General features: G+C 41.0%; 2 protein-coding genes and 1 long non-coding RNA gene across 13 annotated transcripts; 1 reads left to right on the top strand and 2 right to left on the bottom strand.

Annotated features, from left to right (window-relative positions):
* Positions 1-1,432: 1,432 nt before the first annotated feature.
* Positions 1,433-155,712, bottom strand: TNRC6B (trinucleotide repeat containing adaptor 6B). 11 transcript variants are annotated; one of them, XM_089523662.1, is made up of 27 exons: positions 155,485-155,712; positions 147,095-147,167; positions 145,948-146,007; positions 143,507-143,592; positions 114,446-114,513; positions 75,091-75,178; positions 65,491-65,512; positions 61,195-61,539; positions 52,539-54,857; positions 50,401-50,556; positions 47,990-48,168; positions 38,942-39,016; positions 36,732-36,777; positions 35,975-36,123; positions 23,733-23,903; positions 22,981-23,106; positions 21,837-21,968; positions 17,775-17,885; positions 17,367-17,538; positions 16,555-16,683; positions 15,291-15,467; positions 11,130-11,276; positions 10,570-10,665; positions 10,022-10,246; positions 8,696-8,766; positions 5,751-5,890; positions 1,433-2,286 (listed from the first exon to the last, which is right to left on the bottom strand). In XM_089523662.1, the coding sequence occupies exons 1-27, from the start codon at positions 155,701-155,703 to the stop codon at positions 1,902-1,904; spliced, it is 5,967 nt and encodes a 1,988-aa protein (XP_089379788.1). In that variant the 5' UTR covers positions 155,704-155,712; the 3' UTR covers positions 1,433-1,901. The 11 variants fall into 11 exon arrangements, with proteins under 11 accessions (XP_089379788.1, XP_089379789.1, XP_089379796.1 ...); XM_089523663.1 differs by lacking the exon at positions 23,733-23,903; XM_089523670.1 differs by lacking the exons at positions 145,948-146,007; positions 147,095-147,167; positions 155,485-155,712 and adding exons at positions 82,805-82,908; positions 89,116-89,171 and having other exon boundaries at positions 143,507-143,525.
* A 3,139-nt stretch (positions 155,713-158,851) lies between these two features.
* Positions 158,852-161,938, top strand: LOC149311959 (uncharacterized). Its single transcript, XR_016281215.1, has 3 exons — positions 158,852-159,269; positions 159,836-159,943; positions 160,982-161,938. It is a non-coding gene; the product is annotated as an uncharacterized LOC149311959 (long non-coding RNA).
* An 18,030-nt stretch (positions 161,939-179,968) lies between these two features.
* Positions 179,969-214,375, bottom strand: SACK1F (scaffolding CK1 anchoring protein F). Its single transcript, XM_089528238.1, has 5 exons — positions 213,890-214,375; positions 199,468-199,635; positions 190,062-190,183; positions 188,046-188,755; positions 179,969-180,998 (listed from the first exon to the last, which is right to left on the bottom strand). The coding sequence occupies exons 1-5, from the start codon at positions 214,373-214,375 to the stop codon at positions 180,934-180,936; spliced, it is 1,551 nt and encodes a 516-aa protein (XP_089384364.1). The 3' UTR covers positions 179,969-180,933.
* Positions 214,376-243,793: the final 29,418 nt, after the last annotated feature.

The raw sequence follows: 243,793 nt of genomic DNA, 5'->3' as shown, positions 1-243,793 counted from the left end.
TGTTGTTATGATCCCATACAATATGATCTGCTACTTCCATGTGCCAAAGTATGTAGGTACTTGCTGGTACAGAATATTGCAGCACTTTGTTATTCAATATAATGTAGAGCTAGTAAAAATCCAGAGCTAAGTTCTAAAAGTTCTAACACTTCAAGAAGAATGCCACAGTTTCTCCCCCTGTTCTTATCCACTCTGCTCATCCCCCAAACTGCTTTTTGTAAAGGCAATTTTTGCTACAGCTTTCTTCACAACAAAAATTCTGTTCCCAGTACACACACTGGCTATGGATAAATTCAAACCTATGATAGGTCTCCCCTATCCTGCCCAGAGTACTACTACACTGTTGTTTTTTTAAAAAACAAAACAACAACAACATACAACCTTTCTTTAAATACCGACAATAAAAAGCAACAGTACAGGGAAAAGTCAACATAATAAAGGTGCAATACTTTATAAACAAAAGAAGTCTTTGCTAGTTATATGCCTGCCTAAGCAAAACCTAAGCAAGACATACACAGGAAAACACAGAGGAAAAAGATGCTCAAAGTACACACTGGTTTAAGAACATTCGTAAGTAAACGTTTCTGTCAGTGATGGTCTGGTGCTGTAATACACCTAGGCCTGGCACAGGTAACGCTCACCATGGACAAAAGGAGAACAAAAGTTGCTGCATGTGCTTTCACAACACAAGACAGGCCAGCAAACTACTGACATTTTAGTTTTGTCACAAACAGCAGATTGCTTAAGAAAGTACAGTTAAGTTGGTGGGTCTTTCATGAGTAATACACACTTGAGAAACAGGTACAAGATTAAATTCTTAAGGACTGCAGAAGCTTCAACCATTATGTAGGTCATTGTCACAAAGAAATGTAATGCCTTTTGCCTTCTGTCATCCTCAAAAGGTAAAAGGCCTTGTCATTAAAAAAAAGCTTGGGTTCACTCAAGAAGTCTCCTTAGAGACAAAAACACCTAAGCGAAACAGAAACCCAATCCTTAAAGTCTGAAGTCCCATACTGGCACCCTCTTACCAAATCCTTAGGATATGGCAGTGTTTTGCTCTATGACAGGGTCAGAACAAGATCTGTACTGCACTGAATACCCTGGTAAAATAAAAATACCACCGACAGATTTTAACACAAGTCAATTTGATTTTGTATCAGTCACAGGCACCATCATTATTTATTTTAAGAGTCTAGTCAGATAGGTTGCTGACCAATAGCAATGCAGCCTTCCAAGACAGAAATGCGCACGCACACACATACAATCATGCACACATATGCACTCACACTGAAACACGCACACATGGGCAGTTACATGTGCCAGAACATACTGGTATATATCTACCAGCCAATCACAAAGTGTTTTTTTTCCTTTTTTGTTTTTTAAAGTGAGGCTCCGTCAAGTCTTCCCCTCCCCTCCCACCCCCCCGTTCTTTTGAACCCACCCCATCCCAACATAGTAGACCTAAGGACGGAAACACACCCAGTGCAAACAAAGTTAAAAAGCTATTTTTTCAGTATATATGTTTCTTAGCAACAACTTCCGTATAACATGAAAAAGTGAAAAACTAGAAACTAATTTTTTTAAATTTTTTGTGTTTAGATTTAAATGGTATGTGTACTTGCTTCACATTGTCTTTCTAAGTTGGCGTTCATGATTCAAGTATTTCAAGAGTGATATGTTCTCTTTTTGGATTCATATTCCAAACAAAAAACTGAAGTTATAAGGGAGGCAACTATGTGCTCAGACAGTCCTGTCAATGACCCACCTTTTTTTCTCTCTCCATTTTCTTTTTTCCTTTTAAAATGTATTTATTGCAAGTTGAAAAAAAAGAAAAGGTCAAGTTAGTGCTGCTGCTGTTCCAAAAAAAGGTCACGAGGTCAGAGTTGAAAGTTTTCAGTTCAGATTGAATCCGACCCTCCGCCTAGAAGGTCTCCAGGTAGTAAGGGAGCAGGGCTTCCCATCCTGTGGGGATCGTCAATGCTCTGAACCCCCCATAAACTTGAAGAATAACTTGGGGGCCCCCACAATGAAGCACCAGCAAGGTCACCCCCACTGCTGCCGCCACCACCGCTGCTCCATTGCCCAAGCCCTGTTGACCCACCAAAGAGATTCAAAGCAGGTCCAACTGGATCTGTCTGATTCTGTCCTGTCTCTAGAGACTGCCAGCCTGCTGCAGGTGTGCTGGGTGTTGCTGCAGGTGGAGGTTGAGCTTGTGCCAGAAAGCGACTAACCTCCTCATCTGTGGCAAACTCAGCCAGGATGGTAGTGTTTCCCAAAACACACCTAAAACAACACAAAACAACAAAAAGGTCTTATAGTAGTGAAGAGAAACAGGAGTCTACAGCAACAACAAAATATCTAAAGTAACAGCACAATTCACAATTGTGAACATTTCATTTAAAAAAAATAGCAAAAAGGGAAAGCAGCGTATATGGTAGGAAAGCATGCCCACCTATGCTTTTAAATCTTCTCTACATTTATTTTCATCACCTTCTGGAAACTCTTTTTTCTTTAAAAAAATCTTAATTGCTTGGTTTGATTTAAGTTTTTCTTGTATGGACGCTGTAATGTGAAATACCTGAAAATTCAGAAGGCTTGTCCCGCTTAGGAGGAGAATCTATGTCGTCGGAATGCTTCGGTTTGGCGTTCTTTTTAGAGTGCAAATCCTCAGAAGTGTGGTCTTTATCAGACCTGGGGGCTTTTTTACCTTTAGAGGATTTCTTCTTATGTTTTTCTTTAGTTTCTTCCTTGTCAGGGCTCAACAGCCGGGGGTGGAAGTACTCTCCATGGCTGGAGTAGAAGAGGGCCTAAAGGCTTGCTGATATAAAGCTGTCTAAAGTCCTGGTTTTTGTGGGCTTGCGGAGTCATGGCCTTCCACCAACAGGCACAAGACTGAACATTGTGGTCATCACCCAAGCACAAAAGGCAGGAGCTGTGTGGGTCTTGGACAAGAATCTTCCCTCTGCATTTATCGCGGTGCTTAAAAGAAGTGGTCTGCATGGCCATTTTCAACCAGAGTAGAAATACCAAATCAGAAGTAAAATTGGAAATCAAAAGGCAGTCCAAGATCAATCGATTAGCAAACAGAGTCCGTAGTCGCAAACCAATAAAACAGTCAAACAAATCTGAAGTCAAATCCTTTTAGTAACAAGCAATTCCAAGAGCAAAGTTTCCTCTAAGCTGCTAACATGGTGGACGAAAGCAACTGGAGAAAGAGTGGGAACACTAGGGGCTATATAAGGATGGGCGGAGCTACCGCCAAAAAGCTGCAAACAGAGTTTTGCCCAGTGATTCCAGAAGTTTCTGAGCTTTACTGTGCAGGCACAGAATAACCCATTCGTGTGATTTGCAGAGACCACGAACAAGAAGTACCCTGAATCAAAGCTCTTGCTCAAAACATCTTCTTTTGCTTCTAATCTTTCTAAAGCTCTCTTTCTCTCTCTCTGTATGTGTTTGTGCTTTTAAGTTGCCTGTTGAGACTTGTGGCGACCCCATGAACTTCATAGGATTTTCTTGGGCAAGGAGTACTCGGAGATGGTTTTGCCAATTTCTTCCCCTGAAATATAGCCTACAGCACATGCTATTTATTGGTGGTCTCTAAGCCAAGTACTAACCAGGGCTGAAGCTTCTTAGCATTTAAGATCAAATGGGATCTGGAACTTTCACGGTATTTAGACTCTTTCTAAAGCTTTGCTTGATCCTTAATAAAGAGCTAGTGATAGGGAAGTGGTTACCTTAACCAGAATATGGCTGAAAGCACTAACTGTATACCTTTTTTCAATCTGGTTACTAGTTTAGTAGATGGTGGGGATACTGTGCATGTCATTTATCTGGATTTCAGTAAAGCATTTGATAAAGTCCCACTCATGATATTTTGATTGGCAAATTGACTAAACATAGAATCATAATCAGATAGATGCACAAATGGTTGGAGGAAAACTGTGCTCAAAGAGCACATCAGTGGCTGTGCTTCAAATTGGATGGAGTTCTCAGGTGGAGTGCTGCAGGGTTCTGTTCTGGGGCTGACATTCTTCAATATTTTTACTAATGATTCAGATGATGGGGCAGAAAGAATCCTTATCAAATCTGCAAATGATATATGGCAGGGAGGGGTACCTAGCACACTGGAAGATAGGAAAAGAATTCAAAAGGACCTTCATATATTAGAAAACTGGCCAGAATTAATAAAATGAAATTCAACAGGACCATGGAGTTATTGTTCCATCATAAACTGAACATGAGCCAGCAGGGCAATGCTGAAGCAAAGACGACAAATATTATGTCAGCCTGCATCAATAGAACCATTGTTTCCAAGTCAAGGGAAGTAACAGTCCCACTATATTCTGTGTTGGTCAGGTGTCATTGGGAGTACTTGTCTTCAGTTCTGGGCACCTTGTTTTAATAATAATAATAATAATTATTATTATTATTATTTATATATCCCACCTCTCCTACGGATCGAGGCGGGAGAACAGCACATATATAAAGTTACACATAGTTAAAATATATTCTCATTATACAAAGCAAAATTTAAAAACACATTAAAATACCTGTACATGTGCAATATCAAAATCTGATTCCTCATCAAGTTCCAAGTGAAGTGTCATCTTAAGCTGTTAAAGCAGGTCTGGGGGGTAGGCTTGCCAGAAGAGATGCATCTTGATTGCCTTCTTAAAGGCATCTAAGGTGGTAATGAGACGGATCTCCTTTGGCAAGCCATTCCACAATTTGGGAGGCATCACAGTGAATGCCCTATGGGAAGTAGATCTTAATCTAGTATTTGGGCAGTCCAATAGGTTCTTCTCTGTAGTTCTGAGAGTGTGGGGCAGATTGTGTAGGGAGAGGTGTTCCTTCAAGTAACTTGGGCCCAAGCCATATAGGCTATAGACAAGCTAGAGTGAGTTCAGAGAAAGGTAATGAGGATGATAAGAGACATGGAAAACAAAACATAGGAGAGGCTGAAGGAGCTGAACACTGCACAGCTTTGTGAAATCAAGACTGAGGGGTGATATGGTTGCACTTTTTGAGTAACTCAAGGACTGCCACAAAGAGGAGCGTGCAGCCTTGTTCTCTGATGTCTCTGAGGAAAGTAGGTCAAATGGTTTTAAGTTACAGGAGGTTAAATTTTGATTCCACATTAGAAGGAACTACATGACCGTGAAATCTGTTTGGCACTGGAACCAATTGTCTAGAGAGGTGGTGAGGTCTCTTCTGGATGTCTTACCTACTGAGGATACTCTAGTTGGAGATCCTAAACTGAGCAGGGGAGATTTGGACTTGATAGCCCATAGAGCCCTTTCCAACTCTTTGATTCTATGATACAGAAACAAGGGGCCTTTGAAGAATAAACAACACTGAAGCTAATCTGATAAAAACCTTCAAATCAGTGAAGTTTCAGAATTTCCTTATCTGCTTTAGTTTCAAAATGAAGCTCATAACTTTCACAAATTTATTTAGTGTAACCAATTTTGGGAAAATGAAAGCTAATACTAACAAGCCTGAGCAGTTCCAACCATCTCCCTGTCCATACCTCCAGTTTTAGAAATGTAGATCTTATCCTGTTAGAATCTATGCTCGGTTTAATCTTTCCTTCATACAGGGACTTCAAAAGAAAGGAACCACTCAGTGTAAACAATCATATCTGAGAGCAGAAAGCACCTGAACCATCATCCCTTGCACAGAAAGCTTTTTCTCTACTGACATAATGAGTCTATGAATAACTGGAGAAGACTGTTGGCTTAACTCACATGTGCAGTGCAGTCTGGGCCTTGGCTGCCTCCTGCTTGGTGCTGTATCGAATAAGGGCGGTGCCTTGGGTCAGGTTCAGATGGAATGTCAGCAGTGGACCATGCTGCATGCAGATAGTCCTCAAAGTTGACCCATCAATCTTGGAATGACGAGGAAAAACAAATATTCAGTAAAAGACAGAATTATGAAATAGCACAGTTAATATATTCAGCCACAATACAAGCAACCTAATAATCCACTATAAAATTCACAAGAGGAACAACTTAAACTCCTAAAATGTGTAAAACCATGCTTTGTATAAGCTTACCATCAAAGATTAATAATGGGAGAATCTCCTCCCTCTATTAAACCCCACTATCAATTACTTTTAATTAACCACATCCTTTTCTCATATAGCAAGTTCAATTTGTGGCATAAGCCCTTGGTGATATGTAGTGAGAAGCAGCTGCTCCAGTGTAAATCCTCCTTTCTTAGACAAGACTACTATCAAAAATGTGGCATAAGGACTTGAAGCATGACATTATTACTATGATTGTGAAATAAGTGCAGATTGAATCTCTCTTATCCAAAGTGCTTGGGATCAGAGGTATTTTGGATACTGGAATATTTTGGAATCCTCGCATATACATTAGCAGCTGTGGCGCTTGCCAGAGCCTCTCTTGCTCACTCTGGCAGTGACTGGGGGGGAGGGGGGAATTATGTGTAGCAAGTTCCTCCTCCTCAGTGAATGAGTGAGGGAGTGACTATGTGGGGAGGGGGAAATAGGCTGAACTTAAGCCCTCCTGGCTTGAGCTCTCAGCCAAGTTTCAGAGGGAAAGTGCCACCTTGGAGAAGTCACTTCACGCCTATTACTTCCCGGCACCTCCCAAAGAGGAGGTGGTGGCAGCAGTGGCTGCGGACTCAGTAGCAGAACTGCTGTCGTTATCCCTTCTACTTTACAACAACCTTCAGATATACTGTAATATTATGATGCCCAAAAGATCTGAAACAGTATCTGAAAGCTGTAATTTAAGGACAGAATTCAGGGATCCCAATGTGTGTACTCATATTCTCACACAGAGTCAAGCCCTGGAAAACTCTGTGAATACCCTGGATTAAAGAAACCCAAACACCAAATAGCCAGCATCTAAAGCAGTGGTTCCCAACCTGTGGGGTCTGGACCCCTTTGGGGGTCAAACGACCCTTTCATAGGGGTCACCAAAGACCATCGGAAAACACATATTTGCATATAGCAATGAAAATAATTTTATGGCTGGGGGTCACAACATGAGGAACTATAATAAAGGGTTGCGTCATTAGGAAGGTTGAGAACCACTGATGGAAGTTCCTAGTTGCCCGTTTCATCAAGTACATCCTTGCTTTCCTGTATTTCTGCTAGTTGAGAGCTGACATTTAATCTTTCACCATTTTTGATGAATGCTGCAGGAAAGGAAAACTATCAGCATTTCCCTAGGTAAACTGCAGAACTTGCCTTTCTCTCACTATGGGACCCAAGATGGCTTACAAAAAGCTAAAACATGATATGCTAAAACCTGGTAACAACAGTTAACACACAAACAAATCACCATATTGAAACACTATTAAAATTTTAAAAGTATTATTTTAAAATGTTTTATACTCCTATAACAGGAGATTCATTTTAACTCTGACTTGTCTCTAATAAAATCGCAACAAACTAGTATTCAACAAATATTATGAATGTAGAAAGTGAGACACAAATAAATGCTGGAACAGCTTTATTAGAATGAATTTTTGGCAGCAGTACTGGAAACATTCTGTGGTTTCACTATGGAAACATGGCAGAAATTGGCAATACTACCCAGGTCTTACAATGTCCTAAAGAAGCTGGACTCATGCAAACCACTTAAAAACTATGTTTAGTATTTAAAGGAACTGTTTACTTATTTACATAAAACAAGCATTAAAATTAATTCACAAAACAAGATCCAATTATGTTGCAAAGTAAAAGTTGAAGCTGAACACTAGTTTACAGCAAATTATCTTTTATTAATAGATCATGTTATTACTGAGATGGTACAATATGGTACCCTACCATTGTCGGTTTTGTCCCTGTGGCCTTGAGGAGATTGAGTCAATTAGTCACGTTCTTCTTAGTTGCCCCCTCTATATAGAGACCCGTGCATTTTATATAACTCCTATTGTCAAGCAATTACCGGAAGGGAGAATAAATTTTATATTAAATATTTTTTAGCAGGCCATAATGAAGATGTAACTAGCAGTGTCGCTAAATTCCTTGCAGCTGCTATCACCCTTCGGAGAGGCTATTTAAAACAGATTCAGTGAACTCTGGAAGTCTAATTATGGCTGATATTGTCATTGCAGACACCATGTAATTTGCTGTATGTAATTTTTTATATACTGCTCTATTATTTTTATCAATTTCTGTTATTGATATGCAGACTATGCTATGTTTCTTTGAAACATTTTTATAACCTTTTAAAACACCCTGCAAGTTGACACATGTTAGAGTTTTTATGACTGTATTGTGTGTTATTGTATTGTATTTTATCGCTGTGCTGGCTGTGTGCCGTAATAAATGAAAAAAATGTTATTACTGAGGCAAATAGAGCTGTAATAATATAATTAACAATTAGGTATTCCTCTTTGACAAGGTTGTCAAGTTGTATTTGACTGTAAGGGGCGGTGCTCATCTCCGTTACTAAGCCAAAAGAGCCAGAGTTGTCTGATTGCACAGAACAATGTTTACCTTCCCACCAAAGTAGTACCCATTTATCTACTTGCATTTGCATGCTTTTGAACTGCTAGGTTGGCTGAAGCTGGGACTAGTGATGGAAGCTCATCCCATCATGCTGCAATTAATTACTTCTGTGCTGGCCAAATGGCCGTAATAAAGTTGTAATAATAATAATAATAATAATAATAATAATAAATAATTAATTACTTCAAGTGAAATATGAAATACCTGTGGAGTGAGATTATGAAGAACCAGCCAATAGCTGGCACGAATGGAACCACCATCACTCCAAGTAGAGGCTGCAAATGATAAAACAACATACATTTGGGTCAGACCAATGGAAAAAAAATGCTAAATTTAGTAATTTGTTGTAACCTGGAGGTTGAAATGTGTGTTTTTAAAATGCCTTCATTTACAGCTGCAGGATACTGTTTCTTTCTACTGATACAATTGTATTTTAGCCACTTTTAATGTTTGTATTGTATTTACATTTACTGCAGTTAGCAGCCTTTAATTCCAATCTTTGGCAGAAAAATAGGGCAGTAAAAAAGCAATCAAACAAATTCAGCTCACATTTGCTGAAGAAAGTTTATGTTTCTGCTGGTGCTACCACTGGTAAAAAACAAGGAGGAGCTGAGCTGGAAAGTGGAAACCCTGGTCCAAAACACACTGCAGAAATAATTCAGCTTGAGACTGCTTTTTAAATGCCCTGGCTCAATGTTAGAGAATTCTGGGAATTGTAGTTTACTGTGGCACCAGAGCTCCCTGACAGAGAAGGCTAAAAAGTCTCACAAAATTACAGTTCCCAGAATTCGCTAGCGTTCACCAGGGCAGTTAAAGCAGTCTCAAACTGGATTATTTCTGCAGTGTGCTTTGGTCTTTTTGTCCATGTGTACTGAGGTTTATGGCTAGAAAACTCATCAAAACACTATTACATAGCTCTATGGAATACTAACAGTTTTTGCACAGCTGTAGAACCCATGTGTGCAACTACACAGGTATCATGAAGCATAATACAATCTTTTCCAGACTTTACTGCCTTTATATCCAAATTACCCAATACATGTTTTTACTTTACTTTCAAGGATATTTTATGATAACATAACTATTTTTAGAACATTAATAGTTTCTTCTCATTCTTCTTCCCCAGTGGTTTCTAGCTAAATGTCTAAGGGCCCAAACAGACAGGCCAAATAATGCAGCTTCAGGCCACTTTGGAAGTGTGCTGTTAAAATGACACACACATTTTAAAAGGCTGGAAGCTGCGCCAAAGCCACTCTCTAGTCATAAGAACTGGAGCACAGCTTCAGCATAGCTTCTGGCCTATTAAAATGTGTGCGTCATTTAAACAGCACACCCCCAAAGTGGCCTGAAACTGCTTTATTTGGCCTGTCTTATCAGACACAAAGCCTTTTAAAGATAGGATTCTTTTCATCTTCCATTCAGCAGATACCGACCTCTTTTATCTGAAGGACTGTCATATCTAGACTATTAATGCTGCAGAGTCTACAAACAACTGAATATAAAGTAAAAAGAATACCAGATACTACATACCAGAGGCAAGCCTTGATTCCTGTGGCCCCCACCCCCTGAGTGAGCGGGGTGCTGTGCTGCTCCAGGGAGAGGATTGTTTTGGATTACTTAAACCAGGAGGTGGGCGGGGCAGCCCTGTAGTGTTTCTTGAGGAAATATGGTTCTTCCACATCTTGTTGGAGAGATGAGCAGGATTGGGTCCTATGGGATCTGGGGACCATGTTGATTTGTAATCACTGAACTTTGCTAAACCAAAGAGACAAAAAAGGCAATGGTCAACACAGAATAATTTTGGGTTCCATCAATAGGCTGTTAACACCACAGATTTAATTTATGGATCTGAAAACTGTACACCAAGGTGATTACCCAGTGGGTTTCAATTGCCAAGCAGGGATTCAAATTCTAGTCTTCAGACACTACGCTGGCTCTCTCAGGTCTCAAGTTTTAAAAACTGACTCGCCCCTTCTACAATCACTCATTTCTGGCTTAAGTCCACTAACATGAATATTCTGATGTCCTATACCTGCACTATAAAAGCATTAGAAGAGGTTAGCAATGAAAACACATACCTGAAGTGCTATGAACATTTGTGAAGGAATTGTCAGAGGCACTATAGGGCCAGGCACCAGGTGAAGGCAGCGAGGTGTTGAGGGAAGAATTAGACCCTGTAGCAAAATAATTTCACATATTAACAGGGAAGTGCCATGACAGCCTTAAAATAGGGATATAAACTGTCTTGAGGAAGTGCACCAAATAGAATAAAATTCACGTTTACTCCCTGGTACTAATAAGGGATGGGGTGTACTTTCGCAGGTAAAATTTGGCAAGTGGCAATGGAGTACTTAATCAAGCACTTGTTTGCCACCAGCTTTTCTGCAAATAAACATCACAAAGTAGAAGATGTTGTGTGCAGAAAAATTAAGCATTATCAATTCTACAGAATCCCCTCTGCAAATGCCTCCTATCTCCATTACTATTCATAAGCAAAAATAAAATGGTTGATTTAACATGCAGTTCTACTCCTTATAAATGTAGAGCATTCCATTTTAATGGATGAGAATGGAGGAGTAGAAAGATAAGGACGGTAACAATAGTGGTAGTGGTGGCAGTAAATGAAGCTGCAGCAAACCTGTGGTGTTGTCCCGCAGAAGTTGGTGATCAGTATCTACTATGGGGGATGTGGCTGTACCCCCCAGTACACTTCCTGGGGTCACATAGGGATCTGATTCAGGGTCAATGTTTGGAATACCTTTCCATGGCACTCCTGGCTGAAACTCTGAAAATAGAATAGATGGTACTTCAAACAAAACTTTGCATAGCTTATTTCACACTTTCAAAATCAAGTATTGCGTTTAAAAAATTATAAATTCTGAATACATACATGAACACAGACATGGGGGACAGGGGACATGGAAGAGACAAAGACAAAAAAGATCTGGTGAGAGGACTAATAAAATTTTTGTTTAAAAAATCTGCTAAGATGGCTAAATGTCTAATTTTGTTCAAAAGAATATGCTCTTATCAACATAATCAGATCTCCACTTTTGGCAACTCTTCACTGATTGTCTATTGAATTCCCTTTAGGATTCAGTACAAGTAGCTTCTATTAACATTTAAAGCCCTACATGACTTAGCCCCTCCCTATCTTTCAGCCCTTTTTTTTTTTTTACCAGCCTGCTCAAAACCTGCATTCTAGAAACTCTAGGCTTTTCATCAAGAGGTTTCCTCTTCCTTGGCTTGGCTTTGTCCTTTTCATTTGCTGTTCCTTGCTCCTGGAATTGCCTCACTGAGCACCTAGAGACTGTTTCTTCCAACACTGTTTTTAAATCTCAATTTAAAAACTTCCTTGTTTCATAAAGCCTTTGGAATTTTAGTTTAATATTGTTTTATAATCTTGTATATTTTGGTTATAGGCTTTATATTATATTGCATTGTTTATGTCATCAAAGAATAGAATACTGACAGCTTTCTCAGTATCTCACATTTCATAAAGAAAATCAAAGAACAACAAAAGAGTTTTGAAAGTTTTATGGTCACCAAGGTGTCTGTATGTGTAGTAGGGTGGGTGAATGTGGGATGAAACTACCAATGTAGAGGAATCACTAAGTAATTTTTTCAGGGGGTTAGCAATGGGTCTTCCTTGTCCTTGTAACCCAGAACTCTTCTTAAAATGAATAAAATAAAAAACATACTTGAATCACATAATTTATATAGACAATACACAACCCTGTTTGTCCCATTTTAACAGTTTTAACACAACTTTACACAAATGAATAGCACTTCTATCTCTGCACACAAAAACCATCAGCTAAACATTTACCAGTTATCACTAAATGGCAATATATGCAATTAGAGGCACACCTATGTGAACAAAGCCTCTGACAAACAAACTACTTTTTACAAGTGTTTTATACCTATCCAGCCCCCTTTTCCTCCTCATCCTCTGTCTAGCTAAAAGTTTTTTCCCCCAAGCACCAACATTGGGAGGATGATGGGCAGTGTCAGGATCTGAACCTGCTATGCTGGTTTGTCATTTAGGCTTGCCTGTTCTGTTTCATGTTAATGGATGATAGGATATCTCAAAATGATGATCCTGGGTGGAAGGGAAAACTTATCTACCCTGAGAATGGCTAACAAGCAGATATGAAGTGAAGGTAACAGACACCAAGAACTGCCAAAGTCAGCCCTGTGGGAATGCCCAGTACAACGAGGCAGTATGAGAAAAATAAATGTTTTGCTTTTATGACGAATGGGGTTTTACACTAAAAGGTTTGAATTGTGCTTTATTATACTGCATAATCAAATTGTCTCAATTCTAACAACGTCACCATACTGTGAACTGCTTTGGCTTTTGAATAAAGTTTGTTGTTTTACTATGTCAATCTGAATTTTCTGAGTCAAAAATTGCCAATACATGACAGATGGAAAAACACAGATTTTCAATGTTGGTTTGCAGTAGCATGTCTGAAATAAACAACGCAATAAATGAGAAAATATAGATATTTGTTCTAGACCTGCAGTTCTCAACCTGTGGGTCGTGATCCCTTTTGGGGTCAAACAACCCTTTCACAGGGGTCATCTAATACAATCGAAAAACACATATTTATGAAGTAGCAACGAAAATAATTTTATGGTTGGGGGTCACCACACCATGAAAAACTGTATTAAAGGGTCGCAACATTAGGAAGGTTGAGAACCACTGTTCTACACAATCCTATTGTATCTGTGCGCCTGCATACAACAGGCAACATAAACTACAGTTGCCTCTAGAATCCCTTACTGAGCATACATGAAAAGCATACAAGAGAGGGGAAATGGAAAGCAGTTAAGCCTGCCTCAACAGCTATCCACAACATATAAAAGAAACATAAGCCTGTTACAGACTGCCAAAATAAAGCCGCTTCAGGTCTCTTTGGAGGTATGCTGTTTAAATGATGCATGCATCCTAAGAATCCAGAAGCTGCACCAAAGCTGCACTCCAGTGCTTAGGAATGGAGTGTGGCTTTGGCATGACCTCTGGACTCTTAGGATCCATGTATCATTTAAATAGCATACCTCCAAAGAGACCTGAAGCGGCTTTATTTTGGCAGTCTGTAACAGGCCATAGATCTGTTAGTATTAACACTAAAAAAAATATCAAAGTGGAAGGCGATGAGAAAAAAAGTCAGGATATATTTTGGAAGATGCCTTTTAGTGTTCTCTAGGTTTAAAATGTTTTACTAATGCAAGCCTTAATTGGCCTGACTGTTTCATTTCATACGTGCATATTGTCAGTTTTGAATAAAATGTCTGAAGAAATATAAACAGCTTTTTTGTTTTTGCTATGCAGAAACTTATCCCTACTCTTTCCATGTTATTTCTGCCTCTAGTACCAAGTGGTCTGTTAAAACAGTAATGTCCAGGAACACATCTACTTTGTTGATTGAGGTATAACTACAGTCAGCTCTCCATATCCACAAATTTTTTATCCATGGATTCAAGCATCCACAGCTTGAAACTGTTTTAAAAACATAAATTCCAAATAGCAAACCTTGATTTTGCCATTTTATCTAAGGGATACTATTTTACAATGCCATTGTATTTAATTGGACTTGAACATCCAAGGATTTTGCTATCCACAGGGTATCTTGGAACCAAATCCCAGCAGATACCAAGGGCCCACTATATATAGCACTTCTTGTTATCTACCGACATTCCATCAGCATCTCATATGTTGACAGCGTAATTAACTGGCCAAATATAGAACCCTAAGTCTTTATAACTGTTTAATAGGACATGATAAACCTGACATTCAAAAGCTTCAGCTTGAGTAGAGTAGGAAACTAGAATGTCATATATAACATAATCAGAAAGCTGCTTTACACTTTTATAGGTCACATTTCTCTGAAACTAAAATAGTGCTTGGATCAGCAAAAATGGGTATTTTCAGTCTCCTGGTGTATTTTAAAGAAGTCATCTAATAAAGCTAGATGCTGGCAATACAACAAAGAACAGGGGTAGGCAACCTTTTTGGGCCGGGGTGCCAGCAACGGCATTGGGCCTCCAGGAGGCCCGATGCGGCCGCTGGGGCCCTCGAATAGGGCTCCGACGGCTTTAGCGGGCCTTCCAGAGGCCCGATGCGGCCGTCGGAGCCCTATTTGAGGGCTCCGCCGGCCGCATCAGGCCTCCTGGAGGCTGAGGTCGCGCGAGACTTCACCTCTGGGCGCTGCCATTTTGGGTGAAAAAATGGTGGCAAAGTGTCGCGCGACACTTCGGCGCCATTTTGGGCGAAAAATGTTGGCGCCCAGCGCGGCTTTTTGCTGCTTTGGGCACCGTCATTTTTTCGCCCAAAATGGCGGCGAAGTCTCACGCGACCTCAAAGAAGGTTGCGTGAGACTTCGTCGCCATTTTGGGCGAAAAATGGCGGCACCCAGCGCGGCTTTTTGCCGGTCTGGGCGCCATCATTTTTTCGCCCGGCGGTGGCAACCGCCCCTGGGGGCCGCAAGGAAGGCCTCCAGGGCCGGATCCGGCCCGCGGATTGGAGGTTGCCGATCCCTGACATAGAACATAAAGGAAAAAACAACACCCCAGAATATATACATTTCTATCACTCTTCAACCTTACATATACCCATGGTGAAGGAACTAAAAAAAAACATTTACAAAATACTGTTTGCTCAGAAGATGGCTATGCAAAAAAGTTGTTGGTATGAGATTTCCCAGCAGGCAGGGTCGTAACATCCTGTAATTCATGCTCTCCACTGGCATGAACAATCTATGAATTGCACAAATAGTACAGACATTGAAATTACCTGGAGGCCAGCTGGCATTGCTGGATTTGCTTCCAATTTTACTTGTTGGTGGAGATTTGGCAGGTAACCAACTATCACCAGCAGGACCTGTGTGGCTGCCCAGTGGGTCACCAGGAATTATATCAAACTGGTTATAGGGTGACCCTCCTCGGGCTTTTCCAGGGGGCACAATCGTCCCTAGAAAAAACAAATTCATAATTTGATATAAAACAATCAAAGTTGCAGCTGAGGCAGGGTTCAAACTCACTAACATATCTGAATGAATTATAGGGGGAATACTATACAGTGCGTCCGCATCGTACGCAGGCTGAAAGCAGCGCCGGAAGAAGGGCTGGATCACCCAGAAGGGTTAATGGCGCGCACGCCACAGGCATAAGCCCCATTCTTTTGAATGACGCTCGAGCATACATGGAATTCCCCTTACGCAGGGGGATCTGGAACGGATCTCCCGCATAAGGTAAAGGGCCCACTGTATACACATTTTTGCTTCAGAAATTAAGCCAATTTGTACGATTATCTCAGATAACAAAGAATGCCTCACCAAAATGCTAGAAAGGCTGTGACATTGTTGGCTCCTTTGAGCACATGTGGCTGGACTTGCTTAAAATAAAAAACTTTTTGGAATGTTATACTAGCTCAAATTTCTTCTATTGTAAAACAAAATGAAACTTTTTTCCCAGGTCTTCTGTTGTTGTCCATCTACTGTAAAGAAAACAGTCAGTTAAAACATCACAAGTTCATCACATTTCTTATTGCAGTGGCTAGGAATGAAATCATGAGCAACTGGAAAACAGGGATTGTACAAATAGCTGACTGGTGGTGGACGCTTGGTTAATGTTTCCGACACCTTCAGACTCTGTAATGGACAAAAGAAACCACACACCTTTTTTGAAGACTGGTCAATTCTTATTGACCACATTAACAACAACTCCCCTGACATCAGACCTCCTGCTTACCAGATTACCCTTTGGAAGGACACTCTAACTCTGAACCCACCAAGCAGCAAAGCTTGAATGACAATTTTACAATCTTGGTTACTGATACTCAGTACTCAGATTGTTATTCTGCACAGCTTTTATATGACTCTTCGAGACCTTTTGTTATTTTTGTATTCTCTGTTTATATTACTGTTATAAAAATATTCAACTGAAAAAGAAAATAAGCCAATTAAAAATTAGAGGTAATTTTTTAAAAAATTACCCACTTACTGAAGTTACTATAGCAAAGGAGAATGAGGTAATTCATAACAAGTGGATTCTCTCACCATTTTTGTGCATATTGGCATCTTGGGAAGCTACAGGCGGCATCATAGAAGTCCACTGTTTAAAGCGAGATTCTGATCCAGTTTCCTTCCCTCCTACCATGCCATAATCCATGCCACTTGAACCAAAATCTGTGAAAATACCATCAAACATAATTTGGGTTTATTTTAAATACTGGGATGGGTAATTATAGTGATGAATCAAATTAAATGAGAAAATGAAAAATAGCTCTGGACATTTTGGATAGCTCTCTGTAAGCATGTTTTCCGCAATATGCCCCCAAGCGTCCAAAAATTTTTACTTAACAGTTAACAAACATTTCACTTGTATTTGAAGTACATTTCACAGGCATTGTTGCCATCAGAGCTAATACAGATTAGAAGTATGTTTCATACTGATGTTGTGAATACACTGCAGATATAGAATATATGAAAAGTCAAATAAGTTTCAAAATAAAATACTGTAGCTAAAATATTTATGTAGTTCTAAATATTAAAGATGCTAACACCACCAATAAACAAAACTAAATTTCCTGGGACATGACTTGTGGATACCACAAGGTCACTTACTGTTAAAACAATTTTAATGATTAAGAACAGCAAACCAGATTCCATCTATTAAATGAAATTAACTGAAATGTTTTCTGATTAGGCTTTCTAGGTAAAAGCTTCTGTATGGGTTAACTGTGTGGGAAGAACCCAATGCTACAATTCTATTCAACAGTACACAGACACTATTTAGTGTTCGAGTTTGGTGCAAGGATGCACAAGAAACCAAATTAGGTAACAGAATCATACTGACTTCTAGTACTTACCTGAAACATATCCAGGAATTTGCCCTTTGGTTGAGATATCTGAAAGACCCATATTTAGACCCCCAGACACTATATTGTCTATATGTGGCTTAGGCCCAACCGGATGGGATGGGGAATGTTTCATGCCAGGTTGCCTCTGCTGTTGCTGAAAGGCACTCACCATACGGGCAAGCTGCAGTTGAGGAGGGGGGAAAAAAAGAGATTGATTGCTTTGGAACAAAAATGTGATTCACTTCTAAAAATTGCGCTATTTTAGATTAAGTAAAATTCGTCTAAATGCCCCGCCTCCAATCAGGATTGAATCCAGAGTATTTTGACTGTATTCCCCCTAGTTTTGTAGCATCTTCCAATTACAGTGAGAAGCTTTACTGCACATACTGCATACTCCTTCCTGACTAAATATTGTACCTGTTGTTCTTGCTGTTGTCGTACAGCTTGGGAAATCTTTCTCTGATTCTGTAACAGTTGCTGCTGCTGCTGCTGCTGCTGTTGCTGTTGCTGGAGGAGGAGCTGACAAGCCTGCAAGGAAAATGGAGAAGACCAAGAAACTAACTTTTTTGAGCAATTACTCTTACTAGATATAACTGCTAGCAAAGAAATATAATTCAGTAGGTAGGAACATCTTCCTTCAAACAAACAACTTACTATGCAAAACAACTTGCTTAGCTGTAACTGTGGCTCTTTGAGTGGAGATCTATGAACTCAAATATTTGGGTCACTTACATCAGCAGAGTGCAGTCTCAGAACTTTTTAGAACTGAGTGATAACTTTTTGGTAGTAAGCCTACCCACTCTCTATTGCTATATATATTCCAAGTGTTGTCATATCAATTCTATGTCTGTTAGGGGATGTGTGAATTCACAGATGTCCACTCAAAGAGCCACAGTTACATATACCATATATACTTGTTAAGTCGACCTCATGTATAAGTTGAGGGCAGTTTTTGGGGCCAAAATGATGGATTTACATATGACCCGTGGATAAGTCAAAGGTCAAACATTGGAGCATGTTACAAAAGATCTAAACGGGGAAACAAAGCACCACTTCCTTCCCTACATCTCCCTCTCTGGACCTCTCCCAAGGGTTGCAGTCTTGGCATGGAAAATGGGGAAACAAACCTTGGTGCACTCTCCCTCTCTCTCTTCCCTTTACCAAAAGCATCTCCAAGGCTCATGGCTTGCAGTAGGGGGGACAGGTCTCTCTTTTTCATCCTGGAGAGAAGTGACCAGTGGGGTCCCACAGGGCTCTGTCCTGGGCCCAGTGCTATTCAACAGCTTTATCAACGACTTGGATGACAGAATTGGGAGCATACTTATCAAATTTGCAGATGACACCAAATTAGGAGGAGTAGCTAACACCCCAGAGGACAGGATCAAAATTCAAAATGACCAGATTATACTAGAAAGTTGGGCTACAGCTAACAAAATGAACTTCAACAGGGAGAAATGTAAGGTACTGCACTTAGGGCGGAAAAATAAAATGCACAGATACAGGATGGAGGACACATGGCTGAATGAGACTATGTGTGAAAAGGATCTGGGAGTCCAAGTAGACCACAAGTTGAACATGAGTCAACAGTGCGATGTGGCAGCTAACAAGGCCAATGCGATTTTAGGCTGCATCAGTAAAAGTATAGTATCTAGATCAAGGGAAGTAACAGTGCCACTCTATTGTGCTTTGGTCAGGCCCCACCTGGAATACTGTGTCCAGTTCTGGGCACCACAATTTAAAAAGGATGTTGAAAAACTGGAACGTGTCCAAAGAAGGGAGACTAAAATGGTGAAAGGCCTGGAAAACATGTCCTATGAGGAATGACTTAAGGAGCTGTGGATGTTTAGCATGGAGAAGAGCAGGTTAAGAAGTGATATGATAGCCCTGTTTAAATACTTGAAGGAATGTCATACTGAGGAGGGAGCTGACTTTTTTACAGCTGCTCCAGACTAGGACCCGGAGCAATGGATGCAAGCTACAGGAAAAGAGATTCCACCTCAACATTAGGAAGAACTTCCTGACAGTAAAGGCTGTTCGACAGTGGAACACACTCCCTTCGAGTGTAGTGGAGTCTCCTTCCTTGGAGATCTTTAAGCAGAGACTGGATGGCCATCTGCTGGGGATGCTTTGATTGAGAGTTCCTGTATGGCAGGGGGTTGGACTGGATGGCCCTTGCGGTCTCTTCCAACTATATGATTCTATGATCTCTCCACCCCCAGGATTTCCAAAGCTCATGGCTTGCAAAACGGGTACAAGCCTGGGCACAATCTCTGTCTGTGTCCTTCCCTCAGCAGCTGTTTGTTAGCTCTGGCTGCGAGGAAAGGTTAGGGATAACAGAGAGAGAGAGAGAGAGAGAGAGAGAGAGAGAGAGAACGAACATGTTGGGACTCAAATGGGAAGCTGTTTAAAGACCCCTGGCTACAGAAGAAGGTGGGCACTTCTTTTAGGAACTTTATAAGCAGTATTAACTTATTGCCCCCATATATGTCTACCCATGATTTTGGAGTACATTTTGGGGCATGAATTTCTTGGCTTCTATTTCTCTTCTTTGTGTCTCTTTACATACATAAGAAATTAACAAAATACTAATACAGGAAAAGTTATGCCCAGATCAAAGGGAAAATTGGCTTTCTGCATCATCTGTAACCCATACATCTAGTCTATACATTATATCTATAATGTAACTTTAACTGAATTGTCACCTTATAAATGCTGGACAGTGAAAGGCAGTAGAGATCAGCGTAATTTTTGTAAAGTAACTGTTCACACCATGTGGAAGGTAAGTCTTTTAGCCAACTAGAAATCTAATAATACTGTCTGGTCACCCATTATGACAATCTTTGAAATGAAGCAGGTAGACCGTTTTTTGAACCTCTGTACAGAGTAAAATGACACTGATATATAAAATATGTATAAAACACTAACGTGTGACATTGTTAACTGCCCTTGAGCTGACCCTGACTCATGGTGACCCATGGTGGATGACACATTTCCAAGATCCCCTATCCTCCACTGCTCTGCTTAGTTCCTGAAACCCATGCCCATGATCTCCCTGATTGAGTGGTTTGCCTTTTTTTACTACCCTCTACCTTTCCTAGAACTATTTTCTTTTCAAGTGATCCATGCCTTCTCATTATGTGGCCAAAGTACGACAACCTCAATATGATCATCTTGGCTTGCAAGGGGATTTCAGGCTTCACCTGTTCTAGGACCCATTTGTTTGTCCTTTTGGCTGTCCACGGTATCCTATACTCTTCTCCAGCACAGAACCGTCTAACTAAAAAGATTGTATGTACAGTGCTGTGTAAATTTACAGCGCTTCATAAATAAAGGTTAATAATAATAATGTCAAATGAGTTGATTTTCTTTCTCTCTGCTTTCTTAACTGTCCAGCTATTGCATCCATACATGGTGATGGGGAATACAATGGCTTGTACGACTTTCATTTGGTGTTCAGTTGTATATCTTCACTCTTTAGGATCTTGTCTAGTTCTTTCATAAGCTGCCCTTCCCATTCCTAGTCTTTTTATTTCTTGACTGCAGTCACCATTCTAATCAATGTTTGATCTTAGATACAGGAACTCTTGGAACTCTTTAACGATTTCGATTTCTTCATTGTCTAGGTTGAATTTTATGTATTTCTTCTGTGGCCATTATTTTTGTTTTCTTTATGTTCAACATTAAGCCTTAATTAATGTGTTAATTAATAACTTGCCATTGGGTGAGCAAGAAGGATCCTACTTTAGATGATTTGGAACTGGTAGAAACTGTTCCTCAGTAAACGAGTGGAGAAAACAAAAAAAGGACATTGGTTCCCCTAGAGAATAAAGAAACTGAAGAATGTAGACAACTAAGATCGATTTTTTACAACCTGATTTCAATGACAGTATCAAAGTGGATGTCTATGGATGTATACAGTGCCTTAGTATATCTACAAGAATCAGAAAATATACAAATTATTAATAAAAGTTGGGTAGTGTTCTGAACCAACACCATCAAGGTCATTATAGTATAAACATGACACAGTCAACAGTCTTAATAAATCTTGGCTAAAATCTTGATGATCAGGGGAAAGGGTGAAGAAGCTTCTGCTGACATATCCATTCAAATGAGGAAAAAATGTGCTGCTGAAAGGCAGGCTTCTTCTTGGTCTCTTGGTGTGGATTCTGCAATAATTATTGTTGTGTTTTGATGTAAATAGATCCATCTTGGACAGAGCCAATCTCAAGACTATCCTGGAGACGATTTTGAGATGGAACATCCAGTCCTGTTAAGAGGTTGACTAGCTTAGAGTCTGTGAGGACACTCTTTTCCTGCTAAGTGCACTCGTTGTTGTGTGCCTTCAAGTCATTTCTGACTTATGGCACTCCTAAGGTGATGGAGTTTGCTTGACAATATATGTTTAGAGGAGGTTTGCCACTGCCTAAAAATAGGCACAGGAGATAAGAAAATTTAGTCTGCAATTGTATAGTTACTTACAAGCTGGAACTGGGGAATCTGTGGAAGTTGACTCAACATAGCAATCTGTTGAGGAGAAAGCTGAGGCCCCATGTTGAAAAGACCTGGATTTAGGCTACTATTAGGAAATTGCTTGAGCATGGATGCAGACACCTGTAAAAAACAAACAAGCAAACAGTGTTTCAAAGCAAAGAACAGACAAACTACAATTTGAAGACCATTTGAAGACATAAATCTGTCCAAAACCCATTAAATTCCCTACCCCTATAAATACATATTAAAGGCACACCAGGCTCTTAATTATAGTACAGGAGCAATGGGCCTTTCCCCCAGTCAATGGCTACAGCCTAAAACTATACTTTTACTGATGCAGCCTAAAATCGCATTGGCCTTGTTAGCTGCCGCATCGCACTGTTGACTCATGTTCAACTTGTGGTCTACTTGGACTCCCAGATCCTTTTCACACGTACTCTCGTTCAGCCATGTGTCCCCCATCCTATATCTGTGCATTTTATTTTTCCGCCCTAAGTGCAGTACCTTACATCTCTCCCTGTTGAAGTTCATTTTGTTAGCTGTGGCCTAACTTTCTAGTTTATTCAGGTCATTTTGAATTTAAGCACCACCCCGTCAGTGGTGGGTGAGGCCAGAGCCATCACAGACTATTACACTTTAGAGGTGCCAATATAGCCAATTCTACAGCTGTTTGGCCATGCTAGCTGATCTCACACAAAGAATATAATATTGCTTCAGCTACCATCACCTCCAACAGCCTAAGGCCTGGTGGAAAGGTGATTTATCTCCTAGTCTGAAATTCTCATGGTTTCTAAAGTATGGAGATATCATCAGATTCAACTAGGAGTGCAATTCTCTGGTCTTGCTCTAAATGGAGGAGACATGCCATTGACCCAGAGACTTGTTACTGGTCCATGGAGACCTACGGCATCTGTGCCAGCAAGGAACTTTGGCTTTCATCAGTTGAGAAGTATGTGAGCTTTTTCTAGTTTTTATTATTTTGCATCCATATATCCAATTCACCACATGCCATCAATCAACTATAAGCTATCATGAAGGTGATCTGCCCAGATACAACACTGCATGTGGATCTACAGAAGCACACACACACACAAAAAAACCCCATTTACAATGCACCTTTCACACTGCTTACCTGGGGAGAAAGAAACTGGGGAGGCACTTGTGCCCGGATATTGGGAGAAGGATTCAGTGGTTGCACTGGTGGATGCATTCCTCTCGATTGTGCTGTGCTGTTTCCAAACAGACCTTGACTGCCACCCTACAAAAAAGAAAAAAAGGAACAAGAAAAAAGAAATGGTAAGGACAATTGTTTACCTTGGTTGAAGCATGGAGTTAATTTTATTACAGGCATATTATGATTAAGACAATTAGTGTTACAATATTTAAAATGTCCCAATGTTATTTCACCTTGACTTCTTCGATTAGCATTTAGAAATTTATTTAAAAAAGAGATTTGATTTTATAATATATACATTTCTTTAAAAGTGAATACAAACCAGAACATAAAACCCAGAGAAAAAAAATTCTGCGGAAACTTAAATGTACAGTATTTAGTGCCAAATTTGGTTTAGAGGAGAATGTACTCATTTTTGCAACAGTCTTCAACAAGTCCATTCACTAACTTTTATGAGCTTCCTTAAAAAGGGAATCCAGAAAGACTGCGGTGAGGTATTATTAAAATACCAAAGTAACAGACATAAGCAACATACTGAATGACTAGAAGGAAGAGAGACTGACTGATGGTCTCCTGAATTTCACTTATTTTAGCATACTTCCATGAACAAAGCATGTTTAAATTTAAAGGAGATGGGAGAAAAAAGCTGACCAGGATTAAGCATAGGGTGCAGCCAAGCAGTTAACATAACTAAGAATGGGATCTCTTACTTGTCTAGCAGCGAAGTTTGGGGGGTTGAGCCCTGAGCCGATTGCCCCAAGGCAGACGTTGGGTAGTGTGGAACCAGAGGGAGATAGCTTGTAGTTGGGAGAAGGGGAGAAGGGAGAGCAGGGAGCCTCATCCCCAAGGCACCCATCTTGATTGGAGAAAGGCAAAGTCAGCTGAAGCAGTAGTTAGCCAATCAGCAGAAGTTGGTTAGTGAAGCAAAAGAATGCAAGAAGAGAGAGTGTCTATGAGTGACCAAGAATATGTAAAACTGGTATGATTTAACCATTAAAAGAACAAATTCCAAGGAACTACTCTAGCTACTTCAGAAAAGTGGTTTAAAAGGGGACAGAAAAAAGCAATAATTTAAAAGCCTCCCACAGTTCATGCTATCCTGTCTGTGGAAGTGATTTTCTTCACTGACAAATATGAAACTATTAATTCTGGACATTTTTGTTTCTCTCCAGGACTTACAACTGAATAATACACAAAGTAGCTGAGATAAGCAGATCAATGCAACGAAAGTGAGGATGAAAATGTTTCTTCAAAGCACTTCCCAGAATGCCAATACCTGTTTCTTGACAAAATTCTCATCTTCCATGTTGTACTTTACACAAGCAGTAATTGGTGACATTAATGCACACATTTTCTTCAAAAAAGGAAAAGAGAATCCTTGTATGAGATTAATATTTGATCATTAAAAGCTCTTTGGGAATAAAGCAAAGTGGACTGGATTCAGATTCTTTTCCTTAGGATTCTTCAGATTCTTTTCCTTAGGTTAACATTCACACCAGTCTTTTGTGAACAGCATCAGGCTGTAAATTCAGTATGATATGTTGAAAATCCCTGCTCAGTAATAAGCAGAGTGGGGAACAAAGAAAGATAGAGAGGGGCAATGAAGCAATGTTCAATGCCGATCCATTGTTTCTGTCATGCCTGCTCACAATGTTTAGATTAGAACCAAATCAAAGTGAAGACAGATCAGGACCATCTTGCACTTAGCTTCTTTTTCATGGAACTGAATGTGTCACAAAAGTTAAATACTGGCAAAAAAAAAAAAAAAAAAAAAAAAAAAAAAAAAAAAAAAAGACCAATGTAATTCTGTCCTTTAAAGAGCACAGCTAGATGCTAAAATGCAGCACTACTTCAAGAGCCACAATATAGGTCAAATAATAATCAAAAGTAAAAGAAAGTCACTACATTGACTACAAAGGTGCTTCCCCAGCTTTCAACAGTATGCCTGATACAATACTTAGGATCTACACAAATCAGACTGATGTGCTTCTCTTTTCATATTAGAGGGGTTTGGGCAAGCATCTTTGTGAGCATTAGAAGACCAATGGGACAGAAACTTTACTTTGAAAGATCCTAGAGCCTTAACCAGCCATCTTCTTTGTGGATAAAGTACTTGGGTAATATGAAAGGGAATATGCATCTCTTTGAATGACATGTTAGGTCCATTTTACCTTATCTACCAGAAGCTACTATACAGCAAGAATAGGACCCATCTAAATTGAAGAACTGATACTGACAACGAAGTGCCTTACATTGTTGGATTGATGATTTATTGTATTATGACAGTTTAAGGTATCATTTTCACAGTAATGAAGAGTTATGGCAAGTGGTTTACATATCCTGGCACAAAAGAACAGATATTGTATTTTAGGTGGGATACTTCTCCATTACTTTTCACAATGCTTTCTTGCATGTATGATCAAGCCCTGAGAGAATCTGATTACTGAAACTCCCAACGAATTTGCAGAAAAAGGGATAAAACCATTGACTGCAATCCCAAACTGAATTTTTATAAGTGAAATATTGTCCAGCAGCCCAAAGCTCTAAAAATCTACAGAGTATTTCATCTGTTCCAAGTTCAACAATAAAAGGATGAATATGCTACAAAAGAAATATTGATGTCTGAACCAGACTCCATCAAGAACACTGAAACTTGAGTCTCCTCCAATGCAAGGAGTAAATGGTCTCAGAGATAATTAGTATCTTGCATTGGTGATCCTGAGGCTGACAAAACCAATGTAAGAATGACAACTGTTGTAACTTCTGCCCAAATCTGACAGACAGGAGACCTTGAAGCTAAGAACCAAACATCAAGAAACAGCTGCTCTTAAACTAGTATTCTCAGCCGTCCCTACTACGGAGCTATCCTCCCCAGGTCTTGCACATCTACGCAGTCAGAATACCTGAAACAGATGTAGAAGCAGTAAAGTGCTTGGCTTCAGCCTAGTTGCCCCTCCTTAATTCTTTGACCAAAGCCATGAAAGCTGCAATATGCAGAAGGTATACAAGGGCTCAGAGATAAAACTCCACTAAAAGAAGTGGTCAGCAATCAATGATCACCTTATGATCCTGAAAGCTCTGTATTTGTGAATATGTACTCTGTGAATATGTACACTTGTGAATATGTACTCCCGTTTCTGGACCCATCTCATGATGTCATATGACTTCCAATATGGACTGGCCAGTGCCTACATTTTTCGTCAGTTTAGACTGATGATCATATTTTCTGCCTCCAGCACTTCCTGGAAATAACAGTTATACTAATTTCATGTGAAGATAAAAGTGAGCAATGTTTAAAGTGGTAGGCACATTCTTGTTTTTACATTCTATACATGAACATACAGAGAGTGGATAGTGGTGTATCCCAGGAATCTCTGGCATTCTACAAGAGGACTGAAAACATGGGGAGGGCACAGGAATTGCCACATAAGAAGAAATACTAAATTAACTGCTGTTAATGATGCCTGAGTAAACTTAAGATTGATTGTGCTAGTAGTTATGTGTAGAATGAAGTCAAATACTTTCTGCTAAAGATATGAGTTTACATAACAATGATAACACCTCCTGGGATCATGGGATGATTCAAAACGGTCTTTTGAAACTGAATCTAAACCTTCCTTGTGAATGAAAGACTGAAATACCTTTCAAAATGATGACTGAGTAAGCAGCAGTAACAGTAGTAATTCAACTAGTTAAATCTATGTTAGCGTAACTGTAGAAAGTAAAACATGAAGGATGATGACACCCAGATATATAAGATATTTGTGAGATAATAGTTTGACAAAATTTGATGTCAAAGTAACAGCTGCAGAGTAATTATAACAGTACAGTTTTCTCTTTAGGAGATCAAAATAGTGAACTCACTCAGGAATAAACATGCCAGCTTTTATAGTAATTATTGCTACTATAATTGATAGAGGCAAAATAAAACTTGTGCCTTTCTGACACTCCTTTTGCTAATAGGGGACATCCGAAAACAAACTGAGACAAGACTCCTGACTTGCTGTTCCCTGTTAGAAACCAGGAATATAAATTGCTGTTTCTTCTGAAAATAAAAGTCAGTAGTCCTGGCTTGGACAGGTTAGGCTTTTGATTCCTTGTTAGAGTTCTGTACCATCCATTGGTGGGAGGAGCTAAATGGTAATGAAAGCACTGCATATAGCAGCATGCAACATGTGAACAATAAGCCAAGATTCTCTAGAATCTAACCTCACTCCTCCTTGTGAATGCAGCCTCAGAGTGCTAATGTGTCAAAAGAAGTGAAGGAGCCTAGACATACCTCCCCTTACACCAGCCCTTTTCAATCTCATCTCCTAAAGATCCCTCTACCATTCATATTGTGAACCAGTTCAACAAAGAAGAGAACACAAGGTTGGGCAAGTCTATGGTAAACAGATTTAAGGAACTTGTGTGGCCATGTAAAATGGGCTTTTTATACCTAAGCATGGGATATTTAAAATGTGTTCCTTTGTACCACAGGCACACAGGCTTCAAAAGATAATGATTTCCTGCACATATAAAAACAGGAGAATGTCTAGACTGAAATACCAATTAGCCAATCAAAACAAAACCGGTTTGGGAGGGGGGAATTCTAAAGGAAAAAAAAGTTTAAATCATCATTGTTGCACAAAGTTCTTGAAAGAAATCTCACAGAAAGTTTTTGACAGCAGCTGCAGCAGCCAGAAGGACAGGTTGCTTACCTGTAACAGTATTTCTTCGAGTGGTCATCTGCGAATACATACAAATGGGTTTTACTGTGCCTGCGCAGTGCTGCTCGGAACTTCTAGAATCTCTGGGCAAAGTACACTTTGCAACTTAAAGGCAACTTTTTGGCGGTAACTCCGCCCACCCTTTATAAGGCCCCTGCCTTCCCGCTCTTTCCCCAGTTCCAACTTTTTCCGCTGTGTAAGCGAAGAATGAGCCGATCAAGAGCAGGACACTGAGGGGAGGATGGGCGGGATTTGTATGTATTCGCAGATGACCACTCGAAGAAATACTGTTACAGGTAAGCAACCTGTCCTTCTTCTTCGTGGTCTCTGCGAATCATACGAATGGGTTTAGACTGACAAGCTTAGGTAAGCGGCGGAGGGAGTGTCCGGACAGCAAGTGAAGTGAACCAATGTTGTTTATTATTAACAATAAACTCGTCAAAAACCACCCCCACTGTCAGTCATTTGTACTTTAACCATAGGTATGACAGAAGGAGATGCAACTCCTGTAAGCAATAACCCAATCATGTATGCAGTGGTTTAGCATAAAGAAATGGCATGAACACAGTTTGAACATGCAGTGGTTTAGCATAAAGAAATGGCATGAACACAGTTTGAGCACGTTCTGGGCACCACATCCACACAACATGGATAAATACTAATCAATGCAACCCAGAAATTAACACAGCTCTACCAAAAGCTGCATCCCGTCTGGCCCTTGTATCCAGTCTGTAATGTTTAATAAATGTCATAGGCTGGGACCAGACAGCAGCCTTGCAAACATCCTCCAAAGGGACCCCAGACAGAAAAGCGGAGGATGCTGCAACCGCCCTTGTTGCATGCGACCGTACCCTGGTAGGGAGAGGTCTACCCAAAAGTTCATAACAGAAGTGGATGGTCGCGGCCACCCATTTGGAAAACCTCTGCGGTGACACCGGTAGACCCTTTTTCGGTTCCGAGTAACATTGGAACAGTCTCTCGGACCGACTCGAAACTGACGTTCTGTCCAAGTAGAAGGCCAGAGCCCTCCTAACGTCTAAGGTATGCAAAGTCCGTTCGACCTCAGTGGTCGGGTTCGAGGCCAGGGTAGGTAGAACAATATCCTGACACATATGGAAGGTCGATACCACCTTAGGCAAGAAGGTGATATCGGTACGGAGAACCACCTTGTCCTTATGAAACCTCAAATAGGGCTGGTCTCTCCGCAAGGCACAAAGTTCGCCCGCACGGCAGGCAGAGGTAATGGCCACTAGGAAAGCAGTTTTCCAAGTCAATAGTCTCAAGTCCGTAGTGGCCATGGGTTCAAAGGGCTTGGATTGTAAATGATAAGACAGCGTCCAGATTCCAAGCCGGGGTTGGTACCGACACCGACGGGTATAGGTTAGCACAACCCTTAAGGAAAGCCTTGACCAAAGGGTCCCTGAAAAAAGAAGGTTTGTTTGCAAACTGAAAATGGGAGCAAATGGCCGAAAGAGAGCACTTAACGGAGGTGAGGGTAAGGCCCTCCTGCAATAGTGCCATCAGGAACTGCAACACCACCGGGGTGGAGATCTGGTCCGGACCGATGTCCCTGTCGGACAGGAACCTGGAAAATCTCCTCCATTTGGAAGCATAGGACCTTTGGGTGGAGGGTTTATGGGCAGCCTGGATCACCGTCCGTACCGAGTCAGGTAGCGATGCTAGGGACGGAGCCTCCACGCTACCAGGGGCAAACTGTCGATGTCGGGATGGCGAACCTGGCCGTTCTGGATCGTCAGCAGGTCCGGACGAGGATCGATCCGAAGAAACGTCTCTCCTGAAAGGTGCAGGAGGGATGGGAACCACATCTGTCTGGGCCACCATGGGGTGATGAGGATCGCATTCGATCGGTCCGATGTCATCTTGAACACCACTCGGACAATTAACGGGAACGGAGGGAAGGCATACAGCAGGCATCCGGTCCAATCGAAACCGAACGCGTCTCCGAGGGATCCTTCGCAACGCGTTCTGGAACAGAACTGGGGACAGTGAGTGTTGGACCCGGTTGCAAAAAGGGCGATTTGGGGAGTCTCCCATCGCCGAAATATCTGTGCTATAGAGTCCGGGTGTAATCTCCATTCGTGGGATACAGACGTCTCCCTGCTGAGTCTGTCTGCCAGGTCGTTGTCCTCCCCTGGGAGGTGAATGGCATGGAGGTGGATTCCCCTCGGAATGCACCAGTCCCATATTCGCATTGTGATGTCGAGTAGGGTTAGGGACTTGGTACCTCCTTGTTTGTTTATGTAGAACAGCACCGTCGTGTTGTCTGTCCTGAGAAGTACCACCTTGTCTCTCAACACCGACTTGAATGCCCTCAATGATTTCTCCACCGCGAGCATCTCGAGGGCATTGATGTGGAGTTGTTGTTCGGCCGGCGACCACTTTCCTTTGACCACCAACTCGAGGAGGTGGGCGCCCCAGCCGTCCAGGGATGCATCTGTAGTGAGTGTCAACTGTGGCTGGGGCGGGACGAAAGGTAATCCGACGCAGACGTTTTCGGGTTTGCGCCACCACTGTAGGGAGGAAGCAACCGGCCTCGGGACGGTGAGCCACTTGAGCGGAGCATCCACCACCGGGTCGAAAACAGACAGGAACCATCTTTGAAGTGGACGTAGCCGAAGCCTTGACCACGGTGTCACAAAGATCGTAGAGGCCATGTGGCCCAGTGCCACCTGGACCTCCCTGGCCCTCACCCTTCTGAATCTGAGGAACGGCTGGAGGGCGACGGATAGGGCCTGGAAGCGGTCCCGAGGGAGTGATGCTATGCAAGAGTCTGAGTCCAGGAGAGCTCCGATGAACCTGACCTGTTTTGTCGGGGTCAGGTGCGATTTGTCGAGGTTGATCACCAACCCAAGAGACTGGAGGAGTGTGAGTGTGAAATTGATGGACCGGAGGAGTTCCTCTTGTGACGGAGCCGCCAGGAGCCAATCGTCCAAGTAGGGGAACACCCTGAATCCCTTCTGGTGAAGGTAAGACACCACTGGAGCCAGGCACTTGGTAAAAATTCTTGGGGCCGTCGCCAGACCGAAGGGCAGGACGTTGTAGTGATAAGCGTCGGAGCCGACGGCGAAGGCGAGGAATCTCCTGTGGGACTCCCGAATCCCTATGTAGAAATATGCGTCCTTGAGATCGATCGTCGCGAACCAGAGGCCCTGGTGGAGAAGAGGTAAGATGGAAGGTAAGGTCACCATACGGAAACGTTTGTATTGGAGGAAGAGCTTGAGCCTCCTTAAGTCTAGTATGGGCCGAACTCCCCCATCCGGTTTCGGCACTATAAAGTATCTGGAGAAAAAGGCTTTTGGCCATCGAATCCGGTCTAGGGGGGAAATTGCACCCTTTTGGAGTAAGGTGCGCACTTCGTCGAGAAGGGTGTCCGAGGGTGGGGTAGGGAGGAAGGTCCCCGTGGGGGGAAGGTCCTGAAACTCTAGGGCATAACCCCTATGGACGATGGTAAGCACCCAAGAAAGAGTCAGTTGTTATCGAGGCCCAGGTGTTAGCAAAGGGCCTCAGTCTGTCCAAAAAGCAGGGAGCGACGAAGTGTGCGGTTTCACTTCAGGAGGCTTTTTTGGCCTGGTCGGTTCCCTGTCGGTGCTGTTTTCGATACCGGCCCGGGGGGCCCCGCCTGCCAGATGAGGATGAAGATTGAGACGGGTATCTAGGGCGTTGGGAGCCCTGATGTTGACCTTGTCGGTCCTGCTGAAAGGGTCTGAATTGTTGGCCCTGAGGTTGCCATTGGCGTCTCTTGCGATACTGAGGGGTGGACGACGAGGACATACCGTGCTTTTTGGCGGCCGCCTTAAGCTTGAATTTCCTGTTGAGACGATCGTCTGTCTCGGTATGGAACAAGCCAGACCCATCTAAAGGCATGTCCTCAATTGCCGTCTTTACTCCAGGCGTCAGATCGGTCCCGCGGAGCCAGGCGTGGCGTCGGAGGGCCAAGGAAGCTGACATCGCCCTGCCTGCACACTCGGCCACGTTTCGTGAGGCCGTGATTAACCAGCCCCCTATGGAGTGGGCCTCGTCCCTAATCTCCACGAGTCTCCTTTGGGTGTCATCCGGGACCTCAGGGATTAGGGGGGGAGACGTCTTCCATGAGGGCCTGGACGTAGGCTCCCATGCATGCGGTGTAGTTTATAGCTTTCACCGCCAAAGCAGCAGCAGAGTATGCCTTTTTAGCCAGGCCATCTACCTTGCGTGCTTCTCGGTCTATGGGAGATGTGGCCTGTTTGTGGGCGACGTTGAGTTGAGCTCCCTCCACAATAGCCGAATTTTGGCGAGGATGGTTGGAGAGCCAAGGACAGCTTGCTGGGGAAACCCTATACAGGGTCTCAATCTTTCTGGAGGAGCTCGCCAATGAGGTTGGAGCATCCCAGGACCTCTTTATAAGAGTCTCCAAAGACGGGAGGAGTGGAATTGAAGGAGGAGTTGGGAGTCGACCATGGACCCGACGCTCCACAGGGTCTCTTGCGGTGTCCTCCAGATACTGCAACTCGATGTCCAGGGCCCTGGACATCTTAATGATGTGTTCATTGAAAGTCCTCAGATTGTCGGTTGGGGAAGCCGGCTCGGGACGGTGCATGTCCTGGGGTGAGTCTTGTGGGGACAAGTCATCATCCGAGAATTCCTCAGAGGAAGGAACTATGTCCGGCTCCGACTCCGAAACTGAATGGTCACGGGATGGAGGTCTTTCTGGGTGATCCCTGGGCCTAGGCTGGCGAGGTGTAGCAGTCACCGTCACTGTAGGCATAGTATCGGAGGGCCCCAGCTCCGGATCCGACCGTCTCGGTCTGGGAGGTCTTGGTACCGGTGTTTCGGCGACCTGGGGCCAAGTTGCTTGAGCATGACGCTTGGCTTTGAATCTTTTGAAGGCAACCTCCTTGGAAACTGCCACGTAGTAGTTACCAGACTCGGAGTCGTAGAAAAAATCTTCTTCGACCCTCTCCTCCTCTGAGGGAATCTCCAACGGTTGGACTGGCATTGGAGTAGGAGAACGATGTCGAGCTGGGGAGCGATGTCGGTCCGGTGAACGATCGCGACCTTGGGCCCCCACAGGGACGGCAGAAAGGTCTTCCAAACTCGGGTCCGGTAAAGGAACGTCATCCCGGTCCGGTGATCGCCTCTTTTTGGCCGGTTTCGACGCCTGATGGTCGGGCGATCGGTGCCTCTTCGAAGTTGAGGACTTATCACGGTGCTTGGAACCTTTCTTCAGAGAAGAGGAGTCCTGCACCTTGGATGACTTGGGCTTGGGTACCTCAGGAGTCTTGGGCTTCTTCCTCGGCGGCAATGGTGAGTCCAGAGGAAAGAAGGGGTTGACCTGAAGGTCAGTGATGGAGGTCACTCCGGAAGTGGTGCCGGTGAATGAGCCATCGCCCCTTGCGGGAGTGGAGGGAACAGATCTTGAGGTCGAAGCCCTCAGCTCAGCCGGCGCCATGTTGGAATCAGTCCTCGGCCTCATGTCCTTGGACTTCGATGCCTTGTCGGCCCTCTTAGATGTCTTGGGCGGCTTCGAGCCCGAAGTCACCGGAGGGTCTGACGATTTAGACTTCGAAGATGAAGTCGGATCGACTGGCGGCATCTTGGTTTGCTCCATCAAACCAGAGTCCTCGGTCCCTGACGGTTTGTGAGGGTGCTTGGAGGACTTGTCGGTGGCTCTGGACCGGTCTGGGTCACGGGCCACATGGGAAGCTGAACCTTGAACAGCCGGAGGAGCTGAGGAAGCACTCGCTGGGCTGTCCCGAGTCACAGGAGCCGCCCCAGAAGCGGAGGCCGACGGAGCTGAGGCCGGTCGTGAATCGTCCCCCCGAACCTTGCCCTGGGCGATAGCTGAGGTAAGTCTGGACTCACGATTTTTCCTCGCTTGTGAAGTCATGGAACGGCAGAGAGGGCATGACTTCACATCATGATCCTTTCCAAGACACAGCAGGCAGGATGAGTGTGGGTCTTGTACTGGGACCTTGCCCCCGCAAATGTCGCACTTCTTGAACGGAGGCGACATCAGGAACCGAAGCGAACAGATCCGAAGGGAAGAGCAAAGCGTAATCCAAAAACAGTCCGTAGGTCAAGCGAAGGAGAAGTCAGCAAAGTCGAAAAACAGTCCAAATTGAAGCCAGAGATCCAAAACGAGAGAGATAGAGAGCGAAGTTCCAATAGCACCAACGCGACGGAAAAAAGGAACTGGGGAAAGAGCGGGAAGGCAGGGGCCTTATAAAGGGTGGGCGGAGTTACTGCCAAAAAGTTGCCTTTAAGTTGCAAAGTGTACTTTGCCCAGAGATTCTAGAAGTTCCGAGCAGCACTGCGCAGGCGCAGTAAAACCCATTTGTATGATTCGCAGAGACCACGAAGAAGAAAATACACATTTTGAAGGTGGGGAGGACACATACAAAAATTTAAATATGTTAAGCTTTCTCACCTAATTTAAATTTACATATTATCAGTAAAATTAGAACATCTCAATAAATCTGAATACTCTTACGTTATGAGTGATCTTGTCACTGTGCTGCTAGAGCAATATGATTGGCAGACGCTCAGGCTATACTCCTGAACTAAATATTTTAATACATTCTGCATTTCTGTTATCAAGTGCTAAGCATGCTGCCTGTAAAGTAATTTAAAATACAACAGCAACATTATTGTAAGAAATACTTTTACATTTCAATTGGATGTAAGACATTTATCGTGCCATGACTGGCTGTAAAATATGATTTTTAAAATGTTGCTTTAAAGAAGTATTTTACAAGTTATTTTTCAACATTTCACAAAACTGATTTTTTCACTTCAGGCCTTTATAACAGCATATAAAAAGCAAAGGTTCACCACCTTGGCTGATTTCCCTCTGTGGTTTCCCATTCTAAAGAGAATCGAACTATTATTATTATCTGGCCTGCAAGGGAATGACCAGGCAGGCCCAGCTCCATCAGGGCTAGCTTGAAGAAAGAGGCTCCTTCCTCTATAACTGTCATCCTCTGGCCTGCGAGGGAGTTGACCAGGCAGACCCAGCTCCATCAGGGCTAGCCTGAAGAAGAAGAGCCCTCCCTCCAGTACATCTGCCTTGGTCCAGGCCTCTGAGGGAGAGAAGAACCACTGGATCTCATCCCCTTTCCCACCACCATTCCCTTCTCCTTTTGTGTCGTGTCTTTTAGATTGTAAGCCTGAGGGCAGGAACCATGTAATTAGAATTAATAATTCTAAGCCGCTCTGATAGCCTTTAGGGCTGAAGGGCAGGGTATAAATAAATAAATAAATATTTGTGCATGCGAACACAGGTGAAGCTCTTCTTTCTTAGTGAAAAAATTTCACAAGTGTCAAGACCAATTCAAATTCTAAATAGCCTTTCAGATGCTCTTTACACTCTCAGAACCCATGCATGTGAATGCACAAAGACCATGAAGTCAATACATTAAACTAAAGACAGTGATCTAAATTCCGATGTAATTGTGATATAAGAAACAAGTAGCAATAGCAAGTACATTAAGTGCTTATCAATGCACTAAAGCACTCCATAAATAGTTTACGAAGTGTAAGATAATTGCCCCCAACAATCTGGGTACTCATTTTAGCTACCTCGGAAGGATGCAAACCTGAGTCGAGCTTGAGCCCTTTCGGTGGTATTGAACTTGCAACCTTACGGTTTGTGAGTGGTAAAGAATACCCATTTAGGGAACTATTACCTTAGGAGAAATGCTCTTTCAGAATAATGATCATTACCACAAACTCTATCCATAGGTTCATTTCACTACATTTCTCCTATTTACTAAAGATAAAGGTTTTCCCTTTGACTAGTTGTCTAGTCATGTCTGATTGCAAAGGGCGGTGTTCATCTGCGTTACTAAGCTGAGGGAGCCAATGTTGTCAAAGGTGACTCCATGGTCATGTAGCCAGAATGAGTAAAGGCCAAGGTGCACGGAATGCTGTTGCCTTCCCAGCAAAGGGGTACCTATTTATCTACTTGCATTTTTACATCTTTCGAAGTGCTAGGTTGACAGAAGCTGGGATTAGTGATGGGAACTCACTCTGTCACGTGGTGCTTGGATCTCAAACTGCCAACATTGCGATTATCAAGAGTCGGCGTCTTAACCACTAAATCAGCATGTCCTTACCGATATACTGCTGACAAATATTTTCTGTAATTCTTTAAATTAAATTACAGTTTCATATTCAGAAATGGAATGTAGCTAGAAAAAGCAGTAACCTCTCCAAGAAATTCTTACCAGGGAACTCTGTCTTACCTTTTCAAAGTAAGGCCCACTATCTGGGGTTCCCATGTCTTTGGAATTAGGAGGACGAAAACCAGACCGACCCTTTCTCATTATGTCATTGAAATCCCCAAGATTCATGCCTCGTTTGTCCACATCAAACTTCTTATCCTGGAGGCCACCTGAAGGAAAAAGTGGGAACAGAGATATCCATGCAAATTGCTCTTATTTTTGAAACAGCAGAAGATTGCTAGATGTTTCAAGCATACCCATGAAAAAAAATCTTGACAATCTGAGAATTTGTACAACATTTGTTCATCAGTCAATGTCTATTACCTCCAACCTCTTATAATTTCATAGATATTTATCAATACTTTCCATGACGTTTTTTGTTATATTGGGGGGGGGGGGGGAGGGTATTATAATCCTATGCATTCATACACAGCCAGCACCTTAAAAGCATTTTCTCCAAATACTGCAACTAACCAAAACTTCCTTTACTCAGGTAGTCCATATTTTATCTTGCCCCTTTCCCCAGCAAGATCTGAATCTTTTGTCCAAGCAAGATGAAACCTAGTCATCACCAAATAAGTTTGTACAAAAACAGCTGTTGCAACGTGAACTTTCTACGTAGAAACCTGGTTAAAAGTTCAAAGGGTCTCCTTTAGTTGGAACTAATAACTGGGTTTAGGACACGGTACATAGCTATTTAACAAAAAGGCTGACATAAGTCTGCTATGAGTATCATAAACCATTTAAGATTTTGACCTTGCTGTATTAGAATACCCACCTATTGGTAAGTCCATTTTATTGCCTGGGGTGTCCTCCGTTTGATTCTGTAAAAGAAAAACTCATAGTAATTCCTGGAAAACTCCATGTTGGGACACTTTTGCAACAACAACAAAATGTTCAAGATAAATTCCAGAACTGGAAATACATTTATTTGTGAAAATAAATACACAACTAATAGATCTAAAAATGGAGTGCTGAACTTGAAGCATAGCTTACTCAAATGCGGTTGATAATTTGTTAAAAATATAGACAGCAATACATGAACTACATTGAAGAAGAGAATGATATGTGGACAGCTGCAGTGGACAGTAACTTCTGTGCTTATGTTTCTGTGGTCAAGGAATTATACTCTGCAAAGAGCAGTCAGAATGTCACATCATCCTTAAAAAGCATCAGTCTTAAAATGTACTGCCAAGTAATTCTTCTGTTGGCAATTTGGGACAGGATGTTCGTGTTACTTTGGAAAGGTGAATATACTGGAGTTTGTACTGAAACTTACATGCTCATTACTACCAACTCTGGGTGAGTATTACATATTACAGTGCTACCTTGGGTTACGAAATTAATTCGTTCCGCGGCGCCGTTCGTAACCCGATAAATTTCGCAACCCGAAAAGGCGCTGGAAAGCCGCTGGAAAGCCGCTAGCCGCGCTTCGGATTTAAATTTCGCGCCGAAATTAATTTCGTAACCCGAAAAATCTTTCGTTACCCGGAACAGTTTTTTTAAATCTAACTTTTTCGTACCCCGGAAATTTCGTAACGCGGTCAATTCGTATCCCGGGGTACCACTGTACTTATAAGCATTAATGCAACACTACAATATCTGATTTCCCCATCTGACTCGTTCTTCCATATACCAACCTATACCTTTTCCAAATAATAGTCAATCATAAAGACATTTTCCCATTCCTGATACCAATACAGAATTTCACTGCAGCTCAGGCATTGGTTACGTCAGAAAAAGTCATTTATATTAGAAGTAAAGCTTAACAGATGCTCAAAGTATGTTTACATTCTAATTCCAGTTCTCACTTCACACATACTCTCCAGCTGTAAGGTGCTGATTAGACTGTAGATATACTAAATCAGTATATTTTTCAAAAAGCATTTTAGCAACAATCTGAAATCACGAACAGCTCAAAGTGCTCAAAATTATCTTCAAATATTTCCAAAGCTGTGGGATAGGAAGGATGAAGCTGTACCATTTGGCATAATTCTGACAGATCTTCTAATAAATGAGAGAAGAAACTATTGAAATCTGAATGCAAAGTAAAAAAAGGTCTTATTTGGTTGTGTTTCCTTTTTCTTCTTCTTTATCTGCTCCTAAACCAGCACAAAGTCTTCCTATGCATGCCTACTCAGAACTCAGTTAAGTTGAATGAGCCCTACTCTCAAGTATATATGCAGAGAAATGGAGCCAAAGATCTCATGTCTCCTACCAATGGGTAGTCAGAAGGGTATCTACAACTGGGCAATGCTGTTGTTTTAAAATTGCCTTTCACTGTTTTAATCTATAACGTTAACGGACAAAGCCATATTAAATTTGTTGTTTATAAAGTTAAATGGATAGATGATGTAAACAAACAACAATAAAAGTGAAACAGGCAAATGTATTAAATTATGACAAACACTTGTCCCAATTACACTTTTCAATTAGTTTGTGCTGTGAGTTGCACCACATCAGTAGTCTGAAAAGGAAGGGAACATCATCTCATCCATGCCCAGAAAAGAAGCTGTTCTCTCATTCATTCATTCATTCATATATATATATATATATATATATATGAATGAATGAATGAGAGAACAGCTTCTTATATATATTTTATTACATTCTTAATTGTAATTTAATGTGATCCAGTAAAATACAGAATTTAGAATACACAATACTACAATGTTACTTACCCAATACATTGACCTTGATGCGGTCATTTTCTGCTTTGTCTCATTATTGATTATCTTCCCTGTACATATATTTCATACAGATTTCAAATCTAACAAAAAAAGAAAGACTCTTCTCCTTTTGTCTACTTCTCAATCTAATATGATGACTAAAATTATGCAATGGATATATAGGATCTATAAGTTAAAATAAATTCTTAGTAACATGCTTCTTTTGTGTCTGTTTCATAAGAAGCTGTTTATAAGACTGCTAAATATTGGTCAGTAAAGGAGTTTTCTAAACGCAATGTTGACATTTAAAAATCCTTACCAGCAATCCCATATTTGAAATTTGATCAGATAAAGTATTCATCCATGAATCACTACTTCCTCCTTTTAATGAACACTGAAAGCAAAGAGAAAATTAATAAATTTATGTTGTAGCATTTCCCCCTACATCCTTTTCTGCAGAAAGAACAGGTTTTGTGGCACATTAAAAACTAACAAGCTTCCTTCATGAGATACAAAATGAACAGAATAAAACAGCAGTCTTCTGGAACTTGGCTGAAGAGGATTTAATATAAATTAATGTGTGTATCATAATGATTAAGATAGGAGTTCCCTGATTCTAATCTTAGCTTTCATAAACAAAATTGAACAAACCTTAAACAAGTTACTATATCAAGGTTTTTTCCATCTTAAATACAGGATTTTAGTTAACAAAGTTATTGAAATAGTAAGGGAAAACTGGAAACCATTGCTATCAAAACATTTAAACTTGATGCATTCATCAAGCTTTAGGAAAAGAGGTCAGATGAACAGGTTGATTACCTGTAACTGGTTATTCAAGTGGCGATCATCTGTGCCCTGACACATTAAGGTTTTGCTTATGCGCAGAGACTCCATTCGGAAAATACAAAACTGAGCAGATTGGCGGGTAGACTTGGCCATTCCTGTGCACTGAGCATGCCCAATCTAGCTCCACCTTCACTTTGAGTTGGGCATAAGAAAAAACAAGGACTGGAAGAGGGGAGGTAGGGCATGTGTGAGCGCACAGATGACCACTTGCAGAACCACAGTTACAGGTAACCAACCTGTTCTTTTTCCTCGTGGTCTCTGTTCACATTAGGGTGACTGCAAAGCTTATCTATGGAAGGTGGGCAGGTCACTGTAGAATAGCAGATAGAATAGCATGGCCAAAACTGGCATCCTGACATGATCTGTAGTCAAGGTTGTAGTGCCAAATAAATGTTGAAGGCTGTGACCATGTAGCAGCCTTGAAAAGGTCAGGCAGTGGAACACCTCAAGCGAAAATAGCCTATGAGGCAACAACCCTGACTGAGTGGGAGCGAACAGAACAGGCCGCTTAATAAGTTCATAAGCCAAAAAATGGTTTGAACAATCAATTTCACAAAATGCTTCAAAGAAACACCTTTCCTAGGCTCACCAGAACAATCAAACAACTTGCTAGACAAACAGAACTCAGAGGTGTGTTGAATATAGAGGGCTACAGCACAGCAACAACCAGAGTGTGAGTGGTCTTCTCAAGAGAAGTTGACAGTTGAGGATAGAATGTAGGTAAAACATTTTGCGAAAAGTAGAAATAAGGTATCACCTTAGGCAGGGAGGAAATATCAGGTTTCAGAGTCACCTTGTCCTGATGAAAGGTAAGATAGGCCTTGCCTGAACAATTAGCAACGAGAAACATCATCTCCCGGGACAGTTTCTTGCTAGACAATCCCTGGTTTAGGAGGATGTTACTAGATATACTCTCCGACATCTTGACCACAACTATGGTATTAGTGAGAAGCTGTAGAAAAGATGAGCTGTCTAGTCACATGGGAAGGTTTCTCCCAAGGAATTTCTGCCCTTTCCTGCACTGGAGCAGAACAGGTGACACTTTGCATTCTCCAGAGGAGTGATGAGATCTACATGGGGGTTGCCCCAAGGAGATGTAATGATAGAGAATTCTTCCTGGGGTAGAGCCCACTCCTGTTGAAGGACTCAGGCATGACTCAGAGAGTCTGCTAAGACGTTTTGTTCCACTAGGTCAGTGTTGGTGAACCCACTGCATGCGTGCCAGAAGTGGCATGGGAAGCTATTTTGGCGAGCATGCTGCCATGGCAGTGTGAGCCAGGGAGCTAGAGGGGCAAGGAGGGCCGTGTGCCAGCCCAGCTCCTCCCTGCAGCCAGGAGCAGCAGTGCACAGCCCGTCCCAGGCTTTTGCAGCAGGTTGCCCTGCCCCCTGTGTGTGCTGGGCTCTGGAGGAGGCCGGGAGAGACAGAGAGAGCAGGAGTAGCCTGGAGAAAGGATAACAGAAAAGGAGAAGAGGGAGTGAAGCAGAGTATCATAAGGCAGGAAAGGTATTTTATTCCCCTCATAATCTTTTCTCTCTCTCTCCTCTCGCCCCCCCCCCCTTTTCTCTCGGAGGTTGCAATTGGTGTTGTTTGTTGCTTGGTTTTGGTGTTACACAAAAAATTGCTTGGTGGGGCAGTGCCTTCAAAACTGACAGAGTGTGACTTTCCCAAGGTCTCTGTTTGTTGTGTGGTTTTTGGTGTTTGGTGTTTTTTTTTTTTGGCACTTTGGAGGACAGTGTCACACCAAAAATTGCTTGGTGGGGCAGTGCCTTCCTTCAAGGCTGAGAGAGTGCGACTTTCCCAAGGTCTCTGTGTTTGTTGTGTGGTTTTTGGTGTTTGGGTTTTTTTTTCTTTTTTTTTTTTGCACTTTGGAGGACAGTGTTGCATAAAAGACTTGTTTGGCGGGGTAGTGCCTTCCTTCAAGGCTGAAAGAGTGTGACTTTCCCAAGATCTCTGTGTTTATTGTGTGGTTTTTGGTATTTGGGTTTTCTTTTTTTTTGCACTTTGGAGGACAGTGTTGCATAAAAGATTTGCTTGGTGCGGTAGTGCCTTCCTTCAAGGCTGAGAGTGTGTGATTTCCCCAAGGACAGTGTCGCACAAAAGACTTGCTTGGTGGGGGCAATGCCTTCCTTCAAGGCTGAGACTTGGGTTTTACCCTGGATGTAACATTCCCAGAAAGCAGACATCCTGCCACAGAAGCTCTGCCCCCCAGAGAGCAGAAGTCCCTCCCCAAAAGGTGGAAGTCCTTCCCTATAAGCCCTGCCCCCAAGAGGAAGTCCCACCCCCAGAGGGAGGAAGTCCTGCACCCAGCACTTGGTGAAGGAATGCCTCTGAGTTTGGGTACTCAGTCTTGAAAAGGTTCGCCATCGTTGCACTAGGTGGATAGCCACTGGGTGTGATGATCTCTTCATGCACCACTGCCAGAGGTCTAGGAAAAGATGGAGGAGAGTCTGTAAGTGCGTAACCCCTTGTTTATGTAATGGACTGTCGTAATGTTGTCTGTTACAACTTGGACAACTCCATCCGTGAGATTGTGTTGAAGGCCCAGAATGCCTTGATCACTGCCACTAGCTCCAAAATGTTGAAGTGGAAAATTGACTCAGTGGTGACCATTGGCTTTGGAGTAGACGGTTGTCGGTGTGGATACCCTACCTTAACAGAGATGTGACCATGGTCACCATGCGTAAAGGCTGCAGGAATTGCAAGGGCATGCCACCCACAATGTTGTGAGGATCCCTCCATCAAAGTAGAGATGTCCATACATAGGGATGGAGCACCAGCATCAGGGAGTGGTGACTGTTGAGGGAATCAAATGCCAGAAGGAACCAGCTTTGGAGGGGCCTGAACCTGAGGCATGTCAAGTAAGTTACAACCGTAGTTGAGGCCATGAGCCCCAAAGCCTTAGGGTATCTTTTGTAGGAGAGCATCTGCTTCACATAAGCAGGTCTATCTGAGACCAAAGGGATTGAGTTTGTCATTGTGGGAGGTAGGCGCAGCCAGTGCGACGTTCCAAGGTTGCCCCTATATAGACTACTTTTGAACTAGTTTCCAGGATGGACCCTGAATGGCCCATATTCAGACCAAGGTCAGTGAGCAAGGATAGAGCGAGGTGAATATCACGGAACAATTGGGTGCAAAAGGATGACACCAGAGACCAGTCATCTAGCCACGGGCACATCTGTACTCCTCACGTGCATAGGTGGGTAACCACTATGGCTAGGTACCTGGTAGAAACTCACGGGGCAGTGGAAAGGCCGAAGGAGCAGGTGGTGTGCTGGCAGAGGGTCCCTCCAATGGTGAATCTGAAGCATTTTCAGCACTGAGGATGAATTTTGCACTGTGAAAATAAGCATCATTCAGGTGTATAGGCACAAAGCAGTCTACCTGACAAAGAAATGAGAGAATGGAGTGCACAGTCACCAGCCTAACTTTGCGTGCAGTGATGGAATGATTGATTCCTCTGAGCTTGCAGCATAAGGCGGAGGCCACCGTCCTTCCTTGGCACTGCAAAGTATCCTGTGAAATAGCTGTCCAGGTTGGTCTCATCTGGAATGGTTCTACAGCTTCCTTCAAGAGAAGTGATCCCATCTTGTAGTGTGGAACGAAAAACGGCAGTAGGGGGAGCACTTGGAAACTCCATGGGGTAGCCAAAGCGCACTATGGTGAGGATCCAGGTGTCTGAGGTGATGTTCCACCAGGTGTTTGTAATGGTAGTAGAGTCTGGGAGTAAAAAAGGGACCCGGAATGTAGAAAACTGGCATCATAGATAATGTCATCCCCTGCAAGGGGTTAAAAGCGAGACTTTCCAGAGGACGGCCTCCTAGAAAAAGACTGTTGTTGTCCAAATGGATGTCAGGAAAAGAACTAGAGGGACTGAGAGGGAAGGTCCAGATCCTGAGAATAATGAAGCAGATACCACTGAGGGAAAAGGGCCCCTTGAGGCTGTCTATGCCCAGAGAGGCCAACCTTTCAAGCTGTCAAACAAGCCTTGCACAAGTGGATTAGGGACACATTGGTCTTGGAACTGAAGAGACCTCCACAGGGAAGATCCTCAATCTTCCTATGGGCGATGCCAGACAGGTCTGTTAAACGAAGCCACGCACACCTATGCATGCAACAGTACCAGAGATGACACTAGAAGCACAGTGCACTCTGTCTCCAGAAAGTGAATCTGTCATTAAAGAAGGCTAGGGCAGCGGTTCTCTGGCCATCAGGCAGACTGGGGATAAACCCTACCACCTTGTCCCACAGAAACCTCTGATAACCTCTGTTGACGTTTAAAGCCCTCCATGGGCTGGCCCCTCCTTACTTATCAGACCTTCTTTCTCCTCACCTTCCCACCAGGGCCCTCCGTTCTGGTAGTCAAGGTCTGTTGTCTCAGCCCAGGATTTCCTCTGCCCCATCTCGGATTTGCCCCTTTTCACTTGCTGCCCCTCACTCCTGGAACCTTCTTCCCCCGCGAGCAAGAGCCATCACTTCTTTAACCAGCTTCAAAACGGAGTTAAAGACCATCCTGATCAGGGCAGCATTCCCAGGCATTGCATAATTGTCACTTGCTATTTGATGTTCTTTTGTTGTCTGTTTTATTGAATCATTTCCTGTATTGCTATGTATTTTATATGTATTATTCTACTAGAGAGGCTCCTTCCCCACCACCACTCCCTTTGTGTCATGTCTTTTTAGATTGTAAGCCCGAGGGCAGGGAACCGTCCAATTAAAAAGACTGTATATACAGCGTTGTGTACATTTACAGCGCTTTATAAATAAAGGTTAATAAATAATAATAATAATAATAATAATAATAATAATAATAAGCACACATGCAGGCCTGCATGTTTCCAACCTTGACAGCTAGAGATGCAGGCGAGTAGAATCTTCCTCCAACAATATCAAGTCTCCCACCTGCCCCATCAACCAGAGCAGAATGGGCTGTCCCAGAGGCCCTGGACTGTGATAATCCAACCAACAGAGAATTTGGAGTTGGATGAGTGACAAGACAAGGAGCAGTGAGGTAGAGAAGCTGGCTTTGCCCATAAGTATTCCATCACTTTGTTGAGGGCAGGCAGTAGAGGCAGCAGGGCAAGTGTGGTACGTGCTAAGGGCCATAACCTGGAAGACGTGAGTCTGCAACAGGTGCAGAAGGAGACTGAATGTTCAAAGCTAGAGCCCTGGCCATGCGTACTACAACCTCAGAGAAAAGAACACCCTGTAGCGAAAACAGAGGGCCTACATCTTCTAGAGCTGGGATGTATTGCCAGGGTAGAAACAAAATAGGCATCAGCAATGTTGGTAATGACATCAGTATTTAGGTCGGTATCAGCGTCGGCATCGCTGTTGTTGACATTGGTGAAGATGTCTGTATTGCTGTTCGTATTACTGTAGGTATTGGTGTCGGTACTCAGGTTGGGATCAAAGCTTGTGTGGTACCAAGAGGCACTGGTAACAAGAGGTTTCAATAATGAGAAGTGGAGAAGCTTTGGAGATGGTACCAATGATAAAGCCCCATATTGGGGAGTTGCATGCAGGAAATCCCTATCTCTTTAAGGAGTGAGAAAGAGAATGCAAAACTCTTCCAACAGTAATTAGCTGACTGACCAAACCCAAAGGATGCTCACCAATGGCTTCTCTACATCCTGGAGAGAGGTGACTAGTGGAGTGCCACTATCAATTACGTGGATGAAGGAACAGAGACCATGCTGATTAAATTTGCAGATGATACCAAACTGGGAGGTGTTGCTAATTCCCCAGAGGACAGGATTAAAATTCAAAATAGTAATAGCAATAGCATGTACATTTCTATACTGCTTATCAGTGCACTTAAGCACTCCCTAAGTGAGTTACAATTTGTAAGCTAATTGCCCCCAACAATCTGGATATTCATTTTAGCGAACTCAGAAGGATGCAAGCCTGAATTGAGCTTGAGCTCCCTTGGCTGGGATTGAACTCGCAACCTCATGGTTTGTGAGTGAGTGGCTGTAGTACAGGCATTTAACCACTGCGCCACCAGGGCTCCTTCACAGACTGACCTTCACAGATAAGAGGGCTGGGCTAAAGCTAACAAGATGAATTTAAACCAGGAGAAATGTACGGCAGTACACTTGGGCAGAAAAAACAAACTGCACAGATATAGAATGGGAGACACCTGGCTAAGGATCTGGGAGTCTTAGTAGACTCTTGCAAATAAGCTAGTAAAATGCGGGCTGGACAATGCAACTATTAGGTGGATTTGTAATTGGTTGACTGTCCAAACCCAAAGGGTGCTCAAACCCAAAGTGACCAGTGGGGGGCCACAGGGTTCTGACCTGGGCCCAGTGTTATTCAACATCTTTATCAATTACTTGGATGAAAGAATGAGAGGCATGTTTATCAAATCTAAGTATGACACCAAATTATGAGGAGTAGCTAATGCCCCAGAGGGGCCTCTTTCAACCATGATTCTTCAGGGAGTAGCAATCATATTAGCAGAAGAGAATGGATAGTTCCACAGGTGAAGGTGGGACAGAAACTCAGGAAGGAAAGCTACTGGACAGCAGCGGTACCATTTGGAGCCATGGAGAAAAAGATCTGGCTGTGTTCCTGAACCATCTGAACAACATCCACCCCAACATCCAATTCACTACGGAAAAAGAAAAAGAAGGAACACTGCCATTCTTGGATGTCCTAGTCATCCGCAAACCGAACCAACGTTTGGGTCACACAGTATACAGAAAACCCACACATACAGACAGATACCTGCACAAGCACTCCAACCATCACACAGGACCATAAAAAAAAAAAAAAAGCACAATCGAAACACTGATAGACCGAGCAAAATGCATCAGCAAACCCCACTGCTTGGAAGATGAACTGAAGCACTTGAACTGGGCTTTAAAGGCTAATGGTTATTCCAGCTCAGACATCAGAAGGGCTGTCAGGCCCAGGAAAACCCAGAGGAGTGAAAACAAGCAGCCACCCAAAGGGAAGGTATTTTTTACCATACATCAAAGGAGTCACAGACAGAATAGGCAAAGTGGTGAGGAAGCATAACCTGCAAATGGTTTACAACCTGCAAATGGTTTACAAACAGACAAAGAAAATCCAGCAAATGCTTTGCTCAGCCAAGGACCAGAGAGGCCCTCTCACAGCTGCAGGAGTTTCCCGCACACCATGCAGCTGTGGACAAGTCTACATAGGGACCACCAAACGCAGTGTGCAAACAAGAATCAAGGAACACGAGAAACACTGCAGACTGGGCCAGCCAGAAAAATCAGCAGTAGCAGAACATGCCACAAACCATCCTGGGCATAAAATACTGTTTGAACACACTGAAATTCTGGACCATGCCAACCACTACCATGTCAGGATGCACAGGGAAGCCATTGAAATCCACAAACATCTGGATAATTTCAACCGGAAGAAGAAACCCTTAAAGTGAATAAAATTTGGCTACCAGTCCTGAGGAATAGAAAATAAGGACTCAGCAAATGCAAATGGGAAACCATTCAGAGTCAGGGGATTCCCAGCAGATAATGATCACCAATTAGCAGACATTAATCCTCTTTTGCATTAGCCTCCCAGCCTGAGGCCTGCCATCAGCACAGAACAATACACATGCAAATCACTCGTGCATTCCCAGGCTTACACAGTATATATAGACCCACTTTTTCCAGGTAAGCATTCTCTGAAGATGCCAGCCACAGATGCTGGTGAAATGTCAGGAAGAAAATCTTCTAGAACAAGGCCACATAGCCCAAAAACCCCACAAAAAACCAGTGGTACTTTAGTTAATTGTTCTTAGCACTGCACAGAAGGCACCGTTAAGCCAGTCTTTTACCTTGAAAACCATATAATGATGCAATCTAAAATGAAGCAACAGACAGTGGCTGGAAAATGAGACCCCAAGTCAGAAGGCACTCAGTCAACTAATACGGAAAATGACAAATATGAAAATCATTGTGTCTAATGACACAACCAGACTCAAGGAGAAAGTCATTCATCTGCTGCTTTGCTTGGATGTGCAAGTAAGATCCAAAGCTGCACAAACAGAATCAGTAAGATTCCAAAGAAGCCCTACCAATGTAACCACATAATACAAGTTTATGCTCCAACCACAAAGCCAGAAGAAGAGGAACTGAAATATCCTATGGAAGCATCCAGGAAGAAAAGTATCACACACCAGAACTAGACATGCTGGTGACTACAGGTGAATGGGAAAAAATCAGAACTGATCACTGTTGGAGAATTTGGTCTATGATCAAGAAATGATGCACAAAAGACTTATGAAATTTTGTAAGCCAACATTCTGTTTGTTGCAAATTCATTCTTCAGATACCTAAACAGACAATTACTGTATATGTGATTGTCACTAGATGGCAAAAACTGAATTCAAATAAACTATATATTTGCAGCCAGAAGATGGAGAAGCTGGACAAGAAAAGAAACAATGAACCTGACATGTGGTGCTAGAAGAGAATTCTACAGATACCATGGGCCACCAAAATACATGAGTCTAAGAACAAAATAAACCTGAACTCTTTTTCTCACCTTGATTTGTGGTTTCTTGCCTCCTTGTCCCCAGTTTGTTGAATTATGGGAGGAACTGCTTCCCTGAGAGCCTGTTGTGTTCCAGACTCCTCCTTCTTCTTCCTCTTCCCAGCTGGAATGCCGTGTTCCTGATACTGGCCCATCATTATCCCCCCAGCCATCTTGTGATGGTTTGGAAGCTTTGAAAGAAATTTTCAAAATTGCAGAAATGTAAGTATAATTATCAACAAATATAATTTTATTACTCTATATGGGAAGTTCCATGAGTTATACATTATACCAAAGCTGGTCAACACATGCCTTCCACTTTCTTTGATCCCCCCTCAACACTGGCGAAGTTAGACTGGTGGAAGTTGGACTTTAAATAATCTAGGGGGAACCAGGTTGCTCATCCTGAGTTATGCACAATCACAATCTATTTATGCTCACTTGGAATTATACAGTGATGTATTCAAGATGAGCTGCCCCTCTCCCAAATGTACACAGAATTCTATGGTGAACAAAACTTATTTTTAGTTTCTATAATTTAAGCTTCATATTCTGTTAACTCTCATCTGTTATAATTTACCCTTTCAACACCCCGGCGTCCCAGTTAACCATGTTCTAGAAAATATTTTTCCTACTGAAATGTACTACTATTCATTTATGAGGGGAATGGTCAAAAAGACAAAGTGGAAATCCATGACACAAATACTACAAGTAACATTTGTTATTGTTATTACATACATATGTAACAGTCAAATTATTTGCAACAGCAACCAAAGCACAGAATGGTATAATGTAACTTCTTAATTTCATCCACTAAAGCAGTGATTCCCAAAGGATGCAGCAAGGAGAAAAAGGGGCAGCAGAGTGCAGCAAGGGGGAAAGGGGATGGCAGAGATAGGCCTTCATTTAAAGCAGTGGCCTACTGCCCTCTTTCCCCTCCACTCCTGAGCATGTGGTCTCTGTAAACCAACTATACACAAACTGGCTGTACCCCTCTCTGTCCCAATGAAGGAAGACTGAGTTCATCTTCACCAGGGAGAAGCCTCTCCCTTTGCACCTGGTCATCTTGGAAACTATTTGCCTTCGCTAGCCTTTGCCACAAGGTCAGAATGGGTGAGAGGTTTCCCAGTCACTGCTCAGCCAGCTGTTCGGATGCTGCTCCCAAGGTGACTGGGTGCAAAGGGAGCAGATACCAAGATTGGTAATTTTCAATGTGCAGTAGAATAACAGACCTAATATCAACAAATGGGCACTGGGGTATGTGTGTTAAAATTATCTCCCAAGAAAGGGGGTGGAGGTTCAAAACGTTTTGGGAACCACTGAACTAAAGCCAGCCAAGGAATTCAAACACTCCTTATAAGTCACCAATCTTGTTCAGTGCTCGCTTCTTGCCAGTTCAGCTCAGCTTCTAGTCTCTCAGATCTCTGGCTAATTACAGTTTCTATTCATTTACCACTAATCATCCTGCTCTTTCCACAAGCCCTGTGCTGTTTTTATTATTACAAAAAGCAAGGTAGAAATAAAAATTTTATTTATTTATTTATATCTCCTTAAATTGGTTTTTGCCAATTTCCTTCACACAATCCCATAATTGTTTCAGGATGTCCGAGTGCATTTGGTTCACAGAACTTGAATTGAAGCTTCAAATACCACTATGAAAAGTATAACACACCAATGAATTATCATACAGATTCCAGAATATGTGATTAGTAGTCTTAAAAGTTTGTGCTCCGTTTAGCAAGGCCTTGCATAACTCAATAAAATATTGGCAATATTCAACTAAAATATAACATTACTGTGATTAAGTAGATTGAGTCTACAAAAGCTTATGTTACAAGCTTTTTTCTTGCAGCTTCAAAGGTGTTACAAGATGTCTTTGAATACAAATAATTTTTGAAGTTATGTCTAAAATAAAATTTGCAATTTTTTTTCCTAATGAGAAGACACTACTCTTCAGAAAGTATTCAGCATGAAAAGCTTAAGAAGCAGCTACCCAAAATTCCAGTGTTTTAGACTGACAATACCTCCTTTAACTATCAATACTCTGTATCAGAATAAACTTGTAAATTTAATTCTATTGGCATAACTTCCTATTTATCTAATCTGAAGACCAAGGGTAGATGTCCATGGTGGTAATTTGAGAATTGCAAAGATGAAGATATTAAAAGTAAAACAAACAAACAAACAAACAAACAAACAAACAAACAAACGCTTTATCCTAAGGAGCTGTTTTACTTAAGGCTATAAATGTTTCCATATTTTGCTTTTTAAAGTTCTTTAAAGGTTCCTACATTTTATAAGCACTTAATTTCAAGTTTACTACATTTTACAATAGCCTGTCCACATTCCATTGTAAGAAAATTATGAATTATATAGCTATTTTTGTATAATTGTAATAGAAATGGAAACTGATGGGTACTCACTAGGTTTTATGGCATTTGATGCACTGGAGGGTCCATTTCCCCAACTGGTAGAAGCCCCTGAATCATCAACTTCAACCCATCCAGGGCTAGTTTCATTTGGTTCACCCCAAGCAGCTGTACCATTATCTGGAGCAGGAGGTGTGCTTTTGTTCCAGACTTCATACAAAAAGAGTATTGATTATAAACCTTTTATGTAATGGACTTGCCTTCTGACATTTAGCACATCATTATTTGGATTTCTTTTTTTCACACTTTTCTGTGCAACCAACCTCTTTCCTATTTCATGCTTTGCTATTTGGTTCCACGTGCGCTTGAGCCCTGTTGAAATTAATGGGGCTTGTGCACGCGGTGTGCACGCCATTGACTCTTCGTTGTGCAGCTTTCAGCATAAGCTGAAAGCAGCATATAGCACCTCCGCACATGACATGGGCGTGCTATATTACGTTGGAGTGGTGTTTAACAAGTACCCACACTTTGATAGGAAAATGTGTATCTGGAACACTGACAAAGGCAAAAGGCAAGAACAGTGTAAGAAAGGAAAGACTGATGAGAAACTTAAGTAGCCCTTTCCTCTGCCCCCATTCCTGATGTGAACGACCCTTCCCAATAGCCCTTTGCAAGAGAGAAATATCCTATTGTGCTTTGGTACACCTGGATACGATGTAACATAGCAATCTGCAACAAATAGATCTCTACTTAATGTTACTGAACTAAATTGCAGCCTCTAATGCCTGGGAAAAGCCAAACTGTTTTATACAAAATCAGATAACCAATCATTTTAATCTGCTGTCAGTAGATAATATAACATAAAAATCAGAACATTTAGACCATAAGCAATCAATCTGAATTACCTGCTGGCCAAATACCATGTATAGATAGAGCCATGCATAATTACCGAAGACAAATAGAATGTAGGTACTAGTAAAGGGAGTCTGCCTAGCAAAACTTTTACAAAAGCATTATGACTTACAGTGCTGCATCTTTACAGACCCTAATCTAAAGAGAATGCGCCATGTATAAGTAGGCTGCAAATAATTATCTGAAAGCAGTAACTACCTGTTAAACAAGGAAACTAAGTAGAATTCCCACATGGCCATGCGAATCATTTACAGCAGACTATATATGGTAATTGAAAGAGTACATACAATCCTGGTGGCTAGACAAAGGGATCCAGTTATGGAAACGATAAACGTATGTCCAGTTATGGAAACGATAAACCTCTATTTGTGAGGTTTCCCACAGAACTCATTTTCTTCTCACAGAATTCTCTCAATGGAAATGACTGGGTATCTCCTGCTGTGGAGAGCACAGGGGCATTTTCACCATGTTTCTGCCCCCTTCCTAGTCGCATCCTGGTGTACAAAAGGCTTAAATGCTCCACACAGTCTAGAAGGTACTCTGGGCCAAAATAACTTTAGATTTTTTTTGCAGGGGGAAGGGGGCTAATATGCCCACCTAGCCTCTGATAGCTCTTCACTCCTAATTTAGTGGGTAGCTTCACCTGCGGATCTGAACTGTTGACGTTTCACAAAAGCATATGTTTACATATACATAGTCAGAGTAGTAGAAATCCAACTGTACATGTACAATTCCTGTGCTGGCATCTAGATCAGCCATAAGGCAATAAAACCACATCATTCTATGCCATGCTATTTCTGCTTTAAAAAGTGAGACATCTCATTGGATGTGAGGACTCAACATTCTATCTCAAGTCACAACTACAGTGGACCATTGGTATCTGCTGGCATTTGGTTCCAGGACACTAAAATACTAAAATCTGTGGATACTGAAGTTGCGTTTAATACAATGGATAGTGAAATGGTGTTAGTTAAAATGGCAAAAACAAGGTTTTTATTTTGGAATTTATATTTTTAAAAATATTTTCAAGCCATGGATGATTTAATCCATGGATATGGAGGACCACTTGTATTGGTACCTGTTGACAACTATGGAATATGACAGGGACTCAATTGTAGTTTTTAAACTGGTGCATTTTAAGAACAATGATTTGCATGTATATGCATGTGTGTCTTAACAGCAGGTTTAAAGGTTACAGACATGGCAGTTACCTTTCTATTTTATTTAGATCTGTAATAAATAGTTGGTGTCATAATAAAGAAGAAAATTAAGGACAATACCTGAGGTTGCTACTTTGCTTGGCCTTGGAGTAGGGAGGTTCTGTTCCCGTTGAGCTTGTCCAGCTTGTGAGTTCTTGTCCCACAGATTCACATTCTTGTAGTTGTAACTGCTGGGGTCTCCCCATGCTGAAGTGCCATCATCGATATCCATTTTACGACTAATTGATTGGGGGGATGGTTCTTCCCAGCCACTTGGCTCATCATCTTTTGAGGCATTTGGCTGCGGCCCACTGTTCCAGTTAGGATTGGGTGGCCTCCCATTTCCCGGAGGCTGTGGTGGTGGGCCCCAGGAGCCAGGTGTCTCTGACTGCTGATGGTGTGGCTGCTGCTGATTATTCCAGGAATTTGGTTGTCTACCAGTATCATTCCATGTTGGATTTCTTTTATTATTATCCCACCCTCCTTTTGAAGAACAGTTTGCATTTGCACTATTACCCCAAGTCCCAATTTCATTTTGACCAGCTTCTCCCCAAGTTGACATTGACTTGCTTGCTGAACTTTCCCAGTTGTTATTTTTTGTTTGATCAACATCTTCTCCCCAGCCATTCTTCCCAGAAGACCAACCCTGATTAGGTGGCCGCCCATTCCAACTTGGGTCTTTGTTGGAATTTTCATTCCAAGATGTCGTCACCTTCTCATCAGGTCTTCCTCCTCCCCAGTTAGAACAATTGTTCTTATAATCATTCCATCCTCCAGTGTTTTTGGGCTCCTTCCATTCTGTTGGAGTAGAGAGCTCACCCCATCCAGACTTGATTTGATTGCTTTGGCTGGGTGCATCTCCCCAGCCCCCTGAGCTCTTTGTCTGTATGGCAGAACTCTCCCACCCCTCAGTTCCTTTATCAGCTTTTCCCTCTGTCCTTGGCATCTCTTCTATGTCCCAAACAGTATCTTGCTTGATTTGAGTTTGACCCCAGCCAGTATTTGAAAGTACTCTGGGGTCTAAATCAGTCCTGCTCAACAAAGTCTGCAAGACAGCTTGGCAATCAGGATGTGTAGGCCTGTATGATCGACGTCCAGAATTGTGACTATCACTACTTCCTGCTTTATGGTTGCTTCCAGTGCTTTGACCTCCAACCTCACTTCCTGTAGAGCTGGAAGATCTTCCCCAACAGGGAGCCTGGGAATTGCCTTGATTTTCAGGAAGGGGATGGCCCTTTTGATTGTCCCATGCTCCAGTGCTAGAATTTGGTTGGTTTGGACCACTCCATTCTCCAATCTTCAGTTCATCTGACCCAGACGGCTGTTTCCATTCTCCCTGAGACACCCCTGATGTCATTTTGTTCCCTTCACTCCATTTGCTTTCACTAGAGTGTTGAGGGCCAATGGTCCAAGACCCATCACCCGTAGACCTGTTACTATTATCCCAAGAATCATTTCTTGACCCATTTGATTTTTGAACAGAAGCTCCCTTCCATGAGTCCTCCCTATCCTTTCCATTGTTCCCATGATTTCCAGAATTGCTTTGACCAGAAGCACTGTCCATTCCAGAAGCCCCCCTAACTGTACCCCAAGACCCAACGCTCCCAGTTTTTCTCTCTCCAGTGATTTGTGAAGGGGCATCAGTGCTCCTGGAGGGGTTCACAAAGCCCATTTCAAAGGACATTCCCTTATTTTCCATTGGGTTTGGTGAACTTAAGTTCAAGGAGTTAGTGTTTCCATTTTTTGGTCCATCAGTGTTGTGAATTTGAGCCTGTTCTCTGCCAGAGACAAAATTAACACCCGCATTTTCCATCTTTGACTGCTGTTCCCTAGAAGTCTGACCTGCTGTATTGATCTGTGCATTGGAGCCACCATTATCAGATTCTAAATTCCCCTTCCTTGAATTACCCTCTTGGATTAGTGCTGGCCAAGCAGATGGGTTGCTATTTGGGTTAAAGTTGCTGAAGCCAGGGCTAGGTCCAACTCTGTCCTGCCCACTCAAGTTCCTCCAGTTTGCTAGACCACTAGTACTCTCTGCTGCAGGATTGGAAGATTGAACAGATTTAGCCTTAGGATCAGATTTCCAAGCCCCAAGATTACATTCGTTACCAGAGCTTCCCGACTGACACTGGTTTCCTTTTCCTTTGTTGCTAGTGGTGCTTCCTGGCAGAGTGTTCTTCTCTAAACCAGGGTTTGAGGCACTGTTGTTGTCTGTGGTGTTTTCGGAAGAAGATTCAGTATCTTTGCTGGCAATACAAGGCCACTCTTCCATGTCAGACCCGTCTACAATCACCTTGTCCCAGACGTGAGTTGGGTTGGCATTGGTGCTATTGGAGGAGGCTCCAGGACCCCAAGTGGAATTTGCATAATTTGAAGCAGCAGCACCTCCAGTTGTTGAATCTAAAAGTGAAAAATACTCAGAATGATTAAAAAAGCACACAAAATATTCCAAACAACAGATGTGAGTTATTTGTATGCAGCACCTGAATTTTAAGTTATTTACAAACCATTCTTTGTACTACAAGTTATGCAGCTTCTACGTGTATGATGTTAACTAGCATAGACAGCATTTTTAAAAAAGACTGAACAAAGTGAGGATACCACTCATGAATAGTTATCAAAATAACATAGAATTTAAGTCTCCTAGTTCACATGAAATATGCTTCTAAATGTTGGGTGTATGCATGCACACACATGGCAAATATGGGAGAAATACTTTTTTCTTCAGGCCTGATTTTGGGATTGCAGTGGCATGCAATCTGGCTACTGATGGAAATGAAATGCTGAACCACATGACCCTATATTTTGATCCTGCAGGTGCTATTGTGTTGTCATTGTTTTATATCTGTTATGTAGCTATGAATTTAGCTACTAAGAATTTAGAATAAGGTCAAACAAATGATCTTTCTAGATCAACAGATTATGGTGACTAATTAAGGAATGTAACTTCCAATTACAACTTATGGGAGATATGCCAACTGGATGGAGGGGATGGGTCAAGAAAGAGGTTGGACTACAATCAATGGGTAGAAAAATCCTGGTAGAAAAAAGAGTATTTTACTAAAGGAAAAAAAACCCATACTGAAGAAAAGAACTGTAAAAACATTTGAATATAGAATTTTCAGTTGGACATATATATATAACCAGAAGTATCACCAATAAAAATTTTGTTCACTTGCTTCATTCTGGGGAGAGATCTCAATCAATCATAAACCTTGAGTGTGCAAGCCATTCCCACGACAAAGGACTAAATAAAGAACCAGGCTTTGAAACCCTGCTGGATTTGACTGGCATCTCATTGAGCCATTAAAATCTGGGGAGCTCACAAGCAGAGGACTCCAGTAGTAGTAGTAGTAGTAATGATAAATTATTTGTATTTTCCCACCTCTCCCAGGTGGATCGAGGTGGGATTACAACCTAACATTGACAAAAAAGTTACAGCAATAAAAGAAATAGTGTACAACAATTAAAACAATTAAAAACAGTACAGTCAAACAACAATAAGATAAAATATTCTAGTCCTGGATAAAAGAGTGGAGCAATGTCTTCCACAGAAGATTGGATGGATAGGCTTGCTGGAAGAGATCCGTCTTAACTGCCCTCTTGAAAGCCTCCAAGGAGGTAATAAGACGGATTTCTTCCGGGAGGCTGTTCCATAATTTAGGAGCTGCTGATGTAAAAGTTCTTTGAGAGGTTGAAACTAGTCTAGTTGGATGTACTTCCGACAAATTTTCCCTGGATGTCCTCAGAGTGTGGGGCGGAGTATATAGGGAGAGGCGTTCCCTTAAGTAACTCGGGCCTGAGCCATGTAGGGCTTTAAAGGTGATAACCAACACCTTGTATTGCGCCCGGAAGCTGATAGGTAGCCAATGAAGATCTTTCAAAATTGATGTTATGTGGTCAAATCTGGAAGAGCCAGTGACCAATCTAGCTGCCATATTTTGAACTAGTTGAAGCTTCCGAACTTGGTACAAGGGCAACCCCATGGAAAGCGCATTACAGAAATCAAGACGAGAGATTACGAGTGTTTCAAGGTCCTTTGGTCCAGGTAGAGACGCAGTTGGCATAACTATAATTTGTTCCTAACAAGTGATATTAAAGACATACTCCATTTGAACATCTTTCATTTACCAAGAGTAACAGTTCTGATCTGAGTTCAGATCTCCACAAATCTATTTTTCAAAGTGAGCCAAGATTGTCACAGCACCTTGTGGATGTGAATGCCATACAATAATTACATGTTGCATTTAGAAGTAATTCCTTTTGGCAATTCTGAATTCCATATACTAATTATATGTTACATTTAGAAATAATCCCATCTGTCAGTTCTAGATCTACCTCCAAATCATTTTCACTTGGAGAAGCCAAGATTTATAGTTATGAAAGAAAAAAATATTTTTGAACTATTCATCGTTTTATAAAACTCCCTGCTCCACTGTCTATTTTATAAAATAAAAAGCTTTAAGGCTTCCAACAGTTCACAGATTTTACTCTGATTACTTTCATACTCTGATCACTTTTCCATTTTTAAGATATCCCTTCTTGAGATGGGATACTACACATCTATCAAAGGAAAACTCGTCTCATTTCCAGGGTCAGCCTAGCTCTGAGTTACTCCTGCTCATTCGTGGCTATTTCCCTGCCACGGTCCATCTACTCCAGGATTCAGTTTCCAACAATAGTCATCAGATCATCCTAGGAAGCTCACAAACAAAACATTCTTGGTTCTTTTACAACCAGTTTCTAGTATTCATGGTATTCTGGGTTTCCTCTCTCTGATGAAACCTGGCACTGCAGTAGTGCCAGTCTTTTGGGGACAGGTAAGTCAGAGTGCTAAGAGATTCTTTTTCCACGTTTGGCAGCTGGCAGGAACTCTCAGGGTTCAGTTGGTCTCCCCGTGCTATTTAGCACATACACAAAACCACTAAGTCATGTTTCAGGTTCAATGTTTCTAGTACACTGATGACACTTAAATCTCTCTCTCCTTTCCATCTAATTTCAAGGAAGCCATTTTGGTTTTAAACCAGTGTCTATCAGTAAAAGACTGGATGACAGGGAAACAATCTGAAACTTAACCCAGACAAGATGGAGGTGCTCCTGCACAAGGAAAAGGCAGATCAAGAAATAAAGATTGAGACTATGCTAGACCTTCCCTGAAAACAAATTAGCATCTTGTGTATACTCTTGGACTTAGCCCTGATCCTGAATGCACAGATTTCACCGGCTAGGAATTATTATTATTATTATTAAACTTTATTTCTAAAGCTCTGTAATTATATATATATATAGGAATGCATCTGAATAGATAAAAAGGGTGACAGTGGCACCATTTACTGGAGTTGCCTGATCTGACCATTGGGACATGCCTTGGTTATATCTCATTTTAAGTATTATAATACACTTTACATGGAGCTACCTTCAAAAACATCAGTAGGTCCAAGCAGTCTGGTTGCTTAGCAGAGCAGGTTACAGGGCGACAGAAACAGGTTACAACTTCATAGGCTACTGGTCTGTTCCAAGGACAATTCAAGGGGCTGGTCATAACTAAGAAATACTATATAGTTTGAGTCCACACCATCTGAAAGACCAATGTCTCCAAATGAGTCTGCCTAAGGTTAGAGATCTATAGGGGAAGCATTCACTCTTCAAATACTTACTTGGTTAAGCCACAAAAAGGGGCCTCCATTTCCTTCTAGACTGGACTTTTCTTGTTATGTTGATCCTCTCTGATTTACTTCCACCCACAGGCAAATAATTCATTCAGACAAATTTCTGATCACTAACTGCCTTGGGTTCTTTTAATGATGCACTGTTTTCTCCTTTCTTATTTTTAAATAGAATTAAACTGTTTTTATCTATTGTTTGCTATGACATGATAAGGTTTTTTATTTCTTTATTTTAAACATTATAACTGATTTGTCTTAGCACTATTAACCAATTCTAAAAGAATATTGTCTCTGAATACAGAGCAGGTAATCAGAAATACCTAAGAATATGAGCACTCCTGTATACAGTCTATTAATAGTAGGTCTGAAGCATGAACAAATTCCCATGCTAGAATTACTTGTACAGTCGGCCCTTCTTATACACGGATTTTTTATACACAGATTCAAGCATACACGGTTTGAAAATGTTCCAAAAAAGTATAAATTTACCTTGATGTTCCATTTTTTATTAGGGACACCATTTTGCTATGTCATTATATTTAATGGGACTTGAGCATACACAGATTTTGTTATACACGGGGGATCTTGGAACCAAACCCCAGCGTATAACAAGGGTCCACTGTAACAACTTACCACCTTCTGAAGCAGATAACTTCAAAAATCAATTAATGGGAAGGGGTGGTGGGCTGAATTCATAACAAAAGACTGGGCAGAGTCAAAGACCTGCTGGATCATTCCAGCATAAATGGAAGGTGTGTGATGCAACTTCTTTTGACTTTTGTCAACTGTGGTCTTTCCAGCTTTCCCTCCCACCAATTCTAGTAGGAACCAACCAAACAAGAAAAATCAATGCATTGTTGAGGGCTTGTTGGGGAAACAAGAGGACTACCTATCCAGCAGATCAAAGGCCTCTGCTAATCTATCCAGCAACACTTTTTAGATCTACTGCCAGAACCCAAAAAGCAAAGCTTTCAATAGTAGATTTCCCTCACTGTCCTAAATATCCTGTAGCATCAGGGATGACTTCCTAATCATGGAATCATGGCCTTACTTTGCAATCCTACTGTATGTTCAATCCAAAAGTAGTCAAGATGTTCCATAAAGGATCAATAGTGGTGGTGGTGATGATGATAATAATAATATTTATTGGGTTTTCATTTTTCTCCTCAAGTTGACAGTGTTTTTGGATGGAGTGGGCTAGGTAATAACTAATATTTCCATAGACAGCAAGTTCATTTTACTTTCCAAAGGAAAAAAATACATTTATACTCCTCTCCTACTCCTCTGTGCTACTCAAACAACATTCTGCAGAGTTTCCCCATCTTCCAGAGCAGAGAGCACAGATGAGCCATGCAGGAAATGAAAAGAAAGACAATCTCATTTCAGTTTCACTCTTTTGCCAATCATACAACTTCTTAATTTATTTCACATAGTCAGCAATGATACATGAAAAAAAAAAAAGAAATTTAAAAACAAAATCCACCCCTGTACACTCTAAATAATCGCAATGAAGGTCATGTTCAGCATCCAGGTTTTAGTCAAAAAATACAGATGTGATTCCTGTTCACATTGGGAAATTTTAGGCTAGTTCCATAAGGGGCCATCATTGTTCATTCAAAAAAGTTTACAGTGGGTCCAGACATTAGTAATCCCTTGGTAGCCTGCCTAATTTCCTAGCTAATTTATTTATCTTTTTTCCTAATCATAAATACAGTCGGCTCTCCTTACAGGCAGCTTTCAGCTTACGCGGAAGGCAAGCCCCGGCAGAAATAATGGGGCGTGTACTCCCCCATGAGCATGCACCCCATTATTTTCTATGGGGCTTGAGCATATGCCCTTTTCCCCATACGCAGGGAGGCCGGGGGGGGGGGGGGAAGCAACAATCGGCAGCAGTAGTATTCCCTGTGGAGCAGCCATGAAATAAAAAACTGGAACCAATTTCCAGTGAACTAACATACATCAAGGTTCTAACTGTCTAGAATCATAGAGTTGGAAGAGACCACAAGGGCCATCCAATCCAACTCCCTGCCATGCAGGAAATCCAAATCAAAGCATCCCCGACAGATGGCCGTTCAGCCTCTGTTTAAAGACCTCCAAGGAAGGAGACCCCACTACACTCCGAGGGAGTTTGTTCCACTCTCGAACAGCCCTTACTGTCAGGAGGTTCTTCCTAATGTTGAGGTAGAATCTCTTTTCCTGTAGTTGCATCCATTGCTCCAGATCCTAGTCTCTGGAGTAGGAGAAAACAAGCTAGCTCCCTCCTCGATATGACATCCCTTGAAGAATTTAAACAGGGCAGGGGTCCACACACTGAAGTAGCATATGGAGCTGCCTAGTAGTCCTCTGGATAAATGAATACCCAAAGCCTGACTGCAACGTCGTGTCAACTGGATGGGGAAGTCTGGTATTTACAAAGGGTGCTGAAGGCCATAGGAAGATAAAATAAATCAAGTTAAAAAATAATAGTAATAAGGCAAACACACCCGAGGGCCCGCTTACTACATGTCAAGATTCAGGTGTCATGGCCTGTAATTGATCACACACCTTCTCCTATTATTAGTTCTCTCTAAAATCGTCACCTTTCTGGATTTCAATTCTCAGAGCATAGAAATGGCCAGCAACTTGGGTATCTTTGTAAGCTTAATACGATGATTCAAAACAAGGGTTTAATATTCCTTCTTCCTAGAATTAAAATGGTGAAATGAACTAAAACATCAAAAAGAATACACGGCTTGAGCATATGTGGCGTGTCCCACTCAAATTAATGGGGCGTGTGCCTGTGGCGCGCGTGTGCACTGCCACGCACATGAGCCCCATTCACTTGAATGGGGATTGAGCATAAATGGAATTCGCCTTACGTGGGGGGTGTGTGTCTGGAATGGATCCCTTGTGTAAGGCGAGGTTCCACTGTATACATTTTTTGTACATTTTCTTGACAGGCCTCTCAGGTAAGCTTATAGAATACAAATAAATTAGTTAAAAGCAATTGCAATAAAAGGTGGAATTGTATAATTATGATGCAGCAGCATGATGCAGAGCCAATTGAAGAGCAGAAAACAAAAGCTTTCTACCTGTTGCAGTCCCACTGTCACACGGCAGCAACACTCCTGGTACTGGTTGTGCGTTGTTTGGATTTGCTGCAGGTGCTGGAGAAGGAGACAGCCCTACTCCACTCCCAAGGAGCATACAGGATGGCGGAGGGGGCTGCCCACGTTTCAGTAACACTTTGTGGTCCTGCTGGCAACGGAATCGCGGTGGCACCTCCCGAGGCATGTAGCGGGCGGCGCTTGGCGGTTGACCGTTCGGCACTGCCACCCTTTTGGCATTGTTGCCACCATTGACAGGTGGCGATGGAGAGCTGCCAATTGGGCTGGCGGTCACTGGTTGGCTTAAACTTGGTTTCGTCGCTTCGGGCACTACAATAAAAAACAAAGGTTGAAGTGTGCCTCTATTACAAGATTATGTTGGGGTGATCTTTTGAAAAGCATTTTAAAATACCAATAAATTAGAAATATGAAATGGAAAGGGAACTGTTCTTCTCAAAGGGATTCAAAAGGTAATCAAAATTATCAAAAGGAAATTTCCATGTTAAGAAAAGAACTTATTTCTAAGAACACCAACTAAAATGAAACTGCTATTGGTTAGCTGCTGCCACCACTTAAAGTCCAAGTACCAACTTCAGTTGCTAACTCCAACTGGCTTACTCTAGCTAGGTCAAAAAATTGGATTTAGGCCTAAAGGTGTCTAACCCAGAGAGATCTTGCCTATCAAGAAAGAAAAAAAGAAGCTTTTTAAGATCAGAAAGCTACTGTAACTCTGGAATGCTCATAACATATTGAACCGCTTCTGTTCCTTGACAGTCTTCTCAAGGCACAATGAAGACAGAGATGGAAGCAGAAAGATCAATATGCATGCAGGTATATATGTGTGTGTGTGTATCAGAGAAGAGCTCACATATCCATTAATAACTGCCAACAATGACCAAAAATCTCAATATGCTCAGGTCATAAGGGAAGCCAGGTAGAAATTCAACAAATTTCTACTCGAGAAACAAATCTGAGGAACAACTTTCTGCAGTACAGAAAGAACAGAAATGTCCTTCAGTATAACAGAAACAAAATATTCAACCAAACACTTCTTAGAACTGTTAGGAAAAAAGTAATATAGATATCGTAGAAGAGACAATTTGAGAAAAAAATGAAAAAGTTATTCATTAGTTTTTGAAAGAAATTTCACTAATTTTAAAGGAACTGCACTGTCTGCAAGAACTTGTGATCACAGTCCTTGAAGGAGCACCTCTCCCCCTCTACACCTCCCTAGGAAAGAGAATAGTCTTATAAATGGGAACAAGATATTATTTGAGCATCTGGGAGACTCCTACAGTAGCATCCTGGTTGTGGAATGCACACTCTGGGTTCCAATCTTCTTCCAACACAATGTATTGTGTGATTTCCTCTAAAGACCTGAATTTGAAATTTTGGTTTTTAAATTTAAAGCCTTAAATGCCTTGGAGTATGGCCCGAGTTATCAACTTGTCCAGACTCTAAGATCTGCAAGAGCAGGGGTTGGCAACCCCCGGCCTGCGGGCCGGATGTGGCCCATGGAGGTGGAAGGACCGGCCCTAGCCCGGTCCTGCCGCCTCCTCCTCCTCCTGGGCCACGCGACCGTGCTGCCCTCCTCCTCCTCCACCGCGTGGAGGAGGAAGAGGAGGGCTGCACGGCCTGGGGCAGAGGAGGCAAAGGGGGAAGCCCCGCGCCGCCCTCCCCACCCACCTCCTTCTCCTCTGTCTCCTCCGCCCTGCCCCCAGGCCGCGCGGCGCATGGAGGAGGGGGAGGAGAAGAAGGAAGAGGAGGAAGAGGAAAAGGAAGAGGAGGAGGGGGAGAAGAAGGAAGAGGAGGAAGAGGAGAAGGAAGAGGAGGAGGGGGGAGGAGGAGGATCAGACGGAGGAGGTGGTGAGTGGCCAGAGGCCTCAAAGTTTTTTTAAAGTTTATTTTGTGTGCTTTAAGTGCTAACAAGTCTCCCTTGCTTTGACAATGCTAGTGTGGTGGTGATGATGATGATATGAGTCAGCTTGAGAGGCATGCAGGCACTGTTTCTGAAGCCAAGAGAGTGTGACTTTCCAAAGTGCCTTTTCTGTGTGTTTTTGGTTCTTTAATGGTGATATTGATATCAGAAAGCCTCTGAGGCAAGGCCAATGTAAATTGCTGTGATTTTTACAAACTCATGCGCAGTGAAGAAAAGCCAAAGTCCCTTGACCAAGTACACACTTCTGAGAAGTACACTTGGTGCAAGAACTATGAAACCACCTTGACATGTTCAATATGCATAGCCATGTGAACCCATGTTCAGTGTGAAACCCAAAGAGTTTGGTTATACAATAAGCCTCTGAAATATGCAAGAGGCCATCTTAAGTAAAGCCATGTTCAATGCCCAAATGTGCTGTTTGGAATGGGGGGAGAGGGGGTTGGCCATAAAGGGAAGTACATTTCTGCCATCTGTCTAGGAATAATGCCTAAATGTCCTCCATTTTGATCATGCCTAAGAAACATGCATTTAGATTAACATTTTTAAAAATAATCAATTTTTTCGCATGTCCTCCATTTTTTAAAAATGTGTCCTACATTTGAAAATGTTGTCCTATATTATTTAATTAGTTATTTTTGCCCCCCCCCCCCGTTGTCTGGGGGACACCAACCCGGCCCCCGGCTCAAAAAGGTTGCCTACCCCTGTGCAAGAGTGATCCACATTTGACGGACATGTGGGAGAAGGCTTTCCTTCACATTGTTCATATGTTGTGGAATCCACTCCATTCCCTGAGATGAACAGGTTGCCCACTTGCAATATGGTTCTTCAAGAGGTCATCTGTGAATTCGGATAAATGGGTTTTGGTACAAACAACAAATATCCTCTTTAGAGTATTATAGAGCCAGGCAATCTTTGGTGAGAAGCCTGCCCCCTTCCTTCACTGCACATATCAGACACCTCAACTAAATCTCCTTGGTTTTAAGTCTCCGTAAAGCAAGCAGATGTAGACGAGAAGGAAGGGTTGTATAAATTCACATATGAACAATTGAAGAACCACAGTTAAAGGTAAGCAACTTGTTTATCTTTTTCCTGGTCTCTGTTAAATCACACAAATTGGTGACTGGCTAGCTCACTCATCAGGAGGCAGACCCATATGAGGCCTAAATCAGTATCAAAATAGCATGACCTAAGGATGCATCAGCCCTCAACTCTTATATCCAATCTAAAAAGTGAGATAAAGCCAGTGTGGTACAGAGGTTTGAGCACTGGACTATGACTCTGGAGACGAAGATCTGACTCCTCATTCAGTTATCAAAGCCCATGGGGTCACCTTGGCAAAGTCACACTTTCAGCCTCGAAGGAAGACGAAAGCAAACCTCTTCTAAATAAATCTTAGCAAGAAAACACTGCGATAGGGTTGCCATATGCTGAAGGCACTTAGCAACAATAAGGGTAGGAAGTGTGGTTCCTTTTCATGCTCCCCCAAGCCCTGATTATTTTCCCTTAAAAAAAAGAAGCCGCCTGTGGAAATTAAAAGATTTTCTTTTCTGGCTAACAGGAAAAAAATGACACAATGGAAAATTAGAGCACACAGTTTAGTCCAGGGGCAGTGCATGTGTGATTGCAGATATTGTTGGCCTACAATCCATATCAGCCTTATCTAATGGTAGTACTGGTGGAAATTGCAGACTAATATTGGAGGCCCACACATTCTCTGTTTGGGATTTAAATCATACATTTGCACTTGGTAGCTATATGGTTATAAAACTCTTGAATACCTTACTTCCAGAGGAGTAAAAATCAAACACATACGTTGGCATAGTGATTCTATTATTCAATTAAAAGTAGGCCATTTGCCAGTATAGTGACAGTGAATCAGGTGAGACCCCAAACAAGAACATTCAGAGTTCTTTCCCTTCCCAAATGTTGAGGACTTGGATTAGGACAAGGCAATACAGTTGGCCCTCTGCATTTGCAGCTTTGACCAATTAGGTTTGATTAATATTTCGCTCTAGAAATCTCTAGGTATTCCAGCGTTATTCTGCAAGAAGTTGACCACAGAACCAAACTGCAGCACCTAGAGATTCCTAGATAAAACACTTCTCTAGGTATTTGTAGGTCTGCAATGCAATTATATGCTCAGTGCCCCTAACCCCAGTGAATGTGGAGGGCTCACTATGTATCGGTCACATTGTCTCTAAAAATAAAAACATTAACTCCATGTTCAACTCCTATACTATGCAATACTAGAATGAGTTCTATCTTTCCACCTAGTAAAGATATAAGAATTCTGGCCTGGTCAAAGAGCAATGTACAATTCAGAAAAATGAAAAGCTTCTTACCTTTGGTTTTTTGATCTGTGACCTGAAAATTAAATGATAAGTATAAATAAAAATAAATACAGAATTTGCAAACCTGTGTAAATTAAATATGTTTTAAAGATTAGATAATCCATACCTTGAAAGCTGCTCTGTTAGACACGCATTTAAAATATTGGCTAAGTAACTCATTCAGTGTTTCTGCTACTAAACAGCCGACCCTCCACTCTCAGGGTTTAACATTCGCAGATTTGATTATTTGCGAGTTTGTATGAGACATGCCTTGGCATGAGTGCATGTTCCTCCTCTTCCTATTTAGCAACCTTTCTGCAGCATATTGCACCAGTTGAAGCTTCTGGACATTCCTCATAGGTTGAGAAAATTACAGTAGTTAAACCTATTACTGCTGTCTGTATTTTCTTTCCAGTTCCTTTGCAGTATTACTTCATAAAACTGATTTTTTAAAATATGCCCAAAAACGTCTTTCCTTAAAGTATTCTAATAAGAGAGTCCTGAAAAAATTAGTGAAAACTCCCTGGTGATTGATTCTAGCAAACAAAGAGAAGTAAAAAATCTACAAGGAAAACAGAGATCACAATCAAGCTACAGCAACACCTTGAGAAGCCAATCCAAGCACTCCAACTGAGGTGATGTACCTGTTCTAGTCTCTTTCCACAGCCTGAGTAATGGTTTATAGCAGTCCTGCTCAATTAACTCTATTATATTGTATCAGAAGAAAAAAGAGTAGGCATGTGAAAAGGGGAGAAGAGGGTGTCTCGAAAATGCTCTACTTTTCCAGATGTCCCAATGGAGGGAAACTAAACACAGTATTTAAATTAAACATTAGCACAGTTACACTGATCCTAGGTAGGAAGAAAGACAGTTCTCTGTTTACATGCCAACATTACCCAAGAATGAGGAAGAAAATATTCTGGTACATCTATGCCAGACAGTACCCCACTCACACAGTCCCAGAGTGCCCAAAAAACTAACAGATAAGAACTTACTGTGTACAGATTTTATGAGAAAATCCAGTAAAAGAATTGGAAAGAAATACAGAAAACATCAATAAATTTAGACTACTGCAATACAATGTGCATGTGTCAAATAATGGTGTGCGTGCCCATGGTGCACATGTGCCGGCGCCACTGCGAACACGAGCCCCATTACTTGTAATGGGGCGCAAGCATATGCGCTTTTTGTTTTACGCAGCAGCACTGTATTTTCTACATTGGGCAACCTATGAAGAGTGTCTAGAAGATTCAACTGGTGCAAGATGCTGCAGGAAAGTTAACCAGTACACAGTATCTGATCAAATCACTCAAATGACAAAGCTCTGCATCCCCCACCTATTACTGGGTTCAAGATGTCTGTTTTAACCTGTGAAGCTCTGAAATGGCTAGGGCTGGAATGGGCCTAACATAGCCCTAGAGTTGCACACAGTTCCTCTAGGTTGTTTTTTTTCACCCAGTCTTCAATAGCCCTCCAGTCAATCCAAGGTGTTAAATTGGGAAGTATCCATCACAAAATAATTCTGTCTGCTATTATTATGCAATCCACCGAAAGGTATAAGGCAGGCAATAAACATAATAAAGGGATTACATAAATATACAGGCCTTAGAATAAATGATGAGAAATCAAAGATGATGAATATAATAAATACACTAAAAGAAGAGCAGGTGGAGTTTAAGATGATATTCAATTTTTCAATAAGCTTTTCTGGATTTAAATATCTAGGTATTCTCTTGACAAGATTTATCACATAAGGTCTATAGAAATTATGAAATCATGTATCAGAAAAAAAACCCCCAAGGAATGGCGCAAACAGCAGCTATCATTATTGGGCAGAATAGCAGCTATCAAAGTACAAATCCTATAAAAATCCCTGTTCTTATTTAGAACAATAGCAATAGCACGTACATTTCTATACTGCTTATCAGTGAACTAGCACTCCTTAAGCAGTTTACAATGTGTAACTCCAATACAGGGAGAGGCGGGATACAAATAAATATTATTATTATCGTTGTTGTTGTGGCTGTGAGTGATTGCAGTACTGGCATTTAACCACTGCACCACCAGGGCTCCCTCTAGCACAGGCCTGCACAACATAAGGCGGGGGGGGGGGGGGGCGGCGCATGAGGCTCATAAAAGGATTTCAGGTGGCCAGCAAGAATGTGGAATGAGTTCAAGGCTCCCCCACTGCTCAGTCTCCTTTTGATTCTATTCTATGATTTTATGTTATGTGCAGCAAGACTAAAAACTGTCACAACATGGAAGAAATTAGAGAATTCGTCAATTAAGAATTGGCTAAACAGGACATGGACTATAGCTCTAACAGAGAAGTTATCCTATAAATTAAGATTAGCAAAAGGAGGCATAAAAGATGATTTTTGGGTACTATGTGGAAAGCATTTGTTACTTTTATGTGTCAAAAGAATGCTAAATTTAACCCACTGAATGACAAAGTTAAATTTTGCATAAATAATTAGATGAGTGAGATGTAAAGAGATAGAATGGAAACTGCAATGCACAAGCTTGGACACAGATGTATTTTATTATGAAGTATGAATTAGGGGAGGAATGGGAAGGGGTGGGTTGTTTGTAACAAGGGGTGAATTACTGGAATACTGAGATTATACTATTGTTAAACATCAATTAAAAAAAAAATAGCCCTCCAGCCACACCATTCATTTTCTGGTTAAAAACCCACAATTAATTTCCTCTTCTTCAAGCCTCCCGAAATACCAACCTACCTTTTAAATATACTGATGCTCTATCTAACCTCAACAATACCTGTTTTTCAAAAGCAGCAGTGGGCCTCCAGCCACGTTTGTGTGTTATTGTTGGCATTTTGGGCTGAATTTGTAGGGTCCCAAGGGCAGAAGACTGTCTGTGGAATTACCAAATTGCACAATTCTGGCCTGGAAAGACTAGCTATTTGAGGAACCATTTGTCTCAGTGTGAACCTTGCCAATGATTAAAATCAGCAGAAGCAATCCTTTAGAAGACGCCCACGAGATGCAGAGACCTGCTGGTTGGACACACAGGAAAGAATTTTTTCCCCTTTCTCTAGCATGCATCCCTCTGGAGTTATGCTTGGTCTCCAATCACTTGAGTTACTTAAAGGGTTCATGTTAGTATGGTTTTAGTGATGTTTTAAAATTTTGTTTTCATGTCACTGTTTATTTTCAAGAATTTTGTAGAATATCTAGAAGTGTTTATAACAAATGAAAAAAATAGTACACCACTTCTACTTCAATGCTAAAATTTACCAGACGTTTGTAAAATAAATGCTAGCCATTTATAAAAAATAATTGCTAGCCATTTATAAGTTATGTATGTTTACATATTTCTGAAAGATGTGGAGAAAAGTGCTTAGCTTTATAACACTGATAATCCAATGAAACTGACTGATAGTAGATCAGGACAAAAGAAAACTCATTGCACAACACACAACATGGAATTCACAGTTATAACCTATAGTGGTGGCTATTTACTTAGAGATATCTTTAGATAAATCCATATAAGATAACTCCATTAGCATTTCAATGGAGTAAGTTTTGCTTCTAAAAATTATAGAGATGAGGATTAAACGAGGAGGGAAGGCTCATGCCTTCATATACTACAACAAGGGGAACATGATATCTGGATGTAGATGTAAAGGGAGTCACAAAGGTAAAAAGCTTCAGAACCACTGCCTTAGGTATAATGTTATGTAATATATTAAAGCTGAAGTACCCAGACAATGCTATGTCTAAGCTTCTCCCTGAATGGAACGTATATCTATGCGTATATCAAAGAATACTTATGATATTTAAGTAGAATGCTGATGTTAATCTGACCTGCCTTGTTTAACCATTACCATAAGATAGGTGACCAGTAATTGATGAAGATGACCCTAAACACGGAGGTTTAGGAGCAGGAAGATCCGTGGGCGGAGGTTATTAGTACCTCCGCATTGTCATGGACGGATCATTCCTGGTCAAGATGGAACTTAGAGCCTGTATCCACCCCTCTGGGGGTGGTAGACCCATTAGAATGGTCCGCCCTCGAAGGCTAATGGAACCAATCCGATTCCAGAAAGCCTTAGAGGGTTTAATGGTTGGTAATGCCGGTGATCCTGTTGATGCTTTGGTTAATACTTGGAACACCGATCTTCCCAGGGCTATTGACATGATCGCTCCCAAGCGTCCTTGCCATTCCGCTTCAAACCGTAAGCCATGGTATACACTAGAGCTTGAGGAAGTTCCTTATGGATATCATCAATGCATCCTTCAGGGAAGGACATATTCCATCTTGTTTGAAGGAAGCAGCTGTTAGGCCACTTCTGAAAAAACCTTCCCTTGACCCCCTGGATATGAATAATTACAGGCCAGTCTCTTTACTACCATTTTTGAGCAAGGTGATTGAGAGGGCGGTTGCTCTTCAACTCCAAGCTGTCTTGGATGAAACCAATTATCTAGACACATTTCAAACTGGCTTCAGGACAGGCTTTGGGGTTGAGACTGCCATGGTTGCCTTGACCGACGATCTGCGTCTGAGCATCGACAGGGGTAGTGTGACCTTGTTGGTGCTCCTAGACCTCTCAGCGGCTTTCGACACAGTAGATCATGGCATCCTCTTGGACTGCCTGAGGGGGTTAGGTATCGGAGGCACTGCATTGCAGTGGTTCCGGTCCTTCCTCTCGGGCAGGTCCCAGAGGGTGCTGCTCGGGGACAGCTGCTCCAGTAAAAGGGAGCTCACCTGTGGGGTTCCACAGGGTGTCCCTGATGTTATTTAACATCTATATGAAGCCGCTGGGTGAGATTATTTGGAGTTATGGAGCTGGGTGTTATCAGTACGCTGATGACACCCAGAACTATTTCTCCATGTCTCGTTCGTCGGCCTCGAATTCTGATGGTGTCTCTTCTCTCAATGAATGTCTTTGGGCAGTAATGGGCTGGGTGAGGAAAAACAGATTGAAACTGAATGCGGACAAGACGGAGGTGCTCATGGTAGCAGCCCCGAAACCAAGAATTGGGTTGCAATCCCCAGTCTTGGATGGGGTCACACTCTCCTCCAGTGACTGTGTTCGCAGTCTGGGGGTGCTCCTTGACTCGTCGCTCCTGATGACAAATCAGGTAAATGCGACAGTCAAGAGCGCCTGTTATCAGTTTTGGCTGATACGGCAACTGCGCCCTTTTCTGGAAGTAAGGGATCTCGAGACTATTGTACACGCGCTGGTAACCTCACGTCTAGATTTCTGTAATGCGCTCTACATGGGGCTACCCTTGTGCTTGATTCGGAAACTGCAATTAGTGCAGAATATGGCGGCCAGAGTAGTGTCAGGAACATCGAGGAGGGACCATATTACTCCGGTATTAAAGTCCCTCCACTGGCTGCCTATTAGTTCCCGGGCCCAGTACAAGGTGTTGGTTACCACCTTTAAAGCCCTAAATGGCTTGGGTCCAAACTATCTCAGGGACCGCCTCCTCCCATATAATCCTCCCCGCACACTCCGGTCCTCTGGGAGGAATTTGCTGCAGTCTCAAAGATCTAGGCTTTCGGCTACCTCCCAGAGGGCGTTTTCTGTTGTCGCCCCCAGATTGTGGAATGACCTGCCGGACGAGATCTGTCAACTGACATCTTTAGACAGCTTTAAAAAGGCTGTCAAGACGGATCTCTTCTGGCAGGCCTTTCCTGGATAGATAATCCCACCCTCAAGAACCCTCTTCTCATGAGAGTCCCTAAGGTCCTCTCTGGAAATTTGAGTGGATTGCTGCCACAGTTTGCTGTTTTGTTTTTGTCGGTTTTGTAATGGTGTGTATGTGTTATGTTGTTTCATTTGTTGGTTTTAATTATAAGTGATTTAATAACTTTTTAAGGGGGGGGGGAGAGGGAAGTTTTTGTATATATTGTATTGTATTGTATTATTGTTAGCCGCCCCGATTGACCTCAAAGGGGCGGGATATAAATAAAATTTTTATTATTATTTATTATTATTATAAACAGAACCCAGAATTATTTGACAAGTGGCAAGGACCTTCAATCCTTCAGTCTAACAGATAAGCATGGGGAATCATGCCTTCTTCAGAAGGTCCAATTTAACTCTTGGCCTTCTCTGAAAATTTAGTCATGGAGCAAAGATTTAATCATAAGCTGGAGCTTCTGTAGCAGCTCTTCAACACTATATGCGAGCATAATATACTCATGAACAAGGAAGCTAGCATGTATAAAAAAACAGCCATAGATGGATCACTCACTAAGAAGCTGTGTCAAGAGCAAGGGAAGAAGTCTGCTGGTGTGCTAAAGGGAAAGATGGGTAATACTCCATCACTGCAAAGATGTGTTCTGTAAATTATGTCACTGCTTCATATTGAACTATCATGGAAACATCCTGCCCATCTCCAGATAAATGAGCTTAGGAACCAAACACACTCACTGTGCAGACAGAATGAACTGGGTTTAAACTGCTGTTCTGTTACTCTCGGTTCCCCAAGTAGATTGAAAAGAATTATGTGTAGCTTTGGTTTAATAGTTAACTATTAAAAAAACACAAGATGTCAAAAACTCATTTTTTCTTAAACTTTTCTTAAACTTCACTTTTTCTGAGTGTACCCTCATTTTCCAACCCTCTCTTTCTGTAGCCTTGGGTGTGAGTTTAGGATTCTGTTACTATTATTGTGTGTTTCCTTTTTCTCTGATGTATCTCCAAATAAAAACTCTTAGTTTTATGAAACTGGAGTCTCGTTGTAGTTGCTCTTGGTATAAATAGGCATAAAGATCTTAGCAAAAGATACCCATCTCTTGTATGCCTCCATTTGAGTTAATATTCCCCACCATTTTAAAGGGAGATATTATTGTTGGTGGGGTTTTTCAAGCCACCTTTTTGGGTAACAATCGACAGAAAATTCTACATATCTTCCGATCTCCATCTTTACTGACAAAGGTTATGCTTTATTTTTAATACATTTAACTTGCAAGCACAATATAAAAGGTTAACACTCCACTTGCATCTATGCCAATATTCCCCATATTCGCTAAAGCCATTTTCTCAACATTAAATTCCACATTTAAAGTACATCTATGCTAATATATTCTCTAACAGTCAACAAATAAGAATGTTTCACTGACTGGCTGTTTTAAAATGTTATCTAATTGATCAATTTTTCTGGAAAATTGCTTGGATGCTTCAACTGTTATCTTCTCTTGTACATGCAGCAATTACAACAACAGTAGTAGCAATAAAACAGCTGTGTAACCAACCGGAAAGTAGTAATAGTATCATATAATTCTGTACGCCGGTGATACCCAGCTGTACCTTTCCACCCCAAATCTTTCACCAGAACTAGAACAGCAAATGTCATCCTGTTTAACTGCTGTCTCCAACTGGATGCACCATCGGCGTCTGAAGCTCAATATGTCCAAGACTGAGCTTCTTGTTTTCCCTCCTAAGCCCACTCTTCACTATTCCTTTTCTATTTCCGTCAATAACATCTCTATCCAGCCGGTCCAGGAAGCCCGTAGTCTTGGTTTCATCTTTGACTCCTCTTTGTCATTTATCCCCCAGATCCAGACTACAGCCAAAGTCGGTAGATTTTTTCTCTATAACATCGCCAAAATCCGTCCATATCTCTCAGCTTCTACTGCAAAAACACTGGTCCATGCCCTAGTGATCTCACGACTAGACTACTGTAACCTCCTCCTCGCTGGGCTTCCTCTCTCTCACCTCCACCCATTAATTTCTGTTCAGCATTCAGCTGCACGCATTATTTCACTTGCTCGCCGTTATGATCATGTCTCCCCTCTGTTGTCTTCCCTTCACTGGCTCCCTCTTCCTTTCAGCATCAGGTACAAACTTTTGCTACTCACTTTTAAAGCCCTGCATGGGCTGGCCCCTCTTTATTTAGCTGATCTTCTCTCTCCCTACATCCCTACTCGCACTCTCTGCTCTGGTAGCCAAAGTCTCCTCTCTCAACCCAGGATTTTCTCTGCCCCGTCCCGGATCTGTCCCTTCTCTCTTGCTGCCCCTCATTCCTGGAACCTTCTTCCTCTGCATGCACGGCTCATCACTTCCCTAACCAGCTTTAAGGCTGAGCTGAAAACCATATTGTTTAGGGAAGCGTTCTCAGGGAATTTGTGATTGTCATCTGGCTGTCTGATAATGTTTGATGTGATGTGATCTGCTTTTATATTTGATGTTTTTAATTTGTCTTTTCTCTTCTACATGGTAATTTTATCGATTCCTCTATTTAATTGTTATTATCTTAGAGTGTACGCCTTGGGCAGGCTTTTATTTACTCCTTAATTTTACCGACTTTGTACAGCGCTGTGTATATTTACAGCGCTCTAGAAATAAAGTTTAATAATAATAATAATAATAATAATAATAAGGAAATGTCCTATTTTCTGCATTTCTTGAAAAAAAATACTAGAAAGTTGGGGAAGTAAATATATTAAACATGGGTAATAGAATAAATTCAAAATTACAGTAATACATAGGAGGTTTGGAATAACAAACAAGCAGATCAGGGAGTGGGGCATTCAACCTGTGCTGGATGAGATTTTAAATCCCATGTTTGCTGCCTGGGTGTACTCTTGAACCTTGGAAGCCCAGGTTTCGGAAATGGTCAGGAATAGATTTCCACAATTAAAACTAGAACCCGTTCCTTGAGAAGTTCGATCTGGCCACAGTAATAGCTACCTTGATTATATCTCATTTGGATGACTGTAACATAGTCTTCACAAGGATGCTTCTGGCAAATGTTTAGAAACTTTAATAATCCAAAGTGTTGCAGCTAAACAACAGACCAGGGCTGTTTATAGAGAACATATAACTTCCTAGCTGAAACAGCCTTACTGGCTACTCAGATGTGTCTGGGCACAATTCAAAGTGCTAGATATTATCTATAAAGCCCAACACAACTTAGGTCCAGACTATCTAAAAGTCTATATCTGCCTTGATTTTGGGGAGAGGGCTTTCTCTCTGTCCCACCCCACATGCTTATCTGGCAAGGACACAGGAAATACTGCTCTAAGGCCTGTTACAGACAGGCCAAAATAAAGCTGCTTCAAGTCACTTTGGAGGAATGGTATTTCAATGATGCATGCGTCCTAAGATTCCAAAAGCCGCACCAAAGCCACACTCCAGTCCTAAGGACTGGAGTGCAGCTTTGGTGCGGTTTTTGGACTCTTAGGACGCATGCATCATTGAAATACCATACCTCCAAAGTGACTCGAAGCAGCTTTATTTTGGCCTGTCTGTAACAGGCCTAAGTTATGGAATACCATCTCAAGGAAGGCTTGCTTGGCTCCCTCTCTGCTCTGTTTCTGTTGATAGACAAAGGTCTTCCTATTTAAATAGGCCTTCACAGCCATTAACTAGTTGAGATAGGATATGATATGAGTGTGTTGTTTATGTTTATTATTTCAATTGTAGTAAATTTTTAAAAGTAATGTCTTAATTGGAATGATGGTTTAATGATTTTTAGTTTTTTGTATAACATATTGTTTCAGCTGTTTTCTTTTAATTTATGTTGTAAACTGCATTGAGTACCTTTAGCTCACAGAATCTCAACCATGATGGGAACCAACCTGAACAGATTAATCTCTTCTGTTCATGTAAGAAGTACACAGCTGGCTTACCTTCTGAGCAGATTCCTTCTTTTTCTTATCCTCTTTCTTTCTTTTCTTGTCTTCCATTAACTGTTCTTCCTTTTCTTGCTCCTTCTCTCTGTTAAGAGTTTTAAAATAAAATTTATTCATCTATATATTTTTTATTCCAAAAACCAGAACATCAGATAGGTCCTTTGCCCCCTCTGAAATGAGTTTTCTAAGATAAAAAAATTAAGCAACATATTTTGGCAAAAATGCAATGATATGCTCTTCGGAAACTCCTTTTTTAAAAAGAAGTCTGGGCATTATTACCATTTTCCAACTACAGTATCTTGGTAGAACAACAATGACTGCTTGAATTTAATCATTTTAAATTTAAGGGTTTATTGGATGTTGTTCAGTCTTACACCAGTATCCAGTGTCAGCTGCTTCTTTGTAACTGCTATATTTTATAGTGCAAGAAATGCCATTTAGCAACAAATCCTTCAATTAACATAAATATGAAAGTTCATGCTACCAACTTCTATCTTTCAATTATGTCTCAAAGGTGCTGCAAGATCCCTTTGCACACTTCTTTTCGGTATGTTTCTCAGAAAATGATTTACATTTTTGTATTTGTTCAGATTTAATTACAGTGTAAGTAATAAGTAGAGCTAATGCATAACATTAACTTATTCTTATTTCCATCTATCTCTGAGAGTATTCTGTATGCTTTATTATGTACAGTCTATATATATTCAGATTTAACAGGGATAATAAATAGCATGAATCAATTTTTTTCATGAGAACATTAACATTAAAAAACTTGGTTTAAACTACAACAACAACAAAATCAACTTAAATCCCCAAACCTGTCCCTTCTTTTATTTTGTTTTAAAACAGTTTCCCCCTAACCCTGCTATTAGATGGTACACTCACAGAAGTGAACTGACAAATGATGTTACAAGTATCTGTTGAAAAATATAATTGTGAAGACCAAATTCTGGAATGGAAGAATTTATCTTTATTCCGTCTCCTGCAGCTATGTATTAACTCTATTATTTCCTACAGAAAAAACTAATCAATCATGTAATACACTTAATCAATGGTAGACAGAAAAGCAAATCTAATTTACAACTCAGTATTAGACAGAAGTGTAGAGCCAAGAAATAATGTAAACAATGTACTGTGTGAAAAAATGTTACTGTCGCTATTGAAAAATGTAAATGCTTGCTTCCAGCTGGCCCAGTCCTAAGGAATGGAGTAGACAGTAGAGGGCTGCATGTTTGAATTAGATGTAAATTTTTATTCAGCACATTCATGGTTTAATTCATGTAACACTACATTCTATGTTTTACATCCTGCTATAATATTTTAGTTTTTTAAAAAATAAATAGGAAGAAGTCCAGAGACTTGTATAGAAGGTGTTTTATATGGCACTAAAACCATCAAATAAGCCTTTTAAAATGACTAATCATTGTTAACAACCAAAAGGGAAAACCCTGCACTGTCCAATTTTTTTTTAAAAAAATCAAAATTCACATTAGGGCAATGCCTTTTATTGGGCCAAGAAAAAAGTCACAAAAACACAAGTTTTCTAATTCTCCGGAGTTGTAATCAAATAAGATATGAGACAAAGATCAGACATAGGCAGTAATGTTTCAGCCACAAAGGATTCATCCAATTACAATCCTGAAATGGGAAGATGGGCATTTACATTTTGTTCTTCCAAGAATTGAGATAATTTCAGGTATATGGGACCCAACCAAGTATTATATCCAAGAATGCCTGAGAAGGAAAAAAAGTTTCCTAATATTGGCAACATCTACACCCATTCAGTGACCACCAGAATTTGTCCAAAGCCAACACTGAGACGCAGCTTCTAATTCTGTACCAGTTTCTCTTCTATACAGATCTCAGCCAGCTGACCTACAGTTGGAATAATAAACTAATAAACCAGTTGACTGTCATGACTGATAAGGGACTAAGAAAATGCATACATGTCGAAAGGCAACACAGTAGTTAAATGCCTGTTCAGCAGCCACTCACTCACAAACCACAAGGTTGTGAGTTCAATACTAGCCAGGGGTTCAGAGTTGACTCAATCTGGCATCCTTCCGAGGTTGCTAAAATGAGTACCCAGCTTGTTGGGGGCAATTAGCTTATACACTGTAAACAGCTTAGGGAGTGTTTAAGTGCACTGATAAGTGGTAAAGAAAGGTACTTGCTATTACTTGCTATTGCTAAGTAGCCAACTATGCAAGATTACTCGATATATACAAGAAAACGCATATTTGTTTGGAATTGCTCAGTATTTAAATAGCTTATTAATCTTCCCTTGAGCTTGAAACATAAGAGTAAGTAAAGAACAGGTTTAAAATACATCTACATACTATCTTGAAGGTTTGTTTACTAGGCCCAGTTGAGAACCTGAAAAAATAATAATCAAAGAGTAAACATAAATGCTGTCTGTGGAACACAGTAGTTAGAATATGAAAAGAAAAATGATTCTTCCTTTACTCTTTCTCATGTTACAGTAAATATGAGACACGGAAATCTGATGTTCAAGGTAGGAACACTCTTGAATATGAAAAGAACTTCTATGAACAGCTACACTTCCCTAAGGTTCCCTCTGAGACTGGAGAACCTCTCTGGGATTAGGGTAAATGAACCAGGGACAAAGAGAAAGTTCAGTTGTTTTAGTGCTGCATTTAAATCAGGACAGCAACTAAATGAATCACTCCTAAAGGAAGAAAATTGTTCACCAAGTATCAGGACAAGGATTGTTTTCTTTGAACAGTACACCAAGAAGAACAGATAACTGATGTATTGATTACTAGATTTTTGAAGGGAAAATATTCTCACCCAATTAGAAATACTTGAGGACAGGTTTTAGGGGCACAAATATGGTGTTTGATACAATCTATGGATAAATGAAGGGTAAAATTTAAGAGGCAAGTAACAAAGCAAGTAAAGAACAAAGCAAAAGAAAATGACTTTAAAAAATTATGGCAGGCATACAGAAACTATTTCTGTTCACCCTAAAGGCTGGATGGATGAGGAGGAAACAATAGCAAATGCTGGCTATGTGATGTGTGGAACAGGCCACCAGGCACAGGCGGGACTAAGAAAATGCATACACGTTGAAAGGCCGAAAAGGCAAAGCAAAGAAAATGATGACTACATTAGCAGTGATGATAGCCTTTAACTTTACTGCCCGATTTTAACTCAGAAAAGCTGGTGAACATACACACCTCTTATTCAGTTCCTTCAACGCCCAATTCCTCTTGGTGCTCCTTTGAGGGTAAGCGGTAAAGAGCTGCAACCATCACTATTTTCCAACCCAGACATTCAAAAAGTTCAGAAGCAGTGTTGAGAACAAGGAAGCAGAGGTGGTCAGTGCTACTTTTATGTTCTCCTAGGAGAGACTAAGCTCTCCTCTTTTTGCTACTTTACTCAAGAGAACAGGATGGTTCCTTTAAATTTTTTAAAAATAAGAGTTAAAGTACAGTACTTTACATTGACCCATGGATAAGTCGACCTAGGTTCTTTGAGTTAATTTTTTTGACTAAAATTTATATACTTATATATAAGTATATGCAGTACATGTGGGGGGAAATGCATTTCTATATGAAGGCCAGTACAACATGTACAATTTAATTTATATCCTGACTTTCTCCCAGCATAGGATTTCAAGACGGCACACGTTTTAAAAGCACATCACAACTGAAATGGATCTAGAAGGGAACATACAAAGCCAATGCATGTTAAAACAATCAATATGTACTTTAAAATTAATCATAATTTTAAAATAATCTGGATAGGCCTTCATAAAATAATTGTCTTTACTTCTATTTTAAACACAGTCACGGTATCTCCAGTTGATGAATCTCTTCTCTAAATGTGCCAGTAACCAACCTGGCAGCCATGTTTTTTAAACTAACTTAAGTTTCTAAACTTGGGACAGAGGTAGCCGAATGCAGAGCATTACAGAAGTCCAAGGCTTGAGGTTGCCAGTATGTGTACTAGCATCATCAAGTCCTCCAGTTCTAGGAAGGATAACAGCTGGCATAATAGTGAAAGCTGATAGTAAGTGTATAAAAGGTTTTAAAGTCCAGCACTTTGGATCAGGCCCACACACAGATAATCCAGTGCTACGAGGTAGCACTAGCATGGCCATTTACATTGTTTCCAGTGTGTACATCTGTGCATTTCTTCTGAAGGATTCTAAATGCACAAGCAGAAGAGTGGCGTACCCACAAGCTTGAAGGAACTGTTATGATATTCAAGAAACGGTACTGCAAATATTTGGGGTGGGGGGACCTTAATATGATGGGGAACCTTTCTTCCTTGAACAAGTTGTCTTTTTTTTGAAATCATTTTTTCCTCAAGAGAAGCAAAGTGAGTCCCCCTTTTCAAGAATCTCAGTTCTCAAAACAAAAGCTTCCTCCTTCCTTGTTTCTCTTCCTACTCAATGGGCTTCTGTAAACAGTAACAAGACACTAGTGGTATTTTTTTTTTTTAAAAAAAAACCCAACTTGTAGGGTAGAAAATACTTCAGGTACTAGCATACTAATGCAATGGAAGAGAGTAAAAGCAGTTTGGTCATAGAACAATTTGCCTAGAGAGATGGTGGGGTCTCTTTCTCTGAGTATCTGCAAATGCGTCCTCGTGGCCCACTATAGGCAATGTTCTCAAATCCCCCAAAATCACATTCAAGCCTGCTTTTCCAGAAAGGATTGGAATCACTGTAATATGATATCTCCTAGAACAAAGCCTTCCAGAAGCAATCTAACCTCACCAGTCCACTGGTAATGCAATTCTGTTGAAAAACAAGGCTAGGGTTCCCTGAGCTCCATCTTTCCCACTTGGGACTTTGCTGTTATTTATAGCAGCAGCATCTGCAAAAAGGTTGGTGGTGGCCCACATACAGGCTTGCAATCCACTTGGTCTAAATAATCAGCATCATTCAAGTTTACTTGGAGTTGAGAAGCTTCCCCCAAATAACCTTCTTAAGAGAAAAGTCATCTTCTCTGAAAATGCCAGCCACAGATGCTGGTGAAACATCAGCAATAAACTCTTTTAGAACATGGCTACATAGCCTGAACAACCCACAAAAAACTATTTCTTAAGAGTCATCAATTTAATACTGGACATTAATTATTCAAAGCCACACGATCTAAATTTGGTTTATTCACTGAAAGTTTTACTACAACTTCCTTTAATGCAGTGGAAACCACAACATTTCTCAACAACACAATGACAGCCTTTGGGTTCCATATAACAGCGCTGGTCAAATTTGCAGCCCAAGATTAGTGAGAATCTTGAGAATAACTAGTTAATATGAAATGTCCAAGCTGCTTACCCATATATTGACACTGCAAAAGCTAAAAAGTATTCATAGCATGCTAAGACATTACCCATTTCTATCAACGGTACTCTTCATATCAGCACACATCTAAACAATATGACATTTACATGCAAAATTTCTTGCAAACAGAACAAAACAGATCTTTGCTCTCCAACTGTTTTATTCAACAGGGCTGGGGACAAGGAGTAGGCCTATATGGCATAAGAGGTTTTTTTATAGGAGTAGGAATAATGAGTATCAAATTATATTTGTTACTACTTATTCCTGTTATTGGCGCGTTACAGACGGGCCTAAGAGGCGCCGTACTTGCGCCGCGATTACGCGTGAGGGGCGGCGCTTCCGGACGCGCCTTGCCCCTCGCGCGTAACCGATACGTCAAGATAGCGGCACCCTATACAGATGGGCACCGCCATCTTGACGTAGCGGACGCTCTGCGTCCGCACGTCCCAACCCAGAAGAGACGTCGCGAGTGCGCGCTTTGGCACTTGCAACATCTGTTCCGGGTTGCCGGAAGGAGCACAATTTTTGCGCTCTTTTTTGCAGCGCGGAGGAGTCGCGTGGTTTGGCTGCTGCGGCTCCTCCACGCTGCAACCGGCAGCGGCTTGAGACCGCCCCTTTTGGGCGGTCTGTAACGGGCCTATATTGTACATGCAAACACCAAAAAAACATTTTATTATATTGCACTGGGGAAGGGACTGGGAGGCAAAGAGAGACACTTAGAGGCTTTCTACACGGACATTTGGGACGTCCTCCGGACGTCCCATTTTAAAAAAGGGGCGTCTCTTTTAGACGCCCCATGGTCTAGTACGGACTCCGTCCGTACAAGATGGCGGCGCCCCTTCTACATGGGCGCCGCCATCTTTACGCATCGGACGCACAGCGTCCAGACGCGTCGCGCCGCTGCTGACGTAGCGAGCGCGCCCCTGGCGCCTCGCTACGTCGCAAACGCGACGCAAAAAGAAGCTCCATTTTGGAGCTTCTTTTTTCGGTCCGCGCGGGAGTCGGGCCGTTTGAAGGCTCCGGCTCCCCCGCGGACCTTCTGGCGGCGGTGCCAGACCGCTGCAAAGCGGCGGTCTGTACCCCGCCTTAGGGCCTTTACAGACTGGGGCTGCAGCACGTGGCGTCATGGTGCACTGCCAACACTGCATCCAGATAATGCAGCGCTGAAGGGATGCCATATAGCTGCGCCACCACAGCTATGGCGCCCTTTCGATGGCGCAAAAAGGAGCCACTTTTTGCAGCTCCTTTTTGTGTCCTCGAAAGGCAGGATTGAGATTGCGGCATGAGGCTGCCGCAGCTCAGATCCGGTGCAAAAAGGGGCGGCCTGTAGAGTCACACACATACACCAGCCTCGCAAAGCAACCAGGGCTTTTCCCCAGGGCTGGGGAATAGGAGTAAGGAGTAAAGGAGTAAGAGGTTTTTACAGGAGTAGGAGTAACATTAAGAAAAAATATCTTACTCTGGAGTAGGACAAGGAGTAACCCTAAAATCACCACTATTCCCCAGGCCTGTTATTCAAGAGCCTATATAAAGAAGCTAGTAAGACTATAAAAGTGTTTGAATGTTCATACTGCTAGTTTAAGTCATTTCCCATACTCCTTATAGAGACAATGGTCTGAGCAAGACTGCTGGTTAACCCTGCAATAACAAAAGAAAACACTGAGTTCTCAGATGCCATCTGGATTTATTAGTATCTAGATTTATGAGCATTCATACTTTGCCACCCATGCAGTTTGCCACCCATGCAGAAGGTACAAGCAACCTGAAGCCTGAACAGGTAATGCTCTGTTCAAGTGAATAGAGTTAATACTGCTTGTCACATGCAGATCATCATTTTCTCAACTAAAAGAGAAAACCAGGTCCTTCCATACATACTGAACCACATATTATTTGAGATAAGCTCATGATTGACATGGATGCTAAGAAATTTTAAAGTGCCCCTGCCAAGGTAGTCTTAGAGAGAACAATGAAGATCCCTAAAATGCGAAGTACAGTGGACCCTTGCCTACGCAAGGGATCCATTCTGCCCCCCCGTAAGGCGAATCCCGCCTATGCTCCATCCCCATTAATTTGAATGGGGCTTGTGCGCGCAACAGTGCACACGCCATGGTTACGCATCCCTTTCCTTTGAATGGGACGTGCCGTCCCTTGTGCCCCTTGCACTCCCCAGAGCACGTACGCTCAAGTCCGCATATAACGCGGGCACACTGTACTGGGGCCCTCAGTACCATGTTCTAGACAAATCTCTATTGTAAGCTTGTCTCCTGCATTCAACACCAGCTATAAACCCTTGAAGTGAGTCAACAATGGACAAGGTAGTTGACCAATGACAAAACCTCCTCCCTTCTTGCTGCTATTGCACCAGAACTCACAGACACCTTTTAGGTAAATTACCTTTTTCCATTCATTGAACTAGAACTTGATGACACCGTGATACAGTATATCCTTTCCTATTAGCCAACTAGGCACAGACAGAACTGCAGACATGCTCCCACAATCTGGAAGGTGAAAAACATATAGATGTTTTAACTCCCTTTTCTTAACAAACACTTACACTTCCCAATGCCACATGTTCTGCTTTATACTCCAGTTACCATACTCATAAATTCAATCCCCCAAACACAAAACAGACATGATTCTAAAAGCTCCACAAAAGAAATATAAATTTATCCTAACAACACAGTTGGTAAACTAGCGGCAGCTCTAGCTCTAACCAGTACGTACAACTGTAATCAGTTTCTATGTCTTGCATCTCACTGGAGTCTTCAAAATCCCACGTGTTAGCCTTTGGGCTCTCCAACAAGACTACTTGGTGTCTAGATGTGCTGGACTATAGCGATCAAGTCAGAATTATTGGGGTTGTGTTCCCACTCATCTAGAGGGAACCATGTTGCCTTATTGGTTTGATTCAATCACAACCTATTCTGTTGTCATGAAACTATAAATCTCCAGTTAGCTGAAAATGGAAGTATGTGTTTCTAATCTCTCTGCACCTGCATGGGGGTGGAACATGTGATTCCAAGACACACGCATGCAGAACTAAACTATGATTTCCTGTTGCATCCAAATTCAGCTAAAAGGTGCCTGTTTCACTGTGGATTCATTGTAAGTTATTTTAAATGCCAGTATGCACGTATTTTTCCTATTACTCTTGTTTATATGTCATTGTGGGAGATTCTTTACTAATTCACAAGATGAAAATCACCACTACATGTCTGTACAGCTATAATGTTTGCATCTTAGCTGATAACAGTTATGGCCCTGTTTCCTAAAGCACAATAATCTTTTATTCATCACAAGAGTTAGTCTGTAATTTAAAAATACACACGTCTGAACTGTTTAAGACACCAAAAGAACTGTGCTGAAATGACTATCTCATCAGTTAAGATAAAGATAGACAAAGGATTTAAGCAGTAAGTCAGAGTAAAATACCGATCAACTTTTCCATACTATAATAAGCTGAAGCTTGTATGCCTTAATGATGTAAAAGGCAAAAAAACCCGGTGCAACCTTGCTGTCTACACAGAATTTTTTACATTCATCAGGGAAAACAATTAGCCAAAGTCCTGATAATATCTAGCAGGATTTAAGACACAAGTCAAGGAGAATCCATCAAACATCTCTTTGAAAAACTTTCTCTGCCCTCCCCATAGACTCTTAATAATAATAATAATAATAATAATAATAATAATAATAATAATAATAATAATTTTTATTTATATTTCTCACCTCTCCCTGAGGATCGAGCTGGGATTACATCAATAAAATAGTACGATACAGTGTAAAAATATAGTTAATAAAATAATAACATTAGTGCAATAAAATAGCTAGACCATCGTCTAATCATCCAATAATCATGCAGTCATAGTCCGAAGTGGAACATTTCATTTTAATGATCTCTTATATAAGGTTGGGTGGATAAGCCCGCCGGGTGAGATCCATCTTAAGTTCCTTCTTAAAAGGCATCTAAGGTGGTAATAAGACAGATCTCTTCCGGCAGGGTATTCCACAGTTCAAGGGCCATAGTAGTGAATGCTCTGTGGGAAGTTGTAGTTAACCTGGTCTTATGGTGTTCTAGTAAATACTTCCTGGATATCCTCAGAGTGTGGGGCGGATTGTGTAGGGAGAAACATTCCCACAAGTAACTCGGGCCCAAGCCATGTAGGGCTTTAAAGGTAATAACCAACACCTCTCTGAACTTTTCAGTTCTTCCACAATATAGCTACATACACCGTCCCACAATCTCAGCAACACTGGGGGGGGGGGGGGGGGAATGCCAGCACATAACATTTAATAGCATAATAAGCACTGCCATAGAATACAGCAGTTTACAGTTTCTCTTTAATACAGCACATTTCCCTAATTTTGCTTTCATGAAATTAAAACTTTTGTATTTTTTAAATATTGCAGGTTTGCACAAGAGTGCAATTTTATATGCTAAATTATGAATGAAGCCTTTAATTACATTAAAGCAGTAAACTAAGTCTAAGCAGTAAAATAAGATATGAGAACAAGTATGGCATATATTTGTTTTTCACAAAACAGAGAAACCACTTCTCAATCCATAATGTCAAAATTTCAAGACTTTGTTCAATCCAGATACAGCTGTTAAATGTGATTTGTATTCTGGGTGTAATAAAATTTTATACCTGGCTACAAACTGGAAATTAACACAGGTAAAGAGATGCTCAACCATCTGGACATGTGTACAGCAGAAATATATTTAGGAAAATGTATGAAGATCCCGGTGTGGTTAGTGGTTTGAGGGTTTAGACTATGACTCTGGAGACCAAGGTTTGAATTCTGGCTTGGACATGGAAATGCACTGGGTGATCCTAGGTAAATCACATGGTCTCAGCCTCAGAGGATGGCAATGACAAACCTATGAAGAAAACTGCCATGACAAGCACATTATATGTTTGCCTTAGGGTTGCCATAAGTTGGAAACAACCTGAAGGCAAACAATACACACAACATAGACGAAAATCCTGGCATGCCAAAAATTCCTAATTTACAGCCCCAGTTTATACTTTTAAGAAAAACCCAGGCTCTAAACTGCACTGGCTTACCCACCTTTGTCATGAACATGTAAATAATATGAGCCATGTGAACTGTCAGAAAGACCACTTATCTAAAGTGAAGAGTTTTTACGACTTTACTGAAAAGAGGTACTGATTTAATATTAAGTGGTCCAATAAATTTTATCATCTCACTTGCTCTGCATGACCTGGATTCAAAGAAATGTGCATAGAAAAGGGAGCCCTGTACACACAAGTCAAACAGAAACTTCAGAAAATGACAAATTACAATACAACTTTGAAATACAAGACATCTAACTTCAAACTATCCATTCTATGTAAGCATGAGAAAAAATATTACTTCCATTAAAGAGGGAGAATGTATGCATTAATATCTGTATTTTAATAATGTTTATCTTTACAACAGCTGTAGAAAAAGTAATATTTCTTGCACTATGTCATTATATGGCAACCATGCCTATTTAAATTATACTGAACTTTGTGTGTATATGTCTTCAAGTTGCAAGCTGATTTATGGTGACCCTATGAATTTTTCATGGGGTTTTCTTAAGCAGAGCTAGTTCCTTCCTGGAAATATAGCCTAGAGCATCTGATATTCATTGGGTGTTCTCCCATCCAAGTACTAACCAGGACCAACTCTGCTTAGCTTCTAAGATCAGACAGGATCCAGTACCTTTTAGGGTATTTACTGCTGCATTTTTCCCTGGTCACCCCACTTTAAAGACCAAGACATTTGACTGATTTCTAGTGCTTTTCCCACTATTTCTGCCTTGTTGCTGCTAGCTTTCAATCCATTTCTGACTTATGGTGAATCTAACATGGCTTTTGGTCATGATTTCTATCTAATTCAACAATTAACAATTACATTTATAAGTTTACACTTATTGAGGAGAGACACATTTAGTGATAAAGCATATGCTTCCATAAGCAAGACCAGTTTTGACCCAGCCAACTAAAATGACTTCAAGCAGCTGATGGTAAGAAAACTTGAGAACCTGGCAAGCTGCTGGCATATAGCCTATAATAATTGGGTTATCCTTTGAGTAAGTATAAAGCAGGTAGATTTGTTAGCAAAGGACAAATTACTCTAAACAAACTGCTACAGATTTTGCCTGGGCAACTTCAACGATGAAACACTATCTTTTACACAAGGATTGTAAGGCAGTGGTTCTCAAGCTTTTTACCCTTGTAATGCCCTTTACATCTATGTATGGACAGCGTGTCCCCCCTCGACATATATTTTGTGTGGTGTGTGTATTTTGTTTGAATGTTATATATATATTCACATTTTATAAGAAAGTAACATTGACCTAATCAGAACAGTTTTATTTAAATAAATTCAATACTTAACACATGTAAATTTCATATATGCTCTCTCACATACAGCCACACTCACATAAGCCAGTGCTGATATGTACACATTCATGCTCATTCATTCTTTCACTCACACACACATTTATTCTCTCATGCAGAAACATTCATTCTCTTGTGTATATGCAAGTATACACAAACTCATATGCGAGTAAGTAAAAGAGAGATGACGCACGTGTCAGTGTGTGTGTGTATGAGAGAGAATTTGTGTGGGAGACTGTGTGTGAATGAAAGTATCTGAGGTGGAGAGTCAGAAAAAGAGCATTACTGTGTGTGTTACAGAATTAGTGTGTGGCAGACAGTCACTCACACACATCAAGGTATGTAAGGTATTGTGTTGAGTCTGCAGCAATATCTCATCTGGAGAACTGAGGCAGTGACAGGATGGGTGGGGAAAGAAGAAACTGTCGTTCAGAATACACACACCCCTTTCCACAAAGGCCACAATCGAGGAAGCTTCCCTGCTCTTCTTCTCTTCTCTCAGGCAGAAGCAACTGCTCCAAACATCCTCTTCACCTGTCTCTTCCCTTCCAGGACAAAAGAAGGTCTGGGACGGGGAGGAGGGGAGAATCAGGGCCTCCAGGTCTCCTGCCCCACCATTTGAAAACCACTGTTCTAAGGCAAGCAATGAGCTTCCATTCAGAACAGTTTACAGGGAGAAGTAATTAGTACATTAAATCCAGCATCTTTGCTATCAAAAATCCATATGATGCTTTTTGTCGATTTGTGGACAGCAAACCTTCATGCACCAACAAATAGGAAGTATATGAAACTGTTAAAAGTACTGTATATCAATAGTTTTGTTTTCACCTTTTAAGGGGATATATACATTCCTCAACTCAGCTGTGAAAAGAACATTTAATATATTCCCAATAGCTTCAAAATACTCTTTAATTTTTACCTTTCTCAAAACTGTAAACTGGAGATAACTCAGCTGCTTCAACATTAATCTTCTAATCAGTTTTAATGTCTCAGATTCTTAAAGATATATTCTACCAAGACAGAGTCTGCATTGCTATACAAATACCAAAATGCTTCTGATGGGGATAATTTTATGAATTACAGCAGCACAAGCACAGTATAACACTGTGAGTATAACACTGTTAGCAGTGCCAGAATCATCTGCATCCAATTATTTAGGGACCTAATGCTTCTCAGAACTTGCCCTCAATATTAAAATATGAAATGTATGTGTTAGTATTTATTTCTTCAAAAGTTTTCCTCATCTACATCTCATTTTCCACATCTACACTGGCAACAGCCATGATATACTCTTAGTCTCAGGGGAATATTGCTCTGCTATTGCCTCCATAGCAACTACCCATATTTCTTATGAACTGAAAGCAACTGGACTACAAAAGAATGAAGGAGCAGAAGTTCAATGATGCCACTGGTTGCTATAAGCAGAACTGAAGCCACACCTTCTGTCTCTCTGTGGTACCAGAAAAATAAGGGATAATTCAAAATGAGAGCAAGTATACTGATTGTTAGCTATACCTCTTGAACAATAGAACAATGATATTGAAGAGTTTGGATATTATTAACATCTTGATCTGGTGTAACCTATAGAAAATGAGTTCATTCTCAAGAAATCCTAGCTGGTCCATTTAAAAGTAAAGAACTGAGATACTCCCTGAATCAGTGACGGAAAATTTTAACTGGAAACATTTTCAGTGCCATAGATTACATTATAAAAAGTATAATGTGAAATTATATAAAAACAGTTAATTTCAATTATACTGTAATCTGGTGCAGCATGCTTATTTTTCTTATGTTTAATAAAGAAGTAGTATGTTATTTTTTCATGGAATAAAAACATTCTAGAAAGTATTTTCAACTGTCAAAGGTAGTTGTATTTAATACCCAATTATGAAAAGCACCATATGGTTTATGCTTCAGTTTACACCCAATTCTATACCAATTGGGCCCATTAAGATCACTGACTTCAGTCAGATATTTTTCTGAGGAACTGGCTATGGAACTGCAAGTAAAATATCACATTTGAACAAACTTATTTCCCACATCTCATAGAATCATAGAATCCTACAGTTGGAAGAGACCACAAGGGCCATCCAGCCCAAACCTTTGCCATGCAGGAACACAGAATCAAAACATCCCTGACAGATGATAGTCAACTGTCTTAGTTTTAATTTGATTCTTTTATTCTAATTTTGTATAGCTTTCACTGTTTCAATTCTGTTGTTAGCTTCTCTTAGAACCAAGGAAATATATTAAGGACAACCAAATTTAAAGACCTTCTTTGGAAATTACTCTTAGTGGATTGCTTATAAATACCTGAAAATCTCAAAATCCAATAGCACTGACATCTGCTTAGATCCATCTATGGGCTTCTGTAAATAAATAAATAAAAGGGGGTGTTCAGCTGTTCTTATCTGTAGTCCTCATATTGGTACCACCTTCTATGCTGATCTGTAAGGTTTCCCAACCTACCAGACCAGATTTTCAAGAGATACAGGAAGATAAGAAAAATGGGGGGGGGGGGGGGGGGAATCCAAGGAACTAAATTAATTTTTAAAATGCCAAAATTGTGCTAAACAAAAGTACACACTTTCTACACGTAGGTATCTGACAGTTAATAACTGTGGGCAGTTAGCATACCTTCCTTTTACTTTTTTGAAACTATGTATCGTTAAAAACAAAATCTATTTCACATTAATGGGCAGAAATGTGTACAGTATATTTTCAGATGCAGCATCACCCAAACTTAATTACCTGATTGTCCTTTTTCTTCAGAGGAGCATTAAATAACAAAATTTAGTTACAGAAACACAATTCAATCAAAATATTCCCGAAGACTTCAGTTTTTCCTGAATTAATAACATAATAATAAAACTTTTATTTGTATCCCGCATTTCTGTGACGAGACAATCAAAGCAGCTCACAACACATTAAAATCCACATTTACAAAATTATGTCCCAAATTCCACCCCTTAAAACAGGATTAAACATGTACAATTAAAATATCTATTAAAAACACAATAAAAAATACAACTAGGACAGAGCGGTGGGCTAATACATGATGTGGGGGGCAGTCATTCTGTGGCCGGGCACTTTTATTCAGGAACATGTATTTAAACTAATATGTACAGATATGAGAGCTGGAATGTGAAGAAAGCAGATATGAAGAAGCAATTCGTTTGAGATGTGGTGCTGGAGAAGAGTGCTAAGAGCATCATGGATGGCCAAAAAGACAAGTGGGTCCTAGAACAAGTCAAGCCTAAACTCTTCCTGGAAGCCAACCAAGATGACTAAATTGAAGCTGTCACACTTTGGTCACATCATGAGAAGGCATGACTCATTAGAAAAGACAATGATGCTGGGGAAGTTAGAGGGCATTAGAAAGAGGGGGAAATCTCATGCCAGATGGATAGACTTAAGTCAGGAAAACCTGAGCCTACAGAAACTGAGCGGTAGATGATAGGGGGGCTTGGAGACCTCACAGGGTCACCATGAGTAGAGGGCAACCCAAAGGCAGCTAACAACAATTTAAAATAAGCAACTATTTAAAGTCAGCATACTCTCGTTCATAACAGCACTGACAGTTTTTGTTCCCCGAGTTCTTTAACACAACATGCATTTTTAGATTCTTAATACAGATTTGAATAGATCTTGATACTGTATAATTGATATTCTATGGCTGCCAAGTACCTGGCGCAGTGAATACATCTGCACGGACTTAGGATGCCTCTGAAAAGGACAAATGAAAGAGTTGTGGGCCATCTTTCCACTAAGCATGCTCAGTGTTTTAGAAATTGATTCCTTTTGCTAGCCAGGCTGTATAAATAGTCCAGGATAGCACACACAAAAAAGTTGATGTTTTCTCCATAGGAGCTAATTGCTAGGTTGTAAATTTGGAATCTACATTTGATTATGGAATCTACATTTGAAAGAGATTGCATTATTCTATTTAAATGTAGTATCTAGCAGAACTTTGTGTGATCATCACTTGGTGTGCATCTAAGTATGCATAAATAAACAGCAGGAGAGCCAGTGGTAGCATGGCGCTCAGACTCCAAACCACTCAACCATGGAAATCCGCTGGGTGAATTTGGTTAAATCGTACCCTCAGAGCAGGACAGTGGTGAAACTTCTCTGAACAAATCTTGCCAAGAAAACCACATAGATTTAGGCGTATGCAACCAGGCTGGCAGAAAAAGATTTCTCTGTCCTTTGATTCACTTCATACCCTACCTAGTTCTCATACCAGACCTACAGCAGGCCTTCTAGTCTGTTAAGAATACTAGACAAAGGGTGGAGGAAGTCTTCTTAATTGGTGATTTGTGCAATGGGAAAAATAGCCTTTGCAAACTGGTCAGAGGTACCTTTTAGATTTCCTTTTAGATTCCATGTACTACTTCACTATGCCATAATTTGTTTCTATTGTGGACACTATTACACAATCTTTGACATTATTTTGCAATTACTACTTTAACGAACTACTACTACTTTAACCTTTACCTCTGTGTTGTAGAGAATCATAGAATTATAGAGTTGGAAGGGACAACAAGGGCCATCCAGTCCCACCCCCTCCGATGCAGGAACTCTCAATCAAAGCACTCTCCACAGATGGCCATCCAGCCTCTGCTTAAAGACCTCAAAGGAAGGAGACTCTACACACAGGGAGTGTGTTCCACTGTCGGACAGCCCTTCCTGTCAGGAAGTTTCTCCTAATGTTGAGGTGGAATCTCTTTTCCTGGAGCTTGCATCCATTGTTCCGGGTCCTGTTCTCTGGAGCAGCAGATAACAAGCTTGCTCCCTCCTCAATATGACATCCCTTCAAATTTTTAAACAGGGCTATCATATCACCTCTTAATCTTCTCTTCTCCAGGCTAAACATACAAACCCTTCACCATTTTAGTCGCCCTCCTTTGGATGCGCTCGTTTCTCAATGTCCTTTTTTAATTGTGGTGTCCAGATTTAAAATATTCTATAATCAAGTTTCAAATCCAAGGTGTTATTCTGTACAAATGTGATGATTAGTTTGGTATAAAAGATTTACTTGTTGGCAAAACAAACAAACAAAAACAAAAACTAAACAAAAAACCACACCATCTTGGGAGAAAAACAAACTTTTTGTAGAAAAAAACTTGGAAGAAAAAGTAATGAGGATGCCATCAGGACAAGCAACCATGAATGAACTTGATCATTAAGTCAAAGGTCTTCCTCTATAAGCTACTACTTTAGTGTAAAAACTGGTCATGCATCTGACTGTGGCTCATCTACAGATATCTGGAGAATTGTGTGCTAATATATCACGCCATAAGAAAATTAATGTTGCAGGAGAATTTGCATAGAAATTAGAAGTTCAATTTATCAACACTGACAACTGAAGCAACTTCTTTCTGATATTCTGACATAAAGACTGTAATTTATATTTTTACCAAGAGATTTTACTACTACTAGTTACAAGGTAACCTGTTTCAGGTCAACACATTGAACAAATTATTTCGTTATCTGTTCAACTATGTTATGTCTTCTGTTGAGTGAAACAGAGAAAATGTGGTATTCATTGATGCTACACTTACTTTCAAATAGTTGGTTGTTCTTTGGTACCAATTAAAAACCTTTCCTGATGATTCGTTCATGTTGATTAACTGTCTGTGGTGCATTATTGGACCCTGTAAAATAAAGAGTAGCAGTGTCATTGCTGAATATTAGTAAATTGTTGTACTAATATTCAGCAACAACACTGATACTCTTGATTATACAGAGTCCAATAATGCACCACAGACAGTTAATCAACATGAATGATTCATCAGGAAAGGTTTTTAATTGGTACCAAAGAACAACCAACCATTTGCAAGTAGGTGAAGCATCAATTAACAAAAACCTAAACAGTCAGGACAAAATAAGCAAAAGCATTCTGTCTCGCTGCTCCTAAGTTTAGTACTCTGTGAATATCAATTAGCTGTTCCAAACACAATCAACCAACATACAAAAAGAAATTCATTTGGTTTCATACCAAACACTGAAGCGCAATATATCATAATGTGGCATATGCTGCATAGTACAGCATCATCCTTAAGAACAAAATACATCTCCTAATGTAAAGTAATTCATAACGTCTGGGTAACCAATTACAGAATTATGAGAATAATGTAATCATATATTTGAAATCAGAATAATTAAATGTTTAATCCACTGGTTGTGCACCATAATAATGCGGCGTGGGGAAATGGAGGCAAGACATGCTTTTGATTAAGCCTATCGTTTTTGAATTGCATGAACAATGTTGATTTAAAAAGTAGAAATTAGAATTTCTAATTCAGAATTTCTTAAAACAAGTACACTGAGACTTAGCATCCATGATACAGGCCACCATACTGACAGCTAAATTGGTTTAACAGCAACAGTAAACCATACATGCTTATAGGCAAAATGGAATGACAACTTCAATTATACCACCATAGACTACTGGTTTAAATAAAAGAAAGTGTCCCTGAATATATAGAACATTTTAAAAATGTACATATTGCTGGACATCATGCAAGATTAACCATCTTCCCAAAATCTCGTAATGAATATTTTAACAGTTATTAACTCTTTGTGTATGAACCAGATGTTTGTCCCAAGAACAGCTAGTACAATCCACACCTCATCACAGCAGTATCTTTATAATTATGAGAGGGACCAGGCTGCTACTTACACACAGCCTGGAGAACTGATCATAAACAGATTAAGGCTGAAAGGTCATTCTGATAGTAGTATTTTACAAAAATGCCATCAGCAGTCCCCCCCCCCCCCGGCCAATCTCTTTCTCTCTTCTGTTATGCTCCTACTGTGGGGTTTTCATGATTTTATGGACTTTGGCAATCAGGATTTGGCTTTGGCTGCTGTGCTAACAATTGAGTATGGGAGTGAAACTGATATTTGCTGACTTTAATTTATTTGGCAAATAAATTGGCTAATGAAATTAAAAAACCAGTGTAATTGAAAATGTGTTGGCTAATCATAAAAAAAGCAAGAGTAATTTCAGGAGATGACATATCAAAATGAAGTGTACATTAATGGAGAAGAAAATTGCCATGGACACAGGAAAGTAGCATTAGCTATAAAATAGCGAATAAAATAAATGAATAAATAAAATAATATGACATTCTCACAAAAAGGTAAGAAAAGTGAAATCCAGTCGAGAACCTCAACCACATTTTCTCCCACAGAAAGCTTCATTTAAGCAGCAATGCTCTACTACTCAATGGGACTCACTGAGTACACATGCATAAGATTCCACTTTTTTCCTTTAACTGCATTTTAAAAATTCAAACTGGATCATGAAATCAATAAAATATTTTTCATATGATCGAGCATATTATACTTTACACTTGAGACTACAAACCAGATTTTTAAACCAGATCCTAATTTGCAGCCCAGGAATAATTTTTAGTTTTCTATTTAATGGCGTTAACAGGGCAAGAGGTCATTACAGAGGAAGGCATGATAGATGTGTGATACCTATTCCACCTTCCACTCGCCCTGCTACCCCCCAAAAGATCTGGAGAGCTTGCCTAACCAGCCACCGAACCTCTCTCTGCTGTTATGTAATGCCAGGTCAGTGAAGAATAAGTCCCAAATCATCTACGACTTATCGACAGATCACAATGCTGACCTGGCTTGTATCATGGAGACCTGGCTTGGAGCAGACAGCTCTGTAACCTGGGCTCAGGCGCTTCCGGCCGGGTACTCCGTCAATGAGCAGGTGAGGGGAAGCGGGCTGGGAGGGGTGTGTGGCCATGGTCCACAGAAACAACCTTACCTTAATCAGGATACCTATCCGTGCATTAGACCACATCGAGTGCATTTACCTTAGCTTGAAGACCAGGGAGTCTGGGGATTCTGTTGGTTTATTGTCCACCCCATAACCTAACAGACTCCCTAGCCGAGCTGACGCAACTAGTCTCGGAGCTGGTGTTGGAGTCACCTAGGCTGCTGGTCCTGGGCAACCTCAACATCCCCCTTGAGACTGGGCTGACTAACCTTACTGGTGCAGCTCGGGGGTTCATATTTCCATGACAAACATGGGCCTCTCTCAGATAGTCTCCGAGCCTACACATTGCGCAGGTCATGCCCTCAATGTGGTCTTCTGCATGGAACAGGCATATCCATGGGCGGAGATAATTACTATCTCTGCTTTGTCATGGACGGATCATTTCCTGGTTAAGGTTGGACTGAAGGCCACTATCCCTCTCTCCGGGGGTGGAGGACTGATTAGAATGGTCTGCCCTCGAAGGCTGATGGAACCCATCAGGTTCCAAGAAGCCCTAGAGGGTATTACGGTTGGCAGTGCTGGCGATTCTGTCAAAACTCTGGTTAATACGTGGAATAACAACTTTACCAAAGCGATTGACATGATCGCTCCCAAGCGTCCTTTCCAACCCGCTCAAAATCGTAACCCTTGGTATACAGAAGATCTTAGACAAATGAAGCGGGCTAGACAACGACTAGAGCGCCAGTGGCAGAGATCTCAACTCATATCCGGTAAGACACTTCATTCGACCTTTCTTAGGTCTTATCAAGTGGCGATAGATGCAGCTAAGAAATCCTTCAATTCTGCATCTATCGCGTCTGCAAAATCTCATCCAGCTGAGCTGTTCAGGGTAGTGAGGAACTTAACCCAACTACCTCCTACCCAGAACCCTTTATTAGATTCTTCTGAAGCCTGCTGTGACACTTTTAATTATTATTTTGCAGATAAAATCTCTCAGATAAGAGCTGATTTGGATGCCAATTTGAGGACAGAGACAACTAGAGAGGCATTCAGTGCCTCCGCCATTACTGTTAGACTGGATCAATTTGAGTCGGTAAGTACTGAGGATGTGGACAAGCTTCTAAGTAGTTTGAAAAAGATGCCTTGCCCTCTCGACCCTTGCCCAACATGGCTGGCTATCCAGGGGGAGAAAAAATCATGGTGATGCTAAAAAACATAATTGATGCATCCCTCAGGGAAGGCTCCCTGCCTTCCTGTCTCAAGGAGGCAGTAGTAAGACCACTCTTAAAAAAGGCTTCCCTGGACCCCCTGGATAGAAATAACTATAGACCAGTCTCGCTACTACCATTTCTGAGCAAGGTGATTGAGAGAGAAGTTGCCAATCAACTACAAGCAGTCTTGGAGGAAACAGATTTTCTGGATCCATTTCAAACCGGATTCAGGATGGGACATGGAGTTGAGACTGCCATGGTCGCCTTAGTTGATGATCTCCTTCTGGGCATCGATAGGGGAAGTGTGACCCTGCTGGTGCTCTTGGACCTCTCAGCGGCCTTCGATACCATTGACCATGGTATCCTTCTGGAACGGCTGACAGAGTTGGGTATTGGAGGCACTGCATTGCAGTGGTTCTGGTCCTACCTCTCGAGCAGGTTCCAGATGGTGTCGCTTGGGGACAGTTGTTCGGCCAAGAGGGAGCTCAAATCGGGCATCCTTCAAGGCGCAATTCTGTCCCCAATGCTGTTTAACATTTACATGAAGCCGCTGGGTGAGATCATCTGGAGACATGGGGCGGGGTGTTATCAGTACGCTGATGACACCCAAATATACTTCTCTATGTCTCGGGCTGAAGCAGTGACTAAGGATGGCATCTCTCCTCTGAATGCCTATCTTGGGGCGGTAATGGACTGGATGAGGGAAAACCAACTCAAGCTGAATCCAGGTAAGACGGAGGTACTTGCTATAGGAACCCCGAATCCAAGAATGGAGTTGTGTCAGCCAGTTCTGGATGGGGTCACACTTCCCCTGAAGGATTCTGTTCGCAGTCTGGGGGTGTTCCTTGACTCGTCGCTCTAACTGACAGCTCAGGTGGATGCGACAGTCAGGAGCGCCTGCTATCAGCTTCGTCTGATACGCCAACTGCACCCCTTCTTGGAGCTGAGGGACCTGGAAACAGTAGTACCTGCACTGGTAACCTCTTGATTGGACTTCTGTAATGTGCTCTACTTGGGGCTACCTTTGTTCCAAGTTCGAAAACTTCAGTTGGTACAAAATATGGCAGCCAGATTGATCACGGGAACTTCTAGGAATGACCATATAACACCGTTCTTGAAGTCCCTGCACTGGCTGCCTATTAGTTTCCAGGCAAAGTACAAGGTGTTGGTGATTACCTTTAAAGCCCTACATGGCTTGGGCCCAGAGTACTTGAGGAAACACCTTCTTCCCTATTGTCCGTCCTGCACACTAAGGTCCTCTGGAAGAAATCTACTACACCCAAAAAGGTCTAGGCTAACATCAGTCTCCCAGAGGGCCTTTTGTATTACTGCTCCAAAACTATAGAACGACCTATTTCCACTCTGACAGCTTTTAAGAAAGCACTCAAGATGGATCTCTTCCGGCAGGCCTTTCCAACTTAGTTACCGTCCCCAGATATAGAGATATTTGTCCCCTCATCTGTCTATTATTCTCTGCCTAGGTTTCTGCCTACTGTATATACTCGACTATAAGTCGACCTCATGTATAAGTCGAGGGCAAATTTTGGGGCCAAAATTATGGATTTTGCTATGACCCATGGATAAGTCGAGGGTAAAATTTAGGGGCACATAGCAAAGGATCTAAAGGATGAGGCAAAGCAAAACAATGTCAAAGAACTTACAAAATTCCAGCAGACATAACTCTTTGTACTTACTTTTAAAGCTGGATGGATGAGGGAGTAGAGGGGGTCAGTGCTTTTAGGACAGATTATACTCTTGCTTTTCACCAGGGGATGGTTCCTTCTTTTAAATAAGAGTTAAGATACAGTACCTACACTGACCCATGGATAAGTCGACTCAGGTTTTTTGGATAAATATTTTGACCTAAATTTCTAGACTTATACATGAGTATATACAGTATTTTTTTAATGTTTTTAATGGTTAAATACTATTACTGTTTAATTCTGTTTTAGTACTGGGAATTGGGGGGGGGGGTAGGTCTCGGGTTTGATTTTTTTTAAACTCTATTGTCACTTGATGTATTTTATTGTTGTAACCCGCCTGGATTCTTCGTGATTGGGTGGGCTAGAAATAAATAAATAAATAATAATAATAATAATAATTATATTAATCTGTGAAAGAAGTTAAAGCCTTCTTTTAAAATTAAAAATTATCTGAGAAAGGATTGCGTAAGTGCTACTCCACAACAGTTAAAATTAAACCATGGTTTTATTACACTGATGTCATTAGAGTTTGTGGGCTATACAATGTACCTGTTCCTTGGATCTGTAGTTGGTTGAACAACAGGACCCAAAGGGTGCTCAGCAATGGCTCCTCTTCATCCTGGAGAGAAGTGACTAGCGGGGTGCCAAAGGGTTCTGTCCTGGGCTAAGTGCTATTCAACATCTTTAACAATGACTTGGATGAAGGAACAGAGGCCATGCTTATCAAATTTGCAGATGACACCAAATTACGAGCTGCAGCTAATATCTGTGAGCACAGGGACAGAATTCAAAATGACCTTAATAGATGAGAAAGCTGGGCCAAAAGTAACAAAATGTATTTCAACAAGGTGAAATATTAGGTATTACACTATGAGAGAAAAAAGAATGGCAGAGATATAGCATGGGTGACACCTGACTTGACAACAATACATGCTTAGTAGATCACAAGCTGAACATGACAGTGTGGTACAGCAGCTAAAAAGCCAATATGATTCTAGGCTGCATCAATAGGAGTGTAGTGTTTAGATCAAGGAAAATAATAGTACCTGTACCACTCCAATCTGCTTTGGTCAGGCCTCACCTGGAATATTGTGTTCAGTTCTGGACACCACAATTCAAGAGGGTTATTAACAAGCTGGAGCGTGTCCAGAGGACGGTGACCAAAATGGCGAAAGATTTGAAAATCATGTACTAATGAGGAACAGTTTAGGCAGCTGTGTATATTTAGCACAGGGAAGAGAAAATTAAGGCATTTCCTAAACTTTAGCAAGACCTTGCTGACAACACAAGTTTTTCTACAGTGGAATATGCTGCGATGGAGTATAGTAGAGTCTCCTTGTTTAAAGTTTTTTAAACACAGGTCGGATAGTGTGAGTGCTTCAACTGTGTGTTCCTGCATGGCAAGGGGTTGGATTGGTCGGCCCTTGTGGTCTCTTTCAACTCTATGACAAGTTGAGACTTCGTTATCTGAAATGCTTGGGACCTAGTGGTTTGGATTTCCCAGTGGTTTGGATTTTGGAGTATCTGCATATACATAATGAGATATCTTGGAGATGGGACCCAAGTCTAACCATGACATTCATTTATGTGGTGTATATACTGTACCTTATATACACATAGCCTGAATTATACACAATATTTTTAAATAGTTTTGTACATGAAATAAAATTTGTGTATAATGAAGCATCAGAAAGCAAAGTGTCACTATCTCAGCCACCCATGTGGACAACTTTGGAATATTTTGGATTTTGGAATTCCAGGTAGGGGAGACTTCAGCCAGTACATATGATCCAGTGGATAATACATGTGAAAATTGAATCATAACCATCTTATCACACAGGACTAAAATTAGGCTGCTTTATCTTGGGGGAAAATGCAATAAAAATATCTATCTGAAATGTCATTTTATAATGGTTCACAAAATCTTGATGTTGCTATAATGGTTTTCCTACCTTAATTAGAAAATTATTACAGGTGACAAACTCCATATACCATTTCTTTATTGCACCAGGATGATCTAATGAGTCCCTAAGTGTAATTGGGAAAAGGTAACACAAAAGGATTATTTGCAAGAGATATATTGACTACCAAGATGACCAAAGAGCTCTAGCACCTCCTCTAAAAGCTAAAGCTAGAGCATTTAAGAGTTTTTAATATAGCAAGGGGAGGAGGAGATGATATGGATTTGCTGAAATATGGAGTTGGGAACAAAACCTTTTAAACTATCCAACAATAGTAGATCCTAATACAATGAAAATACCTCACAGAGGATTCAAAATTATCCAGAAACTACTTCACGTTCAAGTTTGCAGAACTCACTGGTTCTAAGGGGCTGCTGCTACCCATGGAATCTCCAAGTTCAGAAGCAGTTTTTCAGTTACTAGGGGACAAAAGCAAATAAGGGCTGCATTCTGGCTTCGAAAGATACGTGATACTGAGCTAGCAGAGTTACAATTTTATTTTTGTACTCATTTTATGCTTCTGTGTTATGAATATTCAACACTACTAATAATTATTGTGTACATTTATTTTCCATTTCATGAGGAAAGAAACTTCCTAGTAACAATCTGGCATGTGGAATTATCTAGCCATCTAGAGATATTCCTCTGCATATTTACGCAGTAGAACTCTATTAAATTCCACTTAATAGCTAGATATTAATAGGATTGGAGCCTTAAAGTAAGAGATCTTCATTATCCTTAAATGGATACTGGGATCCACTGTGAGGTGGCTCTTTTCTCTTAAGATATGATTTTCTAATGCACCTGAACTTCATAAACAAAATTGTTGGGTTATACTTATGGGTTGTATGAAAGTTCTGTTTACTTGTATACCAACTTGTTCAATTACAAAGGAATCAAGTTATTATGCAGTCTTGTTAATCAAATCCCTGGTGATAATAATAATAATAATAATAATAATAATATGATTTATTTATATTCCGCCTTTTCCCATTGGGAAGCAAGGCGTATTACAGCAATTGTAAAAACATCATGAAATAAAATTACAATTCAAAATAAATAGTCCCTTATCCCGACCCTCCCCCCAAATTTCTCTATCCCTTATCTCAGAAAACAGCACATACCAGTCAAGTCCCTTGATGGCCTGCATGACCCAAGGTAGTATTCACTGTCTTTGCTGAATTACCAAAAGTATTTTTAAATGGTTAATTACATGTCAGCTGCAAGATTTAGAGTCAGAATTAATGATATATGCAGAAATACAAAAGCTGCAATACATACTTAAGCTGTTAACTCTTAAAACTAAGCCAAGGTTACTTTGGCTTAAACAGGTCACCCATGTCCATACAGGTATGTTTGCAAACATGTAAGCATTACAAACTCAACCAATAAAAGCTACTATTAATAAACACAGGTTCAATGTATATGATAGATAGATAGATAGATAGATAGATATTTGAAAATCTTTTTTTTTTTTAAAATCAAGTAAGCAAGCTAAGTTAAGAAATATATAAATACTTGGTGAGCAGGATCAGGCTTTGCTTGACTTCTGCAGTAAGAAACATACAGACTACACCAGTGATAGTGAGCTACTATAATGTGCATAATGTCAACTAAATGTTTTGGTAATTTATCAATTACAGCATGAAAATTCAGGTTAGCTCCATCTGTTTTCCATGGAAAGAATCACAATACAAGCTGAACACAAGGCCTTTCAGAAAAAGGGAGAAAATACATGACAATCAGAATGTAATTGTCCTATTCAATTCCACCCCCCCCCCCACTTCCACTCCCCAGTGGTGCATTACATCACATTCTCACAATGCAGGGGGAAGGGCTTGCCCACAGAAAGCAAGATTTACAATTGCTCTCTGGCTGCTGTTCTGCTTCCGTTGGAGCCCTGCAACACACAGCTACATTTTAAAAGCACATGAAAGGTGATAAAAAATACCACTTTTCCAGCTCCCATTAATTTTCATTTGCTGACTAGTGTGTTCCAATATGTAAAAATGTTCCACAGCACTCCTTTCTCTCTCTCTCTCTCTCTATACATACACACACATATATAAAATGTATTTATACCCGCTTCTCCAACGACTGAAGTGCATTACACTAAAAGCAACCATGCAATACAATAATATTTCATTATATCCAAAACCCTCCCATCCACAATAAAATACAAATTAAATTATTGGACAGTTATTAAAAAAAACACAGAGCAAAGGTAGTTAGGGGCAATTGCCAAATGAACAGACACAAGGTTACTGGGAGTTCACCTTTATCTGTAAAGGCCTGCCAGAAGAGATATAGATCTCGATTGCCTTGATTTTAAAGGCTTTTTTGAATGCATATTGTGCCAATAGAGTCAGATTTCCAACTTGAAAACTCAGGTGGAGGGAAAGCTGCTGGAGAAATGGACTGCAGCAGCTTATTATCACTGCTTCACCCACCAGCTCTGAAAGCTCTCTCCTGTGGACTGCAAATGCCATGTTTACAGAGCACAGCCACTCGGGTTCCAATTGCAATTCTCAAACGCATTCGGTTACAAGGAGAATGGGAACTTGTTAATCATAATCGGAGGGGAGGGAAGGCAAGCACCTTGCAGGATATTCATCCATATGCATTTTATACGGTGATTTTTAAACAAGAAACATATTCTAAAATGCTAAACCTCTTCCGCACTGGCTCCAAACCTCTATTTTGAACGGTGCCAATATTTTTATTTATTTATTTTAGCAGTGTGAAGCTGTAAAAAATATAGGTTGATGTATGTGTATGTAGATAGATAGATAGATAGATAGATATGCACCTCCCCCTTCCCTGGCCAATCCTAGCAGCAGGAAAGGACGCGAGCCCATTTAATTTATGCTAATTTTTGCAGCAGATTTTAAAAAAACCCTCAAGCTTCTCTGTGTGTATTTCCCCCCCCCCAAAAAAAAAGGAAAGCCCTTGAAGAAAATCTTCAATAAAATGTTTATGGCAACCGAGCATTTTAAAACTTCCTTGCACACAATCCTGTTTTTTAAAAAACTGATTTAAATTCCCTCCCAAACGCGCCACGTAATAAGGGTCGGTTTGGGTTTGCCCCGCTCCAAAATAATAATAATAATAATAATAATAATAATAATATCATCCTTGCAAATGCATCTGATCAAAGCGATTCGCAATACGCAGCCACGTCGTGTGGTGCAGGATCAGTCGAAAGGGTCCAGAATCAGACACAGAACCCTCCTCCTCTCCAAGAAGGGCACCAAATAAATAAATAAGATCTATAAGGCTACTAACCTCATAAAGTGCAACAGTGCTTATACCCAGCGAGTTGAGGCATACAAGGTAAAAAGAAATGGAAGCGAAGAGATCTCCAAAAAAAAAAAAGCCCAACAGTAATATTTGCTGTATTTCTGCTTTTCTCGCTTTGCAACGTTCAAAAGCCAGCAGAGACTCCGTCGGCCATTTTGGCTTGAACTCCTTCTGTCTCTCTGCCTCTCTCTTTCTCGCGCACGCGCATTCCTCCCCCTCCTTTGGCTCGCTCTCTGCCTCCAGAAAGGAAGTCGCTTTTTGTGACCTTCAAACAGAGGCTAAAGCCACGTGACTTGGGTACGCTGTCAATCAAGAGAAGAGAGCGAGACGGGGGGGGGGGGGGGTTGGCTGCTCTTGGCCTTAAAGGGACAGCAGCGCTTTTTTTGGGGAGGGGAGATGAAGAAGCCTTTTCTTGCATGCTTTATTCCTTTCGTTTGTGCAACGTCTTACAAAAGATCCAGAACACCCTGCAGAAATAATCCCAGTTTGAGGCCGCTTTAACTCTTTGTCTGGCTCTTTGCTATGGAATTCTGGGTTCCATATTCCAGCTGGGCCCCACAACATACTCCAAATCCCAGAATTCCATAGCAAAGAGCCAGACAAAGAGTTAAAGCGGCCTCAAACATGCATCGGTTTCTTCAAGGAATATACCACCACAACAACGGTCCAGTAAAAGGTTTAAGTGTTATCTCCTGCAATTAAAAGAAACTCACAGTTGAAAAGAAACACAGGATGCAGAAAGCTGGGCAAAAACGGAAGGATTGGGCAGGGCAGGGCTTAGCTGCGGAAAGAACTAGAAAAGACCCTAAAATGTAAAGATATACAACTCAGCACAAAAGTTAGGATCAAGAAGCCATCATATTACCTATTACCATGGATGGATTGTGAGAGCTGGACAGTTAAGGAAGCAGATAGGAAGGAAATCAACTCATTGGAGATGTGCTGGAGAAGAGTGCTGAGGACACCATGGACAGCCAAAAGGACAAACAAGTGGGTCCTAGAGCAGATCAAGCTGGAAATCTCCCTAGAAGCCAAGTGTCGTACACTGGCCACATCATGAGAAGACACGACTCAGTGGAAAAGACAATAATGCTGGGAAAGGTGGAGGGAAGCAGAAAGAGAGGAAGGGGGCATGCTAGATGGATGGACTGTATTATGGAAGTCATGGGTATGAATTTGCAGGACCTGAGAAGAGCAGTGGAGCATAGGGAGTCTTGGAGATGTCTCATCTACGGGGTCACCATGGATCAAGATCGACTCAAGGCAGTCAACAACAAACATTCTTCAGAGGGATCCAGCATGACGTAGTGTTTTGAACGTTGAATTATGGCTCATCAGACCAAGGTTCAAATGCCAGCTCAGCTATGGAAACACACTGGGTGACCAGATATACAACTGAGCACGAAAGTTACAATCGTACAAGACACTGTATTCCCCATCACCATGTATGGATGTGAGAGCTGGACAGTGAAGAAACAAGATAGGAAGAAAATCAATTCATTTGAGATGTGGTGCTGGAGAAGAGGGCTGAGCATCCCATGGATAGCCAAAAAGACAAACAAATGTCTTCTTGAATAGATCAAACCAGAAATCTTTCTGGAGGCCAAGATTATGAAATTTAGGCTATCATACTTTGGACATATCATGAGATGGGTGGACTCATTAGGAAAAACAATGCTGGGAATGGTGGAAGGAAGTAGAAAGAGAGGAGGGCCACATGATGGATGCACTCTAGTAAGGAGGCCAGGGGTATGACTTTGCAGGAACTAAACAGAACAAGAGGTCTTGGACATGTCTCATCCACAGGGTCACCAAAATAATAATAATAATAATAATAATAATAATAATAATAATAATAATACATATTTATTTATATCCCGTCTCTTCCACTTTGAGGATCAAGGTGGGTAACAACAAAGTTCATACAATACACAATAATAAAAACAACAAGCCCCACAAGACCCCGGCCCAACCCTCCCTCCCAACTATAAAATTAAACAGTAAAACATGGTTAAAAAGCACATAACAATATATCAAAAATTAAAAAACAAAACAAAAACAAACTGCAAATAAGAAAAATAATAAAAGAAAAATAATAAAAGGAGGGGGGTTCAAATGGTTCTGGACATTATCAATCGGGGAAGGACTGCCGGAAGAGAAAGGTTTTTGCCAAGTGAGGATAATTGGCGAATCTCTTCCGGCAGGTCATTCCAAGTTTTTGGAGCAGTGACAGAAAAGGACCTCCGGGAGGTCACCGCCAGTCTGGTCTTTCTAGATTGTAAAAGGTTTTTCCCAGAGGATCGGAGTGTACAGTAAGGATTGTATGGGAGGAGGCATTCCTTCAAGTAGGCTGGACCCAGTCCATGTAGGCTAAACTTCTTCTAGGCCCATTGGAGGGAGGTTAACAACAAGAAAAAATTAAAATGAGGGCACACTGTCAAACTCACAACTGCAAGGGAGAGTTACCGTAACTGCCAGGGTAATATTGTACAGTAATTTACAAACCCTTACTTCTGACAACTGCTGTATTAAAAGTGACATGAGCAAACTGTGTATAGTTAATGAGCAGGACTATAAATGTTAGTTAAAAAAGACAATTCCAATTTACCGTTACAAATCCAGTTATCCAATCTTCAGCATCCAGACTACTCTGAGTGTCCTAACCACTTCCTTGTGAGGTAAGTTAGACTGAAAACGGGCTGAACAAGAGGTAGTGCAAGACAGAGTTTACCACACTCTGAAGTCAGGAGCTTGCCCCAAGCATCTCTTAATTGTTTTTGTTGTGGGCCTTCCAGTATGACTTACGGCAACTTTAAGGAGACCCTATCATGGGGCTTTCTTGGTAAGTTCCTTCTGAGAGGGTTTGCCACTGCCATCCACTAAGGCCGAGAGGATTTAACTTGTCCAAGGTCACCTGGTGGGTTTCCATGGCCGAGCTAGGATTCAAATCCAGTCTCCTGAGTCCTAGTCCAACACTCAAACCACTATGTCACGCTGGCTTTGCTTAACAGAACTCCTTAATGTATTGGATAAAATGGTAACTTGGGGAAATCCCAGTTTAAATTGTCTGCTCTGCCGTATTTGAGGAGCATATTAGTCAATCAACACATCAAGCCAACCCATTCTCACTTGTCTCAGTTCTCACACTACAATTCTTCTTCTTAGTTCTAACAAAATCTAATCACAGCATACAATAATCTCTACCAGCTAAGAGAAATCATAGACAAGAATGATGGCAGTATCTTCATACTACAATAGGACACACTCATGCCTCTGTCTTCAGTATCTCTTCGAGCCACTACTGTACTGTAGCTCTCACCCTTGAAAGATAACCACTCTACAATAGTGATCCTGCACACAAACCTTGAAATGCTTCTAAATTCTTCCCATTTCCACAATTTTAACAACTGATTCAGAAGATTCCTTATTTCATAACACTGCTGTTCTGTTAAAAAGAAACACTCCTTAGCTCCTAAGATATACTAGATTTGTTTATCAAACCCACCATCATGGAACATTTGTCACACTGAATGATATAACCTGTGCATTAATTGTGGAACTTATTCTAGTATGTTGAATTCAGAATGCATACAACTCTTTACCTCAGTACGGCTGCATCCACATTGCAGAAATAATCCAGTTTGACACCACTTTAACTGCCATGTTTCAAAGCAATGGGATTTTGGGATTTGTAGTTTGGTGTGCCAACAGTGCTCTCTGACAGAGAAGGCCAAATATCTCTGAATACTACAAATCACAGAATTTCATTGTCTTGAGACATGGCAGTTAAAGTGGTGTCAAACTGGTTTATGTCTGCAGTGCAGACACAGTTGTAGAGACTTACTGTTATCCAATAGAATCATAGCTATTCATTAATTTTATTTATGGTATTAATTTTCAGTCTGTTTTGTTTTTAATATTCACCCATAGCAGTTTACCATATGAAAAACAACAAAGCAGTTTACATTTTACAATACATGTGAGAACATCCTTAAAATGTTCAATGTTAGAGAAGCCAATGAAAGTTTTTTTAAAAAATTCCTCCCGACAAAACAAAAATATGGCCATTCTCTATAAATATGAGAGCTCCAAATATAGGTAGTGTTAAAAGAAAGAGCTTAAATCAGTTTTTTCCAGCCTGGCACCTTCCAAATGTGACTGAAACTCCCAATCTTCTATGTTGGCTGGAACATAAGTCTCTAACACATCTAGGGAAGGCTGACTTGAGTTAAAATATAGGTAGCTATTAGCTTATTAAATTTTAAACTGCTTAAACTAATTTCAGTGTAAGCCACTCAGAGATTTTATGCTATGGGTAGGAAATAAAGAAGCAAATTATCTCAAATGTAAGAACGACCTATTACCAAAACACAAGACAAGCCACAACCAAAACCCAACTTTACTTTTCTAACAAAGAGAGATGAAAGGATACATGTTTTTATAACAGCTGGAAGCAAGCAAACGATTAGTTATTAGTTGGTGTGGGCAGCACATAAAAACAGTATGCTTGTCTATAGCCAGTTTCCATGGATTTTGGCTAGAGTTTTAATTCTGCAGGCCAATCTTGGTACTTATGAGTAAACAATAAAGTATGCAGACCTTTAAAATTAAAATGTGTTTCATGATTTATATGAAACATTTATATTGTTGATTGCTCACACAATACTGTATTTATTTCAAAAGGAAAAATGGAATTTGACTAGTTATCAGAACTGCAACAATATTACTAAAAATTATTAGAGCTGTACCTAAACCAATTCTTAATCTTAAAAAAACAGCATAAAATAGTTCCTAATCCATCCAACAATAATATTCCAATTCAAAAGAAAGAGCAGAAGATAGCTGGGAAAACATTTTTACCAAAAGGATACAGAAATCAAAAAGCGTAATTCCAAGTAAAATGTATTATGCCTGCAAGAAGTTCCATAAATACAAGGTCACCACTAAAATGACCTGGTCATTTTACTAACAACAACAACAACAACAAGCTGAACTGACTTTAATGGCAGGCCTACAATGAGCATGGACTGTTTTTATTTATTTTTTTTCTTTTATAAATTTTTATTACACCGTGTATAATACATATTGTACAATCGTGTTTCCTATTATAATTTTCTCCCCTCCCAAATAAGAAAACAGCATAGAGAAATTTACAATCCAATCAAATTAACTATTGGTTTCGGAGATATGGAAAATATTATTGATTATATTATTAACTTCTTCATACCCCATTTTACCTTTAACATTCTTAATTACTATTTCCCATTTGTCTTCCCATGGTTCTTTATTGCTTTCCCCAATATATTTGCATGGACTGTTTCATACAAATGGATACTGCCTTTGAAGTAATCTGGTCCTAACCTGCTTGGGATTTTGAAAGGTCAACTCATTATTTTAGGTAGGGTTGGCTTAGTGGTTAAGATGCCAACAAGTATCTGATGATCGTAAGGATAGCAGTTTGAGGCCCAAGTGGGTGAGCTCCCATCACTAGTAACAGTTTCTGCCAACTTAGCTGTTTGAAAGCATGTAAAAGTGCAAGTAGACTTGGTGGGAAGGTAACAGCGTTCCGTGCAGTCATTCTGGCCACATGAGTATCAGAGTCTTCTTCAGACAATTAGTGGGCATAATTAACAATAAATGGACTGTGCCACCAGTAGTAACTATACCAATCAAGGAGAAAAGCCTTACTGTCAACAAAGCCTCCTCTGAACCTAACCATTTACATTGCACAGTTCTAGTCAGAACTAGAGAGCCAGCATGTTGTAATGGTTTCAGCATTAGACTATGATTCTGGAGACAGGATTTGAATCCTCACTGGGCCATGGAAACCCACTGGATGATCTTAGACAAGTCACATTGTCTCAGCCTCAGGGGAAAGCAAAGGCAAAACCACTCTGACAATAACAAACCAGAATTGGTCCATAATTTGGGTATTTTCACCAATTATTTAAAAAACCCACAACATTGCATAACACAAGTTCAAATTCTATTGAATTTTACTCTTGCTGGACAATCTAGCATGCAGACACGATGCATACTATTTTCTTATAACAGTTCCAAAAAGATATGAAAGGAAAATCTCCTTTCAAATCATAGAATCATAGAGTTGGAAGAGACCACAAGGGCCAATCCAGTCCAACCCCCTGCCATGCAGGAATTCCCAATCAAAGCATCTCTGACAGATGGCCATCCAGCCTCTGCTTAAAGACCTCCAAAGAAGGAAACTCCACTACACTCTGAGGGAGTGCGTTCCACTGTCAAACAGCCCTTACTGTCAGGAAGTTCCTCCTAACATTGAGGTGGAATCTCTTTTCCTGCAGTTTGTCTCTCTTTCACACTGTACAATTGAGGCAGTTTAATGGCAGTTTAATCAATGGCACCTGTAGTCCGATGAGGCACAAGAGCACTCTGTCAGAGAATTCTATATACCTTTTGAAACTATCAATCCCAGGATCAATAGCAAAGTTAAAGTGCAATAATTGTGAGGCGTGAAAGAGACCTTAGTTCCTGTTCTGAGCAATGGGTTTGCAACTTCATCTATACGAGAAGTGCTGTTATAACTTAATGTTAGTCACTACATCTCTGTATGCATTAGAACTGACCCAGTAAAAGTAAAACCAATAATGCCAGCCATTTGTACTCAAGTATCTGCACTGCCTTCATTAGTGTTCTGATATACCTAGGGTTGCCATAACCCGCCTGGGGGCGTGACAAACCCGATTTTTGGCCAGCTGGCACGGTCCTGCCCCGGTTTTGCTCTTTACCCCGGGTTGAGCTGGTTGCCGCTGCTGCCGCCACAACAACCGCGGCCATTCTGCAGCTGCCACCGCCATTGCTGCTGCGGCTGCTGCTGCAGCCTTTCCGCTGCCTGCTGCGCTCTTCCCTGGCCCTGTGTGCTCTTGCGCAGCCGCGCGCAGGGCTGAGCAGGAGCTCCTGCCCTTCAGGCTGGCTGGCCAATGGCTGGACAGCCCGCCCCTGCTGCAGAAGCCTGTGACTGCTAGCAGGAGGTGGGGCTGTTCCAGCTCCACTCTCCCCATTGGCCAGCCAGCTTCAAGAGGAGGAGTGTCTCCTCTTTGGTCCCTTGTGCGGGCCGAGGGCAGGAAAGAGCTTTGCCGGCAAGCTATTTCTCTTCCTTTCCTTTTTCTTCCCCTATTTTTTCTTCTCTTCTTCTTTTTCTTCCTTTTTCCCCTCCTCCTCCTCTTTGTTTTCTTCCCCTCCTTCTCTTCTTTCTCCTCCTCCTCCTCTTCTTTTTTTTCTTCCCCTTTTTTCTTTTCTTCCTCTCTTCCTCCTCCTCTTCTTTTTATATTTTTCCCTATTCTTCTTTCTCCTCCTTTTCTTCTTTCTCCTTCCCTTTCCTTTTTCTCCTCCTCCTCCCTTCCTCCTCGGCTGCTGCTGCTGCTGCTATTGTTGTTGTTGTTGTGTGCCCAACTCCTTTCTGACTAATGGCAACCCTGCCTGTAGCCCCCCTTCTCTAGCCCCTCTTTCTCCAACCCCCTTATTTAACCCCCTTCTATCTAATCCTCTATCTATTTACCCCCCTCTAAGCCCCCCTCCTCTTCTTCTTAGAGATCCAGGGCTTCTCAGGGCTTTGCCCCATGCAAAAAGAAAAAGAAAAAGAAAAAGACTGACCCACAAATCAGTACTCAACTGGCTGTAAGGGGGATTTGTACTACTGTACCTGGGGGAAAAGAGGGGATGAGGGTTGGGGGGGTTGCAGGGGGCAAGGAGAAGGAGGAAGGGGGGGGGAATTGCTAAGAAGGCTTGGAACATGTAGTTTGCCGGCTCAAGGGGCTGCCTGTCTATCTCGGCTCAAATGCTAAGGATGCCTGGACTTGTGCTGTTGTGTGTGATTTGGAATTTGAGGGGGAGGGGGGGTTGGCCAGAAAGGGAAGTACATTTCTGCCATCTGTCTAGAAATAATGCCCAAGTGTCCTCCATTTTGAGCATGCCTAAGAAACATGCGTTTATATTAATACTTTTTTAAATCATTAAATTTTTTCGCGTGTTCTCCATTTTAAAAATATGTACAACATTTAGGGCTAAATGTTGCCCTACTTTGTCCTACATTTTCCCCCATTTGTCCCGGTTTGGAGGTTGACAGTTATGGCAACCCTAGATATACCCTATCTTAAAGCACTCAATTTGAAACCAGGAGATAGAAAAATTATGGCAAAATGTTTCACAATACATCTAGCATCTATTCCCACTAATTCTGAAACCTTAAAAGACCAAACACTTTGAGTATCATTTAGATCAGGGGTTCCCAACCTGGGGTTGCGACCCCTTCGAGGGTCGATCAACCCTTCCTCGGGGGTCACCAGGTTGGGACTCGCCCCTCCCCCTCCTCCTCCAAGCAGCCACCGCCTCCATTAAACTGCCTCAATTGTACAGTGTGAAAGAGAGACAAACTGCAGGAAAAGAGATTCCACCTCAACATTAGAATTGAGTTCCCCCCCGCCAGGTTTTGGAGTGTCCAGTCCCTCTTTTTGCATGCTGTTGTCCTTAATTTTTAAACTAAAACCTTGATCTGTTTTACTGTGGTTTAAATTTAAAATTCTTTCTATGACTGAAAACCCCTTCCTCCTCAAAAGGGCTAACTCTCATTTCTAAAATACCTTTTGCCTAACTTTCTGTTTTAGATTGTTGGTAATACTTGACTATTTCATTGTGCATCTTTATTCCCCTCCTTATTAAGCTTTGATCTGCATCCAGACCTAAAGTCAACAGTACATTTCAAAGTGGGCTTTTAAAATGCTCTGCATCAAATAACCTGTTTTTTCCACCTTTTTTATAGTTTGAGTATGAGAATCAGCACTGTCCCTGTCTGAGACTAACAAGCTCTATTCATATTCAGAACTTGAATTTGACTAATCATCTCTGACATCTAAGTTCACTTTAGTTCTCATATTTACTGAACTGTATGTTTAGATTTTTGTGTATATTTCCTAAATGTACCTTTTAAGGTTTATATGAAAACATCATGTCCCTGTTTTGCATCTGAGAATTAATTACTTGACTCTGACCTATTCCCTGTATGCTCACTGAATTCACTGGCTCTGTATTACTGTATATAACTGGGGAAAATTCATTTTAAGTCTTTTCCTAGTTAAATCTGAATTCAATGCTAAACCATGCTGTGCAAAAGAATTACTGGATAACAATAGCAATAGCAAGTACATTTCTATACCGCTTATCAGTGCATGTAAGCTAATTGCCCCCAAGAAGCTGGGTACTTATTTTAGTGACCTCAGAAGGATGCCAGGCTGAGTCAACCCTGAGCCCTTGGCTGGTATTGAACTCACAACCTGCATCACTAGGGCTGCTGAGTAACCAAATTACTCAAAGTCATTGTATTATAGTTGCTTTGATAGATGATGATGATGATGATGATGATGATGTTTACTGCCCTCATCTATGTTGTTCTCCTTGGGTCTTTCCATGCTCCACAGCTGAGCTGCATCATGGCCCTCTAACTTACTACTACTGTAGGATAGTGGGACACCTCTCTCTCACTATCAATTTCCTGCATTTTTTGCTTTTTCTTTAATAAATTTATGCTCATAGTGAACATTTTTCTTCCAAAAGAAGCTTTAGAAAATTTTGGAAAGATTTTAGTGAAAATGAAGAGAGCAGGAAACTGACTGGTGGCAAGGTAGGAAGTTAAAAATTGAAGGAGAGGCAAAAGTAAATGGACTAAATGGTTTTGGAAGGTTAGGAGGTCTGCCTCAATATGCTGGCATGAGAGAATAACCTGCTAGTTGTGGATTGCTCCTTCAGCTAGCCTGAGAATGGACCTCTTGCCATTCTCCTTCCCAGATGCAAAAAAAGAGTCTTTTTCGCTCATAATTTTGATCACTGACTTATTGCTGAAGAAGTTTTTAACAAGGCTACTTTTTCTGTTGATGTTCTTTTAAAATGTTTTTAACCTGGTTGTTGTTTTAGTATGATGTTTAATTGTATTAACTGCATTTTAATATGATATTATTGCACTTTTAGTTGTATTCCATTTCCAATCATGCTGTACATCACGTTCAGACTTAATCTTAGCAGAAACGGAGGATATAAATTAAATGAAAACAATAAGTTTTATGTGCAACCTGCACTTTTCCAAGAATTTGCAATGCAATGGAATATTAACATACCATGGCGGGAAGTATCAGCAACAGAATACCAAAAAGCAAAACAAAACAAAACAAAACCATATAGCTACTACAACAAAAGTTGAAACATATAGTATAACAAATAACTGTATGCAGCTGGTAAGAGTAAATTGCAAAGTGAAGGATACAGGAGAAAAGAAGAATCTGAAGATGTATGTCTAAGTGAACTAAGATTATGTGTGAAGTAAATGAACTAAAGGAGAAAAACTCAAATATAATAGAAGCAAGTACCTGGAAGAACAGAGAGGAGAGAACAAGATGAGAGCTAGGAAGGGTTACTACAGAGAGTAAAAGAAATATAAACCAAGGATTAAAAAGAAGACATAGGGCCTGAACAGACAGGCCAAAATAAAGCTGCTTCAGGCCAATTTGGAGGTATGCTATTTAAATGACACATGCATCTTAAGAGGCCAGAAGCTGCGCCAAAGCTGTGCTCCATTCCTTAGGCGTGGCTTCTGGACTCTTAGGATGCATGTAACATCCTTCCATGATGTTACTTCCAGGATGTACCAGTGTGGCCACATGGGCAGAAAATGGCCCATGCCCTATGTAGCTGTCTAACTCAATCTAAATCTTGCTATATATTTCAAAAATCAGCTCTAAGGCACCACTTTATGCCATTACTTCCAAGTTTTCTGCAAACATTTTCTTTTATCACAGAACCTTTTAACAGAAATGCTTTCGGAAGAGTCAAGTCTGACTACACTGATAAGTCATTTACTATAACCATACTGGATTGCCTATCTTAAAAGTCTCTGTGCAATAAATATAAACTCAGGCTCATACAAAGTAAGGTTATCAGCAAAATATGTACATCTACTAATTAGAGTTAAACTGCAGCTATTACTGAAATCAATAATACTCATTCAAGTACATTCCCCTTCACCACTGCTATTCCCTTCTCCTTTTTAGACTGTAAGCCTGAGGGCAGGGAACTATCAAACTAACAAATAGAAAACTGCTCTGAGAGCCTGAAAAGCAGGATTTAAATATTCTAAATAACTAAAATAAATTAAAAAACTATACATTTGTGCAAGTTTGAAACATAAGCTGCGTACAGTAGCAGGCAAGCCCTATTTTGCATATCCTCTAACGTGATGGAAAGTTCTGTTATCACTGGTAACATAGCACATTTCCAGATTATATCCTGCAAAATTATTATTTATCCTCTCATTTTCAATAGTCTAATCCAGGTGTTGTCCTAACTAGAAAAGATTCATTGAATCAATGCAATTTAAATATATGTCTTGACTTATTTTTCAGCAATGAGCCAGTAGGTCCACTCTAGCAATTAGATTTAGGCCAATGTAAGAAGCCTGTTGTATAGATAGCACACGTACACTCCTGTTCTATTCACACTCATTCAGAACTAAAGTCTTTTGTGTTCAATGGGGCATATTTCCTAGTAAGTGCATTTAGGATTATACCATATTTTGCCAATTTAAGATTTACTATTACAATGGTAAATGCTGTTAAAAGAAAGCAGTGGTTCAGTCCCCTTAACGTATGTGTACTTTATATCATTTTATTCTATTAAGGCCCTTTTTAAATAAACATGACTCACTGTTTGTTTTCTTCACCAGGAGGTGGAGTCTTGCCATGCCCTTCCATTACAAAATCCTCATGTTCCATCTGCGAAGGCAAGCATTGGAGGTCAGCATTGATGGAGCACAATACATGCTGTCCTATATGGCCCTTTCCCTAACACAATTTCTCACCCCTTTTTACTGCTAGTTTTAACCAAGAGATTGCCATTTGTAGTTCAACAAATGCACACATCCAAGGTCATATCACCACTACATGGTACATTTTCAAGAGTGTAAGCTCATAACTAAAAGCAAATAGGAAGGATGTTGAAGATGTTGAAGCATGAAATTAATAGATGAGGGCACTAGATTCTTTTTGTTTTCATACTGCGACTTTGTTTTAGTTTAGTTTAGAATAAATCTTAGAACATGGATCCATAGTTTTGTTGTTCAAGTGTGCTTTCAAGTCATTTCTGACTTATGGCAACCCTAAGGTGAACCTTGCCTAAATAACCTAAAGGCACCAAATCCTGTCTAATTTGGGAAGCTAAGTAGGAGCAGCCCTGGGTAGTACTTGGATGGAAGACTGCCAATGAATACCAGATGCTATAGGCTACATTTCAGAGGAAGAAACTGGCAAAACCACCTCTGAGTATTCTTTGCCTAAGAAACCCTATGAAAATTCACAGGGTTGCCATGAGTTGACAAGCAACTTGAAGGCACGTACGTATGGAGCCCTGGTGGCGCAGTGGTTAAATGCCTGTACTGCAGCCATTCACTCAAAACCACAAGGTTGTGAGTTCAAGACCAGCAAAAGGGCCCAAGCTCAACTCAGGCTTGCATCCTTCCGAGGTCGCTAAAATGAGTACCCAGACTGTTGGGGGCAAATTAGCTTACTTGGTAATTAGCTTACTTGCTGTTCACCGCTATGATCTTTGAAATAGCAGTATATAAATAAAACAAATTATTAATTATTATTAATTACACATATACAAGGCAAACCATCATGGAGGATTGTTAGAAAGATCTGTTCAGAGGGGAGTTACCTTTGCTTTCCCCTCTGAAGCTGAGAGAATGTGATTTGCCCAAGGTGATACAATAAGTTTCCACAGCCAAACGGGGATTCAGAATATGATCTCCAGAGTCATAGCCCAATGTTCATATTGCTACACCACACTGGCTCTGGATCCATAGTTATGGCATGTCAAATGCTTCTATCGTCAAAATGACAACCAATTGCTGTGAAATCTGGAATAGATCTTCTATAGAAGCTTCATTTTCACTGAATCATCCAAACAGAAAAAATGGATTAAAGAGCTGTTTTACAGCCATTTAAATACTGAATTTAAAAATACATCTGTCTAGGAATTGTCCACTGTTTCGTATGATATTGAAATACGATTTACGCTTCCAAAAAAATAAAAAAGAGCCATCCTAGATTGAACCAAAAAGTCTATCTAATCCATCAATTGGTTCACTAATTAGCTATGAAAATCCCACAACAGGACAAGAACACAACACCAACTTTTGTCTCACACTGCTGACCAAACAATATACAGTGGCCCCTCCACATTCACTGAAATTAGGGGAGAAGGGCCCCTGTGATTGTGAAAAAAACCGCAAGTAAAAACACTATTATTTTTATCCAAGAGAAACCTCTAGGAATCTCTAGGTCCTCCAGTGCAACTCTATGGTCAACATCTGCCAGAAGCTTATCAGAGAATCATGCTGGAGGAATACAAATGCCTAGAGAAGTAATTTCTCTAGGAACTTCTAGGATCTCCAGCACAACTCTGATCAACTTCTGGTAGAGTTGTGTTGGAAGATCTAGAGATTCCTAGAGTGAATATGTTAATCAAAACCACAAATAATCAAATCGGCAAAAGTCAAAGCTGCAAATGTGGAGGAACAATTGTATTGAGCTATACTGTCAGATACTCGAAGTAATACACAACTAGTAGCCACCGATGGCTGTATCATCTGCGAACATATCTAATTCTCATTTAAGGCCAACCAATTTGGCAGCTATTATTACATCTTGGAGTGAATTTCAGTTGAATTTTGCACTGTGAAAAGAAATTTGTTATGGTGGTGTGCCATCAAGTTGTTTATGACTTATCACAACCCTAAGTTGATCCTATCATAGGGTTTTCTGGAGCTGAGAATGTATGAGTCGCCAAAGGTCACCTAGTAGGTTTCCATGGCTGAGTGACAAATCAAATACTGGTCTACAGAGTCCTAGTCCAACACTCAAAAACCACTATACCATGGTGGCTGTTAAGTAAAAAATTACTTCCTTTCAAATGTCCTAAATTGCCCACTATTCAGCTTCAGTGAATGGCTGCAGGTTCTATTATTTCGAAAAAGAGACAAAAACTCTTCCATACCCACTTTCTCCACTTGATGGGTAACTGTATACATCTGTATCATATCTCTTCTTATCTTTTTTTAAGTGACATATCCCCAACTGTTTTAATCGTTCTTCATAAGGAAATTGCTCCAGTTGCTTGATAAAAGCTTGTCTTCTGCACATTTTCTAAAATTCTAATGAACCAATGAGACATGCCTTCCTATTAGTTTTTCTTAAAAGCTATATTAGATTTTTAATACTAAATATCATCCAGTCTCAAGGGCACAGTTTGGAGAGCACTGCTCTAGATGGTAGACAATGAAACTTTGTCTTCCTCCAAGGCAGGGTTTCTTAGCCAGGCCTCCCTGGAACCCCTAGCACCTAGGGATTTTGCAAGAGATTGTGATTGATCCCCTCCCCCGCCACCGAGCTCTAGATAATTTTTATGCACAGGTTCCTTGAGTCTTGAAAATTATTTTTAGGGTCCCTCCAAGTTAAAAAAAATGTTGAGAAAGGCTCTAATGTTAAAGAGAGTATGACTTATCCAAAGTCACTTACTGAGTTTCTAAGGCATCTGATAAAAAAGACTCAGGCCCCAATCAGATCGGCAGAAAACTCCACCCTGTGGGCAAAGTCAGGGCGCAGAGTCCTGATGACACTTGCTTTAACTCTGCCCCATGGTGCCATTTTGGTGTGCGCCAGTCCAGATGCATCATGCCATTGTGAAGCACCTCCAGCACTGTATCCAAATGAAAGCCGAAGGGGTGCCATAGAGCTGGCCACCGCAGCTATGGCACCCTTTGGAGGGCGCAAAAAGGAGCTGCTTTTTGCGGCTCCTTTTTGCATGCTCCAGAGGTTGGATCGGGGCCATAGCATGACGTTGCCATGGCCCCAATCCGGCCAGAAAGGGGGCGGCTACATGCCACCCCAAGGGGCAATCTGTATAGCACCATAGTCTTTGAAAGCTTATGATATCAACGTCTTTCCCTCAATCACTCTCAAAATGTGCTAGACGATCCTTTTGGATACTGATCCAGACTAACATGGGTTTTCATGGCAAAACAATCACTCAAATCTTGGTCTCATTAAATCCTAGTCTACCACTTATTATATCATGTCAGCTCATACTCAAACAAATATTAATATATTTGCTCTGATCTAATGTAACCAATCGGTAGACCCAGTATGGTGTAGAAGGTTGCGTGCTGGACTAGGACAGTGGGAGACCAGGGTTCAAATCTCCACTGGGCCATGGAAACCCTCTGGGTGATCTTGGGCAGATTACACATACTCAGCCCCAGAAAAAGGCAAAGGCAACCCTTGTCTGAATAAATCTTGCCAAGAAAACTCTATGACAGGTTCACTTTAGGGTCATCATAACTTCAAAATGACTCCAAGGCACACAACAACAACATGATCTCAAACCTATATTCTGCTACCTGTTATGAGTAAAAGCAGACGTGCTGAGAGTGTGTAAATGATTGCAAGGAAGAAGGGAAAAAAACTAGTCTATTAAAAACTCACAGCTAGAGAGTGTGGTCTATACCTATGTAAATCAATGTAGAATGTCTTGCAAATTATCAAACTAAAATAAAGAGATTAAAATTTTGATTCTCAGCCATCATTGGAGTATTTTATCTTTTAGAACACCTCAATTTGTCTCCCCCACTGATGTGCCACCTTTTCTGCACTGCCTTTCCATGGAGGTGGAACCGTGTGCTCCTGTGAGGTAACAAGCTGTGTTGATGGCAACAGTGCTGCTGGTAAGGTCACCGACTTTTGCTGAAGAAGCAGACTACATGTGCCAACAGATATTGGGTGGCAGCAGTAGAGGAGAATGACACTGGTGGACAATCTCTCAGAGACAACAGCAGTGTAGCTAATGCTTGTTAGTACGTACTGTGCAAAAGGAAACATAATAAACCTCCTTTTGAACATCTTTTACCACGAAAACCCTTTGATGAGACAATCCAAAATGAAAGAAGAGACGATGTCAGAAAATAGGATGGCACTCAGCAATCTACTGAAGTAGAATAGAGGACAACTACAAGTAGTGTTGCCAATTTCTGGGGAATTGCCCGGAATCCAGGGAATTTAATTAATTTCTTTCCGGGGATTTTGACTGAATAATATTAACAAATACTGGGGAATTCTGGGATTTTTGGTAAAACATTCCAGGGAATATCTTTGAGGCTTGTTGGCAACACTGCCAAGTAGCACTGTAGCTAGCAACACAACTAGACTGAAGCTGAAAGGCTGTTCAGCTGTTGACATGTTCAGAGGTAAAAAAGAAATCCAAAGCTAAACAACACATATTGTAGGGACATGGAATGTGAGAAGCATGAAGCAGCAAAGGCTAGACATAGTAAAAGAAAAAAAATTAACATATAAATATTGCAATATTTGTGGTGAATGAGCTAAAACGAACAAGAATGGACAGAAATAAAAATGAAACAACAAATCTCTTGGCATGTATAGTGAGGAGAGATGTAGCAAAAGCATATCAAAAGGATTGCAGACTGAGTATCCCTTATCCAGAATTTCAAAATCCCAAATGCTCCAAAAGCTAAAATTATCCACATGAGTGGCTGGGATAGTGACACCTTTGTTTTCTGATGATTCAGTGCACACAAATTTTATTTTATGCATAAAATTATAAAATGACCTTCAGGCTATGTGTATATGGTTTATACGAAACAAATGAATGTCATGTTTAGATTTGGGCCCCATCTCCAAGATCCATTATGTATATCAGGGGTAGGCAACCTGCGGCCCGCGGGCTGGATCCGGCCTGCCAAGGCCTTCCAAACGGCCCCTGAGCACTCCTGCCGCCGATTGCCGCCGATTTCCCCCGTTTTTTTGCCGCTCCGGGCGCCATTTTGTTTTTCAAAATGGCGGCCAAAATCTCGCGAGACCTCAGGATGGCAAAGGTCACACGAGATTTCGTCGCCATTTTGAAAAACAAAATGGCGGCGCCCATGTAGCAGGCCCCTTGCAGCCCCTAGAGCACTCCAACAGGGCTCCAGGGGCTGCAGTGGGCCTGCAGCAGGCTCCACCTCGCCCTCCGCCCTCCTCCTCCCAAGAGCAGGGAAAGGAGGAGGAGGAGGCAGCAGAAGGAGGGCAAAGCCAGGGAGAAACGGAGCCAGAGCAGCAGCTGCAGCCACAGGTTGGTTCATTGGGGAGAGGGTTAGGTGGGTGTTCTTTGCAAAATGCCCTCCCAATAGTACTTTAGTCCTAAGGACTGGAGCGCAGCTTCAGAGAAGCTTCTGGACTCTTCGAACACATGCATCATTTAAACAGCATACCTCCAAAGTGACCCGAAGCAGCTTTATTTTGGCCTATCTCTATGGGGCCTATGTTAGCAGCGGTTATATATCCTTTAACTTTAATGTGCTAACTTTGCCCAATTTTAACTCAGAAAAGCTGAGCAACATACACAAATGTCTTATTCAAATCCTTTAGAGCCTGAATTTTCTCAGCACTCTTTTGAGGGGAAGGGTCAAAGAGTTGCCACCCAGATATTTTTTTGCCCAGGCATTCACAGCAAGGTCAGAAACAGAGAAAGTAGAGCGGGGGGTGGGTGGGTTGGTATTTCTTTTAGGTGCAAGCGGGACTGACTAAACTCTTGCCTTTTGCCACTTTACTCACAGAAGGGGATGGGCCCTTTTCCAATAAGAATTGAAGTACAGTACTTACATTGGCTCAGGGATAAGTCAACACAGTTTTTGGGTGAATGTTTGATTAAAATTTCTAGACTTATGCATAAGAATATACAGTAAGTCAAAAAGTGCTACAGTACCTGTTGAGTGTGCCTAAGATATTTTGGCAGGTCTGAGAACTCATTTTTTAACCTTGGGGCTTTCTAGGAAAGGTATGGATTGCTAAAAAGTTACTCTTCAAAAGCCTGAAAACCCCCTGCAATCTCTGGGGCTGCATTCACACTGCAAAAATAATCCAGATTGATTATTAAAGAATAATCCACTTTAACTGTCATCGCTCAATGCTATGGAATTCCAGGATTTGTGTTTGTTGTGCCACCAGAGTGCTCTGGTACAAATACTTTATCTCACAAAATTACAAAATCCTACTATTTCACAGCATTGAGTCATGGCATTTAAAGTGGTGTCAACCTGAATTATTTCTGTTGTGAGGATGCAGCCTAAGAAAGCTGTTCACCCTTTTTCATTGAGATTGGGAAAAGATTAGATCTTCAAAAACAGCTTTGGGGACCACATAGCTGGGCTGCACAACCACCCAGCTTTAATTAAGGTCAAACAATTAAAGGGTAAATTTGAAAAATACTAGAGAGTAGGAGGTAAATCATTTACATGAGAAGTTTTTTGTCCTCAGGCCACAGATGATTCACAACAGGAACTTCCCTTTCTGGCATAAATTGTTTAGTCAATTCTACAAACCCCTTACCCTCAACATTTAACACATTTTAGTAAGTCTCCATAATCCTCTAACCTCTCTGGTCATTGCCAAAAACTCTCATAACTCCCACTGACATATGCTTTGAAGTTAAAGACTAACCACCTTATGGAGCTAAGATGATAAGCTCTTATCATCTCCAACAGGCATTTACTACTTGGTGCAACATAAGATGGGTAATTTTAAGCTTCGTTCTTCCATAAATGATGGAGAAGCTTGCAAAAAACAAAAAGCCCCAAGAATCTCCAAGTGATAGAATCTAATTTGCCTGAATTCATTTTAAACATGTATTCCAAAGATGGAAGCATCCTGCTACTGTGAAAACTGTAAGCAAATAAATAAATGCAGATAAAAACGTATCTGAATTATTACCACAAAAAAGAATGCAAAACACAAACTATTAAGACTTAGCCTTTTCTTTTTAAAATGTCTAACAGTATTACACAATTAAACAGAGAGCTAGTCATATACAATACAATTACAAGAAATTTTACAGAGGAAGAGAAAGGAAAATACAGTTGAAGAGCATGAGTTAGGGTAAGCTAGAGTTTAAATATAAACTCTAAATTCTAAGGGCATTCCAGTGACAGGGAGCCACCTGAGAAAATGAAGGCGACAGGAGACACCGTAACTAAAAAACAAAACAAAACTGGTACTGTACTTGGAAAAGTTTCCTAAATACCCTAAAGACTCCAGATCCTGTCTGATCATGGAAGCTATAATAAATAAAATAATAATAAATAAATAAAACTTTAATTTATATCCCGCTTTTTGTTACTACAACCAAAGCGGCGTACAACCTTTTAAAATACAATATATACAATTCCACCCCCCCCTTAAAAAAGGATTAAACAATTCTATCCATTAAAATTACAGATGATAAAATCTAAAAACAATAGTACAATAATAAAATAACGGTGGGTAGAGAGCTAAGCAAGGTCAGCCCTAGTTAGTAATACTCCAGAGGACAGGATCAAAATTCAAAATGACCTGAATAGACTTGAAAGCTGGGCCAAAGCTAAGAAAATGAAATTCAACACAGAGAAATGTAAGGTACTGCACTTAGGGCAGAAAAATAAAATGCACTGATATAGGATGGGGGACACCTGGCTGAACGAGACTACATGTGAAAGGGATCTTGGAGTCCAAGTAGACCACAAGTTGAACATGAGTGAACAGTGTGATGCGGCAGCTAAAAAGACCAATGCAATTTTAGGCTGCATCAATAAAAGTATAGTGTCTAGATCAAGAGAAGTAATAGTGCCACTGTATTCTGCTTTGGTCAGGCCCCACCTGGAATATTGTGTCCAGTTGTGGGCATCACAATTCAAAAAGGACATTGAGAAACCGGAGCGTGTCCAAAGGAGGGCGACTAAAATGGTGAAGGATCTGGAAACCATGCCCTATGAGGAACGACTTAGGGAGCTGGGGATGTTTAGCCCTGTTTAAATATTTGAAGGGATGTCACATTGAGGAGGGAACAAGCTTGCTTTTTGCTGCTCCAGAGAACAGGACCATGAACAATGGATCCAAGCTGCAGGAAAAGAGATTCCACCTCAACATTAGGAGGAACTTCTTGACAGTAAGGGCTGTTCAACAGTGGAACACACTCCCTCAGAGTGTAGTGGAGTCTCCTTCTTTGGAGGTCTTTAAGCAGAGGCTGGATGGCCATCTATCGGGGATGCTTTGATTTGGATTTCCTGCATGGCAGGGGGTTGTACTGGATGGCCCTTGTGGTCTCTTCCAACTCTACAATTCTATGATTCTAGTACTTGAATGGGAAACCACCAATGTACAGGCTATACTTCAGAGATGGATCTTTCAAAACCACCTGCGAATATTCCTTGACTAAGAAAACCCTATGAAATTAATGGGGTTGCCATAAATTAACAGGCTGCTTGAAGCACACACACGCCATAAGAGACAATACAAAGACAACAGAACAAAAGCAAGGTCAGTGAGGTAGGGTGGTCATGAATGCTTTATCATTAACAAAATGGATACAATAACATTCAAATTTAAATCCATCTTATACAGGTGGCCCTCGATACTCATGGGGAATCCGTTCCAGACCCGCCCACAGATACCAATATCCGTGGATGCTCAAGTCTGCATTGTCCTCAGTGGAGGTGGACACACAGCTACACCACCATTGGCAACATTGGGACTCATCCGTCCGCTTGTCCTTCCTTCATCCCTCCCTCCCGGCTCTCATCAGGTCGGCAGGGGAGGTGGGTGGGTGGCAGTGGCCGTCACTGCCGCTTCCATTTCTTGCTGCCTCCTCCTTCTCCTTCTCCTCTTCTTCCCGGGTCTTCTTCATCCTCCTCCCACCTATTCTTCTTCTTCCTCCTTCTGGTTCTTCTTCCCACTTCTTCTTCTTCCTCCTCCTCCTGGTTCATCCTCCTCTTCCTCCCACCGCTTCTTCCTCTTGCCTGTTCCTCCTCCTCCTCCACTTCCTCCTCCTCCTACCTCTTCCATCTCCACTTCCTCCTCCTCATTCTGCCTCTTTCTCCTCCTCCTCCACTGCCTCACCATGGGCTTGCCATCCACGGATGCTTGAATCCATAGATGGCAAGTATGCAGATATGAGGGCGGACTATGTTTAACTTCTAGTGACCAGCCTCCCAAAAATATATATAGGGACAAAAAACTCTTTAGACATTAGTATATGACAGAATTCACTATTTTCCTTTCTTAAAACAAAATATTACAGAAATGATATTGAGATTTCATTTAAATATTTTAAGAAAGTACAGTCGGTCTTTCTTATACACGGATTTTTTATACACGGATGTAAGCATTCACAATTTGAAAATCTTCCAAAAAAGTATAAATTTCGAATATGAAACCTTGATTTTCCATTTTTTATAAGGGACACCATTTTGCTATGTCATTATATTTCATGGGACTTGAGCATCCCCAGATTTTGTTATCCAAGGAGGATCTTGGAGTCAAACCCCAGCGTATAACAAGGGTCCACTGTATTCTAATAAATATAATCCCCAGGTCAGTCCTTGAATGTGAATATTAATTGTTTTTTCCTCTAATTCACTATTACAGTTCAGTTACTCTTGACTACTAGAATAATTTTAGGTATGCATAAAGTACATAAAATTAACATTATACTTATTTAGTTCTTTTTAATGAAAAGCAAGTAAAACATGAATCAAACCTCTATTTATTGCAATTGAAATATTTCCAATACAATCTTCTTCAGACCATATACTTCACTGAACAAAACCCAGACATGTGAACACTGGCAAAGCTTTACTTGAATATTGAAAAGGTGGGGAGGCAATGAAGGTGAATGGCTCAAGGAGAACTATGATTACAATAAGCAGATACCCTTTTCATTATGTAGAAAGGATTAAGCATAAAAGCATTAATACTCGTTGTTCATTCCTATTATGGAGTTAATGTTGTTAATATAGCAATAATCCCTGAAGAGAATACACGAATGATCTAAAACTTTTGCAATATTGATCTTAAAGGGTAATCCAGATTTGAAAACTGGAGAGAATACTTTTATGTGAAAGTTTGGGGCTTTTATACTGAATCAGTTGATTGGTACTGATAACACGTTTCTCTGATTTGGTGGATTAAAGGAGAGATGTTTGTTTCATGTATATGCTGCTTTCCTTCCAGACTGGGACCCAAGGTGGTTCCAAAGAGAATCAGTAAAAAATCTTAACACTGAATCTTTTGAAAACAATTAAAAAACCCAAATTAACCAATATAAAATCATTTAAAAGCCATACAAAAGTTTAAAATAAATGAAAAACCCATCTAAATTAGAATCTTCCCTGCTTACCCATTAAAAGCCTGCTTAAACAAAACCATCTTTGCCTGTCAGGGGCAAGCCTAGCCCCCTCCCCAGAAGGGAGTTCTAGAGAGTTGAAGCAGCCACTGAGGAGGCTCTCTCTTGAGCCTATGATGATGGTGTGACCGAGAGAAAGTGTTCCCGGTAAATCTTAAAAGGTTCTGGCAGGTTTGTAAGGAGAGATATGGTCTTTCAGATAGTCTGAACCTAAGCTGTAAAGGGCTTTATAGGTAATAACCAGAACTTTGGAAACGAACCAGGTGAGCCAGTTAAGCTGTTTTAACAAGAGAATTATATATTCACTATAGCTGTCCTGGTCAGCACTCTGGCTGCAGCATTTTGGACTCACTGAAGCTTCCAAATAGTTTCCAAAGGCAGCCCTATACAGACTCCAGGAGAACAGCCAAGCTGTGAGCCCAATATTTCAGGCATGTAACTCCATCTAGCACAGGCAAAGTTCCTATTCCTTGATCTGCCTTTCAACTGGCCAAGAACACAGCTGTCTTGTTTGGATTAGGTTTCTATTTGTTTGCCCTCATTTAGTACTGACAACACATTTTGGTTCTGTACCGAGAGCTTCCTTGGAATCAGATGGGAAGGACAGCATGGTCAATGGTACTAAAAGCCACAGAGTGGCTGAACTAATAGAGACAAACTCCCACAGCCCAGTTTCTGGTGTAGGTCATCTACCAAGGCAACCAAATCTCTCTCTGTCCCATAAACAGGCCTGATGCCATATTGAAAGCGATCTTCTGTCCTGATGGTAGACTCTTATCCTAACTACTTATTACACATCAGGACAACCAGATGTTGTGGCACACTCATTTCTTTAAGAGTGATCCATAGCTTTTCATGATCTATGGAATCAAAGGCTTTGCTATAATCTATAAAGCTCAGGCTAATGGTTTCTTTTTAATTTGTTGGAGCGCTCCATTAGCCAATGTACGTTTGTAATGTGACCTTTAATGCCTCTTCTTTTCCTGAATCCAGCTTGGAGATCTAGCATTGCTTACTTCATGTATGGTAAAAAAAAAATGTTTGTTGTAGAATTTTGAGCATCATATTGCTTGCATGGTAATTTAATGCAATGGTCCTATGGTTACTGAAAACCTTGGTGTCCCTTTTTTTGGTAGTGTGCCGCAGATAGGATCTCCTATGTCAGATAGGCTTTTGCTAAGCAGCCAGACTAAATGTACCAAACAGTTAATGGGCAGCAGTAGTAGTGGAGGGTGACACCGATGGGGGATTTCACATACTCAACAATAATAGCACCATAGCTAATGCTTGTTAGTACTGCACAGAAGGAGGTACTGGTAAACCTTTTAAAGATGTTTTACTACAAAAACCATCCAAAATTAAACACATGATATTGTCAGAAGAGAAAATTCCCAGGTCACATGACATTCAACAAAGTACTGGGATACAGAATTATAACAGTAAAGAAATAGTTCTCAAATTTCCCCCAAGAAGATAATCAGAAATACTGTATGAGTGAAGGAGAGTTATAATGAGTAAGAAACGTGATAATCAAAATAGAAAGGTGCAGGGAGTGAAGTAGTAGAAAAGAAAAGACCAGAGAATACCAAAAAGAAATATTAAAAGGCAACAGCCAACGTCCAAAGTATCAGAATATTCAAAAATAGGATTAATAAGAATGCAGAAGATAATGAATTAAAAAAGGAGGAGGGAAGAATGGTAAGCATGGAATAAAGGTTGGAAGGAGTGATGTGGCAACAGATTTCAAAAAGTAGTTGTCGTCCTAACAGGAGCTCTGCTGGGTCAGAACAAAGACTTAGCGTGTGCAGCTCCCAATTTCCCACAGTGATTAATCAGATGTTTATGGGAAGTGTAAAAGGAGGAAATAATCCTCTCCTGTTGTTGTCTTGCAGCCGCTGGTATGCAGAAGCATAGTGCTTTGATACCGGAAGCCACATAAAGCCAACATGACAATCTGCCTTTGACACTGGAAGCCACATATAGCCAAAATGACTGCCTGCCATAGAAAGATGTATTCTCCATGTATGTATCTAATTTCCTTTAAAGTCATCAGTGTGTGAAGGCCCTTACCACATCTTGTGGTAGTGAATTTGCCAATTCAGTGTCACATTGTGCACTTCTAGAACATGGCCACATAGCCTGAAAAACCCACAAAAAAACTATAAAAATATTATGGCCTAACTATTCATCAGATACATACTTTTGGCCCTTGTTGTTAATTGTTGTTGTTGTTGTCACTGTCCTACAGATTTTATGTGTTTTACTGTAAAAACTCAATAAAAATTTAATTATGTTTTTTCATGCAGAGTGGCCCCACTGAGGCAAAACATCAAAGCCTGATTAAGAAAGCTTAACCATGTTCTGGCACAATGATGTCTGAAGTGACAAATTCAACTGCAGGCACAGCATTTCCTCCAAAAACAAAGACAGCGAGTGAACCAATGGAAAAATAAAAGCAGGCATGCTACTGAAACATAAGACATGGTTCAATTGAAAAGATTCTATCTCTGGCCAGAAGAACATCACGGATACAATACTTTGGGTCTATAGATAAAAAGATTCACAAGGAAGTGGCCAAACCTTTTTTCTGTGAAAGCAAAGACTAAGCAAATTGCATCTGGGGACCCTTCCTTTGACACTTGAGACCTAGTACATTCTGCTCTGCTGCTGAGTGGTGCAGTCTTACACATAATTGAAAGCAGAGGATTTTCCTTATTTATGCATTAGTTGAAAGTGATCCAAGCAAACACTCTCTGTTCTTACATGAAAGTCAGACCATTCAAAATGAAGGCACTTGTGGGCACCTCTCATTTCCTATCTATGGCCTGAATGACCAGAAAGTAGGCAGCAACTTCCATACTGAGTGGCTCAATCCAGGTCCTGGCAATACATTTATACCAGGCAATCTCCAAGATGGGAGCCAGACTAATGAAAAGAATTGTTATGTAAGGAATTCTCCACTCTCTCTATTCAGAGTCATCCAGTGTCTAAGCACTTGGCCATAATAGTGCAGAGACCCAATAATCTAGTGGGGAAATATTTTTCAGAATCACAGATGAAGCATACATACATAAATCACTCTGAAAAAAATAAATAAATCACTCTGAAAAAAATCTCAAAGGAAGGAAAACCACCATTTAGCCTGAGGTAGAGGAACCACCTCTGGCTGTGTAGCTATGGACAAACTGCAGCTTCAGAAGATGGAAATATCTGAAACCATTCTCAGTAAGACACTGAGAATGTCTCATGCAACAGGGAGTCACTAGATTGACACCAGCTCAATCTTCTCAGATCTTGGTGAGGACTCTGCAAAGTTATGGAGAGGTCAGAAGGAATAAAGAGCTAGCTCAACCAAGGCTGAGTGAGAGCACTGATATTTAGTGGCTTCTAATCCTGGAAAAAACAACAATTTGGATTTTTTGTGGGGCGTGCTCAGAGAGAAGTCTCTGAAGTAGATGGTCAAAGTTTAAGACAGTTAATGTAACATCCATTCAATGTAAAGGTATAGGACATGCAACTAATTGGCCTGCAGATTGTCATATGGATGGACTTTCACTCTCTTGAAGAACCATGTTGCCTCCTTGAGATTTAGCATGTCTCTAATGATAGGGCAGAGGTGTTCTTAACATAAATAACAAAATAATTCTCCTGGAGTTTGAAAATGGATGTATAAGAGCCAAAGGTACAGCTACAGAGCATTAATTTTAAGGGTGATCTTGAGAAATAATCAAAGACTCTGGGCCACATCAAACGCCACATCCTGGGATTACCGATACTGACGTCTCTCTGATGTTATCACCAGAGGTGCTCCATGATTGAAGCACTCAATTTGAAGCCACCATACCAGTGATGTTCTGTGTTTTGGCAAGTTCACTCAATACTAAATATCTCTAAGCAGAGATACAAAGTAGCAAAAGCAAAAAACAACCTGGAATTATGTTTGCCACAGCCAAGCAAGTGATAAGAATACTCAAAAGAGGAAGAATAAAGTGAATGTGCCCTTATCTGGTTAGAGAACAACTTTAATAACTATAATAAACTCTATAAAACCATTGATTAATTCAGCAGCAGCTCTTCAGCCAGCAAAGTTGTTCTTCCATTTCAGAGCTCTAACCACATTTCAAAGACAGCTGAAAAGTCTCAGCTGAGCATTCATTTCAGTATTAAAATCAAAGCAATCTTCTTGTCCTACCAGAGTATCAGAGAGCAATAACAAGTCCATTGGACAGCTTTCAGTTATCCCAGCGAATTCCCCAAAAGCATAAATGCCAACTGAGGGGTGAAACAGACCATCCCTTTGTGCCAGGTTCAGGACGGCATCAGAGCATGGCGTTTAACATTTCTGCAAGTTCCACTGATTCAATGGACCCACCCCAAGTGTAATAGGGAAGTCGGCACCATGCAGCTTTCAGGTTGCATATGACCTCAAGGGCCTTAATCTACCACTGTTCAGATGCAGTTGTTTGATATAGGTCTGCCAGTTCTTTTTTTTAAAATGTCAGTAAATTCTTTAAGATCAAGATTATCATAGTGAATTAAATCCAATTGCTAGTCCCAGTTGGGGTGGATCCATTGAATCAGTGGAACTTGCAGAAATGTTGGCTTAGCCAAGTTCACATTCATTAATTTGTTCTTTTCTACTTAGAACTGGCAGTTGGATTTAGTCTAGCAGCTAGCCCATTTCCCCTAAATATCTCTTGCATGATTTTGACAACCTTCCTTATGGCTCCCTATGTTACTGTCTGGGGCAACTAATGAGAAGCAATGTGGTGTAGTCATGAGATTTTGATATACCAGATATAATAATAATAAATAAATAATAAAATTTTTATTTTTATACCACCCTTCCCATGATCAGGGCGGTGCACAGCATAGTACCGATACAATACAATAAAAAACAGTAAGAATAACAACAATAGACATTAAAATTACAGTAAAACCAATTTCTGGCCATCCGACCACTGCTGCCAGAGGAGGAAGCTAACCAGCACCAGCGTCCGGGAATGCTGATAAAAATAAGAAGGTTTTGAGCTCCTTCTTAAACTGGGCCAGGGAGGTGGCCGAGCGGAGCTCTATGGGCAGCATGTTCCAGAGGGTTGGGGCTGAGATGGAAAAGGTCCTCCTTGAGGTGGAGGCTAACCTTGCCCCCGGGACCCTCAATAGCTGCTGCCCAGATGTTCTGAGTGTGCGGGGCGGATTGTATGGAGAGGCGGTCCTTGAGGTATCCTGGGCCCAAGCCATTTAGGGCTTTATAGGTAATGACCAACACCTTGTATTGCGCCCAGAAGCGTATAGGCAACCAGTGCAGACTTTTAAGCACAGGTGTTATATGGCTGGCTCTGGGTATGCCAGTAACCAGCCTGGCTGCCATATTCTGCACCAATTGTAGCTTCCGGGTTTGGTACAAGGGTTGCCCCATGTAGAGCGCATTGCAGAAATCCAATCTAGAGGTTACCAGGGCATGTACTACCGTTTCAAGGTCTCCCTGGTCCAGGTAGGGATGCAGCTGACGAATCAGCCGAAGCTGATAACAGGTGCTCCTGACTGTCGCATCCACCTGAGATGTAAGGTGGAGCGACGAGTCAAGGAGCACTCCCAGACTGCGTACAGTGTCCTTCACAGGAAGCGTGATCCCGTTCAGGACAGGTGGAACCACCGCCTTCCCTGGGCCAGGGGAACCTATCACGAGCACCTCCGTTTTCTCTGGATTCAGACTGAGTCGGTTTTTCCTCATCCAGACCATTACCGACTCCAGACAGGTCACGAGAGGAGAGACGCCATCCTCGGTCACTGCATCAGTCGGAGACATAGAAAAGACTATTTGGGTGTCATCAGCGTACTGATAACCCCGCGCCCCATGTCTCCGGATGATCTCTCCCAGCGGTTTCATGTAAATGTTAAAAAGCATGGGAGACAGAATGGCTCCTTGAAGGACCCCAGATGTGAGGGCCCTCTTGTCGGAGCACACGTCTCCCAGCTGCACCATCTGGAACCTCCCGGAGAGGTAGGATCGGAACCACTGGAGCGCAGTGCCCCCGATCCCCACCTCTTCCAGGCGCTCCAGAAGGATACCATGGTCTATGGTATCGAAAGCCGCTGAGATGTCCAAGAGCACCAACAGGGACACTATACTCCACTATAAATTGATTTCATGTATAAATCAAGGGCAGATTACAGGGCCGAAATTCAACCCGTGGATAAGTCGAGGGTAAAATTTTGGGGTTCAGCACAGGGCTTCTACCTTCCACTCCAGTTCTCTACTGCTTCCTCCTCTATTAAGTACATGCTACTTAATAGAGAGAATTTGGCTCAAACCTACTTGGACATTATTGGCTATCTGTGATGTCCAGCCAGGACTGTTTGAATCTCCCCCTATATTTTCTTTCATATTAGTTCAGGCCATAGTATGTTTCAGTATAGGAAATGTTCATTGTATTAGTTGTGGGAGGAGCTGTAGGATCCCCTGCATTTTTCCAGGTTTGGTTTGCTCCTTCCCAGCATGCTCTGTTTTAGCTAGAGGTTTTTAGTTTTGGGTAGTTTTGCTGTGAGCTTGCAGAGAGCTGTCTTTGTGTGACAAACAGGCCCAGACAGCTGGAAAGGGCATTTCTTACACGTTAGCCATTTTAGTTACCAGGAACAAGTTAGCCAAATTAGTTACCAACATCAAATAAGTCAAAGAAATCAGGAGCTGAAAGACCCTGCACCAGCTCCATTGAGTGAGGAGAGCAAACTAAGATCAAACCCAAAGAGATGACACCCTGAAGATTACTAAAAGTCAAACTTTAAAGTATCTTTTATTTCAAGTTATTTAGAGCTGGGGAGGAAAAAACTCTTTACTTTTGTTCTTTAAATTAAACTTCCCCCTTTTTGAACTTTACATTCAGCTTCAGAGCCTTTTTGGGTAAAAGAGTTTGATTTCACCAGGGTACCGGGGTTGCACACCCAAATCTGCCACCATCTTTAGTTGGGTGTGTTTTCACACTATCTAATCCCTGCAAAAGTCATTTGTGTTTTCTTTTTCTCCCCCTCCACATGGCAATAACAGCTGATTTTTTTTTTATAAAAAGAAGTTGCTTTCCATTCCCTTTATATACACGAAGATAAAAGAAATAGAGTATCAGTAAGAAACACACATCAAAAGGTCCAGGAAATTAAGCCCCAGTAATAAATGGGGGAATATGACCACAGACTTTAATGGTTTAAATAGTGTGAAGATCTCAAAAATAAGTACAAAAAAAAGGCAGATCATGTCAAAGAAGTATTATAAAACTTTTAGTCTGCAATTTATTAATAATAAATTATAAATTTTGCCTCTTACTGGGGTAGAGTATGACTATTAAAAGGAACATTGGGTACTTACCGTGACACGTTCATTTTCTGCAGAGAAGGGTCCTGGCATCCTGTAATCTGGGTTTAGCTCCTCCTATTTGCTCCTGTAGGCAGGGACAATAAACAAAAGACCGGCCCCTATATAGGGAGGAGCTAGCCCCCCTGAGCCTCAGTCAATAACAAGCCAAGCGACTAGTAAGGTAATCAAGGAACTGGACTTTAGTAACATCAGCTAAGGGTTAACTAGAACACCTTAGAAAAAACTAGTCCAAGAACAAACAAGAACTCAGAAAAACCAATCCAGCAACAAGAAGAACAAGGCAGGTCCACCAACAGGCAGGCAGGGTCAGAGGCCGCAGGCAGCACCCGGGTGGGCAGGATGCCAGGACCCTTCTCTGCAGGAAATGAACGTGTCACGGTAAGTACCCAACGTTCCTTTTCCCAGCAGAGAGGGTCCTGTCCTCCTGTAATCTGGGATTTACAAAAGCCCTCTCGAACTGGGAGGGAGGTGCTGCTAGGAGACTGTGGCCCCCGACACAATCTGTTGGAGGAACCTCTTTTCAAATGACACCTCTGCGGACTGAGACACGTCCAGTTTGTAATGTCTTATGAAGGTCGAAGGCGACTTCCATGTGGCCACCCTGCAAATATCTGACAGGGAGGCGCTAGTGGTCAAGGCCGCAGAGGTAGATACACTCTTGGTTGAGTGCACCATCAACCTCTCGGGTGGAGTGAGATCAAGAGTTCAGTAGCTCTTTTGAATACAAGACCTGATTCACCTACTCAGAGTCGAGACTGGTACCTTGCACCCCAAAGAGCCCAGGCGAAAGGAAAAGAACATCTCAGATGACCTTAAGGTTGAAGTCCTCTTGATGTAGATTTTGAGGGCTCTGCACACATCCAATGTGTGCCAGGTCTTTTCCAAGTCCTTCTTAGGATCGGGGCAGAATGAAGGCAGGAGAATGTCCTGTGACACCTGAAAGGCTGAGTTGACCCTAGGCACGAAGGTAGGGTCTGGACGAAGGCACACTGAGACAGGTCTAAAAATACACAAGTCTTTATGTACTGACAGGGCCCCAGCTCTGACACCCATCTGGCAGAGGGAATGGCTGTGAGAAAGATGACCTTGAGGGAGAGGTGTTTGAGGAAGGCCTCCCGAAGGGACTTGATCGGCCCAACCGTCAGAGCCTTTAAGACCGTGTTCACATCCCAAGATGGAAAACGATGTCTGGTGGGCAGGCCCTGTTGGAAAACTCCCCTCAACAGCCTCTTAATGTGAGGATGGCTGCCATTCTAGCTGCTCTCGTATGGAGCAGAAGCGACGTGATGGCAGACACCTGCCTTATAACCATGTTGGGTCAAGTCCCTTCTTAATGTCATCTTGGATGGACTGTAGCAGGTCAGCCACTGAAAACCTGAAGCAGTTGATGAGAACTTGCCTAAGCAGTGGATTATGTGATCAATCAGAATAGAACCTGATCTAATCTGGACCTATGGCAGCTTCCAGCCTATCACTGATCACCTTGTCAACTGGTTATAGCAATGAAGGTGATATTAAGGTGATTTCATTTGTAGTAATTAAGACTTACCACTCTGAAAGAGGAATGTTAATGTCTGACCTCCAATTAAAATTTCAAAATGTGCAGTTCTTTACTGGAACATCTGTGAACCTGTGTAAGATAAGACTAATATGAGATGTTTTTACCAAAGATCCTCAATGTATGTAAGCATTAGAGGTCTGCTGAGTGACCAGAGGCCTTCTCCTTGCTTGTTACCCTGTTTATTAGCATTTAAATGAATCTGTATTGTTAAAGCTTATGCTCTTAATGAGAAGTGCTATGGCTGAATAACAGTTTGCATAAAGGAGGTAGAACCATGTACTCATCTTATGTCTTAGGCTGTTCCAGCTAAGGCAAAAAGGCTGTGGCCCTAATGGAGACAGAGATGGATGCCCATGAGGAAGGAAGAAAAATCATCATGTTGGCTTATGGCTAGCCCCTTCCCTTGTTGAATTGGTTTCCAGGCATCTTCTCTGGCCTGGAAAAAGGAGAGTGGGTGAGCAGAAACAGCACAACTCAAACTTCCTGGGCTAACAGTAGTAAAATGACCAGTATCTCTTGTAAATCGGAGCCCCTAGACCTGTTGCTATGGGGGGGCTCTCCCCTCCTTTATTTGCCCCATCAAGGGAGGCTGCCTGGGCAGTAGCTTCTTCCAGGCACTGAGGAAACTGCTCCTGGGTTAGCAGTGACTGAAGACCATTGCTAATCATGGGTAGATAGCTGTATATGGCCTGTAGTGTAGCCCTGATATTCACAGGGCATTTTGTTTTATTTATGTTTGAGACAGCCCCAACTTCAAGCTGGGGTTTAGAAGCTTAGCCCTTTTAATCTCAGGCAGGCTTTATAGTAACCTGGCTGCATTATAGAAAATGGCTTGGTCCTCAGCTCCCTTCCAACTTGCATAAGTAGCTGGGAAGGGCAGAGGGGCTGCTGTGGGACATGGCTCTACATTTACCTGAGGCACGTCTGTGTGCTGACAAGGATAATCTCTGATGGAAAGGAGAGGGCCGCTGCCATAGTTTGGGGCAGCCAAACACAATTGGGAGTGAAGGGAACTCTCCACCCATGATATCCACAAGTGGCTTCCCCCTTTTTATTGTTGTCATTTTTGGGAAGGGAACACAGGAGGATTTGTATCCATGTGCTCTCTCATAGAATTCTTGGGTTGGAAGAGACCCCAAGGGCCATCCAGTCCAACCCCATTCTGCCCTGCAGGAACTCTCAATCAAAGCATACCTGATAGATGGCCCTCCAACCCCTGTTTAGAAGTGGGTGGCAGAGGCCATGCTCTCTCTGGGGAGGACATGAAGCCATTTTGTGCTTTTTTGTGGGATGCTCTGTGGCAGCCAAAAAGGACCATTTTAGAGTTGGAAGCTTCAGTTCCTGCTGGGCCAAGTCCAGCTTCCTTTACAGCCATGCGGCTGTACCACATGGAGGAGGAGTCCTCTGCCTTACACACCATCTCATTATAAGAATTCAAAAGGAAAGTGCAGGAGCCCTGGCAACACCCCCATGCGTTTCCCAGTCTGCAAAAGGATCCCCCACACCTATGGGGTCCTGGGTGCCATAGATGGGAAGGAAGGGGGAGACCAAGGGTTTATGCCCCCATCTGCCCTCCTGGCAGAGTCCCAAACCTTATGCTAGGCATAGTGCCTGCAATGGCCCTGGCAGAGGCCTCATGGCAATGCCTGCCCTGAGAGAGGACATTAGATCTGGCAAAGGCTATTTGATGGCTGGAGAGAGAGGGCCCCTGGTTCTCACCCTTCTCCTGTGTCTTCTGGCTGGCTTGCCTCTCTGACCTTGGCCCTGTTTCAGGCTGTGCAGAGGTGATGCAGAGAAATCTCTTGCCATGGCTTTTGGCTGGCCTGTCCTCTGAACTCTGGCCGCAAATGGGCTGAGCAGACGCTGAGAAGTGAAGTTTCCATAACTTCTGGCCAGTTTCCTCACTGATCCCTGGCCTTAAACAGGCTGGGCACAGGTGATGCAGAGAAATCCTTTGCCATGGCTTTTGGCTGGCCTGTCCTCTGAACTCAGGCCACAATGGGCTGAGCAGAGATGCTGAGAAGGGAAGTTTCCATGACTTCTGGCCAGTTTCCTCACTGATCCCTGGCCTTAAGCAGGCTGGGCAGAGGTGATGTGGAGAAACAGAGATATGGAGGGGATACCCCTCATCATCTGTTCCCACGGCTCCCATGTGCTGCAATGCTGTTGCAGAAATCTCCTGTGCTCCCACCATGATAGGAGGCAGCTCTGGAGGAGGGGGAGAGTCATTGGCAAAGCCAAGACCTTTCTCCAATCCTGGGAGCCCTTGCCATATTAAGTCCTTCTTCATGCTCCCAAGGCAGCAAGAGAAACGAAGAGAAAAAAAGGACTGAAGTGGCAGTAGTGAAGAAGGTGCAGAGGAACAGCAAACACATCCCAATGGGTCTCTCTCTGAAGCCAGCTCCTTCTGTTGAGCTGGCAGACCCTGAGCTAGGGAAGCCTGAGCTAAAGATGACCCTTAGCCAGTGCTCTTGGGGTCCTCTGCCATAGCCACCACCAAGGAAGGGGGGAAAGGCAGGAGAGAGGAGAAGAAGGGAAGGCCAAGAGAACTCTCAAACCGCTTTCGAGAAAGGAAAAACCTTGCTGGCTCGAAGAGACACATCCTGCTAGGAGCATCGGCAGGAACAAGACTGAGGCTCAGGGGGGCTAGCTCCTCCCTATATAGGGGCTGGTCTTTTGTTTATTGTCCCTGCCTACAGGAGCAAATAGGAGGAGCTAAACCCAGATTACAGGAGGACAGGACCCTCTCTGCTGGGAAATAAACTGTTAAGAAGATAAAGTCATGATATCACAATTGTTCAGTGTGATTAAGAAACAATTTCTATAACAAATAGCAACAATTACCCCCAAAAAGCTCACAGGCACTCTTCTGTAAGGCACAAATCCATTTTCAAATGTTAGAATCACAGAATCATAGAGTTGGAAGAGAGACCACAAGGGTCATCGAGTCCAACCCCCTGCCATGCAGGAATTCACAATCAAAGCATCCCCGACAGATGGCCATCCAGCCTCTATTTAAAGACATCTAAGGAAGGAGACTCCACTACACTTCGAGGAAGTTTGTTCCACTGTCGAACAGCCCTTACGGTCAGGAAGTTCCTCCTAACATTGAGGTGGAATCTCTTTTCCTGCAGTTTGTATCCATTGTTCTGAGCCACTATAAAGTATTTGCATATGGTCAATGCCAATAAAGTATCCGATATTAACTTCAGCCATACAGTTTGCTTCTCATCTGTGGCAAACAGCAACTAATTTTGAACAAAAAATTGGACAAATATTTATAATGCTATATATTGTCTCATGTTTTAGATTGTATGCCACTTGGCCGGTTTTTATTCTCCCCCCCCCCTTATTTCATTTGTACTTTAGTATGTAAAGCACTGTGCAAATTTTATAGCACTCTATAAATAAATGTAAATAATTTACTTTTGGGGGGAAATCAATTATAAATTATAAATACCATAAACAAGTTGGTAGCCCTCTTGGAGGAGAAAGTACAGCAGCTGGAGTCCAGAGTAGCTGCACTTCGGCATATTAGGGAGCAAGAGGATTTCCTGGACACAACGGAACTAACCATCTTGGATGAGTACCATGCAGAGGAAGTTGCTGGGGCGGAGAAGGTCAATTCACATACACAGGAGGCAGACGGCTGGAGGAATGTCACACAGAGAAGTAGGCCAACAAGGGATTGTTCTGGGAGCTTGCAGCTAGAGAATCGATTCGAAGCTCTTTCCCTTATCAAGGAGGACAAGGTAGAACAGCATGGACAGACTTCAGGGACAGAGCAGGGAAGCCTGAGAGTTCCACCAGAGGGAACAGTCGCTGCTAAGCCTCGGTGCAGGCATGTGGTCGTAGTGGGGGACTCCTTGCTGAGGGATACAGAAGCAGTGATTTGTAGGCCTGACTGTGGTGGAAATTCCTTGTTGAAATAAAAAGCCATAGAAACATGGAGTCGCTTTGGTTAAAGGAAAATAGGTTTTTAAAATAGAGGCTTGGAGTTTAGAAAAAAAATTAGAGCAAAGGAGTAAAAAGAGCATCATGACCCGTAAGAAGCTGGCACCAACAGAATTAGACATAATATACACAATTTAAGATAAGGATACATTGTTGATGTTCAGAAGCAAGGTTAGGAGGAAAGCTACTAAATTCCTAAAGGAGGGGGTAAGGAGTGATGATGCGGTTTTAATGTATGCATGTATTTCTGTTCTGATTGTAAGAATTCTGTATGTTTAAATTGTAATTAGCCAATCAGGTGTATTGAAGAAGTTTCTTTGTCTTCAATAATATAAAAAGAGCCATTTTGTCTTGTTCGGGATCTCAGCTTTTTGGAACTTGAATTCCACTGAGTTTAATGTTTTCCTTTGTCGACAATTGGAAATAAACTTACGGATTTTAAATTTACTAGGTCCTCTTGCCAATTCTTTGCTCTGTCAGTCCTAGATCTTTAAGTTTCCTGAAATTTCTGTTACATGACAAGATGTCTCGAGAGATGTGTTGTCTCCCCGGGGCAAAGATCTGTGATGTGACAGAGAGGCTGACAAGACTGGTCAAGCCTACTGACCATTACCCCTTCCTTTTGGTCCATGTGGGAACCAATGATACTGCAAGACACAGACTTCAGAATATCAGAAGGGATTACGAGGCTCTTGGTAAGAAGCTGAAAGAAATGGATGCACAAGTTGTCATCTCGTCTGTTCTGCCAGTCGAAAGGCACAGTCCAGGAAGGGAGAGGAAAATAGTGGATGTGAACAACTGGCTCTGCAGATGGTGCCGCCGAAAAAGATTTGGATTCTTCGATCATCGGCTGCGGTTCCATAAGGAGGGACTTCTTGCAACGGTTGGGTTGCATCTCACACCAGTTGGAAGAAATGTTTTTGCCAACAGTCTCAAGAATTTGATCAGGAGGGCTTTAAACTGAGTTTCGTGGGGGAGGGAGACAATATTAAGGAAGGCAAAAGGGCTGGAGAAAATAGTCAAACTGACAGAGGAAACAAGACAAATAGTGCAAGGACCCAACAGTGGGCGGCAAAAAAAATTGCACAGGCAGCAAATAAAGAGGACCCTTGGTCTGCGATGTCTCTACACTAATGCACAGAGAATGGGAAATAAGCAAGATGAACTCGAACTCCTAGTACAACAAAGCAAATACAGTTGGCCCTTCTTATACACGGATTTTTTATACATGGATTCAAGCATACACAGTTTGAAAAGGTTCCAAAAAATATAAATTTCAAATATCAAACCTTGATTTTCCATTTTTTATAAGGAACACCATTTTGCTATGTCATTATATTTCATGGGACTTGAGCATACACGGATTTTGTTATACACTGGGGATTTTGGAACCAAACCCCAGCATATAACAAGGGTCCACTGCATGATATAATAGGCATCACTGAAATCTGGTGGGATGAGTCTCATGATTGGAATGTAGAAATAGAGGGGTATAACCTTTTTAATAGAAATAGGCCAAACAGGAAAGGAGGAGGAATAGCCTTATATGTCAGAGATATTTACACCAGTGAAGAGATCTAGGACATCAATCATGGAAGGCAGGTGGAGAGCATGTGGATAAAAATTAAAGGGGAGGGAAACAACAAGGATGTGATTGTGGGAGTCTACTACAGACCCCCCAGTCAGATGGAGGAATTGGATGATGCCTTTCTAGAACAGATGACTACACACTCAGAAAAGAGAGATGTAGTTGTGATGGGTGACTTCAACTATCCTGATATATGCTAGAATTCAAACTCGGCCAAATCCTCAAAGTTTAGCAAATTCCTCACTTGCCTCGAAGACAATTTCACTGTCCAAAAGGTGGAAGAGGCAACAAGGGGGCAAGCTATTTTAGATCTGATCCTAACCAACAAGGATGACTTGGTTAATGGGGTGCAAGTGGTGGGATCATTAGGTGGAAGTGACTATGTTCTCCTGGAGTTTGTTATACAGTGGAAAGGAGAAGCCAGACATAGTCAGACACGCATTCTTGACTTCAGGAGAGCGGATTTCAGTAAACTTAGAGAAGTATTGAGGGTGATCTCATGGTCAGAAATACTAAAAGAGAAGGGAATTCAAGACGGATGGGAGTTTCTCAAAAGAGAGATACTGAAGGCACAATTTCAAACAGTTCCAGTGAGAAAGAAAAATGGGAGGTGTCTCAAGAAACCAGGATGGATGACTAAGGAATTTTCAACTGAGCTAAGTTTTAAATGGAACATGTATAAGAAATGGAAAAACAGAGACATCACCAAGGAGGAGTTCAAACAAATAGCTAACCTGTGTAGGGGTAAAGTCAGAAAAGCTAAAGCGTAGAATGAACTCAGGCTTGCTAGAGAGGTTAAAGACAATAAAAAGGGCTTTTTGGATATGTCCGCAGCAAAAGGAAGAAGGAAATGATAGGGCCACTTTGTGCAGAAGATGGCAAAATGCTAACAGGGGACAGAGAAAAGGCAGAATTACTCAACACCTTCTTTGCCTCAGTCTTGTCAGAAAAGGAAATGGGTGCTCAACCTGAGGATAATGGAGCTGAGGACAGAATAGGGGAATTTCAGCACAGAATAAGTAAAGAGATGGTACAGGAATATCTTGTTAATTTAAATGAATTTAAGTCTCCAGGACCAGATGAACTCCATCCAAGGGTATTAAAAGAATTGGCAAATGTAATATCGGAGCCATTGGCAATAATCTTTGAAAACTCCTGGAGAACAGGAGAAATCCCAGCAGACTGGAGGAGGGCAAACGTCGTTCCCATCTTCAAAAAGGGGGAAAAAAGAGGATCCCAACAATTATCGTTCAGTTACTCTGACATCAATACCAGGAACGATTCTAGAGCAGATCATTAAACAGAGGGTCTGAGAACATCTAGAAAGCAATGCCATAATCACAAAAAGTCAACATGGGTTTCAGAGAAACAAGTCGTGCCAGACAAATCTGATCTCTTTCCTTGATAAAATTACCAGCTTGGTAGATGAAAGGAATGCTGTGGATATAGTATATCTTGATTTCAATAAGGCCTTTGACAAGGTTTCCCATGACATTCTTGCAAACAAACTTGTAAAATGTGGGTTAGACAAGGTAATTGTTACATGGATTTGTAACTCCCACAGTTTTGAACAATGGTTCCTTTTCATCCTGGAGAGAAGTGACCAGTGGGGTCCCAGTGTTATTCAACATCTTTATCAATGACTTGGATGACAGAATTAGGGGCATACTCATCAAATCTGCAGATGACACCAAATTAGGAGGAATAGCTAATACCCCAGAGGACAGGATCGAAATTCAAAATGACCTGAATAGACTAGAAAGCTGGGCCAAAGCTAACAAAATGAAATTCAACACAGAGAAATGTAAGGTACTGCACTTAGGGTGGAGAAACGAAATGCACAGATATAGAATGGGGGAGACCTGGCTGAACAAGACTACATGTGAAAGGGATCTAGGAGTCCAAGTAGACCACAAGTTGAACATAAGTCAACAGTGTGATGTAAGCTACAGGAAAAGAGATTCCACCTCAACATTAGGAGGAACTTCCTGACAGTAAGTGCTGTTTGACAGTGGAACAAATTCCCTCGGAGTGTAGTGGAGTCTCTTTCCTTGGAGGTCTTTAAACAGAGGCTGGATGGCCATTTGTCAGGGATGCTTTGATTTCGATTTCCTGCATGGCAAGGAGTTGGACTGGATGGCCCTTGTGGTCTCTTCCAACTCTATGATTCTATGATTCTAGACTACAAGTTGAACATGAGTCCAACAGTGTGATGCGGCAGCTAAGAAGGCCAATGCAATTTTAGGCTGCATCAATAGAAGTATAGTCTCTAGATCAAGAGAAGTAATAGTGCCACTATATTCTGCTTTGGTCAGGCCCCACCTGGAATATTGTGTCCAGTTCTGGGCACCACAATTCAAAAAGGACATTGAGAAACTGGAGCGTGTCCAAAGGAGGGAAACTAAAATGGTGAAGGGTCTGGAAATCATGTCCTATGAGGAACGACTTAGGGAGCTGGGGATGTTTAGCCTGGAGAAAAGAAGGTTAAGAGGTGATATGATAGCCCTGTTTAAATATTTGAAAGGATGTCATATTGAGGAGGGAGCAAGCTTGTTTTCTGCTGCTCCAGGGATGCTTTGAGAGTTCCTGCATGGCAGGGGGTTGGACTGGATGGCCTTTGTGGTCTCTTCCAACTCTATGATTCTATGATTCTAAGTTGTATATATGTGAACTATTAGCACAACAGTATGCTTGCCAAGATGGATAAACAATATTACAACAAGTGCAATAACATTATTCAGTAATCTAGACATTAATCCTTTGAAAAATAAATGCAGATCTCACTCCTTCTGGCTTGAACATTGCCACTGTCACACACTCCTGGATTTTCAGGGCAGGGAAATAAGTCACTTCTACAATGACAGTTGGCCAAAGAGTGGAAAAGCAGGAGTAAGCAGAAAAAGGACTGATGTTTCATGTAAAAATAATTTGCAAGCAAGAGTGCAGGTTAAGCATCAGTATACAGTGCCATGTGAATGTAGAGTAGATTTAAGATCAGTTCACCACCGCAATACAATGTCATTCTAAAATGGATGGTTTAAGCAGAACACAAATGTATGCATCTATTATGAAGAAACAAGATAAGGTTACAAATTAAAGAGTACTAGCAGTATAAGTGAACCAGACCAAAACTTTCCAATGAGTCCCTGTTCCATAGAAACCCATGCTGAAATGCAAATCTATTAATGATTTCTTAAAAACTACCCTACGTGAAATATGCAGTATTTTGAAAATAACTTTTATTTTTCTTATGCAAACTTAAAGGATTTCAGATTTTTAAAGCTAGTCTTGCAAGTTGATCCACTGAAATCCCTGACTGAAACAATGCCTAGTTACATGCCCTTGCATCAATTGGGCAAAATCAACAAGGAGCCCAGTAGCACCTTAAATACTAATAAGTGGACTACACTCCGCACCACCAGACACATCTGATTAAGATGGTAATAACCCATGAAAGGAGATGATGTAATAAATTTGATCATCTTCAAGGTGCCAACAAACTGTTAATTTTGTTGCAACAGACTGATATGACTGTCCCTTTAGGAAATAATCCGCAGCACAAACCTATGTCAACTCAGAAGTAAGTCTCACTGAGTTCAATGAGATGTAATCTCATGGAATGGTATATAATTGCAGCCTACATAATAAATGAAGGAGAAAAAACTAAACTTCAGCTTCCAAAAGCCTTTTCTTAAATTTCTAGATGGCAATTTTCTTGTTGGAAACAAGAAGATGACAAATTAGAGCCGTACTGTAAATGTGAATATTTATCATCAAAAGACAGGTGAGAAAGCTTCTCCAAGACATATGCTAATATCCAGGCAAAGGCAGCATTCTCATAATAACTGCCACATCATTTAATTTTGTTAATATTAGCACAGAGTGGAAAACTGGCCTTCTTGTAAAAATTTCATCTTTATCAATGTCAGAACTATCTTGAAAAACCTCTTATGTTTCAAATCAATACATGAACAGTAATCAACATGCATGTTAACATTTATCCTAGCCTTATTCTTTCATTTCACTGACCTTGGAACCGCTTTCCTCCAAAACTTCTCCCTCATCAGTTTGCATGGGAACAAGATCTGTGCAAAACTCTGCTGAAATATGAAGTTCTGCAAAAACAGGGGGGGGGGGAGGGGGGAGATAAGGGCAGGAAAACATATGGAAAAATTAGTTTGGAATCAGAGTTTATGAGTCATATCACACCATGTAAATAAATATGGCATGGGAGGTTTACAGCAAGAATAGAATAGAGAATTAGAATACAGTTGGCCCTTCTTATACACGGATTTTTTATATGCGGATTCAAGCATACACGGTTTGAAAATGTTAAAAAAAGTATAAATTTATAATATCAAAGCTTGATTTTCCATTTTTATAAAGGACACCATTTTGCCATGTAATTATATTTAATGGCACTTGAGCATACACGGATTTTGTTATACACGGGGGATCTTGGAACCAAACCCCAGCGTATAACAAGGGTCCACTGTATCCAAGTTTGACTAATCAATGGCCATTGGTTTTAACATCAATAGCTAGTACAGCTACAGACCTTCAACTTCATCTTATATAGCAGAAACTGCTCTTTTGGGTACATTGGTTACCACAACATCTATTCAAGAAAGTGCTTGCTAAATCAGCAGAGTGATGGAGACATAATACAGCTAATACCTCCTTAACATAACTGTTTTAGAACTCTCCCACAGTAGTTACGTTTTGGGAGGAAGTAAGCACAAGTAAATTTGGTTTTAGAATGTTCCTTGATATTTAGAGATGTGCATGGTTTTTAAAAATTATTTATCTGTTTCTTGGAAATTAACAAATGGCCAACAGAAGTGGATTTTTCATGTAGTGCTGACAGCTAAAAGATTAATACTTCATTACTGGAAAAATCATTTTTCTCCATCTGTGATCTAATGGATAGAAGATCAAACAACACCTGCAAGACTCATGTATAGATTCATGTATAGACAAAATTTACAAATGGACTTATATGTGGACATTTGATCAGCTTTTATAAACTTACAACTAACATAGTCATTTTTCCTCCTTTTGTTATTTCTCCTCCTATTCCCCCTGCTTTGTTATACTGTTGTCTGCAACTGAGATTTCTTTTGAATATAAATAACTTTTAAATTTAAAAAACAAAACAAAACAGTTATAAATACTAACATACTTATTTAACTACTGAAAGTATACGCACTATAAAAGATTGGTTCAAAGAAGTACTTCACCCTACATTTAAAAATTCAGTTCATGATGAGAGACAATCAGAAAGTATTACAAGAATCCCAATCACAAAAAATATGGTAGGAGGAAAAGAGAGAATGGGATAGAAAGAATGATATGCAGATGTATACATGCTAAGAATTTTAAGGCAGAAGCGAGCCTTGTAGAAAGGTTAACTCACTCTGCTGTACATTTTAAAATCTTCCAGTTAAATTTCAGAACTGTTGTGTCAGGATAGGAATGATGTATGTATGTATGTATGTGTGTGTGTGTAATAATTCATCAAATCTATTATTACAAAACATTAATGTTTGTTCTCATAAGGACTCTGAACTCTATTTCTATAGAAGAGTGTGCATGCTTTCAAGTTGCACGCTGACTTATGGCAACCCCATGAATTTCATAGGGTTTTCTTTAGGCAAGGAATACAGATAATAAGGTATTAATCCCAAAAACCTATGACTTGAAATAAGTGTCTTAAAAGGTACAAAATAATTCTTGAACAAGTTCAAGAATTGAGCAACTCCATAATTTCAAACAAAACAGTTACAAAATAGTTACTTGAATGTTTCTTATTGCAGAAACAGTAAGTTCCTAACAAAATACTTCTGTGCACCTACTGTACAGACACAAGAACATCCAGATCTTGTAGAATGGATAACTGAACAGAATAAAAAACGTCTCAATGCATTTTGGTAGCATGCACAGAAATATTTATTTGCTTATTGATTATGATTCCAATAGAAGTCCTTTCAGCTTTTGAGGTGGTCAAACTGTAGTTTAGCTAGCAATAGTAGAGGTGCCCCTCAGGTACAGAATCAGCAAAGAAGGCCAAAGAATGCACATCTAATGGTGGAAGAGGAAAGTAGAAAGAGCCTGGCTTCTATAGTGTGTGGAAACTGCATTGGACCCATGTTTAGTCTCCAGTGATATACTGAGATGCAGGCAAAAATGCCTGTGCATCATAGATTTTAAAGGTTATTCACCACAAATAACTAACAAGCTCATTCATGTAAATCAAATATATGAAAGGATGCACAGCACATTATTTTGGGGGAGCAACAAAGTGAAGCAGAGAGACTCTGTTCTTCCTTCTTTTTGCAGTTAAAGCAAGCAACATTGTAAGCAAAATACTCAAATAGCTAACTTCAACCTTCAAAAAGACCATGAAACATGAGGTAATTTGATATCCCATAAAACTACACATTGATGTTATAAGGAGGCAACTAACTTACTGTTTATGGTAACTGTCTGTTCTTTAGGGATAGTGCATACTGGGAAGACAATTACAAAATCTGAAATGACATTGCCAACCTTAGAATTACTGCACAAGATTTTCATCTGTGGAAATAAACTTATATACCCAAACTAGGAGTCATGAGATGTTTTAGACTGTAACATCATTTACAACCACTTGCCATGGTATCTGGAATTGATGGGAGTTGCACAGCACCACATATTTGTAGACATTACTCTAGAGAATAGGGAACTCCAGTGACACCAGTATTGATCCCCAGCTTGTATGCATCCAGTTACCGGACCATGCTATATATAGAGATTTCTTGGTAATCAGCAAGATAATTAGGAGTTTGGATTATTGCATCATTGAATAAATGTCAAGATAATAGAATTAAGTGAATATATAAGCAACACGTATATAGTATATCAATGATTCCCAAACTTTAGTTTGTCAGATGTTTTGGACTTCAGCTCCAAGAATCCAAGACCACTGGCCTAGATACTTGAGGTTCTGGGAGCTGAAGTCCAAAACATCTTGAGGACCAGAGTTGGGGAATCGCTGAAATATACTATATGTCAGATGGGATAATACCTTTCAGCATAACTCTTTTAGACCATCTATGTGCACCAATTTTCCTAGTAACAAAATGCTAAGCATAGACATCAATCCTCCCTACATTTTCCTCATTACATCAATCAATGTATGTTTAATCTCTCTAGGCATCTCATCCCTTTACTGAATACAGTCTTCCCTCCACATTTGCAGTTTTGACTTTTGCAGATTTTATTATTCATGGATTTGGTTAATTTGATCTCTCTAAGAATCTCTATGTCCTCCAGCACAACTCTATGGTCAAAGTCTGCCAGATGTCATGTTGGAGGACTTAGAAATTCCTAGAAATAGTAATTCTCTAGACATTTGTAGGTACTCTGATGCAATTCTATGTCAATTTACTGCAGATTTTGACCACAGAGTTACACTGGAGGACCTAGAGATTCCCAGAGGTGCTCTCTCAGGTTATCTGTGGTTTTTCCATTTTCAGGGAGTTCCTTTGCCTCTAACCCCAGCAAATGTGGAGGGTTTACTGTATACTTTTCTCTTTCCCTATTCAGGTAGTGTGTCTGTATTTTAACAGAAATTACCTTGACAGCTTCTCAGGGCTGCTGAAGCCCGAAAAGGTCCGTCCTGGCTACATTCAGTGCAAAAGTCAAACCACTGTAAAAGAAAAAAAAATACAATTCAGAATTCATCATGACACAGCATATATTAAAAAAAACATAACAAGTGAAAATTTGAAGCTAGAAAAGCCTAAGAAATAAGGTAACAGAAGTAATCAGGCATGTCTATGTTTACAATTCATACTCTCATGCTTGTCAAAAGCCCAAAATACCACAGAAACAATCCAGTTTGAAACTACTTTAACTGCCCCGAATCAATGCTAGGAAATTCTGGGAACTGTTGTTTTGTGAGATATTTAGCCTTCTCTGTCAGAGAGCTCTGGTGCCACAGACAACAAATAACAAACTACAATTTCCAGAATTCCATAGCATTGAGCCAGGGCAGTTAAAGCAGTCTCAAACTGGATTGTTTCTGTGGTGTGTTTTGGACTTTTGACAGGCATGAGAGTATGGGTTGTGTGTGTTTTGGACCAAAGGCTACAGCAATTTTTTACATGAATAAAAGTATGATTGTACTGACAATCCACAGAAACACTGCATTCAAAAACTCTCAATATTATTTGTTGTATTTCCACATTAGAATAAGTGCCTAAAATACTGTAGCTGTTCAAATCAGATAGCTCCTCATACTGGAGTACTAAATTATATCACACAGCACCTAAAGTATTGAAAGCAAAAATCCATGGTGGCATCAACTAACACACAATTCAGCAGCATTACATGAATGAAAAACATTAAATTTAAGTTTTTGTTGCTCTTCCAAATGTTGACATACATTAAGCTTCCTAAGGAAACCTGAAACTGAAACTAGACTGTCCAAATAAAGCAAAATATGCAATCCACAAATTAATGGACCATTCAGAGCAGTGTTCCAGACTTGTGAACACACATTTGTACAGAGGAACATGTCAATTAAGAGGACTGGAAGAATCAGTGTACTTCAGTAACTACAACATAAAACATCCATGCCAATGAGTTACTTCCACCGCCTCCCACACCAATGAGTCTGCTGGTCATTCCTGATAAGCATCTCAGATTATTTCTCTACCTGCTAAGTCTTTTGTGGATTTAATATTGTATTTCAAAGAACACAGGTGTTTGTTTAATAGACAAAAAGTATCCCTATTAACAGAGACTTACTGTGTCATCTTTATGATCTTTTTGGCACCAAGTAACTTCTTCCGAGGCCTTTTAAATAAGGGCTGGCATTCTGTTCAGTAACTATAATGGTGTATGTCTGCCTTATACAGTGTGCCTTTAGCATACATGCCCTTGCCATACACAGTTTTAAGCTTACATGAACGGCGAGGGACAAAATAGCACATGTGCCACCGCCACATACACACTGCGCACGTGTGCACCGGCATTCAACTCAATAGGACTCCAGCATATGTGAAAGTTGCCTTACCTGGGGGGCCAGAACAGATCCCCAATGTATGGCAAGGGTAGACTGTACCATCAAAACTCATTTTTATGGTTGTTTTGCATGCAACAACCAAAAGTACCCCCAAAAAACCTACCTTTTAGCAATCCAATCATCTCCCCCCATCCATTTCCATCTTGACAGGGAGCACATAAATAAGTGGAGATGTGTCCAACTGTGTTCTTCTGTGACAGGTTTCAGCAACACCTGTCGAAGTGCATTCATTTATGGGAAGGGAGGTGGACAAGTCTCCACTCATCCCCCTCCCCCACAACACGGAAATGGTCATGCTGGGCAAAGGGAGTGTGCTTCTGAAAATATAGGTTTGGAGTGGTAGCACTGGAAGACATAACCATATCTCTGTAGCTATGTCTCCCAATGCAGAATCTTGGCCAAAATTGTCAACCACCTTTAAAATTCTGTGTTTTAAGTCGGGGGGGGGGGGTTTGTAGCCATGTCACTCCATTGCAAAAAACAACAACCAAAGTCTTTGTTAAAAATAATACATTTCATCTGGCCATAACCTTTCATGGTTATAAAGTTTAGCAATCTTTAACGTGCCACAAGACTTATGTCTGAATAATATATATTGTTTCACACAGTACTGTAAAAAGTAGCTTTGTGATTTGGTGGCTTTACAAATACAACAATTGTTTAGAAAGAGACTTTAAATAGTTTTGAACTAAGAACTCCACAGAAAGTAATTTGACACCAAGAGATAATACACAAAGTTTACTGTAAAGCCCAATCAAAAGTGTATTGTAAAGCCCACCAATTATTCACTAGTTTACATTTTTTGTAAGACCACAATATGGAAGTTATCCAACCAATGTTAAATTAAGTATGTCAGAAAATAGCTTTCAAAATTCTCTTTTCAATATAAGCCATTAAGTGAGATATTTCTGGATGAAATTTTTATAGAATCAGGCGGAGATCACACTGCAGAAAAGTTTTCTTAAAACTGATAGTATATATGTATATAAGTAGATAGATTAGGATAATAACTGTATATCTGAGATTATAGTAGAATTGGATGGTATTTTTATTGATGATAAAACAAGAGCTGGAGAAGTTAATTATTAAGTAGAGAGATGGAAATGAAAATACTTATGGAAGGCTGTTAAATGTAATAGAAGATAAGTTTAGAAACAAAAGTTGTGTGTGTGTGTGCATGAGTACATGTATAATAGATTTAGAAAATTAAGTATTTTCTTTTTCTTTTATGTTTCGCTACTAAGGTATGTCATTAAATATCGTTTGCTTGTCTAATTATCTTTTTATTTATATGCATTATGTCTTAGTACTGTTATGTTAAAAGGATGTACCGGTACTATGGTCAACACTAGTCAATGTTTGAGAGACAGCGTAGTGTAGCGGTTTGAGTACTGGACTACAACTCTGGAGACCAGGGTTTGAATACCTGATCAGCCATGGAAGCCATGGGTGACCATGGGCAAGTCACACTCTCTCAGAATCAGAGAAAGGCAAAAGCAACCCCCTCTGAATAAATCTTGTCAAGAAAACACCATGACAGGATCACCGTAAGTTGGAAACAATGTGAAGGCAAACAACAATAACAGCCACCAATGTTTAACTTATATCTTGGTTAAAAGAAAATCTGGATAGCATTAACTGCTATGAATTATCCCTCATGCAAAATACCACCCCTATGTAAGGCTTAGTCCTATTCTTTTCCACTACGAACAGACAGACATCACATTTCTATCAGTCAATACTTTTCTCATGGTAGTTCATGAATGAGATACACTCATAAAAAGAATACTGTTCTTAGAAGCACAGAATAAGAACACTGTTAAATCAAAAATACTTGTTAGTTATCACACTGTGTTGTATTTGTAAAGCCAACAAATCACAGAACTACTGTTTATATAAGAGTGCTGTATGAAATACACACACTTCAACAGCCATGGCAACATCCTGTGGAGTTTTGTGGTTGAGGGAGACTCAAGAACTCTCTGGCTGAAAACTCTGGCGGGATACAGACCGCCGCTTTGCGGCGGTCTCCCACCGGCGCCATTTGCTCCGCGAGGGAGCCGCAGCAGCCAAACCGCGCAGCTCCCGCGCGGAGCAAAAAAGAAGCTCCATTTCGGAGCTTCTTTTTGCGGCGCCTTTATGACGTCGTGAGGCGCCTGGCGCGGACTCGCGACGTCATAGGCGCGCGACACGTCTGGACGCTATGCGTCCAGTACGTAAACATGGCGGCCCCCATGTGGAAGGGGCGCCGCCATGTTGTACGTATTCTATACGTACTAGGGTTAGGGGGGTGCGGAAGCACCGCCCCTTCCTAACCCTAGTACGTATAGAAGACGTACTATATGGCGGTTTGTATCCCGCCCCTAAGTGCTTCTGCCTAAACTTCAAATCCCATTTGATGTAGCCATAGCAGTTAAAGTGGAATAATACTACTATAACCATGTGATGTGGTAAGGCCCCAAGTTTACGCTGCTTGGCCATACAATTCTGCTCTAACTTTTATGGACCTGTGGAGAAAGTTTTTAATATATGATGGGAGCAAAAAGGGCATACTAAGAACATCTCCATATGTGCTAAGAACTAGGTAGTCAACTTGTAGAGGATACAAGAAAAACTACCATATGACTAAACACAACTTTTTCCAATGGTAGCTAAGTGAAGAACAGACTTGGAGATCTGGAAGACTTAACCAAGCCTTTTATTTAGTTATGGAATATGAAACTAAACAAGTGTGAACACTCCGTTCTGAAGTAATAAAATGCAGGAGATAATCTGTCATGCCATGAACAAATTGTAGCCTCCGGTTTGATTTAAAATATATTGCTATAATAAAGCCTTGAGCGACAAACACATGAATACTGCAACAATTTTAGCAGTTGTCCTAGTGCTTGTTTATGAAAAGTGCTCTTAGAAGCAGCAGTTAACAATGAGTCTCCATCAAACATACCATGAGTCCATTTTTAAAAAATGTTCCTCATGGTGAGAAATGTCAGAGTTAGCTGGGAAGAAGAGCAGAAACAGATACTGATCTCAGCTAGCTTATAGTTTACTGATATTGTTTACTGGCAAAAAACGAATGAAACCTGAATAAGCCCATGATGGCTTTATTTTGCTATATTAAGGAACTTACAATCACTATGACATTCAGCATTCAAAAACGTTCACAGTAATAAGAATTTAATGTCACAGTTTAGAAGTGGAAAAAACAGCCTATACCAGTGATGGTGAACCTATGGCACCCGTGCCAGAGGTGGCACTCAGAGCCCTCTCTGTGGGCACATGTCCTGTCACCCCAGCACAGAGTTTGCCAGAGTTTGTTACTAGAAAGCCAGAGGGACAGGGCACTTTGCAATATATAAGTGGGTTTTGGATTGCAGTTTGGGCACTCAGCCTCTAAAAGGTTTGCCATCACTGGCCTATACATTATGCGTTTATAGAACACTGATGATACTTTTAATGAAGAGTAACATCCGGAAACCACTTACAAAGTGAAAAGTTGGATGGCAGGCACAAATCCTATGGTAAAGAAAGTCACACCAATACTTTCACTATGTTCAAGCAAAATCATATTCAGTGTCACTGACGAACATTCACACTCACAACAGAAAAATGAGAAGTGACTATCTTAGAAAAGTACAGTGGACCCTTGTTATACGCTGGGGTTTGGTTCCAAGATCCCCCATGTATAACAAAATCCGTGTATGCTCAAGTCCCATTAAGTATAATGACATAGCAAAATGGTGTCCCTAATAAAAAATGGAACATCAAGGTAAATGTATACTTTTTTGGAACATTTTCAAACCGTGTATGCTTGAATTCGTGTATAAAAAATCCGTGTATAATAAGGGCCGACTGTATTCATAGCTATCGTATCAATAATAAATTTTATCTTAGGATCCCTCCAAGGGCATGGACCATCACATTCTCTTGGTGAAATTCCTAAAGCTAAACAAGTAAAGCTAAACAAGGCACTTTCTTCTTTTAACACTACTTCAAAGTATTACTATAGCTGACAATTTTATTTATTAAAATTAAAAACATATCTAAATCACACAGCTCATAAAAAGCCACCTGAACATCATGAACACCCAAACAAAGCTTAATACAAATAATTACCAACACATAAATCTACCCTACATTTCTCAGATTCCGTTCTACGCTTCCAAAAATGAGAAAATTACAGTGTTGTTTTTGAAAGACACATGCTTTTTTTAAATCCTCTACAAAAGCAACTGACCCTTGCCTAAAAAGCCCTATGAAATTCGTGGGATCACCATAAGTCAACAGGCAACCTGAAGGCACATAAACACACACACTCTTAACCTTCCAGTATATATCAAGCAACTGCATCTGGATTATGATCTACAGTATTCAGGAGGCAACATGAACAGAAACAGGAGGAGGAACTCATAAGTTGCAGTCTCTTTTATACCAGCTAGTACAGATGGTCTGCTGCCAGAAACATTTTGTTCTCCTCATGATACTTAAGTAACCCACATCACACTAAACTGTTTCCTAGACTTAATGGCTCCTTTTCTTGTCATACAAATATACAACTACTAGTGCAAGTTTAGCATACTACATTTAAATAAATCCATGGATTATTTCCCTCAGACAAAAGGTACTGTCTTCAACATTTTGAGTGAGGGGATGCCAACTCTAATCTGTGGCAAGAGCTTCCAATCTTATTATGTAACATTCAGAGAGAGAGAAAGAAAGAAAGAGAGTTGCTCTTAGGCAGTCCCCACTCTCCAGGGATTAATCTGGACTGTAGAAATAATGACGTTTGACACCACTTTAACCTCCAGGGTGCCATCCTACAGAATCCTGGGATTTGTAGTTTGATGAGCCACTACCACTCTTTGGCAGAGAAGTCTACAGGCTTTGTAGAACTACACGTCCCATGACTCCACAGGACAGAGCTATGGAACTTAAAGGGGTGCCAAACTGCATTATTTCTACAGTGTAGATGCACCCCTTGTGGGCTAGACAGTCCTGCAGATTGGGACACAAGGAGGGGGGAGGAGAAGAGAAAGATGCAAGCAGATGTTTCCATTTATTTATACCCTTCAGGATCATTTTTCATGTTGCATTTCAAAGGGGACTGCTAGAACCTGCGCTGCTATAAATAAGACTTTACACCAGAGGCTTCTTAGCTGTCCTCAGCATCGGTTCCCGCTCTTGACTGACTGCACCACAGAACCAGAGTCTAAAAGTTGTTTTTTTCCTGGGGGGGGGGGGGAAGGGTAAGAGAGTCAAAACAGAGAGGAGGCTCCAAGCAGCAGTGGTCTGACCTCTTCTGCAGAGCAAAGGCCCCCCACGCTTCCAGGACTCTCACCCTCCACCTCTTCTGACCTGACTCTTTGGTGGGTGACTGAAGCCTATAATTAGCTCCATGGGGAGGAAACCCTTAGGCAACAGTGTGTGTTTAAACACTTTCAGTCTTTTTAAAACTGTATTTTATTCTTTTAAAGAGTGATCTGTTTTAATATCATAATAATGTAATTCTATTTTAATGCATCACTTTTGTATGCTCTTAATTGTGTGTGTTGTGTGCCTTGAAGTCGTTTTGGACTTACAGTGATCCCAAGGTGAATCTATTGCAGGGTTTCCTTGCCAAGTTTCTTCATTGGGGGCAGGGCTGCCATTGCTATCCTCTGAGGCTGTGTGACTTGCTTAAGGTCATCTAGGTCCAAAACACACTGCAGAAATAAATACTCCAGTTTGAGAGCACTTTAACTGACCTGGCTCAATGCTAGGAAATTCTGGAAACTGCCGTTCTGTGAGACATTTAGCCTTCTCTGTCAGAGAGCTCTAGTGCCACAATGAACTACAATTCCCAGATTCCCTAGGACTGAGCCAGGGAAGGTAAAGTGGTCTCAAACTGGATTATTTCTGCAGTGTGTTTTGGACCCCAGTGGGTTTATATGGCTGAGCTAGGATTCAAACCCTGCTCTCCAGAGTCATAGTCCAACGCTCAAACCACAACATTACATTGGCTGTGCTTTGCTGTAGATTCCCAATCTCTAGTCCTCCAAGTGTTTCTGACTTCAGCTCCCAAAAGCCTCTGCCGTCTTGGCCAGGGGCCTGGGATTCTGGGAGCCCAAGTCCAAAACATCCGGAAGGCCAGAGCCTGGGAACTCCTGCCGTAGATTCTGGCATTTGGCTGCTACTTCTTTGGGACCTGATGAAAATCCATAAGCGCTGGTTCTTTCTATGTCTGCTCTCCATCTGCCTTGTACCTGGAAGGCTCCTTTTCTGCCTCCCCTCCTTCTGCTTCTCCTTTTAAACCATACTGTTCTCTTTTCTACCTTTTTTACATTGTAATGCCGTTCTCTTAAGTCGTACTTTAAACTGTTCTTTGAAACACGTTTATATTTGTAACTGAATTTTGCCCTTTTAATAAGTAATCTGCTTTAATGCATCGCTTTTGTATCTTTGACCCGGAGACCAGGGTTCGATTACCTACTGGGCGACTCTGGGCGAGTCACACTCTCTCAGCCTCAGGGGAAGGCAATGGAAAGCCTCTTCGAAAGAAACCCTGCCAAGGTTCAGCTGAGGGTCGCCCTGAGTGGCTTGAAGGCAGAGAACAAGCAAACAACAAAAATGACATCTTCCCCTGCTCCAAAAAAAAGGGACTCGGAGCAGCCTACAATTTAAAAGGACATTATTATTATTATTATTATTATTATTATTGCTACTATTATTAATTTCATTTATTTTGCCCCCTGCTTCCCCCCAAATAAAACTGGGCCGGGAGCCTTCGCTTGGCTGCCAGTACTGAAGCGCTGAGGGGGTCGTGGAGGCCTCTCTCCTTTTACTCTGAGGAGATGTTTTACCCCTTACGACCCTGCGCTCCTCTTGGCCCAGCGGCGTGGAGGTCCCAATGGCCCCGGGAAAGAGCCCCCGAGGCCTGCCCCGGCCGCCTCTTACCTACAAAAAGCAGCCCCGCCTGCCGCCTCTCCGCCGGCCCTCGTCGTCCTGCCTGGCGCTTTCTTCTCCCGCCGCCGGGGAACCTGAGGCACCGAGACCAAAACAAATGGCGGGAGCGGACGCGGCGGCAGCGGCAACGACCACCAGAAAAATAAACTTTCGTCGTCGTTTTCGTCGCCGTCGTCGCCTCACTCCCTCTGGAGGGGCACGAACCCAAACACATCGAAGCCCCGCCCCTGCTGCCGCCCCATTGGACAGCGCCTCAGTAACGTCGCTGTTCACTGGCTATCCTGCCTAGCCGTCATACGACGGCCCGCCCCTTTTTTCTCCCCATCTCTACTGGCCAGCTCTTCGAAAGCTTCACGAGCCATTGGTGGAGAGCGCTGTTCGTCAAACGAAACTCCTCCTCTTGGGTTTCATGGCGATATTTGCAGGGCATGTAGAAACCATCCTGGCTCCCTATTGGTTCTCTGAGGCACGTTTTTAACTCGACACTCGTTCGCACGCCCCAGGCCTCAGCCTTGTCTCTCATTGGCTATGAATGCTGTCCGTCAGCATAAAAAACAAATTTTCCCCACCTACTCTGTCTCATACTCTGACGCGATTGGCTGGTTATTTCGTCACTATGAAGTATTAATCCCGCCCACGGAATAGGACCCGCAATAAATGTTGAGGGGTTCTTTTTTTAATTCCTCAGGCGCATGCGCAATTGAGCTGTGTTTGCTTTGTTATTGACTGCCCCTTTAGAAGGCCTGAGTTGAAGCTCGCGCTAGTCCACAGGTCTTTACGTCATGCGTGCCCCGTTCTTTATTATTCCTATGTATAATCCCAACTCACATTCGACATTTTGGCCAGGATTAGGGCTAGGAAACATTACTATCTTCCTCCAGCCTCCATTTCCCTCAGTTAGCGTTCTCAGTGGCCATAGTACCTGGGGTATTCTGGGAGTTGTAGTCCCAAAAATTCACTTTTGGCAAATTCTGAGGTGAATTGAATTTTAGGATGAGTCCACACTGGAGAAATAACCCGGTTTGGCACCGCTTTAACTCTTCTGGCTCAAAGGCTATGGAATTCTGGGAGCTGGAGTTTGTTGTGGCCACAACAAATTCCAACTCCCAGAATTCCATAGCCTTTGAGCCAGAAAAGAGTTAAAGCGGTGCCAAACCGGGTTATTTCTCCACTATGGATGTAGCCTAAGATATATCGCCAAGCTTGGCTTGGACTATAGTGATTTCTATATAGTACAACGTGATTAAATAACACGCGTTAACCCCCCTTTCTCTCTTTATACTTGGAACAGTCTCCTTTTTTCCCCCTTCTCTCCCCCCCATTTTTTTGCTCGCGGTGGTACGGTCTGCGCAGCCGCAGTACTAAATTCTCTGCGCAGTTGGGAGGGGGCGTGCGCGGGGTGCCCGTTGGCGAGGCCCCGCCCCCGCACGTGGCCGATAGAGGGCTCCACGTGACGGTTGTGAGCCGTTGGGGTGCTGCGCGCGCAGCTTTCCCTGGCCACCCCCCACACTCTCAAGAGCTGCTGCTTACTAGTAATAACTAGGCTCCAGTCAGGGTTTTTAACACTGAGCTTTGGAGTTATGTATTCTGGAGCCTTCCATAAAAATGTAGGAGGGCGTGGCCAAAACAAAACCTTGAAAACACTCACAGAAATATAACCAAAATAAATGTATAAATAAAATAAATATAAATAAAATATGTATTTTTGTCATTGTTAAAAAAAGGTTCTTCTAACAGTTCTTTAATAATAAGATAAAAACAATTTCTTGTTTCTTGGTCGTGCTTTTATTAAAATGGAGAACCTTGTGAAAGTTGGGAATGGAGTCTGTGTCCTAGAAAAAGAGGACCTGTTCCAAAATACACGTTAAAAACACAGAAATAAATAAATTCATACTTCTTAAAAGTGGAGGACATTTTGGAATTTCCTCCTGGACAGAAGGCTGATATGTAGGACATGCCCTAGAAAAGGAGGACGTCTGGTCACCCTGTTCCAAAATAAAAGCTAATTCACCCACAGGGATATAAATTCATACTTCTTAGTCATGCTAAAAATGGCAGACATTTTGGAATTTCTCCTGGACAGAAGGTTGAAATTGCCCTGGAAAAGGAGGACATCAGGCCACCCTGTATCACAGCCAACAAGATTACCTGCCCCTTATAAACTAGCATGCCTCTGTGTGTTTTATGCACAGAATACTCAGAGGTTACGTAACCTACATTGGCTGGTATCAGCGTGCACACAGTGTTTTTAATTTATTTTTGTTTTGGCAGCAGTGTAATAGCGCCTGACAGTATGTTGTCCTGAGCTTCCTAGACAGTTACTGCTGCGAATAGTGTAATGTGAGGTGGTTGTCGTCGTCGACAAGTTGTTTATGATTTATGGTGACCCTGTCATGAGGTTTTCTTGGCAAGATTTGTTCAAAGGAGGTTTGCCATTGCCTTCCCCTGAGGCTGAGAGAGTGTGACTTGCCCAAGGTCACCCAGTTGGTTTCGTGGCTGAGCTGAGAATCAAACCCTGGTCTCCAGAGCCATAGTCCGGCACCCAAAGCATCACAGGATGTGTAGCTGCACAATTCTACACTGCAGAATTAATGCCGTTTTGACACCGCTTTAACTGACATGGCCTCGTGCTATGGTATTCTGTGATTTGTAGTTCTGTGAGATATTTAGCCTGTTCTGTCTCTGGTGCTATAACAAACTACAAATCCCAGGATTCCACATGATGGAGCCATGACAGTTAAAGCAGTGTCAAGCTGCATTAATTCTGCAATGTGGCAGCAGCCTATAGATTGGTGTTGTCACTACAAATGACATTCGCCACCCCCCACCCCCCTTTTTCTGCTTTGCTGCATGTGCCACAATGTCCATTGAGGTTGAGCGGGTGGGCAGAGCCCACACTAAGATGTCTCTGGCTGCCCTCTGCCAACATACACCGTTCACCTTTCAGGGGGAGGACATACTTTGTCATTTACTTTTTAAGCAACTACAAAAATTTAGAATTCGAAGATATAGCTGTGTTAGTCTGTGGAATCAGTATGTAGAGAGATCTTGTAATACCTTTGAGATTCACTGAAAGAAAGAAGTTGGCAGCATGAGTTTCCCTAGACTTCAGTCTACTTCCTCAGGTGCATTTGGTGGAGTGGAATGCCATAGGTATGTGAGAATGTCAATTTAATTCAAAATTCTTTGGGTATGGAAATGAACTAGAAAGGTAGATTGGAAAGAGAAACAGCAAAATTGGAATTCATGCATGCTGAGGGACGGTAGTTTATGGATGAATTCCAATTTTGCTGTTTTTCTTTCCAATCTATTGTAATTCATTTCTATACCAAAAAGATTTTGAATTTGAATGAACACCTGTGGCATATATATGTCTGTTCCTGGCTTCCACTCCACCAAAAGCATCTGAAGAAGTAAACTTTAGCCACATCATGAGAAGGAACGAACGACTCACTGGGAAAAAACAGTAATGGTAGGAAAGGTGGAGGGAAGCAGAAAGAGAGGAAGGGTGCATGCTAAATGGATGGACTCTATTAAGGAGAGCAAGAGTATGAGTTTACAGGACCTGAGAAGAACAGTGGAGCATAGGGGGTCTTGGAGATGTCTCCTCTACAGGGTCGCCATGGGTCGAGTTCGACTCGAGGGTGGATAACAACAACGATTATATAATAGCAAAATCAAGGCTGGTTTTTTTTTGGTGTGCGTGTGTGTGTTAAAAAACTTTAAGCTGCAGATGGTTGAAACTTTGGATAAAGAATCTGTGGAGATGGAGAGCCAAAGGTACTATTGAGAAAAATAATTAAGACTGATCATAAATTGGTGTGTGCTGAGAGGTAAAGTTTTGATTTGGATTATATTGAAGCTATATTAATATTTTACCAGATAAGATCCTACAGGAAAGAAAGAGTTAATAGAAAAACAGAGAAAGGAATGCTATTTCCTAAGTAGCAGACTAAACATTGTGGAGACAGCATGAGAACAGAAGAGGAAAATGAAAAATGTTTTTGGTTGAAAGAGCAAAACTGTAAAGCAAAAAGTGTTGAGGGCAGAAGTAGAAAAGAGTACTCTTATAATGGTGCTTAAAGATCAGGAGGACATATTGCAAAGAGAATTTTTATTTTATAAAATGATAAATCATTGGTATTTAATGCCTGATATGATTTCTAAAACGTATGAAGGTTCTCCAAATCTCTTGGAAATGTAAATGGAAAGAAGGGACCTTTTTTATATGTGGTGGAATGATGATGTAGCAAAGAAATTTTGGACTAAGATACATGATGCAGCATATAAGATTTTAAAATTTAAAATTCAATCCAGCCCTGAACTTTTTCTGCTTTGACTGATAGAAGAAAACAGAGAAAAAGAACAAGGAAGAACCATTCAGTATATGATAAAAGCAGCTAGATTAATCTATGCACAAAAATGGAAAGAAGAAATTGCCCTGACAGAAGAAGGTTGGTTATTAAAATTATATGACCTTGTAGAAATCGACAAATTGACTAATCCTATAAATGGGAAAAGTTTAGATGGTTTTTAAAAATATTTGGGTATTACTGACTGACTTTATAAATCAGGAATGAGACAATTTACTAACTATGGGATCTGATATTTAATATTATGTTAATAGATAGGAGTATGATTTGGGAAATTTTAGGAATTAGATGGTGATATTTTTTGTTTAATAATTGAGGGAGAGGCTTTGGTGATAAATCTTAACCATATTCTGGCAAGTTAGAAATGGTTGCTTCACTTGTTTATTTTGTGTGTGTGTGTGTGTTTTGCAGTTATTTTGGGGTAGTTTGGTAGGGAGGCAGGAAATTAGTTATGTGAGTTACCCTTATATGTTGTTTTAAGAGGAGAGAGAGATTTCTTATTTTTTTATTTTTGTTACATGTTAATAAAATACTTAAAAACTGATTTAATTTAAAAATGAGATTTATAGATGTCATGAAACTTGTTGCCTTCAAGCCTGTTGAAACTTGGGGACACACTTTTTGTGTTGTTGCCTTTGAAGAATGTTCAAAAACTTTGGCTGTTGCAAAGAACTGCAGTCGGAATGTTAATCAAGGCTGGTTACAAGGAGCATACACTTTTCCTTCCTTGCAATAGCTCCACTTGTTGCCATTTAGTTTCTGGGCACATTTCTCCCTTCATCAGCTTGACTGTGTGTTCAGATCTTCCGTGGAGGCCTTTCTCTCTTCCCACAGCTTCACACGTACAACTAGTGGGAACACATGAGAGGTCCTTCTCAGAGGCTGCTCCCAGACTCTGGGACTCCCTTCTTTGAGAAATTAGACTGGCACCCTCTTTCCTATCCTTTCGTAGGCAGGTGAAGACTGTTCTGCTTTGGCAGGACTTTGTGGGCTGAATGCTCAGGGAGAAGGGGCCTTTAATGTGCTGTGCAGTTCTTTTTAATGATTATGCTTGTAACTGCTTTAATTTTATTGGTAGTTTATATTTTAACTTTAGTATGATGTAATTTTTAATTATAGATCAAAGGCCCTCCCTCCATTCCAACCACCACTGCACTGGCCTTGGAGGGAAAGAAGAACCAGCAGCATCTGTACTGGATCCCTTTTCCCACTGCCATTCCCTTCTACTTTTGTGTCCTGTCCTTTTCAGATTGTAAGCCTGAGGGTAGGCAACTGTATAGTTAACAGTTTGTAAGCTGTTCTGAGAGCCTTTGTGGCAGAAGAGCGGGGTATAAATACTCTAAATGACTATGAAGTCGAAGGCTTTCATGGCCACATAGCCCAAAAAACCCACAAAAATCTAAATGAATAATTTGTTTTAACTTTTGTAAGCTACTATGATGATGGTGATGATTGGTAATAATAATTATAATAATATTAAACAGAAAGTCTCCAAGGCACAATTGGTTATCAGGACCTTCAAAAGTATTTTTTGCTGTCTTAAAGTTGCCTTTCCCCAACCTGAAGTTATTTCCCCAGATGTACGGAGCCTGTGGTTGCTAAGAATCCAACACATCTGGAAACTACAATTTCACTTACTCTGCAAATACCTTGTTTGTTTAAGTTTACTAAAAAGTGCTAAAGGCTTGTAAATAATTGTCCATTTTGTGTTAGTCGCTGCCTATAAAGAACAGTCACAGAATCAAAGGTGGAGAATGCCTAATCAGAAAAGTTTTGAGTGCTTCTGAGCATGTACAAAACATTTTTTTCTGCCAATCTAATCACCACATTCTCTTTGTCTCCCTGTTAAGTGTTTGTCCTCTTTCTCTCCCTCAAGAAGTGTTATCAACATTTTTGCATGCAGCCCCAAAAATCCCAAATGCAGTTTGTGGCATCTCCAGTTTAAAAGATTTCTAACAAACACATTATTCCCTGCACTCATCTTACTTTAATACTTTTTATCTAAATCTATTACCTTTGTACTGTAAGGATAATAAAACAAACTCATGTTTGAACCGTTTGTTATCTGTCACTCACATGACACGTGTTAAATGTTTATAGCAAAGGTATGGGAAAGAATCCAAGTAGCCCAGCCAGGAACTGATTGGTAAAGCAACCCAAAATATCTACTTTGTCAAGTAATGCATCACATTAATGTCCCTAATCAGAATTTGTGGATTCAATACTTTGAGTCGCTGCTATGTCACAAATATGCAGGTTGTATTTCACTTGGTCTTGACTGAAAATATAACAAAATAATGTTCACAGTGAACTTTAGTCCTGATATATATCTAGTTAAAGAGTGTATCTTATTATTGTATGTCCTCCAGTCAGATTTGCAATTTGCCATTGCCTTCCAGTGGGTTTCCATGCCTAAGCAAAGATTCAAACACTGGCCTCTCAGCCCAACACTCACACCACAATACCACACTGGTTCTCAAAGACCATACCTACTGACCCAGATTTACATAAATAATAAAGACAAGTTATAATGACAGACTGTAATTTTCCTCTTTATTGGTAAATAACTTACCTGCAGACCCAGATAAGCAATAATACTTTAATGAGAGGTTGGAAAATACCAGAACCCAGGATAAAATAATGAAGCTTAATGGTGGGAATTCATATACATAAAGTACTTCACATTCATAGCTTGGAAAATCATAGCTTTTGGACTATGGCTTCCAGAATCCTTTTGTTAGACTCTTCCACTCACTGAGAGATTATAGGAATTGTAGAGAGCTGGTGTTGTGGTTTGAGCATTGGGCTATAACTCTGAAGACCAGGGTTTGAATCTGCACTCAGCCATGAAAACCCATTGGGTGAACTTGCATAAGTCATACTGTCTCAGTCTCAGAGGAGGGCAAAGGCAAACCCCCTTTGAACAATTTTTGCCAAGAAAACCCCATTATAGGTTTGCCTTAGAGTCACAACCCTCAATGCAACTGTTCAAAGTCTTGTGTAAGGAGAACTACTATAATAATCAATGCTACTATACCAAAGGGGAATTACTATAATCAAATAATCAAACAACAAAAAAGAAAGAAATCTCTTCTATAAGATCCAAGAAATCAAAGGGAAATTTAAACCAAAAGTGGGGATGCTCTACAGTCAGCAAGGGAACACATTACATGACTAAATAAAAATATAAAGATGATGGAAAGAATACATGGAATAATTATATGAAAGGGTGACACATTAAGTTGAGGAAGAACATATGAAGATGAACCCACAGTTTTTTAAAAATACTTTTTATTAAACAGTTTAAAAACAGTTTTAGAAAGTGAAGTAGAAGCTGAACTCAAAGTACTTGGGAGAAATAAATAACCAGGAAGAGATGTTCACAGAGCCAGAATTTACTCTAGTTCTAACTAAAATCTGTCAACAAATATGGAAAACAAAAGTTTGACTCACGGTTTAGAAACACTCAATATGCTTTCCAATCCCAAAGAAAAGAGATTGCAGTAACCACAGGACAATTACATTGAATTCACATGCAAGCAAAATGATGCTCAAAACCCTACAACAATGTGTCCCGTTCATAGGATTGCAATAAGTGAAAATTGGCTTAACAGTGATTAACAACAACAACAACAAAGGTACAATAGGAAAAAGTATAATGCTGCATTAAAGGTGGATAGACTCAAATCAAGGAAACCATATTTGAGTTTGCAAGATGTAGGAAGGCTGTTAGTATCTCTTGGAGGTCTCTCAATCATAGAATCACTGTATGTTAATACTGAGGGACAGAACAGACAGGCCAAAATAAAGCTGCTTCGAGCCACTTTAGAGATATGTTGTTTAAATGACACATGCATGTTAAGAGGCTAGAAGCTGCACCAAAGCTGCGCTCTAGTCCTTAGAACTGGAGTGTGGCTTTGGCATGGCTTCCGGCCTCTTAGGACACATGCAGCATTTAAACAGCATACCTCTAAAGTGACCTGAAGCAGCTTTATTTGGGCCAGTCTATTTAGGCCCTGAAGTTAAAATCCTGAATAATTATCGGCCAGTCTCTAACATTCAATTTTTGGGCAAAGTTCTGGAGTCTGTGGTGATCTCCCAGCTCCAAGATGTTAGCAGCCTGTTTATGATAGGGTAACTTGGAAATCTCTCATTCATAGGGTCACCATAAGTTGAAATGGCCTTGATGGCAGTTAACAACAATCTGTTTTGCAGAATCCTTATCAGCGCTTAACAAATAAATACGGCTAAAACACAGAGGCACAACAGAAAATGTATCACTGAATCCCACAGTTCACCCAAATCAATAAAAACAACAGGGAAACCAGACTAGTGATTCCAAATGGGTCTAGCAATCATTTACTTTTGATCAATGAAAATACTCCAGTAACCCATTTAATGTATCTAGTGCTTGTTCAAGTATATTGCTGGACTCAGTGGAATCCATTTCAGTTGTTAATGTTTACCCTAGAAGAAGAGTTAAGGAGACAACCTTCTCTCAGGGCTCATCCTGCCATTGGGCAGATTGATACAGCTGTTTCAGGAAGCTGATATGGGGTGTCATGAAAAGGCAGCAAAGGTTGAACTTAATGCCATTACACTTCACCTGAAAGAATATTCACCTTAAGTATTCTTAATGGAAATCCAATAGAAAACATCTCTTATGCATTATGGCCAGAATCCTGTTGGGGCACTATGGTAGTGTAAAACAATACTTTCTCAGTGTTTGATCAATGTTGTCTTCCAGAAGCACACACGGCCCCCTCACTTTTGATTTAGTAGGTAGAAAACTAATTGTTGAACAACGAATGGTCATTCCCCCTTTGTATAATTGTACAACTCTGTCACTCAGTGTATGTGTTGTTATGCATCTTCAAGTTGACTCTAACTTATGGAGACCCTATCATTGGGTGTTTGCCATTGCCTTCTTGTAAGGCTAAAGGAATGACTTGCCCAAGGTTACACAGTGGGTTTTATGTTTGAGCAAGGATTACAGTCTTGGTCTCCTATAGTCCTTGTCCAACACTAAGACTACTACACCATTCCAGTTAGACTACAGTAAAAGCATATACGGTAGGTCTTTGGCCTATATACTCTATTGAAGAGTCTACTATAAGTCTGGATGGTGATAAGTCGGAGACAGAAAGATGCCTTGCAGTCAGATTTCAATTTCTTCTCTGAACTGTTTTCTCACACATAACTGAGAAGAATTGCATACCTTCCAACTGTTCTGAATTGGCAGAGACAGTCCAATTAATCTTCTGTCACTTCTTCAGCTGTTTTGAAAATGCTCACTCACTCCTCCTCCTGTTTGTCTGCACATAACTTCAGTTGCTGTAAACGAATTCAGAGTGAAAAAGTAGTTTGCATTCAACTAACTGCAGGAGAGTGTGAGAGGAGAGGGGGAATCTTGCCCTTCCCAGCTGTCTCATGCAAAAGCAGATTGTTGCAGTGAATACTGTCTTTTGCCATTTTGACAACACACTGATCTTACTTGGCCACATGTGTTTTGGTTTCCATCTGTGAAATGAAGCGTACGAAATCATGCTACCTTTCCCCTCTCATAAATGGAACCTACCTGCTTTCTTCTTCTTTGGGCTAAGAAAGTGTTTTGTTAAGGTCCATTTGAGCATGCACTATCCTTGTTGATTAATTTGCAATTCTGTACCTGAATATTTCTGCTCATACTGCCAGTAGTTTGGACATGAGTCCTAATAAAATAAATCATTACTGTACTTCTGTGTTTTGTTTTTGTTTAAACATGGAGAGAAATAAATGCTTCCTTTAGCCACTGTGTGTCACTATCACACTGGTGAATAGTTGCTGTGCTGGCCAAATTATTGGTGTTAACCCAATTTAAACTTCATGTGAAACCAGCAGACCTTACATTAAGTTACCACTGAATCACCACAAAATAGGGGGACAGGAGGTTTATAGCACAGTGTTCAAGAAAGAGTAGAATGAACCACTTTCCTAACCAAACCACATTTTGTTTAAAAAGAAATAACTGAATTGTCCTGTTAATTTGATTCTGTGCCATGATATATGCTATTATCTGTCCCACCAGAAGAATTCCTTTATGTTAAGAATTATAGCTGTAATTGGATAGACTCCATGTGTCTACTCCAGTGAACATATACCAGTAAATCATTAATTTTGGTCCATCCACTATTATCAGTTATCAGTGAAGTTTGAACTAACCACAGCACAGGATGTATTGTAATGTAATATGGTGTAATATAATGTAAAATATACATATAATTTAAATTAGATGTCCTTTAAGGATATGGATCTTAATAACTTGTGAACTCCTGGTGTTTAAAGCTTCTGTATGCATGGAAAGCCCGTACAAAATGTGTTAAACCCAAATATTTTTTTGCTAATTATATAAAATTATTTATATGCTTTATAGCAAATTGTATATAAAATATGCTAGACTGAAAACTGGAAAGGGCTTCTGTGCCTTAATGGTTGTGTAGAAGAGGAAATTTCAGTGTTGATTGTTACCTGGTCGTATGACCAGCAACTTTTGCTAGAATTCCCTCTTCTGCACAACCATTCAAGGTACGGGATCCCTCTACAGTTTTAACTCTTGCAATTCTAATTAAGAAATATTTTATTAAGATAAAACTGTATACATATGTATCCATTTTCTAGGAATGATAAGAATTAAAATAGATTATATATTGAGGATGGATATGGACGGCTCCTTATAGCTTAAATATAGACCTGGAGACAGCTTTAGGGCCCAGGTTTTTATATATTCCTTAAGTTTCCTCACTGCTACTAAATTGTTATCATTAGGATGACTTCAACATACAAAGAAAAAAAATGGAGAAAGTATAATTTTTTGCTTCCTACTTGAAGGCGATTAGTTGCCAGGCACAAGCTTTTGAAACAGTCTTTCTGAAATCCTGCAGGTCATTTTTTTGAATTGTTTTTCAAATACTGTTTTATTTGTACACAGTTTTATCAAGTTTAATGTAATGTTTCTTAACAGGGAATGTGTGTGCATTTTAGAAATAAGACAGGCACAATGGTTAGTGTGAGAAGCTTCAGTGAGGCAATATCCCCATGCCTCTGGCTCATAGTATAAATGGGGATGGAGGAGTGATATCCACCACCCCCTACTGAGGTCCTTGTGAAGGTTTACTACTTGAACCACAAGTTTTCCACCAGGTGTGGGGATCTGCCAACCCTCTGCTACCATCAGATGTGAAAGACTTCCACACTTCTCACAGTTACCACCAGGCGTGAAGGCTTTTCCTTGTCCTCACCTCCACCACCAATGTAAGGACCTCCTCCTTTCCTACTGTTATAGCCACCAACTGTGGAGACCTCCTAGATGTCCTCAAGGTACATTTGTGAAGTGTTATGCAACTTATATCCCCATAAGACATCACCACTATTCACTCTTGCCACCATAGACACCTTGACTGAATCCAAGCTTTCTGATATACAGCATTCCCAGAAGCCAAAAGTATATGTATACAAAAACATTACTTTATTAACAGAAGTTGAACATAACAAAGCAGATTAGTTATTTAATATATTTAGAACACACCTCCCTCTCTCTCACACACTCCATCCAGGCTAATTCAGACTCTGTGTGATAAGACATTCAGTGTGATAGGACAGGTGAAGACTTGGAAACTAGCAAACTGCTACAGAGATTTGCAGAAAGCCTTTCCTCTTGCCTTGAACTGGGCCCACCAAAACCAGTGAATTTGGTCCCTCAGTGCCTTCCTGGAGATTACTTCTGAAAACTGGAGATTAAGAGCCAAGCCCTAATATTTTTCAGCCCTGTATAGTCACCATAAGTAAAAGCCAACTTGATGTCAACATCAAGTCTAGATATCAGTGAGAGTAGAATGGTGAGTTGCATATATGCTTCGCTGCCATATTTTCAAGGCAGTCTGGAATCTTAACAAATCCAGAGCTCCAGCTACAAAAATACATGTGAAGAAGACACAGCAATGCTTACACATAAGTAACTCTATACACCTGCATGCAAACATTCCCCTAGGCAGTTCAGAATTGCACTCCAGGAGATATTTTGGCCCAATGCCTGGGTCTAATAAGACAAATCCAGAAAAAAAACATTCAGCTTTATCTTCCAAAAGATTTATTTAAATGCCCCCTCCTTAGATCCCTTTCCTTCCTCTGCATTTATTACTAAACTCCTGGCTCAAAGGTATAATAGCAGACACTTTGGTAAACCAAAGGAAGTAAAGGTCATTTTGTTTCACAGTTGCAGCTTCAAAGCTTCTACAAGACTGAGCATTTCAGCAGAGGTAATTTATAACTGTCTGTCTCAGAGACACAAGTGTGGAATAGATTTCTGTGAAATAGAAATAACTGAATCATTTACAAATTGCTAGAAAATGTACTGCAGAGAATAATAGCATTGGGAAAAAGCAATGGACAAGATGACCCCATGTTTTTCCCCCTCTCCACCTCTAATTTGGATGATTGCTGCAGTTATTCCTAAGCACATTGAATTGGAACCATTTTCTGTTCTTTCAAGGAGCAGCACAATGCCACTAATGATCATGATAAATTAGAGCAACCAATCTTTCTATACACATAGGCCATACTCAGTACAGCAGCTAAGGGTGATCACATTTTGTTTTGACTTGTCTTTCCTCCATCTTTCTACTGCAAGCGTTCAGTACAAGTACCACTGGCAGATGGAGAGAATATGTAGTAGAAGGTTAGAGATGACAGAGCACTCATTTCCCCTGATCATGGTAGAATGTCAAATATCTCAACTGCAAAGCCAATCTTTTTTTTTTTTTTTGGAAGACTGAGTAATGTTCTTGTCAAACGTATAGGCAATATATATCATCTCCCACAGCAATCAAAATCTTTCTGTACTCTTAAGACTTCGCTAATGTCTCAGGAAGAAGAATCGTATGCTTTATGATGGTAGGCCTGGTTCAGTTTCATCCTTACTTTTTATCCTTACTTTTTATAAACTATCATTTGTTTATATTCTCCAATCTGCCTGTATATGAACCTATGGTATAAAACTAAGTTATGTTTTCAATTGGAATTTTGTAATTGTGCTGGCCAAATGGCTGTAATAAAGTTTATTATTATTATTATTATTATTATTATTATACAGAACTTGTACTCATTCCATGCTTTGAAACATATAATTACACAGACCACCAGCATGTGTATGCAGAATAGTTATTTTTTTTTGGGGGGGGGGGATGCTTAGGACTTCTGAAAAGGTAATTGAAAGTACTGTTTGTGGGCAATTTGGGGTCTGTTCAGCTGAAAAGGTGCATAAAAACTAGGATAAGATTTTTAAAAAATTGTTTGAGGGAAATGGGGGCTTGGAAAAATGGGGTGGGGCTTCAGGGTAGTAAAAATGGGGCTCATCTACTGCATATGGCCTACAGGACTCATTTTCTTTATTCCTGATGTATGTCCCCATTCCCAGATCCTTAGATAGACTGCCACAATAGCTATATAGCTTGCCAAGACCCTAGGAGGAGTCAGAATGAAAGCATTGTGAACTTGTCGACAGTACCACCCAGCATGAACCAGAGGAAACAGTGGTAGGACACTTTCATTGCTATATAAAAATAGCAAAACAGAGATCTACTGTTGCAACACAAGTTTTTACCACAGAAAAGGAAGGATTGTGGCAATGGATACAAGCTTTAATTTTTCACTGAAATCCTTTGAAGAGAGAATAGGAAGCATCTTTTCATCCCACTTTGGCACTACAGAATAACAGAGACAAGTCTGATCACACCCTCTCCCAAAAACAAGTGTATTGATTTCTTCTAGGAGAGTGGTCAGCATTGGAGTACATCCAATATGAGGTACTAGACTCTTGTATCTAGAGGTGCATGTGCTGATTTATCCTTTCAAAACATTGGTCAGAACCACAAGTGCATTGTGATGGAGTTCCATGTCTAGTTAAATAGAAGGATAAAATCTGTCCCTCAAAGAAGGGTGTTGGAAACATGGAAAATTGTAAACAGAGGGAATTAATTTAAGGGCTATATAGTCAGAGCTGCCATTAAGATGAGTCTAATGTATTTCATTTTATATGAATCAGTTGTAGTTTTTTTTTTCTCTGTAAAATTACAGAGGCTGAAGAAGACTGCAAGGACTGCTGATTACTGGTGAAAAGTTATGTGATTCATACCATGACAAACCAGGACTACTTTCTTTAAGGTGCCGAGGAAGATGAATCATAGAATCATAGAGCTGGAAGCAACCAGTTGAAATGGTTTGTTTTGCAGTACAAATATGTTCTGTATTATAAGGACATCTTTTCCCAATCTGTAGTTCCAATTTTGAGCCAATGTGGTATAGTGATTTGAGTGTTGGGTCACTGGAGACCAGGGTTCAAATCCTTGCTTATGTATGTATGTGTGTGTGTGTGTGTGTGTGTGTGTGTATGGTTTTTTGTTTTTTTTTGTACTTCTGCCTTATTTCTTTTCTGCCCATGTCCTATTTTTGTCTTGTCTCTGTGACTGATGTGTGATTGTAATAAGGTTGACTGGCTGATAATCATTAGGGCCTTTTAGCCAACAAAAGGGCATGCAAGGACATATGCAAGAGATATATAAAGTCATGGGTGGTGTGGAGAAGGCAGACAGGGAGAAGCTTTTCTTCCTCTCCCATAAAGCTTGAATCTGGAGTTTGAATCATTTAGGACAGATAAAAATACTTCACAAAGTGCTGAGTTAAACTGAGGAATTCACAAGTGTTGTGATTTCTTACTGTTTGGCTGTAAGATTGGATGAGTTCACAGAGGTTATCAATACTAATACTCAGGATGGTTACATGCCACCTCTTGTATCAGAAGCAATTGCTGGTGAGCATGATATGCAGGGTGTGGTGGCATTATCTTCCTGGTGGGCTTCCTATGAGCCACTGATTCCCCATTATGTGAACAGAATATTGACTGGATAGGCCTTTGGTCTGGTCCAATATGGTTCTTCTTATAGTTCTTTCATTCTACAAGTCTGTGTATCTTATTAGAATTATGCAAACCAGACCAACAATTGTCTGCAACCTGCCATGTAACTAGATCAAATAGACCAAAAGAAAGCATAGATAAATAACCATTAGCTTAAAATGAGGAATCTGCCAGCATGTAGGCCTTTATATGTTGAGGAGGTTTAGGCAGGAGCCTTAATTTATATACTTATTTAAGATATTTCTATATCATCTCCCAGTCTACAAGGACTTCTGAGGCAATAAACAAATAGTTGCTATCCCAGCCCTGAAATTTGCAGGAAGCCAGGCTAGGGAGAAAAGTGCCTCAAATGGCAGAGCACATGGAGGTAAGCCAAGGTATGGGGTTGGTATGAAAAAATTCAGCTATCCTTACCTGCATTTTATCTTTTGTTTACAGAACATTTGAAACTCCTTCCTCTGTGAAAGGTTGGACACATAAACAAAGAAATCAAATTGTCCCAGTTAAATCTATTTTTTAAAAATAACATGGAAACTGATGGAATTAACAAGACAGTTGTACCCACACAGACTAATTATCTGCCCAAACAACTGAAAGCATATCTGGCCCACCATCCATTGTAAATATCCCAATTTCTTTATAAGAAGTAATGTCAGGATCCAAAGGCAATCAATAAAAAAGGACTAGATAGCCACGTTTTATTTATAAATTACAAAGGATGTTTAATACATTTTGAAAGATGATATCATATCAATGAACATGGTCTCTTTAAACACAGAACATTACTTATCTGTAATATAAAATGTATTGGTTGTGACTCTAAGGCACATGTATACACTGAGTAACAAGTATGTTTATGCAAAACAAAAGCAGCACAGTGTTAATGGAGTGACTCCACCACAGGGTTTTTGTTGCCAGCAACATACATTCAAGTATCTTTAAGGCACAACCAGCTCAGGAACTATTACGCAATAAAGGAAAGCAATAAAGGGCAAAAAGGAAGAGATAGATCCCTGGTTCAACAAAATCAACAGCATTACTTCACTGCAACTTCCTCTACTTAGAAGGGCAAAATCATTTTTCAGCTAAGTGCTAAATAGTTTTCCAGTGCAAAAGCCACAAGTCATTAAATGATTGTGTCATGGCAGGTTTTTAAAAAGAAAGCTATACATTAAACACATTGGCAATACACATATGTTAAATGTTCAGCCATGGAGCAATTTCCATGCACCCCACCTGTCTGATCTTAAGACAAGAATACAAGCACCACCAGGAGATGCGTAGCTGTCACAATGTGATACATGATGCAAGCTAAAGGGTTTCTTGTGTCATGTTACCTTTTGATTTCCATGCTTCCAGCTTCATATTTCAGCACTAGAGCAAAAGCATAGCAGACTCTTGTGCAGACCAGATTCTTCCTGAGAGACAAACTGAAAGCCTTATGAACTATTTCATTAACAAGAGGAATGGCATGTAAATCTATTTCTTGGGCTGCTGCTACAAATTTCTCAAAAGTCATGAATATAAAATACACAGAGCAGGCTGTAATCAATCATAATAATTCCCTGCCTTCCCTCTTTACACATTCCTAAAATTATAAGAACATAAGAATAATGCTGATCAGATCAAAGGTCGATCTTGTCCAGCATTTTATTTACATAAGCTGCATCTGCACTGCAGAAATAATCTAGTTTGACACTGACTATAAAGGCTCAACACTATGGAATTCTGGGAATTGTAGTTTGTTGTGGCACCAGAGCTTTCTAAAAAAGGTTCAAAACACACTGCAGAAACATTTCCTATAGTCATTGGTTCAAAACACAATGCAGGAACAATCCAGCTTGAGACTGCTTTAACTGCCTTAGCCCAATGCTAGGGAATTCTGGAAATTGTAGTTTGTTGTGGTACCAGAGCTCTCTGACAGAGAAGGCTAAATGTTTCACAAAACTACACTTCCCAGAATTCCATAGCATTGAGCCAGAGCTATTAAAGCAATCTCAAACTGGATTATTTATGCAGTGTATTTTGGACCATAGAAGGTTAAATGTTTTACAAAATTACAATTCTGGGAATTCAATAGCATTAAGTCATGGAAATTAGTGTAAAATGTTAGTGTGGATTATTTCTGTAGTGTGGACACAGTAACAGTGATCCACTAGATCACAATGTGAAACTCAGAAGGACATGAATGCAACAGCACATCCTACTTGTGTTTCACAGCAGTTGATATTCAGATGCCTGCTTCCTCTTACATTGGAGGCTCATTAATAACTACTGGGAGTCTTGTCCACCATTCATTTATCTAATTCTCTGTCAGTGGTAATTGCCAGTTTTATCTTCAGTGTATGCAAGTCAGTCCAAAACAGGGAACACTTTCATTTTGCCAGAAATAGTCTGAGCAAAATCTAAGCTGACAATAGTGGGGGAAAAAAGTTTTAGTTGTTAAAGAAGAGAATTGATATTAAAAACTACCAGAGTGGAAGAAAGCAAATACACTAGACATTACATGAAATCCAGAAAGTGTGGAAAGAAATGTTAAAAAGCAAAACCCTGTGTAATGAGACTGAGATTAGACAGAACAGATCAGGCATAGAGAAACCATCATAATGACCCACTAAAATATGTTATTGAAAAAAAAAGCAATAATAATACATTCAGTTTGGGATGGAGTGGGGAGACAATGCAACATAAATTCTTATTAACACTGTATTGTGTTTGGCTCAGTTATACACAACAGGACAATTTTCTTTTCTGACAATAATCCCATTGTAGGGAAAAGAGTATAGGATGTAGTGCAAGTATCTATTTTGCTGAGCATACATGAGTCAATAACAAATGTGTGCAGCAAGTTCTCAACTCATGGTCTGTGTATACATAATGGAACATTCTGTTCTTCAGGAATGAAGAAACAAAGCATCTGAGAAAGTAGAGTGAAGTCTACGAAAGCTCATGCTGCCAACTTTTTTCTTTCAGTTAGTCTCAAAGGTGCTACAAGATCTCTCTACATACTTATTCCCCTGAGTTAGTTATTTTAAAGGTAACTGTCTTATGTTAAATCACACATTTTGTCCATTTAGTTCATTATTGTTTATTAATTTGGCTCTCTAGTGCTCTCTAGCATCATCATCATAATCACCTACCAGCTGAATTTCTTTCAACAAAAGATGCATGGAAGTGAACTAGGATGTTCTTCATGCAAAGGAGGTGCTCCAATGTCAAGCTTCTGTCTCTCCTGAAAGTGCATGAAACAAATTCTCCTTATTATTAAGCATGACAATGCAGATAGGATGAAAGGCTTGATACTACGGTAGTCTGTTTACTGTAGGCTATTTTGGTTGAGTGAACTATCCAGATGTTAGTAAGAACTTCACCATGCATCTATGCAGTTGAAGTAATGCTTGTTTGTATAAGGACACAGATGTCCAAAGGACAATTTGTGTGACGCATTTGTGTCAGCTTTGGATGCACTTCAGATTTAATAATAATAATAATAATTTGTTTTATTTATATACCGCTATTCCAAAGATCATAGCGGTGAACAGCAGGTAAGCTAATTAGCAAGTAAGCTAATTTGCCCCCAACAGTCTGGGTACTCATTTTAGCGACCTCGGAAGGATGCAAGCCTGAGTCGAGCTTGGGCCCTTTTGCTGGTCTTGAACTCACAACCTTGTGGTTTTGAGTAAATGGCTGCAGTACAGGCATTTAACCACTGCGCCACCAGGGCTCCATTTGACATTTTTCTTACATGTATTCGCTTTCTAACATGATAGCATAAACATATCATATATCTGGTTACTGGCATGTTTATGCTTGAAGCTGCTCATGGAGAAGGTAGGTTATAGGTGCGTACAGATGAATATAATGTCCAGTGTGGAAAGCTTGTTTGTTTTACTAAAATACAAACCTTCTCTTCTGGAATAAATTCAAGTGAAACCAGTATAGTGCACTTACAGAAAAAACAGCTGTACTCTACATAGCAGCACTTTTTATTATTTATTTATTTATTTAGTGTATTTATACTCCACTCTTCAGCCAAAAGGCTCTCAGAGCAGCTTATAAATTGTTAATTAGACATTTGGCTGGGAATATTTTTATATATAGGAATATAAAAGTGCCTTATATAGAGTTATGATCACATAATGAATTTATTACTGTAAAAGGCAAAGAGAATGTGGCAGATTGTAATAGGTGGACTGGAGTGTGTTGTCAGCTGCTGATTGGAGGAAAGGAAACTGTATTGAGACCAAAGTTGTATATAAATTTGTGCCAGCCTTAGATCTGGGACCTTGGCAACAGCACCCTTGAGTGCTCAAGTTTTTGTTTGGTTTCTTGCTTTGTTAAAATAAAACCAATATCTTGGACCAGAACTGTGTGGTTATTCCCTGTGAGTCCAGCTGAGGATGCACCTTATGGAGGCAAAGGTGACACCACTAATTGAACTGCCCCTCCCTTACCCATTTTTCAATATTCTAAAAATTGATTTGTTTTTTAAGAAATGAGGCCAGTGTTGGTGTAATATGCCTTTAAATCACAGAAAAATATTTTGATTTACTGAATGGTGACTCACAGCCAACATTCTCATAGCAGTGGACCTTTCCAATGGTTGGAATAGAAAAGACTTCACCTACAATATGTACAGGTACACATCAGATATAGTTAGTTTATTTAAAAAAATAGCCTTTTAAATATACATGTATTAAAATGTTTTAATATGCACATTTCCCCCCATAAAGCCAGGCTTGGGTAAAACTACTGGCACATTCAAACAGGCTACAATTTTAAGGAGGCTAGGGCAATTTCCAAGTAAGTGCCATGAATTCCAGCAGAGTGAAGGCAGAGGTTGTTGCTCTTACTACCATAGTCATATTGATAGCTTTTCAAAGTGATACAGTGTCACTTGGCAGTTCAACATACTGCATAAAATATGCAGCTGTTACTGAATGCTGCTTCTCAGAATATGGATAGAAGAACAATACAATTTTATTTCCATTTTTATAGATTGCTGATCTCCATGCCATCAAGTATAACTTGCCATTCTGACACTAGAAGAGAATAAGGTGCAATGAACAGCTTCCTGGCAAAGTACAGCAAGTACTCATCATAGTGTTAAGGCTAAATAAACATTAAATAGTAGTAATTAACTGATAATTACTTAACACACCCCTAGCCTTTCAAAACTGTAATCAATTGTTGTGTCCCCTTGTTATACAGACCAGAACTGCAAACAATGTAAGTGACATTTGGTTCTGGATGTACTGCTGAACACTTGTAATCTGTGCTGAAGCCTGCAATTCCCTTTCTCTCTCTCTCTCTCTCTTTGCTGATTAGTATTCTATAATAGCAGACATGACACAAAAATGCAGATAGACTCTGGTAGGACTATAAACAGAAAGATACAGTTTAAGGCACTATAAAGCTTTAATCTGATCTATAAGATAGCTGATTGGAAGACAAATTTCTTTATACTGAATATACTGCCATGGTTGCCTTAGTTGATGACCTCCGTCTGGCCACCGACAGGGGAGATATAACTCTGTTGGTGCTCTTGGACATCTAAGCGGCCTTCGATACCATGGTATCCTTCTGGAACGCCTGGGAGAATTGGGTATCGGGGGCACTGTGCTCCAGTGGTTCTGGTCCTATCTCTCGGGAAGGTTCCAGATGGTGAAGCTGGGGGACAGCTGCTCTCGTAAAAGAGAGCTTACATCGGGCGTCCCTCAGGGCGCCATTCTGTCCCCCATGCTATTTAACATTTACATGAAGCCGCTGGGAGAGATCATCCGGAGCCATGGAGCGCGGTGTTATCAGTACGCTCATGACACCCAGATCTCTCCATGTCTCCGACTGATACAGTGACTAAGGATGGCATCTTTCCTCTGGACGCCTGCCTGGGGGCAGTAATGGGCTGGATGAGGAAAAACAAACTCAGACTGAATCCAGAGAAAACAGAGGTTCCCCAAGTCCGGGCAGGGAAATTTGTCATCCTGTCCTGGACGGGGTCAAACTTCCCCTAAAGGACACAGTTCGTAGTTTGGGAGTACTCCTGGATCCACCTCTGCAGTTATCATCTCAAGTAGATGCGATGGCCAGGAGTGCTTAGTACCAGCTTCGGCTGATACGCCAACTACGTCCCTGTCTGGACCGAAAGGACCTCGAAAATGTAGTACATGCACTGGTAACCTCTTGTTTGGATTTCTGCAACGCGCTCTACATGGGGCTACCTTTGTATCAGGTTCAGAAACTTCAATTGATTCAAAATGCTGCAGCCAGTTTGATTACGGGGACAGCTAGATCTGACCACATAACACCCGTTTTAAAATCTCTTCACTGGCTGCCAATCCGTTTCCGGTCCCAGTACAAAGTGTTGGTTATCACCTTTAAAGTCCTAAATGGCTTGGGCCCGGGTTACTTGAGGGAACACCTCTCCCTGCATAATCCACCCCGCACTGTCAGAACAACAGGTACATTATTACTCAATCATCCTAAGGTGAGATTGGCGACTACCCATCAAAGGGCTTTTACAGCAGTAGCTCCTTCTTTGGAATGCCCTACCAGAAGCGATCCGCCTCAGTGGAACGGTTGAGGCCTTTAAAAAGGCATTAAAAACCTACCTCTTCTTACAAGCTTATCCTCCCAATTCCTTGTAATAAAAGTCTTCCCCTACTGACTATGATGTATATATACCTGGGATTTTCATATTTTTGAATTGTATGTTTTTAGATAATTGACATTGGATCGTAACTCGTATTAATGTGTGTTAAATAGTCTTAATGTGCCATTTTATTTTTATTGTACCTATTTTATATGCTGTACACCGCTTTGATCTTAGGAAAAGCGGCCTATAAATAAACAATTTTATTATTTTATTTATTTTTTATTATTTAAACCCGTGGGGCTTGTATAAAGCAGTACGAATCTCTCCTGGATTTTTGCTCTGACAACTTTAATAATTTCACCTCTGTCATTAGGCACTTCAATCATTAAATCATATAGGCCTGTTACAGACAGCCAAAATAAAGCTGCTTCGAGTCACTTTGGAGGTATGGTATTTCAATGATACATGCGTCCTAAGAGTCCAAAGGCCGCACCAAAGCCACGCTCCAGTCCAAAGGACTGGAGTGCAGCTTTAGTGAAGCTTCCAGACTCTTAGGACTCATGCATCATTGAAATATCATACCTCCAAAGTGACTCGAAGCAGCTTTATTTTGGCTGTCTGTAACAGGCCATAGAAACATGCATATACCTGAAGAAGGATAAATATAATAAAAATTAAGTGACATAGACAAGACCAACCACTTTATTGTAACATAACTTCCACAGATTATTCTATGGACAGTCCATCAGATATATGCAGTTTTAGCCAAAATTTCAAGGTTTATACTACATGGATGGGAATAGGATTATAGACAGTAAGATCAGAAGGAAAGTAAATATAATTATGCTCACAGTGAGAATTGTATTGATACTGTCCATTCATCAAACTGTTTCTGACTTTAGTGAATGCCCAGTGTTGATAATGTCACTGCCATATTGTTATTTTCTGCATTTAAGTTTCCTTTGATTTCACTGTCTACAATCCCACTCAAAGCCATGTGTACTCAGCTAACCCCGAAATTCTGGGTAATACTTCATCAGGCTAATCAAATGCTAATAATAAAGTGGTCTAATCAATTCCATGAAAATGCATGCTATAATAAATTTGTTATTTTTAAGGTGCCAGAAGACTCTGTTGTTTTTTGCTTCAACAGACAAACGTGGCTATCTCTTTGGTAATTACACATGTTTTTGTAAAAGCCAATCCTAAATTTTTGTACCTACTATTTTGTTATTCAATCTGTATTTGCATTTATGAAGACAGGAACATAAGAAGAGCTCTATTGAATCACTTAATATGCTGGTCCCATAGTAGTCAAACAGAGGCTCATGTAAAGCCCACATGCAGAATGTGAGTTTAATAACACCCACCCATCACGCCCAGTGGCTAGCCATATAGAGGTGATATATACCTATGATATTTAAGGTAATACAGAACCATCATGACTAGTAGCCATTGATAGTTCTGTCTTCATGCATTTCTCTTAAAACGGTCCAGGGTGGTGACCATCACATTCTGTAAGGACAAATTCCATATTTTAACTATGTCTTGTGTTAAGAAATCCTTCCTTTTATCTCTCCTGAATCTCTGGCCCTGGGTTCTAGAATTATGAGAGTGGAAAAAGCTCATATGATGCATAATTATATAAATCTCTGTTTCCCCTCACTCATCTTCTTTTCTAAGCTAAACAACGGCAAATGACATAATGTTTCCTTATTTGGGGATTGTTTCTGCCTCTTGATCATTTTGGCTCTTTTCTGTAGGTGAAACTTTGCCTCCATATTTTAGTAGCATTAAATGATATTATCATTCTTTTCTTCATACAAACAGCCATTCTGGTGCAAAACATTTCCTCGAAAGGCTCTAAATGGAATGAGAAGTACTAGTATGTTAATTTAATCACACACTTCATTGTACAGGGTCATCCTAATATACCCCATAAAGTGAACAAACAGGCACAGAAAATTTTACCCCATTTCCCCCCTCAAATGGAAGTCATAAGAAAGAAGGGAGTACAGTGAGTCCTCCATATCTGTCAGCCATATTGGCAGTAAAAATTAACATCATGTGTGTGCGGTGTGCATGACAAGGCAAAGACCTGTATGTAAATAAATGTCCTTGAGGCCAGACACCAAGATGCGGATTCAGTACTGCACCTGTGTATGTGTATGTCTCAGCACAATGAGGTAATGGCTTATGCCATATGCTGGTAGAGTTACATCAGCCAAGGATATATAAAGCTGTGTCTTAATGTAAACAATTGTAGGTTACAGTGACTGGGTTACAGAGTAGCTGGTGTAAATGTGTGGAGTTGGTGAGTGGAACTCTGTTTGTACAGTTCCTATCTCTGTATATAGCATCTCCCTAGCACTTATAAATAAATCCTTTCACCTGGAGCTGTCTGGTCCAGCTTTCTCATTTCATACTGGTATCTAAATGACTAGGTGGAAGTACTGAAATCTCATTTAAACCTAATTACCAATGTGACAGTATCTACCATGAACTCTACATTCATGGATCCAGCCATCCATAGTTTGAAAATATTCTACCCCCCTAAAAAATTTCCAAAAACCAAAGCTTGATTTTGCAATTTTATATAAGGGACACCATTTTACTATGCCATTGTATATAATGGGACTTGAGCATCCATGGATTTTGGTGTCTGCAGAAGGTTGTGGAACCAAACCCCAGTGGGGCATGAAGGGCCCACTGTATTTTACTGGCCTAGGAAACCCCCAAAGGCAAATGGTAACCACTTGCTTTGCCAGATCGGTTGAAACAAGTGACATGAAAAATAGAAATGTGTGTGTGTATGAATGCATCCATCTATATTTTAGTATAATTTTCAGGCAATTGAACATCCAGTAGTGCAGTTAAGGAAGAAAAGGTAGGAGCATGGAGTTGATCTCCTGCTACAGCTAGGATGATGGGCCCATTTGCTCTTGCCCAGGTATGTCACAACTCCTTGTTGTTTATGCCACAATCACTTTTGCCACATGTTGGCTACTAATATCATAAAGGTACTAAGTAAGTTGAGGGAAGGGGAAGAAGTTGTAGGGATGACTGAGTGCGGGCATTATATATTTGAGAAACATTACCGTAGGCACACAATTTCCAAGTTTAACCATCTTTCTGGGAAAGCCTTTTTAAAACCTCTGATAGAAAGTTTCTAATCCATAGAGTTAATAATATTTTAATACAACAATCAATGATACTATGATGTTGTTCTAAGTCTGTAGCCAGCAATGTGAAATAGCACCACCAAGAAATGGAATGTCCCCCTGTAAGATTTAAACTCTAAAATCCATTTATCACAGTCACTGAAGTAATGTAGATGCTATTTCATACAAGTATCTTCCAGGTCACATGTTTTACCCTGAGTGTAAAGATACCAGCTCTGTCTTGGACGCTGCAGTTGTTATACAGACCGCTATGAGGAAATCAGACTCAAGGTTTGAAAGGAGCCTACAGCAGCCTTGCCCAGCATATTATCCCTTAGGATTCTGTTTTCCAGCTGTTTTTCTTCCATCAAGAGACCACACAGGCTGACTGTTTGACTTTTTCTCCTGAAACGGAGCCTGGACTCATTTTACCTGTAGCAGAAAATAAATAAAGAAATAATTATCTGAAGAAAGATTTCCATCAAACTTTTTTTTTAATGCTGAGCCATGCCCTATAGAATTTTCACTTTTTTACTTCTTCAAGTTATGAAATGCACCTACACTGACACAAGAAGCAAATTCGAAAACACTATCACAAATGAACAGCTCTATTCAAACTGTTAACTCTTGATAGATTTACAAATTACATGAAACACAAAATAAAACCCTTCAACACATTTACAGAATTGTATATACCCTTAGGATACCACTTAAGTAATAATACTTTAACAGAATTGTGTGCACCCTAAAGGCTCATATAACAAAAGCTTAACTTCAGTATTTAAGCATCAGACAAACTAAATGAATTTAGTTCAAAGTAAAATTATATGGATAATGGCACATGGGCTGGGCTTGCCATTAGGCAGCCACATCAGAAGATGGATTCTGGGGACAATCCCAATATATTCTTCAAGCCTCCCTGCCCACAGTTCCTCTTGAACTGCTTCCCTAGGCAGCAGTGATGCTTTCAGTGCCCAGAAACTCTCAACCAGCATGCAAGCTTTGCTTATGGCTGGCTAGCTGACTCACCTAGGCCCGAAACAGATAAGCAAAATAAAGCACCTTCTGGATGTTTTGGGGAATGGCGTTCAAACGATGCAAACCCCCAAACCCCCTGGAAGCCAGGCCAAGGCCACCTAGGGTGACCCGAACCCGGCTGCAAAAGTACCAATCCATTTGGGACTGCAGTAGTGGCCAGCCTTGGGACTTCTGTGTCCAGTCACCATGGTCTTGCAGAGATTGCAACAAGAGCAACCTCTGGCAGCTGCTTTTGTCTCATCTGCATGACCCCTTTGTCATTTTCTTCCAACATGCCACAGAAACGCCATTGGGAAAAGTCCCAACTGACCAACCAGGAAAAGAAGCAGTCAAGCCCAACTCACACACTTCAGTATGCCTCACACATACACACTTGTTTCTCAGTTCATGTGGAAGACTCTGGCACCACATTACACTACTTTGAGCAAATAGTGAACAGATGCCAAGTGAAGTGAGAGGTGAGTACAGTAGTTGTGAGTATTGAAGGACAGATCAGTACATGTCATACCATCTGACACATGGCCTTTAAATACCCTGCATGAACTCATGTATGGTGGAGAATGCTGTTCTCTTGTCGGTATGGTAGTAAAATTCTTTACTAGTCTAGTCACTTCTTGCAGGTGGTATCGTGGGAGTGGAAGGAAGGGACCATAGCTCAGTAGGATAGCACTAACTTTGCATGTAAAAGGTTCTGGTTTCACCTCTAGGCATCTCCTCTTAAAATGATCATGTAACAGATATGCTGGCATCACTAGGTTTGGCATCACCCAGTGCGGTAACTCCTGGTATTGCCCCCCCCCCCCCAGTGACCTCCTTCCATACCGAACCATGCAGAATCCTTTTTTTTGTAATAATGTTATTCATTAATCGTAATTCCTGTATATTACAGAATGCCATGGTAATAGCTGTGACATAAAACAACTAGCAAAATTAACATTATATCTTTAAATTACAATATCATACCGAGAGCCTAAATGAATTTACATATACAGTATGCCCGTGCCAACCGCAGACTTGCCATCTGCAGATGGCAAGCCCCAGCTTTTTAAATGGGTGTGTGAGGAGCAGCTGTTTGCCCATAGGTGACCATCATTGAAAACAATGGCTTTGAGCATCTGCATTTTTTGCTATTCACGGTGAGGGGGTCTGGACAGATCCCTTGCAGATAGCAAGGGACTATTGTACATAGTTTCATGTGGCTGAGGTGAAAATTTGATAAAATGTGATATTTTTCTTTCTCTCATTTCTCCTCCCACTAAGCCTTACTCCATTCAGCATTTTAAAGGGAGGCACCAAAACCCATTTCGGCCCAAAGCCAGATGTTTGAGAAGCAGTGGAGTCACCCCACTGTAAGGTGCACTCCGCACTCTCTAGTGATGCCACTGAGCAGAGATTGGGAAAGATTTCTGTCAGAGTAGGCAACGATAGGCTATATGGACAGGATCTTATATGGCAGTTGCCTATGTCCCTATTTTGAAACTCCTAGAGAAATCGAGTGTTGCTTAAACTAGCAATCTTGTGGCCCCTTTCCTACTTTTCACATTTTAAGTAGATAATACTTTGTTCCTCAATAATCCCCTTTAGGATTAGTAAATGATGGCTCATACAAAGAGGTACCTGTGGTAGTATGTCACTACAAAACCACCAAACCTTGCATCCAATAGAGTAAAGTACTTATTATAGCATGAGACTTCATGGACTATTGCCTCAGATGAAGTCCACAAAAGCTCCCACTATAATTAATTTGTTATAATTTAACATTTCACAGGATCTCTGTTGTAAATGAGATCTTTACAACATTACCAAGACATTAGCTAACATTCAGATGTTACCCGCCTTCAACTAGTCTGCGCAGTTGAATCCAGTTCAGTGGTTCCAATCCTTCTTGGAGGGTCAATCTCAAAAGATGGTGCTGGGGGACATCTGTTCAACCCCATGGCCATTGGCATGTGGGGTCCTTCAGGGGCCAGTTTTGTTCCCCATGTTATTTAATGTCTACATGAAAACATGGGAGAGGATATCTGGACTTTAGGTGTCTCCAATATGCTGATGACATCCAACTGTATCTTTCCTTTCCATCTAATTCTAAGACCGGTGTCAGCAGTCAGTAATGAACTGGATGACAGCAAACAAGTTGAAACTTAATCCAGACAAGACACATGCGTTCCTGTTCAATTCTAAGGCAAATTAGAGAATAGGGATTCAGCCTGTGTTGGGTGTGGTACCACTCTCCCTGAAATCTCAGGTTTGCAGCTTGGAAGTGCTCCTGGACTCAGATCTGAGCCTGGATGTCCAGATTTTGACAGTGTCCAGGAGTGCATTTGCAAAGCACTAGTACTTGGGGCATCAGATCTGCCTTTGGTGACACATGCCTTATTACATCCCATTACAACAACACACTCTGTGAGGAGCTGCCTTTGGAAACTGTGTGGAAACTTCACTGGATCCAAAATGCTGCAGCCAGGTTGCTGACTAGGACAACCTATAGGGAACATATAACCCTTTACTAAAACAGCTCCACTGGCTGCTCATCTGTGTCCTGGCAGAATTTAAAGTACAGTGCGTCCGCATCATACGCGGCTTTTAGCTTACGCTGAGGCCATGCACCAGAAGAGGGAATGGCGCACACGCCTGTGACGTATGCATCACACCGCATCTACAAGCCCCATTGTTTTAAATGGGGCTCAAGCATATGCAGTATTTTCCTTACACTGGGGTGTGTGTGTCTGGAATGGATGCCCAGCGTAAGGAAAGGGCCCACTGTATTGATTATCTTTAAAGCCCTACATGACTTGGGTGCAGACTATTTGAAAAATTGTATCTCTCTATGATAGGCTGGCCAAGCTCTATGGTGTGGGGGGAAGGCCTTCTCTCTGTTCCACCACCATCACAGGTTCGCAGCTTGATGAGGACACAGGAAAGAGCCTTCTCAGTGGCTGCTCCCAAGTTGTGGAACCCCTGTTTCTGGGAGGTCCAGTTGGTCCGCTGCCTGCTGTCTTTCTGCCAGCAGGTAAAGGCCTTTCTGTCTAAGGAGAAATTTGGTTGTTAATATGTTGTGCCATAATTTTTAATGGGGATGTTGTTTCTATTTTATCAAGTTTTGTATGTATTTTTAAAACTGCTTTTAATTTGCATTTTTAACCTGTCTTTTTAAAACAGAGGTCTTGTTTAATTGTGTTTTAACATTTGTATCAAGAATTTGTAGTTGTATTTTTTTAAAAGGTTGTACACCACTTTGGAACTGATGTTGGGAGAGAAGCGAGATATACAATAAATAAATATATTCAATATCAATATGCTTATTAGGCACTTTCTGTGAATTGCATATTGTAAGCTATAATTGTTAGAAAAATAAATATTTCTCCCTCTAAATAAAATGGTAATTTTTCACATGCAAAAAATTCTGCTGACCATCCTCACTGTGGATTAGATGTCTATAAAAGACAAAGTGGAGATGTTTTAGAGCAGAAAATGGCAAATGAACTCACATAAATCAATTGATGCTTTCATAATTTACATCTTTAGAAAAGGTAAGCAACTAGAACATACCCTCTGTTATTTTCTGATTGTGTCACTAGGGGTTGCTGTGTGTCCTCTGATCAATTTAATAAACTGATGCAAAACATAACTTGATTTCTGGCTACTCGGAAACAAAACAGTCAAAGTGTATTAGCCCATATAAGCCTTGTGTGTTGTGTTCTAAATATTTCTGCTTCAAAGAGACTCCGTATCTTCAAGAAGGGCCTGAAATACATTAAGTAAATAAACTTTCTGTTCACATTTCATACTCAAGTAAGTAATTCTGGTACTTTTGATCACCTTTTCCACACTAAAATTAGCTTCTTCCCAAAAGGTCCAGCTAGAATTTCCTATTATTCCCATTTGTTTTCCTCAACAGTAGAAGATAGTAGAGGATTTCCTCTTGTATATATCAGTAAGAAAAATCTTCTTCCAGCCTTCTTCTACTTGACTTCCTCGTTCCTCCACATGAACTGGATCTCAGCATCAACCAGGCATAGCCAGCATGATATAGTTTTAATACATCTGCTAGGAATGAGATTGGCAAAGGCTGCTCTGGCCACATGAAAAAAATTTCTACTCCTTCCACTTTATGTCTCTTCTACATTGCAACAAAATTAGAACATCAGCCTGCATTTGTCAAATATATTTATGAAATCTAGCCGCACAACTAAACAGCATCCCCATTATGAAGTGTCTAGTCTAGTACGTACAAACAAATATTGCAGTTTGTACCCTTTATAGTTTGGTTTTTCTTACATAATTTAGCACAGGGGTAGGCAACCTGCGGCCCGTGGGCCGGATGCGGCCCGGCAAGGCCTTGGGACCGGCTCCAGCCCAGTCCTGCCGCCGATTGCTGCCGGGGCCTTTGGCCTCTCGCGCGCAGGGGCAAGGGGGGCAATGGTCTATAGATGCCTCAGAAACATGCATTTATATTAACATTTTAAAAAAAATCAGCAAATTTTTTTGCGTGTCCTCCACTTTTTTTTTAAAAAGTGTCCACCATTTGAAAATGTTGTCCTACATTTGTCCCGGTTTATTTATTTATTTATTTAATTATTTAAAATGTATTTATTTATTTATTTATTTATTGGCTTTGGCCCCCCAGTTGTCTGAGGGTCAGCAACCCGGCCCCCGGCTCAAAAAGATTGCCTACCCCTGATTTAGCACATTATATTTCTGAATTTATGCACTTCGTGAATATTTTAGTACTGATGACCAGTAAATATTCTGAATTTAAGAGACAATGTTTTTAAGTGATTTTGGCTGAAATTTATTTTGTTTTAAAGCTTTATGACTCAAGCACAATTGTCACCTACTGACATTCAATCTGACCTAGTACTTAAGAATGTATTTTGGGGTCTTCTCAGCACCCAGAATGACTTCAGATTTTGAAAGAAAAAGACACTTATCTCCTGCTCCAGTTTATTCCTCTCCCATATGATATGTTAGTTTTGTGGCTCCTTCTCTTGTACTGGTCATTATCAGATTTTAGGCTGGGTAGTGCAAGGATCGGTTTTAGAGGGAGTAACTGGCATCTATACGACTGTCTCAAGTCACTAAAAGCTATTAACGCAGATTATAAGGCTGCACTTCTAAAACAGTTGGAAGAATTATTATTAAAAGTTCCCACATTTCCCCAAAAAAGACATCGCCAGAAAGGTGGAAATAGCTGAAGGAATGGCTTTTCATTCCCTTTCCTTTCTGCAGAAGCCCCTTCCAAACTTTATGGGGAAACCACTTCCCCAATTCAATCAATGACAGGAAAAGAGAATAAACATGCTCTGAGGTGCATTTAATTTCTGTGGGAGCATGCTAAGGATCCAGTAGATCTAGGCTTTTCCCTCCCTGTCCATCACCATTCACCAACACACCTGGTTCTGCTTCCATCTAGAGGTCAAAAGTCTGACCTGCAGGGAGAGGTGCAGCAATTTTTAGAAGCTATGGGGTGGGATTAGGCATTGGATCCCTTTCCACATGGTTAATGTTGTAATGACCAGGAAATCCGTTCCTTCCTATGTCCCTTGGGGTCTGTTCCTAGGGTTAAAAGAATTACAATCTAAATTGTAGAGTTTTGTGAAAGGCTTAATGAAGCTTCTGTTTAGGATTCAGCCCAGTGTATTTGGGGATGCTTCTGAAATACAGATATTTCCCATGCTTGTCACAACAAATGTGGGATGGGCAGAGGAATTTCACAGTTTTTAATACACCTGAATCACATTCACATTATTCAAGATGACAACCTATCCTCTTCTAGGAATCAAGGAACCTGATGACCAAATCCAGTTTACAAAAGGGAAAGAACTGCAAATTTCTCCCACTAACCCCATAAGTCATACTCACCTACAACAAAGCTGTGGAATGAAGTCGGACCAAAAAGTCAGGTTTCAAGATGATACTAATTTTTGAAAAACTGCCCTCCTCCCACTTCACCATTTGAATGCAGTATCATTATTGTGCATTTGTCTTACACCCTGAATGAAAGGTTTGGGGAAATGAAAAAGGATGTTGGAAAGAGAAGAAAGGTGTGCTTTTCCAAAACAGAATCCTGAAAAAATAACCACGATTCACTGATAAAAGAAAAAGTATCAAGCCTACCAAGGCTTCAACACATGAACTTGTTTATGAAAATCTGGTCACCATATTTAGAAACATTTGGATAAGCCTTAAAACCACTGACTTTTGCTGATCTTATAAGCAGATCTATTAGTATTAGTATGTATAACCATTGTCATGACAGTTACGATTGCTTCCTAGAAGCTTTTCTTCCTCCCACCCCATTTATTTTGGTTACTGACATACATTACCAAGTGCTGTGAAAATTGTTTTTAAAATGTATTTTTTATATATATATATATATATATATATATATATATATATATATAAGTTTAAAAAGAGAAATGATTCTCTAGGAACATTTACCTGAATTGCTCACACTGCTGCGTACACTAACAGGACGAAGGCTGGTCTGGCTTTCTTTTGGTACCTTCACAACCACAAAATCTTCAGCAGTCTCACTGGTAACAGAATTGGCATCAACATTCAAAGGTGATGGTCTCTTGGACCTTCGGAAAAATCCGCTTCCAAATCTTTTGCCCTGTTTGGAACCAGCTTCCCCATTTGCAATATCATCCTTCTGGTCACGTATGGACTCTCTGGATTTAGATTTCAAGTCCAAATTAAACCGGGAAAGTAACTTCTGAGGACTCCGGTTTGCTTTGTTCAGGCCTTCAAGTGGAGGCTCAATCTCTGGCAGAATCTGCTCCACTGTTATAAGGTCATTCAGAAAACAATGCAGTCGTTTATTTGATTCATTTTCTTCTTCCTTTCCTTCTAGTTTCCCTTGTGATTCTTGCCTCTGGCGGGAGGCCCAGTGCATCATTTCCCCTGGAGGAGCTCCCACTACCAGTCCATATTTTGGGTTGATGGCCTTCCGGGCCACAGTAGAAGATGAAAATCCCAGTTTCCCAATTCCTGATCGGAAAGGGCAAGGGATGTTCAGCTCTTTGTAGAGACTGACTTCTTCTGAAATGGCATAGAGTTCACGAAATTCAATATCGAACATCTCTACATGCTGCCCAGTCAAGTACAAGAGAATATTTCTGTCTATATGAGATGATGTCCATGTGAAACTATGAAACACAGAAGATACTATTAAAGAACTGCAATTATAAAGAGAAATGTTCTTATGTCCAACCACTTGCCATAAAGGGACACATACAGTAGCTAAAGAATGAACTATTTCACCCTGTCCCAACCTGCTGAGTAATGAGGTTAGGTGAGATTAATCTTTGTTCTCCAGAATAGAATATTCTCAGAATATTTTCCAAAAGATTATTCATTGAATCATAGAATTGGAAGAGACCACAAGGGCTATCCAGTCCAACCCCTTGCCATGCAGGAACTCTCAATCAAAGCATCCCTGACAGATGGCCATCAAGCCTCTGTTTAAAGACTTCCAAGGAGGGAGATTCCACCACACTCCAAGGGAGTGTGTTTTGTTGAACAGCCCTTACTGTCAGGAAGTTCCTCCTAATGTTGAGATGGAATCTCTTTTCCTGTAGCTTGCATCCATTGTTATGGGTCCTAGTCTCTGGAGCAGCAAAAAATAAGCTTGTTCAATTCTCAATTTGACATCCCTTTAAGTATTTAAACAAGGCTATCATATCACCTCTTAACCTTCTCTTCTCCAGGCTAAACATCCCCAGTTCCCTAAGTCATTCCTCATAGGGCATGGTTTTCAGACCCTTCACCATTTTAGTCACCCTCCTTTGGACACGCTCCAGTTTCTCAACATCCCTTTTGAATTGTTGTGCTCAGAACTGGACACAGTAATCCAGACAGGGCCTGACCAAAGCAGAATACAGTGGCACTATTACTTCCCTTGATCTAGATATTTTACTTCTAATGATGCAGCCTAAAATCTCATTAGCCTTTTTAGCTGCCGCATCGCACTGTTGACTCATGTTCAACTTGTGGTCTACTTGGACTCCTAGATCCCTGTCACATGTACTTTCCTTCAGCCAGGTGTCACCCATCCTATATCATTTCATTTTCCTGCCCCAAGTGCAGTACCTTTCATTTCTCCTTGTTGAAATTCATTTTGTTAGCTTTGGCTCAGCTTTCTAGTCTATCTAGGTCATTTTGAATTTTGATCCTGTCCTCTGGGGTATTAGCTACTCCTCCTGATTTGGTGTCATCTATAAATTTGATAAGTATGACCCCAATTCTGTCATCCAAGTCAATGATGAAGATTTTGAATAGCACTGGACCCAGGACAGCGTGTGGCACCCCACTGGTCACTTCTCTCCAGGATGAAAAGGAGTCATTGTTGAGCATATTGCTGAGGGTAAATCAGATGTATATCTTCTAGACATACATAGATGCACACACACACACACGTATCATGTACAAACATAAATTAATAGACCATCTGACCTGTAGGATCCAGTGAGGACTTTTTCACCATCCACCATCAGGAAACGGGAGCCCAAATTGCCTTTGATCTTCCCTGTTGGCATATAGAATCCAACTCCAGTCACAGAACGCACACGGATATTCTGACAGGAAGATAAAATAGAATAAGCAGTGCACAAAAACTTAGGATCTTCTCAACAAAGGCAACATTTTAATCACCTCACTTTTCTATGTCCCCTCCTCACATACACTCAGGGTCAGATACAGCTTTGAAATGCCTTACGCAAAGGGTCCACTAGGGATCCATCCTCACCTTCATTGATTACTTCTGGCACACTTACCTCACTGTGGCATCAGCACTCCAAGGAGTGCTGAGATGCTAGCACTACCTCCACTATTCCCCAGAGCAATGCTAGGTCAGAGGTTTTATTTATTTATGTGTTTATTTAGGAATTGTGAGAAATTTAAAGGACTGTCAGATTAAGCCATATAGTATTGCTCATACCAGTGTTGCTCAAAGTTGTGGTCCATGGACCAGTGGCAGTCTTTTGGATGGCACTTTAAGACTAAAGCAGATACGACACTAGAAAATATGTAGGTAGCAAAGCTAACCAAGGCCTGAAACACACAGGCCAAAAATGTCACCTTGCTGGCAGTCTGTTGCGCACTGCAGCAGCGGCCGGCCTCTGTCCCATGGCATTTGGTCACTACAGTCCTGTGCCACTCAGGACACGCTTGTGGTTGGAACAGACAGAGGCTGCTCCAAGCTGCCCGTCTGCTTGAGGCCAAAGACATGAAAAGTAACTAAGCCACAGTTATATCTAGGCCAAAGAAGAGAGAAGGGACTGAGGTGAATAATCTTGTCAGAGTACAGGGATTTCTGAGAACTTCTGACACAGGTTATCTGGGCTGTATAACTATAATCTTACTTAGTTTCCTCTTGACTTTTGAACAATGATTCACTGTTTACTTTTTAAAGAGTCTATAAGCAAAAACAAAGATGAGACTAAATAAGGTTATAAGATCCTATATCCAGGAAAACATGCTGTTATGTTATTTTACTCCATTTTATTTAATTTATATTCCATATTTCTCTTGGCATGGGGACATACTCAGTTTGCTTATTTCATCTTAAGAATTCTATGTCAGAGATGAATTCAGCAGATACAGTTTTCACAGCCTTGACATTGCATTTATCTAGTTGCCTTTCCTTCACCTAAACTAGAACTGGTGTTTCATATTCAATAACTGCTGGTAAGGAGGATAAATAGGTGTCTCCCGTTTCCAGTATCAAAATGGATTCAGAACTATATCAGTCCCCGTAAATTAGTTCTGTGCCTTACCTATAGAAATGTACTTGTTATTGCTATTGGTAGAAGGGATGAGCAAGAAGATAGCTTTTCAGGGAAGAAAATAACCCTTAGCCTAAAATTCTAAAATGTTGCTCAAGTCAAAATGATGGTTAATTTCTGTTATCTTCAATTAGGAGGAACTGTAGCCATACAGTATTCTGCCATTGGCATCCTGTTAGTCAACTGAGGCTGCTGCTACAAAGCTTTAGAATCTTAGGATTTGTAGCTTGTTGTGACACCAGAGTTCTCTGACTGAGAAGGCTAAATATCTTGCACAACTACAAATGCCAGAATTCCATAGCATTGAGCCATGACAGTTAAAGCAGTGTCAAATTGCATTAATTCTGCTATTAGACTTCAGATATTGTAACTGCTTCTTATTCTTATTTGCAATCATGGCACTATTATCATGACTACAAATGATTCTGAAACATACCTTGAAAGCTAGTCAGCCATCCAAAATGATTGCAGGTCTGTTCTGTTGCTGGGTGGGGTGCTGCAGAATGATGAGACCTGCCTCTTCCTACCAGCAAGCGAGGCTGCAGGAAGCTAAAGCAGGCACCCCTATAGGAACCTGTCACAATTTTTCATTACAATCTTCCTCACTGACTGGAGTTAGCTGGTCACAACATTCTGCAGTGCCAAACTCAGAAGCACATCAATGTTGCTCCAGAAGGCTGACAGGCTTTTAAGGTGGGTTTCAAGGATCACATGGGGAGTTAAATCATAGCTACAACACAGTGGCTACATGTTTGATGCAGGATCTTGGCCTGCACTTCTATATGAGAAATGTCTTCTAACAATGCGCCCCTGCCCCATCTGCTGGTTTCAAAAGGAAAAGAATGAAGTGAAATCAAAATACAAAGCTTTAGTCTGAATTAGGCCTGGTGGCGCAGTAGTTAAATGCTGGTACTGAAGCCATAAGGTTGAGTTTGATCCTAGGGCTCCAAGGTGGACTCAGCCTTCCATCCTTTTGTAGGTTGGTGAAATGAGTACTGAGCTGGTTAGGGGCAAGTAGCTTACAGATTATACACTGCATAGAGAATGCTGAGTTCACTGATAAGCACTACAGAAATGTACATGCTATTACTATTTTTTTTAAAAAAATGGGAAAAACATCAAGCTTATTTGTGCAGTTGTCTGATGAAAGATGACAACTTTGATTATAAGGAACAAATAAATATAGGGAATCAAGTACAAAGATTTATCATTAAATGCCAAAGTCATAATCATCCATGCTGTAGTATTTCTGATTTCTATGTGTGGTTGTGAAAACTAACAGGAAGAGAAACAACTCATTTAAGGAGGTGGAGAGTTCTATGAATAACAAGAATACCATTGACTATCAAAATAGAAATAAATGGGCCTGATAGCAAATCAAGTCTGAACTCTCATTAGAAGCCAAAATGACTAAACTGAGGCTCTCACACTTTGGACATATATGAAATGACATGATTCTTCAGAAAAGAGAAAGACCGCATTATAGGTGGATAGTCTTAAACAAGAAAGCCATGACCCTGAGTTTGCACGACCAGAGCAGTGGTATTGAGAATAGAGTCTCTAGGACAGTGGTTCCCAACCTGTGGGTCGGGACCCCTTTGGGGGTCGAATGACCATTTCATGGGGGTCACCTAAGACCATTGGAAAACACCTATTTAATTACAGTTGTGAAGTAGCAATGGAAATAATTTCATGGGTTTGGGTCACCACAACATGAGGAATTATATTAAAGGGTCACGGCATTAGGAAGGTTGGGAACCACTGCTCTAGGAGATCATTCATTCATTAGGTTACCACAGATCAAGGCCAACGTGACAACAAATAAATAACAATAACAATAACAATAATAATAATAATAATACAGTATTTATTTATATCCCGCCTCTTCCCTTTTGGGGATCGAGGCGGGAAAGAAAAGAGGTTAATACAATACAAAATAATCCAACAAAACAAACCCCTGAATCCCCCAACCCTCATCCTCCCTCCTTGAATAAAATTAAAACAATAAAAACTGTATATAAATATAGCTCACAATAACAAGTTAAAATCAATTAACACAACAATTACAGTGGGCCCTTGGTATCCGCTGAGGTTTGATTGCAGGACCTCCCATGGATACCAAAATCCATGGATGCTCAAGTGCCATTGTATACAATGGTGTGGAAAAATGGTGTCCCTTGTGTAAAATGGCAAAAATCAATGTTTACTTCTTGGAGTTTATATATTTTTAAATATATTTTAAAAAATATTGAAGCTGTGGATAAGCAATCTGTGGATACAGAGAGATGACTGTAAAGGGAATGTTTTTCTACTCTTATTATTGATGCTAGGTTTTTTTTAGTCATGTTGGGTGTAAAGGTGTTTCTCATCTCATTCAGATACACAACAGCTCTGTAACATAGATGGCTGACATACCAATTTAACAGTGGGCGAACTATGATTAGAAGTAGCACATTTGCAGGCCTAAATAGTGGTATAGAAAAGAAAGTCAGTGAATAAAGACATTTCCTTCTTGACTGTAGTATCCTAGAGTAAGAGACAGTAGAAGGGAGCCTTCGTCATTTGCACAGAATGTTAAACAGAAGGCAGTGGAAGAATAAAGAAACTTCACCCTTTGTATAAAGAAAGAACAGAGTAATTGCCAGGACATGCTTCTCAACATGGGCTGAAATACTCAGCACAATTATGCAAGCACTACTGCAATCAAGGCAAATTAATTCTGAATATAAGGTGGCAAGGATTCAATCTGTAGTTCAGAAAAGCAAACACCAAGATCAAAAAATGTACAACTGCAAATCAATATGCAACATCCCAGCCTTGAAGTATATGGAATGTATTATTAATAGTGTTATACCACAACCCTCTTTATATGTATCCCAAAGTCCCTCTGAGTTCCCCAGGTCTTATCCCTATTTAACTGCAGGCTTAAAATGTTTAACTTGTTAGCTCTATTGGGCTAACAAGTAACATTTTTACACATAAAAATAGGATACTGGTAATAATCTAAATCAGCAGATTTTGAAGATTCTTATCATCAAATCCTCTACATAGCTGAAAAATATGTGCCCAACTAAAGGATGCATAGATTCTGTGTGGTATATTTTAGAGCTTGCACTTACTTTGTGTAGCATTGGCCAAACGTTTTGCACCTAGCTGTTATCTCACAGGAACTAATGTTGCATCCTAGAATTTGTTCAGCATTCCCTTATAACTGAAGTCACAAAGGAAGATTGGGCAAGTCAGGTACATTATCGATTGGGTTGCTTAAGCGCCCCTTACTGATGTCCATTTTAAGGAAGCCTTGGTTAGCTTCAACAGAACCACAAGGCCTAGGTTGCATTTGCATTGCACAAATAATGCAGTTTGACACCATATTAACTGCCATGCCTCTGTGCTATGGAACCCTGGGATCTGTAGTTTGGTGGGACACCAGAGCTCTCTGACAGGGAAGGCTAAACACCTCACAAAACAACAAATCCCAGAATTCTATAGCATTGAGCGATGGAAGTTAAAATGATGTCAAACCACATTATTTCGGTGGTGCAGAACTTAGTCTAACAATTTAAGACTATTACAGTGGGCTCTTGGTACCCACTGGGGTTTGGTTCCAGGACCCCATGTGGATACCAAAATCTGTGGATGCTCAAGTCTCATGAGATACAACAGTGTAGTAAAATAGTGTCCCTTATGTAAAATGGCAAAATCAAGGTTTGGTTTTTGGAATTTATATATTTTAAAACATTTTTGAAGCCATGGATAAGGAATCTGTGCATACAGAGGACCAACTGTACTATTACCTTGTTTCATATTTTATAGTACTATTGTTCTACTTAAATACTGTAATATTTCTTAACACACTATCATGGTAACAGTTTACTTTCTTAAACACAGAAGAAGAGACAGCAGTAAGGAAAGCATTTTGTCTGTGGTCCTGCAATGAGTCTTATTTACAATCTTGCAATACAACATTTTGAATGCTGTTAAGTAGAAACCCAAAGAAGTGGATCCCACAAATCTCTACAGTATATTCTGTTCCCGAACAGGTGACAGGTTTATGTTTTCTTTCACCAGATTTCATCTGTAAAATCAAGATAAGAAGAAACCCTTTGGATCTCATGGCTGGTGTATAATTTCTACATTTCACAGATCTGGACACTCAAAGGTTCCTTATTACTTATTATTCCAGTTTCTTTCTCTTCTCCACAAGACCTCAAGGTAACTCACAATAGTAGTCACATAACATTTTCATACTAAATGGCAACAACAACAATAACCATATGCCCTTATCAAAAACTATCTGTTGGTACTTAGCAGCAACAAATAAAGTATCATTGGAGTATGAAAAGGGAGTTTTAATCATTTTGTAAACTTTAATAGCCTCTAGTATAGATGAACGTCTTTAAGCAAGAGAGCCCGTAATGTTAGGCTGGAGCCACCACCAATAAAACACTGCTGTGTATGTAAGAGCGGCACTATATATCTTGCTGATACCAAAGGGGTAGGTTTGAGTGGAAGAAAAGAGGAAGTGAAATTAAACAAAGAATGAGGGATGATATAGTAAGAGTGGAAGGCAATGGAGGGTGGAAGGGTAAGGGATGAATGGGGGGAAGTGGTGAAGATTGAGAAAATGAACTAGGGATATGAGTAAGAATGTAAAATGTATTGCTATGTGCAGTCAAGTTGTTATGCCTCTATATATTTTGTGAATGTGGTTTGTTCTAATTTTAAATTGAGTTAGTAAAATTATTTAAATTTGAAAAAATCTTGCTGATACCAAAAGATTCACTGGAAGGAATATACACTGTTCTGCCCCCCCCCCCCCCCGCGCAAAAGCGGAGGCTTGCGCATATTCAAATCCTATAGGTTTAAATGGGGCATGCCCCTGTGTGCATGGTCTGGGTGCGCGCGCCATTGAAAATAGCAGAGGTTGCCCCTCTGCAGATATTCAAGGTCGCAGATCTCAGATCCACGAGTTAGGAAGGACGACTATACAGTTGGCCCTCCACATTTGAGGCTTTGACATTTGCAGATTTCATTATTTAGGGGTTTGATTAATATATTCTCTCTAGGAATCTCTAGGTCCTCCAGTGCAACTCTGCCAGAAGCTGACCATAGAGTTCTGCTGGAGAATCTAGAAGTTCCTAGAGAAAACACTTCTCTATGCATTGGTAGGCCCTCTGGCATGATTCTACGATCAACATCTGCCAGATGTTGACCATACAGTTGCACTGGAGGATCTGGAGATTCCTAGAGTGGTGTTCTCTTAGGTAAAAAGAATAGTGTTTTTTTATTTGTGGTTTTTCCACATACATGAGGGTCTTTCACCCCTAACCCCAGCGAAAGTACAAGGACCACTGTACTTTCGATGTTCACAATTCAGGTTTGACACGTCTAACATGCAGCCTGCATAAATCTTTTCCATTACAGAATCATCACTAAGATTGTTTTCCTGACCATTTGACTTTCATATTCATTATCTTTGCATGCAGTGCAAAGTCCATCTTTTTATTAACCACTGTGGGTAGCTATACAAATTCTTTATCAAGCAGTATTTGAGTAGGCTTAAATGGAAGTCATAGCAGAATCTGGCAAGTTGATTTCCTTTTTAATTCTTTCTTGAAACAATAATAAAAGAAATTTGTTCATTCGTTGTTGTAAGGAGAAAGAAGCTGTCAGATTATGTTTACCTAGTAAATTCAATACCATACCACAGAAAGGTACCATACCATAGAATTGCTAGCCTTAGCTACTGAGGCTAGCAATATGATTTAACAAGATTTTTTGTGTTTAAAATACTGATTTTTTGTTGTTGTCTCCCAAGTAATTTTATATTTGTATGTCTGTACCCACAATACATTGCAGTTGTATTATCCAAGCCTTGTCTGAGTAACAGAAGTGAAGAAAAAGGCTCTTGGGCTCTTCTCATTACAGTACATATGAAACTTAGATCGTCTTATCATTGGCCTAGCAATTTATATGTGTTAATATTTCCTGTCCTAACTTTCCACACTGCAATGTATTCAAGGCAGTTTATAATAAAACAATAGATCATAAAAAAGAAAATCAAAAAGGGCAAATCAACTATGGATTAGTAAACATAGCAGTCAAAACCTCTCTGTTTTGTCCATCTTCCATACCTGATACACAGAAGAGGATCGGAGATCTTGGGCAGGTGCAGAGAGAAGTGACTTTGAAAACAACTTGGCTATAGGTCATTTGGAATTTTAAAACAAACTGGTAACCAGTGGCAGCTAATGGCTGCTGGAGGGAATGGGAAGAAAAGTTCACTAGAAACAGGGCACATATAGGCTATTAGATATTGCAATTCTAAGTGCTACAATGTCAGCTACAGCAAATTGATGTAAAATGTGTTATTCCTTATATACAATGTCAGTATATAAATTTTGTGCCTAGATTGAAAAGTCTATGTTCCTCCCCAAGAGAAGTAGTAATCTATGTTACTGCTTTGATAATACAAATGAATACCTTAAATTATTTTATAAAGCTGCATGTTTATTTCCCCATGTTAAATATCCCAAAATTCCAATACTTAAGATTACTTAAAGAGTGTGTCATGCTAATTTGCCTATCTGGATAATACAGTTGTTCACAAGCTGGAAATCTGGGTAATCAGAAGGTAACTAGTGGTAACCCTTGACAGATAAAGGATTTCTTGCAAATGGCAAAGAACACTCAATCCTTCAGATAAAAGAGATGGAGTGGGGAACCATGCCTGTTTCATATGAAAGCTTCTGTATGGCAACATGTACTAAAGCTCTGAATTATAATTAATATCTGTATGAGTTACTATAGACGACACTGCAGGAATACTAGAGTCCAGAACTGAGAATCAAATCTATTAAATGTTAAAATGTTTCAGAAATGTTCTGCTGTCTCTTTGATTTCTTGCTTGGGCAAGATTCCTGGCTATCCTTAGGAATATTTTAGGCACTCTCTTATTATGTTAGATCACACAAAGCTGTATGCACTAATAAATGCACTAATGCACTAATAAAAACAATATAATATGTGAACTGTTTAAACAAAGATCTTAGAAATCCCAGCTTTGATAGTGGGACTATAAAAGTGACTGAAACTGATACCTGGAAGGTACCAACTGAAGCATTAAAATAAAATAAACCACCTATCTACAAAATAAAACAGTTGATGAGACTGATAGGGGAAGAAAGAGTTCTGAATTCTTATAATTTCTGCAATTAAGATCACAGGACCAGATGCAAATATTTTGTAAATTTTGCATTTCTCTAGCTGCAATGTACAGTAGATACCCAGAAACCCAATAAAATAACTTTTTTTTTATTTAAGTTGAGAGATCTGGAACAATATCCTGATTCTAAAAGGTGTCTTTCCACCTACATTTAATACTGGTCTTCAGTTGTGGGGTTGTGACATATAAATGTATTGCACCTTCAGCAGTGGTAGATTGCATCAATGGGATTATCTCCATTTTCTTTTTCCTTTATTAGGAGAAGAAAGAGAATGAAGAAAGCAGAGGAGAAAGAGAGAAAGGCTGCATTCACATTGCAGAAACAATCCAGTATGACACTACTTTAACTGCCATGGCTTAATGCTATGGAATTCTGGGAATTGTAGTTTTGTGAGACATTTAGCCTTCTCTGTCAAAGAGCTGTGGTGCAACAACAAACTATAATTCCCAGAATTCCATAGTATTGAATCATGGCAGGTAAAGTGTGTCAACCTGGATTATTTTTGCAGTGCAGATGCAACCAAAGAGAGAGAAGAGTTAACTGGAGAAAAATCAGAAATGTGGACCATACTTTAGATTAGGTTTACTCATAAACTCTGGTTCTAAAAGATCTGGAGGCTATTACAATTATAACAATCCATATTAAATTCTCAAATTGGCTATATACAACCTCACGAAAACATAAAGTCCTTCATCAAGACCATAGTTCTTCATCAAATCATAGAGTTGGAAGAGACCACAAAGGCCATCCAGTTGAACCCTGTTTATCTTAGGTTTACAATAAAATCTGTACTTTCACATCTCATAAAATATTTCAACAATCAATACAAAGTGCATATCTTCTTACCCTGATATGGAATTCACTAAGTTCCATGCACTTGCACATTTCCAAGAAGAACTTTGAACCTTCTTCATCCAAGATGATATAGACTGGGATCCGCCGCTTATATGCTGCATCTACAACATCCTGGAAGATGTCTCTGTCAGTAAAGTGGTCCATGACTATCGCAATGATCTAGTCATGGACAGAAAGAAGAAATACACTTATTAGAAAACTATTATAAAAAAACACCAGGCCACCAAGTGGTACCTTCAGGCCATCAAGTGATATCATATAATGACACTCTACATTATGAGAAACATATGCTTCAACATGTTCGAGAAGTTATTATTTCATAGCATGATTCTTATTACTTTCACACATTAGAAACTTGTCAGTTCTTGTTGAGAACCACCTCAGGGGCTTTCACTGAATGTTCTATGTCAAGTAGATGTCTAGAGAATCCCATAATATTTCTTTCTCTCTTTGTGCTACATGCCTGCCCAGTTTCTCACAATTATTTTAACCAATGTAGTCTGGAAAATCTCTCTCCATCACTCACAAACAAACAAATTTGGCATTTATCTACCCAGTAACAATGATTACAGTTGTCTCCCCCCACCTTCACCGGTGGTTTACCAGAAGCAGCATGAGCAGCATTACAATCCGGTTAGGATAATGACTTTGAAACAATCTAACAAACATATGAACAAGGAAGTAATTAACACAATGTAACTGTTTCTCTTCTAGGGATGGTTGGAGAATCGGTCTCTGAATTTTTTTTGGTCATTCCAATGAAGTAGTAGTAATAGTATAATAATAATAATAATAATAATAATAATAATAATTATTATTATTATTATTATTATTATAATGTTTATTTATAAGACCCGTTCCACCAAAGGGTGGTACATCAAAACATATACAATAAAAAGCGAACAAAAAACACCACACTATAAAATACTAAATTAATATACTAATATGCTAAAAACAAAGACAAACAAAATCCTCCTCCAGTATGCTTTATCCCAGGGGTAGGCAACCTTTTTGAGCCAGGGGCCAGGTTGCTGTCCCTCAGACAACTGGGGGGCCGAAGCCGGGGGGTGGAGCTTCACCTTCCGGGGGTGGAGCCGCATGCCAGGGGTGGGGCTTCCACTCTCCAGGGGCGGAGCTGCATGCTGGGGGTGGAGCTTCCACCCTCCAGGGGAGGAGCCACATGCCAGGGGTGGAGCTTCCACTCTATGGGGCGGAGCTTCCACCGAAGCATCATCATCATTATCACCACCTCCACTACTATCATTGTTACAGCAGACCTTTCAGCAATAAATGCACCAAAAATACACAGAAATGCACTTTGGAAAGTCACACTCCTCCTCCTCTTTCTCCTCTTCCTGCTCTTTCTCATTGAGAGGGGATTTTGCACAAAGAACACCCAGGGCAAGTAGTAATAATAATAAATAATACTAAGAATAAAGTTACAAGCAAGGAAATTACTACAATGCAACTGAAAATAAACTGCAGCAAGCATGCACACAATTTCAACCCAGAAAAGCCACAAGGTGCTCAGAGGCGATTTTGCAGAAAGAACACCCAGGGGAAGTAGTAGTACTACTACTAATAATAATACTAATAAACTTACAAACAAGGAAGTTACTACAATGCAACTGAAAATAAACTGCAGCAAGCATGCACACAGTTTCAACCCAGAAAAGCCACAGGGTGTTGAGAGGGAAGTTTGCAGAAAGAACACCCAGCTAACCCCCTCCCCCAATGAACCGACCTCTGGCCTTGCTGTGGCTGCAGCTGCTGCTCTGGCTCCCTTTCTCCCTCACTCTGCACTCCTTCTGCTTCCTCCTCCTCCTTTCCCTGCTCTTAGGAAGGAGGAGGAGGAGGGCAGAGAGCGAGGTGGAGCCTGCTGCAGGCCTACTGCAGCTCCTGGAGCCCTGTTGGCGTGCTCCAGCGGCTGCACCAGGCCTCCTACATGGGTGCCGCCATTTTGTTTTTCAAAATGGCGGCCGAAAACTCGTGTGACCTTTGACATCCTGAGGTCACACGAGACTTCGGCCGCCATTTTGAAAAACAAAATGGCGCTGGAGCGGCGAAAAACAGGGGAAATCGGCGGCAATCGGCGGCAGGACTGCTCGGGGGCCGCTTGGAAGGCCTTGGCGGGCCGGATCCGGCCCGCGGGCCGCAGGTTGCCTACCCCTGCTTTATCCCATCTAATCCAGTCATTACTCCTGTAATGTTCAACAACTATTTCATTCTGGGACAGTTAAGGGAATTTAGGGAACACTACCTTAAGACAATGTTTTGCACAGTGTGTTTTTCCTGTGGCTAAATATATTAGATATAGCTGATTTAGGGGATGTCTCTCTACTATTTTTTTGAGCACGAACATATCACATCAATATTAAATGCTGGACCTGATGCTCTCCCCCGCTCACCATTCCCTTCTCCTTTTGTGTCATGTCTTTTAGATTGTAAGCCTAAGGGCAGGGAACTGTCTATTATCCCCTCTGTTGTAAACCGCTTGGATTCCCAGTGATTGGGCGGTATATAAATAAAACCTATTATTATTATTATTATTATTATTATTATTATTAAAATGACTCCACTGACTTCTAGTTAGTTACTGGACAAAGTACAAATTGTTGGTTATAACCTTTAAAACCCTACATGGGGGGGGGGGGTTTCCCAGGTGAACTACAAGATCTCCTCCTGCTGTATAATGTGACCTGTACACTCAGATCCTCTGGGGTACATCTACTTCAACTGGCCAGAACTAGACCGGCCATTGTCATTCTGAGGACTTTTTCCTTGGCCACCCCTAGACTGTGGAATGGGAGATTTGTCAGCTAAATATGCTGTCAGAATTTAAAAGGGAATTAAAGACCACTTCTCCCAGCAGACCCTCCCAGCTGATTCTAAACCATGAATTTTAAATTAGAGTATTTTAATTTATGCCTGATTATGTTAATTGTCTTATGTTTATGTGTTTTAACAATGTTTTACTAGCGTTGTTACTGTGTTAAAATTATTTTATGTGGTTTAAGTGTTCAACACTTGGACAACTTCAACAGGAAAGATGAAACCCTTAAAGTAAACAAATTTTGGCTACCAGTCCTGCAAAACAGCAAAATCAGCACTCAGCAAATGCAAATGAGAAACCACCCAGGGCCAGGGGCTTTCCCAGCAGACAATGATCACCAATTAGCAGACACTAATCCTCTTCTGCATATCCTCCCACCCTGAGGCCCTGCCATCAACAATGGAACAATACACAGATTAACATGGGAATCACTCCTCCTTACCCAGTGTCACACAGTATGTGTGTGCATTTACATACAGTGTGTGTGTGTGTGTATACACACACACAAACACACACTCCACTCTCTTCCAGGTCAGCATTCTCTGAAGATGCCAGCCACAGATACTGGTGAAACATTAGGAATAAACGCTTCTAGAACATGGCCACATATCCCAAAAAACCCACAAAACAGCCAACAATGCTTGCTCAGCCATTAGCCTCAGTGAGGTAACTGTATCAGGAAGTGGAACATTAAATGTGTTAAATTTGCCTCTCCCTACACTGGCCTGGAAGTGCCCTTGTCACTCTGGGGAGCTGTCACAGATCTATGCAGCTTTCCAGAGTAAGGATTTTTGTCCCCCCAGTAATAGCAGTAGCACTGCTTTATTTCCTCTCTCCTTACTTTGCTCAGCCCAACCTTGCCCTAAAGACGTGACAACAGCCTGGTGACTGCCCAAGAGCCACTTCTTGCCATCCCCACTTGTTTCTCCATTAGCCAGCTGTCACCAAAGCAATCCCCTTTCCCATCCAGAAAGGAGCAGGGTGATAGCATCAGCAAGAGTGGTATAGCTCACCCTGACAACATAACATACAACAAAATCTGTCAAAATTCCCTCACCACTGCTGAATGTAAACCAGGCTCTGCTCCTGATTGTTGTCCTCCTTCCAGACAGGATGGTTGAGTGGGGGTGCCTGGGCAATGGGTTGTTCGTGAATGAGCAAACAGGGATAGGGAGCCAGCTGCACCCCTTTTCCTTTTCCAGTCAGGGTGAAGAGTGAATATTGGTGCAATGAGAGGCAGTGGGGAGAGAGCTTGGGACACCCTGGGGTTCAGTTGCTCTGCTTGCTGGATATGGAAAATATCAGCTGCTCATTCCTCTTGTGGTGACTCACTAGCTATGTATACTTTGAAACATATTTTATGAAAATTCCCCATTTTTGCAAATCGTAACACCACACCATTCTGTGCTATTGTTTGGACATTACCAGCAATCATGTGTCATAGAGCTGTACTACCACAACTAAGCATCTTTTCTTTCTGTCCTTCCATGTGTTTCTGTTCTTTGTCAGCTTTCCATACCAACCCTTCCCATAATATAAATTCAGTTTCTACTATATTTACCATGATGTCTTCTATTGGGAAGAGTGGAAATTACAGGTAGGATTAAAGGGGGTAGGACACCAAAATGGGAGATGAAACGGCCCTGGTACAGGAGCCCTGGTGACGTAGTGGTTAAATGCCTGTACTGCAGCCATTCATAGTCACAAGGTTGAGTTCAATCCCAGGGCTCCAGGATCGACTCAGGCTGGCATCCTTCTAAGGTTGCTAAAATGAGTACCCAGCTTGTTGGGGGCTATTAGCTTGCACTGGGTAAACTGTTTAGGGAGTGCTTAATTGCACTGATAAGCAGTATAGAAATGTACTTGCTGTTGCTACAAATACCTCATAGCACTTTATCCTGTCTCATTGTGGGAAAACAATGCAACTTTAATTTTTTCACAAAGATTTTTTAAAAAAAGGTAAATACTTTATCAATGACTAAGGGTGCATCTTCACTGTACAAACAATGCAGTTTGGCACTGTCATGCCTCCATCCTATAGAATCCTGGGATTTGTAGTTTTGTGGAAGCATCAGCACTCTTTTGCAGAAAGAGCTAAAGGCCTGACAGAGAAAGCTAAATGTCTCACAAGTCTACATATGCCAGGATTCCATAGATCGAGCTACACCATTTAAAGTGGTACCTAACTGCGTTATTTCTACAGTGTAGATGCACCCATAGAACTACACATTTATTGCAGTAATCACTTCTGCAGAATTTAGTCATAACACTTTTTTATTTTTTTAAAAGGTATTCACCATCACACATTTCACAGGATACAAAGGCCTGTTACAGACTGCCAAAATAAAGCTGCTTTGGGTCTCTTTGGAGGTATACTGTTTAAATGATGCATGCATCCTAAGAGTCCAGAAGCTGCACCAAAGCTGCACTCCAGTACTTAGGAATGGAGTGCGGCTTTGGCGCAACCTCCGGACTCTTAGGACCCATGCATCATTTAAACAGCATGCCTCCAAAGAAACCCGAAGCAGCTTTATTTTGGCAGTCTGTAACAGGCCTAAAAGCTGTATCAGATAATAATAGCAACACAAATGTCATCTCTGACATCTCAAACTAAAAGAATGAGGTAGCAGGTGATGCAAGCCACCTCTTTGCTCAGAGTAACTCCTTCCTATGACAGCAGGTAGCACTGGTATAGATGGACAATTTGAACAGATATAAGATAGCTTTAATAAATAATAAATAAAAATTTTATTTCTATACCACCCTTCCGTTGATCAGGGCGGTGTACAACATATTACAAAACACATACAATAAGCACAAATACAATATTAAAATACAATATTAAAAACAAATTAAAAACCTAGTCAGCCAGCCATCTTGCCGGGAAAAAGAGGGAGGAAGCCATCAGGGGCTTTATTCGGGGAATGCCGCTCGAAATAAGAAGGTCTTTCTACAATAACTTCTTAGCTAAGTATTCCTGGGTCCATATTGCAATACAAAATAAAGTCAGGGTCCCCATCCACCCCATTTTTATCTGAATTCCAGAATACTGGATAGTTACAAGTAAAAGTACCTGATTCTTGCAGTGAAGTTCAAAACAAATACACTGGTTTTTCATTGAATTTAATGAGACTTAGCACCCAAAGTAATTGCATACAGGAATACAGCCTTAAACTTACTTATTATACTACCATGAGGTAGTATAGGAGGAGGCTTTTAGAATGTTATCTCCCAGTACTGTACTGCCAAACAAAAGACATTGTGAAATTCTGTCTTTGATGTTCCCTCTTTAATGAATTTTTAGTAACGAAAAAAGTATGTAATGGTAAGATGTCAGGAACCAATCACAAAATGTTTTGAGGCAGCAATTGCATAATAAAAGCCTCACCTAAAAGCATTGGATTATTTTTTAATGAGTATCTCTTCTGCCACATTTGTCCATTCTGAATAGCGCTCTCTCTCTCTTTCTCTCTCTCTCTATATATATATATACGTATATAGCAAATGATTGCTTGTTAACTAATTTAATTCTCAAATGGGCAACATTTGTCAATACAGTAGTCCTGCAACTGAATAACATATATTTTCTGCTGGAATATCTTTGGAAACCCTGCCAGAGCTATGGTTAGCCACAGTCGTCAATCTTGATAGAGGTCAACTGTGTCTCAGAAAAGTTTGAACTTATTAAATACTCCTTTAATAGAAGAGACAAGACCATACAAGCAAGATGGAGGACCAGCAAGAACAAGTGGGAAATAGGGAGGTGCTCTTCACAGCTAGAGGCAAATCTGCACTGCCACACACTGAGAGGGGAAGCTCATTACCTTGGAATCTGGGAGGGCTGCAGAATCCAGACACTACTCATTAGACAGCTGTTCAACAGTGGAATACATTGCCTTGGAGTGCAGTGGAGTCTCCTTCCTTGGATGCTCTTAAACAGAGATTTGTTGGCCATCTCTAAGGAATGCTTTGATTGCGTATTCCTGCATGGCAGGGAGTTGATCTGGATGACCCTTGAGGTCTCTTCTAACTCTATGATTGTATGGCAGGGTCCTTCTTTCTTTGCTTTGGAGTATTAATTTATTAATAATTACCTCATTTCAAAGACAACAATTCTTTGTGAGTCTAACATTGAGAGGCTGGTATAACACTGGACTGGAGGTAAAAAGGCCACAACTCTATTGTTACAGCTGTCTAGTGTTGGCTAGGCATGATGAGGCACAAATCTAGAAACCATTACATGACTGCCATCTGATCCATCCTGATCTGTTAGATCAACTGAGTCAAGTGACAACGGAGGAACCCATGGGAGTAAACAGATACTTCTACCTGGTAATGAGGCAGGCCCCTACATCTCTTGAGCTGGGCCTTACCTTGTATGGACTACACCCCAAAGTCCTTGATGTTGCCTCATGACACTAGCAAAAGTTGTGAAAAATGATAAAGAAAATCAAAATGCTATTCAACAGGCCTGAATTAGAGGGCAAGCGAGCAGGAAGGCAGTCAAAGCCTCAGTGTTGAAGGGCTGCCTTTATAGCCTCCTCAAATGGACTCACAATGAATCCTGCAGCATTGCCCCCCCTCCGCTATGGATTGGTTATCTTCTTCCTGGCTTACAAAATGGTGTGTGGATTCTTGGGAAGAACAATGCACCAGGAAGCAAAATGACACCTCTCTGCTGTTCCACAGCCAGCAAAATGGACCTATAAGTCTTGGGATCCTGCGCTTTTGTCCATCTTGAGCACAGAACTAAAAAGCTATTCTGTTAGTGACTGATGGCAATCACTGTTCATAGGCAACTTACTTGACCTGTCTGATCTCAGCCTTGCGGTTTTCTAAATGTTATGGGGAAATACCATACTTTCTGTGAAGGTGACTTAGGGTTAAATGCCATGTTAATGCAGAATGTGCCATGTGTAGGTATGTTGTCAGGTTTTCTTCAGCTCCACTGGCCACCCATTGCACATGCAGTGTGGTAAAGCAAGCACTCACTCTCATTTACTCACTACTCCTTTCTTCCCCTGCTACCATTTCTTCCACCTTCAAACGAAATGAAGAAACAAGGCAACTGGCTTCTTAAATGTTTGCTCTTCACATCTTGGAAGTAATTGGGTAACTGGAAATATTGCCTGTACTACAAGATGGGTGATTTATCTAATTACATCTTTCTCTTTTCACAAAGCCATTTCAGGAACCTACTGACTCTATACCAAAGAGCTGGTTGCTGCAATTGCAATTCTTTATTTCACTCTGGAGGAGGTAATGGCAGGAGCTGGAGGTATGAGTGAGCAATCACTTTGTCCTAGTTTCTGTGAAATGTTGAAAGCTAAGTGTTTCTATCCTTTGCATTTCCAGTAACAACTGGCCCTTCCATTGGAGCTGCCATTAGTGGAAAGGTTAAGACAACTACTGACAACTGCATACTATGCTTTTTGGACAACACATGCTTTGGCCCTCTACTGCTTCATGAAGAGGTATAACAGAGCTAGTAGACCTGACTTAGGATATTAGAATTGCAAATAGGTCATAGGGTACATCTCTAAAAATTCATGGGGTGGTGACAAATTTATAGGCAAGAAAGGACAGGGGGAAATTAAGCACTCCACTACAGTACTAGCTTCTTTTTAGGAGATCCTCCTATAATGCCAAATTGGCATTATACTGGGGATATCACTTGTTTGTATATTGGGGGTTGGAATGGGGATGAAGATGCACACGTACTCACAACACATACCCATTCTACATTAAAATTACAACTTCAAGAACATCTAAACTGAGATCTCTGTTTCTGTTTTTTAATGGCTTAAGGTGAGGATAGGATAAAGCAGGAGGCCAAACAATGAGTTTTGTTTTTCATTAAGTTTACTAATCAGAGTAAAGTCCAAAACAAAAGTCTGGGGGCAGCAGAGTCTACATTACTAAATGCACTCCACAAGATATAGCCTAAATATATACATCCACTTCTGGGTTACCCTACAACAGAGATGCTAACACTAATCTAATAGCATGACCAGCAGAACTGCTCAAAAACTTGACCAAAAGAAACCAATTAATATCTATATGACAGGGGGACAAATATAAGTGACAAAAAAGTAAGAAAATAGCCCAAGGCAAGAATGGGCAGAGAGGGTTTTTAAAAGGTTGCACTTTTATTTACTGTTGTTCATCTGCAGCCAGAGTCCCAAACCCTGCCAAACCACTGTAAATCATGCAGAAACTGAATAATGGATCCTAATCTTCCATCTGCTTACCCCTAACATAATGGAGGAGGGGGAGATAGTGACATGCTTTACAGTGGACACGACATTAAATCCACCAATTTCAAAGTAATCATATAATATGGCACTGAGTGCTAACTATTATCACTCATAATCATTTTGGACCCTTGCTCAAATTACCTGAAAATTAAGTGGTCACAAATTAATAATAATAATAATAATTTTTATTTATATTTCCAGCCTCTTCCTGTGTATCAAGGCGGGATTACAACGATAAAAACAGCATTACAGCAATAAAAACTACAATACCATATAAAATACGTTCAGTAAAACAGTGACATTACTATTAATACAATATATTAACTAAATCATCATCTAAAATACATACAATTACAAACGGAGGTGGAGCATTTTTTGAATCTTATAACAGATTGGGTGGGTAGACCTGCCGGAAAAGGTCCGTCTTAATTGCCTTCTTAAAGGCATCTAAGGTGGTGATAAGAAGGATCTCCTCCAGCAAGCTATTCAATGGTTTAGGGGCTACGGAAGTGAACGCTCTGTGGGAAGTTGTTGTTAACCTGGTCTTTGCATGTTCTAATAAATTCTTCCAAGATGTTCTGAGAGTGCGGGGCGGACTGTGTAGAGAGAGGTGTTCCCTCAAGTAACTCGGGCCCAAGCCATGTAGGGCTTTAAAGGTAATAACCAACACTTTGTACTGCGCCTGGAAGCTGATCGGCAGCCAATGAAGAGATTTTAATACTGGTGTTATATGGTCTGTCCTAGATGATCCAGTGACTGATCTGGCTGCCGCATTTTGAACCAATTGAAGCTTTCGAACTTGGTATAAAGGTAGCCCCATGTAGAGTGCATTACAGAAAACTAGACGAGAGATTACCAGTGCATGTATCACTGCTTTAAGGTCCTTTTGGTCCAGGTAAGGACGCAGTTGGTGTATCAACCAAAGTTGGTACCATGCACTCCTGACCATCATATCCACATGGGATGATAACTGTAAAGATGAGTCCAGGAGTACTCCCAAACTGCGAACTTTTTCCTTTAGGGGAAGTGTGACCCCGTCCAGGACTGGTTGACAAAATTCCATCCATGGATTTGGAGAACCTATCACAAGTACCTCCATTTTCTCTGGATTCAGCTTGAGTTTGTTTTCCCTCATCCAGCCCATTACCAACCCAAGGCAGGCATCCAGAGAAGAGATGCCATCCTTAGTCACTGCAACAGTCGGCGACATAGAGATAGATTTGGGTGTCATCAGCGTACTGATAACACCGCGCCCCATGTCTCTGGATGATCTCTCCCAGCGGCTTCATGTAAATGTTAAACAGCATGGGGGTCAGAATGGCGCCTTGAGGGATGCCAGATGTCAGCTCTCTCCTAGAAGAGCAACTGTCCCCTAGCCTCACCATCTGGAATCTGCCCGAGAGGTAGGAATGGAGCCACTGGAACGCAGTGCTCCCAATGCCCCTAATACCTAACTCCCTCAGGCGTTCCAGAAGGATACCATGGTCTATGGTATCAAAGGCTGCTGAGATGTCCAAGAGCACCAACAGGGTTACTTTTTCAGTTACAACTACCAGAATTCCACACCCACCATGGCCAGTCCCTGTCAATAGTGCACATTTACAGGAACTAGTAAGAGCTAAAGAGCTTCACTTGTCCAAACATGTAGGGATTGGAAGTACACGGAAAAGTACTCTCAAAAAAACTGGACATAAGTAAAATAGGAAAGAGGGGAAGTGAAGATTTATATAGTATACCATCTTACTGTATTGGAATATTCAAAACTGATGTATGTGGAAGGGAGTGATAAGGATGGTATGTTCAGTTTTAAATTATTTTGTGGGTTCTGTTATCACTGAAAAGCTGAAGGACAAACAAAAAATGTGGAAGTCTTAAGTACATATATTTATTGTGTAATACAATCTGGACTGTTGGGTGGAAAACAAAAGCATTAGAACTGTGATAAACTCAACTGAGCAAAACAATCTAAAGGGGGTGGGGAAGAAATAAAAAATCCATGGATACAGAGTGCCAACTGTACTGTTCAGAACTGTTTGCAGGAATGGGGAGGGGACAGCTCTGCCAGTTTAGTTTCTGTCATGGGCCCTAACAAGGATAGAAAACAAGGTGGCCTTTAAAAAAAGTTTGCAATGTATACACCTTGGCAGTGGCATCCCCACCTCTGGTGCTACCTGATTTGAGGGAGGGGGTTTCTGGGGGCAGCTAAAAGGAAGTGCTTATCCCCTTTCTTTCACCACCACCATGACCTCCTCCGGAGGAGACTATCACTGCGGTGATGAAGCCAGAGAGACACGTTTCTCCCATTTTCACCCTCTAGCAGGAAGATGGTCAGACCAGGTGTCACCCCACTTCTGGGGTGTCCCTTGATTCAGGGCAAACCCACAACACCTCTTTAGTGATGCCACTGCACCTTGGTGCTTCTTCCTTATGCGTTTCCTCTTTTCTGAGTTATATTTTGAATGTGTTGACTCTAGTATTCTGAGCTGGGTGCAAGTTCAGAATGACAAAACAACAACAACACCATTCTTTCCCGCTGGTGAAAAAGAACAGCTTGCATCTGTGGCTCCACAAGAAGAAAGGAAGGTTTCAAGGCTTCACTTTCACAGCAGGACTCTTCCACTTCATTGGTGAGAAGAGGGAGACAGACCTGTTGTGGAGGGGAAGCCCTGTGTTAATACTTTGACCTCCTCCACTTCCTTCAGCAGAGGGAAGGGTCATGTGAGATATAGCTTGTCCCAGGACTGAAAGAAGACAAAGCCAAGCACGGAAAGGCTGCAGAGCACTTGTACTTTCCTTGCCCTGGGCTTGTAAGCGAGTTTGGTTTCCCTCCCGCCCATGCTGTGTAACAAAGGAGTAATCTAGGATTTGCTGCTTCAACCAGTCCAACTGTCTGGCATATTTTTTTAGTTCCTTTAATTTGGCATTTTCCCGGTTTTCCAGGACAAATGGCAAACCTAAAGCATAACTATATTATCATATACAGAAAGACAAGAAAAGACCTCTCAACATTAGATGACTGGCTCATGAAACTATTTGACATGCAGGAGATGGACAAAGTAACCTCTTGGTTGAATCATAAAGATACAGGAACAACAGAAGAAGAATGGTTTCCTGTAATAGAATTTTTTTTAAAAAAAGATGGCATAAAATGATAAGAAACTTGAATTTGAGTTGAGGGAATTTTTATGGAATCTAAAGGATAAAAATGACAAGGGTACAATTTTTAATTTAAAGCATAAGGGTCTTAATATCAGGAAAACTTAATTCAAAGATATATACTGTTGAAATAACTTAATGAGTTTTGAAAATTTTATGTATGTAATGAGAATCATGAAATGAGAACTAATGAGCTTGTACATTTATAAAACAACAATAGAATATATGTAAAAATATAGTAATAGTGGAACATAGCCATCAGTTAGTGGGTAAGAAGTATTGTCTGTTTTGGTTTTTGTTGGGTACTCTTGTTTATGTGTGTTTGTTTCAGATATATACACAAATTTTCTCTGTAGTCATGTTTATGTTTAATGAAAAATGATTTTAAAAAGAAAAGAGGATACCCTTCATTCCAGACACACACATCCTATCCCTGGAAGACAGTATTCTGTTTATTTTTATGTTTTACACTTCCCAAGAACATAATAATGTCTACAGCTAAAAGCTCCTTTCACCTCATTTAATTAACTTTTTTATTAATAGGTTTTAATTCATGTCCCTTGTTTTAATTCATGTTGTGATGCACATTGGGAGAGAAAGGATATAAATTCTTTAGGGTTTTATAGATTCAGGAATCGTCTACTTTTATTCAGGGAGAGAAACCAATATAGGATAATGGGAGTGTTATCAAAATATAGGACTCCATGAAAGCATATTGGTGTGTTTTCCCCCCCTTGTGGCACTGGATTTTCCAAAAATATGATACAATCAGGATCGAGCTGACAACAAAAAAGGCAGCATCCACCCTGTAGAAATAATCCAGTTTGACACCACTTTAACCACCACTGCTCAATGCTATGGAATTCTGGGAATTGTAGTTTTGTGATACATTTAGCCTCTGGTAGCACAAGAAACTACAATTTACAGAATTCCACAGCGTTAAGCCATGGAGTTAAAATGGTGTCGACCTGCATTATTTCTGCAGTGCACACACAGTCAGAGAGAGGAGAATAACTAACTGGAGAGAAATCAGAAATGTAGACTATACTTTAGAATAGGCTTACTGATAAATTCTGGTCTAAAAGGTATGGAGACTATTACGAAGAGGCATCTTTCAAAAACATGTTTCCAAAGGGGCTGCCACTGATGCTAGCTTTGTTGTTGTTATGTGCCTTTGAGTCATTTCCAACCTATGGTGACCCTAAAGTGAACCTATCAAGGGGTTTCCTTGGCAAGAATTGTTCAGAGCAGATTTGCCATTGCCTTCCCCTGAGGAATCAAACCCTAGTCTCTGTCCAAATAAAAATACTGGCTTATTTGCAGCAGACGCTTTCAGGAGGCTATGGCCAGCTCTGACCTGAGGGGAAACATTCAAATGGGCTGAAGAAACAGGGTGGCTGCCTTCAGTTAAAGTCCTTCCTGGTGGCACTGTTAATGCCTTAAAGGGAAAAAGAAAGACAGAGGAGGAGGAAGTCCTCTTAAAAGGCAGGAGCAATGTGGCAACCTGAGCTCACCCTCCTTTCCCAGGACATGTCCTCCATTTCATCATTCTGTCCTGGAGGTATTCCCAAATGTCCTCCATTTGGAGCATGACTAAAAAACATGAATTTAACATGTATGTGAGTGTATTTGTTAACTTTTATTTGGTTTGGCTCTCCATGTTCCCGCCAGTGTCCTACACTTCATGGTGCCTGGTCCTCCCTGGCAGTCAGGACATCTGCCCAACCTGCCCCCAGTGTCACCTCTTTCTCAACTCTCTGTCTAGGAGGAATCCCACAACGTCCTCCATTGGGAGCATGATTTTAACATGAATATGAGTGTGTTTGTTAGCTTCTCTTTGGCCAGGCCCTCGGTGTCCTGCTGGGCAGCCGGGGCATCTGGTCCCCCTGGGCAGGGGGTGCTTGGAGGTGTCTCCTCCACAGAGCTGTCATGACCAGGGTGGCTGGGTGTCCTCCTTTTCCAGGGCTTAGCCTCCATTTCAGCCTCCTATCCAGGAGGAATTCCCAAACGTCCTAGAAGCCTGGATTCAAGATGTGTCTGAGCTTTGTGTTTAATCTTAGCCTTCCTTGGCCAGGCCCTCAGCGTCCCTCATGGTCTCCGAGGGCGCCGTCGCCGTCTTCTGAGGAGCAGGGCCCTCTCTCTCTGACTCCCGCAGCCAGGGACTCACCTTGAGGGCCTGCTGGAGCATCTCGCGGGCCACCTGCTTGACGTGGGGGGCCTGGTCCTCCTTGCGGGGCTGCGTGAAGAGGGCCAGGCGGGTCAGGCCGCGGTAGAAGGCGCCGTGGGTCCAGCCCAGGTCCAGCGCGGGCACCTCGGTGTCGGAGCACTCGGGCCAGTAGGCCAGGGACAGGGCCTTCCCCGAGGGGCCCAGAAGCTCCTTCGGGGCCGCCGCCGCCGCCGCCTTCCCGCCCTTTTCCTCGTAAGCGCGCCAGGCGCCCTTCAAGGCCTGGAGCTCTCGGCTGGAGAGGAACTCCCTGAGCTGCCCTTTCCGCAGCTGCTCCCGGTAGGCCTTCTCGCCTTTGGCCGCCAGCGCCTCCAAGGCCCGGCGCCGGCCCTCACTGTAGTAGAAGCGCGGGTGGTGCTCGCTCAGCCTGGCTTCGCCCGCCGAGGAACAGAAGGCCTCCTCCAGGCACAGCAGCTGCGACGCCGCCATCCTCCTCCGCGCCAAGCCTTCCTGGCTCCACTGCCGACGAGATGGAGCTGCACCTGGGAGAGGAGGAGGAGGTGGAGGTGGAGGTGGAGGTGGGAAGGCCCTCTCGCCTCACCTGGAGGCCTGGCCTCCTCCTCCTCCTCCTCCTCTCCTTCCTCCAGAGGCAAAGGCAACCTTTCTCCCTCGCTCAGACATGAGGAAGTCAGCAAACAAGGTTCCAGGACTGCCACCATTTTGGTCACCCGCCTCTTCCTCCTCCAGCTTCTCAGGATCCCTTCTGCGTTGGGTCTCCGTGGCTGAGGGAAAATTCAAGCCCTGGTCTCTAGGCTCACCTACTTCAAGGCCTCAGACCAGTAGTAGCAAACCACCGTCGGAACAGTGATGCTTTATTCCAGAGTAATCCATAAATTGTATGTGCAAAAGCACATCTGCGTGTGCGACTATGACCATAACAAACGAGGAGCTCCTGGTGGCACCTTTGGGACCCTGTGGAAGGAGTCGGGCATAAGTTTTTGCAGACCTGTTGGTCTACTTAGATGCATGGAGTAAACTTCTTTTGCACAGTTGATGCCAACGGTGCTACAGAAAATCCCTTTGCTTACTGATATTCCAGACTAACATGGTTCTGTCTCTGAAATGAGGGACTGTTGTCTTACATCCAGCAATCGGCTGTGGGCCATTCCAAATGATATACACTTGTCCCTCCATATTCGCTAGGCAGGACCGTTGCTAGGCCTTGAGGGGCCCTGAGGCAGAAAGTACATTTGGGGCCCCTATATTTTTTAATGTCCCAAGTCCTACCGCAAGCACCATTTTGGCACACTGCCATGTACGCAGGGCGGGTGTCGATGTGGCTCATGTGCCATGTCCAAAAAACCCCACTGGCCTAGTCACACTCTCTCAGCCTCAAGGGAAGGTGAAGGCAAATCCCCTCTGAACAAATCTTCCAAGAAAACCCTTGGGCAAGTCACACTCTCTCAGCCTCAGATTAAGGCAAAGGCAAACCCTTTCTGAACAAACCTTCCAAGAAAACCTCTTGAAAGCACACACACACACTTGCACACACCTGAGTCACCAAAGGCACACTCTGAACAAACCAAGACGACCCACTAGGCAAGTAAGTCACACACTCTCAGCCTCAAGGAAAGGCTGGCAAAAGCACTCTGAACAAACCAGGTCGTTTTGAAACTCTGCCAGGGCAGAAATGTAGGACGTGTCCTGGATAAAGGAGGATAGGTGGTCGCCCTGGTAAAATGGAGGACGTTTTGACATTGATCCTGGGTAGGGCTGAAATGTAGGCCGTGTCCTGGATAAAGGAGGACATGTGGTCATCCTACCAAAAATGGAAGACATTTTGACATTCTTCCTGGCCAGAAGCTTGAAAGATAGGACACGTCCTAGAAAAGGAGGACATCTGGTCATCTTACAAAAAATGGAGGACATTTTGACATTCCTCCTGGGCAAAAATGTAGGCCATGTCCTGGATAAAGGAGGACTGGTCATCCTACCAAAAATGGAAGACATTTTGACATTCCTCCTGGCCAAAAGTTTGAAAGATAGGACACGTCCTAGAAAAGGAGGACATCTGGTCATCTTACAAAAAATGGAGGATGTTTTGAAATTCCTTCTGGGGAGAAGTCTGAAATGTAGGATGTGTCCTATAAAAGGAGGCCAGAAAAGAGTCTCCACAGCAAACTCCAACTCCCAGAATTCCATAGCCTTGAGCCAGAAAAGAGTTAAAGCGCTGCCAAACTGGGTTATTTCTCCAGTGTGGATGCAGCCTGATGCAGCCCTTGCAAAATTGGCACCACTCCCGCCCCCTCTCCTCCTGGGCTCGCTTTTGCCAGTCTGGCGCCTCCCCCTCAAGCCCCCACATGGCCACAAGTCCTGACTTCCCTGTTGTTGGGAAAGGGAGGCCGGGCCAAGGAGGGAAGACTGAGAGGCCTGTTACAGACAGCCAAAATAAAGCTGCTTTGAGTCACAGTGAAGGTATGGTGTTTCAATGATGCATGCGTCCTAAAAGTCCAGAAGTCGCACCAAAGCCACGCTCCATTGAAACACCATATCTCCAAAGTGACTCGAAGCAGCTTTATTTTGGCTGTCTGTAACAGGCCAGAGAGAGAGAGAGAGAGAGATTTGTGAGGTGAGGGAGGGCGGTGCGGGGCCTCCTTTGGATGGAGGCTCTGGTGCGGTGCCCCCGCTTGCCCTATGCTAGCTACGGGCCTGTCACTAGTGTTAGGGGAACAAGACCCCTGTGAATATGGAAAAACTGCAAATAACAAAAACACCATGTTTTTACCTTAGAGGGCACATCTCTAGGAATCTCTAGGCCCTCCAGTGCAACTCTGTGGTTGATGTCCGACAGACACTGACCATAGAAATTGCACTGGAGGAGCTACAAATGCCTAGTAGAGTATTCTCTCTAGGAATCTCTAGGTCCTTCAGTGTGACTTTTAGTTAAAGTTGACCATAGAGTTGCGCTGGAGGACCTAGATATTCCTAGAGAGGACATATTAATCAAATCTGTGAATAATCAAATCTGCAAATATTGAAGCCACAAATATGGAGGGATGAGTGTACTTGCAACCAGGACAGTGTCCTCTAGCACACCGCTGCTCAATATGGTGACCAGTGCCCGTCTCTGAGCCATTGGCTGCCAGCCCCTGGCAAGTTTCCAGAAAAGAAAAGAAAAACAAACAATTGTCCCAAACTAGCGTAAATTTAGTGCTTTTCTGTGGCACAGTGGAAGAGAATAATTGCTGGTCCTCCATATCAGACAGAGAGTGCTGTCTAGCAGATAGCAGTGAGTTGTGATTTCTGTACATACAGTACATGCCAACTATTCCCATAAAAGGCACAAATGAATGCTGGTCTCTGCACTTCACAATAAGTTTAGTACAACCTTTTCATACACTGTATATGTCCGGAAGAGACATGTCAGATCCTATCTGGGTCAAAGCTTTATAGATGTTACTGTCAGTTTCTGTACTATCAGATATGGTAGCCAGGATAGGTAGAAAAGTATAAGAAAGGTGGGTTCCACATCTCCAAATAAGCTGTACTTTGCTCCAAATCATATACCCACTTGTCCAAGAGAGTGTGTCTGTGGGATAGTATCTAGTCCCACTCCACCCAGAGCTGCACAAACAGAAAGATATGGGTCAGATATGATTCCCATCTGATAGAAGTCATTGTTTTTAGTCAAGTGATGTGTTTCAGGCTGCCTTCAAGTACCTCATTCTAAGTGTAAAGACAGGCTACAAGAGGCTGCAGGGGATTCAGTTAGTAAAGAAACTAATATCCACAAAATAATGATAAGGAGCCTTGGTAGTGCAGTGGTTAAATGCTAGTACTGCAACCACAATGTTGTGAGTTTGATCCCAGGGTTCCAAAGTTGACTCAGCCTTCCATCCTTTCGTAGGTCAGTAAAATGAGTACTGAGCTGGTTGAGGCTGGGGGCAATTGGTCTACAGACTGGAAACCGCTTAGAGAGTGCTGAGTTCACTGGTAAGTGGTATAGAAATGTAAATGCTGTTGCTGTTGTTAATGATATTTTTATTGGACCAAATAAAATGCACAACTTACATCATTCAAGTTGTCTAAGCTTCACTGGCTTCTTTATCAGGTAAAATCAAGGTGACCAGATGTCATAACTTGAAAAGGTAGAACAGTCAAGAAAAATGTGGGACATTACCAAATAAAAGCTAACAAACATTCACATAAGACAAATTCATGCTTCTTAGTCAAGCTCAAAATTGAGGACATTTTGAAATTCCTCCTGGATAGAAGGTTGAAATGTAGGACATGTCCTGGAAAAGGAGGATGTCTGGTCACGGGTAAAGATGTTAAAAAAAAAACTTTGACAATAAACTTAATGTGAAGTCGAAGGCTTTCATGGCTGGCATCCATAGTTTTTTGTGGGTTTTTCGGGCTATGTGGCCATGTTCTAGAAGAGTTTATTCCTGACGTTTTACCAGCATCTGTGGCTGACATCTTCAGAGAATGCTGGCATGGAGGCTACCAGTCCTAAAAATACTAAAATCAAGACCCAGCAAATGCAAATGAAAACCATCCAGGGTCGGGGTTCTCCCAGCAGACAATGGATCTTTAATTAAACAGACACAAATCCTCTTTGCACATCCTCCCACCCTGAGGCCTTGCCATTCAACAACAGAACAATACACAGATTAACATGGAAAACATTTCTCTCAACCCAGGGTCACACAGTATATATATCCCACTCACTTCCATGCCAGCATTCTCTGGTAGACTTTTTCATTTGTACAACACTTGGCAAATTCTACCTCTACAACATCTAAACTTTGTTCTAGATGTAACAGTACAGAGACTTATTGAGAAATTCAGTGTGTTCTCTGCCTAAGAAAGGGACAATTAGCCTTGCATAGGACATAGCTTTCCTGGATCTTAATAGAAGTTACTTTGATGCTGATTTGAAATTGCATTGCCTGCGTTTTACTGCCATTTATCCCCGGTCCTCACGGCCCACAGAGCTACTTCCTCTGATTCAGTTAATAGTGGTAGTTAGGAAAGGCACAGAGCTATATGTAAAGAAAGGAAAAGAGATATATTCTGTTTTTTTTTTTTTAAATTGACCTTTTAATTTTCAAACTTTACTTTTGTTTAAACAAAAATAAAATTGGATGATTTTTCTTGGGTTGGGTCACATGTTCTTATATTGTGTTGGTTTGTTTAGGCATCATTATCTGAATTCTTTAAAGATGTATAGAGAATGGTTGAAGGCCATATTATTATGGCATGCAAGACTACCTTGGCCATAATCAAAGGATACCCTACTCTTGCTCCAATAATGACTGGTGCATATTATGGGAACATGAGAAGGGGGCCTGCCTTCTCAGTGGGTGTTCCTGGGGTCTGGGCCTTCCTTCTTAGGTAAGGAATGGTCACCTTCTTGCTGGCCTCTGACATAAGGCACATATTTATATTTATAAATATATTTATTTTTACAGGGTTTGGGTAACTGTTTTTAAAGAAAGGGCTTACTAGGTGCTATACCTTTAAAAACTCTTTAAACATATGTTCTAAATGTTAGTGATTGTCCAGGTACTAAGTTGTGACTGGATGAGAATATAGTGAGCAGACAGGTGTAGACCATGGTAATGAGCTAAGTAGACCAGGTGATTGTATTAACTAATTAGAAAGGTATAATTGCCTGGTGGATCTACTGGGTCTTGGGAGCATTCAATGAATCCTGCTCCCCTCATGGTAATGTATGCATACTGCTGAATCAAGATTTTGTACTGTGCTATTGTTTTGTTTTGTTTCAGTTTTTGAGACTTCTATTAAGTAAAGTTTTGTTAAATTTCCTCAAACCTCTGCTGTCATTTTTGCTATTATACTCACACCCCAACAGTGATTGTGTAATTACATTTTAATTATTCTCTTTTAACAGAAGCACAGAAGTGGAATTCTTTCTCTATACTTTGTTTGGTTTTAAGGTGTATGCTGCTTTGGTAGAATCTGCACTACTGGGTGTCCTGAGTATATCCTGAATCTGACTCTGTTTATTTTTGATCCAGTTTTCCCTCTGATGGGCTATACCAAGCTGTTTTAGCTCAGCTTTGCACTAGGCTTGCAAACCATACTGGGTTCCTTTCCAGCGAAGTTTGGAGTAAGGAGGCCTTTAGTGTGCATGTGTGTCTCTTCATTGCATATAATCTCACAGTGTCCTGGCCCTAAGGATTGGGTAGAGCAGCTATTCTATATTTTTTTAAGTCCCTACTTCCCTACACTTGAGCACATGCATGTGAACACACCCATTATGTGTGTGTGTGTGTGTGTATGATCTATATATGTGCACATGAACAGATTTGAAGAAATTGTCATATCATTTATATTTAATTATTACCACCATCTTATCTCCAAATTGTGCTTTGGACAACCCCATCTCCCATTGCATCTACCAGCAATCAATAGCATATTGTTTTCCTCACTCTTCCTGGCTTGATTTGGCCTTCACCTTTCAGAAACTGACCAAGGAAAGTGGGGAGGGTGAAAGGAAGGAAAGAAAATGGAGTAGCAGAAAAAGCAAGAGGGGATAGTTTCTAATCCTGATGGCAACAAATAGTTGTCTGTGTCCTGTTCCTTTACTTTTGACCACCCAGACATCTCTCTCCAGCCATGCAATGAATTCCAGTAAAAGTTGCTAAGATGGTCTTTTCTCTCTCTTTTTGAAGTTTATCACACAGAGATTTTTGCAGCTCAAATCTGGGGTGACTCCTGGTTCAGCTATGCGAATTCACATTGTAACATGAATGTTTTATCACACCTGGTTGCCCTTCCGAATCGATGGGGAATCGAATCCAAGGCAAGTCACGTGATGCGGATTCAAGCAAAGTGGAGTGAGTGCAAATTGTATTATCACACTGGTGGGATTCGGTGATTCGAATCGGCACCCTTGCACATGCTCAGTGGGGGGCTCTGAACGTATTGTGACCTTGTTCATTTCTGGCATGAAATGGGGCACAAGTTCTTGTACCCTGTTTTGCGTAATTGTGTGAATATTTGCCTCGTGAATTGCCTGTGTCTTCTTCATCACCCTTTTTTATTTTCCCCTCCATTTCAGCAATTTCAACACACAGACAGACAGACAGACAGACAGATCTGTATGTTCACATTCACGCACATACACACATGTATATATTTAAAAAAAAAAAGTTGCCCTCCAAACACACCTCCTCTTTCAACATAGCGGCTGGGAAGTGTGCCTGAGGCAGGGGGATAGGAAATGGAAGAAAACCATAGCCCCCCCTCCGCCATTGCAGATGGGAGGTATGGGAAGCTCAAGGTGAAAAACAGGGTCCTGCCCAGTTCACATTTAAATGTGAAAATGTTTAACAAGCGCATAACCCCCAGGAAAGGTTTCAGCCTTATCCCAGCAACAACGGAGCGAACAACGCCCCCTCCCTCGGTTGCCCTGAAAATGAAAGGACCACCAAAAGGAAATGGGGGGAAATTGCAGCGCCGCATCATGGGAAATTTGCAACCCGGGGGGGGCTTGCGGTGGTGTACCAGAGCAGATGCAAAGTTGCATTCCACACCAGACCAATTTGGAGTGAAACTGAAGTGAGCTTGGAAGTGAATTCTGTGAATTCACTTTTTTTTCCGAATTCATCAAAATGAGGAGTCACTTTGGAATCACTGTGGAAGTGCCATGGAAGGAGAGCCCATAGAAAGGAATCATGTCTGATAACACATTCACATTATGACGTGAATTCACATCGTGGACCCGCAGTCACATTGGATCTGAGCCGCAAAAACCTCTGTGTGATAAACGCCTCTGTTTTCCCCAAACCCAACCTAATCTGCCCGATACAGAAAGGGCCAGTAACACTTGTGTCCTCGCCTCCTCCTGCTCTTCCTTAACTGCTGATGATGACTACCCCTCTCCAAACCACCACCACCAGTTGTCCTTGTTGGGTAACATGTGCTTCTTACCACCTACATCAGACATGAAATGTGATTGTATGTATATACTGTAAATGCAGGGCTGGAAGTTTTTGGCAGCGGGGGGAGCTTTCTGAGGCAAATTCTATGCAGTAATGTATGTGAGCAGAGGCTGCCGGTCCAGAAAGGGGGGAAAAAGCAGTTTCTATAAAAACAGCATCTCATCTGATGACAAGAATGCCCTGTGCCGGTTCCCTGCTGCAAAATCAAAGGTGAGATAAAACTGGGCCACTGTCCAAGTGTAAAAAGACAAGGCGGGTTGGGGGTGGGGATATTACAGGAAGAAATTGGAATAAAAGACACTTCTTCTACCCTGGGTTTAACTCTTGAGTGCAAGAAGTCAGGGTTTGACTTGGGTGTCGAAGGACATTGCGTATCAATGCAGGGCTAGAAATGGGGCTGAAATGCATTTTCAGCTCTGTATAGACTGAATCAAGGAATCCCAATTCTTGGGGGAGGAGGGAGATGGAATACAGAGAAAGTCAATAGCAATAGCAATAATAATAATAGAATAATCTAAATGGGTCACTCATCAAGCCATGTAAATTTGGAATTGCCTTGATAAGACATGCCTTGGTGTTTCTGTGTCCTGATTCTGTGACAGAAGCTTATAGAAACATGCATTTGAGTCTTCATGCAGCCACAAAGGAACAATGTAGTCACTTGTGCCAGTGCCAGAACTTGGCCTCTCGTACAACAGCATGAATTGCCCTACAGGAGAACTCATTTTAGATCAGGGATGAGGAATGTGTGGCCCTCCAAATGTTACTGGACTGCAACTCCTATTGTTCATAATATGCTATGTTGTCTAGGAGTGATAGGACCTGTAGTTGAATAACATCTGGGGAGCTGAAGGTTCCACACCGACTGTTTAACCAGATTCACATCAGCAGTGCTTGATGGACTGTTCCCCCAAGTACTCTGTTGTTTTAATGACAACAAAGTTTGCTGTAGACAGGAGGCATTGCCTTCTATGGTTGTAATTTATGGCTATGAACTTTCCTGGATAGTATGAAATGCTCTGATGGGTAAGTTTGATGTTGGACTGCTGGGCTGAATGTTTATTGTATATTTGGGGCAAGCAATATTTCTTCCATGAAAATGATGAAAATGAAGAGGGCAAAACAAACATTCTGTTTTTCAGGATTTATTTGTTTTTTAACAGGCTTATGTCTGTCTGACAGGCTGCTAAAAATAGATGGATCGAAAGGCGAAGAATTGCTGAAGCAGTAAATGTGCTTGAGCAATGTAATTTATGATACAGATTTGCAGTTTGTCAAATACACTACTATATCAGTGGTTCATCAGTGTGTGTTTACAACATGGATTCAGTATACTCTTAGGCTTTCTCCTAATTGTCCACTTTTGTAGTAAGTTTCCCCAGAGAAGAAACTGTATGCTAGTACCAATGCAGATCAGGAATACCTAATTTGAACCATGGAGAATTGCGGTTAGAAGAATGTGGAGTGTAAAATTAAACTGGTCTTACTCCCATTGAGAGAAGTAAGATAAGAACCAGGATTGTATAAATGTTACTTTAAACAGTTGTGTTCTAATTGATTTTGTTATTATCATTACTTGTAATTTTTATTGTTATAGGACTATATACAATTGCTTAAAATAAATGAATAAAACATTTGAATCACCATTTACTTAGCGAATTATCATGTACTGGGTTGTTGTACTGATTTGGCTGTTGATACCCACTATTCTAAGCACTATATGCTGATGCAGCAAGCATTAGAATTAGGTTGCAACCCATTTTAAGTTAGGCTACTTTAGCTAAGTGTTTGTTTGGTGGTTTTTTTTTTTTTTACATTTTACATTGTCACCCTAGAGTTCGCCTCATCTCACGGTGGCCCCATGAATGAGACATCTCCAAGGTCCTCTGTTTTCTACTGTTCTGCTCAGGTTCTGTAGGTTCATAGCAGTGGTCTCCTTAATGGAGCCTATTCATCTGGTATGTGGTCTTCCTCTCCTTCTGTTGCCCTCCACCTTTCCTAGATTATTGTTTTTTCCATTGAATCATCTCTTGTCATGATGTGGCTGAAGTATGAAAGTCTTAATTTAGCCATCTTGTCTTCTAGGGGGAGTTCAGGCTTGATCTGTTCTAAGACCTGTTTGTTTGTCTTTTTGGTCATCCACAGTAATCTTAGCACTCTTCTCCAGCACCACATCTCAAATGAGTTGATTTTCTTTCTTCTGTGTCCAGCTCTCACATCTATACATGGTGAAGGGAAATATGATGGTGTGGATGTCCCTAACCTTGGTGTTCAGGTTATTATAAATTTTATTATTATTATTATATTTATTTGTATCACACTTCCCCCCCCCCCCCAAATTTGGAACTCAAAGCAGCTCACACAAAAAATACAATTCAGTTCAATTGATATCTTTGCACTTTGAGATCATGTCTGGTTCTTTCATAGCTGCCCTTCCTAATCCTAGTAGTCTGATTTCATGAATGCAATCCCTCTTCTGATCAATGATTGATCCAAGGTATGGGAAATCTTTATTTCAATTTCCTCATTTCTGTTTTGAATTCTTGTAGCTCATCCATTGTGATTTCTTTTGTTTTCTTAATGTTCAACAACAAGCCTGACTGTCTTTAGTAATGGTTTAAAGTCTTTGATGTTTTTTGATAGTAGTGTGCTGTTGTCTCTATGACATTGATATTCCTTTCTCTGTGTCCAAACCTACTCTGCGTTTTTACATTATATCCAGTAATACCACATTTGATCCAGGTGATAACAAAGGCTTGGCCAGATAATTCCTTTTAGCACAAATTACTGTATGGAGATGTATTCCGCTAAAATTGTATTTCTGTTATATGATAATTTAACCTTCTCAGCAATTAAACTCTTGTGTCTTTCATGGCAAAAGTGCATTTTCTCTGTCATATTTGTGATGATAAGAAATGTTGCTTGTATTGTAAGTTTATAGAATATAGTTCTTTGACATCACAGTGATGAGCTGCACTACTTCTCTTGTCTTCTCTGCCATGCCCGTTTATGGCTTTTTAAACAATATAATAAATTTATTGATATTATTACAATTTCTGTTTGAAGTGTTAGATGCTGACTTCTCCCCTGTTTTACTATTGCTTAAGCCATTTTATATTCTGGAAAACTGCCCATTCAACTTACATTAATCTCCTCTCTCTTTGTTACATAGACATTTTCTCTCCCAAGAATCTGTTTGCTTCTTACCTTTAACATTACAGAATACACAGTTTACATTGCAGTTCATACATAGGATTGTTCCTCACAGACTAAAATGTCGTAGGAGCATACTTTGAATGAAACATCTAGATAAGCCTTTGTCAGGAAAAACAAAACAAAACAAAACAAATGGAGATGAACTCAAAAGGTACCTTTATGATTAACAATACCAATTTCAATGTTGTGTTGGTTGAAGAGCACAGACGTCCTTGTTTTTAGTCATTCAAACACAGCTGTGCTTCACTTGTCCACATTTATTTAGACAAGGTGGACTGAGAGGGAATATTCACAGTCATTAAACTGTATAGAAATAATGAAATACATATAAAGGTCATACATCAATGTTCAGATGTATGGAAGCTTCAACATACATGAGGCTGTCTTATACATGAGAGCACTGGTCTGTCCAACACAATCATATTTTTCTGGGATCAGCTGTACCAGCTCTCTGACAGAGATCTTTCTTTCCCAACCAACTGGATATACAAGGATTTCCATCTGGAACCATTAGCATGTAAAACTTATGCTGCATTGTTCCACTGGATGTCTGGAATCTTTAGTTTGTTCAAGTACAGAATTCTATAGAAAACACCACGTTAGCACACCATCCGTCCTAATACAGATGTACACCAGCTTTGGGAGTCTTCAGTGCTTTCTATATATTTTTGATAACAGCCTATGTTCTGTCTCGTTCCTCCTGTTTGTGTTCCCTGCACCTTGCTTCTACCTTCAGCTGTACAAATGAAACACATTCTTAGATCTCTGTACTCTCTTGCATACTTTTCTCTTCCTGCTCTTCCTCCAGCCTAACATCCCCCTGGTTCACTTAATGAGTTCACTATACTGTTGACCTCATCAGTGGAGGACAGAACACGTTGGCTTCTCCTGTTGGCAAGAACAATATGGGAGAAATACAGGACACTCTGACCCCAGTCATAGCCTGCAAAAATACATCTATACATTCACCTTTTAAATAATAGGTGTTTAAGAAAGGTGTTCATTACATGTAAATGAAAGCTTTTGAACTTAAACTGTATTGTTTAAACTGCTCTTACTCATGAGATATATTTCTAGTGCTAATAATTCAAAAGCACAAAAATTAGAAAAAAAATGGGTCCATAATTCTGCTCACCATGGTGAGTATTTCATTGTTGTTCAAGTATGACAAGATGAGCCTCAGGGTTCCTTTTCAGCTTGAAGCTGCATTTAAAAAGCAATGGAGATCATCCTTTCAATTAAGCTATGCTCAGGAGACACATTGGTTCTGTGTGTGTGTGTGTCTGTGTGTGCTGGGGTTTTCAGAGTATCAAAACAAACACCAGGAATCACACTCGTGCTAGACTTCCAAGACTCTCTGAGTGCCTCCAAAGCCCAGCAGAAATGTAGGTTCATCCACATTCAGAGCTGGAGAGGGAAGATGAGGCTGGTCCTTGACTTCATATGAAATCCTGCTAACCACAACATTTCCCCTGATTGGCAAGGGCAGCCAACATTTGTAGATTCTGCACTAGACACTTCTGCTTGGCAGAAGCGCTGTATATGTTTCTGTTGATTATAAGGATATCACTAATTTAAAATTAATTTATTTGAAATGAAGGTCTATGTGAAAATACATTGTGAAGAATTTTGGCTACTATTATAGATCTCTTCTCTACAAAAACGTCCCAGTACATGTCTACAAGGGCCAAATAAAAGGATCTCATCTTGATTTCACAGTGAGTAGTCCAGTTGACACTTTCACTGTTCTCCTCTTTGATCCTCTTCCCCACTGATCAGCATTGTGTCATCTTTGTTTTTCTTCAGTGAATGGAGAACACACAATTCCTCTTCGTTCCCCGATCCTCCCCACCATCATTTGCTCACTTGCTTTTGCTGACATCTCATGCACTCCCTCCTTCCTGATCTCTCCATACATACATTGCAGATCTCCACACCAGTGAGTGAGCGAATGATTGGGGGGGGGGGGGAGGAGGATTAAGGGGAAGAGTGAAAAGAGTAAAAACAAACACAATACTTGGGCTGGAGAAAGAAAGAGGGAAGGATAGCCCCTCACACCTAATATCATGGCTGGGCATTTTCAAGCCCAGAGGCAGATGAAAGGACCACCCTCCATCTTAACTACTACAACCTTGGCCTCGGAGGAAGAAGAGGAAGGCACAGCTCCACCATCCCTAGCCCTAGAGGCAGGTGAAAGGCTCTCCTTCCCTTCCAAATGCCACCATCCTGGCCTTGGAGATAGAGAAGAACCAGTATCTGCTGGACTTAGAATCATAGAATCATAGAGTTGGAAGAGACCATCCAGTCCAACAGGAAATCATGATCAAAGCATCCCTGACAGATGGCTATCCAGCTTCTGTTTGATCCCCTTCCCCATTGTCCAGTATCTGCTGGACTTAATCTCCTTCCGCTTTGCCATTCTCTTGTCCTTTCATGTCATGTCTTTTTAGATTGTAAACCTGAGGGCAGCGAGCTGTCAAATTAGCAATCTCTAAGACACTCTGAGAGCCTTTGTGGGTGAAGAGCAGAGTATAAATACTCTAAATAAATAAATCAAAGATAAATAAAGTACAATTTTATTTTTTATTTCTTTGTTGTATGTGTGTACATTCAAAATTCCCTCACTCAGTGGGGCAGCAAAGGGGATAGGATGGGGAGGCATCCAATGTGAGTGTATCCAGTAGACTGACAGGCAAACAGTAAGGGCTGTGGCCTGATAGGTTGATGCATTCTGGGAAGTGAAAAATAGATTTACTAGAGGAAGTATATGGCTGGTTATGCAGATGTCACCTCACTATGTGTGGTATTTACAGGTTTACTGCAGGGGTCACTGCAGATCAGAAAAATGCAAGGCAAGGCTGATTTATTTTGTCAGTGTAGATACCCCCATAGTATCTCAGGCCTAAGTGTACTTTAACGTTGTTGAGACTTTCCTTCCCTTATAGTATCTGCACAATTTTATCACCTGAATATTTTGAATGCTCATTAACATCCTTGTATGTCACACCAGCTCAGCTAATTAATATAAAAGGTTTTACCACTGTTAGTACAATATAAAACAGATAAATAATCTGGTAACAGGATTGCAGTGTAGGCTCATTTATCTCCGTTTTAGGACTTCATCTGATTTTGCATTATAACAAGTTTTCATTTCAAGAGTTATTGCCTACCTTTATAAACAACACCTAATTAATTTTAAATGATGCTGCATCTGTAGAAATGCTATCTTTCTTCATTTTCTCATATATATATATATATATAGAGAGAGAGAGAGAGCGAGAGAGAGAGAGCGCCATGATGATAGGTTTTTTATGTTTTGGAATAAGGCCTGCAACCAGGTCTCCTATTTTGCAGCTAGCTTATAATTAATGTTGCATTTTATTTTATTAACATATTATTTTTATTTTTTTTCATGAGTGCACATCCAAATTCAGTATCTTTAGAGGTGGCTACCAACTGTATGCAGAATTGTGTTTGTTTTGATACTTCTCAATCTGGTTTCCTATGCATTCATTGAGAAACAATTTAATGTTTGAGAAACAATTTAATGATTTTGTTAGATATCAAGCTCTGACCTGCATTTGAACAGATCTTAGCACATAGGGCAACATTTGGCTTCAAAATTTGGCTGAATGGTCCTAATTTTCATATCTACATTTGATACATAAAGTTCTCACAAATGGTGTTTTCTTGTGATAGCAAATGTAAAAAAAAAAAATCATCATGTTTGGATCCATTCTAAGAGCCTTGCCTGAGGAGGTGGATTTACTAAATCAGTTGATGAACCATGGGCAATATAATTATTTTTGAGACATGAATGTAAACTTTCTGATACCTGAGTCTTTTCCTCCTCCTCAAGGGTCTTAGGCTTAGCTTTGTGTTGAGTTCTAGGTATGGGGGACACTTGTTTGTGTTCATGCTTAGGGCAGGAGTGTTTTCTTCAACTGGCCCTCCTGAAGTCCCATCCCCCTTACACAGGGAAGAAGAGTTTTCACCACATAAGTGTTAAGGACATAGAGGAGAGGTAGGCATATAATATGGTAGATTGCATGGACTCCAGAATGGGACGAAGGGGACTCTGCTTCCCTGGGATGTGTGTGTGTGTGTGTGTGTGTGAGTGAACTGCCCCTGAAGTGATCACACAAAATGGGACCACCAAAACATCTGTGTAATTGAGCCCCATCAGAATTATTAATCAGAAACGATCAAGAAAACAGAGACACAAAATTTATGCCAGCTGTTGTAGTTGAACCCTTTCTAGGCTGCATGCAGTTCTGTCCACCACTTCTGCACAAAGAATAATGCACAGATTATTCTGTCCATCACTTCTGGACAAAGAAGGCAATTGAACTTCTTAAATGAGTAGGAACTGAAGATGTGAAATGTGCTAGAAATCTATTCTATCCCCATTCCCCCCCCCCCCAAAAAAAAATTTGGTTCAATTTTTATATGCTTTTTTTTTTTTATCAGTTTGGATTTAAAAGGATCCGGATTAGGATATGTATGGCAGGTATTGCAGAAAGCTCTATTTGATGCTTTCATGGCCTCTTATGTTTTCGACTCACATTACCACTTAGTCATCGTGGCTACAGGCCAAGAACAATGGATGTTGTATACCTGGAGCACATCAGGTTAGGATATGCTGACTTTATTCTGCATTTAAATGATGCACACCCCCAAAGTGGTCAGATGCTGCACTGAGGGTGTGCCAGCTCAAAAAGGAGCCGAGATAATCTGTTACTAGCAGCACCGTCTTGGGACCTGTGCAGTCACCACAGTCTTGATGTGATCAGAGCCAGAGCAGCCAGAGGCCGCTCCTCCTTGGCTGTCTGTTTCAGCTCTTAGTTTGGTTCCAATCCAAATAGTCCCCAAAGCTACTAAATTTGACTTTGCAAGAAACATTCCCTCTCACTGGAATCTTCCCTATACTTGCCTAGCTTTTTGCATGCAAAATCCTCATTTACTGCCTTTTCATTTTTACATTTATTCCCCTGCACCACAGTATCCATTTTAAGTTCATTAAAAATATATTTGTGTTCTGGACATTCTAAAGCATGTGCATGGAAATTAATGTCAGCTTTGAGAAGTGGATAGTTCAAAGTGATCAGGATGAGAAATAATTCACTTGACGTCCAGGGAGGTTCATGCCTTCTGTCTCAAGCTATGACTGTGACTCAAAGTTCATAGAGATTTGACTGCAGTTAAGAGGATGTTGGTGTAGGCATCTTGTCAGTCACCTGTTTGTAATATAGACAGTACTTAAGGTTATGTATATGCCATGCATATACTAATTCTGTGCCTTTTAAAATCGCATAGCCGCCCTGATCATTTCTTGGAAGGGCGGGGTAGAAATAAAATTTATTATTATTATTATTATTATTATTATTATTATTATTATTATTATTATATTACAAATGATTAGGAAGAGGGAGGGATGTCTTTGGTTTCATCATTTGCTAAAAACTTACTTGTTCTCCTTAAACCTGCCCAAATTAGAGGTGACACTGATTATAGGACCAATGTAGGTCAGAGAATTTACACAACAGGTTCATTTATCTCCCTCCCACTATCTTTCTTTCTCTCTGTCACACACTAAAAGCTGACATACTTTTCTACTAACCCATCTGAAATTTAAAGCTTTGCAAGAAAGAAAGAAAGAAAGAAAGAAAGAAAGAAAGAAAGAGATAGACAGACCAACCTTGGGGCAGTTTTATCTGCCTTCAGCATTTATGTTGATGGTCACAAAATTAATGTTGACAGACTACTGAGATTTTGCTTATACAGATTGAGTATCCCTTATCCAGAATTCCAAAATCCAAAATACTCCAAAATCCAAAATTGTCCACATGGGTTGCTGGGACAGTGACACCTTTGCTTTCTGATGGTTCAGTGTACACAAGTTTTGTTTTGTGCACAGAATTATTGAAAATATTATAAAATTACCTTCCGGCTATATGTTTCATGTTTCAACTTGGGTCCCATTTCCAAAATATCTCATTATGTATATATAAATGTATTCCAAAATCTGAAAAACTCCAAAATCTAACATACTACTGGTCCCAAGCATTTTGAATAAGGGAGACTTAACTTGTACTTATTAAGAGGGCGGAAATGATTCACTCATTTGTCCCAGGAATTTAAAGTGTGCATATATGTTGATTGCTTCAGTTCTACCATTACCTATAGGCATAGATCTTATATTTGTATGATAGCAAAATGCACTTCCCATATGAGTAGTGGAGAAAAAGTTTGTTGTTTGACATACTCACTTTGTTCCTTTGCCTGAACCTCTCATTTTGATGTGTAAGCCAAAATGCAACAATATTGGATCACTGTCTGGATGATGCACTAAATTTCTGGTTCTAGGAAAACTCTTTGTTCTTATTATGTGCAAGTGTTCATGTACCCAATATTTTGGATCAGGTGTTAGCTATGTAATTATTAATAAGTGGATACATATGAATGTGTCTTGGTATTTCTGTGGTAGCATTGGAGCCTTTGATCTTTATGGTCAAGAGAGAATGAACTGGTTCTGTCTATGTTGACTAGACTGAAAAGATGCTTATGTGTAAAACTGGTTGTGTGCCAGCTGTCTCGTAAGAAGATTTTCAGTCTGCATTAACTGTATAGTCAGCACATTTCCACTAATATTTATATTAAGTTTCACAGTTGTTTAAACAATAGCCTACAGTGCTTTAGAAGCGAATCCATAACTGAAATTACAAACCAGCTTGTGTATACTCATTAAAAGATGGGGATGAAATTCAGTCTTAACATCCTATTTCATAGCTAGACATGAAATGTGTTCATCTTTATTAAAATGTTATTTTCACTTACTTCCACAAATATTTTGAAGTAAATGCTCTTGGTCCGTTTGAATTTTAAAAATGTTTTCTAGTTCTCAATGTATGACTCAACAAAACCTGCAGTTGTTGCTTCTTTTTTGCATAGTAGAATTCAAGATTCCACCCCTAAAACAGAGAAGCACATCTAATTCAATCATATTGTACAATATATATTTTATTTATCTTCCAGCTGGACTTTGAAATTTGGAATGCTGTCAATATGGAGGTGTGAATAATGACAAGCAACATAACTGTTTTTCCTTCTTGTGCCATATTGTGATTATAACACTAGTGTTCTGCTCATAAAAAGGGGACTTTGCTTTGGCACTAGATTGATTAATAACAAACAAAATATAAAGAAGGTTTGTCCTAAATTCAAGAAAACCTACAGACTATACTCAGTGAACTGAGGAAACTGTTTGCTTTAGAGAATTGCTTGGGGAAGGTGTGGGGTTTTTGGATTACAATGCCCCAAACCCAGAGCCTGCATTGCTGCTGTCCATGCCCATCCTGGTTGGACGTTCTGAGACTGGTAGTCTAAAAAGATAATTTCTCTAAACTCTGCTTATTAGCAGTGGCATCACTAGGGTTGATGTCACCCAGTGTGATAGAAGGGCTGCCTGGCTCTCCCGGGCACCTGGCCAGCTACTTCTGCAGCCATCACACACACACACACCCCATTTCTGAAGCTGACACTGGACTCAGAAGGCTGCTACTACCACCCACCGCATGGCGGCAAATGCCACACCAGACTCGGAAAGCAGCTCCCTCCCCATATGTATCTCCCCATCAGGTGAGCCCCCCCAGGGGTGTTCATGGGGTACTCTGAGAGTAATCATGTTCTCTTATTAACATAGGAGACAGTGTGGTGTAGTGGTTTGAGTGCTGAACGATGATTCTGGAGACCAAGGTTCCCAACTTGGCCATGGAAACCCACTGAGTGACTATGGGCAAGCCACACTCTCTCAGCCTCAGAAAAAGTCAAAGGCAAACCTATTGAACAAATCTTGCCAAGAAAACCCTGTGATGGGTTCTTTAAGATCACTATAAATCTGAAACGACTTGAAGGTATACAACATCAACGTTATTGACTGGTAACAGTATTAACACAGAAGATGTTTCAATTATCTGACTTACTAGGAAGATTACTACACACATCTTTTAAGCCACAATTTCCTTGAGAGGGAAGCAGCTTTGGCAAATCTGATTGCATGATGTCCACTCCCACCTATAGCTACCAGGTGTCCCTTTTCATTCGCAGGAGGAAACTTGTGAATGAACTGCCAATGCTGTAGTGTCCTAGGTGCAAAAAGTCATTCCCAGGGCACTTGCGTAATTGTCACTTATAGTATGTGGTGTAGTATCCCCTCTTCTTGCTAAGCTTTTTGTTTTGTTTTTTCAGTTTTGTTTTTTCAGTTTTTTGTGTAATTCCAGAGCTCTGCAGCTTCAGCTGAAATTTTAAAAACATTAAAATGCTTAAATCACAGCAGCAGAGTTCCAGAGATGTGCCAGAAATTGAACAAAATGAACAAAAGTATCACCAACTAACTTTCCTTGTTATGTATCAGGGTTTGTGAGGTATTTGAATCTGCTCCATATGTTCAGGTCCTCTGGCGGACCTTTACTCCAGCCTGTGAGAACTAGGTTGGCAACTGTCAGCCAGAGGACTTTTTTGTCAGCCGCCCCTAGACTGTGGAATGACATGCCAGAAGAGATTTGACAGCTGAATACGTTGTTTGAATTTAAAAAAGCTTTAAGGACCAGTCTCTTTTGGCAGGCTTATCCAAATTATTTTTAAATTGAGAATTTAAATGATGAATTTTAAATGTGGATTGTTTTAATATGTGTATATCTTATTTGTCCTTTTAAATTGATGTGTATTTTAACTGATCTGTTTTAACTGATGCAGTGTCTGTTTATTTATTTTATTATTTATTTATTTCTAGGATTTATATCCCACCTTTCTCTACAATGAGATTCAAGGAGGGATTAATTGTTGTTGTTGCTCACCTTGATCCATGGAGAGAGGTGGACTATTTCCTTTAAATAAGCAGGGTTAACCTTAAGCTATCTGATCAGAATGATGAGTATGCCTGAGAAAGAGTTAGGATAAAATTCTGGAATCTGGAAAGAAAAGTAAGCAAGATCTTCTGTTACCATGCCACCTTCATCTTGGGACAATTCAGAACTTTGGATTTAAACACTCCAAAGCTACTGCCAGCATGGCCATTGATTGGGGATTCTGGAAGCTTATGTTTAAAACTTCTGGAGGATCAAAGAGTGAGAACCACTGCTTTGGGCTAAACCTTCCCAATCTGGTGTCCATTGGATGTGTTAGATTGCAATTTTTATAACTCCTAGCCAGCACCATTCCATCTGAAGATTAAGGGAGCTATATATAATCCAACATACCTGGAGGGCATCAGGTTGATGAAGGTTGATATGGGGAGGGGGCAGGAATCCTAGCAAAAGTATTTTCTTGGCATGATGGCTAGAGGCTGACAGATACTTTACTGGAGGATGAAAATGCATCCTATGTTTTCTGCCTATCTTACCACTCAGCCTCTGGCAGAAAGAGCAAAGTGCTGATTTGGAAAATTGCTCTAGTTGAGTCATACTGTGTACTCATGAACTCTCTCTTTCTGTCTGTGATCCAAGAAAATCAGACTCTCATTCATTCTTTCACCCACTGTTCCAATGCAAAGGGATAAATTGTGAAACTCTGTGGGGAGTTCTCTGATGAGAACAAGACAGTACAAAAAGGTCTTTTGGCTTCTCTTTCTTGGTGATTCTCAAAGTCCAGGTAGCACCCAAAGAGGACCACTGCTTTGACTGTTATTCTACTTGTTTTTGTGAAGGTGAATGATAGAGGATATTTTTTTCAGGAACCGTTCCTGGTGTCTTTCTGCAAAATTATTTTACGACAAGAATAAACAAATAGATGCACATTGGATTCTTAATTTGTTTCACAGTCTTGCCTTCCTTAAGGGTAGTGCTTCAGTTTTAGAAATACAGGGTTGGCTCCAGATTTAGACATATACAACTGGACTAGTGGAAGCAATTTTCTCTACTCTGTGGCAGTCTTCCAGACTTCTAGTCCTCTCACAGAATATGCATTATAGGGGCAAGTGCATTTGCCAGTTTCTAGGGAGCCTTGTTCTTTTCTTTACAAAATCCAGATCCATTCCATTTAATAGAGTTCCCAAACCTTCTATGTAGCATGTTGGGGTGTTGGATGGGCGGCCATGAGGCAGTGGGAGTAAGGAAATCTCTTTCTGCCCCTCTGGATCTGACTTTTTTTTTTTTTTTTAATACTCCCTAGCATTTAATGTCACTGTTTTCTATACTGGAAAAATATAATTCTTCAGTTAACTAAGCCACCTTGAGTACTAGTTTTGCAGGCTAAGGTGGGATATAAATAAAGCTAATTTTAAAAAAAATAGAGCTAGTGTAGTGTTATGGTCTGAGTGTTGGGCTGCAACTATGGAGACCAGGGTTCAAATGCTACTCAGCCATAGAAACCCACTGAGTGACTTTGGGTAAGTCACACTTTCAGATCTCAGAGGAAGGCAAAACCAAGCTCATCTGAGCAAACCTTGCCAAGAAAACCCTTAGGGTTGCCATAAGTTGGAAATGAACTGAAGTTACATAAGAACGACAATAAATAATGTATTCTAATAGCTTAGAGGTATTTGCCTGTGATCATTTAAATTTAATCTACCAAGAAACTTAGCATGGGTATTCTTCTGAAACACTGAATAAATTGTGAGATGAATTTATAATTTAGGAAATAAATTATAGTACTCACTGACAGAAAGAACATAGTTATTTTTTTTTTCATTTCCAATTTCAGTACTCAAAAAATTTAGCAAGAGTACTTGTCTGCATTGATTAAAAAAGGTTTCTTTCATCAGTTGGATGGCCTATGTGTTCAGGAATAGGTAGATGGCCAATGTTTTGTTGTGGTGGACATCAGCAAGAGTGTTTGCTTCACTGCTTATCAACACAGCAATCTCCTGCCATTTTGTGAACCATGTGTGGATTTTTTAAAAATGTGCTTTTATTAATTGTTGGAGATTATATCAATATCTTTACTGCACTGGATCATGAGGGTATCTAGATTTTTTTTAGGGTGGAATAGGGATTAATTGTTGTTGTGTGCCTTCAAGAGAATGGCAAACCTCCTTTGAACAAATCTTGCCAAGAACACCCTGTGATAGGTTTGTCTTAGGGTTGCTGTAAGTCTGAAATGACTTGAAGGCACACAACAACAAATTACAGGAAATTTGACAGGTGTAGGAGACAGTTTTCTGCTTTGGGATCCTCGGGGTCTGTAGAGACTTCCAAAACTGGCTGAAACTGGCTGAAACCAAAACTGATTGAAACCCTTCAACACTCCTTTTCTGTCTCTGTGGACATCATTTCTATTCAACCAGTCCAGCAAGCCCGCAGTCTTGGTTTTATCTTTGATTCTTCTCTTTCGTGTATCCCTCAGATCTAGACCACAGCCAAGGCTTGTAGATTCTTTTTATACAAAATTGCCAAAATCCGACCATATCTCTCCGCTTCTACTGCCAAGATCCTGGTCCATGCCCTAGTGATCTCATGACTTGATTACTGTAATGTCCTCCTGGCTGGGCTTCCTCTTTCCCATTTCTGTCCTTTAATTTCTGTGCAGCATTCAACTGCATGCATTATCACATCCGCCCACCGCTCTGACCACATCTCTCCTGTGTTGGCATCCCTTCACTGGCTCCCCCTCCCTTTCCGTATTCAGTATAAGCTCCTGCTATCAACATTTAAAGCCCTCCATGGGCTGGCCCCTCCTTACTTATCAGACCTGCTTTTGCCTCACCTTCCCACCAGGGCCCTCCGCTCTGGTAGTCAAGGTCAACTGTCCCAGCCCAGGATTTTCTCTGCCCCATCTTGGATTCGCCCCTTTTCACTTGCTGCCCCTCACTCCTGGAACCTTCTTCCCCCGCGAGCAAGGGCCATCATTTCATTAACCAGCTTCAAAACGGAATTGATGACCATCCTATTCAGAGAAGTGTTCCCAGGCATTGCGTGATTATCATTTGCTTTGTGATGTTCTTTTGTTCCTTGTTTTATTGTACCATTTCCTGTATTGCTATGTATTTTATATGTATTATCCTATTATCTCTTAGATTGTATGCCATAGGCAGGCTTACTCTTATATATTTATTGTTTTAAGTACAGCACTGTGTAAATCTACAGTGCTAAATAAATAAATATATAATACATTGGGGTGGGATGGGGATGACAAAACTAGAAGCTTGAAAGTTCTCTTTTGGTTTGGAAAAACCAATTATTAATGTTAACCCGTGCAAAAGGTGCAAAAGGGTTTGTGGTCTAACAAAAGGTTCCTGAAAACTTCCAAAAATGCAGTTCAACCCTTCTTTGCAAGAAAAAAGGCAGTAGTGGTAGCTGGGGGAGCATAAAAAGTCTTGGGGAGGCCTGCATGTGTCCCCATCTCTCCTTTGTCTCTCCCTGGTAAGAATATTTCCTAACAGCATGCCTGTTCTGATGTTTGGTATAGAGCAGGGGTAGGCAATCTTTTTGAGCCAGGGGCCGGGTTGCTGTCCCTCAGACAACTGGGGGGCCGAAGCCAAAAAATAAATAATTAAATAATTTTTTTAAACATTAAATATATAAATAAACCAGGACAAATGTAGGACAAAATTTTCAAATGGAAGACACTTTTTTTAAAAAAATGGAGGACACACGAAAAAATTTGCTGATTTTTTTAAAAAAATGTTAATATAAATACATGTTTCTGAGGCTTCAATAGACAATTGCCCCCCAAAGGCCCCGGTGGCAATCGGCGGCAGGACCGGGCTGGGGCCGGTCCCAAGGCCTCGCCGGGCCGCATCCGGCCCACGGGCCGCAGGTTGCCTACCCCTGGTATAGAGAATAGCATATTGTGTGAACATAACTTTTGCCATTTTGATCACACCCTGTTGTTACCTACTGTAGTCACATGTCTCCTAGCTTTTATCTGCAAAATACTAGGGGCCATGGTATTGTCAAGCTGTAGATAACACCCCCCCCCCCCCCCATACATTAACATGCCTACCTTTGTGTTTTCAGTTAGCTGGAACTTCTTGGGTCATGTTCTCTGTTGGGTCATTTATGAATAAAAACAGATAAGCTAGTAAAATCTGTAGCAGTTGGCATTTGCCTGAGCCTATCGGAAAGGGCATGATTCAGCCCCTTCTTCTGTCTCTTTTGCTGAGTTAACTGAGTTCAAACTACGGTTTGCAATAATAGATATAGAAAAGCAAGAGGAGTAAGGAGAAATTGGGACATTTTAAGAGCAGCTGAAAAAGTGGGATGACAGAGGATTAATTGGGGCTTTCCCAATCAAATCAGGACAGTTGCACAGTATGCAATACCTTTATTAGGACCAACCTAAATACCACAAAAGCGTATAAGCTTTCAAATTCTCCAGAACTCTTCATTGGTCCAGATGGTACAGTGAAGTAAAGGAAGGGAAAGGGGGAAAAAAAAGAAACACAAAATTTAGGTCAGAATGAGTCTGACTCAGTGGTGTGTAAGCCTCAGGTTACACCTGTCAAATAATATTGGGACAAAGAAGCAGTTCTACATTTCTGAAAACACATTAGCAGCAAACCAAGAGATCAATCCATTGCCCTGGGTAAAAGATATAGGTTGCTGTGTCAGCACAGAGAAGAAGTACAAAGAAACATGACTAACTGTGATTCTCCAACACGGCCATCATTACAAAGCTGGTGTAAACTAATAGCTAAGACTGTAAACTTTGCATTAAGAATTTTGACTCTCACCTTGGCCATTAATTCACTAGAAGGCCTTAGGGAAGTCTCTCTGGATGTTATCACACGGGAGGTATATCTCTCATTTTCGAAAGAAAAGAAAGTAGGGCCAATTCGGAAATGAACACAAGTATGTGGATGGTTATCACGCCACAGAAGAACACAGCGCCCACCCAAAAGCCAAAGTATGCGAATGCAAAAGAAATTATCATATGAGTACAGCGTGCCCGTGCCATACGCGGCTTTAACCTTACACGGAAGGTTACGCCACTGGGCGATGAATGATGCACGCGCCACGCTGAACGTGGAAATGCTCCCTCATTGCAGCTAATAGGGTTTGAGCTTATGCGTTTTTTCCCATAACATGGAGGGATCCGGAATAGATCCTTGCCTATGGAGAAGGCAAACTGTACATATCCTTCATAGTCTAGAATTCAAATTAGCATCCCTGCACATGCGCAGTGAGGGTAGAATCAGGCTTGCTTCTGGTTCCCGTGGTTTTGCCTTGTTTCACGTTATTTGTTCATTCATTACCCTTTATTTTGTTTTATTTACGCAATTCATGTTATTTGTTCATTCATTACCCCTTATTTCATGTTATTTAGGCAATTCACCAATTCAAAATCAGTCCAAAGTAACCTTGTACTTGGTTTGAGCATTGGACTATGACTCTAGAAGGCAGGGATGGAATCCCACTGGGTGACCTGGTGCAAGTCACACTCTCTCAGCCTCCTGAGAAAATGGCAATGGCAAACTCCATCTGAATAAACCTGCCAAGAAACCCTGTGACAGGGTTGTGATAGAGAAAGAGCCAATCCCTTCCCTCCAGTTGGAGAGGATGAGTTTGCAAAGGGAAAGAGACAGAAAGGGTTGAGTAGAGGAGGGAGAGAGGCAGTGTGTGTGTATCTCTGTAGGGAGGGCTGCTTCATCCCCAAAATAGCTCCAGAACTACGAGAGGGGAGAAACCCCCCCCCTCCAGGAGGAAGGGAGAAAAAAAATTGCAGCCAGCAAAGGAGCTTGGGAATTGTAGTCTGATTCAAAGGCAATCCAAGGGAGAGCGAGACATGCGTTCCATACGTGCCAAATTCGAATTGAATGCAACTTTTAAGTGGAACAAGATTTGTAAATTCTGTATTTCCCCAAATGTACACATCTCTTGGTTGACCCTAGATTGGGTTCGAATTGAACTAGCATTGACTTTGATTACATGTGATAACCTCTTGCGCAACAACGTGAAACCCCATGACTGCATCCAGGATCACACTGCATTGACCTTCCAATTTCCCTCAATTTCCCCTGTGTGATAATGTCCCCCGTCTCAGCTACTTGCCCTGTGAGATAATAGCTCATGGGTAAGAATTAAAAATAGACCATTTATATAGAGTGCTTGAACATCTGAATATGTTATACAAAGAGACATGCTGGTTCACATCTAGCATATGAGTCATCAAGCTTGAATTGACTTTAACAAAATACAGTATTGGCTTTCCCTGCCAGGCAAAGCAGTGCTTGTTATGTCCAATGATACAAAGCCATATCCACCATATTTATTTATTTATACTTTATTTAGGCAAAGACGTTCTTATTTAAACAAGCGTTCAGCCTTTTACTGATTGGACCAGAAGGATGTTTAATGGGTGTGCTGTGTTTTTAAAAATATGTAATATGTGTTGAATGTGTTTTTAATTGTTTAAAATTGATGTATGATTGCATTGGTTGTTTAAAGCTTTTAAAACATTTGTCCATCGTATTGTTCTAGCTATTGTGTTCTAAGCTGCATTGTAAGTTGCTTTGGGTCCCATATTGGGCAAAAGTAGGGATATAAATTAATTAATTAAATAAAAAATTCCATGTGGATTGGCCTGAATGAAATGCTTGGCAGATCCCCCCCCCCTTTTTATCCCATGCACCCATCATGAGAGGCACATTTAGGGGGAAGACATTAGACTGGGTTTTCTCAGGACCTTGTCCAACACTCAAAGCACTGTACCACACTGGCTCTCATACTACTACTGGAAAACATAGACTTGGAACAATTACTAAGGAAAGTTAAAGAATAAAGTGCATTGGCAGGCTTACTGCTGAACATAAAGAAAATAAACATAATGAACATAGGATTTACATAAATTCAACCTAGTTAATGAAGAAATTGAAATAGTTAAAAGATAGTTAAACCCAACCTTGCATCAAATATTGACCCAAAAGTGACTGCAGTCAAGAAACCAGAAGTAGACTAGGAATGGGACGATTAGCTGTGAAAGGATATACAACTGAACAATAAAGTCAGAATTATCCAAGTCTTGGTATTTCCCATCATCATGTACAGATGTGAGAGTTGGACAGTGAAGAAAGTGGACAGAAAGATCAACTCATTTGAGATGTGGTGCTGGAGAAGAGTTCTGAGGATACCGTGGATAGCCAAAAGGACAAACAAATGGGTCCTAGAACAGATGAAGCTTGAATTCTTCCTGGAAGCCCAGATGATGAAACTGTGGCCTGTTACAGACTGCCAAAATAAAGCTGCTTCGGGTCTCTTTGGAGGTATGCTATTTAAATGATGCATGGGTCTTAAGAGTCCGGAGGTCGCGCCAAAGTCACACTCCATTCCTAAGGGCCCATTCACATTACAAAAAAAATCGGTTCTGAAACCGATTCAATCACGTGAAGTTCCTACTCACCCCGAATCTCACACAAGCGAATCCAGGGCTTGCACACCCATTCCGTGTTAAATGGCCCCTAGCGCGGTCTTTTTGAAATCGGCGCAAATACCGTTTCTTTTGGAAAACCCCGGGTCCTGGGAATGAGAACTTGGCCTCGATCACGATTGAGGCAAATTGAGGGAGGGATTTAGGTCAGAGGGTGGGCAAAGGGCAAGGCATTTCCTCCCCTCATCGGAGGGGAGGGGGAGGAGGAAAGAGCCCTGGGAAGAAGAGAGCAAGGGAAGGCATTCTTTAGGAGCCTCTTTTCCCTGCATCCCCTGCCCAAAGCCCTCTGTTGCTGGGCATTCCTTCCCTTGCAGGAGGAAAAAATTCAGGTCACGAACGGAGCTCATGTCAGGCAACACCCCCCCCTTTTTCAAATTCAAACAATTTTTTTTGAGCAAATATGCGCATTGAATACATTATGTTTGTATTCCAGAGGCAGATGGAGCTGGGCTTGCACTTTATATCCTTGGATCTCCTTGCCTTCTGCAGAGGGGGAAGCTACAAATGTTGCAAACAATCAATGTTACATTTTAAACAATTTTTTTGGAGCAAATATGCGCATGGTTTGTCTTCTTGAGCAGATACAGCAAGGGAAGCAAAGGGAAAGCTAATGTTGCTTTTAAAAGCATAAAAAAAATGCATGGCAATCCCATCCTTTGCCTGGGACAGGGGCAGATCTGACCCAAAAGCCCACAGGTTTATAAAAAGAGAGAGAGAGAGAGAGAGAGAGGCATCTCTCTCCCTGTTTCAGCCGCTGAAACCCCTGTGCCTGGCTCTTTAAAAAAGGAGGACACTTTCCCCGATGCCCTGCAAACGTCACCATGACGATAGCTTGATTGGCAGCGGCCACCTCGCCAGCAGACTTGAATGCATTCGATTTCTGAATTTGCAGGTCAAAATGCATTCGATTTCAAATTTGTAGTGGGCACTTGCTAACGGAGCGATTCGGGGGAGGGGCATCCAGATCAGCCCAGTTCCTTCCAGGTCTTTTAGACCAGTATGAATGGGGCCTAAGCACTGGAGTGCAGCTTTGGTGCAGCTTCTGGATTCTTAGGATGCATGCATCATTTAAACAGCATACCTCCAAAGAGACCCGAAGCAGCTTTATTTTGGCAGTCTGTAACAGGCCCTAGTCTGTAATACTTTGGCCACATCAGGAGTAGGCATGACTCATTAGAAAAGACAATAATGCTAGGAAAGGTAGAAGGCAGCAGAAAGAGAGAGAAAGACATTTTGCTAGATGGCTAGATTCAATCGTGGTGGCCATAAGTCCTAAACCTGCAGACCTGAGCAGAGCAGTAGAGAATAGGGAGTCTTGGGGATGTCTCATTCACAGGGTTTCCATAAGTTTAGGTCGACTTGAAGGTGGTTACCAGCAACAAAAAACACAATGACTGAATTTTGGGAAGTTTTCTCCTGTACTTGCAGTGTGCGGCTAAAGTGTTCTTCCTATGAATCATAGGACATGCCGCAGTGTCTTCTCCTAAACTATAATTTGTGGAAAGTTAGATAGGTCATGGCCTTCATCTGAACTTTAATAGCTGAATATGATTTACTTTGATAGCAGATTAAACATATATATTTGTGCAATAGCTAAATTAGAGCAGACCAGGTAGCTTGGAAAAGCTACTGGTGACTGAGTCAGTATGTTATTAAGCAATATAATGCAGAACAAATACAGATTACATCAGGAACATATCATGCGGTATGCAGAGGGATTTCTGTTTCTTAATTAATGGATGCTATTGCAAAATCCAGGGCATAAGGGAGTTTGTTTTATTTAAAGTAGCTGTGCAAGCTGGGGAGTATTATGCAGCAGCACAAAGCATGAATGTTTGATATGCAATACGTTGGCACTCCAAGTCCCACTATGGGATAAGTTCTGGATCTCTCACAGCAAATAAGCATTATATTGCCCTGTGCAATCACCTGGAAGGAACCATAAGCCAGTAATTCCTGTGATGGAAACTGTGAACTTTATCGCACAGGGCTCCAGGCAGGGATGAGGATGGGACCAAAGGAGCCTGGCAGAGAACAGAACAAGTGGGGGACGCATTTTACTGCACACAAAAGTTCCTCACTTGTTCCGTTTCCCTCTCTTCCACTCCCAATCCATCCCACCTCTGGAACAGATGGGGAACGAATGGGGAATGGAACGGAATGAAAAGAGTGAGGGACTTGTGTGTGTGGTAAAATGTGTCCCCCACACGTCCCTCACTCATTCCGTTCCATTCTGAGAGCGGTCCCTGGGAGCCCCGTGCGATAAAGTGCTGTAACTGTGTTTCATCAGTAAGTTGGAATTAGATTTCAGCAACCATGATACTGACTGGGCCTCCACTGAGACAATTCAGCGTGT

This window comes from Sceloporus occidentalis, unplaced genomic scaffold (assembly GCF_023333645.1).
Source record: "Sceloporus occidentalis isolate IW3139 unplaced genomic scaffold, rSceOcc1.0.p SCAF_5, whole genome shotgun sequence".
NCBI lineage: Eukaryota > Metazoa > Chordata > Lepidosauria > Squamata > Phrynosomatidae > Sceloporus > Sceloporus occidentalis.
This window is presented reverse-complemented; position numbering and strand designations above follow the sequence as displayed.

Excerpts from the sequence above, each read along its gene's own strand:
- TNRC6B (XM_089523662.1), bottom strand. The coding sequence starts at position 155,703 with ATGTGTTTGGGTTCGTGCCCCTCCAGAGGGAGTGAGGCGACGACGGCG. Across the intron at positions 114,514-143,506 it reads TGGAGGAAAGCGGTTCCAAG|ATGGAACATGAGGATTTTGT; the intron begins GTCAGTGAAATG and ends TTGCCTTCGCAG. Across the intron at positions 54,858-61,194 it reads TGACAGTGGGACTGCAACAG|ATTCAACAACTGGAGGTGCT; the intron begins GTAGAAAGCTTT and ends TTTCACTTTTAG.
- SACK1F (XM_089528238.1), bottom strand. The coding sequence starts at position 214,375 with ATGGCGGCGTCGCAGCTGCTGTGCCTGGAGGAGGCCTTCTGTTCCTCG. Across the intron at positions 190,184-199,467 it reads TTAGTGAATTCCATATCAGG|AATATCCGTGTGCGTTCTGT; the intron begins GTAAGAAGATAT and ends TCTTCCTGTCAG. Across the intron at positions 180,999-188,045 it reads CAGCAGTGTGAGCAATTCAG|GTAAAATGAGTCCAGGCTCC; the intron begins GTAAATGTTCCT and ends TTTCTGCTACAG.